Consider the following 257,537-nt stretch of genomic DNA (forward strand, 5'->3'; position numbering starts at 1 on the left):
CGAAGGAACTCGCGAGAACCGAATGATTGTGTTAGAAATCTAGAAATCCGCAGAGACGAGTTTTAGCAACTTAATAGACGTCGCGATCGCATGTTTCCCCCCAAAACGATCTGTTTGGACTTGTTTTTTCCCCTTTTTGTTCTGCTAATAAGATTCTAGAAAATTATATAAATTTATAAATACTTTCCTTCCTTTTCTACGTCGTCCGGCGGCTCCGGGGTCCGACTTTTAAAGATTTTTTTTTTTTAGTTTTGATTTTTTTTCCCTCAAATTTTTATTCAATTAAATAATTAGCAATTTCTGTTCTGAAAGCAGAAGTTTCCACATAAATTGGAAAAATGAGTGAAGCCGCCACCTAAAGCACCCGGCCGACAGACGGGAAAATGCAAATTCCATCCCATTAATCACCTAAAAATCATTAAACTCAGGGGGCATTTATTAGAAGAATAATGGGGTTTATTTACCCCGTTTAATTTATAAAGCCGTTTCCTGCTGTTTCTATACACATTATCGGGGCTTTTAGGGCTGTAGAACCCTGCGATCCCCTCATACCCAGCAAACATTCTGACCTCCTAGAAAAGAAGGGCATCAGGGGGGGGGAGGAGAGAGGGGCATCAGGGGAGGGAAGAGAGGGGCATCAGGGGAGGAGAGAGGGGTATCAGGGGAGGACAGAAGGGCAGATGAAGAGCAAAGATGGGAAGAGAAGAGGGGCATCAGGGGGGGAGAGAGAGAGAGAGAGAGGGGTGCATGAGAGGGGGAAAGATTGTGAGGAAAAATGGACATTAGGGTAGGAGAGAGGGGTAGAAAGGAGGAAAGGGGGACATCAGAGAGGAGACGGAGCAAAGGAGAGGAGAGTGGGGCACAGGAGAGGAATAAGAGGCATTGGGGGAAGGGGATCATCAGAGAAGGCGAGATGGCTGCAGGGATTTGGTAGAGGGACTGGATAAACTTAGCAGAGACACTTAGCAGGTATGCGTGTATTAGCGGCTATTAAAACACAGAGATGTGGGAAAGATTCTTCGAAGCCACAACAGGACGTTTTATACTGAAGAGCCTCTGAAATCAGTGACTTCTTGCTTCGCATTTCCGGATTAAAGCGACGCTCGGGATTCTCTCCGGATAAATGTCTGCGTTTTCACCTTTTTAATGAATTCCAGACGTGGCGCTGAGCTAATGATGTCAGATAGATGGTGATTTGCATTAAAGTGACAATGAATTGGCTGATTGTGGGTCCGTCGGAACGCGTCGGGTAAATAACAGAGCGCGTCCGGTCCGTGCACATCGCGGAGTTTTGGAGAAACGCTTTTCATTCCGTCGCGGAAGCAAACGATTCATTCGCCGTCTGTTCGCAGCGAGAGATTCTCTTTTCATGTCTTTTTTTATGTCTTTTTTTCGTTCTTGAATGATTTTCAAGTCAACCTTGAAGAGCGACAGACAGAATTCTCCGGGCACCGCGGGGCGAAGCAGCGACCGACACTCCAAAGGTCTTTACTGGATCATTCAGAAAAAGGGAATATAAACTCGGGGGGCCACGGGTCGGGGGTCGACAGTGTTAAAGGGCCCCTGTCCGGAATAAATATAAATACACACAGAGGACGATATATCTGTTATAACGAATATTTACATAATAATTAAATGTATTTTGGAGATAATTTGGGGCAAATTAAATGTTCTGTTCCAGAAGTAATGCCCCCCCCCAGGGGTTACTGGACCGGTTTGGTAGATGATCCCTTAATCGGCTATCTGAAGTATAATAGATTGCAAGCTCTCGAGACTACCTAGATCTCTGCCTGAAGAAAAGGCCTAGATTGTCCCAAAAGCTTGCAATCTATTCAATCAATAAAAGCGCCACCCATAAAAGTAGCCAAAGTTAAATTAAAACATTAGAGATCCGTTGAATTAATTGTTAAAAGCCCCGATTAAACCTCTAGTTCTTGAAACTATTATCCGGTCTGTGGCCCCCAGGGGGCCAGCGCTTCCACCGGTTCCCTTGCAGGCAGCGCATGCGCCGTTACTTTACCGACGCGGCAGAGTCTTGGTTCTGGCGGTGGAGCCGCTGTGAGGTCCCGGCTGTTATCTCGCCGCGCGTTTTAGTGAATGAAGCCGTTCTCTGTCAGTTGTGATAATATTTTCGCAGCACCGTGGCCCCCGCGTCTCCCCCGCGCCTCTTTTTCGGTTTCCTTGTTGTTTTCCTTATAATTGAATTTCTTTTCCATCCGCTGGAATGTCACCGAGTTACCGTGCGCCGCATAACAAGTGCCGACACCGTGCGAGTGAATGAACCGCGCCGGCGCTACCCCGACCCTCGCTCCCAATTCTCAGCTAAATTGGTTCTTTGTCTCGGCCGCCGCTGGATCGGGGATTTAATATAATTTTATCTGATACAAGATATCTGATGTATTCTGTGTTTCTCATACAGATCGTCTCCCCTCCCCCTTCCAAATAATACCTATTCCCTTATTTACAGAAGATTCCGTTATTTCTCCTAAAATCTGCCGCATGAATTTATTCCGCATGATGTGGAGATAACGGGGTTCAGGACATCTGCAGTTTAGAGTTTTTAGAATTCAGATTCCCCTAAATCCCCCAAAACCTTTTCAGAGAACGTGGAGAAATTTACTAAGAATGCAGCCGACCAAATACTAAACATCGTGTCCTTCGCGCTGCCCCTTTTTCATCCCTTGAAGATCCTGAGGTTACGTTATTCCTCCCCTGGAGATCCTGAGGTTACGTTATTCCTCCCCTGGAGATGCTCCCGTGACCCTTTAGTTACTGTAAATGTTTAGATAAAATGCTTGTTGAATGCACTGCCGCCATCTCCCTTACTGAAGACAAGTGAGAAGAAGCCTTTGGTGGCGCCTGAGATGCAGCTTCAATACCTTACATTAGTTACAGGTCTACAGTGTCCACCAAGCAATATATAGCGTGCCCATCACTCTCAGCTATATCCCATCACTCTTAGCCATATCTGATCACCCTCAGCTGTATCCCATCACTCTCAGCTATATCCCATCATCCTCAACCATATCCCATCATCCTCAACCATATCCCGTCACCCTCAGCTATATCTCATCACCCTCAGCCATATCCCGTCACCCTCAGCCATATCTGTATCACATGCTTCCTGTCTCCTCTGCCGTTATATCCACATCTCTGACCCAGAACAGGCGTAGGAGCTTCTAATATTATATTATTATTATTATTATTGTTGTTGTTATTATTTTGATATTATTATTGTTATTATTATATTATTATATTGTTGTTATTATTATTATATTATTATATTGTTGTTATTATTATTATATTATTATATTATTGTTATTATTATTATATTATTGTCATTATTATTGTTATTATTATATTGTTGTTATTATTATTATATTATTATACAGTATTATTATTATTATTAGATTATATTATTATATGGTATTACTATTATTATTGTTATTATTATACGGTATTATTATTGTTATAATTATCGATATACATTATTTTATATATAATATAATATAGAACTTACAGACATTAAATCCACCGTGAATTGGAGGCGGTGAACGCGATCCTTCTCATTCCTTATGATATATTCTCTATCTGCTGCCAAAAACCTGAACCGCAGCACGAGAGCTCAGAGCTGCAATCTCTCCTGGATGTTTTAGGACAGTCCTAACAAATGCCTTATAAATTACAAATGCAGCTACTGTTACCAGTTCTCTTTGACTGTATGTTACGTGGGGAGGAAAAAGTGGTTACTCATTATAATATCATAAACGTGACGTGAATCCCAACGAACCCGAAGAAATGTAACAAAAGCTTGAAACATTTGTGGCTGTTTTCAGGTGCAACAGGACGGACTTTATTGTGGTTACTGATGTCATAAAGAGACAAAGATATGAATAACATCCAAAGAAACATCCGAGAAAGCGAGGACTACAATTCCTGTGATACCAGATGGGAATTACAGTCCGTATCAGCCGATGGACATGATTATTAACAAAACATTGGAGAATGCCCCCCCCCCCCACATACCCGCATTTACATTTCGTTTCCGGGAATACCGTTAATTTGCATAAATTCATACATTTGTATCGTTCTGGGCGGATCTGATGTGAGCAAAAAAAAAAAAAAAGGTCTCAGTACCAAAAATTCTACATAAAAAGTTAAAACCGTTCTGCCTGATATCGGTAAAAGTTTTCTTTTTTAATACCGCCCCTCCCCCCACCCAAAAACCTCCAAAACTAAACATGTTTTATAATAATATTGCATTTCTGACCAAAGAATCCTGTATATAACGATTATAAACTGTACATTGTGTATATATAACTTTATACATTTTCAGCAAAACGAAGCTGAATATTCTTCTTTATTAACTGAATTACAAAAAAAATACATATTAACCCTTTGCACTCGGCATGCATTTAACTAAAGTCATTTGTAAACATTAAAAAAGTCACATCCTTTGGGGAGTTAAAAGGGGCAAAACATTCACTTTCTATACGATTTATGCCCCTGATATCGGGTAAAACGCGAGGAGAAAGAAGACTTTCCATAAACGGCGCATTACACGGGATCGCAGCGTGCGGCCCCCGGTACACAACAGGTTAAACATTTTCAGGTTTCAATACGCTTATCTCTGATTGGCTGCCTGCGCGTTATTAATTCCCCGCGACCCCCCGTACTTCATCAGGAGTGGAAATAAATATTTATTTACATCTGAGATTTTACAGACTGGATCCTTTTTTATGATATATTCTGATATTTTTTTAAAGGGTTAACGCCTTTTACGTCCCCAGCGCTGCCAGCTGTGAAGCTTTTATGATGTAAAAAACCACAAAAAAAGACAAAAAGTAAAGTCGGGCTCTGAGTCGGTAGCCGAGGTTTAATTTGTTGGAATTTTGAGTGAAAAATCTTATTATCGCTGGACGTTTGATTAATAATTAGAGGGGAAACAGATTGTTACGGAAGATCGAGGTGTTAAAGCTTATGGTAATTACCTTACGCTTCTAACCAGCGCTTTGGGTGGCAGGGGGTTAAAAGCCCCTCTACCAGTTGGATTAAAGTCCCTCGCTGATTTTTGGGGTACCTGGCGGCCCCCTCGGTTCCCGACGTGTTAAAGGCCCCCCCCTGTATTGGAGTGAACCGCGGCTCCATCAAACAACGTATAAAACGCTCCGCTACGTCCCCCCCCCCGACTCCTGGGATCTCCCGCCGCTCGTTCAGCCGCTTCCTGATTGGTGGATCTAGAAACATCTGTTTATTGGCGGATTTCGTATATTTCATTTCCTCGTCTTTTTCCCGTTACGATCTGAAATCAACATCATGAAAAAAAAAAAGCCCTAAAAGCCCCCGCTTTCTCCTCCATGCCCCCTGACTGAAGGTAAAACCCCTGAAACTGTATAGAGCCGTTCAGCTTATTATTACATAATCACATGCACCGTTTTCCCGTTAGAAACCACATTTCAGGGATTCCGATTTCTATATATTTACAGGCAAAAGAAAATTCCGACGTTTTTTTTCCAGTCCGTTGCGTCTTCCTGACGCGTTTCTCCCGTTTCTGATGCAGGTATTTGGTTTCGTGGCCAATCACGAGCCATTTGCCGGGTCTCACGTTGGGTCGGTGGGACGGACGGCACTCGGCGGTCTCTCCCTGAACGCCCGACGCTAACGAGGCCGCGGAAGAGCTCTGAACGGAAGCCGCCGACGCTAAAGAACAGAAACGCTGGGAGCCGTCGTGGTTTCCGGGTCGCCTCAAACGCAGGTCCCTTGTCTGGTCGGCGGATGCGGCTTCCGATTGCGGACACACAGGGTCTTATCTTTGCAGTCCAGGGATTTCTGCTGCGATATGTCTATCAGCGCGCTGGCGATGGCGAGACCTGCGGGAAGAAACGACAATTAGGAGCGGATCCCCTCAGGTCTCACAATAAAGGGTTAATCAGAACTCGGCTACTTCGTTGCACATTACAAGGTAGAAAGGGTTAATCTGAAGCTCCTACCGACCGTAACGGCGCCAAAACGAGCCAGAAAATACGCTGACGTAACGCAAAGTCACACGATTACATCATCAAAACCCAAAGTCACATGATTACATCATCATAACCCAAAGTCACACTATTACATCATCATAACCCAAAGTCACACGATTACATCATCATAACCCAAAGTCACACTATTACATCATCATCACCCAAAGTCACCCGATTACATCACCATAACCCAAAGTCACACGATTACATCATCAAAACCCAGTCACATGATTACATCATCATAACCCAAAGTCACACGATTACATCATCAAAACCCAAAGTCGCATGATTACATCACCATAACCCAAAGTCACACGATTACATCATCAAAATCCAAAGTCACACGATTACATCATCAAAATCCAAAGTCACATGACTAAATCAACGTTTAGAAGGCTGACTGCGGGGAAACTCGGGGTCACTGCGGGGAGCCCCACTCCCAGCCCACTCCCCCACTAATAAAAGCGTGTTTCTTAGGACGTCAGCGGGACCCCCAACCAACGTCAATGGGACCTTCTACTGGCATCACACGGGGGGGGGGCACCAGTATCCGGAGCCAGAAACCCCCCCCCCCCATACACGGCCATTACTAGAACTTCTCGAACTACAAATTGCCGTTTTCTACAGGTCTCGGACGTCTCCATTCATCTGTTATTACTTTGCGGTTTGATGTTAGATGCCCGGGGGCCGCGGGGGCCGCTAATAAGGAAGCAATAACCGCTACAATATCACCACGACGTGGACGGAGCTCAGCTACCGGGATCCAGCTGTGGCCCCGGGGGGCCACTCATGTTCCTTCAGTAAGACGCAAGGTCACCGGGAGAACCCGCTAAAAACATTCATTTAAAACCCCGAAACACCCCAATAAATGTAGCCGAGAAAGAAAGCTGCCAGAATTACACGAGGAAACACGTACCGGAAGGCGGAGAACGTTCAGTGAGAATACGGAGACGTTACGGGGACGTTTCCCCTAAACCCAGCGAAGCGAAGGAGAGTTTGGGACCCCCGTGACCTCTGAAAGCGTCAGATTCATTAAATCATCCCAAAGCTTTTAAAAACTTCGCCGTGTGAAGATTTCGATTCGCGGGAAATTCCTTCCATTGGCTCTGAAAACGGCCGCGTAATGAAATACAGAGTATTTATCTGCGTACAGATCCGTGATGAGCTCCCTCGATGCGCACGCCCGCTACATTAGGGGTTAAAACAAAAGGCGCATTCTTCGGCAAAAACCTCGAAACGCAATAAAGAGGGAATGAGATTTAATAACGCGGAGCCGGCGGAGACATCGAGAGCCCCCAACGCGGCTGTCACCGGCGGCTGATTGAAAAGTGACAAATAATGAGCCAAAAATCCATTTATTTTCTGTTATTGATATCCGGAGCGAGACCCGAGAGACGATATTTACTTCTCACAAACGCCGTCTGGAAGAGAGGCCGATAACGCGGGGAGGAATAACTGTGCAGAACACTCTGTATAACATCTTCACATATAGCGCCCCCCCGGCGGTCGTGGTAAGGAGCAGCTGTCGGCCCGGTAGGAGAGGCCGGAGGAGCATCGCAGCCAGATCTGCCCCAAAATACATGCCGGCTCCGCCACCCAGCAGAGTATATTAATATTCTCATTATTTATTAAAGATTCCTGCTAATTCCCGGATACGTTGCGTATGATGTAATTGGTGGGGTCATGATGTCACATCATCGCCACACCCAGATAACGTGGCGTTATTGTGAAGTCACGAAGGTTGACTGTTGGCGTTCTGCACTTTGATCATTACAGAGTTAATCATGTTATCTCCAGACTCCATTTGTGGTACATAAGTGGAACAGCCTCCCAGCAGAGGTGGTAGAGGGTAATACAGTGAGGGGATTAAACATGCATGGGATAGACATACGGCTCCTGAATCTAAGACGAGACCAACGACTGATTAAGGTTTGAGTCGTTACAGCAGGAGAAACGGGCGACTAGACGGGGGCCGCCGGGGGCCGATCTGCTGGCAGATACTTTGTGATGCGAACGTTCCAGGGGTTCCCAGCAGCTGAGATCCGCCGACCTGCCGACACAGACCTCCCTGAATTAACAAAAAAAAAGAAAACTTTTCTGAAACTCAATAAATATTTCTCTTGCTTTCCTCTCTTTTCTGTCTATCGAGCGGCCGCTCCAGAATTTCCCAATTTCGCCTCCGTAAAGAAGAGTCCCGCACTTCGGGGGTTAAATGAAAAATAATTTCTTGAAGGAAATTAAGCAGAAACGGGGTCGGATTTCCAACGCGCTTCGCATGAAACACAATCTTTGTGCAGAAGAAAATGTTCCACTAATTAAGGAGAAGCGATCGATTAATTGGTTTTGCGAGGCGGGGGCCGGGGGCCGGGATCGGGTGACGGGCGGCAGACGGGGAACTTTATCCGTTTATGAAGCAATTCCTGCTGCGATTTAAGTCAGAAATGAAAAATCGTCATTCCCAAAACACACGGATTTTCTTTCACTTCTCGTGAATTTCCCAAAAACAGAACAAAAGAGGAAAATCTCGCGCAGGTGGAAATATCGGGGGGGGGGGGGGGGGGTCCAGCGCTCGTTTTTCCCAAATTCAAAAATAAGTAAAAAAAACCTTTATTTCACTGAAAACGTATCAATTTGTAGGAGGTCCCGGGAGGTGAGACGAGGGGTCGGTCGGGGTGTGAAGGGGGGGCAGCGCGTGACCCCTGCGCCTGGGAACATCCGAAACTCTCTGCACCTGATACTTCCCAGACATTAACCCTTTAATAGCCCAGCACTGGCCTAGCAGGGTACTCGGGGGGAGTGTAACGAGAGCGCATGCGCAGAAACCGCTGTCTCTGGTCTCAATGGGAAGCCCTTCCTGCGTCCGACAGGCCAGTGGCGGAGCGCTGCAGCTTCTCCCAAAGAGGAATATTGAATTTATATAAAAATAGTTACATTTTACGGCATTCTTTGTTGCTGAGGCGGCCCCTTTCCCTCCGCAAATCTAATGAAATCTTCACCACACGTTTTTGTAACTGGTGCAGGACTCAGAGACGGGAGCAGAGACGGGTTACTCGCCCGCGTCCTCCGAGCGCAACAGGTGTCTGAAATCTATTAACGGCGGAACCGCAAACCTGGGAAAAAAGTAAAGGGCGGCGGGTGGAGGAGTCTCGTGATGAATTCACCCGCTTTCCAGGGTTTTAACTAAAGTGACAAATTTACAAAATTAACAAAAACCAACAAGGAAATTCAGGGATCTGACAGTAAATCGGACCCCGTCTAGTCGCCGTTTCTCCTGCTGTAAAGACTCAAACCTTAATCAGTCGTTGGTCTCGTCTTAGATTCAGGAGCTGTATGTCTATCCCATGCATGTTTAATACCCTCACTGTATTACCCTCTACCACTTCTGCCGGGAGGCTGTTCCACTTATCTACCACTATTTTCCATTTACCAAAGTATCGCACCTGTGCTGATGTCTTCAAACGATGGAAACCAGAAACTTCTTATTCTATTTGTTGAAACGCTCGATGCGTTGCGTCATATTTTATATATCAGCAAGTAGGTTCCAGATCACGGTGCGGACCCTCGTTATCAGAGTAACACAATTAATCTGGGGGGGGGGGGGGCAATTTATTAATTCAGACTTCAAGTCCAAAGGAATTTCCCTCACCCCAGGAAGACAAAGTACAGTTTCTACAAAACGTAACCCAATAAAAGACACAATCAGTCGGGAAAAATAATAATAAAAAAAAAAACATTTCAGGGGATTAAAAAAATACCAATTTTGTATGAATATAAAGCGGTGATTTTATGCTAAATGTTATGGAAATCAGAGTATTCTGGGAGCGCATCCGATGGTATTTGCATTTATAATTTTATGTGTTTTAAACAAAATGCAAGCAATAAACTCTCGGGAGCGCTGACAAATGTTGTAATATTTCGGAAAAGCCGTAAACCTTTTTTTGGGTTCGTTTCGTGGAAAAGGTCTTGTGACGCTTTCTGACATCTCTTTTAATGAATCCGAGCGATAATACAGAACGTTTCCTGATCGCGGCGCGGCTGGCGTGCTGGGCGTCTGAAGAAAAGACTCGAGAATTCCATTAAAAAAAAAACGAAACCCGGCAGCCCGCGTTTAAGCTGAAAAACGGCGTATTTTAATAAAGCAGGAAAACAACTTCATTAAGCGGCGAGGGTTAATCGGAGAATCTCTGAAACGTCTCGTTTTCTAGCTGTCGGAATTTTATGATTTCTGTTTGCGGTTTTTCTGAACCTTTTATAATAGATTTCCAATTCTAAAAATATCCGGTTTAAGTCCCTTTTTTTGTGTTGTTTGTGTTCTCCCATTTTTATTTATTTTTCGGTACTTTATCGTTATCTTAATAAGAAAACCAGACATAAAATCCGGGGATCTTTCTTTTCAATGATTTATTTATAGCGTGTTGGGTGGAATGAGGGGTGTTGATAATAAAGGAAACGTCATCAACATTTTCTTTTAATTTTATTAATTTCATTTTTATCAAATAGAAAAAATCACTGATTTTTAATTCATTTGGGGATTTTAATGATTCAATTTACAGTTTAACAGAAAGGAGGGACTTTCCGTCCTAAAGAAAATAATTTGTTTTTATTTCTTTATATTGTTTTTTATGCAAAGATGGAGAGAGCTACTGGGATCAGTCTAATAAATCTGCGTTCTGATACTGGGATCAGTCTATTAAATCTGCGTTCTTATACTGGGATCAGTCTATTAAATCTGCGTTCTGATACTGGGATCAGTCTATTAAATCTGCGTTCTTATACTGGGATCAGTCTAATAAATCTGCGTTCTGATACTGGGATCAGTCTATTAAATCTGCGTTCTTATACTGGGATCAGTCTAATAAATCTGCGTTCTGATACTGGGATCAGTCTATTAAATCTGCGTTCTGATACTGGGATCAGTCTAATAAATCTGCGTTCTGATACTGGGATCAGTCTATTAAATCTGCGTTCTGATACTGGGATCAGTCTTATAACTCTGCGTTCTTATACTGGGATCAGTCTAATAAATCTGCGTTCTGATACTGGGATCAGTCTATTAAATCTGCGTTCTGATACTGGGATCAGTCTATTAAATCTGCGTTCTGATACTGGGATCAGTCTAATAAATCTGCGTTCTGATACTGGGATCAGTCTATTAAATCTGTGTTCTTATACTGGGATCAGTCTATTAAATCTGCGTTCTGATACTGGGATCAGTCTTATAAATCTGCGTTCTTATACTGGGATCAGTCTATTAAATCTGCGTTCTGATACTGGGATCAGTCTATTAAATCTGCGTTCTGATACTGGGATCAGTCTAATAAATCTGTGTTCTTATACTGGGATCAGTCTATTAAATCTGTGTTCTTATACTGGGATCAGTCTATTAAATCTGCGTTCTGATACTGGGATCAGTCTATTAAATCTGCGTTCTGATACTGGGATCAGTCTAATAAATCTGCGTTCTGATACTGGGATCAGTCTATTAGAGCTGTGTTCTGTCTACTGGGAAGCCATCCACACTCATCCAGGTCATCCAGGTCCAGCTACCCACGCGGGTGTAACTGCGGCTCAATGAATGCCCCCCAAAACATTCTGGATTCAGAAACTGCCCCGCGGCCGAGATCATCTTCCAGACGCAGAATATACGAGCGTGTATTGAATTCTCAGGACTGGAGGGCGATTCTCGGGTGACTCGGAATATTGATGCAGAGATGACAATGGAACAGATCTATACTCGGTTACGAGCAGAATGTGTGGATCAAATACCCAGAGAGCCGGCATCGGCTGTAATGTGAGACTTCACTGTCTGATTAACCCCTTCACAGCACATATTAACGAGGCCGGAAAGGATATGTGAGGGCCGGGGCGGACAGGAAGAGAGCGGAGAGACTGGAAATAACAAATACAGTTTATTCATGCAAAATTAATTGTACTTTCCTTTCCAGAAACCCCCGGCAGAGCCCGCCCATAATACCGTGCCGCAGCTCGTTAACCAATCACAGGTACTGACTTTAACCTTTTCCTAACCAGCGACACAGCGGTTACTCCCCGTAAACCCCTCTTGTATAATAATTAGAAAAAAGGAAAAATACTTGGAGACTGCAGAAAGAGGGCTGGGTTTTACTAGAAATTGGTAGAACTGTATGCGGAGTGGGTGGAGCTGGGTATGGAGTGGGTGGAGCTGGGTGTGGAGTGGGTGTGGCTTCTACGGTCAAACCTGACCATTCCAAATCTTATCTAAGTTATTAAGAAACTTTTATTTATCCTTTAAAATTTGGAACAAAAAAATCAAACACAACCAACAAATTACAAGCCCCGGCGCAATTGGATCGTTACCCCTCTTGGTAGCCATGATGTCGAATCGCGCATGCGATAATGCCCTTTCCGTCCACACTTAAAAATGTCACAATAACAATGACATTAACAATCTCCTTCTCCTATGTGTTTTTAGGTTCTGTTGCCATAGTAACCCCAGAAAAGTGAGAATTGAACGACTCCCCGGTAAAGGTTAATAGAAGGATAATTGCCGCCGTCCTCTCAGCGAGCGCTCGGCCCGCGCCGTCCAGCAACATCTGTTATTTTGTTTGTCTGTATTGAAAATGCCAATTTTTATAGCTCTTAGGAGATGGAGCCATAAGTGGCAGAAAAATACCCTAAATTAGTGTTATGTTTTTCCGCGGCTTTTCTCGGGGAGTCAGCGGCGCTCGTACGCTTCGCCAAATAAATAAATATATACAGATTAAAGGTACAGGCTCCGATACACGGCCGGCCTCTGATTGGTCTGTTACCTCCCAGCAAACCAATCACAACTTCTCAGCGCTCTTCCACAGGGGATCACGGGCCGGTTGGGGGATCCGCTGACCTCCCCACCCACTCAGATTCTAGTTTGATTTATATAGATTATGCCTCACCCTCTTCCACCGAATTTCTACTCCACACCAGATAATTCCACCAACTGCCTCCAATATGATGCTTCAGGGTATAAGGCACCGGATCCAGAATGGGTGGAATGTCTAGAACGTTCTAAAAACACCACCTCCTGAGCATAATCCCAGCATTAAAGAGGCACACTGGCTAAAAAATGATATTTATTCAAGAATTAATTATATAAAATTATCTGGAGGGTCAGATAGAATGGAGGAAAGTTTTACTTTACTGAGAGGGTGGTAGATGAGTGGAACAGGCTCCCAGCAGAGGTGGTAGAGGGTAATACAGTGAGGGTATTAAACATGCATGGGATAGACATACGGCTCCTGAATCTAAGACGAGACCAATGACTGATTAAGGTTTGAGTCGTTACAGCGGGAGAAACGGGCGACTAGACGGGGGCCGCGGGTTCTGGGTTTTTATGTATTGTTTTTATTATTATTGGAAAATCCAGCGTTTAAGGCGCCGTGTGAAACCACAGTGTGTTTAGTAAATATCGTCGCCTCTTTGCACATTAAAGTGTCAGCCAGCGAACCTCCGATAAACGACTTTTCCTCATAAGATGCTCCATCTCCATAGCAACCACAAAAATACTAATTACTGCGCAGGGGTGTTTTACGGGCGAGGGTTAAGGGGCTGTAAGGTTAATTGTTGAAAAGTGACAGTTCTTTGTCACTCGCCGCCTCTTGGTGCCGCCTCGCGTTTCTTATCACTCCTGGTTATTGATTTTTGTTTATTTATTGTTTTTCATTTGTTTTCTTAAATTTTATTTTTCCCAGAAAAGCTATGAAGTCGTCGAATGTCAGCGAAGCCGGCGGCGATAACCATTATTAGAGCGCTAAATCATTTTAATGGCCGCCGCTCATCGGTTTGGTATTGTTCATCAAATTAAGCAATTTGATGGCGGAAAAAATACCATATTTGCCCATTTTTTTAATGCTTTTCACACAAAGATATCCGACGTCTGAACGAAAAGCATAAAATGACCCGAACGTCGAGCCGATGTACAGCTCAAGAGATGAAGTTATTTTTTGTAATCTTCTGCTCAATCCCAAAACTGTTTTTGGGGTGAATGGGCAGATTCTCAGGGTTTTTACCCCAGTCTCGGGGTCTTGGGTTGAAGGGGAAGATTCTGGGGTCACACAGTTTGGAGCGACTCCTCCATATTCTCCTCGGATTTCATGATATCTGAGCGTCTCGTGCTTTTCTCCCTGCTGTGGTCTCTGCTTGAATACAGGTGACTCCAAAGGTGTCCATAAGGGCCGTTATGGGAGGGATGTTGTTGGTTGGGGTCCCGGGGTCAGCTCACTTACACAGCCCCCGGTTATGCTCATCCCACATCTCACGCAGTGGTGGGCAGTAGTTGGGACAGCGTCCTGCTCCCCGGAGGGTTAGTTCACTTGCTGGGGGTGGCTGGTATTGCCGCCCCTCCCTGTTACGGAGAGACTGCCACCGTGTTCTTGGGGAAGCTCCGCGATGCATCCAGATTCATTTATACTGCAGTAAAAGGCATTTAATAAATGAGGGCCGCGCATGTTGTTTGTAATTCTCCTGGGGCCGGAAAACAAACAAAAACCGGTGAATATTGAAGAGGAAACAAATTACGACGTTTCTGCCGATGAGCTCGTTCTCCGGGCTCCGGCTTCATCGCAACATCGAGCATACATACCCCGCGGCCTGGGACCAATCGGTGCGATACAGCGGCTTATATCCTGCTAACTGCCCTATTACGTTCTTATTCCTGTCTTCATAGTACATTGTCCCCCATCCCCGTTACTCCCCGCTGTGCTGTAAACGGGAGCCGCCATCTTGCTGCCCTGTCATGGGGTATAAATCGCCCGTCGCCCTGAGGTATCTGTGATAATAGCGTTACGGAGGGACCTGCGCGGCCGGAAACAATCTCTAGCGCTAGAGGCTCCTGCGCCGTCTGCTAAAACAACGCGGGGATAGAACAGGAAGCGGCTTCCAACTTCCTGCTCGGGCTGACAGGAGAGAACAGGAAGCGGCTGACAACTTCCTGCTCGGGCCGACTAATGGAATCATTGGAAACGGAGGGGAATTTGCGTGAAATACCGCGGCTCTGGGTTTGATGTCAGAGCTGGAAATATAAATCTGAATAATATGTTTTATACATTGGTTATGGGCCCCAACATCTTTTCCCTAAGGGCCCCCCTGCAGCTCCTTGGTTGGAGCGTGGCGGGTTGCTGAGCGCTCCGCAGTCTGCGCACCCTTTTTATGGACGCAGTGCAGCTCGCGAATGCGGAGGAGACGGCTTTCTAAACGGCACTTAATCTGCATTCGGCGTCTTCTCTCCGCCGTTTAATGGACGACCCGCAGCCCCCCCCCCCCCGGCCGCGTAACAACGGCACTCGCTTCATCGCAAATTCTCCCGTTTTTCGGTCGCTCTGTGAGTTTATTGCCGACATCTGGAGGAGCCGACGGCGCCTTTTACAGGCTTTCAAAAGGCATAAAAAATAAAGAGCAGATTTGTCTTCCGAGTCTCGTTCTGAAGCAGGTAACTTTTATGTGATTTATAAAGAGGAGGAAAAATGTCTAACGGATGATTCTCTGAAGTGTCCCTCCGTACGAAACGTAATCCCGGGGGATCAGAGCACTGAAAGGAAGCGGCTCTTCACAGGCGTCACGTACGCGGCTTTACACTAAGGCACCGGGGGGAGTCTGGAGCTGTTGCTGAACGTGCCCTCCGGATCTTTCATGGACAACAGGGGACAATATACTCGTTACTCCTCTATACTGCAACGCAATGGAAGGTTTGGAGGGAAACATACACAAAGGATTTCGGGGGTCCTGCGCATTATATTTGGGGTAAACAAGCGGCCGTGTAGGAGTCTCTTACTGCTCCCTCACAGACCTCTTTGCCAGTCACCCCCCCCCCTGGTCAGATGCCCCTACAACCCCAGATGAGGGCTTTCCATGGGCAGAGTAATCCAAGTGATTATAACGTTCCCCGCGTAAATCCCGAGGAGCTCGGGGGGTCCGGCTTGGGATAACAGTCGATTATAGAGGGGGGAGGCCCCTTTACTGCCTATTATGGGCACGGACCACCTCCTTGATGTGACCCCACCCCTCTGACGAACTATAAACAGCAAGAGAGAGATCCCTCCGAGGATGCAGCGCTGGAAGGGCCCAGGCGCACATATAATAAAATAATATATAATATCATATCATATAATAACTGCTAACAACATATAATAATATACAATAACTGATAATAACATATAATATCATATAATAACGCCCCCCAATAACATTATCATTCATCATCATTACTATTTCTGCTTCGGAGCGGACGGCACCGGCTGGGAAATTACGATAAAATCCAATAATCAGACACTTTAACAGCAAAAATAACAGATTTCACCCCGAACCATTTCAATTTCGAATTTCCAGAGAATCAGGTAAATGGCGGCTCTGTGAACGATCATTATCTCCATTCTAGAGCAAAAGCCTCGGCTTATCTTTTTTTTTTTCTCCCAAAACGGGACCCGGCTGTTCCCGGCGGCTGACCTTTCACCCCGAGCCGATGACGCGGCAATGACGGCTCCGCCATTCTCAGCCGATGACGACCTCTCTGCATCTGGCGGCTCTGGCGGCGTCTTAGCGCGTCCAACGCATTCTACTCCGCCTCCCTTAATTGGTGCGATAAAAAGCACAATGGGGGGAGCTGTATAAAAACACGCGGCCCCCTAGGGCTCCAGACACATCTGCACTCCGTACCACGTCGAAGAACATCAGGACGGGCAATCAGTTGGGGGAATTAAAAATAAGAGGGGAGAAACGCCGTCCAAAGATTATAAAACATTAAAATTCTAGAGCTTTGAAAGCGTCCAAAAATACATCGCGGTTCTTAGCGCTTTTTATACGATTATTATTACGCCGGCTGTAATTAAGGCCCCTCGTTCTCCGCCGTCTTTTTGTTTTTGGCACGGCCGGCGCGCAGGTGCTCTTTCTTATTATTAGATCCATTTCTAGAAAGTTTTTATACTTCCTCCGTAACGCGGCGGTCTGGGAGCTTTAAAAAGGGAAATGCGAGAAGAGGTAACGTGTAACGTGATGGAATGTAACACGCGTGACGCGTCTGTCGTGATTTACAAAAACAAGTTAAAGAAATTCAGTGCTAAAAAGAATGTAAATATTTTTTAAATAAAATAAACGCAGAAAGGATAATAAAGTTTATCATTATTTTTTTATTACATACTAGACAAAAATATTCCCAGGAAATATTCCCTTAATTTTTATCCGGTTAATAATAATTATCATAATAAATATAATAATGATAATAATAATCAAATATATTATAATAAAATAATATTTTAAAAATGTATCCCCTCCCCCACCCTGGTTTGCTTTAATTATTTTGGTCAGCTTTAGTATTTACTAAAAAAAAATATAATTTCAGACGCTTTAGAAATTAAAAGATCTTAGAACAGAGACAGGGTCTCCGGGACGTTCAACGGGTCACAGCACTAAATTTAGGAATTATTTTCACCCCCCCCGGCAGAGGAGGTAAATGTAACTTTTTTCCCCTTTTTTTAACCATTTTTATGTTTAATAAGGCAAAGCTCTTCATGAACTTGGAAGACTGCTGTTAATTTGCAAACATTTTTGCAAATCTTAGCCTTTCTCATGAAAAATATTTATTGCTAATATTAACTTTGCAAGAAACCCAGCGAGGAGGCCGTTCTGCATCTCCTATAGAGGCCTGACCTTGGAATAACCTCACGGAAAAAGCAAAAAAAAATCAAATCAAATCTGCAATATTTCTAAACCTCCAAAAATATCTGCTTTTTTTTTTTCACTTAAAATGAAGATGCAGCCGGTCGCTAATAACACCGTCCTTCACGACACCTTGGAAACGCGATTTATTCTTTCTGATGAAACAAATGAATGAAATAAACTGTAAATAAGGAAACATTGTATCCGCCGAATAAAAAGCATCCGGAACCTTCTTTGGTTCTCTTATTATTCCCTGCGTTGGAGTTTCTCGCACATACAGCGAACGCGTTGTTAAAATTTATGTTTTATCGTATTATTTCGGGTTTTAGATCTCGGCCGGCAGAGACACAGAGGGGCTCCGGTGCGGATGGCGAACGCGGCTTTTTGTTTTTCAAAGAAAAATCCCCTCACTGTATTACCCTCTACCACTTCTGCTGGGCGGCTGCTCCACTCATCTACCCCCACTTGTAAATTTTCATTCTCATCTAATGTAACTTTTATTATTAATAAAATATAATAAAAATAAAAGCACTTTCCATGCAGCACAAAGACTGCTTAGGATGTCATTTTTTTTGAAGGGTAGGTTTAAAATTATACAAATTCTCCAAAACAAACAACAAACTTCATTTTTTTAATTTAACTTCATGTTTTTTTGGGGGAATGCGGCTTTTGCAGAAGACGTTATTCACGAAGTTACTCTGAAGGTTTCTGGGGAAAGTGCAAGCTTTTTAGTTGACACGGAATTCATCTTTCTATCTGAAGGCGGGACCATTCATACTTCTTAATTACTTTTCTTCGCTTTCTGTAACGATTCATTTATCGATCGTTCTTCTTCTTCTTCTTTCTTCTGAACAGTCAACGAGGCGAACGCCGATCAATTTATAGATGGAAGACGAATTCTGTGAAGCCTGGAATATAATTAACGTTATTTATGCTTCAGAAGGAAGCTGCGGAGCGGCTGCCGTTACTGCAGGGAAATCGGAAAACTAACTTAGTGACCAAACAGACCCGGCCCGCGGCGTTACCGGGAACCGCCTCATCCTGGATAAAACCGGTATGGAATCCTGCGTAAAGAAACATCTATTTTTATTCAGATTTATCTTTTCCATCTCTGACACGTACGTAACCCACAGCCGCTGCTTTTTATGCAAATTCCCCTCCGTTTCCCATGATCCCTCAGTGCAGACGGTATCGGAATCCCATTGGCCAGCCCGAGCAGGAAGATGTAAGCCACTTCCTGTTCTCTCCCTCCGTCAGCCCGAGCAGGAAGTTGGAAGCCGCTTCCTGTTCTCTCCCCGCGTTGTTTTAGCTGGTGGCGCAGGAGCCTCTAGCGCTAGAGATCGTTTCCAGCCGCGCAGGTCCCTCCGTAACGCTATTATCACAGATACCTCAGGGCGACGGGCGATTTATACCCCGTGACAGGGCAGCAAGATGGCGGCTCCTGATGGAAAAACTCAATCAGGGTACAATTGGTGAAAATGGAGGGCTTATCTAAGTGACCTCCCATCCTACTGATCACACAACAAATGACTCTGTTCGTTGAACGTCCGCAGCGACACAAGAGGGGAAAGAAAAAGAGTTAAAAGAGCTGTGGAATAAATAAATAAATAAAAGTAATAAAGCAGAAAAAGGGGAAGAACGTTAGAACTGGAGACGTGACGGAGATGGAAGACTTCCTGGTCTTTCTGGTGATGACGGAAAGAATGAAGTTGGAACAGCTGGAGGAAGCGGAGGGGAGAAGGCGAGAGGCCGAGGTGCGGAGAGACGCCATTAAAGAGAGAGGAAGAGCCTGTAATGGGTCGGGGCTAATGAGGTGACAGGGCAGCTGTGGGACCGCCGAAGAGACAAACCCCATCATCACACATACACACACGCAAAAGGAACACACAATGACAACACATACACACACGCAAAAGGAACACACAATGACAACACATACACACACGCAAAAGGAACACACAATGACAACACATACACACAGGCAAAAGGAACACACAATGACAATACAAACACACGCAAAAGGAACACACAATGACAACACATACACACAGGCAAAAGGAACACACAATGACAACACATACACACAGGCAAAAGGAACACACAATGACAATACATATACAAAGGCAAGAGGAACACACAATGACAACACATACACACAGGCAAAAGGAACACACAATGACAATACAAACACACGCAAAAGGAACACACAATGACAACACATACACAATGTAACAAAGAGTTCTCCAGGAATAGCCAGTGAGGAGACCCTGGGCTGCCGTCTCTTAGGAAGGCGGACATTTATCGCCACCTGACAGCTCAATCAGTCACTTTGTGGGGCTGCCTGCGCATGTGTGAGGAGATCCTGAAGGGTCAGGCTCGGAGAGGTCTGAGCTGTTTGTGAATAACCAGCAGCTCCCCGAGGGTCTTACAATGTATAGCGTCCTGATGATTGTGCGCCCGGGAGGCCATTTTTACAGCCAACAGGGACTCGCCTGGACAGAGATTAGAATAACGGCGTTTATCGCCCGCTTTGGCTCTAAATCTGCAGAGCTAACAATCGAACCAAAATAACGGCGGGAAGGACTCGCGCGATCTTCTCCTGTATGAAACGTCACTCAGTGTGACCGCATGAGGTGAAATAATTTATGTAACAGATCATTCATGAACAGCTCGTCGAATATCGCGCGTTATCCGCGACCGTTCCGAATACTCGCGGCGTTCGGCGGGTGGAAGGAGCGCGAGGTCGGCGAGGAGAAGAGGCTTTCTGGTCTCGGCGTTTCCTTATCGTCCTCGGGCAGCGGATTATTAACTGCGATATCCTCCTGCGTCTCGTACGGGAGGTCAGGTTAAAGCACGGGAAAGTTATGGAGCCCGGAGGGAGCCGTAAATTACAATGTAACGAGGACAGGCTTCCCATTTATTAATATCCCAGATCCGCAGGATCCGCGGCTAATAACAGACGCGTTATTCCAGGATATTTACTTTCTTACGACGACCCTCGTGCATCCGCAAACTTATATGTTTAACATAAAATCAAATCACTTATTTTAACCCCAGTTGGACTCGCTGTGGATTTAATTTTAATGTCGTACTCCCTCTGGCATTGAAAGGGTTAATCACAGAATGATATTTCTTAGCGTTCTCTTTTATAGCTTTTTGCAATGAAGCCAAAACATTAAGCTCTTCAGCTTTAGTTTAAGAGTTTTTTTTTAGTTTCCATAACTCAGTGTCCGCTTTCATGTCACATGACAATTAACCATTCCCACGAAAAATAAGGACTAGGGCACAATTCTATGTGATTAAAGAATGGGGTTTTTTTTGAAGATTTTCAACAATGCTAGGAGTTATGCTTTTCATGTTAAATTTACTTAGAAAAGAGTTTGAAGATATGACGGAAACACAAATTACGTGGAATGACAAAAATGAATTTTAGCTGAATTTGAGAAACATCGTCCCCCGGACGTGACGCCGCTGAGCGGACGATGGCCCTTTATTCAGAGAAGCTGCTGAAGGTATCCGGAGCCGTCGGACGCCTTCAGATTTACACGACGGCTCCGAAGGGAATCACGCTTGGTTTGCTTTGATTTTAAGAGTCTTGTTTGGAGAGAAAAGGGATTATTCTAAACGCAGGAGAGAACTGGATGTTTTTCAACAAGCGGATAACGAGCGGCGGTTTATAAACACGCAGGGAGATGCGAGTCTGTTTGCTGCACTATTCTTGATCTTTTTTTCTGCTGCTCCTCGGCATTAAAGAGACAGTCCTGAGAGAGTCCAGAGAGAGTCCTGAGGGAGTCCGGAGAGCCCAGAGAGAGTCCGGAGAGAGTCTGGCAACGTGAAGCTCTCTATCTGGTAAAAGGGGAGACATCTTAAGTGCCTCACTTCTCAATACCTCCAAAGTGACCCGGTTTCATTTGGCCAGTCCCTCTTTGTGTCCCCGAATCCCCATTTCTCCTCCCCTCATGTCCCCCTTTCCTCCTTGATGCCCCTCCGATGCCATCCCTCTCCTGGCTTCACTAATACATGACTTCAAATACAAGTAACTTATTATATATTATATATTATAATGGTCGGCAGAAAGATGCCGGGAGCAGATTAAACCCCAAACTGATCCTCCTTATGACCTCATCAATTTAAACCCCCGAAGGCGCATTTCTTTAAATAAATAAAAACAAATAAAATTATACATTTTCTAAGCTACAGAAAAAAGCTGAGGAAAAAAAATTGCCCAGCCACTTGATTTTGCTAATCAGACGCCTACCAGATATATTTTATCTTCTAATTAGTAAATCATAGGAATTAAGGAGCTTTGAAGGGGATATGCCAGATATTTCACGGGGAAACAATTCAGTTCCCTGTAATTAGGATAAATACCCTTTTTCACACCGTTACTGTGCGTCACCAAATCACAGCTCTGGAAATTAACATGTGAAGGAACATACAAAGAACGAGTCGCCGGCGCTGCGGCTGCCGACGGCCGTCTCGCTTCCAACGTCTGGAGTGTTTTCCTTTGAAGTAAATTAGTTTTTTCGATCGCAGAGACGGTCGAAGCTCGGACCCCCGGCGACTCTCGCCATTCAGCGGCTCCTTTCATAAAGTCACGTAAAGAAGACGTTAGGGCCACAGCGTGACGGACACTCTGACTGCGGGTAACACGCACAGAAGCCGAGCGGAGTTATCACTGTGCAGACCACTGCCGGCAGCGGATACAGTAACCTCCAAGACCCTCAGCCAGAATGTCAAGGACCTTGCCCCGTGACACAGGTTTAATAACAGGGGTTCGAGACACAAGTCGCCCGATCGCCGGTCCTGAGGCCGAGTGGCCAGGTGTCCCCATTTTCTGTCCCTGGATTTGCCCTTTTATTTTAATTAGATCTGAAAAGGAACATTTTGCTTAAGTCATATGAGGTTTTCGGACCTCGGAGGGCTCTTCTTCAGATGCAATGTGTCCATTAAAGTTCTCCGTCGGCCCGATGAAAAGTATCACTTATAACACTCATCTCCACTTGGACCGGTACTCCTGAATCTTGAGGGACACTCAGGCCGTGGATCCGGTGACAGCCCCGGCGCTGGGACTGGATTGGGGGCGCCGGGGCGACGCGTTTATTCCTCTCTTACGGATTCGTCTCTTTTTTTTAATTCCCCCGAATGCAGTGAATTCTCCTTTCCTGGAACTCGCTGGAAACGACGTGGATTTTGATTAATTACGTTACAAGTGAATTTTCTAAAGTTGCCAGTTTCTGCTTAATTTGACAAATTAAATCCAGTCCCCTGCCCGTCGCGTGGCTGCGAAAAGAAAGGATGTGGGGAGGAAAAAATTATTTATATTAATAACAGAAAATATATGAAAATGGACTGAATTCCCAAATCGCTGCGTTTTACAGCACTTCTCCTTCTTAACCTCCTGGCAGATGTAAATTATTCACGTTTCGGTTTATAATTGCCCTTTCCCCGTCTGCGCCGAGCCGGAGCACACCAGAGGCATGTACAGCGCTGAAGATTAAAATAGTCGGTGGTTACTGAAGTGTCAGCTGCGCGACACGCTTGTTAGGAGGTGACAAAAAAGTCAGTTTTCGCAGATTGCATCTCGGAACGGGAATTAGGAAACTCTAGAATTATCCGTGGCTCCCGCCAGGCGGGTCTTCTGTCTGCACCAGCTGTTTCCAAATGCTTTTTATGGTGCCGTTAGACTGTAAGCTCCTTTGGCTAGGAAACCTTTTGACTCTTTTAGGTTATATTTCACGTTTCAGACAATGTATCGGAACGTTGGAAGCAAGGTGTCGGAGGAGGCCGTTTATCTAGAATTCATGAAGTTAAGAGGGATGATTGTTGGGAAACGCGTCCTTCCAGCCGGCTTCAGAACCAATCCAAGAATCGCTAGAATGTCTTCGGAGAAGCAGCCGGCGGTCCAAGAACCCCCCCATTATATCAGGACGTGGCTGAAGTTGGTGGTGCTGCTGGGGGTTCCGGTCTGTTCCGTGGTTCCCTCATTAACTGACGCTGAACGAGATTAAGAGGTTTAAAGAGGTTTTTTGGGCTCCAAACGTTCACTGCATGAAGACATCATCGACTTTATACCAACTGCTACATATCGGGTTCCTTAGAACCGCGGTCTTTGGGATCCCCCTGTCCTCCTAGTTGGTGGACTTCCATCCACACGTTCTCCGGGAACACGCTTGGGGGATCTCCGCAGTACCCCGGTGTCCGTTCCCCACCAACCAGTCAGAAGCCACCAACGAAACGCGTCTAATAAAACAAACACCGGCAATTATGGTCGATTAAAACACATGATGGAATCTTTTTACCTCCGCGAAGTAATAGAGATACATATTGTAGCCTATTACAGCTCCCAGCGCCCCCCCCCGCTTGGGGTCGCACGGTCTGCGAGGGGCTTATTCCGGGGGTCTGGCTAATTTCAGAGCGTGTCGCGCGATGCAAAAAGATGGCAGATGCAAGGACGAGATTTAGCTGTACATAGTAATGTAATTAGTCCTCCCCATGGCCTTCTAACTCAATAAACCTTTAATGGTTCCGTAAATAAACAGATGGATGTCATCAGTAGCCAAGTTATGATGAATTGGATTAAATTGTGTTCTTTTTCGAGTTTGTCCTCAAAGAGTTAGAAATGTCTACAAACTAAAAGCCCCGTCCCGGAGGTCTCCGCATTCCCCGTCCCGTAGGTCTCCGCATTCCCCGTCCCGGAGGTCTCCGCATTCCCCGTCCCGGAGGTCTCCGCATTCCCCGTCCCGGAGGTCTCCGCATTCCCCGTCCCGGAGGTCTCCGTATTCCCCGTCCCGGAGGTCTCCGCATTCCCCGTCCCGGAGGTCTCCGCATTCCCCGTCCCGGAGGTCTCCGTATTCCCCGTCCCGGAGGTCTCCGCATTCCCCGTCCCGGAGGTCTCCGCATTCCCCGTCCCGGAGGTCTCCGTATTCCCCGTCCCGGAGGTCTCCGTATTCCCCGTCCTCGGTAACGGGTATAACCATTTCCGTTGGCTGCTTATCGGCAGGTATGCCCTGATGTCACTTACTTATATTAAACACGATGATGACATCAGCCAAACTTAGCCAGGCCGGCCGAAGCACAAGTCTCTTCTGACCCAAATATCTTCTGATCTCCACCACAGGGCCGGCTGCTCGCCCGCCGACGCTCCAAAGACCCATCGGGAAGTCCTGCTCTTATTGTTCAACGCAGGAATGCAGCCAATAAGGTGCTTGGTTTCTTAATGACATCATAATACGCGAGTAGCGGCTTCAGACGCGGTTTGGGTCTAGACCAACCATTTAGCAGACTGGGCTTCCCCGCTCTCGGAATGATTTACGGCTCCTGTTTGTAAACACTTTGAAGAATAAAACTTTTCAGGGTCCTTGAATGAACTGGCGAGCGATGCCTACGTGTCAATAACTCGTTCCTTGGACACAAACATCCGTGCTAACGATTCCTCGCGAAACCACAAAGAAGTGCCAGCCCCCTGGGCAAGAATCCGGCAGAAAGATCCTCGCCCCCCCCCCGCCGCGCGATACCGAGGAGTAAATCGACGAGACGCAGCCGGAGTCATGAAACGCATTATAGATGCCGCCGACAATAAGAAAACGATTACGCCCGACGTGTACCATATAATGCGTTTTTAGACCGACGCAGCGAGACGCCGCCTTATCAGAGAGACTTTCGTTTGAATCGCAGGCCGGCGTTTTAGAAAAAGATAAAAAAAGGTTTGTTTTTCCCAAATGAAATCTCAGGCGGGGCGCCGGCCGCCAGCTCTTCACCGGAGAAAGCAATAATTGGGAGGAGAATAATAATAATATCTTCTAACGAACGGAGCGTTTCACCTCGCCGATTCTTTATAGGCCTGTGGAGACGGCGGAAGTTCACGGCCGGGGCTCTAAACGCGGCCGGGAGACTCAGGAACCGGCATTATTAAAATTCAGTCTTTCACGACGGATGCAATATTTGGGTTTTTAAGCGATTTGAAAGAGAGGCCCCAAAGGAGAAATCCCTGCGTTTAAGTAGAAGAAATTCCGCTGCGAATATTCGGTTACTGAGTGATTACGGCGAGAAAGTCAACTTTGAGGAAATCTGCATTTTACTAAAATATGGCATAAAATGTAACCTTTGACCTTACCGGACTGTCCCGGCGGGGGAACTCCGCACAAGCCGCTCGGCAGACACAGGAACACGGTGAGCACGGCAGCCTTATTCCCCGAACACGGCTCTATAGCGATCGGTTTTGGGACACCCTAAAGGGAAACAAAACACATTAAAATACATAAAAAAAGCAATAATCACATTACAACTCACGGCTACAACGCGGCTAAATTCCCTACCTTTCCTTATTTCTTGTATCAGATTATTTTTATAAGTTTTAAGAATATTTCCCTGTTTTTTTTACCCCAATTGTAGTTTTTTGCCCCATAATATAATGTTTTCAGGCAGCTGCATATCAGCCGTTTGTATGATTATCTGTTATCTGACCCCCGATCTACTAACCCCCCCGACTCCTTATCATACTGCCTGTGGGGGGGCAAAAGAATGACTCAGTCTTAATCACCCAGCCAGACTCTCTGACTAATGAAAGTCTATGGAGGAACGGACTTCATTAGCATTGCCATAAAGCATCAACTCAGTGTGGTGTTATTACTGGGGGGTTATATTACTGTATACAGCGCTGGGGGGTTATATTACTGTATACAGCGCTGGGGGGTTATATTACTGTATACAGCGCTGGGGGTTATATTATTGTATACAGCGCTGGGGGGTTATATTACTGTATACAGCGCTGGGGGTTATATTACTGTATACAGTGCTGGGGGGTTATATTACTGTATACAGCGCTGGGGGGTTATATTACTGTATACAGCGCTGGGGGGTTATATTACTGTATACAGCGATGGGGGGGTTATATTACTGTATACAGCGATGGGGGTTATATTACTGTATACAGCGCTGGGGGGGTTATATTACTGTATACAGCGATGGGGGGGTTATATTACTGTATACAGCGATGGGGGGTTATATTACTGTATACAGCGATGGGGGTTATATTACTGTATACAGCGCTGGGGGGGTTATATTACTGTATACAGCGCTGGGGGGGTTATATTACTGTATACAGCACTGGGGGTTATATTACTGTATACAGCGCTGGGGGGGGTTATATTACTGTATACAGCGATGGGGGGTTATATTACTGTATACAGCGATGGGGGGGTTATATTACTGTATACAGCGATGGGGGGTTATATTACTGTATACAGCGATGGGGGTTATATTACTGTATACAGCGCTGGGGGGGTTATATTACTGTATACAGCGATGGGGGGTTATATTACTGTATACAGCGCTGGGGGTTATATTACTGTATACAGCGCTGGGGGTTATATTACTGTATACAGCGCTGGGGGGTTATATTACTGTATACAGCGCTGGGGGGGTTATATTACTGTATACAGCGATGGGGGGGTTATATTACTGTATACAGCGATGGGGGTTATATCACTGTATACAGCGATGGGGGGGTTATATTACTGTATACAGCGATGGGGGGGTTATATTACTGTATACAGCGATGGGGGGGTTATATTACTGTATACAGCGATGGGGGGGTTATATTACTGTATACAGCGATGGGGGGGTTATATTATTGATTGCGCTGCAGGTGAGATTCCAGCTGCAAGAAATTAAAGACTTTTTATCTTAAAAGATGAATCCGCATCAACATAAATAAGACTAATGAGTCCTTCAAGTATTTTTGGTGTCGGATTCCCAAAAGTAATGAGTCGTCCTTCAGCCGCCGATGGGAATCACCTAGTGAAGCCCCGCCAACTGCATAAATAATAGAATTCCGGTAACTTCTATCAATTATACGCCAAAAACAACAGGGCACATAAAAAGTGTGAATAAACCCCCCCCTAACACAACAGCGCCCCAAGTTGGGTGGAAATAAATCCTTTTTATTAAACCTCTGACTCCTTCTTGATTGTTTAATTCGTTTTTGTTATTTTTTAATATATATTTTTATAATAACCGAGCGACAAATACAGTTTTCACTCAAGCATCAGATTAAATAAAACCTTCACGTTTCTAACAGAACTTATTTATATTTTTATTTTGCCCAAATGTCATTATTTGTATATAATTCTTTTTTTTACGGGGGCCGGTTTATTGTCTGTAAATCGTTCTTTCTGTTCTGTTGTATCACCTGATGCTTGAATTCAGGTGACTCCATAAAGTGTATCTTTCAATAGGTTTCCAGGAGGGCCGCTTGGTTAGCACAGGTGACGATGGGGCATTAAAGGGTTAATGTTTAAGGAGCCTGAGAAAGTTCTCAGAATCCTGCAGTAAAGTGAAGCGGCGCGGATAAATTTCTCATCCCGGAATATATATAAATACGTAACATTCGCCAACAGCAGAAACACCCCCCCCCGGCCCTGATTAACTCGATGGCGCGTCACGTGCGTCCGACGCGTTTCCCTGGCGGCAGAGGCGGGGTTTTTATCATCTAATCGCTGAGTGTCCCGGCCGTCCAGCTGTCGGCTCCGCGCCGGCGACTCGCAGACAGAGAAACGCTGCCGGAGGAGATAACAAGCAAGTTAAACAGAGCCGCGCATGGAATCATTCAGCCGGGGCATCGGGGGTATCAACCACACGCGTGTCTAGAGTGCCAACCACTGGAGTATTTACTGTGTCCCGGGGGGATCGATGGGATCTATAACAGGGGTCTCTGGAGTATTAATCACCAATCACTGGGGTACAAAGGATATTGATAACAGGAGCATCTAGAGTATCAACCACAGATCTATAGTATCCTGGGGCACATAGAGTATTTAACACCGGAGTGTCCAGGGTATCCATCACGGGGGTATCTGCAGTATCCATCACGGGGGTATCTGCAGTATCCATCACGGGGGTATCTGCAGTATCCATCACGGGGGTATCTGCAGTATCCATCACGGGGGTATCTGCAGTATCCATCACGGGGGTATCTGCAGTATCCATCACGGGGGTATCTGCAGTATCCATCACGGGGGTATCTGCAGTATCCATCACGGGGGTATCTGCAGTATCCATCACGGGGGTAATTTCCAGAAACTAACCGGTCCTTATCATTAACGCAAAAGAATGAGCAAAAATCTCTCTAATTAGCTACATTTTTGTAAACCTGCACGTGGATAAAAGATCTGATGACTCCCCGACTTCTGAAAGGCGTCTATTCACTAAACCGCGAGTATTTGTGAGTTTGTAGCGGAAAATGAAATTGCGAACTCACTAAAGCCGACTCACGCTGAGTATACACTCACATGCAGAACAAGACCCCTATTACCCAACGGAGGGGCAGCAGGGTAATAAAATCAACTTGGAGGGGTGGCGTCCCCAAGAATACCTCCCCAAACCCTGTAAGAGGTGCGGATGCCAACCCCTCCTTTTGTCTCAATTACCCCTATAATTCCATTTAGATTGTAAGTTCAACAGCAGAGGCCCTGAGGAGGCCCCCATTACTAGATGGCAAGCTCCCGGGCCGAGTCCTCACCGCCTCTTATATCTGTAAATGTATCTTTATTATGTATTTTAAATTGTACAGCGCTGTGGAATATGTTAGTGCCTAATAAATAATAATAGCAATTATTGTTTTTTATCCCAATACACATTCAGTTTCTTAGTGAATAGACCCAAAATTGTTAATCAGCGATCGGAAAAGGAAGATTTCAGTGGGGTTATTAACAGACTGAGCGGGGGGGGGGGGGCTGTAGCTAAAAAAAGTCTTATTACTGAACATAAATGGATTTGTTTCCTATAGAAAGACATCATTTCGCTCCGAGAACCCGGCTTATCGGCTCGCGTGCAGCGGAAACACCGGCGGCTTCATAAAAAGAAGGTCGGACAAACAAACGAAAATCAGCTGAAACGTCCTTAAAAGCTTCGCTAACAACCAGCTTATTAAAAAAGCTTCACTCGCGATCCAAAACCGTAACAAAGGGGTCCTAATGTAACGAGGACATTGTTACAAAATCTACAAAAACGATAAAACAACGACGGGAGGAGGCGTGAAATCTGATGATCTCAGGTGAAAATGCGGATTCCGCTCCATGAAATGCTTGATTTTTCAGTCATTCTTGATTGGGGCCCGAAGCCGAAGTTACCCCACTCGCCCCGAACCTGCTTACCAGGCCAACCGAGAGGAGGGAGTCTGCCGGCTGTCTCTGGGTTTCTGGTTCTTCATCTTCTGTCGCTTAGCTTCACCTTCATCACAGGGGGTCCGGAGAGACCCCTCAGCTCCGTGTCCATAAACCCCGAGCGCCAGTCGGTGCCGCTTCAGTGCATTCTCCTGCTGTTTCTATACACATTATCGGGGCTTTTAGGGCTGTAGAACCCTGCGATCCCCTCATACCCAGCAAACATTCTGACCTCCTAGAAAAGAGGGGCATCAGGGGGGAGAGAGGGGGCATCAGGGGGGAGAGAGAGGGGCATCAGGGGGGAGAGAAGGATTTGGGGACCAGCCACACTAAACAGGGACACTTGGGAGAGATGTAGCTACCGAGTGGCTTAAAGTGGGTCCCTGTGGAATGGGCTGTAAATGGTGTCTGTGTCACTGAATGCCCCCCAACCCCTCTACTGCAATCTCCAAGATGTCTATTGGTTTGTATATCGCCACCATACTCCGCGGCGCTGTACGATCAGCAGGTGTCTGGTAATTCCGCATTCACCGGGGGGCTGCCGTGGAAATCATTCACGCACCGAAGGCGCCGATGTCCTTCGGTTCTCCGTTCTGCTGGCTCCTCGCCGGGTCGTCGGCTCTCTGCGTCTCTGATGCATCTCATTTTCCTGACGTCTCATCGCGTAGATCGAGCCCTTCGCTGCCGCACGCCAAGAGAGCAATTAGAAAATTGGATGAAGATATTAAGGATTGATGCTCGCCGGCCGTAATAATTACTTAGAGAGGGGTAAACCAGAGTGTGACAGGCGGCCGAAACGCAGATCAATCAATGCATCGAATGGTTAATCGCTCCCTACGCTTCAATGCAACAGGAAGCCTGGCCGGGGGCAAATCAGTTACCCCAAAAAGGGCTTTGTATAAAGGGCTAATCCTTCTTAACGGGGACGGCCGCATTCCCAGCTTTTAGCCGAATTCAATCCATTTACTGAAACCAGCCGGTCAGCCAGAGACTTCTTTAAAGCCGAGAGACCGGCAGCCTGTGGCAGAGCCAGCATCTTCCAATCAATAGATCTCTCTTGTCTCCTCCCCCAGGCTGCCTGAACCAATCAGCAACAATCAGCAACTTAACAATAGGGGAGCAATAACTTAATGGGGGAGAAAACACTTTGTGAGGACGGACTTTACAGAAACTATTTGGACGGCTGCGCTAGTTTTGTATTTACTGGCAGAAGTCCTAGAATCTGTTAACATGGGTCTCAAAAATCACTTAGATGACAGAATCCCTGTAAGAAAAAAAACATTTGCTCAGAAGGTTAAATATGTCATTTTCGCTAATCCAGATGGACCAACGAGTGGTGGATATGTGGAACAGCCTCCAAGCAGAGGTGGTAGAGGGTAATACAGTGAGGGTATTAAACATGCGTGGGATAGACATACGGCTCCTGAATCTAAGACGAGACCAACGACTGATTAAGGTTTGAGTCTTTACAGCGGGAGAAACGGCCGACTAGATGGGGGCCGGATGGGGCCGATGGGCTTTGGGTTTCTGTGACTATTGGTCTATTCACTAAAGCGGCTCGACTCCCTTAATATCCGTTTGGATAAACGGGGATGTAGAGTCTGGATCGGGCTCCGCGAGGAACATTAACATTCAAAGCTCATCCCTGGCAGCTGCAGACCCCCCCCCAGCGACCCCCCCCATCGCGTCTCCGTTAGAGAAAAGCCAAGCAGAAAGCCTTAGAAATAGAAAGGGAGAGATCGCAGCTGACAGTGAGAATTCCGGCTCAGACGAGCCCTAAATCACACCGACACATCCTGATGGATTGTGCTTCCAATGCCACGTTACACGTTACACGTTACACGGGCCGAGATGAAATCATCCTGAGCGCTTAACACGGATGACATGAAGTCTAAGGGAGCGGAATTTAATCTTCTACCGGCTTCTGCTCCGTTTCCCTCCCCGCGACCCGGCTCTGTATCCAAAAACCCAACATGTTTACGATTCACGGCTCGTCAGACGGCCGCCGCTTCGCGATCAGCCAAACAATCCGTACGGAAGACAAGAAGCGGCGATAGATACCCGGTGTATATTATCCGAGCACCGGCGGCACAGAACACCTTATTATGAGATGGGTGCCGGTACGGCATAGAAATGGTAAAAAATCTCATATACACACATATATATATATATATATATATATATACATACTATACATATAAATATATATCATTCTTGGCTACCCTCATGAGCTTTTTTTGTTTATTTTATCATTAATAATTATTTATTTCTTTAGCAAATATTTAATTATTATTATCAATTATTTAAGTATTATGAATATTATTAATGATTTAATAAAGAACGTAGTATTTGGGAACTCATATTGAAAAGCGTCGTCCATTTAAACGTCTGAAACAGGAATGATGAATAATGAGTAATAATAACCCGATACCCCGCGTTTTGGACCCCCCCCCCCGCGGGGCTGGATGGAGCCGATTCACAGACCAGACCTCTCTTAAGCCGATAAGAACATCGCCGCTGCCTCGCTTTATGTATCTTAAAAATGTCGCATTTTTAAGCTCAAATAATTCAATATTGTCCTAGAAATATGGTGGAAATCGCTGATTTCAGGGTCTTCTCGGGGATCGCTGACCGCCCCCCCTACTAGATAAAACATTCAGGCATTTATCTGACTCCCCCCAGGAGCTCACACTCTCTGCACTCAGCTCCGCACCTAAAGGGTTAAGCACACATAGAGTAATTGTATCCTTTGCCCCGGGGGGGGGGGGGGCCGCACTTGGCTTCAGCAAGTATTGGATAAGCGCAAGCTGCGGTGAAGGAAAGAGACCACCTGCTGCGGGACCCCAGCTCACCGAGAGACGGCTCAATTAAATATGAGATGACGGCACAGAACGCCCCCCACATTGTTATCGTCTCGAGGGGCAAATCAGATCTGGAGCAGAACCCCCCCCCCCGGCCCCCCTCCTGCCAGAGCAAATGCACCAAACGAGACAAAGAGACCGGATTCCTGCGCAGGGAAGGAGTCCCTGACCGAACCAGAGAGACCCTAAACCCGGGGGCCAAGCTTAATACCCTGACCACAGGGGGCGCCTGACCAGAAGAAAGCGCAAGCTACGCATGTCAACATAATTCAACAAAAAACAACATTCCATTTAAGCCACAGTTTGTCCGTTTTAGTGACAGGACTTGCAATTAGTTATCTGGCACACAATGGGTTAATAACCGCGGCGAAGCATCGGAACGCCGTATATCTGACGGTTTCTTGCCGGATGGGAAACAATTTCTTTCAATCCTAATCCTGAAAGCCACGGCGAATCTAAAGCGACTGGATGAGAACGGATCTGCCACCCGGCGGGGGAGAATTTACTACGCCAATAATTTGGGGGGAAAAGCGCACTTTTAAATTAAGAAAGGAAACAAATAAAGCGACTTTTATGGAGCATCGCTCATGATAAGTCACGGTTACGTGCATGCGCAAACACGTGTTAATCAAGAATAAGAAGCCATTAAGAAGGAATATTAATGACTGCTCTCTCGGCTCGAGAACAATAAAAAAAATCTGTCTCTTTCCATTTAGGTGAAAATCCATCAAGAAGAGGGTCGCCCACCCGTTAATAATCGCTCCGCACCGCCGGGTACGCTGGGAACGCGTTTTCGCCATGATTTCTGCCGCAAAGCCGCGGTAATGGCTGCTAATTCCCTTAATAAATATTATTTAGCCTTTTCCCTGCTAATTAGTTACTAAAAATGTGCATTTACCGCTTTTTATACACAAATTAAACTCCAAAATCCTGAATTTGGAGTATTTTTGTAGATTATTATCTCTGCTCCGGAAACAGACGGTTCTGAAACATGACAATATTGGGCTGGCAGGACCCCGGGGTGGAGAAGGGGTTAAGTCAATAAACGGGTTCGTGGAGTAAACCCTCAGCAGCGGTACTTTGCCTCGACTCGCAGAGGCTTCAAACGCTGATCCTTTACAGCCTTCTTAGCAAAAACGGTAAGCGGGCAACCACCGGAACGCGGTCTGCCGGAAAAGAGACGGCGTTTTGGGGCTTTCAGAGAAATGATCTTCAATTCCTAAAATCTCCGTTAAATGAAGATAAATGTTTATGGGGAAAAACACTCATTTTCAGATATTTAGAACTGCAGAATCGGCCAATAAAGTGCGTAAAGATGTCGTCGTATAACATGCGTTACGCTCGCCTTGCTGGGGGTGAATCCACTAAATGCCTGGAAAAAATGATCTATCAGATATTCTATCATTATTGTTATGTAATATATTGTTTTTATTGTTCGGATTGATATTTCTTTTTATGCAAATTCCCCACCGTTTCCCATCAGTGCAGACTGTATCGGAATCCTATTGGTCAGCCCGAGCAGGAAGTTGTCAGCCGCTTCCTGTTCTCTCCCCGCGTTGTTTTAGCGGACGGCGCGTGATCCTTGGCACTCAGGAATCAGAAAAGGGCACGACTCGCAAATACAAGGAATCCTACTGACTTTTTCTAGATTTTATTTCTAATGAAAAAGACATTTATTAACATTTATTCATTTTTGGCGAAGGGAGCGTTCTGACCCCGGACCGAGTAACGATCTCACGCTTGCCTTATGCCGGGGATGTGTGGCTGAGAACGTAACGCAATATATCACGATATATCACGGTTTAGGGTCTTTGGTTTGGAACGACGCGGGTATAAAACATGAAATCTGATTATCGGGTTCATAAATGCTGATTTTGCACCGAAATGTTTTACCGCTTTACAAATAAACGCATTTACTGAACAACTGCTAGCAATTTAATTCATTTGTTTTTATAGTTAATGATCAAATGAAACCTCAAATTATAAAAAACCCAACCCGCTTTTGGCGCAGATTAGTTATTTGGCACAAAGAATATGTAAAAGAATACAAAAAACATTAAGAAAACCCCCCCACATTTTTGCAATGTTTTTACTGATTTGTAGTTTTTTTGTGCAGTAATTTACTGTCATTTGCAGCGAGAGGGAGACATAAAAATCAATTCCTGTAAATAATCTTTTGGGTGAAATTTGATCAGTGGAGATGCAGATTTGAAATTCATAGCATTTAACTATCCCTTTTTTTTATACAAAAGCCTTTTTCTTAACCATTTAGGGGCCAGTGCGGTGTGCAGGTAATTAGAAAGCAATCTTTATACTCGCTCAACCTTCTGGCACTCGAACGGTTAAACCAGCAAGGTCACTCCTGCAGCCGGTAACAGATTTTAATATTTGGCTTCTAATCGCCGCGATAAACCATTTCCTACGGACCCAGAAAATTATTAACATTAAAACTCCTGTTCTGAGTTTCTCCGTCCAAATTAATTTGGGGAAGTACGTCGGGGTTAATAAATCAGCACCTTTTACATTCCGCGCAGCCATTCTCAGTCGTTAAATGCACTTACGGCTTTAGCGTTTTGGCTGGCGGGACGGGGTTAATGGCGGCGTGGCGACTCGCTCTGCTCTTGGCGTGGAGGCCGCCGCTCTCTCTGAATTACAAAAGAAAACTAAAACTATAAATTATCCTTCGGAAAAGTTGCATAAAACTGCAAATGGGAAAGGCAGGAAACGGCCCCGGCGGACGGCACCGGCCGACACCAAGCTTGGCCTCTCCTGGAAGACGCCTCGGAGTCGGGGGGGGGGGGGAATAAGACACAATAGAGAACGTTACACCGAATTACCTAAATAAACGAATCGGCTTCATGATAAAAGTAAACGACTTAAAAGAAAGATACTTTTTCGGGGGTTAAAATTCCACCTGGTGTTTTTTGCACAAAAATATATATTTTTCTGTAGTGAGAAGCGTGATATTTCTGCTCGTTTCCGCTGCTCCAGGATTATACAACACCTGCATTATTATTATTATCTTTTATTTATATGGCGCCAACAACTTCAGTGGCGCTTCTTACATTCCGTATATTCAAAGGGTCTGACAGACTAAGATGAACCGATACTTTAGGTAACAACGGCTCGCCTCGCAGGCTTACAATCTAGTGACTTCACGCAAGACAATACAGAATTAAAATGGAACGACGGACTAGAAATATATTTCAACCTGAGCTGCTGCAGTGCACCTTTGAGAGCCGAGTAGACCTGTCAATCACTGTCCAAACCATGTCAAAGCTTGCGCCGGCTTTCCGATGGGCAGAGACCACCTATGGTGTCTGAAGCCATTAAAATCACACCAGCCGAGGCAGAAATTGACCTCCGTCGAAGCCCCTTCCACTCAGTAACTTTTCAAAAGGTTGGGAGCGAGTAAAAGGCTTAATGGATGTCCCGCAGCATACGGCTCCATTGTCAGAGCTGTCACTCCCAGCAACGCCGCTCGAAAACCTTCGCTGGTTTTAGCTTCACAAGTTAAAAACGTGTATTTACGCTAACAGCCATTTCTTTTGGTGCTAAAAAGTGCTTCCCATTGTGAGCAGCCACCGTGTCCTCCGCAGAGCGCTGTCATCGCCGGGTAAATGCCCCATTCTCAGGGAATTGCTCCTTTCTTATAATTCAAGTACTTTTTCTTTAATTTTCCATTAGGCAGCCTGGGGCCTGCAAACTCCAGACAGGGCAACTTCAGCACCATATTATTATATGAATCCCCAACACGCATGTTTTATTTATAAAACATAGTAAAGAAATTATATTTAAACAATTAGCCATAAATAATGTGAAAAAACAATCACCGGAGAGTATATAATATATAATATGAGGAATATACAGGGATATAACGGGTTATAAGGACGGGATTAGTTATACGGCCGGAGAGTATATAATATATAATATGAGGAATATACAGGATATAACGGGTTATAAGGATGGGATTAGTTATACGGCCGGAGAGTATATAATATATAATATGAGGAATATACAGGATATAACGGGTTATAAGGACGGGATTAGTTATACGGTCCGGAGAGAGTATATAATATATAATATGAGGAATATACAGGGATATAACGGGTTATAAGGACGGGATTAGTTATACGGCCGGAGAGTATATAATATATAATATGAGGAATATACAGGGATATAACGGGTTATAAGGACGGGATTAGTTATACGGGGAGGAGAGTATATAATATATAATATGAGGAATATACAGGGATATAATGGGTTATAAGGACGGGATTAGTTATACGGCCGGAGAGTATATAATATATAATATGAGGAATATACAGGGATATAACGGGTTATAAGGACGGGATTAGTTATACGGGGGGAGAGTATATAATATATAATATGAGGAATATACAGGATATAACGGGTTATAAGGATGGGATTAGTTATACGGGGGAGAGTATATAATATATAATATGAGGAATATACAGGGATATAACGGGTTATAAGGACGGGATTAGTTATACGGCCGGAGAGTATATAATATATAATATGAGGAATATACAGGGATATAACGGGTTATAAGGACGGGATTAGTTATACGGGGGAGAGTATATAATATATAATATGAGGAATATACAGGATAAAACGGGTTATAAGGAGGGGATTAGTTATACGGCCGGAGAGTATATAATATATAATATAAGGGAATATACAGGGATATAACGGGTTATAAGGACGGGATTAGTTATACGGGCCGGAGAATATATAATATGAGGAATATACAGGGATATAACGGGTTATAAGGACGGGATTAGTTATATGGCTGGAGAGTGTATAATATATAATATGAGGAATATACAGGATATAACGGGTTATAAGGACGGGATTAGTTATACGGGCCGGAGAGTATATAATATATAATATGAGGAATATACAGGGATATAACGGGTTATAAGGACGGGATTAGTTATATGGCCGGAGAGTATATAATATATAATATGAGGAATATACAGGGATATAACGGGTTATAAAGACGGGATTAGTTATACGGCCGGAGAGTATATAATATATAATATAAGGGAATATACAGGGATATAACGGGTTATAAGGACGGGATTAGTTATACGGGCCGGAGAATATATAATATGAGGAATATACAGGGATATAACGGGTTATAAGGACGGGATTAGTTATATGGCTGGAGAGTGTATAATATATAATATGAGGAATATACAGGATATAACGGGTTATAAGGACGGGATTAGTTATACGGCCGGAGAGTATATAATATATAATATGAGGAATATACAGGGATATAACGGGTTATAAGGACGGGATTAGTTATACGGGGAGGAGAGTATATAATATATAATATGAGGAATATACAGGGATATAATGGGTTATAAGGACGGGATTAGTTATACGGCCGGAGAGTATATAATATATAATATGAGGAATATACAGGGATATAACGGGTTATAAGGACGGGATTAGTTATACGGCCGGAGAGTATATAATATATAATATGAGGAATATACAGGGATATAACGGGTTATAAGGACGGGATTAGTTATACGGGGAGGAGAGTATATAATATATAATATGAGGAATATACAGGGATATAATGGGTTATAAGGACGGGATTAGTTATACGGCCGGAGAGTATATAATATATAATATGAGGAATATACAGGGATATAACGGGTTATAAGGACGGGATTAGTTATACGGGGGGAGAGTATATAATATATAATATGAGGAATATACAGGATATAACGGGTTATAAGGACGGGATTAGTTATACGGGGAGGAGAGTGTATAATATATAATATGAGGAATATACAGGGATATAACGGGTTATAAGGACGGGATTAGTTATATGGCCGGAGAGTATATAATATATAATATGAGGAATATACAGGATATAACGGGTTATAAGGATGGGATTAGTTATACGGGGGAGAGTATATAATATATAATATGAGGAATATACAGGATATAACGGGTTATAAGGATGGGATTAGTTATATGGGCCGGAGAGTATATAATATATAATATGAGGAATATACAGGGATATAACGGGTTATAAGGACGGGATTAGTTATACGGCCGGAGAGTATATAATATATAATATGAGGAATATACAGGGATATAACGGGTTATAAGGACGGGATTAGTTATACGGGGGGAGAGTATATAATATATAATATGAGGAATATACAGGATATAACGGGTTATAAGGACGGGATTAGTTATACGGGGAGGAGAGTGTATAATATATAATATGAGGAATATACAGGGATATAACGGGTTATAAGGACGGGATTAGTTATATGGCCGGAGAGTATATAATATATAATATGAGGAATATACAGGATATAACGGGTTATAAGGATGGGATTAGTTATACGGGGGAGAGTATATAATATATAATATGAGGAATATACAGGATATAACGGGTTATAAGGATGGGATTAGTTATATGGGCCGGAGAGTATATAATATATAATATGAGGAATATACAGGGATATAACGGGTTATAAGGACGGGATTAGTTATACGGCCGGAGAGTATATAATATATAATATGAGGAATATACAGCGATATAATGGGTTATTTTGGTTATTAAAACGTGGCGATAAAACTGCAAAGTTTGAAGAACCCGGAAGCGAGGGAGAATCGATTGGGTTTTTTTCTTATGCGCGAAATTAGATACAGAACAATATTTTGCTTTAACAAAATGTATTATTTCTGCACAATTTTTCCGAGGTATTACGGAGCTAACAATCCTTTACTTTTGTGCCGCGCGTCTCGGGAAGCCTGTACCGTTGAACCCTTTTAGTGGTAATTGGTGTTGGTAACGGGTCTCTGCTATGTTATTATCCTGGGTTTCAGCCAACAAGCTATAATTTGAGCTGAGCGCTCCGCTTTAAAATGCGCCATGAGACGGAATGATTCGGGACTTGTATTTTTCTTGACAAAAGATTAATATTTGCTGGTAGTTAGACTGTCAAGTCTTTCTGATGCGTTGGATCGGATCTCGTGCGTATTGTTTGATTCAAAAGCAGCCGAGAACAAAAAATACAGAAGGAGGAAGAAAAAAACAATCTCAATTAAATGGCGCTCCGGGCCGCGCGTCTTAAAGAGAGAACGGCTCTTAACCCCTTCGCGACCTTTGCCGGTTCAGGACCGTCATAACAAGAAGGTCACTAAATGACCTTTGACGGTCCTGAACCGTCAAAAAATTAAATAAGCTTAGAAAGTGATCAAGGATCACTTTCTTCGCTTAAACGGCCTTGCTGCAATGCCTCGATGTCGAGGCATTCAGCAAGGCCGAGATCGGCATCGGGGGCCATGTCTGGCCCCTTCCCGGGGCGTCAACAGCCGCCATACATTGTATGGCGGCGGACGCCCGTTTTAAAAGCGTTTAGGAGGCGATCAACGATCGCCTCCTAAACTTAAATGGTGTCGCTGGAATGCCTCGATCAGGAGGCATCCAGCGACACCAAACACTTACCTCTGGGTGGGCTGTGACCGCCGGTGATCTTCGCCATCAAGCAAGATGGCGGCGGCCCGGGAAATAAAACAATAAAGACGAAAAAGTTCGCTAGAGGGTCTCCAGACCCTCTAGAGAACTGGCTCCACTTGCTGGTTGAATACAGGTACTGCATTCAACCATGCAAGTCAATGGAGCCCAGCTTTCTAATCACTATGTGATTAGTAAAATATTAAAAAAAAATAAATAAAAAATGGAAAAAATTTTTAAAAAAAAATGTGCTAACATTTAAAAATAATTATGCAGTGATGTCACTAGATGAACCATCCAGTACCAGCAAAATGTGTAAAAAAAAATATAAAACAAGTATTAAAAAAATAAAATAAAATTAAAAAATAAAGTTTATTATTTTGAGCAAGTGCTAAAATTTCTCAAAAATCTCAACAAAGAGTTAAAATAAAAGCACTTCAAATACCCAAGGGGTGTCTAATATATAAAAAAAAATGGCTGATGGGGTAAATTGGAGTGGCCTAGCTCAAAGATAGGGCATAGGTACAGACTGACCAAAATGGAGAAAAAAAGCGCACTTCCCAAATGTGGCATTTTAAATCTGAAACAACCCGACAAACCCATGCATGTGGGGTATCGCTGTACTCAGGAGATGTTCCTGAACACACATTGGGGGGGTGTTTGACAGTGGCATATACCAGAACCTGTATATCTATAACTAAAGTACAATTTGTGTGGAAAAAAAAATAAAAAAAATTACTATTACAAAGTTTGACAAAGTGTAGTTGTATAATTGGTGCATGGAAAGGGTTAAAATAACAGCATTTGGAATACCCTGGGGTGTCTAGTTTTCAAAAATATATGGTTTGAATGGGTTAAATTGAGTTAACCGGCTTCAAAGATGTTCCAAAGAGGAGATGGAGGCAGAATGACCAGATTTGTTAAAAAAGATTTGGAAATCATAAAACGCTGCTTGTACTTATTGCCCTATAACTTACAAAAAACAGCAAAAAAACATAAAAACATTGGGTATTTCTAAACTCAGGACAAGTAGTAGAATCTATTTAGCTAGTTTTTTTACTTGCTTTTTTAGGTGAGTAAAAGATTTTTCAAATAAAAGTCATAAAATGTGTTTTTTTTTTCAATTTTGCACCATGTTGTTTTTATTTTTTTTATAGTAAATAAGATGATACGATCAAAATAATGGTATCTGAAGAAAGCCCATCTTGTCCTGAAAAAAACAATATATAACTTATGTGGGTACACTAAATGGGTGAGGAGAAAATTACAGCTGAACACAAGCACCACAAAAGTGTCAAAACAGCCTCGGTCCCACAGGGTACAAAACGAAAAATGAGCCCGGTCCTTAAGGGGTTAATTAAGAGAGTCGAATGCTGAGGGGAAGGAGCGAAGGGTACGAAGGGAAGCGTGGATTCGGACGAGGGCGCACTCACCCACTCTCTGAGTAACACTCTCCAGTAGATCAGATCCATCCGTATCGCTTCTTCTCACGCGGCTCGCGCAGGTTCCAGCCAGCGGCATGTCCGGCAAAGGTTCTTTACACACAGAGTCTTATCTTATTAGTGGGGGAAATATAAATGCCCCTATGGACCTGGTCAATGTGCTGCATTCCCTTTTTTTGCTCCTTTGAGTTATTATCAGAGGCTTTTTATATGTTTTCCATATAAAACCCAACATGTGTTTAGAATAATGGGGGTTTAGGCCGCATTTACTCCCTGACCGGACATTTTCTGCACCCGTTGGAATGGATTCCTATACCAGACAATAGCCCTGGTCCAAGGTAAAGACTCACATGGCTACATTGTAACCGCACACTAACTGTACTGATACATATTTACGGTCCTGACACAAGACGACACATATCAGCGAGCAGACGACACTCTGCCAACTAATAAATCCAGGTCTAGATTAAGACTTTAGAGACTAAATTGTGTCGGCACATGAGAGGTTAACTAACCGCCATTCCCAGGAATCCTTCCAGCATCCCGGCGGGGAACGGAACCAAACCGCTAGCGGATTACTCCTGGGAGGATATTATGTCTTCAACGTTACAGACTAAACGTGACGGTTCTCATTGCTCCGCTATATATAATATAATATATAATATAATGTATAATAATATATATAATATAATGGATAATATAATATATAATATATAAAATATATAATATAATGTATAATATATAAAATATATAATATAATATACAATATAATGTATAATATAATATAAAATATAATATAAGGGTGAAACGCTGAGTTCTGCACATAAAAGGGTTCCTAACGCGTATTTTTGTTTGATTAAATCTCTATTACATTGGCTTATTTGTTCAGGATTTGGGAAAAGATCCGCTTTAACAAGTAGATCGATACTGTGTCAAAGGGTTAAATGTATATTTTATGGTAAAGAACAGACCCTGACCACGAGGTTTCCCCACTCAGTAATTCACTCGCATATACATACGACACCCACATGTTCTATTTGTTCTTACTTTATAAAACACCCCATATTCCATTCATCAGCCTATAGAACGCGTGGAAATGTATATAATTGTGGCCGCCGGCGGCAAGTGATCGGTTGATTAGGGGCTGACAGTCGCCCCCCGCACTCCCCTGCAGATATAATCACTTCAGAAGGCATGAAACCAGCATTGTAAGCGTACAGATTGCAAATATATGTATATATACACATGCGATACGTTCATTCACTCGCAGTAACGGGCACACGGGCAGAGGGGCTTCTGCTCTTTATACCGGGTCAGTAAAGTTTTATACAAAAAATACTGCAAACAAAGAGTTACTATTATCTTTTCAGAAGTAATTTGAAAGTTCATATAATTAAAAGATTTCAAAATAACAGCTTTGTCTGTGGCCCCCGAGGGCCAAGTTCACTAATCGCTCCGGAGCCCGGATTTAAATCCCAGACCCCTTTATGTACAGAAGTCACAGCCCCCCCATAACAGGGACCCCATGGGCATGAAAAGATCCCATTTCTGATTGGACTTTGGGGATATTGTTACAGGGTCACCGTACCCAAGGCCGGGTCCCCCTGTTTGAGGGCTGAGGAATCACCAGTCAGTCCCTCATACGGATCGCACTCAGCTATCCACGGATCATCCAGACCACCATTCGTAGTAAACCAAGAAGAACTCTCTTTATTACAAACACACAGAACTTTATACAATCTCAATGCAATGTGTACCGAACCCAACCCCCAATCCCATCAGCCACATCCCATCACAAATCCCATCAGTATACAGGGGATGTATCAGGTGAGGGGATTACAGAATACAATGGGTTCCCCCACCTGTGTTATCCCCCCTGTAGTGCGGGTGCCGTCTGGGCAGACAGGGCTGTGCTGGCTGATTAAGAGCCCCAGCCAGATTATAGGGTCGTCTCTTTGAAGGCTGGGGCTGAATCCACATCAGTCTCTGGGCCGGTTACACAATAAACACAATATAATATATTACCGGGTCACGGTATACAGAACCGGACACAAAAGTGCTCCGTGACCCGGCTAAACTTCATATGACACATGAGCCAGCTAGCCTGGCCCTGTCACAGATCTCCCCCTTGACCAACGGTCCGGCAGACCAGGCAGATCCTCACGGGTCTGCTGCAGGCTGTCCGAGTGGACAAAGTTCAAAGGTGCAGGCCTTAGTTCATGGCCCCCTTTGTCAGAATCATCCATTGAAGGTGGGCCAGGGCCCTGGTTGCCCAAAAGGATAGTCAGTAGTCCTCTTTGAATTGGAGGACGGTCCCAGCTCAGCCGGGGGCACATGGCTATCCCCCTCACCGGGGTAACAGGGGCACGTGGAGACTCTTGCTCCCTAGTCTTGGGAACTGAGTCTGGGGCAGCTGCCAGGCCAGGGTGGTTGCATGGAAGGAAAACCCTGCTGATCGGGCCGGGGGCACTCGGGGAACCAGGGAAACACGTAGAGGTAGTAAGCGAGGCCTCTACCGGGACACTGGAGTGACCTAGGGGACACTCTGGGACAGGAACAGGTGCCCTTACAGGGTTATTGGGCGAGCTAAGCAGCTCTGCGGGGTACTCAGGGGACCCAGGGGAATACTCCGGGGCAGGGACAGGTGCCAATACTGGACCACCGGGAGGGTTAAGCAGACCCTCGATCTTCCTCTCTGGGACAGGTGCCTCTGCCTGGGCACGGGGAGAGTCAGAGGAACACTCTGGGACAGTGACCTGGGCTTCTACCAGGACACTTGGGGAACCAGGGATCACTTCGGAGAACACAGGGATAGGAACCAGGGCCTGCGCCAGGCTACTGAGAGGACCCAGGGAACTCGGCAGCCCCTCTGGCGTCCTCGCTAGGTTAGGGAATGGTGCCTCTACCGGGTCACCGGGGACTTCAGTGGGAACCTCTGGGGCAGTGACCCGGGCTTCTCCCAGGACACTCGGGAAATCAGGGGGACAGTCTGGGGCACTGGCTTCTACAGGCATAGATACGGGTTTGGTGAGGGGGATTGTGCCACTTACTCGGGCGGTGGGGACAGTCATCTCTTCTGCCGGGGTAGAGCAGCCAGGGTTGTTGGTGAGGACTTGGGTCGGAGCTTTTGGCTTCCTCCTCCGCTTCTTCTTGCTGGCGAGGACCTCGGTTCTTCTCGCCAGGGCAGGGGCCGCAGAGTAGGTGAAGAGGACCTCGGTCCCACTCCCGCAAGTTGTAGTACCATGCTCCCAGTCTCCTTGGAACTCCTGGAGCTCCACTCTCCGCAGCAATTCTTTATAGTCCCTCTCGAGCTGCCATTCCTCTTGGACCAGGCAATCCATAACAGCCTCCAGCTCGGGGGGAATAGCATAAACCAGGACTTCTGCACGGTTGTCCCAGATTGTATCCCTGCGGTACTGGCAGGGGCTTCCGAAGGACGAGTCAAATTGGAAGGCATCATATATCAGTCCTGGGTCGACGGGGCAATACAGCATCAGAGGGTCGCTGTGGTCTTCACCTGCTAACTGCTGGGAGAATCCCTGGTAGCGGCTCTGGAGGTCGAGCTCTGCATATATGAGACCCCTCAATTCGTCTTCCCACTCCGGCAACGGGTTCTCCCCCAGGAGTGGAACTCGTATATCCCACATTGTCCAGTACTGTGCCCAGTATGATTCGAAGTGGGGATGGGAGAAATCATCCCTCCAGTCTGCGGGCGCAGACTCTAACTGCCATTGCTGGTGTTCCAGCTCACACACCTCGGCTGTAACCCGGTCTGTCTCACCCTCTGGTTCTCGGAAGGGTTGGATATCCTGGTATGATATTTTGGGGGTCTGTTCCCCTAGTCTGGGAGATACAGACCCACTCTGGCTCAGTTCCTGGTGACACATTTTAATCACCGCCGTCACTTGCTCCGATGTAGCCCCTCCTGGGTACAGGGATAGGTGCCATAGAATGTTCTTTTGTAGAGCACTCAGTCCGAGGCTCTCCTCTGGGGCATCCTGGTGCCGGTCCATCTCTCTGCAGTCCGCAATCAGAGTAGCCTTTCCTTTGCTACAAACCTCCAGGAGCTCTCTCGGTGTCTCTCGTCTGCAGTCCCAGTTGGTGGTTTGGATTTCACCCAAGTCGTGGGATTCTTCCCACCGCTGCCAACCAATGTTACAGGGTCACCGTACCCAAGGCTGGGTCCCCCTGTTTGAGGGCTGAGGAATCACCAGTCAGTCCCTCATACGGATCGCACTCAGCTATCCACGGATCATCCAGACCACCATTCGTAGCAAACCAAGAAGAACTCTCTTTATTACAAACACACAGAACTTTATACAATCTCAATGCAATGTGTACCGAACCCAACCCCCAATCCCATCAGCCACATCCCATCACAAATCCCATCAGTATACAGGGGATGTATCAGGTGAGGGGATTACAGAATACAATGGGTTCCCCCACCTGTGTTATCCCCCCTGTAGTGCGGGTGCCGTCTGGGCAGACAGGGCTGTGTTGGCTGATTAAGAGCCCCAGCCAGATTATAGGGTCGTCTCTTTGAAGGCTGGGGCTGAATCCACATCAGTCTCTGGGCCGGTTACACAATAAACACAATATAATATATTACCGGGTCACAGTATACAGAACCGGACACAAAAGTGCTCCGTGACCCGGCTAAACTTCATATGACACATGAGCCAGCTAGCCTGGCCCTGTCACAGATATTATGATAGCCATGATTTATTCCTCCCCTTGGTGGCCGCTGGTTTATTAACTAATCGCTGTCACCTTTCCTAAATATTTGGTGTTAGAGCTTAACGCCCAAAAAACCCACTTATAGGTAAAATAACCTATAATTACATGCTGGAGACTCACTTTATGTGTTTCACAGCCATCCTGTTCCTGGGATCTGTGTGATTATTCCTCCCCATTAAGTTATCTCACCCCTAATGTTAAGTTGCTAATTTGTTCAGACAGCTTTGTAAGGGGGGGGGGGGCAGGGAGTTGATTGGGCGATGCTGGTTCTGCCACAGACTGCCGAAGTTCTCAGCTTATAGCATTTCCTTCATTTAAACCGAAATATCTCCCAAAAAAACACAAACCGGCTCCGGGGAGATTTAACGAACAGAGCGACGTTATCGTAAAAGCCGTGACGGCGATAATTCCCCTTTAATCGCCTCAGAGAGTCCCCCCGGTAACACAGAGTCCCCCCGATAATACAGAGTCCCCCCGATCATACAGAGTCCCCCGATAATACAGAGTCCCCCCATGATACAGAGTCCCCCCGATAATACAGAGTCCCCCGATGATACAGAGTCCCCCCGATCATACAGAGTCCCCGCCCCGATAATACAGAGTCCCCCTGATCATACAGAGTCCCCCGATGATACAGAGTCCCCCTGATCATACAGAGTCCCCCGATGATACAGAGTCCCCCCGATCATACAGAGTCCCCCCGATGATACAGAGTCCCCCTGATCATACAGAGTCCCCGCCCCGATAATACAGAGTCCCCCCGATGATACAGAGTCCCCCGATGATACAGAGTCCCCCGATAATACAGTCCCCCCGATAATACAGAGTCCCCCGATAATACAGAGTCCCCCCGATAATACAGAGTCCCCCGATGATACAGAGTCCCCCCGATGATACAGAGTCCCCCCGATAATACAGAGTCCCCCAGATAATACAGAGTCCCCCGATGATACAGAGTCCCCCGATAATACAGTCCCCCCGATAATACAGAGTCCCCCGATAATACAGAGTCCCCCCGATGATACAGAGTCCCCCGATAATACAGAGTCCCCCCGATCATAGAGTCCCCCGATAATACAGAGCCCCCGATAATACAGAGCCCCCCGATGATACAGAGTCCCCCGATAATACAGAGCCCCCCGATAATACAGAGCCCCCCGATGATACAGAGTCCCCGGCTTCTCCTAGCGACGGTTTCCGGGTGAATTCCGCGATACTTTGTACATTTCTTCTTGGAACCCGTTTTTTGTTTTTTACAAAAATCCAATGAACTCTCCCGGCCGTAAAGCGGATTTCACGCGATCCTCGATCCTCTGTGCCGGGGGATGGAGCGCTTTCCACAGACGCCCTTCATCCACCACGTCCTGAAGTCCTGCGACGACTTGCTTAGTTATTCGCCCCCTGGATGGCGGGTCAGCACCGTGTTCAGCGGAGCGGCCTGTTATCGTCCGCGGTTCCCTCCGATGCTTCGCAAAACGAGTTGGCAACAGAACGAGGATATTAAAAAGAGGACGATAGAACGGCGATACACGGCAGCGATCACATGACCCGTCCGATGTGATCGATTTGCCTGCGCAACCTGCTCACCAGAACACGACGCGCTCCGCTGCCGAGTTACTTCCGGGGCGAACTCCGGGGTCTGCGCTGGGAAACTGGGGGGGGGGTCTTTTTTTTAACTCCTGGGCACTCCCCAATATTATCTTATAACAGGGGCAGAGAAGCTGCAGCAGGGGAGGGGGGTGAGTCGCCGGGGGAGTGGTTGTGACCCGAATCGTAGCCCCCCCGGGAGGAACACGATGCATTCTCACGCCCCGGTTACTAGAGGGTTAAACGTATGGAATCGCAAAGTATCTGAAAATTAATAAGAATCCCCCGGCAGAATTCACCGGCAGATGGTTTTATCTCCACGATTCTCGGGTTCGTTTCACTTATTTTTCACGGACGTCACTGGAAGCAAATATTACGTGTAAACACAACGCACACGCGTGACGCAGGCGCCATTATTATTCTTTGTTTACATAATGAGATACTCAATAGCTATTAGCAGGGTAAATATACCCATCTGCGGAGTGTACAGGGCGCCCGCCGATAACACAAAGACACCTAAAAGGCGAGATTTTCACTTAATTCGCGCCGATCGAGTTTTTATTCATCCACAAAAGAGCCCAAAACCAGCAGCCGCCAGACGCTCTTTCCTGATTATTCTCGGCGTGAGCGGATATTCAATGTATTTTTCGGGATAAAAGCATTTCGGCCAAAATGTGGCTCTTTACGTTTGGAGTGTAACTCCTATGATCCCCAGAGGCCTGCAGCTAGCTGAGGGTGCTGTGAGTTGTATCGGCGCGTCTGGAGTGCCGCTCGCATTCGGCGTAATGAATGCCAGCATATTATAAATGAATGCATTCGCTGAGAAATCAGCCCGGCGATAATTATCTGTTCTTCAAATGATACAAAAGTGTTTCAACTAAATGCAAACTTTGCAGGATTTCATTTCCGAGCGCGTTTTACCGCGGCCCCCGAGCGGCCGTCACCCCGGCGAACGCACTAAACGCTGCGAAGAAAGATAATTAAAAGCACAAAAGAGTGAGAAAGAGAAAAAAATCCGCGCTAATGACTTCACCTGGAATTTTTATATCGGCTCAGTTTGTATTTTTAAATAATTGCTAAAATATTCACTGAGAAATGCGAAACGGGACAAATAAAGTGAAATGAAATATATAAATCTAAATATATAAATACATAAATATATAAATACACAAATATATAAATATATAAATACACAAATATATAAATACACAAATATATAAATATATAAATACACAAATATATAAATACACAAATATATAAATATATAAATACACAAATATATAAATACACAAATATATAAATATATAAATACACAAATATATAAATACACAAATATATAAATATATAAATACACAAATATATAAATACACAAATATATAAATAAATAAATATATAAATTTATAGATCTGTGGGAGAAATAAAACGGCTGAAAGATTAAAAAGCTTACGGGTTCAAAATAAAGGTCTCCGCGGGGTGGGGAGGGGCAGCAAAAACTTCTCACACCCCAGTTTGGGTGGTGGATTAATGGAACAGCATCCCATCAGAAGCGGTAGAGGCTGATAGTCGGACGCAGATTCTTTTTTAAAATAAACGGCGTTATAAAAATCCCCCACAGCCAAGATATTGATCCGCCGGCAGGTTCTGGGTTTCAAGAATTTTTCCCTGTTATGTTATTTATTAAGTTTTGGGGTTTTTTTTGGCATATATCAAGGATAATGTCTGAACTGTTTTTTTTTTACTTGACTTGATCCCCTTTGGGCTCCCTCTATGTTTTTCTATGCTCACTTCTACTTTACAAACGTATCTCAGCCTTGTGTACTCCCCACGAGGGTTAATGATCGCTTGGCCCCCTCGTCCCGCGTCACTGAATGGCGCATGGAACCTGCGCCGCGCGGTCTGCAGGGGATGGGAATCCGCTCTGCAGCGCCAGGGAGTTTCTCACGTACTTTGTGGTGTTGCTTTCAGAATTTACGCAGACTCACAATCTGATGATTACGTTATGATGTCATATGTTGATAATGATGTCGTAATAGATTGCAAGGACAAAAGCCGCTTCTCCTGCTGCACCCGTATGTCTAAACATGTGTCATTCCTTTAACGTGTCTTATTGTCCCCTGCCCTCTATTGTAACAGCGCTATGGAATCTGCAGGCGCTATATATATATATATAGATGCAGCGTAAGCCGTCCCCGAGGACTAACCTGGATTTGTTTGCTGTTTCTTAATTGCGGACCAACGGCTACAGTTACACCTTGTATCGAAATAAAGACATTTTATTATAGAAAACCGGACTCTTTAACATCCAAGGGGTGGGGCTGTATGCAAATTTACCACTTCTTAGCCACACCCCAACGCGGAAAGGTTAAACCCTAATTTTATCAGACGGCGGACCGAGGCGGCTCCCAGCGAAGGCAAACGGTGACATTTTATCAAAGAAACTGCAACGTATCGGAGCCTCACAGGCGGCTAAATCTTAGTAACCAGATTTTTATGAATAATGGAATTACCAAGGCTAAGTGTCCGGAACACGGGAAAAAACGCAGAAAACGCAGGGGAAAAAAAAGCCAACAAAAAAAAGGCATTAGCGCGCCGACGAGTTATATTGTAAATCATTTGATAATTTATGGAAATAGTTGTTAATTTATGCAATTTTTCATCTCAAGTAGTTTTGATATATTTGAATGTTTTGCACTTATAAGCATGTTTTATTAATACAGCTGTTACGCCGTAATATCGGAGCGGCCGATCGCGCATGGAAATGATTCCGCATAGATTGTCAGCCTGAATTTTATCATTTAGATTTCTTTGCAAATATGACATATTCAATTAAATCATATCCGTCGCCTGAATAATTAGCGAAAGTGTCAGACGCCGTCAAATAAAGAAATAAATAAAAAAAAAGACTATTTGGGTGGGAATACATTGATTATAGAGAGCGACGTGAAAAACGACGGCGCTATAAATAAACAATAATAATAATAATAATGAATAATAAAAGTTTTATTCCTCCGTTACGTCTCACAGAGAGCGCCGAGGTCTTTCATCTGGACCCTCTATGGCTTGAGACGTCTTCACGTGACTCTGTGGACGTTGTGTATATACTGTATATATATATATATATATATATATGTATATGCCGGTATATAGATATATATATGTAGAGTCCAGGAGGCCCCGGATCTGATTGATGACAGGCTATGAGAACGAGCGTTGGCGTTCTGTCCGAGATCCCTTTGGTTCCTTCTCCATGGCGTCCATCGTTAGGTTATTCGACGTCATCAAGCGGCTAACGAGATCTCTGCGCTGGGGAGATCATTACGCGAGGCAGCCGAGAACGCGAGAGAATGAAATAAAACCCTTTCCAGGTTACGTTATTCTAATTAAGGGTCGCTAACTGGCCGAAGGACATCGGATGAGAAAGCAGAGGTTTGGAATCTTCTTCGTTGGGTTTTTAGTAATTCTGGGCTTCTAAACGCCTTCTTACAATAAACGTTTCCGGCAACTAAAAAAACGAATTCTTCTGTTTAGTTTCGACGGAAGTGAAAGTTGCTGTTTTCAGCTGAAAGTTTGGCGAATCGCACGGTAACTTTACGCTTGGATTTTAAGGCTCCTTTCATACAATCGGTTATTATTTTTCTAGATCTTGATTTGGGTTCCAGGAGTTCGTCTTCACATAAAAAAAAAAACTTTTGCCGCTTTCCTGCTGCTGGATCTTGGAAGGAACGAGACGAAGATCGTTAGGGGGTCCCATGGAAGAGAAAAGCAGCGCCTGGTACACACACAACAGGGGCCGAGACGCAGCTTCAGGGTTAATGGGCAGAGTACGGGGGTAACGGGGAGAAGAGTTTCCAATCAAGGGAGCAGACTCTGGGGGTCCGAACGACTTCTAATAATATAAATAACTCATAAACCCCCCAAGATATGTTACAGAAGGACTTGGGGTCTCGGGGTCCGTGACGTTTGCTGGGCGCTGTCTCTCTGATTTGCATTTTATAAGAAGACCCCCCAAGGGTCGGTGATCGACGTCTGAGATTTCCTCCTCCTTCCTTCCTCCTTTATTAAGTCAGAAACATTAAGACGATTCTGCAGCTGAATTCACCGACACGATAAAAAAAAGCGTTTTTACCAAGAAAACGAGAAGACGATCTGAGACGCGATATCCAGAAAAGAACGCCTGATGCTTGCCGTTATCACCAGGTCGGGTTTACTGGAGAAAGCGCTTTAAATATTATCTTCTCAGCATTAAAAATATCATTTTATTCGTTTATTAAAGAAAAGAGCACTTTGACTCACGTCCATCATTAGATCAGAGGGTGACGGCGCAGCTCGTGAGAAAAGATGACCGGCAGGACTCAGAAGCGGGACAGACGGCGGAGACGAGACTCCCGCGAGGACGTCTGGCGTGTAACGGGGTGCAGGCAGCCCCCCCCCCCAGTACGGCCATTACTCCTATATGATTGCCAGGATTAGGGCTCCGTCTGATTAATTAGGCAGCCGCGCAGGTGCATTACGGTCGGTAACCACGTTACCTCCTGACACCGGAGACAACGATTAATCATTGTTACTTATCGTGTAAAGCGTTTGTCAGCCATTAAGTAAACGGAGCACTTTATTTGCCTTCATGGTTTCAGCCACGTCCAGATTCTGCCGCATTAATATTTTACAGGAATCTCAGGAATTTCTCACCGAACCGGCTGAATATATCTGATTTTTAAAAAAATAAAGATGAAACTAGACTGAGAGCCGGTGGATGACATAAAACGCGTCTCTCACGCAATAATATACGCAGCGTGATATATATTTATAGTATAGACTGTTCTGGTCGGTTACATGTATAGATCAAATACTATACTACTATTTAGCCGATATCTATAAGTCTTTGGGAACCGTCGGAGGGGATTTCCCTGGGTATTCCTCATACAGATATCAGGGCAGCGGGACAGACGTGTCTATAAAGCACGGTGCGCGGCTGGGTGCCCAGGAAGTGCCATTTTACCCCCGTTTAATGTATAAAGCCGTTTCCTGCTGTTTCTATACACATTATCGGGGCTTTTAGGGCCGTAGAACCCTGCGATCCCCTCATACCCCGCAAACATTCTCACCTCCTAGAAAAGAGGGGCATCAGGGGGGAGAGAGGGGGCATCAGGGGGGGAGAGGGGGCATCAGGGGGGGAGAGGGGCACAGTTTTTTGGAAAGATTGGACTAAGTGAGCAGGGACACATGGCAGGTATAATGTCTGTGTTACCATCTAATCTTTATACAAATACAGATTTCTCTCTCTCGCACGCTCTCTCTCTCTTTCTCTCGCACGCTCTCTCTTTCTCTCACACACTCTCTCTCGCACAGTCTCTCTCTCTCTCTCTCGCACGCTCTCTCTCTCTTGCACGCTCTCTCTCTCTTTCTCTCGCAGTCTCTCTCTCTCGCACGCTCTCTCTCTCGCACGCTCTCTCTCTCTCGCACGCTCTCTCTCTCTCGCACGCTCTCTCTCTCTTTCTCTCGCACGCTCTCTCTCTCTTTCTCTCTCTCTCTCGCACGCTCTCTCTCTCTCTCGCACGCTCTCTCTCTCTCGCACAGTCTCTCTCTCGCACGCTCTGTCATGTCGTGCAGTCAGGTTCCAGCCACTCGGGGGGATAAAATATTCCTCTGAAAGACTCCGCTGATGATTAAGTCGGGGGGGGGGGGCATCCCGCGGAATCCTTATTCTGTTTCCGTAATCCTTAAAAAACCTGATTTCAGGCCGTGATTTTAATGATTTTTCGGGTTACTTGGGATAATTTCCTGAACGCAAAATTACAAGATGTGAAACTCCTATAATTAGTAAAAGTACTGAAATTATACAATTATTCTATTCAGAGGCAGCCAGCTGTGCCCTGCGACCGACAGCCGCTTCTCGGGGCAACAAGAAGGTCTGTCCTACAAACATATAAAATCATTTTCATTAATCCATACCTGCCAAATGTCCCTGTTTTGTTTACCAGTCACTTTTCACTCCCCTGATGCCCCTCTCCCCCCAGATACACCTTTTTCCTCCGCTGATGCCCCTCTCTCCTCCCCTGATGCCCCTCACTTCCCCCCCCAATGCCCCTCTTTTCTAGGAGGTCAGAATGTTTGCGGGGTATGAGGGGATCGCAGGGTTCTACGGCCCTAAAAGCCCCGATAATGTGTATAGAAACAGCAGGAAACAGCTTTATAAATTACACGGGGTAAATAAACCCCATTATTCTTCTAATAAATGCCCCGCTCAGTTACATGAATGCCCCAGCCATGCCTCTAACCACACCCTCTAAGTGGAATGTTTTTTGGCCCTCTTCGGCCCTGGGAGTCGGCAGCGAGTGGAGGGTGAAGAGGCTCGAAAGGCTCTATTAGAGGCTTTTGAAAGGTATTTGAAGTCCTGTGGATTGAAGTTTAGCCGCTGTTTTCGCTGCGCATGCACTTTATAAGTAGCTGTTTGTTTAACGCCTCCTCGTTTCCCACGGAACGCGAGGGTAATTTTCCGAAGTGATTAAGTTAATTTGGGAGAGGATTGGGACTTGCAGACTCTGCAGTACGCGGCAATCTGCACGCCGCTGACCCTGGGGTGAAACGCGTCGGGGTTATTTAGCCAATTAGTGGCGTTCGTTAGCGAGCGTCACGCAATTACCCGCAGGCGCTCGCCGATTAAATCCAGAGACTCGGTTATGGAAGAATCCGACGTCCTTCTCCAGGATACAGAATGTGGTTTTTACAAAAAGGCAGGATTCTCAACCCAAAAATAATGTCATATTTATAGTGAAAACGATTGTGACGCCTGGCATTTATTTGCTGCGCTGATATTTCTGTTGTCTCTTCCCAGTATGGGGGTGAACCCCAGTAGACGGCAGGAGCGTCCGGGGGGCACCCGGGGATCTCGGGGCAGATACGAGGAGTCCGGATCAGGTTGTGTTCTGAATCCGGAGGTCTGGAATCTGGAGCAGGAAGCTGACGATCTTTAGAGGAGCAAAGGGGCATATTTGGGTCCCAAGAGGGGTAGTTGAGTGTGGAGGGGCCAAACCCCCCCACCAGGGGACAAACCAACACAATTTGTCAGCATTTGGAGGAAGTGGGGAGAAGCTTCACTGGGACGTTCGATGTCTGTCTGGCTGCGGGACGACCGACGCGTCTGTAATCCCCCCCTTTTATTTATTCCAATCTTCCATGTGATGAAGACTTTAGAGATCATGAAGCGAACCTCGGAAAGACTCGGCGGGGACTCATCGGGGAAACGGCTTCCGGCCGGCGGAGGTCATTGATTGGACGCCGGCAGCCATCGAAGGTTCAGGTCCAGGACCTCGTAGCTCCAGGTACCGCGGGAGGTCTGGTGCACACGGCTGAGGACCCCCGCTGTACCCCAAGAAAATGCCCCCAATGTGTAGAAGTCAGACTAGTGCCTGCCCGCGGAGCAACGCAAACCTCCACATGCAAGAGGTCGGCTCCTATATTGGCGTGTGAGAGACACGGCGTATGCATCTGCCCCGCTCAGGGGCATTATTTGGTCAAAGGTGCACCGGGGAGCCAGCGGGGGGGCCCAAACCTTTCGTCTACATCCTCGGCAGATCATAACCGGATCCGTAACGAGCGAAGAGCGGCCTCCAGCGGCGGGGTCACCGGGCTCTGCGGCCGGGCCGGCGTATGACGAGACGGTGGAGACCGCGGTACGGTGTCGGCCCCGACGGATGGAGACGGTTTGGGAAAAGAGACGCACGAGGGTCCTGAGCTGATCGGCTGAGCTCAAAATGAGAACATTTTTCCTGATCCCCGCGGTGCCTTCGGCGGCCCTCAAAGTGCTTCAAAAATCCTGCATTTAATGTTTTTGTTTATCTGCAGGTTTTGCTTGAAAATATCCAGCCAAGAAAACCATTTCCGCAGCGGGGGCCGCTCCCGAATTATGTATTTACTAAAATTATTTAAAGTACCGAAATAAGTCGGTTTCCTGCTGAACGAAGCGAGCGACAGAACATTCTCCAAACAGAAGAAAAAAAATACGATTTTTATGGAAAAAAATCATAAAATGGTTTGGAAACTAGGAGCAATTTATTAAAATAATAATGATAGTAATAATAATTTAATTATTTAGGTAAATAATGTCTTAAAATTTTTATCCCACATAAAAATTATTATTATTACCAAAAAAAAACAACAAAAAAACAGGGATAATTAAAAAAAACTTGCAAGAATGAGACCTGTTTGACAGCTTTCTATTGAGTCTTAACCTAGAGAGTCAGAGGCTTAGCATTTTATTTAGTGAAAGGCTAGTGGATAAGTGGAACAGCCTCCCAGCAGAAGTGGTAGAGGGTAATACAGTGAGGGTATTAAACATGCATGGGGTAGACATACGGCTCCTGAATCTAAGACGAGACCAACTACTGATTACAGCAGGAGAATCGGGCGACCAGACGGGGGCCGGATGGATATTATCTGTGTTTCTATCGCTGTAATATAATCAGATTCACAGAATACATGAAAATAGGACTAAGCGGCATTTCATCATTTCATTAACTCTTTCAGTACCCAGGGGTTGAATGACATATAGCCCCTGAAGGGGTTAAGCTATCCGTGTGGATGGAAGGGATGCATCATTAGCGCTGTTTAATTGTCTGCCGCGATAATCCAACAAGCTGCCCCCCCCCCCGTGGAATGAGCTCCAAACAAGTGGAACTAAACTCTCCATTAAACGCGAGTCGTTCCTCATCTCCTGACGCGGCGGGGACAGAAATCATTTCTATTTATGTTTTGTGCTGAACGCGTTACGGCAGCTCGATCTGTACGAGACGCCACAGCACTCGGGAGTGCAGGTAAAATTATAACTACTCGGCTTCACTGAGCATTATGAAGGGCTGACCAGAGACAGCTGAGCCGGCCCTGTATAATGTATAGATAAATCAGTGACCGGCCCCCTGTATAATGTATAGATAAATCAGCGAGCCGGCCCCCTGTATAATGTATAGATAAATCAGTGACCGGCCCCCTGTATAATGTATAGATAAATCAGCGAGCCGGCCCCCTGTATAATGTATAGATAAATCAGCGAGCCGGCCCCCTGTATAATGTATAGATAAATCAGCGAGCCGGCCCCCTGTATAATGTATAGATAAATCAGCGAGCCGGCCCCCTGTATAATATATAGATAAATCAGTGACCGGCCCCTGTATAATGTATAGATAAATTAGTGGCCGGCCCCCTGTATAATGTATAGATAAATCAGCGTGCCGGCCCCCTGTATAATGTATAGATAAATCAGTGACCGGCCCCTGTATAATGTATAGATAAATCAGTGACCGGCCCCTGTATAATGTATAGATAAATCAGTGACCGGCCCCTGTATAATGTATAGATAAATCAGTGACCAGCCCCTGTATAATGTATAGATAAATCAGTGACCGGCCCCTGTATAATGTATAGATAAATCAGTGACCGGCCCCCTGTATAATGTATAGATAAATCAGCGTGCCGGCCCCCTGTATAATGTGTAGATAAATTAGTCACCGGCCCCCTGTATAATGTATAGATAAATCAGTGACCGGCCCCTGTATAATGTATAGATAAATCAGTGAGCCGGCCCTGTATAATGTATAGATAAATCAGTGACCGGCCCCCTGTATAATGTATAGATAAATCAGTGACCGGCCCCCTGTATAATGTATAGATAAATCAGTGACCGGCCCCCTGTATAATGTATAAAAAATACCGGAGTGACGGGGTTTATATTTCTATTAAAAAAAAGCCTTGTAGGAAAATAGAACAGAACATAAATGTGTAGATTATCTGGGTTTTTACCCCAGTCTCGGGTTGAAGGGGCAGATTCTGGGGTCACACAGTCTGGAGAGACTCCTTTATATTCTCCTCTGATTTAATGATATCTGAGCGTCCTGACTGGTGCTTTTCTCCCTGCTTGAACACAGGTGACTTCATTCAGAACATCTCTACCTTCCAACAAGTCACGGTTTCCATAACGACCGTTATCAGAACCATTTGGCTGCCGTCATTAAGGAGTCTTTGTGATGGGCTAGTTAATGGTTAATATTTGGGTGTCAGGGACGGTGACTTTAGGGGGTCCCCAGGCACGGGGTCCGGCGGGGTCTCGAACGTTTCTAAATCTGTTTATAATCTTAAACCTGCTTTGGAAAGCGGATGGTAGTAAATATGTTGCTTTGGTGCCGTCACTGGACGGTCGCTGCGTTACTGGGAGACCCTTTTTACACGTCTGTGAGAGCGGGGGGCTCGCACTCCATGCTCTCCGCCCCGCAGCCCCAGCGCTCGCCCAACGACGATCATTTACTGGAATGAAAGAATATGCATGAGGCGAGACGCGGTAATCGCGAGTCACTACGGATTGCGTTTAGAGAATAAATCAAATCGCTGCCGTCTAATAAGCCTCTCCGGCCCCTCGGGGGCCGCGCCGTCAGCTTCAAGCGCAGCGCGATAACTTTGCTGCCATCGGATTCCGGATCCAAATGCGACAAACGATGTGATGCGGCCGCAGCGCTGCATACGTCCGGGCAGAAGCCGCCGCAACTTTACTAATATCTCAGAAATAAAGAGGGAAGCCTCATCTGAGGGAGACTTTGCACCCGCGCTCTATCCCAGTGAGAAAAAAGCCCTGAATTCCTCTCCGTGCCCCCGACTGGGGTCATAAAAGACCACTGACTATATTTATAAGGAAGGAGTCTGGGCGGGAAATCAGGATGAGAATGAATGTAATTTTTTGTATTTAGTTTGTTGTCTGCCTGCTGAATCCAGCGATCCCAGTAAAACCAGTGCCCAGGCCAGCAGCCCAGTACAGAGATTCGCGTTCAGAAACGGCTCGTCAAGCAGCCGCGGAGGTAAAGAGCCTTTCTCCTTCTCTCTTTCAATCATCGTCAGCGAAGATAATATCCGGCCCAGAGATACGGCGGCCGGGCCGACAGCTGCGGTCACATCAGGAGCCACCGCGGTAATGAACAAAAGTAATTTCATCCTCGGGGAGAGCGGAGACATAAAAGACTTTCCACCTGAATGTTTTCACAAAATATCATCAAACGAAGGGAGGAAAAACACATTTCCCAAAAAATTCAAGCTCAGAGCGAAAAAGTAGAAGAACCAACTTAAAATGAACTTCAAACGTAGAAAAAATTCTAACCAATACGCGGCGAAGAGCGTTTATCGTAGTCACGGCGATATGTGCAAGCCTCTCCGCACCCTCACGGGGCATATTTTATAATCTTCTGTTTGCTGGGGGAAGGAATTGTTATTGACGCCACCCACTTCCTGTTTAGACAGTACTCAGGATGCACTCATCGGGGCTCTATTCACTAAGAGGAGATTTGTGTTCAGATGAATGATCTCATCTGCAATTAAGACAAAAAAAACTAAATTGTCTAATCCAAATCCCAAAACGGTGTCAATCACCAATTATTTGCCCCCCCCAGCAGCGCATCGGGGGTGGGGGTTGCTGGTGTTCCCAACAAACAAGTCTACAGATTGTTTAAATGAAATCAAGCCGGATGACGGCAGCAGCTCCAGAAAACAAAGCCTTTTGATTATTATGCTGTAATTTATTTTATTACAAAGCAAACTTTCTAGAAACTCTTCTGAAGCTTTTCCATAAAGCAAGGAAACCCGAATAAGGAATAACTTAAAACATCCCCGGTCCTGGGCAGTCCGTTATAAATTGGGTAAAATACGTCAACACGGAACATCCAATCAGCGCGCGGCGTCCCCACCCCCCAGACCCGCCACGCAAGACCCCAGAAGACCCCAAAGGATGAATGCGAGGGGCCGATCTTTCCTTCCTCGGGGGAGTGAAGCGCGAGTGAGCGATTGGCCGTTACGCGGGGTGCATGCGCGCTCGTCACTCCCTGAGTGCGCACGTAGGGCGGCAGAGTTCCGTCTCTCATTAAATCCGCCGGCTCCGGTTATCCGTCTCATCCTCCCGGGGCCAGAAAGTATCAGGAGACGCCGAACGCGCATCCATCACAGCGCTCCTCGCTTGTCATCCGGCCGAGTCCGGCGATCGCAGGTCGTATGTAACGCGCAGCCGAGTGCCGGCCCGGTGATTCCGGTGATAAATGCCGATAATTAGGGTTGTGTTCTTTGCAAAGTGAATCAGAGGACAGAAGTCGCGTTAAACCCCGAGACGCCGGTGCTTTGGGAATAATAGGGGGTTTGGGGAAAGCTGCCGGTCCCGGTCAGCAGGGGGGGGGGGGGGTCTGCGTCTCGTATCCTGCGTCGTGACCGGTTCCCTGACCCGTAAAATCTGTTTAAGCAGGACATTCTCCTACATGATGCAGATAACGAGCTGACTCAATTAACCCCTTCACCTCCTTCGTATTCTGAGCAGCCAAGAAATTCCAAATCCCTGGGTGTCTAAACAGCGCCCCCCACAGGCAAACTCAGACCTGAGATCCAGCCCTGCGCCCCTTCCCGTGACACCTAAACCCCCTTTCTTCATCAAAGGGCTGGCGTGAGGGCCTGGAAGAGTCTGTCGGCCGCTTAAAGGCAACATGGATCCTATCCAATCAACAAGAGCCTTTCACGGCGTCCTGTTTTTACGGCGCGGTAAAGTGAGACGATGTGAGATGGAAGCTCATGGGGCTCGGTGCCTGCCGTGCCAAATATCTTCACAGTCTGACCCCAATGCGACGATAAGCGGGATCTTCCCGGTCCGGATACCCGGAGTCGTCCTTCTTCAGGAAAGCAGAGGCTTAGTGAGGGGGTAACGCTTGGCCCAGGAACATTAGAATTGTATCGGAAGGGGAAAGGGGTGAAAGAACAGATTGGCCCCAAGACCCCGGGAAGCAGCGCATCCCCCCCGAGACCCCGGAAAGCAGCGCATCCCCCCCGAGACCCCGGAAAGCAGCGCATCCCCCCCGAGACCCCGAGTGACACCAGGAGACTGCCGGACACAGCCGCGCTCCCGCGTGCCGCTCGGTCTTTGTTGAGTCATTTAATTTAAAAATGGTAAGCGTGTAAAGTTTAATAAATGGATTCCCGGTAAATAAGGATCCCGCATCTCGCTGGCGTTCCGTTATAAACGTTCCAGGCGGAGATAAAGTCGCCGGGAGACGGACGTTGATGGATGACGGACGGATATTTTCGCTCGTTACTCGTTTATTGGCTCCGGCTGGCCTCGCGGTTAACAAAGAAATGTAAATGTTTTTAATATCGAGGTTTTATGACGCGGACTGACAGCTGGACCATAAAGATTCACGGAACGTACTGCGGGAGAAGCCGAGGACCGGCAGATTTAATGCGGGGAAGTTATAATTCAGCGACAAACAAAAACTTGGCTAAAACCGGTCTATTGTACAGCGCCACAGCATGCGATGGCAACAGAAAAGAAACAATTTTCCGAAACTGAACAACATTTTATATCGGTCATTACTTGACCCAAACCCCGTTTTAACCTCTCCCTCCAGTCCTTTTCGTTCCTTTCTCTCCCCAAAAAGAATTTTCACCTTGTTCCTCCTGGTGTGTTTTTGGCTGGCTGATTGTGATGGGAGTTGATGGGATGTGGAGCGTTACCTGCTGGCATCCAGACATGTTTTATCTCGTTACAGAGACTCTGATTGATGTAACCGGTTAAGGTTCGTTACTTTGTATTCCTGCTTCATTATTTTGGGGAAGCCATTAGTTCTGCTTCTCTCCCTCCCTCTGATCGGATAACCTCGGGGGGGATGGGGGGCTCTTATAAACAGGACCCCCGAGGGCTTCGCTTGTTTATGATTTTTGTTTCTTGGACAAACACACACTGGGAGGCGGATGGAACGAAAGCAATAAAAACCTGCCCTGTTTACTGAGCGGCATGCGCGGGGTCAGGGAGGAGCTGACGGGGGTCACATAATTCATGGCAGATCCCTGGATCTCAGAGTGTCAGAATTCCGCAGGTCATGGCGGCAGAATTTTCAGGTTCGATTTATTAACCATTTAACCATAAATAACTTAATCCCCCTATCCTGATGGGCAGCGTTCCCCCCCCCCCCCCTTCAGGCTCTGTTACCCCCAGCAGCCAGCAAGCCGAGGGGGCCGGGAAACTCAGGGGCTTATTCACTAACACTTGGTGAGCCGGCCCCCTGTATAATGTATAGATAAATCAGTGAGGCACCCTGTATAATGTATAGATAAATCAGTGAGCCGGCCCCCTGTATAATGTACAGATAAATCAGTGAGACACCCTGTATAATGTATAGATAAATCAGTGACCGGCCCCTGTATAATGTATAGATAAATCAGTGAGGCACCCTGTATAATGTATAGTTAAATCAGTGAGATGCTGGACAAATACACCGGAGATTCACCAGTTGGGATGCGGGGGGGGGTGGGGTGGAAACTCTCGTCCTGAAAGCTGGCAATTTATGGTCTTCTTTGTAGCCTGGAAGCGGCTTCTTTGTAGATGAGGGCCGGGGAAGGCGTTTCATGCGCCGTTGAACCCGCATAATAATTACTTATTGCGATTTTCACTCCGTTCAGCTGCTTCTCCCATCACATTACGAGGCGATAGTCGATAGCGCAGTCATTTGCCACAAATGGGAACGTCTCGCAGCCGCGACGCTCTGCAAACCGCCCAGCGCTCCCCGAACAACAAACATCGCTAATTAAGACAGATCGGGCTGTTAGGGAGACGGTAACCACCCTGACGGGGGGGGGTAAATAAGTGCGGTACAGCGGCCTTTTTAACCCATCTACAATGCGTTATAAAGCGCTGTTGGCCAATCTGGCACCCATAGGGATAAAGAAGCTGAACAGCAGCAATGCATAAAAAGTTACTAATGGGTAGGAAGCAAATGTATAGATCAAAAGAATACAGAGACCTTACTGTTTCTGGCTCCTTTGTGAATCTATATGCAAATAAATGAATGTAACGGAGAATAATGTATAATTAGTAGTAATATTATTATTTCATTTATTAGTATTGGTAGTATTATTTATTATTATTATATTTATTATTATTAGTAATATTATTTAATGTATTAGTATTGGTAGTATTATTTATTATTATATTATTAGTAGTAATATTATTTAATTTATTATTATTGGTAGTATTATTTATTATTATTATATTTAGCATTATTAGTAGTAATATTATTTAATGTATTATTATTGGTAGTATTATTTATTATTATTATATTTGGCATTATTGGTAATATTATTATTATTACTATCATGTTTATTATTATTATTAGTAATATTATTATTATTATTACCATTATGTTTATTTAGCCCCAAAAATTTCATTCAGAGCTGACAAAGATGAACCCGTACATTCGGTAAAGAGGAACCGCCTCCCAGGCTTATAATTTGCATATGTAAATGATGCGATCACAAAGAATGTGGAGCCAAAATATATTTAAATTAGAGCCTGGGAGGGGGGGCAAATGCAGCGGCACGGACTAATAAAATGTAGAACACTCAAGGAACATGGCAGGAGCTCAGAAAGGAAACGGTCCGGGTGTAACTGCTGCCTCTTATGCTAAACCCCCCCTAATGGCTGTGATCGGAAAAGCAAAAAAGAGCAGAAAACAGCTTCAGCCAAAAAGCTTTCAATTTGAGCCCAAGAAGCAGCTACCCTCCTGCGCCATTCACCCTCCTGCCCCCTTTACCAGCCCCCCAACTTCACGGCAGATCATTTTATCCATAAAACAATTAATTAAACCTCTTAAAACAGCAAAATATAAAGAAATAAAAGGGGATCTGTGTCCTGTTAACACTTTCATTCCCGGCAATAATGTTTTCTCCTGCGGGTAAGCGGCTGGCATGGGGAGCGATCGGCTCAACAGAGGCTTTTAACCCGTTCAGTGCCAGAAGCAACACTAATTAATGGAAACAGAAACCAAAAAGATATGAGACCCCAGCGCTAAAACAACAGCTGTGAGATACATGACGACAAGACGGAGACCCCCCTTAGACTCACCTCCAGGGGCCCGCGGTGGAGTCCTGCCGGCTCCGCACCAACCTCCAGGGCCACATCTACCGAGGCAAACGGACGGCTCGCCATCTGCTGGCGCTCCCGCATCAGCTGCTGCATGGGGGCGACAAGAGAAGAATGTTAATAATAATAATAATAATAATACAAATCTAATAATAATATAATAATACAAAAAATCTAATAATAATAATATAATACAAATAATATTATAATAATACAAATAATCTAATAGTAACACAAATAAAAATAATAAATACAATGACTAATAATAAATAAAAATAATAAAAAATAATGATAAAATGAATAATAATACAAATAATGATAATAAACGCAATGACTAATAATAAAAAATAATAATAAAATGAATAATAATGATATAATGATTATTAATATTACTAATAACCTATTCTGTTTACAAAACAGGGATTTGTGCCCCATCACGGGGTATTCGTGTAACTGAGAGGGGCATTTATTAGAAGAATAATGGGGTTTATTTCCCCCGTTTAATGTATAAAGCCGTTCCCTGCTGTTTCTATACACATTATCGGGGCTTTTAGGGCCGTAGAACCCTGCGATCCCCTCATACCCCGCAAACATTCTGACCTCCTAGAAAAGAGGGGCATCAGGGGGGGAGAGAGGGGCATCAGGGGAGGTGTATTCGGAGGAGAGAGAAATCACAGGAGAAAAGAGGATCAAGGCAGAGAAGAGGGGCACGAAGGAGGAAAGAGGGACACAGGGATTTACGAGAAGGACTGGCCAAACTAAACTGGGACACTTGGTAAGTATGTTATTATTTTTTAGGCCATAACATGAAAGTTGTCAGTAATCGCAGCATCCGGCGAAGCGACTCGATTCCACACGGCAGCTGCGGAGTCTCGGATCGCCGTCTCTCTAATTCATGGAGTTCCTCAGACCCCGGGGTCCCCCCCCAATCTGTGACGGGAAGTTTCTGAGAATCGATATTAGGCTGGAGATTGAATATTGGGCTGCGCTGGAGCTGCGTCTCGCTTTATGAGTCCTAAACGAGTCCTAATCCTGTTATCTCTTTCACTTAATGCACCGGCTGAGGCCTCGCGAGGCGTTTAAAAGCCGCGTCACAATAATCATTTTCGGCTTTCCTCGAGAGGCACTTAAGTCTCCCTAAAAGCCGAGTGACCTCAGAGCTCCGCGCTCGGAACGTCCAGAGTAATGACATCATTCTGCCCCCCGCGTCCCGCTAAATGCAGCTCCCTTCACAGACTTTACAGCGGATTAAAGGGTCCTTCGGCCGGGACGGACGGGAAAGTTCTGCGCTTTTTATAAGAAACGGATAAAATAATTAAAACTCCGGCGGAAATCAGCTGGGGGTCTGCGGGGAGCCGGAGACGAAACCGATTTCTTTCTCGTGTAGCCTTTTAACAAAATTGAGCCAAAAAAAACAACAAGTTACAAGACGGCCTCAACAAACACCCAACACTAAAGGACGTGAGAAATTAAGAACTGAGCCGGCCCCCTGTATAATGTATAGATAAAGGAGTGACCGGCCCCTGTATAATGTATAGATAAATCAGTGACCGGCCCCTGTATAATGTATAGATAAATCAGTGACCGGTCCCCTGTATAATGTATAGATAAATCAGTGACCGGCCCCCTGTATAATGTATAGATAAATCAGCGAGCTGCCCCTGTATAATGTATAGATAAATCAGTAACCGGCCCCTGTATAATGTATAGATAAATCAATGACCGGCCCCCTGTATAATGTATAGATAAATCAGTGACCGGCCCCTGTATAATGTATAGATAAATCAGTGACCGGCCCCTGTATAATGTATAGATAAATCAGTGACCGGTCCCCTGTATAATGTATAGATAAATCAGTGACCGGCCTCTGTATAATGTATAGATAAATCAGTGAGCCGGCCCCCTGTATAATGTATAGATAAATCAGTGACCGGCCCCTGTATAATGTATAGATAAATCAGTGACCGGCCCCCTGTATAATGTATAGATAAATCAGTGACCGGCCTCTGTATAATGTATAGATAAATCAGTGACCAGCCCCCTGTATAATGTATAGATAAATCAGTGACCGGCCCCCTGTATAATGTATAGATAAATCAGTGACCAGCCTCTGTATAATGTATAGATAAATCAGTGACCGGCCCCCTGTATAATGTATAGTTATATCAGTGACCGGCCCCTGTATAATGTATAGATAAATCAGTGACCGGCCTCTGTATAATGTATAGATAAATCAGTGACCGGCCTCTGTATAATGTATAGATAAATCAGTGACCGGCCCCCTGTATAATGTATAGTTATATCAGTGACCGGCCCCTGTATAATGTATAGATAAATCAGCGTGCCGGCCCCCTGTATAATGTATAGATAAATCAGTGACCGGCCCCCTGTATAATGTATACATAAATCAGTGACCGGCCCCTGTATAATGTATAGATAAATCAGTGACCGGCCTCTGTATAATGTATAGATAAATCAGTGAGCCGGCCCCCTGTATAATGTATAGATAAATCAGTGACCGGCCCCTGTATAATGTATAGATAAATCAGTGACCGGCCCCTGTATAATGTATAGATAAATCAGTGACCGGCCCCCTGTATAATGTATAGATAAATCAGTGACCGGCCCCCTGTATAATGTATAGATAAATCAGTGACCGGCCCCCTGTATAATGTATAGATAAATCAGTGACCGGCCCCCTGTATAATGTATAGATAAATCAGTGACCGGCCCCCTGTATAATGTATAGATAAATCAGTGACCGGCCCCCTGTATAATGTATAGATAAATCAGTGACCGGCCCCCTGTATAATGTATAGATAAATCAGTGACCGGCCCCCTGTATAATGTATAGATAAATCAGTGACCGGCCCCCTGTATAATGTATAGATAAATCAGTGACCGGCCCCCTGTATAATGTATAGATAAATCAGTGACCGGCCCCCTGTATAATGTATAGATAAATCAGTGAGCAGCCTCTGGAGGACGCTGTTACAGCACCATCAGTATGGTTTCCTCGCTCTTACGAAGCTCTGTAAGTAAATAATTCAGTGTTTGTGGCAGCCTCGCAGATCATGAAATATGGAGATGACTCCAATGACTGCAGCGGGAGAGAAACGCGGGAGCCTTGAACACAGGTGTAACCGGAGCCCCGACGGATTAAACCGAAGGCCGGCCAGGCCGAGGACTACCTGAGAGGAAAGCGACCGGGGAACTAAACAATCTGACCTTCATACACCTGGAATATTAACCCTTTCAACAGCCCATCCTGCAGCGACTCACTAATGGCGGCAGCCAAATGTTTGGGGTCACTCAGCTGATTTCATGGAAAACGAGGACATTTCTGGCTGTAACATAATTACTAAAAGGGTTTTCTATCCATCAATTATCCTTTTAAACTTAAACTTGGATCAGCGAACGGAACGGGCCATTGGAGCACAGGAGTGATGGGAGTGATAAAGGGCCGTTGGAACACAGGAGTGAGGTGAGTGATAAAGGGCCATTGGAACACAGGAGTGATGGGAGTGATAAAGGGCCGCTGGAACACAGGAGTGATGGGAGTGATAAAGGGCCATTGGGACACAGGAGTGATGGGAGTGATAAAGGGCCATTGGAACACAGGAGTGATGGGAGTGATAAAGGGCCATTGGAACACAGGAGTGATGGGAGTGATAAAGGGCCATTGGAACACAGGAGTGATGGGAGTGATAAAGGGCCATTGGAACACAGGAGTGATGGGAGTGATAAAGGGCCGTTGGAACACAGGAGTGATGGGAGTGATAAAGGGCCATTGGAACACAGGAGTGATGGGAGTGATAAAGGGCCCTTGGAACACAGGAGTGAGGTGAGTGATAAAGGGCCATTGGAACACAGGAGTGATGGGAGTGATAAAGGGCCGCTGGAACACAGGAGTGATGGGAGTGATAAAGGGCTGCTGGAACACAGGAGTGATGGGAGTGATAAAGGGCCATTGGAACACAGGAGTGATGGGAGTGATAAAGGGCCATTGGAACACAGGAGTGATGGGAGTGATAAAGGGCCATTGGAACACAGGAGTGATGGGAGTGATAAAGGGCCTCTGTGCGCCTATGAAGAGATTCCATTAAAAATCAGCCGTTTCCAGGTACAACAGTCATTTACAGCATTAACCCCGTCTGCGCTGGATTTCTGATCCATTTCATGTTATTTTTATGGGGAAAATGTGCTTTTCTTTCAAAAACAGGGAGATTTCTAAGTGACCCCAAACCGTTGCATAAACCGTACATTCAATTTATTTCTTTGTACTGCAGAATTTTTAGTAACCTTTAAATCTTTAATTTTTGGAGTCCAGACCGTTCTCCGCTTCTCGTTTTTTATTCACGATTCTCACCAACTCCGCAGAAATGATATTTTATTTATCAAATATTTTATAATAAACCGATATATATAATTCTTTACAAAGCTCAGCGAAATCGCGGCCGGATCGGAGCCCGGAATGTGCTGAATACGCCCCCCCCCCCCCATCGTATCTTCTCACCTAAAACGTCGTTAATTAGCACTTTGATCCAAAATAATGTGAAAAAAGTTTGTTTCGAGACTTCTTGCCGCATTTAAAGCACTAAAGTGCGAATCGTGTAGCAAGTCATATACCGGGGTGGGGGCGAGGGGCGGGTGTTTGGCTGTCACAACCATGGCTCTCACTGGCAATGAGAGGGTTAAAACTGTGATTTAAGAAGACAAGAGACTGTTAATATACAGCACTCTCTTGTTTTTCCTCCCCATGGATGGGGAAATCAAGTTCTCTCGTTGCAGTAACGCTCTGTTCGTCTCTCTCCAAAAACAGTTACCCCAAAGACGTGGGCGATGCCTTTAAGTGACCAACATTCACAAAGGCCTCGGAGGTCCCATTTTCAGATGTAATCAAAGAAGAAGAGACCTGTGAGGTATTAAAAGCTTGCGTGACCCTCACTAAACGGTGTCACAGAGATGACATCACATCACATGACATCACATCAGTATCCGCTTCGTATTATTTGGCGCACAAATAAAGTTATTTCCAAGAAGCCGTTTCTGTCTCGTGCGGCGTTTTCACAGCGGGTAATAATAACGCCGAGTATCACCGGCGCGCAGCGTCCGCCCTCCCGACGCCTCAGCGAGGTTTATCTGCCCAGGTGGAGACCTCCGAGGTGCCGCTCCTCCTGCCCTTCACTAAATGCAGCACGAGAGACGCCGTCTTTACCAAACGCAGACACAAATAATTTGTCTCCTTTCCCCCCACTCCGATTTCCTCCGGGACCGAATAATCACGTGACACAGAGGGCACCGATTGGCTAAACGGTTCCACTATTTTAGGCCAATAACACGGCAGATCTGCCTCGGCCGGTTCCCGTAACAGAAACGCAAACAATATTTACATCAATTAATTACCTATCCCATCCCTCACTGTATTACCTTCTACCACTTCTGCTGGGAGGCTGTTCCACTTATCCACCACCCTCTCCGTAAAGTAGAATGTCCTGACATTTAATACAATTATATACTTTTATTATAATAAATACGCGGCTAAGAATTAATCGCAGGAAGCCGCGGCTGATGTTACCGCCTCGCGTTTGATGTTTTACGTTGTTTTCCGTGTATTTCTGTATTAGGTTTTCTGCATTTTTCAGAAATAATGTTTTAGCGCCTGATGGGGTGAAAAAAGAAAAAACCAGCGTTCCACGAGCTAACTAGTGATTTAAAAAAAATGGCAAAAACACAGGAAACGCGGATTTCTGAAGAAGGATTAATCGCGGTAAATCTGAGACGAGCGATTAGGAGACTTCTGTAATTTCTGTAATTATGTCATTAATAATAACGACGCGTTTCGCGGGGGGGGGCGGGGGGTTAGGGGGAAATATTATATTATAACGTTAAGCCGTTTGCTTGCAGAGCCCTAATCCCCGCAGATCCGCGTAGGAAGGGATTGATTGCAGCGGGGTACGGATTTTATTGGGGCGCAGCGGGCGGGGGGGGGTCTGTGCCGTTTGGGGGGCGGATTAGGAGGTATTTATATCGGCTGAAAAAAACACAGATCTCACTCCTAAAAACTTCTAAAAAAAACAAGATTATGGAAAAAAAAATGAGTTCAAATAATGGAGGATTTATTGAGAGGGAAAGTATCGGTTATAATCGGGGGGGGGCATGCCGGTTATGGGGAAATCAGGCAAAATCCAATTAAATTGCCCTATAGACACGGAAATACAAATACTCTGTTTTACAAAAAGTGGTGGTGGGTGCTTTGATCCGTCTTCCTGCAGAGAAGGGAAATGGTTCTGCAGCAGGTGTAACGATCCATAAAAGGGGCCCAAAAATAGATAAAATATAAGTAAATGGAGCGAAAAATGAACCGGAAAGGACAGGAGCGGCCAGACGTTTCATCAGTCAGAGAGTCCGGCTGGGTGATTAAGACCAAGTCATTCTATTGTTCCCCACAGGCAGTATGATAAGGAGTCGGGGGGTTTAGTAGATCGGGGATCAGATAACAGAGGGAGAATCATACAAACGGCTGATATGCAGCTGCCTGAAAACTTTATATTATGGGGGCAAAAACTACAACTGGGGCAAAAAGAAAACAGCGCCGCATTTTTTAAAAAGTTTTTTAATCCGATACGGGGGGGGTGGGGGGGGTGTTTGGAGATTCACTTTAAAGAAAACAGCAAGTCCAGCGCCCCGTCACGCTGCTTCCCTCTCAACGAGTGGAGCCGAGGCAGGCAGCGGACGTCTACACAACGTACAGAGGAGCCCATAGGCCGGACCGCTAGGACCGTGATAATAACAGACATTATAGAGGGAAATAAGCCGTCAGCTGGGAGGCCTCCGCCGCTCTCCGCGGCATCTGCTTGGGCTTCGTTATTCCGGAGCGCTTTGTACTCGTTTTGCTTTAGTGTCGGATCCGATGTTCCTGGCGGCTCGGCGGTCTCACGCTGGGACCCTTCTGTCAAATTTCCCTTTCAAACGCATAGTCTGGCCGCGCACGCACAGAGCCGCTCACATCACGCTAAAAGACATTCCTTTCGTCAACAATCAACGCAGAGCGCAAACACCCATCTGTCTCGAGTAATTAAGGAAGTCTGGTTATAAAACGCTAATTAGAGGAGAATTTCAAACGACCTCCAGAAGCTCCTCGTCGTGAGACTCGATCCAAAAGTTTGTAATCATTTCTCTAAGGAAGCGCGGATACATAAAAAGAGCGGGTCCAGCCGGCGCTGTCTCATTAGACGGATAAATGCCCCCCCCCCGGGGCAAATGCTTTGATCCATGAGGAGGAAAAACTGACTGCGTGTATCGATCGCATCTACCCCCCCCCGAGAAGGTGGTAGATAAGTGGAGCCGCCTCCCAGCAGAGGTGGTAGAGGGTAATACAGTGAGGGGATTAAACATGCATGGGATAGACATACGGCTCCTGAATCTAAGACGAGACCAACGACTGATTAAGGTTTGAGTCGTTACAGCAGGAGAAGCGGGCGACTAGACAGGGGCCGGATGGGGCCGCCGGGGTAATAAAAGCTCTAAGTTCTGATAACTGCCGAGTGTTTCTGAACATTACACAGAAATCGATGCGAGAATTAATCAGTAACTCTGCGCAGGATTATTCCGCGGGGCGCTCGCTGTTCTTGGCGTCTCGTTACCCTTTGATTTCTGCGGGAAGTCAGAGGCATCGCAGGGCATTCAAAGGGTTAAAGTCAATACCCCAAGTACATGAGAGCGTCGAGCTGGCAGCTCATTCGATAAGCGGGTATCGATCGGGCGGCGGGAGCATCAGAGACGGCAGCTGTTTCTGGGAATTAGCGGAGATTAACGCTTAAAACGGCTGCGCTGAGCGCCCGGCTTCCATCGACGCGTTTCACTTAAAACCCTTTAAATCGTAACATTTACAGAGACTGGAGATTAATAAACGGCTGGTAACATTATATCGCTCTCACAAGAACAAGCAATTCATGACCCCCCGCTACCCACACGACCGTTCAAAAGTTTGGGGTCACTTAGAAATTTCATTTTTGAAAGAAAAAGCCCTTTTCCCCATTAAAATAACATGAAATGGATGAGAAATCCAGCGCAGACGGGGTTAATGTTGTAAATGACTATTGTAGCTGGAAACGGCTGATTTTTAATAGAATCTCTTCATAGGCGTACAGAGGCCCTTTATCACTCCCATCACTCCTGTGTTCCAATGGCCCTTTATCACTCCCATCACTCCTGTGCTCCAATGGCCCTTTATCACTCCCATCACTCCTGTGTTCCAATGGCCCTTTATCACTCCCATCACTCCTGTGTTCCAATGGCCCTTTATCACTCCCATCACTCCTGTGTTCCAATGGCCCTTTATCACTCCCATCACTCCTGTGTTCCAATGGCCCTTTATCACTCCCATCACTCCTGTGTTCCAATGGCCCTTTATCACTCCCATCATTCCTGTGTTCCAATGGCCCTTTATCACTCCCATCACTCCTGTGTTCCAATGGCACGTTGTGTTCGCTGATCCAAGTTTAAGGATAATTGATGTTTAGAAACCCTTTTTTTTGTAATTATGTTACAGACAGAAATCTCGTTGTTTTCCATGAAATCAGCCGAGTGACCTGAAGGGGAAACTCTGATCTTCCCAGCTTTTATCGTAACGAAATTTATGAAAACTCACTATATCGGGTGCTTTTTGTTTGTTAGATAGGAGGCTAATTTTATCTCAGGGAAGCTGAGCAAGGAGGCAGCCTGTGGCAAAGCCAGCATTATCCGATCCCCCCCAAGTATCAGAGGAGCAGTTTGGGGGTCAGTGAGCCTCATTCTTTTATGTTTTTAAAAACACCAATCCGTGATTATTATATATTCGGCACCAAAGCCAGACTACCCCTCAGGCACCGCGTTTGACCCCCTTGTGGCCCAGGGGCCGCAGGATCGCCTGTATCTGCCCTTTTTTTTGCTGTACATATTAAAATGCATCTTCGTAGGGACTAATTTGTCTGCACCGGGCACAAAACCTGGTTGGTGATTATCGTAGGGTGCGTGGAGGGTAAACGTGATATCGGGACGGGTTACAAAGTAATAAAAGTCATTAATTAATATGGATTTTTCCTCCCCAGAGAAATTAATAACTGAAAAGGAAAGTTATTTTCCCGTAACATTAACCCTCGTTTTATGTCATTTATTTATAGCGCATGTATTGTATTTCTTGATATTTTTAGTATATATCTTATATGCCGTTAATGATTAACCCTTTTATAGTTGTAACTGTTTGCGAAATATTGTTATTCAAGTATTTGATGGGGATTTTAAATATTACGGAATTTGCTACTTTGTTTCTTGAGACGGATACAAAGTTATCATTTCGAATATTTCTGCAGCTTTTAGGATTTGATTTCTCTGGATTTCGCTGTTCTGCGTTATTATCCTTTTTCTTGAATACATTTTCCTTTTTTATCTGGAATTCCCTTATTATTGTATTCGGCTATAGCTTTAAATCGATCTGTTAATCATTTAGAGGTGCCGTCCGATCCCCCGATATCCCTGATCAACTGGGTCGCATGCACCTGTTTTACTGCACTCTAACTCAGCACTGCTGAGAGGTTTATCAATACATTTTGGGGAATGTGCACCAAAAGATCAGCGACGTGTAAAGCCTTACTCCAAGAATATTATAATGCAAACCAAATTACTCTCAATTAAATAAAAATCTCAATCTATGCATTTTTTTAGAAATGTGCAAAAACAACCAAAAAAACCTCAAAATGCATTCAACGCGCAGCCTGGATGAGCTTTTTTTTTCACGAGATCTTTTTGTTAAAAATGTTTGCTTTTGACGTTCTCTCAGTGATTGCCTGCGGGGATTTTATATTTTCACATCTAGTTTTAGGAATTTTCGGCCAAACTTTAGTTCCTTGTTCTGAGGGTTCACTTATTCAGATTTTTTTATTGAAATATTTTTTTCTGTGGTTGTACGGAAGGCGATTTCCCGCCTCTGCCAGCAGCGTGAGTCTCGTGAAACTTATTATTATTCACTAAACGACACAAACATTGTTTTTCCAGCCGCCGGGGATTGACGGATGTAATGATTTCAGCACTTTGAAATCTAGAATAAAAATCTGCGGATATTTCCACAGGATCAGGGCCACTTCTGGGATCAGGGCCACTTCTGGCATCAGGCTTAGAAGACGACGTATTATACAGACGGCCTGTGGCCCCGACTGCCGCCAGCTCCCTAACGCCCACCGCAGTGTAACAACGCCAAGCGGAAGGCCCACGGCAGTCAGCGCTGCGCATACTTCGGTTCCGCTCTCGGTTACTGACGCCCCACGCCCTCGAGCTGGGGTAACAAGCTGGGGTAACGCTGGGAAGCGCACTGTTGTCCTTCAACTGCAACCCTTGCCAGGTTGCCCTTAGCAGGGAATTGGGCGACCCTGACTCTAGGAGGTGAGAATGTTTGCTGGGTATGAGGGGATCGCAGGGTTCTACGGCCCTAAAAGCCCCGATAATGTGTATAGAAACAGCAGGAAACGGCTTTATAAATTAAACGGGGTAATTAAACCCCATTATTGTTCTAATAAATGCCCCCTGCAGTCACATAAATACCCCGCGATGGGGCACAAAGTCACAACCACGGGTGACAGGTAAGGAAGTCATGTCCATATGGCGGATACCCCGCTTGGCGACGGGGGTAGGGACGTTACTTTGTTTCTGACTCATAATGTCTGATACATAAAACGCCTGGGTAAAGACACACCCCCAGCCACGCCTCTAACCACACCCCCTAAGAGCCTCTGTGGCCCTTCCAAATACATTGAACTGAACATGTATTTATTCCATCGCTACATTTACTCCAAACAGAAGAAAAACAAAGGATCCAAAATCGAATTTAACGGAATAAAAAGATTAAAATTCATCAAGGAGTTTAATCCGACAATTAACTGCGAGGGCCGCAAACGAATTCATCGCCGGCCCCCTGCTGTACGAGTACGAAGCATAAAATTGGATATTTTTCACGCTCAGGAAGCTGCCATATAATCCAGAAAATATGAAAACGTTTCTTTGTGAATGAATTTATATTCTCTGAGCCGGTGCTGGGTGAGCTGCCAATAAAAGTAACGCAATTTGTTATAAAGCAGAGAGAAAACGAATCCTACAAAGTAAAATGAAGTAAAAAGAGATGAAAAAAATAAGTATTTAGTGCAGAATCTGCATGGAATTTCCCAGGGGGGGGGGCTGGGGGCAAATCCCAACACGGGACGCCTGTGAGGGGTAAATCCGCTCTGTTGGGCTCCATCCACAGAAGCCTGGCTTCATTTCACGCCTCTTTTGGATCAGTTCTGCTAAATCCAATCAATAAAGCCGGAGATATCAGTTGAGATAACGGACTTCAACTGAAACAAGCTGACAGCAACTCGGGAACCATCGCCCGTGCGCGAGTTATCTGTGCCGCTCGAAGCTGTCCGTCACTAGAGTTCTAACTAAAGACTTCCGGATGATTCCGCGTCCTCCCGAGGAGTGAAGCTGATAATCCAGTCTGAGTCCATCAGCGATCTACGCGGTCAGAACCAACGGCCGGGTACGTCACCCACTTCCACCGACCAATCAAGAGTTCAACTCTCGGGGTCGACTTCTTCTAAAGAGTGGATTTGATTTAGTGGAGTCGAAGCCCTTTTGCAATTGAGAGGTGGCATCGAGTTGAGTCAAGAATAAAAATAGTAAAGGCAAACTGCTACATTGTGTCTAAAAATGTATATATATAATAGCCCTATTATTGTGGGAAATTAGGGAGAAAGGGGGACAGAGAAGAGGGAGGAGAAGAAAAAGAGATTGAGTAAGAAGAAGAAAGAGAAGAGGGAAAGAGAATGAGATCAGAAAGAAGAGAAATGGGGAGAAGAAAGAAGGAGAGAGAGAGAAGATAGAGGTAGAGAAGGAAGAAACAGCAGATAAGAGATGAAGAAAAATGGAAAAAGGAATGAGAGATGATAGGGGAAGGGGGAAGAGAAGAAAGAGGGTGGCCAAGAGAGAAGAGGGAAGAGTCCACATCCGCTTGTATAATGTAGACAATTGTAAAATTGAAGCCATTCTGCGAGAATCGCGCTTCTATCGCCTGCTCGCTTTAGTTGAATTTTTTTTATGACCGCAGGCAAAGTGGAAATTCTGTAATTCTCTGACTTTCAGTCATTTTTCCCGAGGCTTTACGAGCAACAAAGTCACCGACACCTTTATTAGTAACGTTGGCCGGTTCCAAACGCGCTCCATTATAAAGCAATTCGGAATCACCGGCCCCCTCACCAGCGATAACATTTGCATAATAACTGCCGGAGAAGAATGAAGTTGGCGTCGGAGGTTTGTCGCTCGGGGAAGATTCTTGTTAGGAGGCTGGAGGAAGCGGACGCTCAGGCACTAAACCGGTGTAGAGGTCGTACCGGGCGAGTAGAAGCCTCGGGTGGCTTTTAATCAATGCAAGGGCTTGTAAGAAGCTCTGTCTGGGTCACTCCAAAATTCTTGGTTCTCTTCAGGGGTTCTCTTCTTTGGACAACCCCCCCCCCACTTCCCTTTTTGGCCAGGAACGGGTCATTTAACCCGTCGTAGGATGGTCCAGGCAGATGTCTGATCCATTGTGGCTCCTCTGGAGGGCTCACATTATAACGGAGGCGCTGCAGCTCAGCCTCTTCTCAGGGGGTCTCCCCAAGCGCTCCATGATGCCCACTGCCGGCAACATCGAGTCAGCGGCACAGCTTGGAGCAACTCCCACTACTCTCAGGAACAAGAAGGTTGGGAGGTATACACTAAAACGTGATTCCAAAAACAACGTTATGGACGTCACTAGATATTTAACCATTTGTATCCCTGGGGTTAATTAGAGAAATTAGGTTAGAATGAGCAGATGAGTAAATCCAGGCCGGGGAGGGAACCCAACGGCGTAACAAATGTAACAAGTTCCGGATTATTATCTCCTGATAAAGGTTGGAAATGTATTTTAAAACGACGGGAGAGAAAGAATGCAACGAACACAAAAATCCCCCGGATTACAATCTGGAGACGGCGCTGACATCAGCGACTCCGAGACGGAACAGAAGCGCGATTCTTCTGGCCTCGCTAATCCTGCTACAATCTGCATTCATGGAAAACGCGTCCGCCGGCCCTCTGAACGGACGCTCAGTAATACCCCGGCCCCGGGGCAGAATCATTATCTCTCGCCTGTAGATCTGCTTTCTCGCAAAAAAAAATTAGAATTTCTGCAGAATGGAGTCACCAGAGCTCGACACGGACGTCCTTCAGCCGGTCTGGGAAGCAACTCCCACTACTCTCAGCCAGCTGCGTCGATAACACACAGCCGGAGGGCAGGAGGCTATTATTAAATACAATAGCACTTTAGATAGAAAAGATCTGATTAGTTTAAAAATGTAAGTAACCAGATTTTAATAAGTTTATTTTACACTAAGGGATTGGGAATAAACAGCGGGATAAAGCAGCAGAAGACAGGGTTTAATTATTATTAATATCATTTGCACTGCGCCAGGAATTCAGACCAGATTCAGAAAAACAGGAAATCGACAGGAGAATAAACAGAACAAAAATTCCGACTCCTTATCATACTGCCTGTGGGAATGGCTCGGTCTTAATCACCAAGTTAGACTCTCTGACTAATGAAAGTCTATGGAGGAATGGACTTCATTAGCATCGCCATAAAACATCAGCTCAGTGTGGTGTTTAAGCCCCACATGACTGGGGGGGTTATATTACTGTATACAGTGATGGGGGGGTTATATTACTGTATACAGCGCTGGGGGTTATATTACTGTATACAGTGCCGGGGGGTTATATTACTGTATACAGCGCCGGGGGGTTATATTACTGTATACAGCGTTGGGGTTATATTACTGTATACAGCGCTGGGGGTTATATTACTGTATACAGCGCTGGGGGTTATACTACTGTTGTCACGGAGCTGGCTTGTCCGACCGACTACCTCCGCTGTCTTGTGCTCCCTTAGCCTGGGACAACACACTTTCCCCTTTTCCCCAGCGCTGGGGGTTATTACTGTATACAGCGCTGGGGGTTATATTACTGTATACAGCGGTGGGGGTTATATTACTGTATACAGCGCTGGGGGTTATATTACTGTATACAGCACTGGGGGTTATATTACTGTATACAGTGATGGGGGGGTTATATTACTGTATACAGCGCTGGGGGTTATATTACGCCTGGGACAACACACTTTCCCCGGTTCCCCGGTCACTCGCCGAGACTCAGTGTAGGGTAAAACCAAACGAAGACTGATTTATTTTAGACACACAGAGCTGGATATATCCAGCAAAACACACATTATATATATATATATCACACACATTAACATAAAACAAGATATTGGGACACAAACCGCCCCCTTAATCTGCCTCTCAGAGACAACAGGGGCAGTAACGGGATTAACAATACAATAGGGGGGAGACTGATTTATACAACATTAAACATCAAAGAATGGCGGCCTCTCCCTGGTGGCAGATCCTGGCTGTCTGCTGGAGATAATCCCCTCAGCCAGTGATGAGATGATACTGCTGGGGGTAGCCACAGAAGTCTCTACAAACCCAGGGCCCATAGTCAATAGGGAGGAGGCTGGCAGTCAGGCTTCTCCAGTGGCCCCAGTGATGGAGGCTTCCGTCACAACTGTATACAGCGCTGGGGGGTTATATTACTGTATACAGCGCTGGGGGGTTATATTACTGTATACAGCGGTGGGGGTTATATTACTGTATACAGCGCTGGGGGTTATATTACTGTATACAGCACTGGGGGTTATATTACTGTATACAGCGCTGGGGGTTATATTACTGTATACAGCGCTGGGGTTATATTACTGTATACAGCGCTGGGGGTTATATTACTGTATACAGTGCTGGGGTTATATTACTGTATACAGCGCTGGGGGTTATATTACTGTATACAGCGCTGGGGTTATATTACAGTATACAGCGCTGGGGGTTATATTACTGTATACAGCGCTGGGGGTTATATTACTGTATACAGCGCTGGGGGTTATATTACTGTATACAGCGCTGGGGTTATATTACTGTATACAGCGCTGGGGGGTTATATTACTGTATACAGTGCTGGGGTTATATTACTGTATACAGCGCTGGGGGTTATATTACTGTATACAGCGCTGGGGGTTATATTACTGTATACAGCGGTGGGGGTTATATTACTGTATACAGCGCTGGGGGTTATATTACTGTATACAGCGCTGGGGGTTATATTACTGTATACAGCGGTGGGGGTTATATTACTGTATACAGCGCTGGGGTTTGTGGGTTTTTTTCCATAGGTCTTTCTCTTTTAAGAAATTCATAATAATTCTGAAAACGCAGCGTTTGTATTTCTTCTGCTTTTTGGCCGGTATATAAAATAATGTAAAGCTATCACCGGGGGGATAAATAGTTAATGTGGTTGGGAAATGTTTGCCGTGGATGGGTTTCGCGCGGCTCACATCTATCTAATATCCCGTAATGCGCAGACACCTCGGCGGACGTCTCTTTTCCTGCGTGTCAGCAGCGTGTAAATAAAGAATGGTAAAACATGTAATTCTCTGCCTTGTGGACGGGGAGGAATTATTCTGATTAGCTTTGCATAATACCAGCTTTACCTGGGAGTTATTTTCATAATCCTTTACATCAATACAGACGCATTAATTCGAGCGGCTGTCTCTTTGCCTCCGGCGCTCTCGGACTGTCTGCTCTCATTACGATTTGAAAGGCTGCGCGGAAACTCAGCTCGTGTTCCTTCTGCATAATCCTGCGCGGTGTGTAACGGTGCTGTACGAAATTCAATAGAATTCATTCTGGAAACATTTCTGGGTCAACCGAAGAACCTTCGTGAATTTAAAACAATCCGGGAGATCGCGAGTCGTAACGTTTCTGTGTCTGCGAACATCAATCATCTGGAAGCTTCTGGAGCCCCAATACGTTTTTATCACACGTTACAAATGGCGGCCGGACTCCCCCGAGTTCTAAGAGCTACACTATAGGTCCAAAAGCACGTGGCCCCCTCTCCTAATGATTGGGTTTAGGAGTTTCGGCGGCCCCCGTTGCTGATCAGCCCATAGGCAGCCGTCTCCGTGCTGTAGCTGCTATTATTGGGAAGCGGAAGTATCTAAAAGCAGCAGCCGCTCAGCCACGAAGCGGTAGACCGCGGACACTCGCGGAGCGGGGCTGCCGAGCGCTGAAGGGCGTAGCGCGTAAAAATCGCCCGGCTTCTAAAGCAGCGCCCGCTACAGAGATCCAAACTGCCTCTTGGTGCAACAAGCGTCGGGAGCTTCATGAAATGGGTTTCCACGGACAAGCAACTGCATGCCAGCCGAAGATCGCTGTGCACAATGCCAAGCGTGTGCTGGAGTGGCGTAAAGCCACCTGCACTGGGCTCTGGAGCAGAAGAAACAAGCGGATGCCTGGAGAGCGCTACCTACCGGAATGCAAACCGCCTGCTGCTAATTTTGCTGGGGGAGGGATAATAGTCTGGGGCTGTTTTCAGGGTCCGGGACCCTTAGTTCCAGTGAAGGTAAATGGAAGACATTTTAGATGATGCGGGGCTTCCAGTTCGGGGGAAAACCCTTTTCTATCCCAGCGTGATGGCGCCCGGCGCACAAAGCGAGCTCCGTAAAGACATGGTGGGATGAGTTTAGGGCAGAAGAACTTGACCGGCCCCACGGTGCCCCGACCTCAACCCCATGAAACACCTTTGGGATGAACTGGAGATTGTGAGCCGGGCGTCTCGTCCAACATCAGCACCGGACCTCACAGACGCTCTACTGGATGAACGGGCAAAAATCCCACAGAAACGCCCTAAAACTTTACGGAAATCCTTCCCAGAAGAGCAGAAACTGTTATAGCTGCAAAGTTGGGGCAAGTGGGGCAATTCCACAGTAATGCCTGCGGGTTTGGAATGGGATGTCTAACAAGCTCTTACAGGTGTGATGGTGAGCTGTCCACATACTTTTTGGTCCTTGAGTGGCTCTTTCATTCTCCCGGGCCCAGATTTCTAGGGTGTTCTAGGCTTTATCTAGTTTCTGTTCACCTGCCCCTGTTTCATAGCTGCTACAACATACGTTGTGTGATCAGAAAAGTCCCGGCGACTCCTAGAGCCTTGATGCTCAGTTCCATAGGAAGGGTGATGGTCAAAGCTCACAGCCTCTTCCTTAATACATGGCTGGATGGAAGGTCCTACCCTTTATGTCTACAGTCGTGGAATGTAAGATGTTCCGTAATGTATTCTTCTATGGATGCATAACCTAGAACCTCTAGCACCTGCTTTTATGTAAAGTAGTTGAAGGACACATCAGATTCCAAGCGTTGACCTCATCCTGGACAATCAGAGCTCCTCTCTCCTCGCCTGCACTTCCATCAAGGGCTCCTCGCATTAAATGCCTCAGATGGGTCACCTTGAGTTTAATGATGTTTTAATAAAAGACTCATTGTATCTGGCAATTTAACAAATGGATGATCTTACGGGGTGTTTTTTTTGTCCATATGTGAGATTTATGTGCGGGAGAATTAGCAGAGCTGGTGTGCAGGGGAGGAAAAAAAGAAAGAAATTAAAATGTAAATGGTTCCATTTCTGCGTCCTTAGAAGAGGCCGCCTCGGAATCGGGATAAATTTCGCGTAAAGCATTATCCTCTACAAATCAGCATCCCGGTAATTCATTACTGACTGGGCTGCCGTGCCAACAATGACCCCACATGCTATGGTCGGGGGATATTAGCGATGAATGATTTATTCCGACGCCGTGAAACGTTGTTGCGAATAATATTTTCGATATGATAATCACATGGCCGGCCGGGAAGACCTTCCACGCAAATAGAGACGGAAAATAAAATCCATTTTGTGCTAGCAGATGGCCAGGTGGTGAGATGACAGCTTGTTAACTTCCAGGCGAGGGCATAAACGTTTTCTCCTTGAATTACCTGATTGACTTGTTTCTGAGTGCATTTTATGATCCGCTGGATTTAATCTTTTTGTATCGGTTCAGCTGCTGAGAGACCTTCCTGGGTCAGCAGCCTCCTGGAGAGAAGTGAAGTTTAGGAAAATGACGGACTGCGGAAGTAAAACGGTATAACATGGAGTTACGGGGCTGGCTGCGGAGATTAAAGGGGCGCTTCGGCCATCGTGGACTTTAATATACAAGATGAGGGGTCCCTTAAAATTTCTATAATGTCCTCTTGCTAATGCATGGTGTGTCGAAGGTCCATGGAGGAGACGGGGAGCTGCAGCTTCTCCCTGAGTGTTTTTTCTTTCTTTATTTTGTAACAATTTAAAGAATGCATCTGTTATTAAACCCCCCATAAAGTACCTTCATATACATTATTTTTTTAGACATTCTTCTGTCCCTTTGAGCATCGATCAAGCTGCAGCCAATGTGACGGGAAGGGGGAAGAAGGAATGTCCGCTAAACACGGGACAAGCGTGTCATTTGGGAAGGTCACGCAGGTGGAAGCTCATCCCGCCAGCCGAGGCTCTCCCGGTGGATCCGAAGAGAGTGTTTAGGATTCCATCAAAACCGACAGCTTTTCACAAACCGAATGAATTTATAAAAACTGCCTATAACTCGTGCTTTTTGTTCGTAAATCGAAGTCATTGTTTTGGAGATATTTAGTTCAGGGATGTTGAGATCGGTGGCAGTCTGTGGCAGAGACAGCATTATTTGATACATTCCCTGTCTGGGATTTCTCTCCCTCCTCCTCTCTTACAAAAGGCTGCCTGAACCAATCAGCAACAATCAGCAACTTAATAGGAAAGAGATAACTTATCGGGGAGGAATAATCCTGCATATCCAAAGAAGAGGATGGCCGCTCCCAGGGGATATACAGTATATATATATATATATATATAGATATAGATATATATATATAGCCATTCCATAGATGTATTCAGAGCATAGTGTATATATGTAACAGGTAATATAGACGGATCAGCCTGAGGGGCTCCGGGTTTAACACGCGACTCTAAGCGCTTCTAAGCTTAAACGGCATTAATAGCTTAACATGCAAATAACAAACAGGGATGATCCCAGATATTAAGCAGGTTTTAGCATTTATATGTTTAAATTGCTAGAGGCAGCAGATTATATTTAAAAAAACCCGCCTTATATATTTATACAGAATGTAGAATTCATCGGAATTCTAGAAATAATATTAATAATGTTAATGAAAAAGAAAAACCAAAAACACACAAGTTCATTCTATGTGGATACAAATGAATGTAGCTGGGAAATGATCCCACCTTAACACCGTGCCTGATAAATGCCAGGGTTTGCCCCCAAGTCTCTGGGTTTTTGTCCCAGTATTAGGGTCTCGGGGTGAAGGGGCAGATTCTCAGGGTATTTACCCCAGTCCCGGGGGGGGGGGGGCAGATTCTCAGGGTTTTTACCCCAGTCTCGGTGTGAAGGGGCAGATTCTCAGGGCTTTACCCCAGTCTCGGTGTGAAGGGGTAGATTCTCAGGGTTTTACCCCAGTCTCGGGGTGAATGGGGCAGATTCTGGGGTCACACAGTCTGCAGCCAACTCTTTCATATTCTCCTCTGATTTAGTGATATCTGAGCACCCCGATTGGAATCCCTGCTTGAACACAGGTGGAATTGTTTCGCATTCTGCATCATTATATGGGGATATTGTGCGTTATGATGCCCGATTGGTATTTTTCTGGAGGAAGTTGCTCTTCCACGACCTCTCATTATGAAAGATAACGACTACGAGAGGCGTGTGAATGTATTACACGCTGACCATATGGCCGTGAGTCACGGAGTTGGCCATTATCATTCACACGCCAGCGCTGGTCGCTATAGCCACAAAAATGTGCGCAATTTACAGTCAACAATACCGTTTTTGTATTTTTTTGTTTTTTAACAACTTTGGATTTTATAGCAAACGTAAAAAAACTCCGCTTCTCACATCACTGGAGAAATTCCGAGGTCTTCGTCTGCGGGATGGGGGAACGCGTTTAGGAGGCTTAGGTTTTCTGGTAATAATGTATCCATGTTAGGGAGTTCTGCATAATAACGAGCCCCCCCTGTACGTCGATGAATGAATCTCGTATGTTTCTGGCGACGCGCGGCAGGCAGTCTTTGGATAATTCTCTCCGCGTGTGAAGAAGCGATGATAATGTTTGAACTTTTACAGATTTTAGTTATTTTGCTCCAATATTACAGATTGTAATTTATGGAGGGAGATCCGTCCAGCGACTCCATTCTCTGCCAGGAAGAGTTCATTCCGCGTTATTTTTTCATTCCAGATGTGAGGCAGCTGCGCCGGACAGGAGCCACATCTACGAAACCGCGTCCAAAGTGCAAATTATAGAGGCTGAGGAGCCCCAGAGACAGAAAACGCTTGGAACAACTGAGCCGACGTGACGAGGTGTCAATGACATCTGGGTCTTGGTTGGTTAGGACCGTCGGAAAGAAATTGTGGTCTCCAGATATCAGGAACACGTTAGAGGATTGTACTGACCCGGTAGCTACCGGAACCAAGCATGACAAGCCAAGCGAGAAGACAATGATGGCGTTCCACCATGCCTGGCCAACAGCGGGCTTCCCATCCTAACCAAGCCATCTCCCGGTTCCGTCAGCCCCCACCGACCCTCCTGATCCATCTGGGAAACCTGACTGCACCCAATAAACAACCCAATCAAAGGCTTTTAATGACGAGCTTCCTAACGAGGACTCGTCCGCGTGCTTCATGGGGAGGCTGGAGGACTGGCGGCCATTAGAAGCTGCACCGGGCGGATGGTCGTTACTAACAGCAGAACGGATTACAGCAAATCCAGAAAACAAAACGAGCATAAATATAAAATGTATCTCTAGCTGTGAATTCCAGACACGCGAAATGTAAAAGAAAAGAAAAATATTAAACTTGACTTTTTAGTCTTCAGATTTGTGGCGATTCGGTGAAATATGCCGGAAATGATAGGAAATAAACAGCAGCAGACAGCGGCGGGTAATAGTCGGAAACTTAATGGACTTGAAAGACTCTTTTCAAGCGCGTTTGCCGGACTCCTCCATTACGAGACGCTCCTCCGAACGTCTTTATCTCCGACACCAAGCTGTGTGCCGAAAGCCTCTGCTAAACCCCGAGGGCCGGCTCTTCTTCCACGCAACGGCCAAAAAAAACAAGCCGTAAATATATATTTTAAGGTGTTAACCCTTGGTATGGCTGGTCGAGCAAACGTCGGACCACCACTACACTGCTTTACCGGGACACGCGACACGCATGACATTCCCACTCGGTAACAGCCACTTGCGATGCTATTTACCGCTGCCGTCTGCTTTAAATGCAGCCGCCTGTCTTTATTTTAATAACAGCCACGTTATTAAGTTGATTCTGATTAGCGGCGGTTTTTAAATATACATAAAACATCAGGAAGGAGCAAGTCAATTGTGTTTGTGGGAGTTTCATTTGAGTTAATTACACGTTGAAATTGATTGGTAGAAGAGTCTGGGGTAATTTTCTCGGGTTATAATTTAGCTTTCTTGGCTGTCAAAGCAAAACACATAAAAAAAACAAAAAAAAACCCCAAACCAAATCTCAGCGTTTTACTGACTCACGTATTAATTAAACAGAAGCGATTAGAATAACGGTCTCTTCAAATATTCATCGCCTTCCCGATAGAATATTTCACTTCGCGGGACCCTAAAATATCCGCGGCTTTCCTTCCACTTTGCATTTCAAAGCATTGTCTTCTCACGCGCGGCTTTTATTTCCCCGCCAATCCTATCGATACTTTGAGATAAAAGGGAAGGCAAAGGTTTTATGTAAATTATTAATTACGCGGAGAGAGGGGAAATGAGACGCGCGTCGGACCGCCGCCTCGCGCCTTCGCTTTTCTTACACGAGCAGATGATGATATCGCGCTAGTTTGGGTTTTTTGAAGAGTAACTGTGTTAGCAGAACGTGAATTTATCGGTTTTCTTTACCGATCGGAGGAACGCGTTGGGTTCTCTGCAGCCGCGAGGGGGTATAATGCGGTTACGGAGTTTAAACCTCAGGTTGGCGAGAGTTGGCGCTAACGAAGATGGAAGAAAAAAACTGCTGATAATTAAACCTCTGAGTTATTAAAAATATTCTTTTAATAAAAGCAAAAAGGCGTCAGCAGGCGATGGCGACTCCTTGACGGTAAATTGCAGCTAAAGGCTGACGATCCCGTTAATTAGATCCACGTGAATAGGGAGAATTCTAGAAAATAGAAAGTACCGGCTCTTACGCCAAATACATTTTCAGGAATATTTTCTTTCCCCTGTAACGTCTCCCAGGCGGGAGCTTCGCGGAACGGATTCTCCGATAATTCTTCAAACCGCCAAGGCGGGAAGAGAAAAGCTATTGTGCGATTAATAAGAAATACGGGGGGGGGGGGGTCTGTCCCTTTTACAGAAAAAATGCCAATTCTTACAGTTTTTTTTAAATAGAAGTCAGATGGGATGAAAGCGGCCCTTGTGTCATAACACGAAAACCATGACCGACGTTTCAATTAAGTTGAACAGAGGAGGGTCTTTTAGGAAGTTTTTGTTTGACAAAATCATGGAAATATTTCAAGGGGAAAAAATAAAGATATTGTATCAATCACCAAAAAAAAACTAAAAACGGCATCCGAGGTATCTCTCCCCTGCAAGCTGCTGAGTGCTTCAGGCAGCCTTTCTAGCGAGAGGAGAGGACAGAGATCTCCAGGACATCGATCAGATAATGCTGCTTCTGCCACCGGCTGCCACCCATCTCAGCTTTTATGCGATAAAGAAAAATTCCCTTTCAACCAAATATTTCCAGAAATACTGCAAAAACCTAAAGTTTTAAAAAATAAACAGAAAATTAATAGTTTTAACACAAGAATAATGGTGATTAGGACTTTGTTACTCACAGCCCCCCTTTAAATATATTTTAGTCTCCTATTTCTAAAATTACTTAAGAAGAAGAGACCTCTGTGACGTCTTAAAAGTGTCCGGCAGAAGCTGTCTGCCTAAAAGTATGACAACCTACACTTTATATAAGTGCCATTATCAGCCACTTTACACCTAAAAGGGCCCCTCTGGTGTCTTTTCTATCTTTATTCTATTTTTTATATGTTCTTAATTTTATTTTTTTCTATCTTTTTTTATCTTTTTTATTTTTTTATCTCTTTTTCTGTTTTTTTATTATTTATCTTCTTTATTTTTCTATTTCTCTGTTTTTTATTATCTTTTCTATTTTTTCTATCTCTGTTTTTTTATTTATCTTTTTTATTTTTCTATCTTTTTCTGTTTTTTATTATTTATCTTTTTTATTTTTCTATCTTTTTCTGTTTTTTATTATTTATTCTTTTTATTTTTCTATCTCTTTCTGTTTTTTATTATTTATCTTTTTTTTTATCTTTTATCTTCTGATAAACGCGTTCCTTTATCATTTAATTTTTTCATTTACGTAAAATAATGAACATAAATTTAACAGAATCTGCAGACAACCGCTGCAGGTAAAGACATTAATACAGAGCAATTTGCCCCGTTTCGGAGTCTCACGCCTCTAATGATTATCCTTAATGGGGCTGTTTAACAACACGAGGCGCGTAGGTTTACTTTTACCCGCGTCGGGGTCTGTACATAATCGCTTATCCCCTAAATAAACTACAGTAATCTGTACAAGAGAGAAAATCAATGACCCAAAAGTGATTAAATGTGTACATTTGGCTTCTTTTAATGCGGCTACTTATTCTTTACTGCGAGTATCCGACTCGTTAAATTACAATTAACAGACGAGAGGCCGTTAACGTTTTATTAAAGACGGAGATGAGAAAAGTAAAGATATCATCATTACAGAGAAAACTCCTTCCCGGCGCTCTACCGAACGCTCAGAGCAGCAGGCAGGCGGGGGGCAAATAGTTCATTAATAAAACTGAAAAGGGCAATTTGCATAGAAACCCAGACCCTGTCAGCATGTCGGCCCATTTCGGCCCCCGTCTAGTCGCCCGTTTCTCCTGCTGTAAAGACTCAAACCTTACTCAGTCGTTGGTCTCGTCTTAGATTCAGGAGCCGTATGTCTATCCCATGCATGTTTAATACCCTCACTGTATTACCCTCTACCCCTTCTGCTGGGAGGTTGTTCCACTTATCCACCACCCTCCTTACATTTTGTTCCCTGGGACTCCATAAAACCAGGACCTGTCTCTGGCTAATGTGCTTTAAATTGTCTTAGCGGAGTGGGCGCACGGCTTGGGAGCCACAGGTATGGCACGGACGATGAATAAAAGCCCCTGTGTCTGAGGGAGAGGAGGGATGGACGCCTAGTGGGTCAATTCGGGGCATCAGGGGTAAATTTCATCTCAGTTGTTTGCACTCACGAGCGTTTGTTAAGCTGATTTTTCATCATCCTTTAGAAGGAGATATTAATTAGCGGCTCATTAATCGCCTCCCGGGATTCTCGGCACATTCTGCAATTTCTCAGCCTTAAGTATCGAGGTTACAATAAAAAAGAACAATAATTGGGGCAAATTATTATCAAACCTCGATGGGTTCCATCGGCCAAAAATAAAACCTAAATATAGAACAGAAGGAAATGCCTTAAATCCCTGACTACAGGGAACTGAAATGGTTAAACCCTTTGCTTTCAGGGTTAAAAAAATGTATGCACCTAAACATCCGGGTGGGTGATCCCTTAGCACCAAAAAGGGTGACTTGTGGCACTCGACACGGATCCGCGTTTCATTTATTAGAAGAATAATGGGGTTTATTTACCCCGTTTAATTTATAAAGCCGTTTCCTGCTGTTTCTATACACATTATCGGGGCTTTTAGGGCCGTAGAACCCTGCGATACCCTCATACCCAGCAAACATTCTCACCTCCTAGAAAAGAGGGGCAACAGGGGGGGGAGGAAGGGGGGCATCAGGGGGGAGAGAGGGGCATCGGGGGAGGAGAGAGAGGCATCGGGGGAGGAGAGAGAGGCATTGGAGGAGAGGACCACGGGTTTGGGAATTGGCTATTTAAGGGTTAAGCCTTTCGAGAATCTCGGTTTATTTAAAAGCCCTTAAATGAGAACGAGGAGCATTTCTGAAAATGAATGTTTTTGACATATTGCTGCCTATTTTTGTGTGAATCATGCAAATCCCGTAAAACGTGTCACTAGCCGTGTATTTGTCAGACGTGTAGCTGAGTCGATGTAAAGGAGAAGAGACAGGCGTGTGATGCGCCAAACACGCAGCCCGTGTAACACGTCTCGGGCCTGAAAACACGAAGCGAAACCAACGGATTCATTTAACATTTATTCAAATAAAATACGTTCGGATCGGCCAGGCTTTGCCCCAAGTTGCAGGGTTTTTACCCCAGCCTCGGGGTGAAGGGGCAGATTCTCAGGGTTTTTACCCCAGTCTCGAGGTGAAGGGGCAGATTCTCAGGGTTTTTACCCCAGTCTCGAGGTGAAGGGGCAGATTCTCAGGGTTTTTACCCCAGTCTCGGGGTGAATGGAGCTGCAGAGGACTAAGTGGCTGCTCACGGTTGGGGGACGCACAGGGGGTGGTTTTGCCCCCTAGGGACACTCGCTGTTATCAGTGCCATTTCTTACCATTAGCGAGTCACTGTGATAGGAACAGGGCAACAGGCTATTAAAGGGTTAATATTTGGGGGCTCTCGGTCATCATGCAGGAGCTTTCAGGGAATGTTCTATTTACACGTCCGTACTCCTTCCCGACACACGTCTAGCACATGCAGCAAAGCCACGCACACGTGTTACAAACGCACAGCAGAGCGGCGCTCATGCGCAGACAGCTCCGTCCATCACCCAGCGGGAAGATAAACACTCCGAGCCAGCATTACACGGGCTACTGGATAACTTTATACGGGGCGCCAATAAACTCACAAGGAGTCCAACCCCTATTACTCCGATCAAACACACGGCAGTGAATGGGACGCGCTGGGTTAAATGCAGGTGCACATCGACCCCCAACAAATACGAGTTCACTTTCTGTCCCGGCGGCAGCGATTCGGGTCTTATACTGACAGCCTGCACTCAGCTTGATGGGAGTTGCACTGAGGTGTCACATCATGTAACCAATGGTCCCCGCGGGTGACACGGGTTTAGGTGATAGAGGCCGGCCTATGGGAAGCTGCTGATTGGACCGCTTCATTGGTTGCTATGGTGATATCACCACTCTGCAAAACTTTCCCATTCTAGGATGATTTCTTATACATAATAGTAATATTTTTATCATTTTGCCCACGTTCAGTATTTGGTCTGTTTTTCAGCCCCATCCTCGCCTCCCGCCGGCGCTGAGCGAATTCCCTGGCAGCGCCGCGATGGCCGCCATCGGGGAGACGCGCGGACCGGAGAGCGTCACGGCCGCTCATCAAACGCAGAGGTCCCAGAACTCATTGTCCTCCCTGTCATTTCTCCCGACATCTCCTGCAATCTGTCAGAGAGAATTAATGAAGCCGCAGCCATTTATTTTTATCCCAACTTTGAAACATCGCAGGCAGATAATCCGATTACTGTGAAGCCATGACAGCCGCAATTACCCCGTCCCGCAATTACCCCGTCCCGCCATTATCCTGCCCGCCGTTCACTTGCTTGGATACAATTAAGTAGCGAGATAATAAATGCAGGAGCAGACGGCTCGGTAATCAGGTGAGGAGATGGAAACTTTGTATTTCAAGTCAAAGATTGGGAATCGGGTCAGATCGTCGTCTTAGATTCAGGAGCCGTATGTCTATCCCATGCATGTTTAATACCCTCACTGTATTACCCTCTACCACTTCTGCTGGGAGGCTGTTCCACTTATCTACCACCCTCTCAGTAAAGTAAAAAATTCCTTAGATTACATCTAGACAGTGATTTGGGGAGAGGACCACGGAGTCGGGGTAATCAGCAGGTGAAGCCCTGGATTCTGCTGAATTTGTTATCCTCCCTGCCACGTTCGCTGGGCTGACAGCACTCCTCCAGCTGCAGCTTCCCACTTTCACCTATACCTCCTAGTGTAACGGGTCCTCGGCAGGCAACGAGCGACGGAGCCCCCGCGACGCTCCGGAAGCGCTCCACGTCCTGAAACACAAATCCCAAAAATCCCGATCTCTGATGAATCCTCTGGGTTTTGGGGTTTTCAGCTGCGAGAGCGTCAGAATTCCGGCTGAACGAATCGGATTGAAGCAGAATTTGGAAGCCTCTTCTTATGATCTGGCGGCTCTTGGGACTCGGAGGATGTGATCCGGGGGCTCACGGTAAATACTTTTTATCTATCTGCAGGTAAAGGGACTCCTAGGCCATGATTTGCACTCTAATGCCGACGTGTTTGGAGATATGCAGTAAAATATGTAAATATCACGCTGGCCCTTTAAATAAAACCGCCATGTATAATCCCAAAATACGAGGTGCGTAAAATGCACTCGATATTAAAACATTCAGGAAGTAATATCTTATAGGAAAGGATCAGCTAAACGAAGCGTCCTGATTAATGGGAATTCGTTATTTTCTCTGTAAAAGGATCTGGATACAGTGACCAGCTGACTGGAATCATTTTACAGGCAAATTAGAAAACCAACGTGAGCTGCGTCTGTTCTGAGAACCTCAAACACAGCGGCTCCGGCAGACGCGATAAAAGACCCAGACAGACGAGGCTGTTCACACAGAGCGATGCCCCTGCCACCTCCTCCGGGAGTCGGTGCGCGGCATTCGGCTTGTTAGGATACGAGGGAACGTCCCAGAGCAGCTGTACACCTGTTAGAACATCTGTTGCTTGCCGGAGTCGAGGGATCTATCCTCCGATCTCCACTCGATATAAAAGCGGCATCACAAGCTGGCGGCTTCTCAGCGGAGGCGCGCGGAGCGGCATGATCCAGGTGCACGGAACATAAATAACGAATGAAAAAACTAGCGAAGGAATGAAATGTCTTTTAGAACACGAAGCTAATTATGTGAAACGCAGCAAACCATGGAGATCCTTCCACGTAGATTTTTTTACGGTACTTCTTATTGAACAGTTTCTCCCGTTCGGCCCTCGGCGCTCGTAACCACATCCAGCCGACACTTACAAAAAGTATCAAAGACCCAAAAACATTCCATCCCCGGCCTTCGCGCGCTGCCAGGGCTACAAGTATAAAGGTCATTTCCCACGAGCATTTTGGGGAGATACACTACGGTTTGGGGTCTGTAACATAATTCTGAAAGGGTTTCTAACCATTAATTATCCTTTTAAACTTAAACTTGGATCAGAGAACACAACGTGCCATTGGAACACAGGAGTGATGGGAGTGTTAAAGGGCCGTTGGAACACAGGAGTGATGGGAGTGATAAAGGGCCATTGGAACACAGGAGTGATGGGAGTGATAAAGGGCCATTGGAACACAGGAGTGATGGGAGTGATAAAGGGCCATTGGAACACAGGAGTGATGGGAGTGATAAAGGGCCATTGGAACCCAGGAGTGATGGGAGTGATAAAGGGCCGTTGGAACACAGGAGTGATGGGAGTGATAAAGGGCCATTGGAACCCAGGAGTGATGGGAGTGATAAAGGGCCGTTGGAACACAGGAGTGATGGGAGTGATAAAGGGCCATTGGAACCCAGGAGTGATGGGAGTGATAAAGGGCCTCTGTACACCTATGAAGAGATTCCATTAAAAATCAGCCGTTTCCAGCTACCATAGTCATTTACAGCATTAACCCCGTCTGCGCTGGATTTCTGATTCATTTCATGTTATTTAATGGGGAAAATCTGCTTTTCTTTCCAAAACAAGGAGATTTTCTAAGTGACCCCAAATAAAAGGAAAAAGGAATAAAAGTGGAAGAGATTGAAGAAATTCGAGCTCCGGCCACGACGTTGGAATTCGTATTAGACGAGCGCAGAACAAGAACAGTATAAGGGACCGTAAGAGACGTTTACGGATCTGATGGAGTTCAGAGCGGAGGGGAATTGGACATCTCCACCTGCCCCTGCCCCTCCCCCTGCCCCTCCATTTACGATTAGCGTCACTTTGAGGTTTTCGTGATGAATCTCCGGATTAGGCCGTGACGTTGGATGTTTCCAGAAACACGATATACTGATTTATAAATACATCAACAGATCGTCTAAAGACGAGACTTTATTAACGAACCTCTCTCCGGCGCGACGCCCAGCAAGTCTGCTTAATCTTCCAGACAACGGCAGCGACCAGCAGGAGAGATAAGAAGCAGCTGTTTGGGGGAAAAACAAGGAGATTTAATAAATGTGATCAGAACTAAAGAAGAAACAAAATATCAGCCAAAAAATCCTAACTTTGCACTTAATGTTTCCGCGAGGCCAACGCTTCGTCCGTTTTACATTCCGAATAAACCAAGGCTTTCCCCTGACAGGGACTGCGCGGCGCGTTTCATACAATCCCTGATTCCCAAAACTATGCAGGGTAATTATCGCCCCGCCGCCCTGAGGTATCTGTGATAATAGCGTTACGGAGGGACCTGCGCGGCTGGAAACAATCTCTAGCGCTAGAGGCTCCTGCGCCACCAGCTAAAACACTGCGGGAGAGAACAGGAAGCGGCTTCCAACTTCCTGCTCGGGCTGATGGAGGAGAGAACAGGAAGCGGCTTCCAACTTCCTGCTCGGGCTGATGGAGGAGAGAACAGGAAGCGGCTTCCAACTTCCTGCTCGGGCTGACCAATGGGATTCCAGTTTGTGGCGTCTGATCCGACCCTCATCGCGTTCATTCTGCTTTTTACTATTCTGCAGCGTTTCTGACCCAAAAACCCGGATTTAATAAAATACCACGTTAAAAACAGTCATTTTTGTGCCGCTGCAGCTGGGCGGACGGAATCAGATACCTGACGTGAAATAAAGTGGGGGATTTAAAGGAATCAAACGTCCTTCGCTGGTAATGCGGGCGGCAGCTCATGTTCTATTTACTAAAAGGGGAGTTTGCAGGATATTGTCCAGCGTAACCGGCCCTGTTTCATGTATGATGTAATGGGCCAGGAGACTGGCGATAGCTCACTGATTTAACCGGGGCGTCTCACTGGGGTTGCGATCTCTCTCTTTAGTGAATAAACCCCTCTGGCTGCCGCGTTCCAGACGTTGGTAACACTTTTCCCGCCTGTAACGCTGCCGGTGAGAGCCTTCGGGACGAGGATTCCCCAGACGGCGCGTTTCCAGGCGCCGTCCGTTCTCCAGGCCGCAGAAATCATCTCACTCCGCGCCACGAGATTTCCAGGTCCCTTCAGACGGACGCCCCAGCGATTTAGAAGCCGAAATTTTATATTTTTTATAATTTGTTATGATTTTGGTGCAAATGAGGAGCAGCGAAAACTCTACGAAATCTCATCTCTTTCCAAGACGTTCGCTCGTTTTAAACCAGGGAACACGAAACACAAACGGTTAACGGACGATGAGACATCGGAGCCCCGGAATATTCCGCCGTTTTCTCTCCTGGGGGAGGCTTTCGGATCTCACAGCCTCCTCAGAGCTCGCGCTTTTCCTTCATGGCCGTTCTCCTAGAGGGCCGAGACCCCCGCAAAAGACAATCCCTGCCGCGTTCAGTTAAGCGTCGCGGACGTCGCCGTCTCGCCAAACACAAAGAAACGAGGGGCGGAAAAGCACATTTTCTCCTCAAGCAAGAAAATTGTGCAGCGTTGGAAATAAGCGCGTTTTTGCTGATCGGGGCAGTTTATCCGCGGGCTCCGGGAATTGAGTTCAGCCCGAGGTGTTTGTTGTAACCTCGATGCAAAGTGTGACTAACGGAGGGGCAGCGCCGAGCGCAGGCGGCTGATAACGAATTATTCCAGCCGGACCCCTTTACACAAAGAGCGGAGACCCCCGGGAGTTATCTGCGATCCCATAAACTCTTGTTACCCGCGCGATGCGTCCGCGACCTGCGTTACTGTGCCGGATGTGAGGAGAGAAAGGTATTTCACGGCCCAACAACGATCTAAGAGGCTGACATGGAACGGACGGAAGATTTATTTTACTGAGAGGGGGGTTTGGCTGTTTTGGGCGCTGAGCGACTAAACGAGTGAAAATCTGCATCGGAACCATCCGGACACCAGAGCTGAATTCCGATTGATTTAAATAGAATACGGACGGGGCGAGTGATCCGCGGCCCCCGGGGAACTTCTGCTTCTCTTTTAGGTTAATTTGCCCGGACTGAGGTGGTTGGGCGGCTGCCCCCCGGTTACCCGGACCCTGATGCCACGCATTTACCTGAAGAACGTGACGAAGAACTGCACCAGGTCCATGATCGTGTTGTGCTGCGAGAAGGCGATCTGGAAGAGAGAAAAAAACGACAATGAAAAAAGAGGAAATGTCCAAAAAATCCAATTTATATACAAAATACCATAATCGGATTATACGGGAGGGAGAGGGGTATTACAGGGGGGCTATTCACTAAGAGACAGCGGTATTACAGGGGGGCTATTCACTAAGAGACAGCGGTATTACAGGGGGGCTATTCACTAAGAGACAGCGGTATTACAGGGGGGGCTATTCACTAAGAGACAGCGGTATTACAGGGGGGCTATTCACTAAGAGACAGCGGTATTACAGGGGGGGCTATTCACTAAGAGACAGCGGTATTACAGGGGGGGCTATTCACTAAGAGACAGCGGTATTACAGGGGGGCTATTCACTAAGAGACAGCGGTATTACAGGGGGGGCTATTCACTAAGAGACAGCAGTATTACAGGGGGGCTATTCACTAAGAGACAGCGGTATTACAGGGGGGGCTATTCACTAAGAGACAGCGGTATTACAGGGGGGGCTTTTCACTAAGAGACAGCGGTATTACAGGGGGGGCTATTCACTAAGAGACAGCGGTATTACAGGGGGGCTATTCACTAAGAGACAGCGGTATTACAGGGGGGCTATTCACTAAGAGACAGCGGTATTACAGGGGGGGCTACTCACTAAGAGACAGCGGTATTCCGGGGGGCTATTCACTAAGAGACAGCTGTATTATGGGGGGGGCTATTCACTAAGAGACTGCTGTATTATGGGGGGCTATTCACTAAGAGACTGCTGTATTATGGGGGGGGCTATGCACCAAGAGACAGCTCACTAATGACTGATAAAGGTTTGGCAGGAGAAACGTCCGGCCCTCGCTGAGGCTTTGGTGGAATTTTTTGTGGTTTCTGGTTTTTCCGGATGATTCCGTGTCGGGATAAATCGCTTTTATAACAACCTACAGATAAGCGCAAAGCGACCCGAGAATGCGGAAAAGTCTCCCTGCCGTGAATCCGCCACGGTCTATGTCGCCTCTCCCAGCCGGACGTCAGACCGCGGCGTACCTGAAACCAAAGCTTTTCCGCAGATAACGACACATTTTGCTATTTTTTTTTATTTATCCGGATGTTTGACGCCAGACACAGTTGGTGGATCTCCGAGAGGTGATGAGAGTTGTAGTAGTGGCACTTCTTCTCTGTGGTCTGATGTTCTGATTGGCTGCTTGTGGCAGGCTAACACACCAATAAAAATACAAGGACGCACTTTCTGCGCATGTGCATGGAGGGGGGGTGCATATGGGGGGTCCGCAGACCGTCACGCGCTTGTATCATAGCAGCTATCATATGCCTTAAAGTGGAAATGATGGCAATGCAGTTGCCGGGGCGACGGCGGCCGGCTGGAAGTTAATGTTTTTCTCAGAATTTTTTTGCTGATGTGAATATTTATCTCAAATCAATAACTCCGAGAGCCGTCCGCAGGGCATTACGCCAATTACTGTCACTCGCCGTGTCAGAGCGTCTCTCTGCGCCACGTCGGGCTCGAGTTAAGGTCACAATTTTTTTTTCTACCACCTCTGCTGGGAGGCTGTTCCCTTATCCACCACCCTCTCAGTAAAGTAAAATGTAATTGCATTACATCTAAATTTAGCCGTGTAAATCAACACGTAAAGTGCAAGCACCGTATTTGCAGCGAGTGAAAGGAAATCATCAGCTCGTTAGATAAATGCATCCGGCGGTTAATCTGTAGCCTGAAAAAACAAAGCAGAGGGAGTATTTCTTAGTTATTTGTGGCCCCTGACAGGCTAAAAGCCCCCTGGGGTAGATATTGATTGTTCTAAGAGTGGCAGAGCACAATTTAACCAACACATCAAAAACTAGAGGCTCTGAGACTCAGGTGTAATGTAAGGAGGTGATACTTTACTGAGAGGGTGGTAGATAAGCGAAACAGCCTCCCAGCAGAGGTGGTAGAGGGTAATACAGTGAGGGGATTAAACATGCATGGGATAGACATACGGCTCCTGAATCTAAGACGAGACCAACGACTGTTTAAGGTTTGAGTCGTTACAGCAGTTGAAACGGGCGACTAGACGGGGGCCGCCGGGGGCCGATCTGCCGGCAGGTTCTGGGTTTCTGTTACGTTTTGGGATTTCTTTAAAAAATGCTGAATTTAATGAAAAGAATAAACGAGTGAAGCCGGTTTAATGCTAATGGATTGAAACCTCTAGCGACCTTCCATGCATGCGACAGGGGATACCCTGCGGCTCGCAGACCGTCGCGGAGAATCGTCCTGCAGCGAAACCTTTTACCCAAGTAATGGAATGTTTGGACGTTCGTCGCACGCTTACTAAACGGCACAAAAACACCAATTACACGTAATTCACCAAAAAGCCGGTTCAGGCGTCCGGAACATATATCCACCGTGCTATACAGTCTCTGGCCACATGCCCCTCTCTCCTCCCCTGATGCCCCTCTCTCCCCCCTGATGCCCCTCTCCCCCCCCCGATGCCCCTCTTTTCTAGGAGGTGAGAATGTTTGCTGGGTATGAGGGAATCGCAGGGTTCTACGGCCCTAAAAGCCCCGATAATGTGTATAGAAACAGCAGGAAACCGCTTTATAAATTAAACGGGGTAAATAAACCCCATTATTCTTCTAAATGCCCCCCTCAGTTATGCGAATAAATAGATAAAGGGCAGCTCTGTTTGTGCCCACTGGGGTCCGGTGTCTTGGGTAAAAGACAGACAGGTTAGGAGACAATTCTCATCTATATAAATCCTTTCTGAGCTCCTTCTATGAGCTACCCATCGGCACACACCATCTCTAGTTGTCAGGCGTAATTCTTTCTTTCTGCTCCGCGATTTGTAGCCAGAAGCCAACGTCGGCGCAAACTCACGCTAAGAAAAAAACGGCACTTTCTGTGAAAAAGATAAAGTCGAGATGTTTGTTTGTCAGCCGGGAAGAATCTCACGTTATCCGGAATATACACACTCACACACGCACACTCACACTCACACACTCACACACGCACACTCACACACGCACACTCACACACATACTGACACACACACATACACACGCACATACTGACACTCACACACGCACTCACACACGCACATACACACTCACACACGCACATACACACACACGCACACATACACACTCACACACGCATACTGACACACACACACGCACACTCACACACGCACATAATGACACACACATACACACTCGCACACGCACATACACACACACACATACACACTCACACACACGCACATACTGACACACACATACACACTCACACGCACATACTGACACACACACATACTCACGCACATACACACTCACACAAGCATACTGACACACACACATACTCACACACATTCACACTCACACTGACACACTCACATACTCACACATACTGACACACACACATACTCACTCACACACGCACATACACACTCACACACGCACATACTCACACAAGCATACTGACACACACATACTCACACACATTCACACTCACACACTGACACACACACACATACTCACTAATATGAAGGAGTCGGCTCCAGACTCTGTGACCCTGAGAATCTACCCCATTCACCTAGAGATGCTGAAAATCTGCCCCTAATGGAAACCCCCCCTATATGTTTAGGGTCACCTGGCTAGTGTTTGGGGCGAGGGGCTCAGTGCAGGTAAACGCTCGGCGTAGTGCTGGGAATGAATCACCAATCGCTGTCCACGCGAGGGAATGAAGCCGAGAAAAAACATAAAGAAGGAGCAACAAGCGATCAATCTGCAGATAACCGGGGGCAGCCGCGGCCGCAATAAATACCCCGGGAAGCTGGTAAGTCTCCAAAGCAATCACCCCGTCCATTACACCCCCCCCTGTCCTTTACAACCCCCCCCCCCCGTCCTTTACAAACTCCCCCCCCGTACAATCAGACCGTCCGTGGAAATGGGATCAAAACCCATAAACCCTGAAAATGACCGTTATTTCTTGACGCGTAACTAGCGGAAAACGTGTCATTTACTGACTTTCATTTCAGCTTTTAGGACAGATGGCGGTAATCTGCCGGCGTTACATGGAACCGCCGGCCGGCAGGCGACTGACTGCCTCTATATACTCAATAAACCCAAGCAGCGGCGTTTATAGACTAAAACCAGCTATATATATTTATTAGGGACCCCCCCCCGTATGTGAATCCTATAGGAGCAGCCGCCTGAACTTCATGTTCTATCGTTATGCCAGATAATTCCTCCCCATTAGATTATCTCTCCCTTGTAGCTGAATTGCTGATTGTTTCTGATCTAAATTCATAATAAATATTATACTAAAAGCTGCGACGCCGTCGGTTCCCCTCGATGAGTAAACGTTTTCGGGTCGTAAGAGAAGTCGAGGTCTCGCCGTATTCGCAGGCAGAGGGATCTCGCTCCCTTCCGCGGCCGTCTCAGGCGCGTGAGTAATCACGGTGAGGCTCTGCGCTCCGCCGAGGGCCGGACGGGGAACCGGTGTCTGAATTTCAGCCTCCTGAGACCCGGTGAAAGTTCTAGAAACCCGAGGAGGGGGAACGCGTTTACAGAGGCGAGAAACCCGGTTACCGGGATGTAGAACATTTCTAGAAATCACGCAGGACGGGAGTGCGAAACGCAGCGGGTCGTACATCTGCTATACGCTTTCTCGGAGTTATGAATTTCCGGTCCGCGCAGGTGGTAACCCGAATCCGAGGACGCGGCTCATCATCCCCAGCCAATATCCGGCTTAAAGGGACGCGACCCGGACCTTTTCTTGTTTAAAATTAAATGTCCGCTGAAAGGCAGCTCCATAAATCACCGAGCAGGCACCTAAAAAACTATTATAACAACAACAACAATAATAATATTAATAGCCCTATATGTAGTAAATATATAATATAATCATTAAATATACCATTCAAAAGTTTGGGGTCACTTAGAAATGTCCTTGTTTTTGAAAGAAAAGCAGATTTTGTCCATTAAAATCACATGAAATGGATGAGAAACGCAGCGCACCTTGGGAGGTCTCCACCTGCCTCTCAAAACAAGGGGCAGGAGTCGCTGCAATAATATCGGCCCCAACAAGTCAACAGCTTTTTTTTTTTTTAAAATAATCCAAATAACATAAATGTTTTTGAATAAATTAGCGTCGCTGTGAAGTGGCAGACGGATCATTTTGCCCCCAGGAGCCGCTGATTGACTTCAGGTTAAATGGCGTCGGCGGCTTTGTCCGCTTCGGATCCGGTTTTAGGTGAATTACCGAGCCGGAAAAAAACTAAAAGCTTCTCTCCAACTTCGTGAAATGGGCTTTAAATTAATGTCACTTTAAACGTTACCAACAATTTCCTTCCATTCGGGAAAAAACACAAAACACTTTGTATCATTCAAACAACGCGGCGACGTTCAAATACGTGAAGTTTTAAACTGCTTCAGAACCCCATTTCCTTACTAATTAAATGCCTGCCTCCCTCGGGGTGTTAATTTATATAAAAACTGGAACAATTGCGTATTTTATTGTTAATCGTAGCAGCGCGAGCCCCGATACACTCTACTCCGCACGTCCAGCAGGATGGCGCTTAATAAAACGTTTGTGGGGGGGGGTAGTAAATGTTCTAATTTATCATGATATTGGACAAAACCCAGAAAATTCTGGAGGTTTCTCTCCACCTCTGAATGACGGAGGTGAAGATGGTCGGCTGCGGCACCTGGATACTGTTTCAAAAACGTGGGAATATATTTATATAAAATTAATAATAATAATAATAATATTTTATATAGCGCCATCATATTCCGTAGCGCTGTACAATGGGTAGACAGGACATAACAAGTAATATATAACATAATAATGTGACTTATACAAGGAGAGCCCGGCTCTAACGAGTTTATATATCTGGGTCCATGCATGACCGGGTAATTTGTGAAGATATAACCCCGAAATTACTGAGATCTTTTTTTTTATCTTTTTATTGTTTCTACATTTTATTTAATAAATCCAATCGTATTGTTTTACCGCTTTGCGCTTTATTTTGTCTTCAGTTCTGTTATAGAAGTGAATTGGCAGGGATTTGTGCAGAGAAATGCGGCCATTTATATATTTATACAGCATATATATATAGATTTAGATTTATTTATCTGAAAACTTCATGTGTATTTCTTATTATTGTTTGGAAAAAAAATATAAAACGTGGAAGGATGGGGTTTGTAGAAAATCGGTTCCATTCTTTAAAAAAGAATTTATTTACCAGAATAACAAAAAATGATCTGCCGCGCCCCGGAGACCCAGACCCAGCCGAGCCTTTTTGCTGCGATCTGACATTTCTGTGTGAATTTTGGTACAAAACTTGCCGTTTGGGCAAAAAACAATATACTAAGTTCCTAAATAAATTTAGGAAAATACCCACTGGGTTATTCACAAGCAGGGCAAACATTAAATATAATTCCAAACCCGGGGAAGGGATTCGGGATTAACGGACAATCCTGAGAACTAAAATTAATCACAACTAATTTCATAGCTGACAAAAGTCCCGTATTCACATGGACAGTCCCAACGCTAATTGTGGGCAAAACTGGATACGATTTCACTTGCGCGAGTGGATAAATCAATTTACACAAACGCAAAGAGCCTCCTGTGACTTCCGTTATCTGCGCTTCTGGGGGGGCTACGGTGTTAGATTTCTGGGAAAGGGGGGGCCTGGACTGCGCCTATGGGCAAACGAGGCAAAAACAAAGCCCTGAGGTTGAAAAAAATAAATCTTTGCTTTCAAACCAAATATTTCGACCAAAAAAAAAAAAAAAAAAAAACACAAAATCCTGCAGGGATTTAAATAAATGATATTTTTATCCTCTTTAAGTTTAAATTCTCTTTATTTTGCACCCGGTAATTTTATCAGCTAGCGAGATGTTTTCATTCCATTCCATTAATCGTTTCTAACGATGCAAACGGGGGTTACAAGCCCCATAAAACGCTCTTTAAAAAAAAATGGTGTTTTTAAAATAACCTTTTCCTTTGCATTCAGTGATTACTTCTGCTGGGAGGCTGTTCCACTTATCTACCACCCCCTCAGTAACGTAAAACTTCCTTCCATTCCATCTCTGAGCCTCTAGTGTTAGATTCCGGTCTCTTGTTGCCTCTTTTCTCCTCCTTTGAAATATCAGATGGATGGAAGGGAAAAATTCTCTATAGATTTATGTAAAACTTGCTATTTTTTATACTATTTTAGGCGTAAATTTGATGAAATTGACCTCCGATGATCCATTGCCTTCCGTTTTAATTTTTATACTTGTAGCAAACGTGGCTTTTGGAGCCAAACTACCCCAAGAAATAAGATCTGGGAGAAAGATCTCTGCAGGCGGAGTGAATCTGATTGTATTCGGCGGCGCCGCGTCCCGTAAAGGTGATTTAATTCCCGAAATGACGTTAAAACCCCCAGCGGAGTCGTTTTCTGAGTTTCGTTTCTCACCCGAGAATAAAAGAATCTTAAAATTGCGAAAGACTGCAAAAAATCTGCCATAAATTGTAATTTGAATAATAATAACATTTAGAAAAGAACTGAAAACCGTTTTCCCGGCAAAGGATCTGCTATTAAAAGAAAAAAGTTTCCATATTTTTCTGGAAGGAAGAGGATATTAAGCAGAATTTTTTTATTTCTGGTAGAAAAATACAAAGAGGAAGTCATTTTTTTTATTTGAGGTACAGAGATGACGTTCCGTGAGTTATAAATCTCTTTATGCTAAAACTCCTCTGAGAATGGGGTAAAAACCCGGAGAATCTGCCCGTCTGCCCCGAGACTCTGAAACGGGAACAACAAAGGCATGGATTCTGTACAGTGAGGGCAGTAAATGTACGGAATGCACTGCGAGAAAGAGAGAGGGGGGCTTCTATCACATTCACCGGATGCCCTCAAAAGGGGTAAAAGCAGAACATACAGGGGTATAAAAAATGTACAGAATGATTGTTACTTTATTACTAGGTTACTCTGTTACTCTGTTACAAAACACACAAAGTATTCGCCGTCTCCGCATGTTTTGTCGCTTACACGAAGCATCCATCCCTCTCTCGCATGTTAAGCGAATAAAGCCTTAGCAGTCATTTTATTCTCCCCCTTAAGGTTCAATCAGATAAAAACTTTAGATTATTTTTCTAGTTTCTATGGCAACAACCTATCGGTGTCCACTTTAGTGTCACGTGACAATTATGCGTTCCCAATAAAAATTGCGAATGAGGCAACATCTGACCTTTTCCCGATTTCCTTCTTTGTTCATCTTTCTGGTGCGCGGAAATAAAACTGGTGCAGGACTCAGCTAATAATATTTCCATCTGCAGGCCCTTTATATTCATTTGCATTCCGGGTCGCGGGGAAAATATTGAATACGTTTTTCTACATACATTTCAGAGTCACCCTGACCCAAACCGCCCCAAAATAATGAAATCATAAATCCAAATATAGCAAATATACCACTTTTGTTTTAGGGGGTGCAGTTAGAGGCGTGGCTGGGGTATTCATGTAACTGAGCGGGGCATTTATTAGAAGAATAATGGGGTTTATTTACCCCATTTAATGTATAAAGCCGTTCCCTGCTGTTTCTATACACATTATCGGGGCTTTTAGGGCCGTAGAACCCTGCGATCCCCTCATACCCAGCAAACATTCTGACCTCCTAGAAAAGAGGGGGCATCGGGGGAGGGGAGAAGGGCATCAGGGGAGGGGAGAGGGGAAGAAGCAGAGTAGAGAGGGGCATCAGGGCAAGAAAGAGGTGCATAGGAGGGGAAGAGGGCATCAGGAAAGCAGAGGGCCCAAAGAGTTCCTGGCCAAACTAAGCAGGGACACTTGGCAGGTATGATACTGTATTTATGTCCCGGGGGATGTCTGTTCCACGATCTCCGTGTTGCAGGGTTTGCTCCGCAGGCATCTCGGTTTCAGCCATTTGTCCTCCTAAGAGGGGATGATTTAGCCCCGGACGCCGGCTGCGATCACATTATCGGGACACGGAGGCGAATCGCTCCCCGTAATGACCCAGAACTTCACTAATCGTATAAAGAGCTGCTGCGCTGGGCGGAGGATCAGCGGCCACCAGCGGAGGGGAAGCAGCATCTCCAGCGCATGAAAACTCATTTTATCGGCTTGATGAATCCAGAAGGGGGGTATTTAAACTGATTAGACGCCAAGACCGGGGCAATAATGTCATCATTAACATTAAATCGTGCGCGGTATGGGGGGGTCATAGTAATACGAAGAGAGACCTCCGGGGAGTTTACAGAAGGAAAGAAAGTCATTTAAAATATTTTATTAATGTAAAAAATGTTTGTTTTTAAAAACTGAGATTATTTTCTTCTGCTTTAAAACTGATTATCATAAAATCTTCCACATTATAAGAGCGTTATTTCAACCCAAAGGTGCCGGGAGCGTCATAAACAGAGGGGATATATCCTGGGGGAGAGAAGAGAGAGAGAGAGAGACGGGGGAGAGAGAGAGATGGGCGAGAGAAGAGAGACGGGGGAGAGAAGAGAGAGAGAGAGACGGGGAGAGAAGAGAGAGAGACGGGAAGAGAAGAGAGAGAGAGATGGGGGAGAGAAGAGAGAGAGAGAGAGAGACGAGGAGAGAAGAGAGAGAGACAACGGAGAGAAGACAGAGAGAGGGGGAGAGAAGAGAGAGAGACGGGGGAGAAAATTGCGAATGAGGCAACATCTGACCTTTTCCCGATTTCCTTCTTTGTTCATCTTTCTGGTGCGCGGAAATAAAACTGGTGCAGGACTCAGCTAATAATATTTCCATCTGCAGGCCCTTTATATTCATTTGCATTCCGGGTCGCGGGGAAAATATTGAATACGTTTTTCTACATACATTTCAGAGTCACCCTGACCCAAACCGCCCCAAAATAATGAAATCATAAATCCAAATATAGCAAATATACCACTTTTGTTTTAGGGGGCGTGGTTAGAGGCGTGGCTGGGGTATTCATGTAACTGAGCGGGGCATTTATTAGAAGAATAATGGGGTTTATTTCCCCCGTTTAATTTATAAAGCCGTTTCCTGCTGTTTCTATACACATTATCGGGGCTTTTAGGGCCGTAGAACCCTGCGATCCCCTCATACCCAGCAAACATTCTCACCTCCTAGAAAAGAGGGGCATCGGGGGGAGGAGAGAGGGGGCATCAGGGGGGGAGAGAGGGGCATCAGGGGAGGAGAGAGGGGAAGAAGCGGAGTAGAGAGGGGCATCAGGGCAAGAAAGAGGTACATAGGAGGGGAAGAGAGAGAGATGGGGGAGAGAAGAGAGACAGAGGGGGAGAGAAGAGAGAAAGAGAGAGACGAGGAGAGAAGAGAGAGAGACAAGGGAGAGAAGACAGACAGAGGGGGAGAGAGAGAGAGATGGGGAGAGAAGAGAGACAGAGGGGGAGATTGCCCCCCCAAAACACCTTTATTTCATTTAGTATTTGTTAAAATGTAATTGCAAAAAAGCCAAAAAACAAACAATTTGGTAAAGATGAAACTATAAATATATCCGTTTGTAACGAGAGCGGCTCATATGAGTCTGAGACAGACCTTTCATGACCGGCGGGTTACAGCCAATCAGGGCTCCCGGATTAATGGCCCCCGCGGCACATCTGCTGCCGTCAGCAATACGCAGTTAGGTAACCAATCGAGACTTTGATTTAGAGGCGAAGCTTTTAGCGAAATGAACAATCAAGTGGCCAATTGAGCTGGAATCCCCGGGGGCCACGGCGATAAAAAAAACACTGAGATTAAAAGTAATGCAAAAAAATAATAATAAAATAATAATAAGGAAATATTCAGCCAAAAAAACGCAAATCATCGCAGGTAATGAATCATTCTAACTATCCTCAGCCGCGACAGACAATAAAAAAACGGCATTGACCGTAAATGTAATTTGTGAAAATCATAAATTTGGGGCGGGAGCGGCCGGTCTCGTCTGCGTTTTTTATTCCTCTGGCATCGATCCTTTAAAGCAAATCGATCATTAATAAGAAGGCGCCATTCGTCACGCGGGGGGGGCAGGGGGGGCACTCTGGTTATCGCAGAGTTTTTTCTTTTATTATCCTTTTTATTTTAAAATTCTCGTTTGTTTTTTTATCCTGCTTTCCAAAAAAATATTGATCGTAGACCCAAAAATCTGGAATAAACTTTTTGTTTCCTATTCAAAATTATCAAAACTTATTTGAATGCAGATTTTTTTTCCCATTTTTTCCAAAATCATGTCTTTTTCAGATCTGTGAATTAAATACACATATATATGGACGAGTGGAACAGCCTCCCAGCAGAGGTGGTAGAGGGTAATACGGCGAGGGTATTAAACATGCATGGGATAGACATCCGGCTCCTGAATCTAAGACGAGACCCAACGACTGATTAAGGTTTGAGTCGTTACAGCAGGAGAAACGGGCGACTAGACGGGGGCCGCCGGGGGCCGATCTGCCGGGGAATTAAAGGTAGCGCCGCGGTTGGCTGGTTGGCGATTTAAGTGATTCTGATTTGCGATGTCTCGGCGATGAGGCCTTTGTCATTTCCAGGAACACATTTGGTTTAATGCATGAGCGGTGGCCGTTACCGATCGGCGACATTCTAGAGTATTTATCACGGTCTTAAACGTTGTTATGAGGGAGCCGCCACCCAGCGGAGATGGACGAGATCCAAAATTTCAATTTCTCATAAAATTCCATGAAAAAAAGGCTATAAAATGGTCTAAAAATAATGCAAATTATCGAGAGGCTTTCCAATAATGACAGAAAATGACGAAGGATTAGAGGTTCACGGAATTCCGCGTTATCAGCGAATATTCTGAGTCACCGAGGAGCAGCCGCCGCTCAGCGGATTGCTTTTATTACTCAGATTTTATCTCATTTTTCGTTATTGGGTTAGATTTTGTATATTTTGTATATTTTGTGGCCGTATTTGGCAGTAAATCTAACGATCGGGGGAGGGGGTATCAGGGATACGACGGAGCCCTTTAAGAAATAAGCGGGACTCGTCTGAAGCTGTAAAGGTGATTGTTCCCCTTTAAGCGTAAATATACGTCGCCATGGAGACGCCGCCTCATCGCTAAACACAAAGCTTGATTTTGTTTAATATCGACCCAAATCCTCGTTTTTCCGCCCGGTTTTACCCTTTCTTTTCACGTCTCTTTTAATGGAAGTTTTTCCCGGGAGAAACGAACCAACTTTCTCAGCTCTGCCGGGAGAGTTATTTCCGATGACACGGGACACGGGACACGGGACACGCGTGTAAAGAGTGCTCTCCTCCAATCTCCATTTTTGTTGCGGCCGTAAATAATCTCAGTCCTAAAATCTGCGAGGCCAATGAGAACGCTGCGAGATTTATGAACTAACCGGCGGTAATCTCCAGAGAGAATTGCATTCTGGGTAATCGGGGAGGGAAGCAAAAACCTCACGGGCTGCTCTGATTGGATAGCCACAAAAAGAAATAAGATGCACTAAGATCCTCCAAACACTTTAGCGCCTGCTGATCCTTTATGTGCTCCATCGAGGTGAGAGTTGGTTGGTTACTGATACTGACTCACTTTATGGTAACTTTATTGTAATTTTTTTACATAACAAATGATTTTAATGGTTTTTTACTCCAAATTTAGACTTTTGCCCCAGAAATTGAGCTGACATCAGAATGTTAGACCCCGCCCATTCAATAGCGTTTCTCATCCCGCCCAACAATGTCTGCCAATCAAATCTTTCCAATTAATGAAATAAAACCGCACCTGAATTTTAATTGGCCACGTGAAATTGCTGACGTAGACGTAGAACGTAATGTTGGGGTTGCTCCGGAAGTTGAATTTCTCGCATGAGAAGCTGTCCCGATAATCCTTGATATACGTCCGGGAGACCAGCGTGACCTCCTCCCCTGATATGGTCCCGGCTGAAACAGAAATATGATTATTCCAAACCATGTCACAAATACCAAAAATACATAAAATACTCAACAAAATGTCAAATCAGAAGAATAATGGGGTTTTTTCACCCCGTTTAATTTATAAAGCCGTTCCCTGCTGTTTCTATACACATTATCAGGGCTTTTAGGGCCGTAGAACCCTGCGATCCCCTCATACCCAGCAAACATTCTCACCTCCTAGAAAAGAGGGGCAACAGGGGGGAGAGGGGCATCAGGGGGGGAGAGAGGGACTACTCACATCCATCTCTAGATTGTAAGCTCCTGTGTGCAGGGCCCTCCTTACCTGTTGTTTCTGTCATCTTGTTATGTCTGATGGCGCTATATAAATATATAATAATAATAATAATAATAATAATAGTTGTTGTTGCAAAGTGTCGGATGCAGATTTCGCGGGGGGGGGGGGCACGAGATGATTTGCCAGAGGTGGTTCGCCGTTTAATCCGATCCCCGGTGTCACCGCGTTCTGCCCCCGAAAGCAATCAGCCCGGGGTCAGACCAGACGCCCCCATCACACAGCAGCAACTGAGCTTCATCTGCCGAACGGGGCGGAATCAGAACAAAAAACAAATAAACACGAGATTACAGCGAGCGATGTATAGAAAATAACGGCGATCAAACGCAGCGCGTGCAGAAAAACTGGATATTAAAATCTGCTGAGATTCGCCTGAATTTAATCAAAATTCTTTATATTAACCGGAGATTTAAATGGGAAAAGAAAAAAATTCTATTACTGCTGGTGACGCTGCATCGGGTATTACATTATACATTATACAGGGGGCCGGTCACTGATTTAACTATACATTATACAGGGGGCCGGTCACTGATTTATCTATACATTATACAGGGGGCCGGTCACTGATTTATCTATACATTATACAGGGGTCGGTCACTGATTTATCTATACATTATACAGGGGCCGGTCACTGATTTATCTATACATTATACAGGGGCCGGTCACTGATTTATCTATACATTATACAGGGGTCGGTCACTGATTTATCTATACATTATACAGGGGCCGGTCACTGATTTATCTATACATTATACAGGGGCCGGTCACTGATTTATCTATACATTATACAGGGGCCGGTCACTGATTTATCTATACATTATACAGGGGCCGGTCACTGATTTATCTATACATTATAGAGAGGCCGGTCACTGATTTATCTATACATTATACAGGGGCCGGTCACTGATTTATCTATACATTATACAGGGTCCAGTCACTGATTTATCTATACATTATACAGGGGCCGGTCACTGATTTATCTATACATTATACAGGGGCCGGTCACTGATTTATCTATACATTATACAGGGGCCGGTCACTGATTTATCTATACATTATACAGGGGCCGGTCACTGATTTATCTATACATTATACAGGGTCCAGTCACTGATTTATCTATACATTATACAGGGGCCGGTCACTGATTTATCTATACATTATACAGGGGCCGGTCACTGATTTATCTATACATTATACAGGGGCCGGTCACTGATTTATCTATACATTATACAGGGGTCGGTCACTGATTTATCTATACATTATACAGGGGGGCGGTCACTGATTTATCTATACATCATACAGGGGCTGGCTCACTGATTTATCTATACATTATACAGGGGCCGGTCACTGATTTATCTATACATTATACAGGGGTCGGTCACTGATTTATCTATACATTATACAGGGGCCGGTCACTGATTTATCTATACATTATACAGGGGGCCGGTCACTGATTTATCTATACATCATACAGGGGCCGGTCACTGATTTATCTATACATTATACAGGGGCCGGTCACTGATTTATCTATACATTATACAGGGGCCGGTCACTGATTTATCTATACATTATACAGGGGCCGGTCACTGATTTATCTATACATTATACAGGGGGCCGGTCACTGACTTATCTATACATTATACAGGGGCCGGTCACTGATTTATCTATACATTATACAGGGGCCGGCTCGCTGACTTATCTATACATTATACAGGGGCCGGTCACTGATTTATCTATACATTATACAGGGGGGCGGCTCAGACCTTCCTAAAGCTGCCCAGAGTCCGTCCCTCGTAATGTGCAGTGAAGGGAGAGGTGATGCCGCATATAACCTCAAGTCACCGTTTAGTGAATACATCCCTAGGACACGGTGTTCGGTGATGATGTCAGACTGACGCCGCCCTCAGTTTCTTTCGGTATTCGGTGTTTAATAAATAATTTTTTAGAAGTAGAATTCATTTCTTTTGCTTTATATCCCAGTTTAAGTTGCAATAATTCAGCCGATGTCTTTTGTACGAGGAGATCCCCGCAGATGCTCGGCTCCATGAAATTTCTGGTGCGTTCTGTGAGGTTCTCAGAAAACTTATGAATAAATATATTAAGAGATAAATTTCACAGTAAATGCGTCCTGTTTAGTACCCTCTTCATTGCCGAGTCCTGCGATAATTTACGTTCCGCGTCGATAAAAATTCATGGGTTACTAAACTGCAGAAAGTGAATTTACTTTCACCATAAACGGATACAATACAGAAAAATACCCCGAAACGCTTACGGCCCCCGCTTACCGGTCTGTCTGCCCCGTGTAATCCCTGTATTAACAAGTGGGGCAGGATCTGGCATTGTCATATCTAGACATACCTGCCAAGTGTCCCGGTTTAGTTTAGCCCGTCCCTCTCTCCTATCCATGTGCCCCTCTTTCATCCGCCTGATGCCCTTCTTTGCTCCCCGTGCCTCTCTTTTCTCATATTTCCCCCCCTCTCTTGCCATGTGCCCATCTCTTCTCCCCCTGATGCCCCTCTCCCCCCCTGATGCCCCCTCTCTCCCCCCCTGATGCCCCTCTTTTCTAAGAGGTGAGAATGTTTGCTGGGTATGAGGGTATCGCAGGGTTCTACGGCCCTAAAAGCCCCGATAATGTGTATAGAAACAGCAGGGAGCGGCTTTATAAATTATACGGGCAAATAATTGTTTTTCTTTGCTTTAATTGTTTCTTGATCACATTTTAAGCAGTTCCCGCCCGCCCCTGCCCCCCCCCCCCGCTCTCTGCCGTGGCCCAATATTCTGGTTGCCTTTTTTTTGTGTAAATTCAGCCGGGTCTCAAATGACAAATAAAAAGTTTCTCTTTCAGAGATAAAATAATTCAAATTCATTAATTTATGGAAATATATTTCCGAAGCCGCCAGCTGCCTCCTCTCCGCCGATCCCCCCCCCCCCCCGGACGGTCCCACCGGCGGCATCTCGACGGCGCCTTTAAAAGTAACGGAAGAAAGAAACTTTCCGTAAAGGACTCTTCAGATAACGCGTCCCTTTCGGCAGACGGGGTAACGGGGGGATGACGGGGGTAACGGGGGCTTTTTATCAGCCGCTGCAGAGGAATCCTTTTGTTTCCTATCGGTATTTAAGCTCATAATTAAATGTGAAAATGTAACGAAGAAACAAAGAAATTGTAATCTTTGTCTCCTCGGTCGTTAGGAAAGCGATTTATCTTAATTAGAATCACGGCGTCTCCAAACGCTCTGCCCTTTTCTGCATTTAAATACAAAAAATTAAAGTTTGCCGTCAAAGTCATTTTAATGAAATAAAAAGAAAATCAACAGGTTAATGAATTTTATTCAAACGGCAAAATATTATCAAACGTTTAAATGATATCAGTAATAGAAGCGCTAACGCAGACCCCCGGAGGGAAATCATACTTTACACAAGGTGAGGGGCCAGACATTGTCCCTTAATCCTGAATGTTTTTTGTATTTTTTTACATAGCAGTGCTTTAACTGGTGCAGGACTCGGGATATAATAAGCGACAGTAGTTGCAAATTGGGCAGAAAATTGAAAATATCACACGTGGCCCCCCGACTAGAACTTCCAAAACCGACGGGGTCTTCTACATTAACCTGAATTTTTAAAACTTTTTTTTAGTTGCAAATATACAAATGGACCTTTTTTAATCGTATTTCTATAAATTTTTATTCAAAAGCGCAAATCCAATTAAAATAAGTTTATATCAGTTTAGTTTTTAGTATTATTATATATATTATTTTATATAGTATAAGTAAAAGTATATAATAGTAGTATTTAATAGTATAAACAGTATATAATAACAATAATAATATTAATAATAATACTGGTAATAATAATAATATTAATAATAATAATATAGCTATTTATATACTGTATATATATAGTATATTTTGACACGTGATCATATCCATTCACATGTGATAAACACAATCATCTATTTCAGGATGGCGGTACCTGCTGGGTTTTAAACCCCCAATGAGCCTGTAGATGGCGCCAGTTCTCACGGTGCAAACGGGGCTCTTACCTGTAGATCCAATCGACCAGGTGATGTTGAGGTTGAAGTTATTTGATGCATTAATAGAAATATCCAGATTCTTGTTGGACTGGAAGGGAACACAAAGAAATTATTTGAAAGAACGGGGACAATAATCGTCAGAACTCTAATAATTTATATGAAGCGAGGACCCAAAGCGCAGAGATGTTTGGGAAAACGTCGTTTTGGGGGCGTGGCTTCTGGTACCAAATTGCAAGGGTTAAGATTCTTTGGAATTTTTAGATAAATATCTGCAGAATATGATAGGAAACGATGTAATATGGGGGCGCGCTGTGACCCTCACTTCCAAAGACTTACGACGCAGGTACTGATTGTAAGCTCCTGGGAGCGGGGCCCTATTCTCCGGGGGAAATCTTGCTTCCTCGAGTCACTTTCTTCTTTATCTAGGCAGGGGAGCTGAATTTGGCCACACCCACACCCTGCCCATGTTCTGCCTACTCCCCGCCCACTCCCATTCCACTGAAGGCTCTCTGAGGCTAACCCCACCCCCACTTCCCACTAGCCCTGCCCTTCATGAAGCTCCTCCCCAGTAGCCGGAGTGCTCCAGGTAGCCCAGGGCTCCCGTCGCACATCTCAGCCGTGGCTCACCTGCTCCGGGTTGGCGATGAAGTTGATGGCGGTGTGGTGCCGGTCATCTTCTTGGATGAGGCTGAAGGTGAATTGGTAATCGATCAGGAGGCTGTCTGTAAAGCAAGAGCAGGTCATGAGATAACGGCCCCCGCTGAGCGCCAGGCTGGGGTATTCACTATATGGCAGAGAACCCCGAGGCCTGGGGTAACACCGGGGGTTGGAGCCGCGTCATCCAGGGGTGTGAAGTGAACCTGAGTGTCAGATTACCGGCCCCAGACCCCGCTGAGTTCAGTATCTGCCCTACTCACAATATGACGCATTATACGGGTTCTGCAATCAGGGGAACAGAAGTCAATGCACGAAACGCAGAGTATTCCTCGCCGTAACGTTAAGTAATGAGTTCTCGCTCTGTTATCTGATCCCCGATCTACTAGACAAACCCCCCGACTCCTCATCATACTGCCCGTGGGAAATACTAGAATGGCTCAGTCTTAATCATCCAGCTGGACTCTTTGACTCATGAAAGTCTATGGAGGAACGGACTTCATTAGCATCGCCATAAAGCATCAGCTCAGTGCGGTGTTTGAGCCGGGAAATATCACATGACTGCAGCTTTATCACAAAATCTCTAAAATATCGATTAACCCATTCAGTGTATTTAAGGGTCATCGCCTGGCATTAACGAGTCGCCAGCGGCCGCCCAACAAACAGCAAACTGTCGGGGGGGGGGGCTCCGAAAGAAATTTACAAGCAGCTCATCACATGAGGATACTAAGTATCATTAATCCCTCAAACACCTTTTTTAACACATTTTTGAAGGAGCTCTTAAAACCGTTCATTAATCCTAAACGGCACCAAAAAAGAGGTGAGAGACGAGTGAAGAATTGGGCTTTTTCTTGAATGCTCTTTAGGTCTATTATCTGTCTCTTTAGGTATATTATCTGTCTCTTTAGGTATATTATCTGTCTCTTTAGGTATATTATCTGTCTCTTTAGGTATATTATCCGTCTCTTTAGGTATATTATCCGTCTCTTTAGGTATATTATCCGTCTCTTTAGGTATATTATCCGTCTCTTTAGGTATATTATCCATCTCTTTAGGAGAATTATCTGTCTCTTTCGGTGTATTATCTGTCTCTTTAGGTATATTATCCGTCTCTTTAGGTGTATTATCCGTCTCTTTAGGAGTATTATCTGTCTCTTTAGGTATATTATCTGTCTCTTTAGGTCTATTATCCGTCTCTTTAGGTATATTATCTGTCTCTTTAGGTATATTATCTGTCTCTTTAGGTATATTATCTGTCTCTTTAGGTATATTATCCGTCTCTTTAGGTCTATTATCCGTCTCTTTAGGTCTATTATCCGTCTCTATCGCTGTCTTTTATGCTCTGGAGACGCTCGGACTGTCTCTCAGCACGCGGTGAGACTGTTTCCTACGCCGGCGGTGATTCTGTCCGCGGCGGCCCCGCTGAGATAAGCGCTGCCTTCCGCTCGCTGACTGACGCTCTGTTTAAGAGCAGCCCCTATAATCCCAGAGTCGCCTGCGATTTCCAATCACTGAATTGGGCTGAAATTATCCAATTTAATTATTTGCTTTCCTGCCGAGTTCCCTTTATCCGCCGCCCCGGCGACTTTCTCCCGCGTCTCGCTTTCTTATCTCCAATAAAATGAATAAAGTCCTGAAATAATCCGCAGGATTTCCGCCGTCTGCGATCTTCTGTATTCTATTTCTGCTCCGAGACTCAGGATTAGCAGAAAAATTCCTGTTTTTACTATTACATCATTTCACAGCCGCTCATAAAATGATTACTTTTCTGATTTGTTACGGACCGGTGGGATCCTGGAGGAACCTGATGACATCACTGATGACATCACAATAAGAAATTCTATTCCCAGCCCGGACGCTTTTTACATTTAACTATTGCCGATAAACTTGATATTGCGGAATACGCAGCAATTTATGTATTTTTTCTTCTGCGAGGATGGAAGGAAGAGCGAATCGCTGTCCCTTTAAATAAATTAAATAAATGAAAAGACACACAAACCAGGGTTTTTCACTTAAGATTTCCCCTTTGCCTCCATGAAATGCCACCGTCCTCAAACACCAAGTCGTTTGTCTCCTCGTATCCAGTAATTTATTATCTGCCCAAGAAGGATTAGGGGCCAGCGAGACCCCCGCGTTGCGCAGGGATTGGCACAAATTGGATCTCCGTTTGCTCTGATAAGTGACCGGGGGGGGGGGGGGGCAGGCATTGTGTCCTGTGGGGTCTCTATGGCTCATTTAAAATAAAGAACTAAATTAATCCAACGGGAAAAATCCGCACTGGAGGAGAACGTGAGAAGAAAAGCATCACTCCCAGTACAACGAGCCGTCACAGATTCCACTAATTACTTAAATAAATTGGTTTGGAGATACTCGGTTCGAAAGTAAGGGGTTCATTTATTTCAGAGAAGCTGAGGTGGGTGGCAGCCTGTGGCAGAGCCAGCATTATCTGATCAATGTCCTGTCCTGGCGTTCTTTCTCGTCTCCCCCCCCCCAACCGCTTTTACAAGGGCTGCCTGAACCAATCAGCAACCTCGAGAGTATATCTCTACTTCCAGAGAGATAACCAATGCCTTTAATATTATTAGTATTATATTTGAAAATATCCCAAATATATCCCAAATTCCAGCCATCAGAGCCCCCCACATCAGTATAATTTAACACGGCGGTGATGTGACTCGAGTTATGACTGCCGTAAAGTGCTCCTGCGTACAGATGGATTGAACAAGGGCTGGTGTACTAAATACAGAAATCCCCAAAATATTAAAACTCCAAATAACTCTAAAATATTCCCAGCTGCGTCTGATCCGTCACTTTTTATCCTTAAAATCCAGCCGTTTGGCTTTTCTTTCTGCTATTCCTGACAATGACTGAATATTTTGGAATTCTTCCTCCAGAAATGTTCTCTGAGATCTCCGTCTCTCGCTCTCCGCGCCTCGTTACTCCGTAAGACGTTAATGAATACGGAGAGGCTGCCACCTGGCTTCACTGGGAGTTATTTCAGCCACAAAGAGCGCGGATATAGAAATACATCCTTAAAACACAGACGTAGGAAACATGAAGGGTTTCTATTTCTTTAAGTACATTAAATTCCTATCTACTGGAACATATTTCCTAATACAGGAGCTGAAATGATAGATAAGTGGAACAGCCTCCCAGCAGAGGTGGTAGAGGGTAATACAGTGAGGGGATTAAACATGCATGGGATAGACATACGGCTCCTGAATCTAAGACGAGACCAACGACTGATTATGGTTTGAGTCGTTACAGTGGGAGAAACGGGCGACTAGACGGGGGCCGCCGGGGGCCGATCTGCCGGCAGGTTTCTTTAAATCATGTCTGTACCTTAATAAGCCCGGAGGCCACGGCTGGGGTAAGAAGCTGACGAGCTTTATTTTTGCTCTGCTTGGTAATTAAATTCTGCCGCCATTACCCAGAATCACGGGGAGGTGAAATAAAGGCTTTAAATCATTTCTATTGATTTTCGGGTTAAGGGTCCAATTCCTCGCATCCACAGAGATTCCTAATGAAGATACGAACGCCCCGCTGGATTTTATTTCCAATAAATTGAGAGTAATAAAGTTTAACAGGCTTTAGCTTTCTGAGTCCAGTCTGTCGGGTTAAACACCTTCCGGCAGATCGGCCCCCGTCGGCCCCCGTCTAGTCGCCTGCTTCTGCTGCTGCAAAAACTCAAACCTTAATCAGTCTCATCCATTCAGGAGCCGTATGCCTACCCCATGCATGTTTAATACCCTCACTGTATTACCCTCTACCACTTCTGCTGGGAGGCTGTTCCACTTATCTATCACCCGCTCAATAAACTAAAACTTCCTTCCATTCTATCTCAGCCTCTGACCCTCTGGTGTTAGATTCTGGCCTCTTGTTTTAACATAAAGCCACCAGAGCTAACACGTTTTATTATTATTATTATTAGAAAAAATATAAACAATGAATAGAATATAAATTAATAATAATAACAACAATAATAATAATAGTATAGAATAATTATTTGTATTATTTTATTATTGTTATTATTTTATTGTTATTTTTATTATTATCATGTGACCATGTCATCTAATTATTACAGATATTCACGATGTGGTGGATAACGTTCTGCGCTGTACAGGGTTTGAGAGAATGAATCAAACAGATATTTCATGTGAAAGATGACGGCCGGCAGACACATTTAGCGATCGCGCTCTCCGTGTGATAAATCCCGAGACGTTACCCGTCCCGCTCTCTGGCGGCTTGGGGTTAATCGGGGGTCCCAATGTCACCATTCGCTGCGCGTGAATCCGCTGAAACTACCGCGGGGGGCAACAAACGGGCCGGGGAGCTTCTTACGCGCCGGACATAGAGAATCCCCCGGGGACAGAAGCCCTTCTCTGGCGTGATAAATCCTCCACCCGTCGCTGCAGGTCGGCCTCCGCGGCTCTGGAGACCACATTCAATTTAAGGGACTGATCTCGGAACGTGAAGCACCCCCGATACTGCCCCGGGAACGTGAAGCACCCCCGATACTGCCCCGGGAACGTGAAGCACCCCCGATACTGCCCCGGGAACGTGAAGCACCCCCGATACTGCCCCGGGAACGTGAAGCACCCCCGATACTGCCCCGGGAACGTGAAGCACCCCCGATACTGCCCCGGGAACGTGAAGCACCCCCGATACTGCCCCGGGAACGTGAAGCACCCCCGATACTGCCCCGGGAACGTGAAGCACCCCCAAAACTGTCTCAGCTCCCGAGCGCTGCGGCCGTAACTTTATAACGCGCAGAGTGAGGGAGATACTCACAGTAACAGGTGCCGCGGAGCGGGTTCCCCAAATAACGGTTCTCAGAATCGCATCTAAAGAGGAAAAAAATCAGAATTTCAGTCAAAAGATTTACGCTGACCCGGAGATTCTGAATATTCTGGGCGGATGCGGACGGCAGGTGCCTCGCTTTTCACCCCTGCAGCTTCCCCGTTTGCCTATAAGGCCGGTTTATACGTAGCTTGGCGTAGAGGAAAGGGTTAATGTGACAATAGTGAAACGCGCACTCCGATACAAAATAAAACCAAAAAAGGCACAAAGTACCCCAAAACCCTGTATAATAGCAGGCAGACCGTTACTCGGTTGGCTGCCGCCCGGTATTTACAGCGATTAACGCGTACATTTTCTTTATTTGTTTGTGGCGGAGACTCCGTATTCTCAGATATTTGCCAGCGGGGGCCGAACCCGACGCGCTCCACGCGCACGCGCCGGCCTCATTAACACCGAGACGATTTACTGACTCATTTTAAAAACCACAAGACTTGCAATCAGCAGCGGAAGGGAAAATATATATATATTTCCCCGAAATTATATCCCTTCCCCCACCCAACCGGCAACTTAACGACAGGGATAAGAGAGATAACTTCATGGGGAGGAATAATCGGGCAGATCCTGAGAACAGGGAGTTAAGACGGCTGCTTCCATAGTATATACTGTATATAATCATTACGTGCCCTGATTTCATGTATAAAACTGGAATTTACTAAATTTGGTGAAAATAACAGATCCACTTTAATGCGAAACCAAACAGCAGGGCCGGGTATAAATATAACAAACGGGTTGAGATTAGTAATTTGTGGCATTAGTAAATGATTAGAAATCATAAGAAATGATTATCCGTTGGATCAGTAGCCATAGAAAAAAATTACCATTATAATAATAATAATATAAATAATGATTACTATATTAATTATGATTATATAAATTATTATTATATTAATATTATTATATAAAGTATTATTACTATATTAACAAATATTATTATTCTGAAAATGATTTTGTTGCTTTTCCCTTTGTAAATACGAAGAGATTATTATAGAGATATTGGCAGCGGGAGGCAGAGCCGCGGCGCCCCCCGTATACTGCGAGGGGTCTCGGGGTTTATCCTCTGGAGAGTTAATAAACTCTCAGCTTTATTTCCTGCCTTTATTGGCAGCGACGAGGATGACCGGGAAAACAAAGCAAACAGCGGGCGGCGGGGAAGGGTTAACTCTTTAATGCCACAACCAGTGCTAATGCCACTCACAACACGCTCAGCCCAACGCAGGGGGGCTCAGAACCCCCAAATTCCAAGAACCGTTCTAAAGAGCAAACGATCTCCGCGTCCCAAATACAGAATATTAACAGCGACAGACAGATGATTTATACAACGAAACATCTCAGAGATACAAACTTACAAAACAACGGACTGAAAGAGGAGTCACTGTCTACCCCAGCGCTGTATAAAGTAATAACCCCCCCTGCGCTGTATACAGTAATATAACCCCCAGCGCTGTATACAGTAATATAACCCCCCAGCACTGTATACAGTAATATAACCCCAGCGCTGTATACAGTAATATAACCCCCCAGCGCTGTATACAGTAATATAACCCCCCAGCACTGTATACAGTAATATAACCCCCCCAGTGCTGTATACAGTAATATAACCCCCCAGCGCTGTATACAGTAATATAACCCCCAGAGCTGTATACAGTAATATAACCCCCCAGCGCTGTATACAGTAATATAACCCCCAGAGCTGTATACAGTAATATAACCCCCCAGCGCTGTATACAGTAATATAACCCCCAGCACTGTATTCAGTAATATAACCCCCAGCGCTGTATACAGTAATAACCCCCAGCGCTGTATACAGTAATAACCCCCAGCGCTGTATACAGTAATATAACCCCAGCGCTGTATACAGTAATATACTCCCAGCGCTGTATACAGTAATATAACCTCCCCAGCACTGTATACAGTAATATAACCCCCAGCGCTGTATACAGTAATATAACCCCCAGCGCTGTATACAGTAATATAACCCCCAGCGCTGTATACAGTAATATAACCCCCAGCGCTGTATACAGTAATATAACCCCCCGCGCTGTATACAGTAATATAACCCCCCCAGTGCTGTATACAGTAATATAACCCCCAGCGCTGTATACAGTAATATAACCCCCAGCGCTGTATACAGTAATATAACCCCCAGCGCTGTATACAGTAATGTCAGTTGGTAATAAAAACATTTGCCCCAAACCGCTCCAAATCTGCAGATCTGGAGCCGCCGTTGCTGTCAGTCATGTGATATTTTGGGTGACTTTCCCGGCTCAAACACCACACTGAGCTGATGCTTTATGGCGATGCTAATGAAGTCTGTTCTCCCATAGACTTTTATTAGTCAGGGGGTCCAGCTGGGCGATTAAGACTGAGGCATTCTATTGTTCCCCACAGGCAGTATGATAAGGAGTCGGGGGTTTAGTAGATCGGGGATCAGATAACAGAGCGTAATATTACACGCGGGGTAATAAGAGTCACAATCCCACCGCTCTCTCTGCTTATAACACAAAGCACAGCGTGGGGAGTCTGACCCTCGGCAACCGCATCAGACGCAGGATCCCGCATCGTAAATCGCTTGCGATAACGTTATAGACGCGCTGCGAGTGACGTCACCCGGCGATGCCAACCGGGCCCTCGGTGACGGCGCGGTCAGCTCTTGGCTTTGCAGTCACGCTCCGGGGCATCGATCTCCGAGTCACGCCGGTCTGGGAACGTTTATAATATCAGGGGAGGTATTTCAGTCCCAGAATTTAATTTGCATATCGAGTGGCGCGGCAGCAGGACCCGGCGAGGAATCCCCCCCGCAAACCGTCACTTCTACCGACTCCGGCACGGGATATTAGAGGGTTAATATTTGGGGAGACCCGGGGGGGGGGGACCCCTTATGACGTCGCAGGTTATGCATGTTTCCGGATGATAAGCGCGTTATTTAATTACGAACGTCTGAGTGTAAAGTTAAGGACTTGGCGCTCGATCGCTGACACTTTAATGAACGCGGGGCAGCTTCTTGTCGCTTCTTTGCCATTTTCTGGCGATTATCTATATTTTTATCTATTTACAAATCACGGCTCAACCAGAACAAGGTTAATGGAAGAACTTATTATATTAAATCATTGTTCTAATGGGGTCAGAACTGACTGAGAATCAAGGAGCACCCCCCCCATTCATGAAATTAAACAAATTATTATTATTATTAATATTAATAATAATGATATTTTAACAGACAGAAATCAATCGACAAACACAAAAACCTAGAATCTGCTGGCCCATTCAATTTTTAATCAGTTGTTTGTCTCGTCTTAGATTCAGGAGCCGTCTCTCTTCTCTCCCCGTCTCTCTCTTCTCCCCCCTCTTCTCTCCCCGTCTCTCTCTTCTCTCCCCGTCTCTCTCTTCTCCCCCCCCTTCTCTCCCCGTCTCTCTTCTCTCCCCGTCTCTCTCTTCTCTCCCCGTCTCTCTCTTCTCCTCCCCTCTTCTCTCCCCGTCTCTCTTCTCTCCCCCTCTTCTCTCCCCGTCTCTCTCTTCTCCCCCCCTCTTCTCTCCCCGTCTCTCTTCTCTCCCCGTCTCTATCTTCTCCTCCCCTCTTCTCTCCCCGTCTCTCTTCTCTCCCCGTCTCTCTCTTCTCTCCCCGTCTCTCTCTTCTCCTCCCCTCTTCTCTCCCCGTCTCTCTTCTCTCCCAGTCTCTCTCTTCTCCTCCCCTCTTCTCTCCCCGTCTCTCTTCTCTCCCAGTCTCTCTCTTCTCCCCCCCTCTTCTCTCCCCGTCTCTCTTCTCTCCCCGTCTCTATCTTCTCCTCCCCTCTTCTCTCCCCGTCTCTCTTCTCTCCCCGTCTCTCTCTTCTCTCCCCATCTCTCTCTTCTCCCCCCCTCTTCTCTCCCCGTCTCTCTCTTCTCTCCCCGTCTCTCTCTTCTCCCCCCCCTTCTCTCCCCGTCTCTCTCTTCTCTCCCCGTCTCTCTCTTCTCCCCCCCCTTCTCTCCCCGTCTCTCTCTTCTCTCGCCGCACTTATTAAAATAATATTTGACGTTCAGAAAACAACCAAAGCAGCCCGAACTTTACTACGATCGGTAAATGGGATTATTTGGGTAATATTAAGGTCCTTCTCTCCATGATAATAACTTCCTCTTTTTAGCGGCGGCGGATTCCCCGATAATATCCATGTCAGCGGATATTCGCGGACGGCGGGGTCAGTCCGGGGAGGAATCGCTGTCCATTAGGCAATATTTTAATAACCTCTGCTAAAGCAAATCCATGTTAGCCGGGTAATCATTAACCGGCAGCGGCGGACGGCGTCCGTTTCTAATCCTCTCTCCGGCGACGGCTCGAGCGCCAACTATCAGATTTTATAAAAACTAATTATTCTCTGTATTTGTAATAATGACGGCTCAACAAATGGCTCCGAAAGGTCAACAGCGGTTAGAGAGGAATAATTACAGCCGCATCCAGTGTCATTTCTCATATACGTTATTTTGGTCATCGTTTCTATTAACCCTTTGTGCCGAACCAGAAACATTTCTTTCATTTGTTAGACAAAACCGGGAATCCATCGATACATGAATTGTATATTTTTTTTATTTATTATTATTATTATTATCTTTTATTTATAAAGCGCTTAATACAATCCGTATATTCAAGGGGTCCGACAAGACGAGAATCGACAGACTGAGACAAACCGATACACTAGGTGGAGAGACTCGGCTCACAAGCTTACGATCTAGAGGGAAATATATAAAGTACTGTGTAAAAGTATGAAAAAAGTGCTGTAAAGTAAGAATTATTTAAAAATTAGAAACGTTAATGGATTATTTTTATCATTTAACCAAATGCAGAAAAAAATCCAAATGGGATTGGGATTAGGGAAATCGGCAGGTTGGGGGATTAACGGCGGTTCCTGCGGATTGCGGCTCCTCGGCTGCTCCTCTCTCTCTATGTCCCGGACAGACTCGATGATGTTGAGATCAGGGCTCTGCGGGGGCCGCAACCATCACTTCCAGGACTCCCCGTTCTTCTGTACACTGAAGATGGTTCTTAATGGCTTTGGCTGTATGTTTGGGGTCGTCGTATATAAATATATATATAGACTACAAGTCTCATCATCCTTAACGTGCCTGCCCGTCTGAGTGTATCCTGTATGTAATAGTTATAACGAGCCTGTGCAGAGCTGCTTATCTAATTAACATTGTATCAAACCAGTCATGTTTATTGAGTGCCAGTCCGGGGGGGGGGGCTGTTCCGGCGGGGGGTTAGTTTGTCGGGCCGTTCTGGGGGGGCTCCACCGACAAACCGCACACCTTTCAGCTTCCACCGGATATCCAGCTGACGGCAACTCGGATGGAAGAATTTCCCGCCGAGCTGCGGTTCTTTCAGTTATTGGGGACGGGATTTGCGCTCTCATTATCCCAATTCAACAAGTAAGACGCTTTTAGCTATAAATGTCCGTTTTACGTCGTGGGGACCTGGATGCTCCCATTTTAACTTAACTCTTAAATTACATTTTAGTCAGGTCATGGAAATTTTAACAAAAAAACCCCAAAAACAAACCCTTGAGCAGCGCCCGCCGCGACCCGCGCTCGTATGATGCGACCTTTGGAAAAGCCGTCTCTATGATGCACTCAGAGCCGATCATCATAGAAAGGCAAGAATTGCTAATTGTGATTTTTTCCCCCCGGATTATTGGCCACGGGGAGGATTTTTTTCAGTTCAGCTAATGTGAGGCTGAATCATTTTGGCGTTTATTATTTTCTTTCACCCACGCATTTCACGCAGTGGTCGTCTCCAGCTACAAAACTTGTTAAAAGTATCTTATTTTCTTACACATTTTACAATGTTTGACACGGGTGGGGGATGGGCCCCCCATGTAACTATATGAAAAGGAACTGAGCCAAGGAATGCCCTGAAAGCGTTAATTCTTTGTGTTTTTTCCCGTTTAATATGTAGAAATCACTAACCCAGCTAACGAGGCCCACGCGCTTCACAGCCCCGCCAGCGGAAACTCGTTTGTGGCAAACACATTGTCTCACAGCCGGCCCACCGGGCCGGGTCATTTCCACATCCAATTAGAATGAAAAAAAGGAAACTCAATAGAAGATAAATTATCAGTCTTTTTTATCCGGGGATTTTTATAACAATAGAGAAAGAAATTCCGGGCGCAGCAAGAGAGCGAAACCCGTTTGTATGATTCTCGCTCTGTTATCTGATCCCCGATCTACTAAACCCCCCGACTCCTTATCATACTGCCTGTGGGGGGGGGGTAGAATGGCTCAGTCTTAATCGCCCAGTCGGACTCTGACTAATGAAAGTCTATGGAGGAACGGACTTCATTAGTATCGCCATAAAGCATCATCTTTAGCCGGGAAAGTCACCCATAATATCACATGACTGACAGCAACGACGGCTCCAGGTCTGCAGATAAAGGGAGTTTATTGGGACAAAATTAGATAAAACCAGGTTTTTGTCACCGACCAATATTTACGTTTACAGTGCTGGGGGTTATATTACTGTATACAGCGCTGGGGTTATATTACTGTATACAGTGCTGGGGTTATATTACTGTATACAGTGCTGGGGGTTATAGTACTGTATACAGCGCTGGGGTTATATTACTGTATACAGCACTGGGGGTTATATTACTGTATACAGCGCTGGGGGTTATATTACTGTATACAGTGCTGGGGGTTATATTACTGTATACAGCGCTGGGGGCTATATTACTGTATACAGCGCTGGGGTTATATTACTGTATACAGTGCTGGGGGGATATATTACTGTATACAGCGCTGGAGGGGTTATATTACTGTATACAGCGCTGGGGGTTATATTACTGTATACAGCGCTGGGGGTTATATTACTGTATACAGCGCTGGGGGTTATATTACTGTATACAGCGCTGGGGGTTATATTACTGTATACAGCGCTGGGGGTTATATTACTGTATACAGCGCTGGGGGTTATATTACTGTATACAGTGCTGGGGGTTATATTACTGTATACAGCGCTGGGGGCTATATTACTGTATACAGCGCTGGGGGTATATTACTGTATACAGCGCTGGGGGTTATTACTGTATACAGCGCTGGGGGTTATATTACTGTATACAGCGCTGGGGGTTATTACTGTATACAGCGCTGGGGGTTATATTACTGTATACAGCGCTGGGGGTTATTACTGTATACAGCTCTTGGGGTTTTTTTTCGTCCCCTTTTCTCCTGAAATCTTCATTTTCTGGCACAGATTTTTTTTTGCGACGCCCAAACTTTTCCCTACTAAAGCGAGATAATTTCACAGAAAAACCCAACTTTCAGAGTAATGAACAGAAAGCTTCCGGGGACCACAAAGAGTTTATCTGCCCCATTTGCCCCGCGGTTTGGTGGGCGAGATACTATCACTCCCGTTACTCACAGCTGGCACTGGTCTCCTTTGATGCCCTTGGTGGTGCAGTGGCATTTCCCGGTTTGCATCTCGCAGATACTGGCGTGACCGTTACAGACGCAGGCTGCACGAGAGAGAGAGAGAGAGGAGGTTATACAACGTAACGAGAGCTCAAACAACACGAGACCGCGTCATAACATCAACAAAACTATACAGCGGGTGCCCCGTGCAGTGAGTGCCGCCCCACGTGCAGTGAGTGCCACCCCCGTGCACTGAGTGCCGCCCCACGTGCAGTGAGTGCCGCCCCACGTGCAGTGAGTGCCACCCCCCCGTGCCCGTGGTGGGGTACGGGCACCCTGTGTCTGTAGATAACATGTGCCTCACATATAAAGATATACCCCGGGGGTAACTAGTGTTTAATAAACGTGGAGGTGATACTCATTGGGGGGGATTCTTTGCCCCCTCCACCCCGGTATCACCCTACTACTGGGTTTAAATCTGACATTAACTAATTAAATGCCCCCCTTTAAACACCCAGAAACCCAATGGAAACGCTTTATACATCCCACGCGACACATAAAGCCGCTCTTCATCCAGTCCAAGTTACTTCACGGAACTCTCGCCCCATCCTCCGTACTCCAAATAAAGCACCTGGTGAAACATGCTGGAAATGCCCCCGCGCACAATCGCTAACAGCCCCCGCGGGACACGAATGACCACCGTTCTATAATATGTCTCATTTATTCTTAGAGTCTACATTTGTATCCGGATTACTTTGGGGCAAAACAAGGTTTCCGGACCAAGGCTGCGGGGCGGCAGATCCCTGCTTAGTGTACTTTGTGTCCCTGGAAACTATTTCAAGCTTAAAAAGTAAAATACTTGAAGTTCGCAAAATCACTTATTCTACGGAAAAAAAGGGTTTTAAGTGAACGCTGGGCGTTAAAAGCCGTTTGCTTATTAATTTTGGTAACGTAAATCATCATTACAGCATGATGAAGGAGCGAGTGGAAATGTATAATGATTCCGTCTCCACGGAGCGCTAAGCTTGTGCGTTTGAATTATTAATGGCTTAAAACAGCGGCTGTGCTTTGTTACGGAGCGGCGCGGGATGGCTGCGGGGCAGCTGGAAAAATTGCATTTAGATTAATAGTCAGAATGTAGTTTTAGGCGGAAAAGCATTTAATTTAAAGACTTTCTGCATTCACTTCATAAACGCAGGAGTCGGAAGTCACCTGAGTCACTCAGAGCCTACACTGCAAGCAAAGGGTTAACACAAGAATCCCTGCAACCAATCAGATATAGCTTACATTCCTGCTTTATGGCCTAAAATGTCACTACATGTTTGGGTCTGAAATGTATTATTATTATTAATTTATGAATATTTATTATTATTATTATTTATTATTAATTTATGATTATTTATTATTAATTATTATTATTTATTATTAATTTATGATTATTTATTATTATTATTATTTATTATTAATTTATGATTATTTATTACTATGATTATGTATTATTGTTTATTAATATTATTTATTTATTATTATTGTTTATTTATTATTAATTTATTCCTATTATTTATTATTAGGATTATTTATTATTGTTTTATTATTATTATTATTATTATTACTGTTTTTATTATTATTATTAGCATAAGTGAGCCTGGTCAATAAGGAACATTTCCTCCAGTACCAGATTATTTCTGAGTTCCCCTCTGAGCCGTAAAGTTGGTGGTTTGTAGTAAATGTATCATTTGGTATAATGTCTCTAATAAGGGTCGTTATGGAAACCATGACTTGCCAGGAGGTAGAGATATTCTGAATTAAGTCAAGCAGGGATTGCAGCTTTGATGAAGCAGGGAGAAAAGCACCAATCGGGACGCTCAGATATCAGAGGAGAATATTTAGTCGACTCCATTATACTTTGTTGTACCGTTCGGGCCCCGACTCTTTGCCGCCTGCCCTGACCTTAAGATTGTTTTCTGAACACGTCTTTTCTACGGTATCTAAACTCGGTTCCCAGACCGGCCGCCTCGCCCCGCCGCATCCCGTTACCGCGTCCGGTTATTGACGTCTCCGCCGCCAAAACTCCACAAACCCATTTCTAATAATGGCTGCTGTGCAGTTACTGTCCGTCAACCGGCAGGAGAGACGTCGTACCCCGGATCTCGGAGAAGATGAAGCCGCGTCTCCCGGTAACCGGTACATTATTAAACCGGCTGTGAGCGTCGCAGGAACTCATCGGCTTTAATGTTACGTCTCTGCCGACGACTTCACTACATCTGCTTCAGCTCCGGGGATGGCGGCCGCTGATTAAGCAGCTCGGACAGCCATCCGCTTTAGACGTGTAGAGATATGTGCAGACGCTGCCAAGACACGCTCTCTCCCCCTCTCTCTCTCTATCCCGCTCTCTCTCTCCCCCTCTCTCTCTCTATCCCTCTCTCTCCCCCTCTCTCTCTCTCTATCCCGCTCTCTCTCTCTCTCTCTATCCCGCTCTCTCTCCCCCCCCCCCTCTCTCTCTATCCCTCTCTCTCCCGCTCTCTCTCTCTGCATCGCATTCACGTCGTTATATCCCGCGCTTAATGCCATCGGACACTCATCACCGTATCGCGGAGAAGACAGAATTAGTCGAGGTTTCTGTTTTCATAAATGATTTCGGGATAAGAAAAAGTAAATGAAACAAATAAAACGCCAAGAATGCACCGAATCCTCAGGAGATACAAAGTAACAGCCTCCAGGTACCAGTGAGCCCACAGAGCTAACATTCTAGAGGCTCTCTCCTATCCTAACCTCGTATCGGATTAAAAAGAAGTTTTCATGAATATTCTGCTGTTTTCTTTTTTATCCCAGTTGTAGTTTTTTCCCCATAATATAAAGTTTTCAGGCAGCTGCATATCAGCCGTTTGTATGATTCTCGCTCTGTTATCTGATCCCCGATCTACTAAACACCCCGACTCCTTATCATACTGCCTGTGGGGGGCAATAGAATGGCTCAGTCTTAATCACCCAGCCAACGCTGGACCTGTGCGATGGTCTGACCGTCTATCCGAGGCTGGCACAGGACAGAATCTCGCGAACACAAATCACAAAGTGATTTTTATTTAAATGGAATAGAAGCCGCAGAGCGTATCGGTGCTACAAGATTTATGGCAGAATTATCACCCTGATAAATAGCATAAAAGAATCCGCCCGCCGCATTCTGATTCCAGCGACGCTCGTTCAGCATAGCGATGAAGATGCTGACATCACAAAACCTCGGCGGATTTCACGAAACGCCCCCTGGTTAATAACATGGAATATAAAACACATTTCAGCCTTTTTCACCCCAAAGCGGACTGTGTTATAAATGTCTTTCCGCATAAACTGGAAGAAAAGGCATTTTTTTCCCCAATGAAATTGTTGCAGATTTTTCGGCCGGAGACAATTCATTTTTGGGAAGCGTCACTTTTATTTATCCCTTTTCTTGGAAGATTCGGAACAGTTGGTTATTCTGGAACGGTTTCTGGACATCGCATCAGAAATTGCTTTTTTTTTTTTGGTAAATGTTTAGAACATTCCATTTTCTTAAGACAAAGCAGATCTGTCAGTCAGTCAGTCTCAGAATTCACTGCATTTTTAATGGGTTGCGCAGGTTCAGACCCAAATTAAATTGCTTGCCCTGTTCCTGTCCGGTCCCAAGGACAATAAATTCAGGGGTGAAGGGTTCCAATGCGGGGGACGCGGGTCGGTGTAGCGCAGCGGAAGATTAATTTGCCCGGAGTATTCGTTAAAGCAGCGATCTGCGGGGCTCCGGGGAAATGGCTTTTGTTCAGGAAATAAAGCGATGCGGAGCAATCAGTTTGCCGGGCGAAAAATCCGCGACGTGAGAAAAGGAAAGCGGGGAGGACGGGTTTCAGATGATTGCAAATGGCTGAAGGCAAGTCCGTGATGGACGTTTCACTCGTTACAGATCAGCGTCAGCCCCTCCAACCACCGGACAGACGCACCGCTGGAGTCGTGATGCCATAAAACCCGCAACGGTAATAAAAATAGGGAAAAGAGCGGGCGAAAAAATATTCTAGCCCAAAAAAAAGTGTCTAAATCAAAAAATCAATCTCTAAAAGTGTAAAAAAAAAAACCAGTGACAAAAGCACGAAAAAACTATCTCTAAAATGCAAAAAAAAATTGTGAAAAAAGCAGGAAAAACTATCTCTAAAATGCAAAAAAAAATTGTGAAAAAAGCAGGAAAAACAATCTCTAAAAGAGGAAAAAATTAAAAAAAATTATAGAAGTGAAAACAGCAAGTGAAAAAACAAATAAATCAGAAAATCAATCGATAAAAGAGGAAAAAAATTCCCAAATCAGAGAAAAAAGCACGAAAAAAAACCCTCTAAAATAAAAAAAATAAATAAAAAATAGAGAGAGTGAAAAAACTCAATCTCTAAAATAGCAAAAAAAAAAATATAGAAAACAGCAAGGGAAAAAGTTGTCTAAAATATGGAAAAACAGGTATTTTTTTAAATACTTTCATTCTTAATCTTCTAAAAAGTGGAATGCAGCAAAGACTAAATCTGGCCGGTTTGTTGCGAGTGTTTAAAAAGTATAATTCCCATGAGTGCAGAGCGATGCCCTGATCTGGAGGAAATGAAAGTGTTAACAAAGGTGCCAAAAATGGATGAAACAAAGTATTTACTATTTAAGGGGAAAACTCTTTGAAAGTGTATGCAATATGCGTTCCAATAAACGAACGTTTCTTGTGGTCTCCACGCCTTGTAAATGCTCGGCGCTGATCTATAATATTGATTTTTTGAGGCCCCCTTTTAAATATGTCTGACTGTTAAAACTAAAAGCCCCTTAATATGAGAGCGACGGCTGAGAGGGGTAATTACCGCGCGGCTCCAGAAAAACCTTTTAATGTGATTGGAAAGGTTTGCACTCGTTCATTTTACTGTTTATTTATTTATTATATATATTTTAAACTTTAAAGTTAAAATAAATATTTTAATATTGGGGGGGGTAATATTAGGGGGTAATTCAAAGCAGTAACCCCCAGCAGGTGAACTCAAGCGCCCCAATTTATTACATGTGCAGATAAATCACTCAGATTTTAAATTATAAATATTGCCAGGGGGCTCTAGGTTTTTAAGGGCCCCTGATGCATGTGTAAGCTCTGGGGGCCACAAGTTAATAATAATCCCTATTGAAAGATCCTCTCTGACCAATAAAACATTATTATTATAATTATTATTATTATTATTATATTTTATTTATATTAGCACCAACAATCTCCACAGCCCTTCTTACAGTCCCTACATTCGACGACCCGGAAAGAGGGCCCTGCTCACTAAACATGCGTTTTACAGCACAGCGGACAATGATGGCGCTACATAAACCAATAAATATGAAATAAATAATTATGGCTTAAAGAAGGACGGCTGCTTTAAGCGTCTGTGGGGCTCGCGCTGCCCACGGGCCCCCCGCCAGAAGCCAATCCAGCAAACACGAGGTTAAGTTTAAAGCTCCAATCGTAACTCTAATGGGTCAATAATTCTATTAGGGTTTCAGGCCTCTAAGGCATTGTAGAAAGCGTCACGTGGGTGTTAATGCCCCAACGCCGTGGAGATGGTATCGCGGGGTGTGAAGGCAGCACTTAGCAGGGCGTTCGCTGTCATTAACATCCCCAGAGCTGTGCCGTGCATCATTCTGCGCTGACAGGCGAACGCGCGCCTGCGCGACCTCGTCCCGATACTCAGACTATACTAATAACGCCACCTATCGGGAATATTCATAACATTTCACTTCTACAAACTGTGTGAAAATCTTGGATTTACTATAAAAATCAGGAGGAATATCAGGAAAATCAGGACCGGCTCGTTATAAACAAAATCCCCGACCGCGGTGTAACAGCCGCTCAGAAGCAAAACCACCAAATGAGATTAATAGCGAGCGGGACTGTATGGAAAAGAATATATTAATGTATATTATCTATATCAAGACATTTCGTGCACATCCCCCCCGTTTCCCATGATCCCTCAGTGCAGGCGGCATTGGGATCCCATTGGTCGGCCCGAGCAGGAAGTTGGAAGCCGCTTCCTGTTCTTTCCCCCCGTCAGCCCAAGCAGGAAGTTGGAAGCCGCTTCCTGTTCTCTCCCGCAGTGTTTTAGCTGGTGGCGCGGGGGGCTCTAGCGCTAGAGATTGTTTCCAGCCGCGCAGGTCCCTCCGTAACGCTATTATCACAGATACCTCAGGTCGACGGTCGATTTAACCCCGCGACGGGGCAGCAAGATGGCGGCTCCCGCAATAGACTTAACAGTCGCTATTATATCAATACTTATGTTGGAAGTGGCGTTTAATGAACTGTAGTATAACAAAACTCTGGGGGTTAGTGGGGGCCACGGGCTAAATGAAGCATTGATTATCTAAAGGCAGCTTGTTCTTCTTGCACTGAAAGGGTTAAGTGAGGTCTATACCGCAACTACAAAAAAAAAAGGCACAAAAAGCAAATCCAGGCAGGAAAAAAAAGCTTAAAATGAAGTCATGAAGAGAAGCGTCAGACGTGCGCGGGGCGTGCGAGCCGCCTGCAGCCAGTGAAGTCCATTACGGCCGCTCGATGACACCGACCGCCTCGGGGGATCTCGCTAAACGCATTACGGGTGTAATAAGCGCCTGAGCCCGATGACCACTATCAGACTATCTCTATCGGAGCCGTAGATAATATTTACATAAAGAGAGAATGCCGGGGAAGAAAAAGGAAACAAATTAGAAAAAATAAACATTTCTCGGTTTGAGTATAACGGGGAAACGACACGAAAAGGAGATAAAATCCCAGGCCGGCCGCCGGAGTCACCGTAACGCTCGCCGGAGGAGTAACCGATCCACGTAAAAGCTCCGCAACCCGACCGCCGCCAACAGGGCACCCATCAACAAACAGAGAGGTTTCATTTCATTTAAAGGTGCTGTCCCACTTGCACAAAATACTAATAATATTATTCCTATTAATGATATTATTATTAATGATTAATAGTAACGCTGAATGTTTACTTAAAACAACACGGAAACTTTGTAAGGAGTTTTATTTGTTTTTGCGGCAGGTTTTATCCGATTGTTGGTGGGAAGGTTTTCGGCATTTAACGGCCCCTGAAATAATCTTTCCGATACAAAAGCGTGAGATTCAGCGTAGGTGGGACAGCAGCTTTAAGATTTCATGGAGGACAAACTGAGTGCAATTAATAAAAAAAATCTGCATTTCATTAATCACATTTTTTAGCACACAGGACACCTCGAAAGGACAGAATACGGCTGCGCCAAATACAGACCCCCAGTGCTGCCGCTTGGCTCGTAAAGGTTTTTTTGCCTCTGGGCGATATTTCTATACAGGACATAGATTAAGACTGAGCAGCATTTAACTCTTCTGTGTCCTGGCACTCAGCAGGTTAAGGATGGTTAATGTGTCTTTAATGAGAGGGTGGTAGATAAGTAGAACAGCCTCCCAGCAGAAGTGGTAGAGGGTAATACAGTGAGGGTATTAAACATGCGCGGGATAGACATACGGCTGCTGAATCTAAGACGAGACCAACGACTGATTAAGGGGGCCGACGGGGGCCGATCTGCCGGCAGGTTCTGGGTTTAAGGTCTCGGACGCAGCGAAACCTGTATTTGTAACGATGTCTCTGGCAGAGTCCCCGCGATCTCTCGCTGGGTCTCGCGCTGTACGGTCTGTCAGGCGACGCTGTGAATTATGAATGTCAGACATCATCTGCCCAACGCAGTCAATAAACCCTCCGCCTCGCGACCAGGAGCTGCCACCATTTGTTTGGGAGAATGACACTCTGGATGCGGAGCCGCGGTTTGGTTATTAAAAAAGACAGAGGACGTCTCACGTTGAGGAGAAATGAAGATTCGCGGTGAAGGCGGCCGCGCCGCGCGCCCTATCTGTCACCCTGTCTGGTTCGGTAACACGACACGGACGACGCAGCCAACAATTTATTGCCCCCTCTCTGCAATAACACAAACTCACTAACCTTAAATGTAATCATCTCACCCCAAAATACCATCACGGAGCTGTGAGACCCGAAAACCTAACAATTAACCTCGGATCCCCGATGCCAGAGCCACGTAACACCCGCTCCCTGGCGATGAAAGGGTTAAATCATCCGATCTGTGATAAGTTATACGGAGTAAATAAAGAAACGGCTTCTTTGTCACAAATATATCCCCGAGGGATCGGGGAGAGCGCGGCGGCCGCGGTTTAATGCGGATAAATGCAAAGTAATGCACTTGGGGGTCCCTGTGCTGTCAGCGACAACAGAAGAGAGGGGCTTGGGGGTAATTACTTCTGGGGATATACATGTAAACAGGCAATGCAATAAAGGGGCGGAAAAAGCAAGTGCTGGGTGTACAGTGAGGGGCATTAGTAGCAAAGGAGGGAGGGGGTTCTGCCCCTTTACAGCAAGGGAGGCTTTTAATGTAAGCCAAAGGCTGGGGAGCTCTCTATTCCCTGCCTGAAAGGGTTAATGCTGTGAATGTTCTTCCTCCCCTGCAAGGTATATAAGAAAGCTCTAAAGGCATTGGGCGGTCTGGCTGCGGGAGAGAAAGGAGGCTACGAGGATCCTGGGCAGAAGAGCTAACAATCTCCATTATTATTTAAGCAAACATCTTTTTTTGCGGAATGATATATTTGTGATATACACATACATTTCTTGTGTAATTTACAGGGATTTTTGCTACGTTTGCATTAATTATAATTTTTTGGCAACATTTCAGGTTCTGGAAAAACAAACGGACAAATCTCAGTTAATTTTTATCTAAAAACATTACTGATCAAATACTCAAAAAAACTCATGTTTCTAGTATGTAAATATTTTTATTATTATTGCAATCACTGTTATTATAACTATTATTATTGTTGTTATCGCTGTTATTATTATTATTGTTGTTATTATTATTATTATTATTATTGTTGTTGTTAATAATAATAACAATAATAATAACAACAACAATAATAATAATAATAACAATAATAATATTATTATTGTTGTTATCGCTGTTATTATTATTGTTGTTATTATTATTATTGTTGTTATTATTATTATTGTTGTTATTATTGTTGTTATTATTATTATTGTTATTGTTGTTATTATTATTGTTGTTGTTATTATTATTGTTGTTATTATTATTATTGTTGTTATTATTGTTATTATTATTGTTGTTGTTATTATTATTGTTATTATTATTGTTGTTATTACTGTTGTTATTATTATTATTGTTGTTATTATTATTATTGTTGTTATTATTGTTGTTATTATTATTATTGTTATTGTTGTTATTATTATTGTTGTTGTTATTATTATTGTTGTTATTATTATTATTGTTGTTATTATTGTTGTTATTATTGTTGTTTCGGTATTTTTCTCTTTATAAAAGTTTTCCCGGAAGGTGATTTGCTGGATATAGAGCAGATAATTAACCATCCGTTCAGTCGGCCTCTGATTCCGAAACAATGTATTTACCTGATTTAAATTTTATTCCGTAAATATAATGGGGCAATTAAAATGTACAAAAAGCTGCCCCTGTGATGGGGGGTCACATATGCTTTACCTACACAGAATTTGCCCTCCTGCCTTTACGGGGGGGGGGGGGGGCGAGGGATTGTTGATTATATTAGAATATTTGCATTAAAAAAGGGATTTTTTTACACGTTTGATTCTTGCCCCTCTCCAGCAGCTCAGGCACCGGCTGATGCTTCAAAGCTGAAAGCGACTCCGCGAGGGGAGTCCGTGGCAACCGGCAGCGAGACGGAACCTCACGCCACCATCACACGAGGAACACGCGGCTGCGACACGTCAAGGGGGACCGGCTGCGGCACAAGCTTTATGCAACATTTAAAAAATCTGTATTTCATATAAATTATTTATATTATTATCAATTATATTAAAACATAAAATTAACGACCAACATAGAAAAAGATATAAAGTTACGGAGGATTTCAGGGGCTCAGGGGTCTCTTCTTGAGATGGAAAGGGATATTTTCACCTAAAGAAGAGACCTCTGAGGTCCTGAAATCCTGCGTAACTTTACATCTTTTTCTAAGTTGGTCTGATAAAAAGTATCAACTTCGACTAAAGACTTTGTTACAAAGTAAGCGGCCGACACAATGTCTCGTCCTGAAGTTCTCTCTCCTCTTTTTACGGTTTCCCCCCAACCTTACTGCCCCTCTTCCTGCAGCCCCCTTTTCCGCCTTTCTGTTATGGTTATGGATGTGTTGCAGTTACACGCGGAGCTATTACTGTTTAACAGACTTCATAACCGCAGACTTTCCAAACCGAGTTCATCTGAACAGAGAACGGAGCGATATTTTACTCCAGCGGCTCGTTAGAATGCGGCGGGAGATGAAAATCGAAGATAAGCAGGACTGAAATCGATGCGATTCCCGGTGCCGGCTGATCAAACAACCAGCGATATTCTCCGCATTGAATTTAGATACCGAAATCTTCAGATCCTCGCCGATGAGAAGCCATCCGTGCCATTAACCCATCGGTGCCAAAGAACCCAAGCGCCCTGCCAGCTTAACAAATAAACAGAGAGACGGCGCCAAAGATGGACGATATCTCTACAATGAACAAAGGAGATAAACGAGAGAGAAGAAACACACACGGAACCCAAAGACGGCGGCCATGGGCAACGAAATGAAAGAAGCAAAGTTCTCAAAGAAGGTAGACCTTGGAACCCAATGAAAAAAAGTGAAGGACCCAAAGAAAGACGCGAGGAACTCAAAGAAAATAGAACATGGGGTAACCCCAAGAAGGTCAACATGGGAACCAAATGACAAAAGTGGAGGACCCAAAGAATATAGACATGGGGAACCCAACGAAAGACGTGGGGAACCCAAAGAATATAGACATGGGGAACCCAACGAAAGACGTGGGGAACCCAAAGAATATAGACATGGGGAACTAAATGAAAGAAGCAAGGAACTCAAAGAAGGCAGACCTTGGACCCCAATCTAAGATATGGGGAACCCAAACAAAGCAGGCATGGGGAACCCAATGAAAGGCGTGGGGACTCAAAGAAGGTAGACCTTGGACCCCAATGAAAGTGGCGGGGAACCCAGCGAAGGCAAACATAGGAAACACCTTAAAGCCCGATGGAAAAATGACCAGAAGGAGGACAATCAGAACGCAGCTGTCAGTTTGCTCCATCATGCACTTGGTGGCTCTCGGTGCCTCCAGCTGGACATAAATTATTGGGACAAATTATGGTTGGGCAGAATCAGGAGATGGCTGGAAAGAGGGGCATGTGGGGGGTTAAAGCCCCCCTGGGCGGATCTCATTTAAAGATTTGGTGGGTGTTTTATGCCTATTTTACCGGTACAGTCCACACAGAACATGTTCTCTGCCGGATGGGTATTCACAAGCCCCCTCGCATATCTGGACACCAGTGGGGGTGCTGAGCCCTAGCAGCATTTTGCCAGACGGTCCCTACATACTCCCAGCAAGCACTGGGAGAACGCTAATTAAATCAGCGACGGCATGTAGTAATTGCCAGTTTGCTTATTTAAATCTTTGAATTAGCTGAGCTGCACATGAAAGCCACAATTTACATCCCTCGCGCCGCGGAGGGGGCTTTTTTACGCCCTGTGGTTGCGATTGACATCAAACAGCGGATGGAAGCAGCGGCTGGAATGGAACATCTGCATATTCTACCGGGAACAATGTTTCTCTGTTTATCAACCATTATTTATTGATGTAAACAGCGCTTAAAGAAACACTTCACGAGAAAGGTCTCAGCGGGTCTATTCACAGGGGGCAAGAGTAGCTACAGAGAGAGACGGCGACACTGCGGGCGGGGGGGGCATCCGTCCACTTCATTCATTACCTCCACGCTAACACTGCCATACAGCTCTGTGTAACAACCCCCCCAACAACTTCTAGATTGTCAGCTCCATTGAGCAGGGCCTTCCTAACCCTTTGTTTCTATCCAAATTGTCCAAACTACTTGTCATGTCCTGTTTAACCACTGTACAGCGCTGCAGAATATGATGGCGATACACGTACTACTGTCCAAAAGTTTGGGGTCAAATTTCTGTCTGTAACATAATTGCAAAAGGGTTTCTAACCATCAATTGGCCTTTTAAACTTAAACTTGGATCAGCAAACACAACGTGCCATTGGAGCACAGGAGTGATAACGGGCCATTGGAACACAGGAGTGATGGGAGTGATAAAGGGCCACTGGGACACAGGAGTGATGGGAGTGATAAAGGGCCATTGGAACACAGGAGTGATGGGAGTGATAAAGGGCCACTGGGACACAGGAGTGATGGGAGTGATAAAGGGCCATTGGAACACAGGAGTGATGGGAGGGAAATCTCAGCACCTCTCCTGGATTACTGGCCGGATCCCTCACTCTGCTCCTAACCATAATGCCGTTAGAGTAATTATTCTTTTACATTAAAAGTCTTGGCAATAAACAGGGTAATTATGAAATTAGAACAAACGCTATTGGATATTTTTAGATTAGGTTAATATTGGGGGGGGGAGGCGTCCTATCTGGTGGGCATAAAAATTATACAAAACATTAAAAACGCTTTCTTTATATAAAAATAAGGTGCCCTCGACTCGCAGTTAAGTTGCTGGGCACCGTTCTGGGCAGCAATGTTACAAAGCGGGTAATCGGTGCTCGGAGGCCACGCGATGCCGGGAGTCTCTTAAACAGTTTGAGAAAACGTTTTCTTTATTTTTTTTCTAGATATCTCAGAGTTTTAGTAAAGCCGGCTGCCGGATATTACAGAGAAGCGCTGGAGCCTGCATAATCCCGGGGGTCCGCAGGCAGATGGGGGTCTGTCTGGTTACGCGGTGTGAACACGCCAGGTCCCCGAGGAACACGTGAGAGCGCCTGCTGCTGATATTCCCGGCTCCACAGCGCAGCTTATCGGAGACTTCGAGGGCTTTGTGGAGGCCGGCAAACGAACTCATTTAAAGTTTACAAACCTGAAAGTTTGAGTCCCACAAGGAAGCGGATGAGAGATCGTTGGAGACGCTCTGCAGACACGAAAACCTCAGCGCGATCTGCTTTCTATACGATGAGATTTCTGAGGACCGTTTCTATGTCTATTTTTAAAGAAGCTTCCGGAACAATTCGAAACACAACAAGCGCTCATGGCGAGAGGCTGTTACTTATTTACCAAAGTATCGTATACAATATTTATGTCAAATACATAGGATCCTGTTCTCATACGGTCGTTTCCCCCCCCTATTCACCTCACTGAGAAGGTAGTAGATAAATGGAACAGCCTCCCAGCAGAGGTGGTAGAGGGTAATACAGTCAGGGCATTAAACATGCATGGGATAGACATCCGGCTCCTGAATCTAAGACGAGACCAACGACTGATTAGGGTTTGAGTCGTTACAGCAGGAGAAACGGGCGACTAGACGGGGGCCGAATGGAAAACCGATGAGGACTTCACGAGACTTTCCTGCAGCTGATTAGAAATATAAAGGGGAAGAGGTGGGATTTATTTTTATTGCCCCCCGGTGTCCCCTGTCTGACGGGGTGGGGGCGTCGTGTGATGCCACTGATTTGTCTTCAGTAGAACAAGAAGATGACATGATGAGAAAAGACGCGCACGCTCGACGGCGGAACTGCAAATGGGTGACACACAGACTGCGGAGGGCAGCCCCCAAGAGACGCATTACGGGGTCCCTTTATGGCGTATAAAGATTAAGTGTCTCTTTTATACACGTTTTTATTGCTAACGCTGTAGCTCAATTCTAATAAAATTCCGCCCTTCTTTGCGGTTTCGTGGCCCCTTCCGTCTCTCGCTCTACTTTAGCGCCCCCTGGTGATCGCTTCGCGGTATTCTGGGTGTCCTTTCGGCATTTTACAGACTTCCCCGGATCGCTGGATATTCTCTGTTTCACAAGATAAAACCTGTTACACAAAATAGCTCATTTCTTTCTGATACCTCAACGATCCGGCCCTGGGGCAGATATCCCTGCCGGGGAGATAACGCAGACGTCCTTGTCCTGCACTCCTGGCGTCCGACCCGGCTGAGTTAATCATCACTCCGGACTCCCCATCTCTGTCTCTTTCCACGGCTGACGGGCTGAGATGCGACGCGGCAGTTTTTAAAATCGCAGTCTCAAGGTCACCGTGGATTGGCCGCTTAACTTGCGATTCCTCCCCGCGGCCAGAAGAGCGCATGCAGACAAACGCGTCCGCCGCTCGCCATTTATATAAACTCGCTGGTCACGCCGCCGGACTACAGGAGGAACGAAACGAGAGGCAGAATAAACGGCTTAATAGATCCTTCAAGACAAGAGCAATAAAGCGGAAGCGCTCGGCCATACGGCGCATCCTGAGTGACAACCACACAAAGTACAGCTGAAAGGGGCATTAAGCCCCTAATATACCCCAAGCAGCCACAAACAAGCCACACATCCAGGCGGCCCACATGTAGAGGGACTATGAGGTCCTAGTGAATAGGGGTTATAAAGCAGTCTTATCACTGTACCAACCAACATCCCTGCTGCTGATACAACCATTCCGCTTCTTTCACATAGATACCTATTGTGAATGGACAGGGGGGCAACAGGTGGTGCCCATCCTTTAATACTGATAACGCTCCTAAGTGGATGGAGGAGAGAAGGGGGTCGAGGAGTCAATGATAACCAAATTCATACGTAAAGTCTGTTCCGGTTCCCATTCGATGGATTCTGCCGGCGGGGATGCGGCTGAACGGATTGTGTGACTCGAACATGCGCAAAAATAACTCCGGGGGTAAAAAGGGCTTCGCTGAGCGAGACCCGGAGGCCAGCAGGGACATTCAGGGCAGAGGTAAGAAAGTTCTATGTCAGCAATTAATATTCATTTAATGCGGAAAAAGAAATATTCCCCCAATTATTTTTTGTTATCGTTCAGCAGACTTAAAGCTCGAAGTAAATCTCCAGCGTTAAGTAAACGGCGACCGGGGAGCGACCCCCAAATCATCGAAACAAATCGCTGTCCGCAAAACTCAACGCTGATCCGTCACCTCGAGGCTCCCGAGGCCGTTACTTATTGATAAGGGTGAGAAATCCCAAATAACTCCATCCTACACCGTGATATACGAACGGTCAGTGAGTCCGCGGGGTCTCGGTAACGAGCGGCTTTAAGGGTCTCTCGCCTGCGTGGAGAAGGCTTCTTCCACCGACGCGGCCAACGAGCTGAGGACGCCTTCCATTAACGAGAACCGATACTCCATGCAGGAGGTCATCGCGATATAAACGCCAATAGCGCCACGATCACCCAGACTATTTGTCACATTTATATATTTGGCTAACGATTCAGCTAGGAGGAACCGGAGGATTCTGAGCAAAAAAGGGTTCCTGCCACTGAGGTCACTGAGGGGTAGCGGTGTAGGTTTAAAGGGTACAGCCGAGGGGGCAAAAAAGGCTCCGCACCCCAAGACCTTTGGTGGACCAGCAGGTGGAGGTTCTCATCCTCAATATACCCTCTCTAGTGTTCAAGCAGAAGCGATGGAAGCCATGACGTCAAACCCAAGGAAGCAGCACAGACCTCCTCATCCATCCCAAAAAACAGACCTTGGCGGAGGTTCCTGGATAGACGCTCAACCTCCAGTCCGCCCTCCCACCTGTCCACCTTGTTCTGCTAACGGCATTAAGCAGAGAGTCTCCTGATCTTCAGAAAAACTCTCCTGACCTTTAAATCTTCTCCCGACGCCATTAGAACCGGTGATAAAAAGAAGCGTTTCTGATGAGCAAATAAACTCAGAGCTGAAACGTAACCGTTTGAAATTCAGCAGCCGTCAGCCGTAAGAACCGATCCAAGACATTAAATACGCGATCCAAGACGCTACAATCACAATGAATCTTTCTTTTTTTTTTTTTTTTTAATCTTTAATAAAAATGAAGCTTATTTATAGTCAAAAATTGCCTGTTTGTCGTTTTTTCCAATTACGGATGGGGAAATAAGAGGTAAAACGGATACATTTCCCAGCCCAGGAATTGATTTCCCCCATTACGGCACTCAGCGTGATTTAGTAAAGGTGACACGGACGCGGTATTTGGTTAGTTGGCTAATGTATCCCAACAGAATAAAAACCCAGTGCATAGATCATGCTGTCGGAGAAGGTGCTGCTCGCGGGGGAAGAGCATTTTATCAACTTCAGGAAATAACGGAACTATTAAGAATTATTTAAAGCGCCATAAAGCAGCAGAAAACGTGCGACTGTCAGCAGGGGGCGAGTATTAATCTCTCAGCTCCCGGGTCTGGCGTATGACGGCCGCGCCGCGGAGCAGATCATCCGGGATTCACACCGCTGGCTCTTTATGGGGGCAAAAGCCCGGAAGGAAGGGGCTGCGACCGTCCGTATAGATAGAATTTTATGTGTATATTATAATCCAGGGATTTTTGCCCGTTGTTGTTGCATTTCTGCAAATTAACTCTTTTAATGCCAATAACTGATTTGGAGATAAAGTCACATTTACTGACGGAACGCAAAGATGTTTTTCGATGTTCCTTTAACTTAATATCACGCTGTAAAAATGTATCAATCGTGTCGTTATTATTTCTGTTTTCCAGCAGTGAGATTCACCGTTTGCATATCAGCTGCCGTTTATGCAAATTCCCCCCGTTTCCCATGATCCCTCAGCACAGACGGTATCGGAATCCCATTGGTCAGCCCGAGCAGGAAGTTGGAAGCCGCTTCCTGTTCTCTCCCCCCGCGTCGTTTTAGCAGACGGCGCATGAGCCTCTAGCGCTAGAGATTGTTTCCGGCCGCGCAGTTTACTAAAAAGTTACTTTTATTAACGGGGCGTTACATACCTTCGCATTCTCCCCCATTGGTCGGGTTGCCGTGGTAACCAGCCATACAGTTCTCGCAATGTTCTCCGGTGGTGAGGTTCTTGCATTGCTCGCATACGTTGCCGTTAACGCACGTGCTATGACCGTTACACTGGCACGCTGTATCGAGGAAAAATAAGACAAAATTAAGATAAAAATGTAAAAATAATAAATGCAAAATAACGCATTTTAACAGAAAATAACATCTTTCTGGGGTATTGTTTCTAAAACAAGTGATGGATTTTGTTACACCGATAGGAATGCACCGTCTACCACCAAAGAACAAACACACAGATCCACACGAAAGCCTCGCCATGAATTCACCACGGAAAACCCAACTGAACCCAGCAGCGCTAAAAAAAACCTGGAAACCTGCGATTCTGAGGCCCCCAAAACCGAGTTATTAGCAAACTAGAACTCTAAAATACCCAAAACCTGCAGCGATAGCGTGAGAGAAAGCGGTGGGCGGATCCAAAAACTTCCAATATGGCTGCCTCCATCCCCACACTCAATATCAGCAACAACAAAAATAAAAAATAAAATTAAACCCGGCACTTAAATCCCTGAAGTCCCCGACGCCATCGGTGCGAGCGAAACAGTGATTCGTCCCTTTAAATGAAAACACACTTGAGGGCAGAGGTCACTAACTGCCCCAATCCATTTCAAAATGAGATTCGGAGGAAGAGCTGGGGTAATATCTGGGACTAAGTCACGTTTTATTTTGTGATTAAACCGAGGAAAACACAAGAAAAGAGCGAATGATTCTTCCGACGTTTCAAGCTGATAAACAGACGCTGTATTTGTGTTCCTCGGAAGATAAATACATTAAGCTTCTGTACTCCAGAGCTAAACAATTCCTTATTCCTCCCCAAAACGACAAAATAGAAATATCTAGAATAATGCGGAAAAAAACAAAAATAAGAAAAAAAACCCCACAAACACCTCGCCGCTGTCTGTCTGGCGCAAACGCGATAACCCAACCTCTGTGATGCCTCTTCATATAAGTTCCTTGTAATAAGTAGGGAATATCACGCGGCCCGCGGGGACGGGGAGGCTCATCGGATGAGCCGCGATTAATAACATTTCTCGCCAACAGCTGGGCTTTGAAAGGTCAGCGGCAGAAGATAAAACGAAGGCTCATCCTGGCGCGATCCGCGTCTCAGTGGAGGCCGTAGGGCAGGTGATTGGGGTAGAAGGAAGGGGCAGTTATTGTGGAAATCAGGCAACCCTTAAAGGGACACCACAGCCTCCCACGGAGCCCCTAGGTTCTTCACGCGGCCAGAGATAATAGCTGGGGGGGTTAAAGGGGCAAATGGGGGGATTCTGCATTTTCAAAAAGGGACACCACAAACATTTAAAGAGACCTCCCAGCTTTTATATACATTATAAGCTGATGCTTGGGTGTCCAACGAGGGCAGCCCTGCTCCCGTATAGAATTCCAACGGATGGAAAGCGGTTCATCGCGACGTCGTTTATAAAGAAACTTTATACAAATATAACTCTTTTCTTTTAATCTGCAGAAAGCGGCTCTCACCTGGGCAGTGGATGAAAGACCACTCGTAATTCTTTTCCCGAGGGCACAGGCCGGTGTCCAGAACCATCTCGCTGCTTTGCTTCCCCAAGATTTTCATAGGACCCCTGGACGACCCTTCCATGCAATGCCCCCTCCCTGTGTTACTGGGGTCGTTACACCATCCGCAGCCGGGGTGCTCCAGGCAGAGCGCGCATGTCCGGAATCCCGAGCAATTCTGGGCTAAAGGAAGAAACGAGAAGAAAGGAGCTGAGAACAGATTCTGTGCGTTATTTTAATTATTATTTATTGTTATATATAGCGCCATCATACTCCGCGGCGCTGTACAACGTGTTATTTTTATTTATTGTTTTATATAGCGCCATCATACTCCGCGGCGCTGTACAACGTGTTATTTTCATTATTATTTATTGTTATATATAGCGCCATCATACTCCGCGGCGCTGTACAACGTGTTATTTTCATTATTATTTATTGTTATATATAGCGCCATCATACTCCGCGGCGCTGTACAACGTGTTATTTTTATTATTATTTATTGTTTTATATATCGCCATCATACTCCGTGGCGCTGTACAACGTGTTATTTTTATTATTTATTGTTTTATATAGCGCCATCATACAACGTGTTATTTTTATTATTATTTATTGTTTTATATAGCGCCATCATACTCCGCGGCGCTGTACAACGTTTTTCTGAATTCCGTCCGTAATTGAGCTGCAGCGTCCGCGATTTCTGTCACTTGAAGCTCCGAGGAAGGTCAGGCCAACCTTCGAGTTCCGCGAGGTGTGAAAACCGTCGGCTGTCCTGCCGGCAGAGCGCGGCGACGTCTCGAAACATTAGGCTCCCTCCACGCTCGGTAACATTGTTATTATTACTGAATTAGTCGGGAACTTCGGTGACCGCCGGGGATATAAAAGGAAAGGCGGGGGGGCAAGGTCTGTCCGACCCGACGCCTTTAATTTTACGGGGCTCGTAATCACCGCCGGCAACCGCCGTAAATCTTAATGCCGCGTGGAATTACCGCAAAGAAAGAGACTTCTTGAGCGAGGAATCGCGGATTAATCTTTAATGATCCTGAACTCCGGAGACTTTTATTTCATTATTTTGGGGTCTCTTCTGAAAATGTGATTTCTTTGAGCGCCGTCTCCGAAGGCCGTAACCGCGCGGCGCCAAACCCCGTTCCGTTTAACAAATAAAGGATATTTTATTTCTGGTTTGAATAACCCGGCAGCCAATGACAGCTGATCCTTTGCTTCTAAATCTGCAAATCTCTCGCCGCGGGAATTTATTTAGATTTATTAGTAGATTTATTTTCACCGGCCGACGCCATCGTTAACCCGCGCAGGTCTGAAAGACGTCGCCCCCGGAGAGGCCATGTTCCGCGTCGGTGGGTTTATCAACAAGGGGTCAAGAGGCGGAAAATGATTTAACAGAGCGCCGCGGCGGCCTGAATGTAAAGTATAATGAAAAGGAGATTTAGCGGCACCTGAGCGCCGGCTCGCGATCCCAACGTGTGACCGTTCCGTGGTCAGGTGACCGAAGATAATCCGGAACGCGCCGGCTCATTTTAACTCGATATGTTTCCTGCCACCTGATGCCACCTCCGCTCTCGCCAGCCGGCAATTTGTTTGGAGGAGATGAAACCTCCACTTACCATCTGCTGGAGAGCATAAAACCCGAGCGCTAAACAAAAGAGACGCCGAGCGAATGTCTCCCAGCATTTCAATTAATTCCCCGTCCACCGGCAGAGCGGCCGAAAGGCCTCTCATATATTTTTATACTAAACGCTGTGTTTTGATGAAACCCTAAAGCCCCCGGGCCGCGCGATACATTCTGCTCGTGCCCCCGGGGCAGATGGCGGTACTCACGGGAGCAGGTGTTGGTTTGCCACTCGAGGCACTGTCCGTACGGGAAGGAGATGATGTACGCGTTGGAGTCCACGCAGCGCTTGGTGTTGCTGCACCACATGCACTCCATGCCGTTGCTGGTGCAGTTGGAACACGACGTTCGCAGGGAACACGGCATTTTACACGGACGGGCGTTCTGGTTCGGACTGACTGCAAACACGGGACAGAAAAACATACGAGTGCGGGTTACACGTCACATGAACAGAATGTACCCCAAACACACATCTACCCCCGAGAAATACCCTCCACATAAACCACCACAATGCGCTTACCCCATCTACAAAAGTGGGGCATCAGGGGAGGAAAAAAGGCATCAAGGGAGGATAGGGGGGCATCAGGGATTTGCGACCAAAGAGGGACTGGACAGACTAAATAAGAACACTTGATAGAAGTTAAACGGACATAATAAAATGTTACAATAAAAACATAAATAATAATAATAATAATAAACAACATTAATAGTAATAATAATAATAAATATAATAATAATATTTTTACGGACAGGCGTTTTATAAGCAAGAATTCCGCAAGCAACGAGCAGCAAGATGAGGACCTCAACGTCCAGTTTATTAAGAGCTGCTTCCCAGAGCAGAGTCCCAGTAACACCATTACACCCCCCCCCCCCCCCCGCGGGATAATCCAGTTACAGACACGCGTTACGGGAATAATGGCGTCCGGATTGAGAGTCCATGACAGGGCGACGCTCGTCCATTCTCTGATTAGCTGATCCGGTCTGCTTAATGTGAGTGAGATAGAGATCTCGGGCCCCGTTTAATATTCCGTACCACGTTCCGCCTATACATCTCTGTCCACAAATCATACACACGCCAAATAACACGGCCAAACGTGAACAAACACGCACATCAGTAACCTCAAGGAAAAAAATCATGGTTTTTCATATTCCGCTGAGATGTATTTTAAGGAAATTGTACTTTACTGAGAGGGTGGTAGATAAGGGGAACAGCCTCCCAGCAGAGGTGGTAGATGGTAATACAGTGAGGGGATTAAACATGCATGGGATAGACATACGGCTCCTGAATCTAAAACGAGACCAACGACTGATTAAGGTTTGAGTCTTTACAGCAGGAGAAACTGGCGACTAGACGGGGGCCGGATGGGGGCCGATCTGCCGGCAGGGTCTAATACTGCATCCCATTCCACACGCAGAGGCAGACTTTAGATATATTTGTTACATTCCTGTAACTCTTGTTTTCGGGGGACGTCGGGCTGGCCCTTTAAACCCTTTAGATTAATGTTTGATTATTTCCCGGAGGGGGGCAGACGCGTCCATGAAAACCTTTCCAATCCGCCGGCCGACAAACAGACAGCGCAGGTTTTCAACAAAAAATAAAGAAAGCCGCAGAAAGATGTCTGAGATAAAGAACCTGCGCGGATAATGGACTCGCAGCGGATTTAATTACGCCCGGAGGGACGGAGCGTAACAAAAGGTGTCTGACCCCGGGGGAGGCGACGCGCTCCGCAGACACAAAGAGGCAATTTACTGCAACACTGGGGGGAGAACGCCAGCGGAACACGTTTCGGGTCCCACAACGCCGGCTGTTAGCGGCGGCCGCTCGTTACCGAGAGCAGCAACCGCGGGGCTCACAAAATGTTCTGTCCTCTCTGACTCCCCCGTGACCGATATAACGACGCCGATAACGGGGCGAGACGATTCACACCCCGCACCCTGCAAAATATACCGGAGAAACCTTAAAGCCTCGCAACAAAGCGGACGATAACGACGCGGAACGTCGGCACCGGACCGACCGCCTGCTTATCGCTATTCAATACGCAACGAAAGCCCCTCTTTCCCCGTCACCAGCAGGACCCCCGGTCTGTGTCGTTCAGGTCGATGGATTAGACTGGGTGATGCCCATGCGCTCTTCTTACATACATGCCAAGTACCCGATGCACCGACGGGACTCGATGTGATTAGGAAAGGATCAGAGAGGGAAAAACTAACGCTGCTTCGCTGATTAATGAAAAAGATGGTACTTAGTGACAGCGTCCCCTCTACGAGATAAAAGAGATGAAGGACGGGAGGGAATTTATTTCAAAAGAGGAGAAAAGTTACAACAAGAGACCCGAATCTAACGCTAGAGAGTCAGAGACTGAGATGGAACAGAAGGAACTTTACTGAGAGAGTAGTAGATAAGTGGAACATCCTCCCAGCAGAAGTGGTAGAGGGTAATACAGTGAGGGTATTAAACATGCATGGGATAGACATACGGCTCCTGAATCAAAGACGAGACCAACGACTGTTTCAATAAAAGCCGTGATAGGTTAATATGGGCAGCGGGGCAGATAACTAAATGGCGTTACATTCGTACAAACAGGCGGCCGGTATAACGGAAGACGCGGGATCTCCACTCACCGACCGGCTTCTCGCACACCAGGCCGTCCGTCAGGGCCGTGCAGGGGTTGGCTTTCAGTCCGGCCACCTCGGCTCGCTCTAAGTTGGCGCAGAATCCCGAGTCGCTGGGCTCTCCTGGAAGCCACTGCAGGGTGGTGTTGGTAAACGGGCACATGTCCTCCCAACCCCAGTACGAGATGTTGATTTTACGCAAACCCACCCAGGGCGACAGCTTCTAAAACGGGGCAAAAAAACAAGGATTAGATAAATTACCTGATTTCTAAATAAATACAAAGAAAAGGGTTAGCAGCATTTAACAAACAACAGAGAGAATCTAACAATCCTGTAACAAAAACCTATAAATATAAATAAATTATGTTACGGCTTATTTTGGCCACAGAGCGTAAGCTCTTCTGCCAAGGCTGAATGCAAATCAGACGCCATCTGGCTAATCTCTTTACGGTTTGTCGCATTAACTGCGCATCAGGAGAGGTGAGTCGCATTCTGGGGAAAGTTATCAGCCCCGGCTACAATATCATAAAGGAGCCATTCCAGAAAAACCTACAATAATACAATTATATATTTTATCCCCAAACGCACAGCCGGGATACTGTAATGCAAATGCCCCTCTGTTTCCCACAATCCCTCAGTGCAGACGGCCTCGGAACCCTCCCGTCTGCCCGAGCAGGAAGTTGGAAGCCGCTTCCTGTTCTCTCCCGTCAGCCCGAGCAGGAAGTTGGAAGCCGATTCCTGTTCTCTCCCCGCGTTGTTTTAGCGGACGGCGCAGGAATCTCTAATTGTTTCCAGCCGCGCAGGTCCCTCCGTAACGCTATTATCACAGATACCTCAGGGCGACGGGGCCTTTTGGCTAAGATCAAGTGTAGTTCTCCTTGTGGTGGTGGGGGGGTGACACTGGTCCTCTGGCCTTAGGGTTCGGGAAAGCAATGGAGCCTGAGGTGGAGTTGCCCCGGCAGAAATGCTGGAGTCACCGTGTGTGGTATTGCACGCCACTGCACACGGTGAGCGCACGTTCCCACTGGCGGCCTACCAGCACTACCTTTTCCTCAGGTACCTTTTGGTCTTGGGGTTAAGATTTTATTTTTGAATCCGGCAGGCCAGTAATGGTCTGTCCTTAAATTATTTTTCTTTAATTTATATAATTCACGTCGTTTTTACACGAGTGCCCATTAATTCCCCGTTTTTGAATTCACGGCTTGGCCCCCACGATTCTTTGGCACACGTTTTTTTGTACCCACGTTTTTGGACACTGTTTTTCTTTTTAGAGGCAGTGAAGCCTGGACTTTGCTGGAGGAGGATTGGGAGCCTTCTGGCCCCTTCCTCTCTTCAAGAAGACCAGCAAGGAGTCTCACTCTTCGGGGTGACTCGAGATCCGACCCTCCCCTGGGGGGGGTTGGAATTTGTCCGAGTTCTCCGTGAGGGGACTCGGTATCGTAGTCTGGCTTCTGCTGCCTTGTGCACAGTTGTGGCACCCAGGAGCATGCGCCTCGGGATCCAAAACAAAACCAAAAAAAACCCCAAAACGTCAGTGCGACGGGGCAGCAAGATGGCGGCTCCCAAATACAGCGTAACAGGAGGGTAACAGAGGGGGCTTTATTTTGATAAATAAAAGAAAAAAACTAAAACAAATGTCCCCATATCTATATAGTGTATATTCTGTATGTATATCTATAATATAGTGTATATTCTGTATGTATATCTATATAGTGTATATTCTGTATGTATATCTATATAGTGTATATTCTGTATATCTATATAGTGTATATTCTGTATGTATATCTATATAGTGTATATTCTGTATGTATATCTATAATATAGTGTATATTCTGTATGTATATCTATATAGTGTATATTCTGTATGTATATCTATAATATAGTGTATATTCTGTATGTATATCTATATAGTGTATATTCTGTATGTATATCTATAAAGTGTATATTTATAGATCTCTTTTTAGTTTTTCTGCACTGCGCTGACTTTCCCAGCTGTCCCGGTTGTCAGCCGTCTCGGGCGGCCCCTCTGTCCTCGCCCGCCTGTCCGTCTAATAAGCTGCATTTAGGTGTTAGCGCCAGCCGCCGGGCCACATCTGTATGAAGAGACCAGCAGACGAGTTCATGCGCGGCCCCGGTGCTCACTCGTGAGACGTGCGAGGTGCACTCACAGATAGGTGCCGGGGGACATGGGGGCCGGTGGTTTATCCTCTGCCTGCGCCTGCATCATGATGTTATACTCCGGACGCGGTTATATAGAATTCCGTCGGCCCGGCCGGGGTCTGTATACGACATTTTTCCTCCCCGGGATGTCTCCGAGGCTCCGTCTGTCCGTTTGTTGCCGTTATAAAGGGTTTATTGCGGCCGCTGCCACCTCGTCGTGAATCTGCTCCTCCGCATTCACAGCTCCTCGGGCCAGGGGGGCGTCCAGAATGATAACAGCCGAGAAAGGTGAATTATTTATGCCAACAGATTGAGCAAGATATTGGAGACGGCGTCTCTCCGAAACAAAAGGCCGGCGGGTTTAACTCCTTCAGTGCTGGCCCCACATCCTCAAAAACACACAAACTGCTAATCGGAGCCGTCCGTCTCATCCAGTCCGTGCCGTAAAGACTCAAACCTTAATCAGTCGTTGGTCTCGTCTTAGATTCAGGAGCCGTATGTCTATCCCATGCATGTTTAATCCCCTCACTGTATTACCCTCTACCACCTCTGCTGGGAGGCTGTTCCACTTATCTAACCACTATTAGCAATGAATATTATAAGAGTTACTTCTCAGATACATCGTTGCTTCTTTGTTTCTTCCAATCAGTATCAGGAACCGGTAGCAGAAAGTGTCTAGAGCGTTAGAGAAGAGAAGTATCTCTCGCTAAGAGAACTTGATTAGAGAGGATGGTTAATGTAGACGGAGAGACGGGGAAGTGGCAGGAAGAAGAGATATCTCCGTGACTTACAGAGACTCGATGGGACCGGACAGCCAGGCGGGAGGGAAGAGGAATGACTTTCTACCTGGAGGCTTCTCGCAGACAGCGCCGTATAAATCACTGCTCCGTTTCATTAGCTCGCTCTGGCAGCTCACTAAACGGGGCTTTTTAACTTGGTAGCCATTTATTTAAAGCTGCTGTTCCTCCTGGATGTTCGTTCCCAACTTTCCTAAACCCTTAAGTTATTATATACGGCTTCTTCTGTGTTAAATAACCGGATTCCTGTTTTAAAACAATGTCCTGCTTTACTTGAGGCTTTTAGTTCGTTCCCTCTGCTCTGCGCTGGCTGCCCGTCGGTCTCCGACATTACAGAAGAATCGTCTGCTTGAAGGTCCGTTAGTTTAAAGGGGGCTGGGAGTTGTTGTAGACGATGAGATCGCTGTGATGTAATAAATAAAGGAGCTTTTGAACAATGACAAGAGTCTATTGCTAAGCAGCTCTAGTATCTTAATAGACATTTAAATGCAGTTTTGAAGTCACAGGGGGTTCTAGGGGGGGGGGAATAAAATGGGCCGCTCGGTGGAACAGCACCTTTAAAGCGTCAGAAACCCTCTGTGAAATCTGCAAAGCTTGTATTATCTCCTCTGTAGAGTGCAGGGCGCCATATTCTGGAGTCCTTCTATAACACGACGGGAGCGACGGGCTCAGAATCCAGTGTGGAGTCCGACGGGGAAAATGTTTAAAGCGCAAATTGATCCCCAAAGCAAACGGTTTCTGTTCATCTGATAAACCAGGTTCAGGGGGGAGTCGCACGGTTTGTTTCTCAATAAATCGTCCTCAAAGTCAGACTTAACGTGGTTTTTGCAGCCACGGCTACCTCGCATGTAGGACTGGACTGGGGATGACAAGGCGGCCCTGGCAATTTAAAGCCGGCAGCGCCTGATGATATAAATGAGGCCTAGCAGAGCGTGTGGCCGGCGTATCCAGCCAGTGGAGCGACAGATCATGTAAGTATAGACGCCAGGGGCCAATGCGAGCCTCCTTGCACCTACCAAGGAGGTCTATTCAGTAGTAAGTCAAGTCATCAGTGTAGTAAAGGGTTAATGACTGATGTTGCCTGTCCTCTGACACTAACGCTTGCAAAACACGTAGATTCACTAATCTAATCACTTTCTTTTTTGTGATTTGCAGGCGAGGGCATGCGTGTTGAATTGAAAGTGATTCTCATCCCTTCCCTTGGTTAATGGGGGGGTCCTGGGGACCTCCTTTTCATTTTAACCCCTTAATGACAAAGCCCGTACATGCACAGGCTCAAAATGCATTGTTTTCAATGGGTTGCCCATTGTCCTTAAGCGGTTAATACCTTAAATTTTTAATTGTTATTTACTATGATAGATAAACGAGCAGACAGACACCGACAAACATTTTCCTAGCAACGTGATTACCCCCAAACATTTCAACAATGCTTACATAATACATCTAGCAGCGCGTGAGACCCCCCGTTACTTTGTGTCCGGTTTGAGACACAGAAGAATACGAGAAGATAATTTGTAGCAAATAAAAAAGTAAAGATTTGTCAGACGATGCGATACGGAGGCCGGCACAAGGCGGACCGAACTCAGATATATTTGATTCCGGGTTTTACCTGGACCGTGTATTTCTGCATCTCATCCAGAACAAAATCCACCTCCTTGGGGGTTGTCAGGGAGGCCAGGCTGCCGCTGAGGTTGTGGCAGTAAACCCTGGCGTTGTCGTAGCTGTCCCGGCTCGAGTTGATGCGCAGACAGGCGTCCCCCACGTGCGTCCAGCCCTCCCCGCACAGGTGAGCTGCAACGAGGAACAGAAGGGGATAGCGGCACGCGGATTATAACGGGGATCTAGCAGCAAAAAGCAGTAAAAAAAACAAGACAGCGCTGCGCTTATTTGGGCAGAAAACTGAACTAATAGCCATTTATTTAGGGAGAAGAAGACTTTTCCCCCTTAAGTTAAATCTCGCATAATAATACGGATGTCTCGGCATCCCCGATCCTGCGCAGCTCGGAGACCTGACAGTCTGCACATCAGCGATGCAAAAAAAGGCAAGAAGTCTGAATTCTAAACGTCACAAATTCCCTTCATTGACGAAGAAGCTCCTATTCTTTTCATTTATCGGTTGATATAGCGCCATCATATTCTGCAGCGCTGTACAACGGGATCACACAAAGACATTCATGGTCCATTCAGTTTAGCCTTAAAAGAGAATAAATTCTTCATAAACCAGAGATTCCAACCAATTCTCCTCCTGTGATCTCTACTTTCTGGATAAATTGGTACCAAAAACGACTTGGGACGTATTTTTCGTTTCGTTTTTGGTCGATTGGACAACAAAATTCAAATGACATTTCTGAGCTTTCTCCTTTTTTTCGCTAGTTTTGTTGGGGCCTCTTCCTCATTTTTGGATGTTCTTATGAGTTAATGAAATTAACACATTTTGTTAAAGTTAAGGTTTTATACGAATCCAAATGCACAAGTCTAGTAACCAGTGATCCGGTGTGTGCCGGTAAAATAACCCAGACATGGCGGGGTGACTTATAAAAAAAAAAGTGATCCCAATGCCAGATTAGAAAAGTGATCTTATCATAATAGCAACAAATGGAAGGAAGTTTTACTTTACTGAGAGGGTGGTAGATAAGTGGAGCAGCCTCCCAGCAGAGGTGGTAGAGGGTTATACAGTGAGGATATTAAACATGCATGGGATAGACATACGGCTCCTGAATCTAAGACGAGACCAACGACTGATTAAGGTTTGAGTCTTTACAGCAGGAGAAACGGGCGACTACAGGGGGGCCACCGGGGGCCGATCTGGCGGCAAGTTCTACACCCTTATGCTGATTGGACCATTCCATTAATTGCTATGGCAATAAGATGACATTTCCCACATTTGCATTATAATGGTCAGGTGGTCGCTGGCGGCTCCGATGGGCCCCCGTCCGGCCCGCCGTTCGCTCACCTGGCAGCGCTTGGCACTCCTGCTGCCTCTGGTCCCACTGACAGTTCAGATTTAGGGAGCAGCTCTTACAGCTCGTCAGTTTGTTGCAGATCTGCTCGTTGCGGATGTAGCATTTTGTGTAGTTTTTCACCGACTGAAACACAAAAGGAAGGAAAACAATCACAAAAACCCGGAAAAGTTCAAATGAAAGCGGATCGGTCGCTTTAACCCAACGCTGCGCGTCACAGCGCTATTCCGGATAATAAATCCTTCTATTCCGATGCCCGTGTAACAATGTTACGGATTAAAACAGTTACTCCTCACAATCACGTAGCTCCTCCCCTTTGGTGATAGGTGATAGGTGATTGGCTCTGTGTGTTAAAGAGGATAGACACGTAAAATACCCCCTAAATTGTAATGATAACCTCATAAATACATTATTTTTAGTTAATAAATGAACTTAGTGATTCAAGCTCCTCGCAGTGACCGGCGGAGGTCCGACCCATGGCAGCGCCCCCTGCCGCCCCCCCCCCCACAGACGGCATCATCATGATGTCATATGACCGCGGCATCCCCATGCGCCGTCTCTTAAAGGTCTTATGGAGCTCCTGTGTGATTTAAACCTTCGCCGAGGATCATCCGCTTCGTTCTATAATCCTCTTCTAGTTAATGAATCAAAATGTCAGACGCGGCCGTGCGTTCAGAGACCGTCCAAATGTCACAAAACTCAACGGACGAGAATTCTAACCCGGAAACCCAGAAACCTCCGTACATTATTAAAGAGAACCAAAAACCCTCTAATACGGACAAAGAATTTAACCCTTTCTAGTCACAAACATGGATGTTAACACATAGAATAGTTTTTTTGCGGCAGATCGGCATACGTTGGCTCCGTCTACTCGCGAGACCTCAGAGGTCTCCTTTTCCAAAGAACATACACCTGATAGTAAAATGTTTTAATTGATGTGCAACTGGGTTCCATTATTATTATTATTATTATTATTATTATATTGATATTATTAATGTATTTATGGAGGGCAGCAGGATGGAGGGTCCAATGGGTCAAAATTCTTCTGTTTCTAGAGTTTAAAAGAAGGTGGTATTTTTTGGTGCATTTTTGTAAAGGGTATAATACCATTAATTTAACCCTTTACAAAAACATCTGAGAGTCTGTTAGGGCTTAAAAATGATATTTTCCTCTCCTTTCAGGTTTTTTTTCAGGGGCAACTAGCATTTCAAATGGAGACAACATAACAAGCGGGTCCAAAGGGAACATTATTAGCGTTAATCGGGACGTATTGATGACGGTAACCGCTAGTGACCCGGAACCAGCCTGATTTGTGAAATAACCCCCCCCAAAAAAGAAGCGATCTGATTGGCTCACCACGCTGCAGTTGCTGTTCAGCGACACGCACTTCTTATCGTCGCACCACTGGCAGCCGTTGGTATTTGCCGTGCAGCTGGCGCAGTCCGTGTTCTTGTAGCATCTGTCGTCCGACGCGGCTGCGACGCGGGGTAAGAGGGGAGCGTTTAGACGGCGCAGACAGAAAGCTGACTCTCTACACCTGACTATATACACCGAGCTGACTCGCTACCCCATGTATAAAATGGATGGCTTCTATCTGGAGGAAGGACGAGGCTGGCCAGAAGTATGCTGTGGATACAGACCCACTTATTGTATTAACATTATTTTTTTAGGAATTTCAGCCTTTTTAGTTATTTTTAATACAATTAATTTCCCAGAAAGCGTATGTTTTACGGGGTCCCTTTAAAGGCGCATCCAGTGGGTGCTATAGGTACAGATATAATCCCCAGTCTGTCGGACATTAGGGGTCTCCTCATGTATAAAATACATTTTTTCTAACTATTTCCAGGGTTCTAGCGCCGGCCCCGAGAGTTACCCCCTCACCTGATTTGGCGGGGCAGTGGGCTTGGAAGGACTTGCCATTGGCGCGAGCCGTCTCCCACGACACGCAGTGGTCCTTGTCCCACGCGCAGCTGATTCCGCGCACGGCGTTCGTGCAGAGATCCTCGCCGCGGAAAGCCTCGCAGCTCGGGGGCTTATACACCAAAATGTCATTAAGGAGGACGCTGGAAAAGCCCCCAAATATATACATGGACCTGCAGATACAGCAAAGAAATGAAAGCGGGGACCGGGTACAATGTAGCAAGAAAACGCTGGGGAGACACATCGAATAGTAACACGGAACAGGGGCACCAATAACCAGCGTCAATCCAATAGTTTATTATTATACTTTATTACTTTATTATATTATTACTATTATTATTATTCTATATTACTTTTTTATTATTATTATTATTATTATTATTATACTTTTTTACTTTATTATATTATTACTATTTGTTATTATTATTATTATTATACTTTCTTACTTTATTATATTATTACTATTATTATTATTCTATATTACTTTATTATTATTATTATACTTTCTTACTTTATTATATTATTACTATTATTATTAATATTGTTTATTACTTTAGTATTATTATTATTACTATTATACTGTATTAATTTATTATATTATTACTATTATTATTATTAATATTTTGTATTACTTTAGTATTATTATTATTATTATTAAACTTTCTTACTTTATTATATTATTACTATTATTATTATTACTCTTATTATTTATTATTATTCTTTATTACTTTATTATATTATTATTTTTATACTTTATTATTATTATACTTTATTATTTTATTATTATTAACTATTATATTTATTAATTGTTCTGATTATTTAGCCATAAGGCAGGGGCCGAGGGGTCGTAAGAATGTGTCTTAAACGTAAATGGCATTTTTTGCGCTGATTCTGCGAATGACCTTTACATTTTATGTTATATTATCAGCCGCATGAATATCCCTTATCTGACCCGATCACCGCGTTTAAACGTCAGTCCCGTAGGTATAAGTCTCGTTATACAGCGCTACAGTACCTGTCGGCGACATATAAATAAAAGGCAGTACTAAGATGGTAATTCAAGCTTTTTTACACAAAATCTCTTATTTTTGAGGGGGGGGGGAGGCGGCCATGCCGGTTTGACTTTAATGAAATTAACTTCATTAAGTGAATGGGGGTGTATGGAAAAATAACTACAGGAGACATTTAACCCTTTCAGAGAACAATAGCAATCTTTTTGGTAATTTTTAGTAAAAAAAAAATTTAAAATATTATCAGAGAGGAAGCTCGTTACCCGTTGCTGACGACGGCCGAGTGCCCGAAGCGGTTGACGTCACGGTGGAGATTGGGCTTCTGCAGAACCTTCCATTCATCGCACGCTGCAAGAAAAGGAGACTGTTTAGCATCAACCCAGCAAGAGAGTTACACCTGTGGTCAAGTAGGCATTTTTTTCTAATGTGAGCTAAACCAAGCAGGGGTTATTTTGTATGCAGTGAATATGATCCATGCCTAGGGGTCTCCAGTAATGCATGATGTGTCTCTAGTGCGTCCGGGACACAGCGCTCGGCATATCCCTGCGGTCACATCTCTTGCTTTGTGCAGGGAGGAGAGGAGCCAAGAACTGAAACGGCCAGCAGACATATTTGTGTGCGGCGAGTATGTATTTGCGTGCGTCCATGTGCTTAGGGGCCCCAGAGAGCCTATATCTCCTATTGATTATATGGCCCCTATCTAATTGCCCATGAGACGGTATTATGTTATATATCATACTAATACAGTAATTAGATCGTTAACTAATAAACAGAAACGTATTATAAACGGCAAAATGTAAATGCGCAAGACACAGCGGGTGATACATAAACAGGCCGTTCAAAAGTTTGGGGTCACTCAGCTGTTTTCATGGAAGACAAGGAAATTTCTGGCTGTAATGGGAGATAAAGGGCCTCTGTACCCCTATGAAGAGATTCCATTAAAAATCAGCCGTTTTCCAGCTACAATAGTCATTTACAGCATTAACCCCGTCTGCGCTGGAGTTATTTTAATGGGGAAAGTGTGCTTTTCTTTCAAAAACAAGGACATTTCTAAGTGACCCCAAACTTTTGGACGGTTGTGTAAATAATATTTAAATTTAGATTTGTCTCTTGGGGACTTTTTTCTCAGTGCGGAAGGGCAAAAAAATACAATTTTTCATTTTTAAATGTCTAAGTGACCAATAGAGAAATATCCCAATTTTTTTAAATGTTAATAATCCTTTAATTTCCCCAAAAGCGTCGGGGTGCTTTCCAGATCCACCCCATTCCTTGCATGTTATGAAAGGTATTCCATGCTTTTATTTTTAGGATATCCTGAAATAACCCGACGGAAAAAGAAAGGTAAAATAAATCAGACCCCGAGATACTCTAATCCACAGAACGGGGTCGCGATTTGAGTAGAAAATTATCTATAAAGGTAAAACTATTATTAAAATCAAGTTTTGAGATAAGAGAATCCGCCCCGCAGACGGAGATGTAATAATGTAATAATTCTTCGGCCGCTCGTGTTATTTGTCAAACTGGCAGCTCTTTTCAACCGAACGCGGAATAGAAAAATATATCAATATTCGGAACGGACGTTTATCTCTTCCCCTCAATAACTTCCAGCCTGCGAGAGGAATAAATCCCCCCAGATGGAATCAATCCCACCGGGCGAGAAAGATGTCTTCTGCTCGTGGCGCAGTATTCTAGACGTGGCACCGCTCCCCAGCAGATGCTGCCACGTACCCTCATATTATGTCCTGGGTGCCTAAGGGTTAAACCCCTAATAATAAATCCAGTGCGAAACGATGGCCCCTTTCCACCCGGAGATCGGTATTTGCAGGCCGGGCTGTGGCCCATAGAGACCTGACTTTTGGGGGCCCCAATGGTAAGTCCAAAAATGGGTGTAAACACAGGAGTTTTGCATTTTATGCACCAAATCCTAGAACTTTGCACCAGAAAATAAGATCCTCGCTTCCCGGCGGCAGTAAATTAACTCTGAAAGGCTGCGGCGGGCCGGGGGCCGTTATATTTACAGCGTCCGCCCTGGAGCGCGACGTATTGGTTTATTTAAAACCAGCAAAAAATACATTTTCCCATAAAAGCGAAATAACGTTCTTTGAAGAAATGGCTCGCGTAAAGTGTCGTTCCGGGGAGCGAGATCCGAGCGTTACCTGAGCGGGGGGAGGTAATGGGCCGCCTGTCTCGGATACTTAGCAGCGAGGGCCGCAAGGTGAACTTGGCCTTCAGAAGATTAAAGAAGAAATCAGCAAACGAAGCTCCTGTCCGCGGGGGAATCTCATCTCTTCTATTGGTCTATTGGACCCCAGGACATGCGCAGACCGGCAGGGGGGACACAAGGATGCCTTATTGCTCCCTCCCCAAACCGGTTTATAGCACCCCCTCCATTACCACTTGATCCACTGGAGCCCCCCCAAAGTCTAGAGCCTGAACATCACCGGCATCCCGGCAAAGGTGGTCAGACCTCGACTTCTCGGCGAGGCGTCTTGGAGCTTGTTGGCTGGGAGGCCGATGTCGTAACGTCCTCTGGGAATCATCGACCTTCTGTTGGTGGAATCGGAATGATCTTCAACGATCTTGGGATGGATCTGGGTTCGCGTGGATCCTGGGATGGATCTGGGTTCGCGTGGATCCTGGGATGGATCTGGGTTTGCGTCGATCTTGGGATGGATCTGGGTTCGCGTGGATCCTGGGATGGATCTGGGTTCGCGTGGATCCTGGGATGGATCTGGGTTTGCGTCGATCTTGGGATGGATCTGGGTTCGCGTGGATCCTGGGATGGATCTGGGTTTGCGTCGATCTTGGGATGGATCTGGGTTCGCGTGGATCCTGGGATGGATCTGGGTTCGCGTCGATCCTGGGATGGATCTGGGTTTGCGTCGATCTTGGGATGGATCTGGGTTCGCGTGGATCTGGGATGGATCTGGGTTCGCGTGGATCTGGGATGGATCTGGGTTCGCGTGGATCCTGAGACAGGACTATGATCTCCTCTGAACTCGGCTCTTCTTGATCCACCAAATGTCATTAAACATCAGCAGACGTCCTCCCGGAACTCGCTTTGCTCCACAGAGAATACTCGGCCGGCGGAAATATTTCACTCGCCACAAATGCAGGATCCGTAATCAGTGTAAAACGTGATATAAAATGTTTTTATGCCGCGGTGTCCGGAGGGGGGCCGAACGCTTTTAACGATCTGCGGATTTATTTCGCTGGACGGCGAGTCTGGACGAGCGCGCGTTTACCGCAGAATGAACCGGGGCGAGGAGACGCGACGACGCGTTTCTAACAGAACAAAAAGAAATCTGCGAAAAAAGAGAAAAACATCGGAAAAGCGTTTTCAGAAACCTCGTCAGTGAGCGTCCGGGCCGTGAATACAAAGCGGGCGACGGCTCCGGACGGCAGCGACACGAGACGGAGGTAATGAAGCCTGGGATGGGATACTTTGTAACACAGAAAGAAGTCGTTTGTCCCCGCCGCGTCTCGCAGATCAGCGTCTCACCCCGGCAGTCACTTCTACATGTTTGGGGCATCAGGTCCGCGCCACCAATTAACCCATCGATGCAAACCGACAGGGACTCGGCTTATTCCGCGTCCGTCAGCGCTGAAATATCACACAAGAAAGAAACATACAGACTGAAATGGGAAATGTATTACCACCTCTGCTGAGAGGCTGCTCTGTTAACGCTAGCTCAAATTCATATTGCACACAAGGGCAAAGCAAGGATATGGTGTAAAGCTCTGTTTCCATAGCAGCACCAAATAGATACCTAGAGGTTTGGTGCGTTTAATCAGTGAGAGCTCAGACCGGGAGGCAGATTCTTTCTTGTGTTCGGTTTTCGGTGTCATTTATTTCCCGGGGTATAAATAATTCCTCGTTCATCCGGAACGTTCCCACACAGTATTTCTTGGGTTTTTTGACCTTGCTCTCCCGTCTCCGCGTTTCTCTGGCAGCGGCGGCCGTCCACCTGCGATCGGCATCTGCTGCTCCTTCGTTATCCGAGTCCCGCTGCTCTGCCACCCTCTGCCATGCGCAAGAAGGTCACTTTCAGCATTAATCACAGAATATCAGAGCCAAACAGAATCGGCCTCTCCCCGGCATGAACAACGAAATCGTCTTCGGCACGCGGGGCCGGCGGGTGAGCGAAAGCAGCCAACAGAGGATCAAGGAATCGGGGGGGGGGGGGTCAAAAGGACAGAAATTACTGCAAACCTCCCTCGTATCCATTCCCAGAAGGGGTCTGATAACGGTCATTATGGAAAATGTGACTGGTCAAGAGGTAAGATATTCTAAATGAACTCACCTGTGTTCAAGCAGGGATTCCAGCTGTGATAAAGTAGGGAGAAAAGCACCAATTGGGACGCTCAGATATCATTAAATCAGACAAGAACATGAAGGAGTTGCTCCAGACTGTGAGACCCCAGAATCTGCCCCTTCACCCCGAGACCGAGAATTGGTTAAAAACCCTGAGAAGAAGCCGGAGACGGGGGTAAAAACCCTGAGAACTTATTGTGGTACGGCTCAATGCTGAAGGCTAGGAGCCATTATCCAAACCTTTAAGCTTCCATCTCCTCCACGCGTGGAGACGGATAATTAACCCATAATATCGCACCTTCATCGGTTACAATAACCCGACCAACATTAAGGCAGGATGGAAATTATAGTATTTTATCCAAAGCCTGTTCACTAAAACACCCCTTTTTGCTCATTTTTAGGCCATTCAGCATTGTTCCGATCTATACGCCAAAATGTGTATTTTTTGCCCCAAAAAAAGGGCCAGCGTAAAAAAAATAAATGGAAATATCAAAATTGGCCGTTACTTTTCAATGTATTCCGTCCATTAAAGTGCATTAAATATGGTTTTTTTTTTGCATTCTTACATTTTTGGAACAAACAAATTACTGCAGATTCTAAGTGTTTTGAGTAAATTCTATAGTAGATTTTTTTTTCATTTTTCCCGAATGAGAAGAAAATAAGTTTTGTTTTTTTTCCCGATTTTAATGGATTGTATGGACGGCAGCCGTATTGTTCCTGCGCGATCCAACTTAATCAGGGTACCCGGCTTTACTCTCATCATCCTAACCACAGCCCTTCAAAGCTCCGCTCGCTAAACACAGTTATTAGGAGCCGAGAGTGCGCTTTGTGTAAAAGAAAAAGAAATCGTACAAAGGGCTACGGAAAATATTATTATACTTCTATGTGCAGGAGAGAGAGAGAGAGGGGGGGGGGAGAGGGAGAGAGACAGAGAAAGGGAGGGAGAGAGACAGAGAAAGGGAGAGAGAGAGAGAGAGAGAGAGAGAGAGAGACAGAGAGGGAGAGAGAGGCAAAGCGAGAGAGAAAAAGGGGGCGAGAGAGGGAGAGAGACAGAGAAAGGGAGGGAGAGAGAGAGAGAGAGAGAAAGAAGGAGAGAGAGAGAGACAGAGAGAGAGAGGGAGAGAGAGAAGGATAGAGGGAGAGAGAGAGAGAGAAGGATAGAGGGAGAGAGAGAGGGAGGGAGAGAGAGAGGGAGGGAGAGACAGAGAGAGAGGGGGGAGAGGGAGACAGAAAGGGGGGGAAAGAGGGGGAGAGAGAGAGGGAGAGAGAGACAGAGAAAGAGGGAGGAAGAGAGAGAGAAAGAGAGAGAGAAAAAGATGGAGAGAGAGGGAGAGAGGATGCCCTACAGACAGAGAGGAAAGTGATGAGTATAAACAGATTGCAAGCTTTTTGGTTCAGTTGGGTTTCGAACTTCCAATTCGCAAGCTATTATTCCTCAACGCATTCATTGTGTTTTAAAGGGACCCCTACGAGGTGCTGCAGTGTGAATGACTCTGTCTACAGATACAGAAGCCCCCCGCTCACCGATGTCGTAGGCCAGGAAGTCGGCGGAGAAGCACTTGGCGCCGTTGCTCAGGGAAGTGTCGTTGTGCGTGTTCCCCCCAAACACCAGCAGGGTGCCGCTGATCAGGACGGCAGAATGGAGGTACCGCGCCAGCCCGCTCACCCTCAGGATGGTCCTGGAAACCAGAAGAGAAAATCCCATTGAAAAACCCCGAAAAGCATATATATATATATATAAATATATATATATATACAGACAGAAGGGTTCCACGCGCACGCACGCTCACACTTACAGAACATATTAAACGTAAACTGTATATAAAGGTCACATAATTTATAGACTCGACTGAGATACATGAAAAAGAAAATCAATATTTTAGCGAGCGGCCCATTCTTCACGTTGGAGGCCAGAGAGCCCGGGGCCGGGTTGGCCTTTTCTGGGGATAATTTATTTGCTTTCTTCCAAAGATGTTATTTCTATATAGCTGCTCTGTTAACCCTTTGCGACACTGAGGAGCGAGCCATTCAACTCTAAACTGTTGCTCCCCCTGCGGCATTCCGTTGGTTAAACATAAACATTATTATTATGATTTATTGTTTACATAGCGCCATCATATTCCGTAGCGCTGTACAATGGGTAGATGAAACATAACAAGTAGTATATAACGTAACAATTTGACTTACAGAGACAGCAGCTGAGGAGGGCCCTGCGCACAGGAGCTGACAATCACATCCCCTTGTGACCTCACAGCGCAGTAAATGCTTTATTGTTACTTTGTTTCTGTCCTCGCTGAGAGTTACTCTGAAACGCGTTCGTCCGCACCGGGGGGGGGGTGGGTGTTATCCGGCCATTAAACGCAGTTTGTGTGAAATGACTGAAGGTTTTAAATTCTAAATATTTGGGAAGCTGCAGAGAATTCATTGAGATTCTAAGATTTTGGCGAAAGTTTCGCGTTCTTCGTTGCTGTGAATGTTCTTCGTCACCAACTGCGACCAACAAACGCAAAGAAACGAACGTTTCTGGATATATTCACTCCGCCACCAGCGAGCGGCATGTGAGCCGTGGAGCGTGCAATCTAATCAGACTCGCGCTCAGTAACATTTCCGGCAGGTTACCCCCCGGCGGACCCCGGGGCAGAAATTAAACCAAGACGAGAACACGAGAGGACGCTCAGTCTCTGAAACGCTTGGAGGTGAGGAGAAAGACGAGACAAAAAGGTCACCGGATGGAGTGGACACAGAAAACGAATACGGCCCTCGATCCATGGGGGGCCGCGGGGAATTTAATGAGCTCTGGATACCCTTTCACGGAATAAAGCCAAGAAACCTTTGATTTGTAGACCAGGTCCGGTGGCTACTGATCTACAACTCCCATTACGCTCAGCCTGACAGGTTTACAGAACTAACCAAGCAAAAAAAGTCAGTTTCTGCAGCGGTATGAGGTTAGGACGATACTTTTTATTAACTTAAGTTATTAAGTCATTTACATAAAAGATAATAATAATAATAATAATAATAAAAAAGCTGTAATATTAAACACCAGGTTTCACTGGACCTCAGAAACGTGTAAAGTTATTAAACTAGGTTAGATGTTAGAATAAAAGGTCATAGCCTAAAACTAGACTAGAAGTTTTTCTTTACTGTCATGGTAGTATAAGTGGAACAGCCTCCCAGCAGAGGTGGTAGAGGGTAATACAGTGAGGGTATTAAACATGCATGGGGTAGACATCCGGCTCCTGAATCTAAGACGAGACCAACGACTGATTAAGGTTTAAATCTTTACAGCAGGAAAACGGGGGGACTAGAGGGGGGCCGGATGGGGCCAATCCGCCGGCGGGTTAAATGCTTCCTGTTTGTATTCTTATAGGCTTGATGGACTCTTCTGACTCACAGGGAAAACGACCAAAGAATACAAGATCTAATAATATTGGCTCAGAATTGGGTCGCCGAGGTTAAAATAATTCTCTGTGGGGCCCGTAGGCCGAGCGACACTGGAGGTCCCGCTGGCATCCCTATCATCCATATCACCCCAGTACCTTCACCCAAATCAATCATCCGTAACCCCAGCCGTACCGACCCTAATTCAGTGGGGGTGATATCAGGACCCCCCCATCACGGAGCCCCGGTACTCACCACGTCCTGCTGTTCACTTCGTACCGGTACAGATCGTCCACCAGCCCGTATTTGTTCCCAGGTAAAGCCTTGTGGCCCCCGTGCACGTACACGGCTTTCGTAAACGGATCGTATGCGCTGGTGTGACCGTAACCGCCCTGCACGATGGCTCCTCTGGTCTCGGGAACCAGCCAGGTATTGGATCCTGAGAACAAAACCCAAATAGAGTGAAACATTATCGTTAATCAAAAAAATGTGAACCTGGAAGTGAAAGGGTTAAAAATACCATCCGCTGTAGGAAAGACGAGAGCGGTGGTGCCCTGTATAATGCATATTTATATCAGTGAGCCGGCCCCCTAGATAATGTATAGTTAAATCAGCAAGCCAGCCCCCTGTATAATGTATAGATAAATCAGTGACTGGCCCCTGTATAATGTATAGATAAATCAGCGAGCCGGTCCCTGTATAATGTATAGATAAATCAGTGACCGGCCTCTGTATAATGTATAGATAAATCAGTGACCAGCCTCTGTATAATGTATAGATAAATCAGTGACCGGCCCCCTGTATAATGTATAGATAAATCAGTGACCGGCCCCTGTGTAATGTATAGATAAATCAGTGACCGGCCCCTGTATAATGTATAGATAAATCAGTGACCGGCCCCTGTATAATGTATAGATAAATCAGTGACCGGCCCCCTGTATAATGTTTAGATAAATCAGCGAGCCGCCCCTGTATAATGTATAGATAAATCAGTGACCGGCCCCCTGTATAATGTATAGATAAATCAGTGACCGGCCCCTGTATAATGTATAGATAAATCAGTGAGCCGGCCCCCTGTATAATGTATAGATAAATCAGTGACCGGCCCCCTGTATAATGTATAGATAAATCAGTGACCGGCCCCCTGTATAATGTATAGATAAATCAGTGACCGACCCCCTGTATAATGTATAGATAAATCAGTGACCGGCCCCTGTATAATGTATAGATAAATCAGTGACTGTCCCCTGTATAATGTATAGATAAATCAGTGACCGGCCCCCTGTATAATGTATAGATAAATCAGTGACCGGCCCCCGGATAATGTATAGATAAATCAGTGACCGGCAGACCCCTGTATAATGTATAGATAAATCAGTGAGATCCCCGTATAATGTATAAATAAATCAGTGAGCCGGCCCCTGTATAATGTATAGATAAATCAGTGACCGGCCCCCTGTATAATGTATACATAAATCAGTTACCGGCTGTGACAGGGCCAGGCTAGCTGGCTCGTGTGTCATATGAAGTTTAGCCGGGTCACGGAGCACTTTTGTGTCCGGTTCTGTATACCGTGACCCGGTAATATATTATATTGTGTTTATTGTGTAACCGGCCCAGAGACTGATGTGGCTTCAGCTCCAGCCTTCAAAGAGACGATCCTATAATCTGGCTGGGGCTCTTAATCAGCCAACACAGCCCTGTCTGCCCAGCCGGCACCCGCACTACAGGGGGGATAACACAGGTGGGGGAACCCATTGTATTCTGTAATCCCCTCACCTGATACATCCCCTGTATACTGATGGGATTTGTGATGGGATGGGAGTGATGGGATTGGGGGTTGGGTTCGGTACACATTGCATTGAGATTGTATAAAGTTCTGTGTGTTTGTAATAAAGAGAGTTCTTCTTGGTTTGCTACGAATGGTGGTCTGGATGATCCGGGGATAGCTGAGTGCGATCCGTATGAGGGACTGACCGGTGATTCCTCAGCCCTCAAACAGGGGTACCCAGCCTTGGGTACGGTGACCCTGTAACACCGGCCCCCTGTATAATGTATAGATAAATCAGTGACCGGCCCCTGTATAATGTATAGATAAATCAGTGACCGGCAGACCCCTGTATAATGTATAGATAAATCAGTGAGATCCCCGTATAATGTATAGTATATAATCATTATCATCACTAAGGGACAGCATTCCCCGTAAACATGGAGAGTCAGTGGGAGTTTTGGCGAGTTGTCCTGGCGTTTAATCTGCCAACCGGCCCTGGAGGCAGAATTATTAAAATTTCCAAGATTTTAATCATTTTCGTTACTTCGGCAACAAACCCAATTCATGTCGGAGTACAAGCTGTCGCCGGCAGACAGATAAATAACGGATTGAGCTGCAAACCGCACAGGGCGCCTCTCACCAGCATCCGCGGCATCCGTCCTCAAAATTTCAACCAGAAAGTCAGCAGCCAAATTAACGACCTCCAAAGAATCCCCAACTCAGCCTCCTTTTCACTGCAGCCGGGGCCAGCTGAGTGAAGGTGAAAATAATAGATGGTCTTTCTTGGCCGATGAACCAGAGCCGTCCAAGTGTTGAGGAGTTTAATGATCTGTACTGGAGTCTGTGCTGATTTATGTAAAGCCGGTGGATCGCCTTACAATAAACGTGAACCCCGAGAAAGAGGCTGCGCGAGAAAGAGGCTGCGCGAGAAAGAGGCTACACGAGAAAGAGGTTACGCGAGAAATTAGTTACGCGAGAAAGAGGCTACACGAGAAAGAGGCTACACGAGAAAGAGGCTACACGAGAAAGAGGCTACACGAGAAAGAGGCTACACGAGAAAGAGGCTACACGAGAAAGAGGCTACACGAGAAAGAGGCTACACGAGAAAGAGGTTACGCGAGAAAGAGGCTACACGAGAAAGAGGCTACACGAGAAAGAGGCTACACGAGAAAGAGGCTACACGAGAAAGAGGCTACACGAGAAAGAGGTTACGCGAGAAAGAGGTTACGCGTGAAAGAGGCTACACGAGAAATTAGTTACGCGAGAAAGAGGTTACACGAGAAAGACACCGGTGTGCCTTAGTGCCCAAAAATAAATAAATGGGGGAAAAGGTGCAGCCAGAATCCCCGGAAGAGGATAATGCCCTCCCGCAATATTGTTACAGGCTTATGACTTTGGAAGCATGCGTAGGGCATTCCCCCCAGTTTGGGGGAGTTTGGGGGTAGGAGGAACGGACGGGGCTTTGGTCTTATCTATCTATACAGCTGGCAATGAAAGTGCGTGAGAAATGGCGGACTTAATATTCTGGAGAGTTCGGTGTGGAACCCCATACTCTGCGTAAGCGATTCGGGGTCTATCCAGTCCCGATGCTCATGATCCAGAAGGCCTCCCAACTTACTGAGCCCTCTGAGCCCCAACAGCTGGATTATATCGCGGGAGTCCATAGAATACACACACGGACACATAATAACGCAGGTCAGGTGCTACAAATCCAAACGCGGTGACGGCAGAAAACGTTACAATGCTGGAGAGAAACGAATCCTCGAGAAATTCTCTGAAGATTGTTTTCTGAACAAAGTATTTTTACTCCTCGGCTCCTCGGCTCCATCCCACAGAAGAGGTCAGAGCTGCTCAATTGCAAAAGACCAAAGAGCAGACGGGGTTAAAGGTTCCGACTCACGCGGATAAATAAGGGGCTCTCAGCCGGAGAGGTCCGAGCCGCATGCGAATAACAAACACGTTCAGCCGATCGCTTGCATTAGAGCTTCCGCGGCAGAAGGAACACAAGATCTGAAACCCGAACACTCTCAGCCACCACACAAGATGCCGTCTGCATTCAAGCAGCAAACCGCAAACCCCTATGAGCCCTTCAACTCGGATTCAAACCGAAAACAAGAACAAACAAGGGAAATAGGGAAAATGTAATATTCGGAAAAACATTGTTTTTGTTATTTTGCGTGCGTTTAAAAATATTCACTAATCGCTCCTGCGTGTGAAGAGAAAAGCGGCGGCTCGGAAACGCAACCTTTTATCTGGAGACGCAGAGAGAAAGAAATCGGTAAAAGTCAGAAGATAAATATATATATTTGGTTTTCTCTCTCTACGGAAAGGTTTAGAAAAAAAAGTAAAAATAAAAAAAATATGAAAGAATAAAAAAAGTTTTATGATCCAAGTGAGTAAAACCATCTCTATCGTCTCCCTCGGGAGATTTATGGGAACGCCGGCAGCCATAACTAAACGCAGCGAAGAAAGGGCAGAGACGCCATCTCCGTGGGACCCGATTAGGTCGCGCTCCGGAACGCCACGCTCATCACCTCCGCGCCGCCTTTTCCTCCAATTAGTGCTCAACAGCGCGAAATAAACATTAAATCCACCAAAAAAAACGCTGCCGCCTCGGACGGCACTAAAAGGGAAACAACCGTAATAAAAGGTGATGTTACTTAGTAACTAGGATCACTTCCCAAATTGTTTCAAACACTTTTAAGAAGAGCTTCTTCGTTCTATTTACTCATTTATTTACTTCTCTAAAATAAATTCTATTAAAGCTTTTCCTTAAGAATGTTCTGTAGATGAGGGTAACGAGTATTTTTATCAGGGTTATCATATTTCCTGTCTGCCCGTTAAAGGGGGTGAAATGCCCTCTCTGGGGTTATAAGTGGGGCAATTAGGACTGAAGTTTGGATGCTTTTGTTTGGGCCAATGGCTACAAGTGAGGCTGGGGGTGACTAATAGGTTTCTATTAAAATTCCAAATAAATCAATCCTGTCATCTGTATCTGCGCCAAAACATCTCACTTTATTGATTTACTTATTGAAACCATTTATACGGAAGGCAATCAGCTGGCAGGGTGACTCGTAGACCACAATGTATTACTAAGGCGATATACGTGATTATTATAAATAATAATAATATATTACATACTACATATACTATATTAAATATGATTATATTATATGTTATATGTTATATTTATTATTATATATATGATATTATTATATTATATGATATTCATTATATTAAATATGATATTTATTAATCTATTATATTATATATAGTATTATATTATATATTATACTTATTATATTATATATTATTATATTATATATTGTTATATATTATATGTATTATATTATATATATTATTATTAGATTATATCTTATATACATATATATTTATTATATTATTTTTATTATTATATCATATATTTTATATGATATTTTTTATAATATTATATATGTGTATATATATATAGATAGATAGATAGATAGATATATTAGAAGTGTCAATGACAAAGCTCTAAAACCTGCAGAGAACAATATTGAAAAAGTTCTAACATACCGTCTCACGCATTCATGCAGCTCGGAACATTATTAACGCAGAAGCGCATCCCAAAACAGGATGAAAACATTTTTTAAACCGAGCGTGTTCAGAAATCCCATATTTGAGGTTTGTAGAATACAAGAAAAAATGAGCCATCCATTGCCCAATCGATAAGGAATTGAACGCAAGCATCTAATTATGCGGAAACTAATTATATTTGCGTGATTAGCATCACGATAATGACGCGAAGGTTTTTCACAGTAATTAAGTGACGCATCCCCGGGGGCGCTAGGCGCTCGTTAACTGGGTATAAATATGGTGGAGCTGGTGGGGTTTGCAGAACACAATTATTTAAAAAAGTTTTAAAGTGAAATTTAGAGAATCCTCATGAATCTGGAAATAACTCAGATTATATCAACGCACGAGAAAGAAGTCCTGCTTTACCCCGGCAATCGGGTCATTTCTCAGAATAAAAGATTGGTGACATTTAATAACGAGCCAATTTATTGTACGGTCAGTAAAATCACATCAGTGGGAACTTCTGAGTTAGTTTTAGATATTACACCGGGTAAACATCACTGATTTCCATTAATCAAAGCGAGACGTCTTCAGACACAGAACTTGCGGCATTATCCTTATTTAAAACAAAAGTCTCCTCTTGGGTCTCAGGAAAGTTGCCCGAAGTCTCACCCCCTCTCTCCATAGAGGAGGTAAAAGGGGTAAAGCCAGACAGGCGGTGGGAAGAGGGTCCAACTCAAGTCAATGGATAATGCAGTGCATCCTCCAACCACTTGGGGCCGCTAGTGTATCAGAGTATCTATACATGTTCCTGGCCAACCAAAAGTGATTTTAGAATCCAACGGGTGCAGATTTTATATTTTTTGGGATGTGGATTTTATTTTTAAACAGGGACTTTTTAATTTTAATTTTTTCCTGGGATGAAGATGAGGACTGGAAGGCATTGCTTGACAAAACGGAATGGCCACTAACAGGTAATTGATTTTTACTGCCCACCTACTGACTAAAGGGGGCTTGGATGGAGGTCATGGGCACTTGCCTGGGATTAGGGGTAGTGGATAAGGATTTTTCTTTAAATATTTGTTTTAAAGTTATATTACTGTATACAGCGCTGGGGGGTTATATTACTGTATACAGCGCTGGGGGGTTATTGTTACCGGGTGTGACAGGGCCAGGCTAGCTGGCTCATGTGTCATATGAAGTTTAGCCGGGTCACGGAGCACTTTTGTGTCCGGTTCTGTATACTGTGACCCGGTAATATATTATATTGTGTTTATTGTGTAACCGGCCCAGAGACTGATGTGGATTCAGCCCCAGCCTTCAAGGAGACGATCCTATAATCTGGCTGGGGCTCTTAATCAGCCAACACAGCCCTGTCTGCCCAGACGGCCCCCGCACTACAGGGGGGATAACACAGGTGGGGGAACCCATTGTATTCTGTAATCCCCTCACCTGATACATCTCCTGTATACTGATGGGATTTGTGATGGGATGTGGCTGATGGGATTGGGGGTTGGGTTCGGTACACATTGCATTGAGATTGTATATAAATTCTGTGTGTTTGTAATAAAGAGAGTTCTTCTTGGTTTACTACGAATGGTGGTCTGGATGATCCGTGGATAGCTGAGTGCGATCCGTATGAGGGACTGACTGGTGATTCCTCAGCCCTCAAACAGGGGGACCCAGCCTTGGGTACGGTGACCCTGTAACATTGGTTGGCAGCGGTGGGAAGAATCCCACGACTTGGGTGAAATCCAAACCACCAACTGGGATTGCAGACGAGAGACACCAAGAGAGCTCCTGGAGGTTTGTAGCAAAGGAAAGGCTACTCTGATTGCGGACTGCAGAGAGATGGACCGGCACCAGGATGCCCCAGAGGAGAGCCTCGGACTGAGTGCTCTACAAAAGAACATTCTATGGCACCTATCCCTGTACCCAGGAGGGGCTACATCGGAGCAAGTGACGGCGGTGATTAAAATGTGTCACCGGGAACTGAGCCAGAGTGGGTCTGTATCTCCCAGACTAGGGGAACAGACCACCAAAATATCATACCAGGATATCCAACCCTTCCGAGAACCCGAGGATGAGAGAGACCGGGTTACAGCCGAGGTGTGTGAGCTGGAACACCAGCAATGGCAGTTAGAGTCTGCGCCTGCAGACTGGAGGGATGATTTCTCCCATCCCCACTTTGAAACGTACTGGGCACAGTACTGGACAATGTGGGATCTACGAGTTCCACTCCTGGGGGAGAACCCGTTGCCGGAGTGGGAAGACGAATTGAGGGATCTCATATATGCAGAGCTCGACCTCCAGAGCCGCTACCAGGGATTCTCCCAGCAGTTAGCAGGTGAAGACCACAGCGACCCTCTGATGCTGTATAGCCCCGTCGACCCAGGACTGATATATGATGCCTTCCAATTTGACTCGTCCTTCGGAAGCCCCTGCCAGTACCGCAGGGATACAATCTGGGACAACCGTGCAGAAGTCCTGGTTTATGCTATTCCCCCCGAGCTGGAGGCTGTTATGGATTGCCTGGTCCAAGAGGAATGGCAGCTCGAGAGGGACTATAAAGAATTGCTGCGGAGAGTGGAGCTCCAGGAGTTACAAGGAGACTGGGAGCATGGTACTACAACTTGCGGGAGTGGGACCGAGGTCCTCTTCACCTACTCCGCGGCCCCTGCCCTGGCGAGAAGAACCGAGGTCCTCGCCAGCAAGAAGAAGCGGAGGAGGAAGCCAAAAGCTCCGACCCAAGTCCTCACCAACAACCCTGGCTGCTCTACCCCGGCAGAAGAGATGACTGTCCCCACCGCCCGAGTAAGTGGCACAATTCCCCTCACCAAACCCCTAGCTATGCCCGTAGAAGCCAGTGCCCCAGACTGTCCCCCTGATTTCCCGAGTGTCCTGGAAGAAACCCGGGTCACTGCCCCAGAGGTTCCCTATGAAGTCCCCGGTGACCCGGTAGAGGCACCGTTCCCCGACCTAGCGAGGACGCCAGAGGGGCTGCCGAGTTCCCTGGGTCCTTTCAGTAGCCTGGCGCAGGCCCTGGTTCCTATCCCTGGTTCCCCAAGTGTCCTCCTAGAAGCCCAGGTCACTGTCCCAGAGTGTTCCTCTGACTCTCCCCGTGCCCAGGCAGAGGCACCTGTCCCAGAGAGGAAGATCGAGGGTCTGCTTAACCCTCCCGGTGGTCCAGTATTGGCACCTGTCCCTGCCCCGGAGTATTCCCCTGGGTCCCCTGAGTACCCCGCAGAGCTGCTTAGCTCGCCCAATAACCCTGTAAGGGCACCTGTTCCTGTCCCAGAGTGTCCCCTAGGTCACTCCAGTGTCCCGGTAGAGGCCTCGCTTACTACCTCTACGTGTTTCCCTGGAGTGCCCCCGGCCCGATCAGCAGGGTTTTCCTTCCATGCAACCACCCTGGCCTGGCAGCTGCCCCAGACTCAGTTCCCAAGACTAGGGAGCAAGAGTCCCCACGTGCCCCTGTTACCCCGGTGAGGGGGATAGCCATGTGCCCCCGGCTGAGCTGGGACCGTCCTCCAATTCACAGAGGACTACTGACTATCCTTTTGGGCGACCAGGGCCCTGGCCCACCTTCAATGGATGCTTCTGACAAAGGGGGCCATGAACTAAGGCCTGCACCTTTGAACTTTGTCCACTCGGACAGCCTGCAGCAGACCCGTGTGGATCTGCCTGGTCTGCCGGACCGTTGGTCAAGGGGGAGATCTGTGACAGGGCCAGGCTAGCTGGCTCATGTGTCATATGAAGTTTAGCTGGGTCACGGAGCACTTTTGTGTCCGGTTCCGTATACTGTGACCCGGTAATATATTATATTGTGTTTATTGTGTAACCGGCCCAGAGACTGATGTGGATTCAGCCCCAGCCTTCAAAGAGACAATCCTATAATCTGGCTGGGGCTCTTAATCAGCCAACACAGCCCTGTCTGCCCAGACGGCACCCGCACTACAGGGGGGATAACACAGGTGGGGGAACCCATTGTATTCTGTAATCCCCTCACCTGATACATCCCCTGTATACTGATGGGATTTGTGATGGGATGTGAGTGATGGGATTGGGGGTTGGGTTCGGTACACATTGCATTGAGATTGTATATAAATTCTGTGTGTTTGTAATAAAGAGAGTTCTTCTTGGTTTACTACGAATGGTGGTCTGGATGATCCGTGGATAGCTGAGTGCGATCCGTATGAGGGACTGACTGGTGATTCCTCAGCCCTCAAACAGGGGGTCCCAGCCTTGGGTACGGTGACCCTGTAACAATATATATATATATATATTGTGTGTGTGATATATATATATATATATAATGTGTGTGTGTGATATATATATATATATTGTGTGTGTGATATATATATATATATAATGTGTGTGTGTGATATATATATATATAATGTGTGTGTGTGATATATATATATATAATGTGTGTGTGTGATATATATATATATATAATGTGTGTGTGTGATATATATATATATATAATGTGTGTGTGTGATATATATATATATAATGTGTGTGTGTGATATATATATATATAATGTGTGTGTGTGATATATATATATATAATGTGTGTGTGTGATATATATATATATAATGTGTGTGTGTGATATATATATATATATTGTGTGTGTGTGATATATATATATATATAATGTGTGTTTTGCTGGATATATCCAGCTCTGTGTGTGAGAAATAAATCAGTCTTCGTTTGGTTTTACCCGACACTGAGTGTCGGCGACTCCGGGGTCCCCCTGACTGCCCCTTCACTCATTTAGTTAATATAATATATATCAGGATTTAGGAATAACAGCCAGACGCTTCCCAACCCCTATGGCCTGCGGACTGGGGGAGTTTAACCAATTCCTCGCTGGGCTGTACTGGGAACACTATGAGCGCAGGGGGGTTACACATTATTATTATGAACTGATTTACTCATCGCCGGCATGGTACACAGCGCTGTACGCGGACAGTTACTCACTCATGTAGTACTCCTGGACGTTGCTGATGTATCCGTACACAGACGAGTATCCAAACACGATGATCATCACGGCTTCTCTGTTATCGAGTTCCACCACGTGGGCCGTGTGGCCCTCCAGGGCGTACTGCTGCGCATGGTTGAGGACGGTGGGGGTCCTGGTGCTCCAGGACTGGCTGGGTATGTTAAAGACCCAAAGCTCGTCCGTGATGTTCCCCGCGGGGGTTTCGATCTTCCCGCCGTACATGTAGATGTCGTCCTGGGAGGGGTAACAGAAGGGTTAATCGGGGTAACAGATACTTTGTAACGTCACAATTTAAAGGGGGTCTGAAAAACCCATCGGCAGCATTCCAAGCGAACGCATCGAGCGAGAGGAATTCTGATCAAACAACTTCCGTAATTTAGGCAAAAGACCAAAATCAGAGAAAATCGAGGGAAAAATACAGATTTCCTTTTATATAAAAAGAGACATTTTCTTTAACGCTACATCTGTCCTTAAAATTCGATTTCTGCCACGAATTCCATTCCTCGGTCTACAGAACAGCTTTGGGGGCCGAGAGAAAACATATAAAAAACACAAAAGTGATAAAAAAACATAAAAAAAACCCATTATCCTTCTTCGGTGCTGAGAATCCTGAAGGGTAATTACAGGCAGATGGTTTTTACCGGATTATCAGATTTCCGGCCCCGATAATCTGATATTAAACATTATGTCGCAGCGCGGAGGATCCGGCCGCCGGCGCAAAGACCTCCCCGAGCGCTTTAAGTGCAGTAATGAGAGAATCGAGAAAAGACTAAAAACTCGTCCGGCCCACCCGCTGCGTGTTTTGCCCGGACCTGTTTTAGAGGGGCTTTGGGTGGGCATTCAGGAGCCATATGTCTATCCTATGCTTCACTGTATTACCTTCTACCTCTTCTGCTGGGAGGCTGCTCTACTTACCTACCACCACCTCACTGCTAGGTTTATCTTAAAACTTAAATCGTCCCTGTAATGAACATTTTAGCAGTTTTAAAAATAGACATTTCTGCGTGTATCACTCGGGTCTTTATCATGAAATATTTCCCAGCAGATCCCTGAAATTCTATTCTTAATTATTTGCCGCCGGGGGAAACGCGGCACCAAATAACCCGGACCGGGGGGGGGGGGTACATTGTAGCAAAACAATAAAAGGTTCCTCGTTCGGGGGGTAAATACCCGCTGGGGTCACTAACATTATTATTGTATAAACGGGTTTGCTTGGCAGTCAGCGTGGAGACCCTCTGCAGCGTCGTCCGCCGGGGGCCGCCGGTTCCAAGCCTCGTTACGTTGACCCTCCTGTGACTCCGGCGTATCTGCATCTTCCGCCCGGCTGCTCTGTTCGGCTGATTTCCTTTTCTCTCTGCTTTGGCGCATCCCGCGTGTCACAGATTGGATAATGATCCCTGGGGGGGCCGCATCTGGCCACCAGCTGGACAGCGACGGTCTGACCGCCAGCCCTCCGTACCGGCTGCAGGCGACTGGCGTCCGGAGCCGGTACCGAGCGGCCACCGCACAACTCCTTCCGCTTAAAGAGCTTAAAGCCCAACGGAGCAGAATCCGGAATAAATCATTAAAATAACCCATATTATGCAAATTATTTGGCGGCTTTAAAAATATAAATTTCTACATCATTCCCTAAAATAACACCCCCCCCCCCCCGCAGGCACCGGATCGCATTCCTAATGATCTGCCAGCGTTATAGCGTCTCATCCAGGCACGGCCACGGACAATGAATATTTAAGCACCCCTGGAATTCTAATGCGAGCCGGTGCTGGAGCTCTGTGCATGCGCACCACTGTTTACCTTACAAAGAGGGTGGTGGATAAGTGGAACAGCCTCCCAGCAGAGGTGGTAGAGGGTAACACAGTGAGGGTATTAAACATGCATGGGATAGACATCCGGCTCCTGAATCTAAGACGAGACCAACGACTGATTAAGGTTTGAGTCGTTACAGCCGGAGAAACGGGCCGAATGGGGCCGATCTACCAGCCCAGGCCTGATGGGAAGCTGATTAATGCTGCAGCCACTTTTTACCAGTTCCCGTATGTTTAAAGATCTCCAGCGGCTTCTGATTCCGCCCCGGAGCTCATAGATTTGTAAGCAAACAGTTTATAACCGCAGCCAAAAAAAGGCAAACACTCTGCGGCTCGGATTGTTTCTCCGGTGATTAATGCGCCTCCGATTTTATCTGAAAATTCCCCAAAGACGATACGACGGCAGCAAATGTATCAGCGATAACAGAACAGTGTCCACGCGCTGCAAGATACTCGCTACTTATCACGCGCGCCTCGCAGATAATCTGAAACCCCCTCGCTCAGATCTCACGGCGGCGACCGGCAGCTCACCGTCCCTCTCGCCGACACACGATCCCTAAACACAAAGAGTCCGGTTTGGATTTAATTTTGGGGGATTTTTTATTATTTCGGGGCCATTGAATAATGTGTGAGTGATTGAGACACAGGAGCGGAGTGCTGTGCCTGCAACAATAAAAACGGGCAAACGAGGGCATTAAGGCCCCCCCCCCGCATCCATCCTGCAATATGAACAGTGACCCCAATGAGCTTCCCCTGTGGAAATTGCTGAGCGGGCCCTGCACAATGTATTGTTAAAGGGGCAGCCAGAGGTCAGTGTACATTCTTATGGTGTTCCCGGGGTGGGGATTTTGCCCCTTACCCACCCCAGTTATTTGGCTTCAAGAAGATGTGTGCGGCTCATTGGCTCAGCGAAGGTTCCAGTAAGGGGGGTAATTTAATATGCATTCTTTGTTCAGGAGGCCGTCTGGGGCGCCGGAGAGTCCCTGTAATAGGGGAATGTTTCAAGTCATCTTATTGATTTGTCCTCTAAATACAGACATTCTGTGTATTTGCCCCGCACGGGGCAGATGGAAAGCGACCAAGTATCGTTTTCTGCAAGCGGTGAATTAACATGAAAGCAGCCGTACAAGACCCCAGCGGCCGCCACCAACAGGCTTGTTTTAATGTATTTTCTGCTGCTGTGAGATCGGAATATTTTATTTTCATTCTTTTCGAATTTCATTTATATTTCAAATGAAAATAAAATAAAAATTTTGCAGGAGAGATGAGGCTGCCATCTACAGGCGGAAACGGGGTATTACAGGGAGGCAATAAACGCTAACGTGTGACTGCAAACAATAAAAAACACATATATATATATACAGCAAATAATATATATATATACAGCAAATAATATATATATATATACACAACAAATAATCTATATATATACACAGCAAATAATATATATATATACAGCAAATAATATATATATATATACACAACAAATAATCTATATATATATATATATATATATATACAGCAAATAATCTATATATATATATATACAGCAAATAATCTATATATATATATATATATATATATATATATATATATATATATATACACAAACGCAAAATTATTTATGTATTTATAGAGCAGATTATCCCTCCAGTGATTGGTGGGCGCGATACGATAACTCCTTATATAAGATTGTTTACATTGTAACAATAAATGCGGTCTGGTTACTAAGAAATTCTCTGGGATCCATCAATAATGCAGCTGACCCCGGGGGCCAGAGGGGAGAGCCGGGCATCTCTCTGCTTAACAGCCACAACCTCAGATAGAGATGGGGGGACGGCGGCCCCCGGCACTAACCTGGAACAAGGTAAGAGAATGGCCGTATCTTGGCAGAGGGCCACGTAACACGGGCACCACGTTCCATATACTGCTCTCTACATTGTAGCTGAAAGAAAGGAAAGATATATTATAGACAAAGATCATTACGTACCAATTATTACATTATACAGGGGCCAGTCACTGATTTATCTATACATTATACAGGGGCCAGTCACTGATTTATCTATACATTATACAGGGGCCAGTCACTGATTTATCTATACATTATACAGGGGCCAGTCACTGATTTATCTATACATTATACAGGGGCCAGTCACTGATTTATCTATACATTATACAGGGGCCGGTCACAGATTTATCTATACATTATACAGGGGCCGGTCACTGATTTATCTATACATTATACAGGGGGCCGGTCACTAATATATCTATACATTATACAGGGGGCCAGCTCACTGATTTATCTATACATTATACAGGGGCCGGTCACTGATTTATCTATACATTATACAGGGGGCCGGTCACTGATTTATCTATACATTATACAGGGGGCCGGTCACTGATTTATCTATACATTATACAGGGGCCAGTCACCGATTTATCTATACATTATACAGGGGCCGGTCACTGATTTATCTATACATTATACAGAGGCCGGTCACCGATTTATCTATACATTATACAGGGGCCGGTCACTGATTTATCTATACATTATACAGGGGGCCGGTCACTGATTTATCTATACATTATACAGGGGCCGGTCACTGATTTATCTATACATTATACAGGGGCCGGCTCACTAATTTATCTATACATTATACAGGGGCCGGCTCACTAATTTATCTATACATTATACAGGGGCCGGTCACTGATTTATCTATACATTATACAGGGGCCGGTCACTGATTTATCTATACATTATACAGGGGGGCGGTCACTAATATATCTATACATTATACAGGGGGCCAGCTCACTGATTTATCTATACATTATACAGGGGCCGGTCACTGATTTATGTATACATTATACAGGAGGCCGGCTCGCTGATTTATCTATACATTATACAGGGGGCCGGTCACTGATTTATCTATACATTATACAGGGGCCGGTCACTGATTTATGTATACATTATACAGGGGGCCGGCTCGCTGATTTATTTATACATTATACAGGGGGCCCGTCACTGATTTATCTATACGTTATACAGGGGGCCCGTCACTGATTTATCTATACATTATACAGGGGCCGGTCACTGATTTAACATACATTATACAGGGCCCGGCTCACTTATTTATCTATACATTATACAGGGCAGGCTTGCTGAACTATACATTAGTACGATTAGGAATTTGGTGTGGGGGAAATGATATAGACCCCCGAATACCCTCTATCGCTTCTGACAGTAAATCGTCACTTACTTTAAAACCATCTGATACGAGCTGTAATTAAAGGCATATCCGCCGATCACCCACATGAATTTTCCGTGCATGACAGCTTTGTGAGAGGCTCGTCCTACCGAGGGGCTGAACGGCTTCACGTTGGGCAGAATCCAGTAGGAGTCCGTGGAGGGGACGCTGACGGAGCAGTCTGGACCTGTCACGGGACGGCAGAGACATGCGTCAGATCCCTGACCTTCTCATATCACTCGGTCGGAACACAATCGGTGAATAAATCATTTGCTGCCGGCACACGGACTGATTAATAATGTGCCAGCCATGCTCTTCCTGGAAATGTGGAGGGCACGGCGAGTCCTGTGATGCTGGCAGAGCGTCCTCTGTCTAAAATGACCGACAAAGACCAGACAAGGCGAGGCTGGCGGTGTAACCCGCATAATAATAATATCGGAATTTATATCTAATGCGGAGACGTCACAGATACTTACTGACAACTGCATATAACACACAATACTTATTCCCGGGAAATGCTGCTCATCAGGGGGCTGATCGAAACTCATGGGGGGCAATTGCAGGACATGTGTGCAATATCCATGAGCCGTCAACCCCTGATGCCCCCTCTCTCCTCCCTTGATGCCCCTCTTTTCTAGGAGGTCAGAATGTTTGCTGGGTATGAGGGGATCGCAGGGTTCTACGGCCCTAAAAGCTCTAATAAGATTGTAAGCTTGCGAGCCGACCCGTTTTGTCTTAGACTGCTTGTATATATGTAAATTCTTTGTACTGTATAAAAAAAGAAAATAATAATAATGATAATAATAATAATAATGTATAGTAAATGTATTTTATACAATAATCCTGTAATAATTCAGCACATCGGAGCCCTCCGGACACCGGCATTAATCCGGAATCTGAATTAAAATAAAACATTCCAATTAATAAATAAAATAAGAATCCCGTCTGTAACAGCGACACCATGTGGTGAAACGTGGAAGCACACAGAGAACGAAAGCGGATTCTGCGTACGAAACAGGAAGATAATAATAAAAACATATTTATAATAATTTAATAATACTAAAATAATCATCTCACAAGTTATTACATGGAATCCTGGAGAAATGCGCTCAGTAACGCCCCGGAGCGGTTCTAGTAGCGGTGGAGATCTGCGATTCAGGAATAGATAGTATTTATCCACCTACCCCTTTTTCTGCTCAACTTGAAGCCATTTACCCCGCACCAGACTTTTCCCCCTCAAGCCATTTCCTTTTCAAGCTCCGTGCTTTTAATTGTCTAGACCCCCAAACCCTCTCTTCCCAAACATAATCCAGACTTTTAATCATAGAAACCTAGAATTTCACTGTATTACCCTCTGCCACTTCTGCTGATTGACTGTTCCACTTATCTACCACCCTCTCAATAAAGTGAAACTTTATTACAATACGTGCAGGACAAGGAGCTATACACTCAAGTGGCCAAAGCAAGTGTGGTCCATCAAGAAGAAGGAGCAGCAAGAATGCGTTCAAAGCTCCGTAGATATGAAAAGTGGTTCTGGGCCAAGTAATTACCATGGAAACCAATAAAATATTCCCCTTACTACATATTTTTAAATCTGGCTATTTGCAAATATGATCCATTGAGTTCAACTTATAACATCACTGCCAATGCTAAGATATTATTTTGCTTAAAATGGGCAAAAGGAGTCCTGGGCAGTCGGGTTTCTCTGTTGATCAAATAAAAGTCAGTTTAGTTTAGATATAAAAATTAATCCAACTTCATGGAAGATGCATTACTAAAAATATCCACAAGAGGTCGCCACCATTCCACACGCAGAGGATATAACAACCGGAAATCAACTATTTTTATCCCTTGTATCAAAAATGTAACAAATAATTTTTCACTGTTTTCTTTTTTACCCCAGTTGTATTTTTTGCCCCATAATATAAATGTTTTCAGGCAGCTGCATATCAGCCGTTTGTATGATTCTCGCTCTGTTATCTGACCCCCGATCTACTAAACCCCCCGACTCCTTATCATACTGCCTGCGGGGAACAATAGAAAGGCTCAGTCTTAATCACACAGATAGCCTCTCTGATAAATAAAAGTCTATGGAGGAACGGACTTCATTAGCATCGCCATAAAGCATCAGCTCAGTGTGGTGTTTGAGCCGGCAAAGTCACCCAAAATATCACATGACTGACAGCACCGGCGGCTCCAGATCTACAGATTAAGGGGGTCAAATTGGGCCAAAATTAGATAAAACCAGATTTTTTCCAACTGGCGTTACTGTATACAGCGCTGGGGTAATATTACTGTATACAGCGCTGGGGGCTATATTACTGTATACAGCGCTGGGGGTTATATTACTGTATACAGCCATGGGGGTTATATTACTGTATACAGCGCTGGGGGTTATATTACTGTATACAGCGCTGGGGGCTATATTACTGAATACAGCGCTGGGGGTTATATTACTGTATACAGCGCTGGGGGTTATATTACTGTATACAGCGCTGGGGGGTTATATTACTGTATACAGCGCTGGGGGTTATATTACTGTATACAGCACTGGGGGTTATATTACTGTATACAGCGCCGGGGGTTATATTACTGTATACAGCGCTGGGGGTTATATTACTGTATACAGCACTGGGGGCTATATTACTGTATACAGCGCTGGGGTTATATTACTGTATACAGCGCTGGGGGTTATATTACTGTATACAGCGCTGTGGGTTATATTACTGTATACAGCGCCGGGGGTTATATTACTGTATACAGCGCTGGGGGTTATATTACTGTATACAGCGCCGGGGGTTATATTACTGTATACAGCGCTGGGGGTTATATTACTGTATACAGCGCTGGGGGTTATATTACTGTATACAGCGCCGGGGGTTATATTACTGTATACAGCGCCGGGGGTTATGCTTCCCCTCACCTTGCCAGCTGTCGTTGCAGACACACAGCTTCTCCCCGGTCAGGTCGCAGTACCCGTGGTCAGGGCTGCCGCAGTTGTTCTTGCAGTACGGGATATCGCACGCCTCCCCCTTCCAGTACTTGTCGCACTCGCAGTACACCCGGCTCGGGACAGAGGCGCTCGTGGTGCATTTCCCGTGCGCCGAGCAATTGTTTGGGCAGGAGTTTATCCTGTGAACGACGGAAAAACATTTGGCTGGATTAACATCAATGAGACCATTTTACCCCCAGAGAAGCTGAGAGGTGGCAGCCTGTGGCAGAGCCAGCATCATCAGATCAATCTCCTGCCCTGAGGTTCTCTCCCCTCCCCCACACCCTTCCTAAGGCTGCCTGAACCAATCAGCAACTTAACAGAGGAGAGATAACTTAATGGGGAGGAATAAAGCTGCTTCCACAGTTACATGAGTTAACTCAGGGACTGCAAACATAGGATTCGGGGAAAGTGACAGATCCGATGTGGGGATAAATATTTCGGTAACGGGGCTTTTGTACGTACGAGTAAAATATGTTGAAGCCGGTTAAGTTGTAAGCAGCGTCGCTAAAAAAGTGAAGCAAAGCGTATCCTGACGTGGTGACGACTTCGGGAACCGTCTCGTTTCCGGGAGCTTCCGGGACAATCAGACCGCTGGAGAGACGAGAGGAGCGTCTGTTAGGATGAGACAGACGCGGCCGGTGGGGCTGACATCCGGCTCATCGCGGGGGAACAAACTTATAAAAACCCAAACTTCCGTAAAACTTCCGTGAAATATTTAGGAAACCTCCCAATAAACAGATAATCGAGAGAAATATTTAAACATCCGTCACTCATTTCTATGAATCATTTCATTCTAAACAATAACCGACGGAAAAGATTCCGCCGTCAGGGGAGTCCGGCAACAACGTAACTCTGAAAAAAAGATATTATTTCATTATTTTTAACGAGCGTCAAAACAGACGAGGAAAATGTAAATTTATACAACGGAATCGGCCGAAACGGGAAAAAATCTCTGTCCACATGTAGGTCCCAGACAGGAGACCGGTTATATTATTATTATTATCGTAATTATTAATAATAATACATGTTTATTTAAATAATAACAATAATAACAGTAATAATAATAATAATAATAATCAGAATAATTGAAAGTTCGAGGTGAAATATATTTCAATAATATTTTTAGCACCTCGAGCCTCCAATTTAAGATCCTAATTACTAAGTACCGAGTCCCGCACCAGTTATTAAAAGCACCCCACAAACAGACCTGCGGCATTTAATTAAAAAGCCGTCATTATTGGGATTACTGATTAAGAAAAGGTTTTATCGGGAGAAGGATTTCTCGGTTGAGAACGAGAAGCAGGATCATTATAAATAATGAGCTTGGGATGAAGGGACGTCGTTTAGTTCTTCAGGGAAACGTGACATTTTGTGACCTATTTCACGGAAACACGTGAGCGAATCGATACGGAGCCTGCCGTGGTCTGTTGCATGTGCTCTACTAACCAACTTCCACTAACTACGTGAACGTTTAATAACAAATTATGTGCCAGGCATTTTATAGTTAAAATTAAATTTAAACAAAATAAAAAATAAATAGAATTATATTAAATGAAAATTAAATTTAAACAATGGTTTAGTCCGGTGCAGGCAATGATGTCATCATTAATTGTTTCCAAATTATTGTCACATATTAAGTCATACTATTTGTCTCTCATAAAACAAACGGCAGAGAAATAATATATATGTAAATATATAGAATCCACGTCGACCAGGACTCCCCTAAATCACTTAATTCATTTTATTTTATTCCTCTGCATATAAATAACCAAATAAAATAATATTAATGTAAATAATCAGAACCCACAAACCCCCACGGGGGGGGCACTTAGAAAAAGTCATTTTTATAACTCAAAGGGAAGGGATACAAAGTAAAGAATTTTAACAATAATTAAACTGGTATAAAACACAGTTTATTTGGCAGCTCTGATGGTCGGCAGGGGTAGGTACGTACTCCTCACCTGAGCACGGCGATTAGTGGTGAATAGATGGAGTCCCCGTCATACACGTACATATGGTCCCAGCTACATTCCGTGGCAAAATGATTGAATCGCAACCTGAGGACAGCGTGTGGGCTGGAAAAAAACGGGAAACGTGAGCAATAAAGGAATAAATATATATAATATAATATACAGTGTATACGGTATATACACGCACTGGGAGAATAGCTATAAATATATAAATATAATATACGGTATATACGGTATATACACGCACTGGGAGAATAGCTATAAATATATAAATATAATATACGGTATATAGGGTATATACACGCACTGGGAGAATAGCTATAAATATATAAATATAATATACGGTATATACGGTATATACACGCACTGGGAGAATAGCTATAAATATATAAATATAATATACGGTATATACGGTATATACACGCACTGGGAGAATAGCTATAAATATATAAATATAATATACGGTATATACGGTATATACACGCACTGGGAGAATAGCTATAAATATATAAATATAATATACGGTATATACGGTATATACACGCACTGGGAGAATAGCTATAAATATATAAATATAATATACGGTATATACGGTATATACACGCACTGGGAGAATAGCTATAAATATATAAATATAATATACAGTGTATACGGTATATACACGCACTGGGAGAATAGCTATAAATATATAAATATAATATACGGTATATACGGTATATACACGCACTGGGAGAATAGCTATAAATATATACGGTATATACGGTATATACACGCACTGGGAGAATAGCTATAAATATATACGGTATATACGGTATATACACGCACTGGGAGAATAGCTATAAATATATACGGTATATACGGTATATACACGCACTGGGAGAATAGCTATAAATATATAAATATAATATACGGTATATACGGTACATACACGCACTGGGAGAATAGCTATAAATATATAAATATAATATACGGTATATACGGTATATACACGCACTGGAGTGCGTGTAGAATTATTCTATCGTGTTACGTGTCGTGTTACATGTCATGTGTTACGTGTCACGGAGAGAGGATTCACACGGATACTTACTAGCCTTCGATTAGCCAGGTACACTTGGTTTTGTATTTGTAATTAATGGGTCCGTCTGTCAGATATCCGGAGGGTTCTGTTAGCCTGTAAAATAAAGAGAAAAGTTCAGCTCTTTAGACGTAAAGCGAAATGAACGTTCCTTTAATCTCCCGACGCGTCCATAAATATTATTTATATCTCCTTATACCCCACTTTATGGCTTTGCTCCCGCTAAGGATTCGACAGGGGTCAATGAGACAGAGTTAGGGTTCGTGGGTTAGGTAAGGGGGGTTATGGTAGGGTTGGGGTTAGAGTTTGTGGGGGGTTGGGTTAGTGTTGGGTTGGGTTGGGGTTGGGGTTAGACTTTGTGGGGGGGTTGGGTTAGTGTTGGGTTGGGGTTGGGGTTAGAGTTTGTGGGGGGGTTGGGTTAGTGTTTGGTTGGGGTTAGAGTTTGTGGGGGGGTTGGGTTAGTGTTGGGTTGGGTTAGTGTTGGGTTGGGGTTAGAGTTTGTGGGGGGGTTGGGTTAGTGTTTGGTTGGGGTTAGAGTTTGTGGGGGGGTTGGGTTAGTGTTGGGTTGGGGTTAGAGTTTGTGGGGGGTTGGGTTAGTGTTGGGTTGGGTTAGTGTTGGGTTGGGGTTGGGGTTAGAGTTTGTGGGGGGGTTGGGTTAGTGTTTGGTTGGGGTTAGAGTTTGTGGGGGGTTGGGTTAGTGTTGGGTTGGGGTTAGAGTTTGTGGGGGGTTGGGTTAGTGTTGGGTTGGGGTTAGAGTTTGGGGGGGGTTGGGTTAGTGTTGGGTTGGGGTTAGGGTTTGGGGGGGGTTAAGTTAGTATAACAAATGTAAATACTGCCTGAATCGGGTTCCAGGTACGGCTTAAGAAGTTCTAGAACCCAATTTCCTTTTCACAAGAAACCGCTGCGCCCCCACACTGGCCAACCCACATTAAAGCGGGCCCTTAAAAAAACCTCCAAGACATATTGGACCAAGTATATACCTAATAAATGACTAAATAATAGGTAGATTATATTCCACGGAGCTGGGGGGGGTTATAATTGAGCGTGAATTCGGAAGATGCGGCCGTCCCTTTACACCCTCTGTCTACGGCCAATCAATCGTCGTTAATCAGACCTTCAGAAACGCCGCGATCAGCAAAACTAAAAATAATATCCGCTTTACATTCAGCGAAAATGAGAAAAACTACCGAGACGAAGCCAACTGCTGAATGTCCCAAAAATATTTTCGGAAGGTAATTGAAGATAATTTGGAAATTGTGCCCGTACCAGAAAATGATCAGAATTAAAGAAAAAGCTTTCCAGATTCCCGCCGCTCGCAGCGATTAAAGGGGACACTCATTAAGAGTGAGAAAGCGAGGAGAACGCGGCGCTCCGTATATCCCTCCTTATCCAAGATATTGGATTCAAAAATTGACAAATCAAATATTAAAATATCTAGATAAAAAGTCAAATATTTGAATTAAGAGGATTTGCTTCAGCATTTAAAAAACCCAAATACAATCAATTGATGGGAAAACGAACTTGGTGCCCCCCAGACTCCCCCGTCCTGTTTTATAGACGTTACCCTTTCTCCTCCCTAAAGGTCACCAAATTCTGAAAATAAAACATACTGATTTTGAAATCCAAATTTAGAATTTTGATGAAGCGGCCAGAACTTTGCAGATTACGAGCTGATTCGCCTGCGCTGCCGGCAGACAGGAACTCGGGCGCCGACCGCCACTCACCGCCTCATTCGCTTCTACCCGACATCAATAGTTACCTTGGCTGTGAAAACGTAGCTTCCAGCAGCTAATCAATGATAAGAATCATTGGACCATGGAGGAGGAAGCAGCTTCAGCTCTGCAGCTGCAGTTTCTCCATAAGATAAGTAACTTTTTTGGGGGGGGTTGTACTTCGTAATTACTTTCATATGCATTGTTTGTTAAGGGGGCTCCCAGGGAAAAAATCCTGGGAATAAAACAGAAATGAGATAAAACCAGAGAGATCCACGCGATGTCGTCCGCACCGCGGAGCAGGCGAGACTCAGGGGCTTCCAAACGCTCTGTACCTATCGGCACCCCCCCATGCTCCAGAAACCCCGAAACCTGGAGGAATTATCACCTCCGTCCGGGATTTGCAGGATTTGGGGACAACAACGACCAACAGGGAGCTGCCTTTCATGCAAATTGCGGTCCATCTCCCATGATGCCACAGTGCAGGCTGAATCGGAATCCTCCCGTCAGCCCGAGCAGGAAGTTGGAAGCCGCTTCCTGTCCTCTCCCTGCGCTGACGGCGCATGAGCCTCTAGCGCTAGAGATTGTTTCCAGCCACGCAGGTCCCTCCGTAACGCTATTATCACAGAGACCTCAGGGTGACGGGGAGATTTATACCCTGTGACGGGGCAGCAAGATGGCGGCTCTCATATACAGCACGAGGGGGTAACAGAGGGGTGGTATATATTAATAAATAAGGGACTACAAAAAAAAAATATTGGTATGTAAAGAATATTCTGGAAAGAGACATTTACCCATTAGGTGTATCACATTCGGCGTCGGGCGCATACGGGACCCCCTGATTTTTACTGTGCTGAGGAATAAGGCATAGAGTTTTTATATAAGACAAAAAGTCTTTTTTTCTAAATTCACTCTTTATTTTTTCACTATTTCCGGGGAATTCTTGAGTTGCTGATTTGCTCTTCATTCTACGGGTTTAATTTATTTAAATTAAACAATCAGTTAATGACGTTGAATCCTGGAACATACAGAGAGGTAACGAGCGGCGAGCTGGTGATACATCTAATTGGTGTTAATTAAGAGGAATTTAGCCTTTCTGATTTTGCGCCTTCTCTTTCTAACGAATCATTAAAACACAAACATATTGTATGATTTTATCCAAGAGGCAGGATTCTTGGCATTGTTTCTATGGCACTGAAAAGGTTAAAAGGCACAATAAGCAGAATACGCACAGATTTGCGTACCATTGTACAGCGCTACGGAATCTGTTGGCGCTATATAAAACAATAAATAATAATAATAGATTTGGGGTAATCTTAAAAATTACACTTTACAGAGACAATTTGCACTTCTATCCACTAGGGGGCAGCAGGGATGAAACGCAGATTATTGGAAAAATTCTGATTAAGAAAATGGTGATTTTTTTTATTTAAAAATAGTTTTGGGTCACGTTACATGAACACAATCATGCCATAGCTTCCAGGCATCCCCGTTTAGTTTTTCCAGCCCCTCTATGGGCATCAAACCATAAATATCCCTCTTTCCTCCCCTGTAATTCTACCTGTCTAGGTCCCTACCAACCATTCTCTAGCGGGGTCCTTTAGACACATAGGGGATCAACGCAGCCCCCCTGAACACGGTCTACGTGGGGCGGTATATATTCAGGACCCCAAATCACTCAATAAATCCTAGAACTGTTTCAAGCTCAATACCCTCCATCCTCATCACTCCCACAAATCAAAGCTCGACTGCTCTGCTTTGGCTGTCAGCGTTTTTCTCTGTCTAACTCGCTGTGACGGTCCCTGCGACTCCGGGAGAAATGGCCCGAGGCTGCGAGCCTTATTGCCAGGGATAGAGCACATGCGCAGCCACGCGCCCCGTCCCCTGGGCCTAGTAGATCACGCAAGGGAAAGAGAAGAAGAAGAAGCTCATTCTGTCCGGCCTTATCTAGCAAAACCCCATCCCAGCTCTGCGGCTCCATACACCATCATGTATATGGTAATATAACCCCCCCAGCGCTGTATACAGTAATATAACCCCCCCAGCGCTGTATACAGTAATATAACCCCCAGCACTGTATACGGTAATATAACCCCCCCAGCGCTGTATACAGTGATATAACCCCCAGCGCTGTATACAGTAATATAACCCCCCAGTGCTGTATACAGTAATATAACTCCCAGCGCTGTATACAGTAATATAACCCCCAGCGCTGTATACAGTAATATAACTCCCAGCGCTGTATACAGTAATATAACCCCCAGCGCTGTATACAGTAATACCCCCCCAGCGCTGTATACAGTAATATACCCCCCAGCGCTGTATACAGTAATATAACCCCCCAGCGCTGTATACAGTAATATAACTCCCAGCGCTGTATACAGTAATATAACCCCCAGTGCTGTATACAGTAATATAACCCCAGCGCTGTATACAGTAATATAACCCCCCAGCGCTGTATACAGTAATAACCCCCAGTAATAACCTGGAGACACCGTTGCTGTAAGTCATGTGATATTTTGGGTGACTTTCCTGGCTCAAACACAGCACTGAGCTGATGCTTTATGGCGATGCTAATGAAGTCCGTTCCTCCATAGACTTTCATTAGTCCGACTGGGCGATTAAGACTGAGCCATTCTATTGTTCCCCACAGGCAGTATGATAAGGAGTCGGGGTGTTTAGTAGATCAGGGCTCAGATAACAGAGTGAGAATCATACAAACGGCTGCATGAAAACATTATAGTAAGTGAAATTCTAATAGTTTTGAAACAGAAAACAACATGATTTTTATGATTCCAGCAACAAAATCCCCCGGAGTTCCCCGATAACGGGGTGAGAGGGATCATTAAACGCGCCAGCGGCAGGAGTTGGTTTATCTCAATCCTCCAACAAAGAGAGGGTTAAAAAATAAGCCCCGGTTGCTATGATACACGCAGGAAAAATAATCACAAAATATCAGGTCTATTAAAAGCAGCCCCCGGCGGCGGAGCGTTTAACGCAGTCAAAGCTGGTGAAAAATGTGACAAAAACAGAGATATTGCATTTCATTTTTGATCGGATTCTGTAATCATCCAAAAACAACAGCAATCTCCCATCAACAGATCGGCCCCCGGCGGCCCCCGTTTCTCCTGCTGTAGCGACTCAAACCTTAATCAGTCGTTGGTCTCATCTTAGATTCAGGAGCCGTATGTCTATCCCATGCATGTTTAATCCCCTCACTGTATTACCCTCTACCACTTCTGCTGGGAGGCTGCTCCAGTTATCTACCACCCTCTCAGTAAAGTAAAACTTTCCATTCCATCTCAGCCTTGGACCCTCTAGATTCTGGCACTGGAAGGGTTAAAATGGTTTACATTCCAATCATTTAAGAGCCTATTTAAAGTACGAAGACCACCAGCCACATCTTTCATAGTTCCGGATGGTGATATTTGGGATCATTGTACATACAACGTTGGTCCAAAGTGGTAATAGTGATGCAGTCACCATGGCAACCGACAGAATGGTTCCAGTTTTGTAACTCCAAATGTATCATTTCATGTAAAAGCTCTCTGGCGTTAACTGGGCTGCGATAAACGGTAAGCGGCATCAAAGATTTTCATAGAATTTTTTTTCTTTTAAGGAAATTGCAAAAATTTGTTAACTCCAAAACCGCTGAAAAAAAAAGAGGAAAATGTATATAAAAAAAAGATGCCCAGAAACAGAGCGTATCTCCTCGTTAATCAAACAGTTCGGGTATTTCCGATCCCCAAACTCTGTGCGTGCGACAAGAAAATAATAAAATAATAACGCTCGGCTCGGATGGCGGCGCATGCACTCAGCGAATTTACATACGTTTCCCCGAGTCTGCCCCAGATCCGCGGATTCAATTATTCTGCAGAGACGCCGAGAGCGGAAAAAATAAAAGGAAATAAAAGGACGGGAGTTCATGGAACAAATAACCCATTCCTACAAGGGGAGAAAAGGAAAATAAAGGGTTAAATAAACGTTACCTACAAACATATCCCCAAAATCGACGAGACCCCCGACCTGAAGTCTGTGCCGGTCACCATACTTTGATATTATGGTGGGAAACCCCCCCCCCCGGAGATCTGTGACCCCGATACGCGTTTATAACACAGAAAACGTGGCAAGAAACGAGATTTCTGGTATCTGCTGCAGGGATTCAAATATTTAAAGCATTCGGCGGAATCATCAGAAAAGCCCCCCCCGAAAGGTCAGCCCCCCCCCAAAGGTCAGCCCCCATTACACAACATCTTGTTCCGCTCACCCCCCCCCCCACCCGAAAACACAGGGGAGTTCGGCAAAAATAAAGCAATAAATCCGTAAATAAAGGAAACTTTGTTACTCTGAGATCTTCTGAGCCGGAAGCGAAACTTGTTGCTGTGAGGTCTCCGGGGGGGGGGCGATGGATCCCGCCAGGCCGAGTACCGGTGATAACGCCTGGCCGGGGGAGAGGAGGCTGCCGGCTGTCAGCCGCCCCACACGGCCATCATGGGCAGATGTTATAACTGCCCTCCCTCTAACTGCCCCAATTTTACCCGCGTAGTCATTTCCACGCCGAGGAGCGACGCCGTCGGCTGATAAACCCCTCGTTCGTTGTGACGGTAATCCCGGTTCAGCGAGGGGGGGTGTTACAGGGTCACCGTACCCAAGGCTGGGTCCCCCTGTTTGAGGGCTGAGGAATCACCAGTCAGTCCCTCATACGGATAGCACTCAGCTATCCACGGATCATCCAGACCACCATTCGTAGTAAACCAAGAAGAACTCTCTTTATTACAAACACACAGAACTTTATACAATCTCAATGCAATGTGTACCGAACCCAACCCCCAATCCCATCACTCACATCCCATCACAAATCCCATCAGTATACAGGGGATGTATCAGGTGAGGGGATTACAGAATACAATGGGTTCCCCCACCTGTGTTATCCCCCCTGTAGTGCGGGGGCCGTCTGGGCAGACAGGGCTGTGCTGGCTGATTAAGAGCCCCAGCCAGATTATAGGATCGTCTCTTTGAAGGCTGGGGCTGAAGCCACATCAGTCTCTGGGCCGAATACACAATAAAACGTCTTATAATATATTACCGGGTCACGGTATACGGAACCGGACACAAAAGTGCTCCGTGACCCGGCTAAACTTCATATGACACATGAGCCGGCTAGCCTGGCCCTGTCACAGGGGGTATCTGCGGCGTCACTGCGGTGCTGGAGTTATGGCGGATTTATGTCAGAAAGGAGGTGGAAATTAGTTTGTGCGTCGGACGCGCCGACATCTCGCATCTACAAGGATTTGGGTCTCTGTCCAGACTTAGCGCTTCACAGTCCACCTGCCGGCCCCGGGGCCGTATCTTACTGCCGAGTAGCCAGACGCGTTGCCCAGGAGCGAAGGAATTTGGGCAAACGTATAAAGAGGGGATTTTCTGATCATTCACAGCCGCGGATCGAAGTGGAACCGGCAGCAAAAAGAACATATTCCTTATAAAATGCCCCTCCTGAACGCTAATATAATTACATTTAAATGTACGATATCGAAAATAGCCAATCAGGAAGAGGATACGTGTGAGGATTTCGTCGCTGTGACCGGTAACACGTTAGCTTTATCTTCAGTTATCACATAACAGCACTAACCCGGTCACAAAAGAGTCCTAAGCAGAAATATAGAACCTGCCGGAAGATCGGCCCCCGGCGGCCCCCGTCTAGTCGCCGTTTCTCCCGCTGTAAAGACTCAAACCTTAATCAGTCGCTGGTCTCGTCTTAGATTCAGGAGCCGTATGTCTATCCCATGCATGTTTAATCCCCTCACTGTATTACCCTCTACCACCTCTGCTTGGAGGCTGTTCTACTTATCTACCACCCTCTCAGTGAATTAAAACTATAAAAAAGGGGATTAAAAAAAATTTCCTTTGAGATTTAAACTATTGACTTAATGCCAAACACGACCCGGCTGCATAGGAATCCCTGCCCCGTGTATTCGGACGGCTGTTACTGCATGTTCTGAAGCTGATGAGTCAGATTCTCGTGCCGGTCACGAGCGACACTCAGCTGTTATGTTTTATATTAAACCTTCTTCACCCCGACGATTATATGAACTTTAATATAAAAAGGTTCCCCATAACAACAGCTTTCAGGAATATTGGTGAGCAGGTCACAACGGTCTGCGGATCATGATACTTAACATGAAATGTAGCGAGAATATATATATATACTGTATCTATATACCGGCATCTAACGACAAATACTTTATATCTTTATCGGAATCTGTCACATTGTAGCAAACTGCTGCGAAAATACAGAGAATAACAAACAGAAAAGCGAGGGCTCCCCATCATCATTGGGGCAGATTTAAGGTGCAGTGCCACTTACACGTTTTTAAATTTGGGCTCATTTATAAATTCTGCAGGGAACGCTAAATTGTCACGTGACGCAAACGCAGCCACTGATAGGCTGCTGCCAGAAAAGTTTGAATGACAAAAAAAACCCACCATCTAACGACATTGTCAACTGATACATTTCCTTCCCTTTTAAGTGAATAACGTTAAAGCGCGCAGTTTCTAGGGGTGCGCTATAGTTTTTTGTATATATCTGCACCCCATTCCAGCTCACTCCTCTCTCTCCTTGGCTAAAAGCCCCGAAATCACAGAACATATATATATATATATATAAACCCTAACGATATACTGCATATATATATACCGTATTTGCTCGATTATAAGACGGGGTTTTTTTCAGAGCAAATGCTCTGAAAAATCCCCCTCGTCTTATAATCGGGGTCGTCTTAAAATCAGACCTCAAATAGGTCTGACTATGAGACTAAGATCCAGATTCCCTGCAGCTGTGGGGGACCTGGATCCTCCTGGCATATAGGGGGTATAAGGCATTTCTGGGGGAGATGTGCATAACTGGGGGGCAGGCTGGAAAATAGAAGGAAATAAAAAAAATATTTTTCTCAATCATAGCTTTTATTTAAAAAAAATAGTTTAGATGTGTGACAGGGCCAGGCTAGCTGGCTCATATTAAGAAAAAAACAAAAAACAAAACACAACATAATATATTACCGGGTCACAGTATACAGAACCGGACACAAAAGTGCTCCGTGACCCGGCTAAACTTCATATGACACATGAGCCAGCTAGCCTGGCCCTGTCACAAGATGAATTAACATTTACTGGTAAAAAATGTTCCTATAGGGTCGTTTTATATTCCGGCTTTTTCTTTTTTTCCTAAATTAATATTCAGTTTTGGGGGATCGTCTTATAATCAGGGTCGTTTTATAATCGAGCAAATACGGTATATATATATATATATAATAATCTCTAACAATATACTGCATATATATAATAATAATCTCTAACAATATACTGCATATATATATAATAATTTCTAACAATATGCTGCATATATATATATATATAATAATCTCTAACAATATACTGCATATATATATATAATAATCTCTAACAATATACTGCATATATATATACGTATATAATAATCTCTAACAATATGCTGCATATATATATATAATAATCTCTAACAATATACTGCATATATATACGTATATAATATTCTCTAACAATATGCTGCATAAATATATAATAATCTCTAACAATATACTGCATATATATATATAATAATCTCTAACAATATACTGCATATATATATAATAATCTCTAACAATATACTGCATATATATATAATAATTTCTAACAATATACTGCATATATATATATAATAATCTCTAACAATATACTGCATATATATATATAATAATCTCTAACAATATACTGCATATATATATATAATAATCTCTAACAATATACTGCATATATATATATAATAATCTCTAACAATATGCTGCATATATATATATAATAATCTCTAACAATATACTGCATATATATACGTATATAATAATCTCTAACAATATGCTGCATAAGTATATAATAATCTCTAACAATATACTGCATATATATATATATACGTATATAATAAGAAGCTCCTGCTGGCATCACCGGCACCGACAGCCGCTCCGAGCGCCGAGCGAGAAGACGGAATATTTCAGGGCAATAATTAAAACAAAATGTTTCAGATAATTTCTCTTTACACGTTTGGCAAAAGGGTAATTTGTCAGCTCAACACATATTTATCCGTCCTAATAAACGGGGCAATCACATTTCCAGCAGGAGTCTGCGTCTGTGTAACCTTTTAACTGCTGGGCCAGATGCTCAGAGCGTCCGAAGGGAAGGGTATCATTAACATTCATTCCACTTGTACGGATTATTTCTGCCCTTTGCGGGTCTCTACGCCCCGAGCCAAAGGCATTATTATTACTCTGCGGGGAGAATCATTCAAACAACACATTCTACAGGGTTTTTTTTGGGGGGGGGGTGTTAATGTATCAATTTATTCGTAACAAAACAAGGGGCTGACAAGTCCCTGCGTATCGAGAGATGTCGCCGCTATCAACGTCAACTGTTTGGAATGTGTTCTGCAGCAGCCGTGTTTGGTAAATTATAGGTGACAAACCGCATTTTTCGCAACGGGCAACAATTTATTTAAAAAGCCTTCGATGCACTTAAAGGCTCCTTGGACGCGAGCCACGCGGCGCAGCTGCTGCGACATTGTGTTAAAAAGCCACCTGGCGCTTCCAGCGGGTACCGAAAATACACAGCGGCAACCGGCAAAAAGAAATCAAAAAATAGGTTTTTACTCTGAGAAGATATGCCGGGCGGTAAAGACGTTATCCACCGGACACATAATATATTTATAAAATAAATGATAGAAATACAATATTCATCCTCCAAAAAAACCAAGGCCGGTTTCTGCCGTTTTCGGTTACTAAATAATAGATTTTTTCCGCTTAAAATCACACAGAGAATTACGACGCTATTTGAATTTCGGGGCGTCAAACGGAATAAGTCATTCTTAACATATAAGCCCCAATGAACTGCTTTCAAAAGAAAAGGAAGCCATCGCTGGCCCCGTTATCGCTGCCGTACCGGCTGCCACCCGCAATATCTGCAAATAGGGTCATAACGGCACAACAAGAATGGTGGGGGGGTTAATGTGGCAAGTGGGGTCCACGTGAGTGTCTGAACCCCAAAACACAAGCAAATGTGCCCCATTTAAAGGGACCCTCCGGTAAACATGCGCTTTAGTGCATATGATAGCTGTGTCGCCCCTTTAAATTTATGTGGTGACCTCCCTGCATATGCTATTGAGGTGTTCTAAAGTACCCCCCCCCTTATGCATTTGCCCTTTTAACTGCCCCCAAGTTTTTTTCCACGCAGGGAGAATGCAGATTAAAGTCCTCACCGAGGGTCACTCACAGAGCACTCTGTTCTGTAGTGGGGGTCTCAGGGGCATTAGAGGGTCCGTTAATGGACGGTGCGGCTCCAGCTTTCAGACACATAGTAACAGAAATGCACGTGGATCTCTCCGGGGGCCTCGTCCGCTTCATCATATTCCGGGGGTAGAGACGCTCGTCTCGTTACATTGTATCAGCAGGGCTTCCCGGATATCACTTCTTATTACAATATTTTCCCTTTTTTGGGGTGTAGGGGCTGACTAAGACCCCCGGGGGGGGGGATACGCAGCACTTTGTGAGATTTAAGATATAACTTTCATCCGTCTTTATGAAACCCCTGCCGGGAAGTGTTAGGACGGCGGGTAATAATGATTTATATTATTAGGGGTAATAATGATTACGGCGGGTAAGAATGATTTATATTATTAGGGGTAATAATGATTACGGCGGGTAAGAATGATTTATATTATTAGGGGTAATAATGATTACGGTTGGTAAGAATTATATATATTATTAGGGGTAATAATGATTATATTATTAGGGGTAATAATGATTACGGCGGGTAATAATGATTTATATTATTAGGGGTAATAATGATTACAGCGGGTAAGAATGATTTATATTATTAGGGGTAATAATGATTACGGCGGGTAAGAATGATTTATATTATTAGGGGTAAGAATGATTACGGCGGGTAAGAATGATTTATATTATTAGGGGTAAGAATGATTACGGCGGGTAAGAATGATTTATATTATTAGGGGTTGTGACGGATCGTCCTGTGCCCCAGACTGGACACATCCGCCCGTCAGCTCCTTCCCTCTCCCAGTAAGCGGACGCGCTGCGGCTGTCCGAAGAAAGCAGTCACAGACCAGCACTTCCCTCAATCATGAGACAGAACTTCATGCTTTGAGGTTAAAAACAGAACTCTCTTTATTACAAACACACAGAACTTATATACAATCTACATTCACTGTGCACCGAACCCAACCCCCAATCCTATCAGCCACATCCCATGACAAATCCCATCACTCACATCCCCTCACAAATCCCATCACAAATCCCATCAGTATACAGGGGATGTATCAGGTGAGGGGATTACAGAATACAATGGGTTCCCCCACCTGTGTTATCCCCCCTGTAGTGCGGGGGCCGTCTGGGCAGACAGGGCTGTGTTGGCTGATTAAGAGCCCCAGCCAGATTATAGGATCGTCTCTTTGAAGGCTGGAGCTGCAGCCACATTCAAACGGTACAAATAAATATAATAATAATAATAACAGTGAAGATCAGACATAGGTTCTTCACAGGGGTAATAATGATTACGGCGGGTAAGAATGATTTATATTATTAGGGGTAAGAATGATTACGGCGGGTAAGAATGATTTATATTATTAGGGGTAAGAATGATTACGGCGGGTAAGAATGATTTATTCGGATTCATTCATCTGGAGGCTTTAAATATTTTAGAAAACTAACTGTATTTAATAACTCTTCTGCAGGTTTATTTCCCAGAATATATTTCTATCGTTGTGAGTTTGAGCAGAGCCCTCGTCGCCGGTTGTTTCTGTTATATACTACTTATGATGTACTGTTACCCATTGTACAGCGTTGCGGAATATGTTGGTGCTATATCACGCAATAATAATAATAATAACAAATTATCCTAGCTAGGATCCAAACCAGGGCCAGACTGGTAATCATGAGATGACCCCGGCCCTTTAATGAGATGACCCCGGCCCTTTAATGAGATGACCCCGGCCCTTTAATGAGATGACCCCGGCCCTTTAAGGCCAGCGGCCACCTGATGACATAAGTGTGAATTTTATTCATGAGCGTTTATTTAAGTAAAGATTTTACCGCACACAACAATGGTCACTTTTTAAAGACAATATAATTAAATATATAGAAATATATCTTTTCTGACAGCGGAATTCTATTAAACTTTCCACAATTCAGCTACATTTTTTTACAAATCTTTTTTTTTTTTGCACCCTTTTCTTACTATTGCGAAGTTTTTGCGAAGTTCACACATATTTTTAATGCCAAACAAACAGCTACTGCGATGAATAATTTACACTGAAAATCCAATAGACTTAAAATGTTACTCATTAACACTCTGTGGTTCTGGATACTTGCAGGCGCAAAATAAAAAATATATATATCCGATGACAACGAATAGCGGCTTCTGCTACGGAGGGCGACCAGGGTGCTCCGGGGATCAGGCCCCGTAAGGGTTATCGGGTAATCGGGGTTACAACCAAATACTGGCCCAAGTGCCACAAAGACCCCCCAAGTACCGGGTAATAAAGAAAAATGAATAACAAGCGCATGCGCGGGGGGAGCTCCGGTGTCACAGGAATAGCCTCTGTTTCTCAAGCAATTTTATTTTAAGTTCTAGGAATTAATTTTCCAAAATCCTGGCCGAATTCCACCAAAACGTTTTCTCTGAGGTCACCCAGCGGGACATTCGGAGCTATGACGAGGTCATAAAAACAAACCTGATACAGACCACATCTTCCATAGAATTTTTTTACCCCCAGCACTGTATACAGTAATATAACCCCCCAGCGCTGTATACAGTAATATAACCCCCCCAGCGCTGTATACAGTAATATAACCCCCAGCGCTGTATACAGTAATATAACCCCCCAGCGCTGTATACAGTAATATAACCCCCAGCGCTGTATACAGTAATATAACCCCCAGTGCTGTATACAGTAATATAACCCCCAGCGCTGTATACAGTAATATAACCCCCAGTGCTGTATACAGTAATATACCCCCAGCGCTGTATACAGTAATATAACCCCCAGCGCTGTATACAGTAATATACCCCCCAGCGCTGTATACAGTAATATAACCCCCAGCGCTGTATACAGTAATATAACCCCCAGCGCTGTATACAGTAATATACCCCCCAGCGCTGTATACAGTAATATAACCCCCAGCGCTGTATACAGTAATATATATCATATATCATTTATCTGAGTACAGAGCGAAGTTGGATAGACGGTTTGTTTCCAGCGCTGGACGGGCTCCAGGGGACACGTCTTCAGAGCGGAACCGAGTCCAAGAGAGGGGGAGAGCGGTCTGCCAGGGGCACCAGAAAGAGAGAGAGAAACAGAAAGAGAAAGAGAGGACGAAAGAAGAAAAACATGAACGCTGATTGAGTAAAGATGGCTCGGCTATCAGAAACACGCCGGGAACATGGATCGCTAAATTTTTTATATGGTGATTATATCACAACCCAAATATCTTTAATTGAGCGAATAGAATAGAAACGAAAGCCATCCTGCCTGTAGATGACACACCATTATTTTCTTCATGCGCCTGCTTTGGCACAGGTGTTAACTTAGTCTTCACTTATTCACGCCTTAGCAGGGATTTCACAACACACAAGCCTCTCAGGACAGTCTGTGTTTCTCCAGACAATGTATCGGCAGGCGGGTTACGGTGGAACCGGAGCAAAAAAATCTCCTATTCTGGGAAAAGCGGCATAATTGAAATTATAGGAAAACAGCCTTTAACTACTTAATGACTACATCGGGGGCTGAGAAATATGAAAATAAATAAATAGCTGTCTGATACGGGGCAAAATAACTCTGATACGGGGCAGTATACCTGTGATACGGGGCAGTATACCTGTCTGATACGGGGCAGTATACCTGTCTGATACGGGGCAGTATACCTGTCTGATACGGGGCAGTATACCTGTCTGATACCGGGCAGTATACCTGTCTGATACGGGGCAGTATACCTGTCTGATACGGGGCAGTATACCTGTCTGATACGGGGCAGTATACCTGTCTGATACGGGGCAGTATTCCTGTCTGATACGGGGCAGTATACCTGTCTGATACGGGGCAGTATACCTGTCTGATACGGGGCAGTATACCTGTGACACGGGGCAGTATACCTGTCTGATACGGGGCAGTATACCTGTGACACGGGGCAGTATACCTGTCTGATACGGGGCAGTATACCTGTGACATGGGGCAGTATACCTGTCTGATACAGGGCAGTATACCTGTCTGATACGGGGCAGTATACCTGTCTGATACGGGGCAGTATACCTGTCTGATACGGGGCAGTATACCTGTCTGATACGGGGCAGTATACCTGTCTGATACGGGGCAGTATACCTGTGACATGGGGCAGTATACCTGTCTGATACAGGGCAGTATACCTGTCTGATACGGGGCAGTATACCTGTCTGATACGGGGCAGTATACCTGTCTGATACCGGGCAGTATACCTGTCTGATACGGGGCAGTATACCTGTCTGATACGGGGCAGTATACCTGTCTGATACGGGGCAGTATACCTGTGACACGGGGCAGTATACCTGTCTGATACAGGGCAGTATACCTGTCTGATACGGGGCAGTATACCTGTCTGATACGGGGCAGTATACCTGTCTGATACGGGGCAGTATACCTGTCTGATACGGGGCAGTATACCTGTGACACGGGGCAGTATACCTGTCTGATACGGGGCAGTATACCTGTGACATGGGGCAGTATACCTGATACAGGGCAGTATACCTGTCTGATACGGGGCAGTATACCTGTCTGATACGGGGCAGTATACCTGTCTGATACGGGGCAGTATACCTGTGACACGGGGCAGTATACCTGTCTGATACGGGGCAGTATACCTGTGACATGGGGCAGTATACCTGTCTGATACAGGGCAGTATACCTGTCTGATACGGGGCAGTATACCTGTCTGATACGGGGCAGTATACCTGTCTGATACGGGGCAGTATACCTGTCTGATACGGGGCAGTATACCTGTCTGATACGGGGCAGTATACCTGTGATACGGGGCAGTATTCCTGTCTGATACGGGGCAGTATACCTGTGACATGGGGCAGTATACCTGTCTGATACGGGGAAGTTCTTTTTGATGTATACGGTAAATCCGTGGCCCCTTTCATCAACTGCCCCTCTATGTCCAATGCTGTTAAAGGGGAAGTGCCACTGTATTCATTTTGTTTGTTAATACGATTATTTCTTTTGATTATATCTCCCAACCAAGTGTCCCCTCCAGGCACTGATCAACCATAGGAGCTGACCCTCTAATTTTATATTATGGCCTGCTGCTGCTACATTTCTCCTCCTTTGGAATAAACGTCCCTCTTGTCCCTTGTAAAATCCTTTTATGTATTTAAACGTCTCTCTCCCATCCCCTCTCTTCTTCTCCCTCGTCTCTCTCTCCCATCCCCTCTCTTTCGTCTCTCTCTCCCATCTCCTCTCTCTCGTCTCTCTCTCCCATCTCCTCTCTTCTCTCCCTCGTCTCTCTCTCCCATCCCCTCTCTTCTCTCCCTCGTCTCTCTCATCCCCTCTCTTCTCTCTCCCATCCCCTCTCTTCTCTCTCCCTCGTCTCTCTCTCCCATCCCCTCTCCTCTCTCTCTCGTCTCTCTCTCTCCCATCCCCTCTCTTCTCTCCCTCGTATCTCTCTCTCCCATCTCCTCTCTCTCCCATCCCCTCTCTTCTCTCCCTCGTCTCTCTCATCCCCTCTCTTCTCTCCCTCGTCTCTCTCATCCCCTCTCTTCTCTCCCTCGTCTCTCTCATCCCCTCTCTTCTCTCTCCCATCCCCTCTCTTCTCTCTCCCTCGTCTCTCTCTCCCATCCCCTCTCTTCTCTCCCTCGTCTCTCTCTCTCCCATCCCCTCTCTTCTCTCCCTCGTCTCTCTCTCTCCCATCCCCTCTCTTCTCTCCCTCGTCTCTCTCTCTCCCATCCCCTCTCTTCTCTCCCTCGTATCTCTCTCTCCCATCTCCTCTCTCTCGTCTCTCTCTCCCATCCCCTCTCTTCTCTCCCTCGTTTCTCTCTCTCTCTCTCTCCCATCCCCTCTCTTCTCTCCCTCGTCTCTCTCTCTCTGTCTCCCATCCCCTCTCTTCTCTCCACTGTTTCTCTCTCCCATCCCCTCTCTCTCTCTCTCTTCTCCCCCCAAGCCGGACACATTGAGACCCTCCATCTTTCCCGATCTTTTTTTTCCTGCGAGCCGTTCAGCGTTATATATCGGACGTACGCAGCCGATAATAAAGTATTTTCGCACCCGTAGCAGCCGATATCTAATATTCCGGCTGATACCTCGGCTTGGGTCTTAACTATGTCTAAAGCACTGATGGGGTTAATCCCCACGCGTGTGCTCTCTACTCCAACATGGTTACTATGGAACCAGCCAATTAAATTGACATCTTCTCACCAACTTGATCAATCATATCTGATGTTTCTTAGGTTACGGCGACTATAGAGACAAGAAGCCGAGCTAATTATTCCACACACACAAAAAACTCAAATTTCCCCCATTTCGTTACAGCTCAGACCCGACGGACCGGCTGAAAATAAGCTCTGCTGGTTATAAAGAGATTTCCGAATGGTGCACGAGACCCCCAGCTCTGCTGCCTGTCTCTTTATTAAATAGGAAGAGAGAGAATCCATATTATCAGCGCTGGGGATGTTACGGATCGAGCGAGCGCCATTATCCGGCGTTAAACAGGAGATGGGGACATGTCTACTTCATCAGGGTGCCAACTGATGTGTTTATAAACTTTAACGGGAGCTCTCGGGAATACTAATATCACTAACATCAGATCAAAAGATTGGTTTTAAAAATATCGCTCCTTTTAATTTTTTTACCCCGTAATATAAAGTTTTCAGGCAGCTGCATATCAGCCGTTTGTATGATTCTCGCTCTGTTATCTGATCCCCGATCTACTAACCCCCTGACTCCCTATCATACTGCCTGTGGGGAACAATAGAATGGCTCAGTATTAATCATCCGGCCGGACTCTCTGACTAATGAAAGTCTATGGAGGAACGGACTTCATTAGCATCGCCATAAAGCATCAGCTCAGTGTGGTGTTTGAGCCGGGAAAGTCACCCCAAATATCACATGACTGACAGCAACGGCGGCTCCAGGTCTGCAGATTAAGGGGGTTATTGGGATTTATGCTTAAGGAGGAAAGTATTTTTTAATGGAACTTCCCCATTAATTTCACAACATAATTCACTGTATTAATCAACGGATTAGGAAATCATTCTCGTGTCTCGATGGGCTCACGCAGCGCGTCCTTGAGACTTAAAATAAGGAGTCTTAACACCCTATTTTTATATGGTGGCTCATTGGGTCGGCGGCTCGGAGGCTAGGAGTCCTGTATCCGGTTCCCGCGGTGAGTTAAAGGGACAGCACAAGCCGCATTAAAAAGAGAAGTCCTGATCTGAGTACATTTAAAAAAAAATCAAAATCTGAAATATATTAAATTATTCCTCCTCATCGTCGGTAAAGCAGGGCCGCGAATGATACGCGTGTTTATAGAACCCTAATATATCATAACATATATCAGTAACATTTTATATCACTTATAAATGTCTGTTCTTGATCCATACGTGCCCTCCGCATACTATAGATACATATGGATTATATACAGAGATTTTATATAAATAACAGACAATAGGCAGTGAAGACAAAGACAGATTTATGTCTCTCTCATTATAAACATGAATTAGTCTGCCGGAGAGACAGAAGCGTAAAGGAATTGATGATCCAACATATTTAAACGAGCCGCAGAGAGCCCTGTCGACAGAATTCCGGCTATCTGTCTCTCCGGCTCCTGGCCCCCTGCCCAGATATTCCAATACTGTAATAATATTATTCAAAACGCGTCAGCCCAAGAGCCGGCGCGTTTACTGAGCGCTAAGAAGGATCTCTGATCCGTACGATGGGGGGGCCACAAACGCAGAGAAACTGCCCCGACGTACAGCAGAAATAATATGTACCTGGGTCCCAGCACCTCAAGGGTTAAAGTTATGGCAGAGTTAATGATAAAAAGATGGAGAAAAGGAAACATGCGGCCTTTTAACAAATAAAGGAAACACTTAAAGGGACATAAAACATAACGGAATCCACTGGGATTTATATTGTCTGTCCCGCCACAGCTGCGGCATCGGAATCCCATTGGCCGGCCCGAGCAGGAAGTTGGAAGCCGATTCCTGTTCCCTCCCTCTGTCAGCCCGAGCAGGAAGTTGGAAGCCGCTTCCTGTTCTCTCCCCGCGTTGTTTTAGCGGACGGCGCATGAGCCTCTGGCGCTAGAGATGGTTTCCGGCCGCGCCGTGTTATTAAAATCCCCTGTTTTATAAATAAAATCAGAATAATAAATGATCAGTTTAATAAAGACACGGAGTCCTGAGGAACGGCTGCTTTTAAAATGATTGCTCCGTACACTGAATCCGGCAGATTTGTAGCGAATGTTTATGTAAATACACCGGGATTCACCCCAAAAAAACCAAAGCAACACGCAAAACGGGGAAACGGGGTTAATCACAGCGTAAACGCACCCAAGCGAATGTATACATTTACTGGACGCTTATGAAGCGATGTTCAGCGGCCTGCTTTGTGACGTTTTCTTCCAGTTTTCTTCATTTGACCTCCGTATCCGTGGAAACGCGTTCTTACAATATATATTACTTTTATTCTGCTTGCATTCCGACTCTGTCTAGAAATAAGATGTCCTATACAGCGTTCTAGATTGTCAGCTCCTGTGAGCGAGGCCTTCCTCACCTCTGGTTTCTGGCCAGCTTGTTATGTGACGCACAGCACATGTCCTGTTTACACGTTGTACAGAGCTGCGGAATATGATGCTGATATACCGGTATATAAATCAATAAATATTATTAATAATAGTACGCAGGCAGTGGCTAATAAGGGGTTAATACATTGGGGATCGCCTGGATTCTGGGTTCTCCAAACAGAGGGATTTCTCCCCAAAACCAAATCCAAAGGGTATTTGGGGGTTCGCCTGCAGCAGATCTGCGCCCATCAGCCCCTCCGAAGGATACAACTGTATCAAAGTACAGCACGGCTTCCGCTCTCGCCAATTAGGAGCCTGGACCCCCGAGACGCGCATGTTTAGACGCCGTGCTGCACGTCGCATCCCCAGATCCTCCTTAGCTTCTCACAAACAGGACGGGAAGAAGCAGCCGCGTCACCCGAGGGAACCCGCGACGTATCGGGAGACGCTCTGTGTTTTCAAACACGTTTAGTCAATTCTCCCCAATTAGCTGCTCGGGGACTCGGCGCCTTTACCTACAGAGCAGCGGAACAGCCCCTCGATTTAACTCCCGGCGACATTAAAACAGGAGGACGAAATATCCCCGAAAACACCAGGATTAAAATACCAACGAGAAAAGGTCCTTCAGCTTCTTTACATTGAGTTAGAAACAAAAATATAACAGAAGGCAGGATCTCAGCTAAATTGATAGATGTGGTAGGTAAAAGTACCAGCCTCCCAGCAGAAGTGGTAGAGGGTAATACAGTGAGGGGATTAAACATGCATGGGATAGACATACGGCTCCTGAATCTAAGACGAGACCAACGACTGATTAAGGTTTGAGTCATTTTGCCCCAATAAACCCCCCTTTATCTGCAGACCTGGAGCCGCCGTCGCTGTCAGTCATGTGATATTTTGAGTGACTTTCCCGGCTCAAACACCGCACTGAGCTGATGCTTTATGGCGATGCTAATGAAGTCCGTTCCTCCATAGACTTTCATTAGTCAGGATTTATATATGAGTGTCTGGCTTGGTGATTGAGACTGAGGCATTCTATTGTTTCCAACAGGCAGTATGATAAAATAAGCCGGCTCACCTGGGGCTCCTGAGCAGGACAGGGCTAGGAATGGGATTTTTTTTTTCTTTATTTTGTAAAAATGTTAAAATGTAAAGTGGAGCATTGGAAAAAAAAATCCTAAAATCTGGAGATTGCGTTCTGAATATCTAAAAGTTTGGTGTCAAAGATTTTAATATAGTTATTTTTATTGTGTATTTATTATTATTTTATTATTATTATAATTATTTTTATTTGAATAAACAATACATTTAAATTACAAAAACTAAATGAAACGGTCATTTCATTGATAATCCAATAATTGAAACCATTTTTTCCCCAAAGCTTTCTCGACCGGTAGAACTGGGGGTTTTTTTATTTCTAAAATACCCTCCGCTTTATCATAAGAAATGTAACTCTGCGCTTTTGGGGAGTCACAGCCCCAAACAGCTAAAAGATCTGAATGATCGCAGATGATTGGACCGTTGGAACGCGGGATCCCGACAGACGGACGAAGGGACAGATGGACTCCTGCAAGCAGCAGCCACTTACTGCGAATCCATCATCTCTCGGCCTCAGAACCTCAGCTATAAGAAACCTTTTGCCTCCAGCCAATCACCTCTTTCCTTCTAGATGCTTCCTATCTATACATCTGTTTCTATGGCAACTGGACGGTGACAACGCTTAAACCTCTCCAAATGACATCAGCTCTTCTAACGATGTGAGCGTAAAGCATTTTATTATCAGGACGCGGGGCGCTCGGCCTCTGCAGGTACAACAGGGACCCCCAACTCCCATCCCCTGAAGCCACCATTGGATCAACCAGGGGCCGCTATGTATAACGGGGGCCACCTGTGCGTCCGGTAAAAGATAACATATTAGTGCGGCTTGGAGGAAAGGGGATAAGATGGAAACAATTAAATGAGCGGTTATAGTGTAAGCTGGAGAGGCAGAAGCATGGATATTACTTCACTGAGAGGGTGGTGGATACGTGGAACAGACTACCAGCCGTAGTGGTGGTATTTAATAATAAATGATGCCCTTTTAATCCCAGAATTAATTCCCACGATCTTTGCTTATGAAACGTGAATTATACATCGGAGCAGCGTATCCGTGCGCATTGGGTCACCTGGCGTGTCCGGGGTTCGGATGGTATCGGGCTGCACATATATAATGCGTTGCGACATTGTTGCATTCATTATAATATAACAATTCATTTATAATAATTCGCCGCCATTTGTGTTTTTGTAACTTTCTAATAACTTTCCAGGTGTCCGTGGCGGCGTAGAATCCCCCGGGGATCTGTCTTTATTTTATGAGCTGTCGGCGCAGTAAAAAACTCCCAAACACGGCGGCCGTTAAAACGCACGAAGTGAGGAGTCTCGTAAATCTGTATTTATAACAATTTCCTGTTCCCAACTGCGGGGTGAGAGAAACCCCGGCGCCAGGTCGCCATGACGACCGGAAATCCCTTCCCAGCGCCTGGGGTTTTGGGGAGCGCGGTCACCGGCACCTGTCCTGAGCCGCGGGGCAAGAAAGTGTGTGTTACACTACAGTGTGTGTGCGTGCGTGTTTGTGTTAGCATGTTACTGGGTGTGCGTGCGTTCATGTGTGCGTGTTTGTGTTAGCATGTTACTGTGTGTGCGTGCGTTCATGTGTGCGTGTTTGTGTTAGCATGTTACTGTGTGTGTGCGGTAATGTGTGCGTGTTTGTGTTAGCATGTTACTGTGTGTGTGCGGTAATGTGTGCGTGTTTGTGTTAGCATGTTACTGTGTGTGTTATACTACTGTGTGTGTGCGTTGCGTGTTTGTTAGTATGTTACTACGTTACTGTGAGTATCTCACTGAGTGTGTGTTAGTACCGCACTGCGTGTTAGTGTGTGTTTGTGTGTAATAAGTACCAAATTCTCCCACAAAACTGATAAAAACCCCAAATCTTTTGAGTGTATTTTTAAGCAAACGGGGGGGGGGGGGGTGCGATCGCAGCGCAGAACGGGGTCTCCAGACGAAGGCGATACTTTTTTGGGGCTCATATAGAAAAACACACAAAGTCACACAAAGTCACGCGCGCTTTGGAGACCCCAGACGAGGGAGTCCCCCCCGGGGGGGGGGGGGGGGCGGCGTCCAAACCGACCCAGCCGTGTACCCGATGATCAAAGCATCGAACATCGCACACGGATCAGCTCAGCGTGTCACGTATGTTCTGATATCCATGTGGAACTATATACAGGGGGAATAAAAGGGAAATTAACCCTCACATCTCCGAGACGATCCACATCCCTCTCGCCACCCAGTCCCAAAACACAACAGGAGACCTCTTCATCAGCTGCCACATGGGAAGAAAAATACCCACAGAGGGGCACTTTTGGGGTATTTTGGGTTTATTTACCCCTGTGTAATTATTGGGCTTTTAGGGCTGTAGAACCCTGTGATACCCTCATACCCAGCAAACATTCTGGGGCATCAGGGGGGGAGAGAGGGGCATCAGGGGGGAAGAGGGGCATTGGGTCAGAGATAATGGCATCGGGGTGGAGAGAGGGACCGATGGATTTGGGAGAGGGACTTGCCAAACGTTTTTGGGAGAGGAGAGAACTCCGTGTCTTTGATTTGCTGCCTTAATTAGGCTGGATTATTGTGTGTCACATAAAGCAGGGACAGTTGGCAGGTATGATGTGCTCCTCTTCCTCCCGCGATTCCCTGCATGGGGTAACGGGATGACTTCCAAGAGCAGCTCGATCCATACAGAGTATCCGGGATAACAGAGAACGTGTAGCCGGTGATTAATTACTCGCTTAATTCTATAATTAGTTAAAGAGGAGACTAACCTCGGCTCAATCCGAGTGACAGAAACAACGCACAAAACAGGAAAATACGGCCCGTCCGGACGCTACCGGCCACAAATCAATAACAGCTAAATATAAATGTATTCAATTGCCCCAAAAACTCACTACACGGGCATAGCAGCAAAAACAATGATTTCCATGGTTGAGCCGCACCATAATACCGTTATATTCATTTATTGGACCTTGTAATATTCTGAAGATGTAATAAATAATCAGCCGCTACAAAGTAACCAAACAACAAACGGGTAACCATGCCCCAAATGAGTCAAAATCTGTATATATCAGAATATTCAGCAAAAAATAAAAAAATTGCAAAAGATGCAGCGGAATGCAGAGGGGAGACCCCCGGGGGCAGCATGGGCCACGTCATGAATGATTATTTTGCCGCAATAACTAATAAACCATTTAATTGTTACATTTTCTTCCATTCATCCCGTTGCTTGTTTTATTATTTTAATTCGTATTTTTTTCAGCGATTTCCCTAAAAAAAAGTATGAGACGGTCAGCCTTTTCACCAAGTACTAAAGCACTAATTCTGCGACCCGTCATACCAGATCCTTAAAGGGCAACAGGTTATCAGATTAAAAATAATAGAATGGCTCGGTCTAAACCGCCCAGTTGGACTCTCTGACTAATGAAAGTCTATGGAGGAACGGACTTCATTAGCATCACCATAAAGCATCAGCTCAGTGCGGTGTTTGAGCCGGGAAAGTCACCCATAATATCACATGACTGACAGCGACAGCGGCTCCGGGTCTGCAGATAAAGGGAGTTTATTACTGTATACAGCGCTGGGGGTTATATTACTGTATACAGCGCTGGGGGTTATATTACTGTATACAGCGCTGGGGGGTTATATTACTGTATACAGCGCTGGGGGTTATATTACTGTATACAGCACTGGGGGTTATATTACTGTATACAGCGCTGGGGGTTATATTACTGTATACAGCGCTGGGGGTTATATTACTGTATACAGCGCTGGGGGTTATATTACTGTATACAGCGCTGGGGGTTATATTACTGTATACAGCGCTGGGGGTTATATTACTGTATACAGCGCTGGGGGTTATATTACTGTATACAGCGATGGGGGGTTATATTACTGTATACAGCGCTGGGGGGTTATATTACTGTATACAGCGCTGGGGTTATATTACTGTATACAGCGCTGGGGGGTTATATTACTGTATACAGCGCTGGGGGTTATATTACTGTATACAGCGCTGGGGGGTTATATTACTGTATACAGCGCTGGGGGTCATATTACTGTATACAGCGCTGGGGGTTATATTACTGTATACAGCGCTGGGGGTTATATTACTGTATACAGCGCTGGGGGTTATATTACTGTATACAGTGCTGGGGGTTATATTACTGTATACAGCGCTGGGGGTTATATTACTGTATACAGCGCGCCGGTGGGTGTAACAGCTGGGATCGCCCCCATTATATAGGGGGCAGGTATCGGGGCTGTTATATGACGAGGTTATGTTACATTTTGTTGCCTCTGCTGCGTGTAAAATACACGCCGCATGGCCGAGGACAAAACCTCAAAATGATTGAAGTACAACTCCCAGAACTCACAGCCAGACACCAGCACAGAGGATGCTTTAAATACCTGAAATCTCATTACCCTCAGCCAGCCCTCAGCTAACGGACCACTATAGCCCGTATCAGCCCTGACATCTCAAGCCAGTCCTTCCTTACAACTCCCATCACTCTGGGACAGAACCTATTGCATTATAAATAATATTTCCCTCTGCGGAAATAATATATTTCCGCCTCACGTGGAAAAGCGGATTGAGCCGAGAACATCCCCCGCCGGCTGATGACATCATCCGGGTCAGAAATAGACAAATATTGAAATGTTTTACCCCAGATTAATGCAATCAATAAACGAGGCTGCATTAAACGCACGACAGCCGGAAAATCACCCGGACTCCGCTCACACAAAAGGAATAAATTCAACCGCAGAATTAATAATGCGCACGGACCATGAACACAGTTACTCCTTTACTGCACCTGGAACCTCCGCCCAGAAGAGCAACATCCAGAATCAACACCTTATACAGGGAAAAAGACACAACCATAACCCGGAGCGAGAAAAGTTACAACAAGAGACCCGAATCTAACACCAGAGGGTCCGAGCCTGAGATGGGATGGAAGGAAGATTTACTTCACTGAGAGGGTGGTAGATAAGTGGAACAGCCTCCCAGCAGAGGTGTTTGAGGATAATACAGTGAGGGGATTAAACACGCATGGGATAGACATCCGGCTCCTGAATCTAAGACGAGACCAACGACTGATTAAGGTTTGCGTCGTTACAGCAGGAGAAACGGCCGACTAGACGGGGGCCGCCGGGGGCCGATCTGCCGGCAGGTTCTGGGTTTCTATGGAATGGGATGCAGTGATGGTCAGTAAGAGACGCTCCGCTGGGAGACGGATGAACACACAGACTCCACGTCCGGATGGACGGACATACCGCGAGATACAGACATGGATGTAGAGACGTTCTATCTGGACGGACGGACGGATGGCGGTACTCGGGGAATATTCTGAGAGCCGCGCCGGGTTTTGGGGAACGCGGTTCAGTTATTGTATCTATTAGGGGAACATCTAGAACGACACAAAGTGCCGCGTCCAGCACGGAGTCGCTGCAGACTGGTTTTCACGCCCGTCTCACGGTCCGGGGATACCGGTTGCGGTGGCCGGACTGGTGGAGACAGCCGCGGGTCGCGGAACCTCCACCGGAGCTGCAGGGGCCACGTCAGCCACGTCTACAGCGATACCGTCCCGCAAGACGGAGCCACGAAAAGGCTGACCACAACCCGCCCCCTAGAACCCTCAGCCGGCGGGCATTTCACAGAACAGCAACCGGCTTTCAGGGTACCGGAGGAGATCCGGAACGCGACCACGCGATGATATTATATAGACACACAATTATACCTAGAACAAAAAAATATACGACCGGTCACCGCGCGTTCCGTATGGATACATAGAACATTTAGAACATCCCACGAGCCGTACACGCCAACAAATCACTCGCAAACCAGGGGGTCCCGGAAGACAATGGCTGGACACACATCATGCCGAGCGCCACGGACAGACGGACGGAAACACCAGAACAACAGAATGCGTGACGGATGGAGAGGGAAGCAGAGATTTTGCGCTCTAGAGCGTGGCCGGGGAGAACACGCAGGTGCCGGGGCTGCGATGCTGTAACACGTGTTGGGCACCCACTCGGGGGGGCAGGTATCGCAATGTGTGTGATGGACGCACAGACAGACGGGGTACATACAGGCGGTTCTATGGACTCACATTCCAGAGCGCGGAACATTGTGAGGATTCCACAGCATTCCAGAAAAATACAGAAATCGAGTTCTAGAACGCGAGGATCCGGAACCATCCAATCAGATGTTCCAAACCGGAGACACAGAGTCGTGGACCCGACGTTCCAGAACACAATGAAAACACGATAATCCAGAATAACGAGACCCGGGATGACAGAGCGCGGAACCTATGTGGCCCCCGCCGAGAAGACGGCACTTACTTGAATCTGCCTTGGCAGTGGTGGCACTGATCTCCCACCCAGCCGGGGTCGCACACGCAGGTGGCGTTGACACAGCGGCCGGAGAAGCAGGGGCTTTTCTCGCATCCTTTGCCCTGGGAGCCGGGGGTGAGGAGCAGCAAGTAGAGGAGTCCGGAGCGGAGCAGGGTCAGCCCGGGGTACATGGCGGCCGCCGGCAACCCCCCTCCCTGGCACAGCATGGTCACCGGGCCACGTCCTGGAGCAGCCGGTGCCGGGGTTTGGGGCAGAACCTTCCTCCAGCTGGGGTATGGAGCAGGTACCACGAGCATCTACCTCGGGGGCAGGTGACCCTATAAGTGCCCTCTATAGGCCCCGTCTATATGGCCCTGTACATGAACCCCCAGCCCTGGCATCCTGCGGGCATCTCGCATTTACCCCGGGGCTGCTGGGGGGGGTCTACACGGGGTGTGGGGGGGGGCTGAGGCCGAGTGCAGGAGGCCAGAAACCTCCGAGTCCGGCTGCCAGGGACCGCGATGGGGTGACTGTCGGCCCTGGGTCCCGTGCTGCCCCCTGTGTGTCCCGTGCTGCCCCCGCTTCATACACTGTATCCTCCGCCGCAGTCACTCGGATCCGGCTCCCCCTCCCGGCAGAGACGGCACAAAGCGGACAGCTGAGCATGCGCAGAGCCCGGGGGCTGGGGCACGGAGTAAAGGGGGCTGTCACTGTATATAAGGGGCTGACACTCGGTGTAGGGGGCTGGCGCTAGGCTTAGGGGGCTGGGGCAGTGTAAAGGGGGCTGTCATTGTCTATAGGAGGGCTGGGGCGGTGCATGGGGGGGGGGCTTTCGTTCTGTATAGGGACTGGGGCAGTATATAGGGGGTTGTCATTGTCTATAGGAGGGCTGGGGCAGTATATAGGGGGTTGTTATGTGGTAAACACGGTGCTGGGTACGGTACATGGGGCTGTCACGGTTTATAGGAGGGCTGTGCAATGTATAGGGGCTGTCATTGTGTATCGGGGGCCTGCGGTGGTATATGGGGGGCTGTCATTCTGTGTAGGAGGGCTGGGGCAGTGTATAGGGTGCTGGGGCAGTATATTTGGGGCTGGGGTAGTATATAGGGGGCTGGGGCAGTATATAGGGGGTGCCATTGTGTATAACAGGGCTGGGGCAGTGTATAGGGGGTGCCATTGTGTATAACAGGGCTGGGGCAGTGTATAGGGGCTGCCTGTATATACTGTATACAAACAGTGTATAGAAATACCACACACACACACACACACACACCGGTCTCTCTACAAACGGGCGGAAATATGGGGGGAGACCGGCCCCTCTCTCCCCTGATGCCCCCTCTCTCCCTCCCCCGATGCCCCTCTTTTCTAGGAGGTCAGAATGTTTGCTGGGTATGAGGGGATCGAAGGGTTCTACGGCCCTAAAAGCCCCGATAATGTGTATAGAAGCAGCAGGAAACGACTTTATACATTAAACGGGGTAAATAAACCCCATTATTCTTCTAAATGCCCCACTCAGTTACGCTATAGCCCCAACCACGCCTCTAACCACACCCCCTACAAGAAAAGTGCCCAAATATGGTGGTTTGTACCCTTGAGGGGTATAAGGAGTTTCACGTGACTGGTAGCCGTAATTTAATAGCCCCAAAGATCCAGTAACTGTGAGTCTTGTGTCATCCTGCGGAGGTTAGAGGTGGGGGCAGCTGGGGCAGTAACTTGGGTCAGCCAAGATACATCACTACCCCCCACCCACGGCTCCTATTCGTAAAATACCCCGGGGGCATCTTTTTAGGATATAGGCTCTGAGGACGCAAACATTTACCCCAAAGGAGCCTCTGAGTCATTGATATCAGAGCTCTAAAACTGCCCCTGCACTCTCCTCTGTCACCCCCAGGGGGTCACTCATCCCAGTAACAGCCTCCTCTCCCCGCTGTCCATGGTGCTGACCATACCTGTCCTCCGGTGCTGTTACCGGGGCCGCTGGTTCCATTACTACCCCAACCCTTCCCAGCACCCAGTCTGCTCATTACCCCCCAAACCACCCTGAGGGGGCACTTTGCTGGGGGCGGGGTTATTTGTGTGACTGAGTGGGGTGTTTAGAAGACTGGATATTATTTAACATTTATTTTAGAAACCATTTTCTTCAAATTTTTTAACTTTATTTTTATTTTGTTGAGCAAACGAGCGTCGCAATAAACTTTATTACAAACACAATCTATACGTTAACAGCAAACGCCGAAAATGAAAAAAGAGAGAAGAAAACACAAGAAAAAGATTCCCGGCCTCCTTAATACAACAAACTGCATCGGCAGATCAATGAAAGGTTTACGGGGGCAAAAGGGGCAAAAAATGAAAAATAAACACAATAAGCCAAGATGGCTAAGAGATGGAAGAGACAGCTGACAACAACCCTGACGCTCTAACATCTATACATTATACACTCGCTGATTTAACTATACATTATACAGGGGGCCGGCTCGCTTATTTATCTATACATTGTACAGGGGGTCGGCTCGCTGATTTATCTATACATTGTACAGGGGGTCGGCTCGCTGATTTATCTATACATTATACAGGGGGTCGGCTCGCTAATTTATCTATACATTATACAGGGGGACGGTCACTGATTTCTATACATTATACAGGGGGCCGGCTCACTGATTTATCTATACATTATACATGGGCCGGCTCGCTGATTTATCTATACATTATACAGGGGGCCGACTCATTGATTTATTTATACATTATACAGGGGCCGGCTCGGTGATTTATCTATACATTATACAGGGGGCCGGCTCATTGATTTATTTATACATTATACAGGGGCCGGCTAGCTGATTTATCTATACATTATACAGGGGCCGGCTCGCTGATTTATCTATACATTATAAATGGGCCGGCTCACTGATTTATCTATACATTATACAGGGGCCGGCTCGCTGATTTATCTATACATTATACAGGGGGCCGGTCACTGATTTATCTATACATTATACAGGGGGCCGGTCACTGATTTATCTATACATTATACATGGGCCGGCTCACTGATTTATCTATACAGGGGCCGGTCACTGATTTATCTATACATTATACAGGGGGCCGGTCACTGATTTATCTATACATTATACAGGGCCCGGTCACTGATTTATCTATACATTATACAGGGGCTGGCTCACTGATTTATCTATACATTATACAGGGGCCGGCTCACTGATTTATCTAAACATTATACATGGGCCGGCTCGCTGATTTATCTATACATTATACAGGGGGCCGACTCATTGATTTATCTATACATTATACAGGGGGCCGACTCATTGATTTATTTATACATTATACAGGGGCCGGCTCGGTGATTTATCTATACATTATACAGGGGGCCGGCTCATTGATTTATTTATACATTATACAGGGGCCGGCTCGCTGATTTATCTATACATTATACAGGGGCCGGCTCGCTGATTTATCTATACATTATAAATGGGCCGGCTCACTGATTTATCTATACATTATACAGGGGCCGGCTCGCTGATTTATCTATACATTATACAGGGGCCGGCTCGCTGATTTATCTATACATCATACAGTTTGGTGAATATTTGGTGAATGTTCGTATTACGCAGCCGGCGCGGTTTCTGTTTCCACGGATTAGGCTGATGATCAGATTTGGGTCGAAGGGATTTGACTGAAATGGTTTTATTTTACAGGAAGCCGTTAAACCCCAGCGAGCGCACGCGGCGGCCGTGAGAACCCCCGTGGATTTTGTGGCACATTAAAGGATCGAAGGATGCCTGAAACCCTTTCAGAAGGCAGCAAGGGGTTAAGAAATTGATTACAGGTTTCTATTGCATCCGTAACAGTTAAATGTAGCAGTTAATGTTAACGGCGCCTTTTTGGGGATATTCAGCTAATTTCCGCATCGTTGAAAATGCCCCAATACCCCAGCCGATAAACACATTGACTATTTCACTGCCACTGCCGGGGGGGATGTGTCGGTATATATATATATATATATAAAGCCAGAGAAAGGACCGGAGGTGGTCTGAAACGTTGGCTGTGCTGATTTAAATAAATTGGTGTTAAAAGCACTTTACTACAAAGACCTGTGAGTGGCCATTTTTCTTTGGTTACATATATCTGGCCTGTGTATACTAACAGTGTGCAGCCGCTCCCTTTGGTCTGTGTGTGTGTGTGTGTGTGTGTGTGTGTATATATATATATATTCCTTACAGGTAGAGAAGATCGTATTCAAATCAATAACTCTCTACTTCGTTGGTTCATTTGCATATGGTACCATTTGATGATGTCACAGAGGAGGAGCCAGCCCATGTAAAACGCTTTTAAATCGAACCATAAAGTTGCTGCCAAAGATTGATTTAACGGGTTTGTGATAATCTGATGATTTCAGGACCTCGTTATTATTGATCATGGTGAGGATCAGACGGTCATAGTGAGAGAGTCAGCGCCGCGCGGGAAGCTCCCGGACGCAGCCGGTTCCAAACAAAACATGGCTCATGGCTGGTGTTTAAAGTTAAACGTGGAATTTTTTCCATTTTATATCAATTTTATATCAAATTCAAGACCAAAAATGTAAAAAAAAAAAACCAAACAAAAAAAAAGCTTTATAATAAAAAAAAGCGGATAAACACAGAGCTGACGCGGCACCCGTGTGACGCAGACAGAGCCCAGAAACATCTCCAACCCAACTGATCATTCCTCATCCTTAAATATTTCAGGAAAGTAAAAATATATACACACACCACTCCCATTACTCTTGGGTTTCAGTGGCACGTTCTGTTCGCTGATCCAAGTTTTAAAGGATAATTAATGGCTAGAAACCCTTTTACTAATTATGTTACAGACAGAAAGGTCCTCGTTTTCCATGAAATCAGCTGAGTGACCCCAGACTTTTGAACGTGGTGTATCTTCACACCGGACGGGGAATGCGCGGCGATGGAGTCTATTTGTGTCGCTGCCGTTTTGTCACGCTTGAGGAACGACTGACTTCGCGCTTTAGCGTTTGCATAACAGGGCGAGCAGATCCTCTCTTCCAACGCGGATGAAACGCGACCCTCGGCGTTTGCTGCACTGAATTCCGATCGCATGGGAAGGTTTATATAGCAGGAGACAGCGTTTCCCCCCCGCCGGCTGCGATGCCGAGCGCGACGCTCACCGACAGGCGATAAACGCGTCTCCCGGGTCAAAGCGAAATCCGTCATAATGTCTGCTGTATCGCAGGTGACCACACGCCACGACCCTCAGACGCCGCGTCCTTATTCAGTCTTTAATCTTTTGGCCCCCGGCTGCGCGGGAAGGAGTTGCCCGGAATCTTGTAGCGCCTGCGCGATGGAAGAGATGTTCCACTTTTCCTCCTTCAGCGCATGTTCGTCCAGCGTGAACGGCCCCTGCTTGGTGCGGATCAGCTCCTTGACGCTGGCGCAGCTCGACAAAGCTGTGAAAATGGAAAATCTGAATTAAAAACAGGAATGAGAAGAGCCGGGAAGTTTTCCATGTAATACACGTCACGGAAAGACTTTCGCTGACCACGGACGGCGCAGGAGCCTCTAGCGCTAGAGAATGTTTCCAGCCGCGCAGGTCCCTCCGTAACGCTATTATCACAGATATCTCGGGGGCATTTAAACCATGTAGGGCATTCTGGGCACACTTTTAACTTACACATTATCCCGACACGAGCCGACGTACACTTCCTAGGCTTAGTATGTGTTGAATAACTAATTATATATTTTTTTACCTTCACCGATATCTCTGACCAGACTCCTGACGTAAAAACCACCTCCGCATTCAACATCTGTGGGGGACATTTAACACAAACGCCGGCTTCAGTCATCAAAACAGCGAAGAACGTTAGAAACCAACAATAATAAAATCAGGCTTACAGGATTTGCACAATGTATGGATCAAATGGCATCGAAAACATTCCTACAATTCTCTAGGGCAGCCTCCCAGCAGAAGTGGTAGAGGGTAATACAGTGAGGGGATTAAACAGACATACGGCTCCTGAATCTAAGACGAGACGACGAGACCAACGACTGATTAAGGTTTGAGTCTTTACAGCAGGAGAAACGGGCGACTAGACAGGGACCGGATGGGGGCCGCCGGGGGTTCTGGATTTCTCAGTTTGATCACACAGTGAAGTTACATAAAACGGATAAATAGGTTCTTTACACTGTTACGGCCCTCGTGGACAGAGGCCTGGAGGCGGTGAATCTCTTACCAAGTGTGAAAAAGGGAGGCTGGAAATCGGTGACCGTCAGCCGGTGGACAGTCACTGGTCTGGCCGGCTTCGCTTCCACCTCGGCACCTTCTCGCACCAGACAGGAAAGTCTCTTCCCATCCTTCTTCAGGGCAGAGAAGCTGGAAGAGCAAGATGTATACATTATGCAGGGGCCGGGTCACTGATTTATCTATACATTATGCAGGGGCCGGGTCACTGATTTATCTATACATTATACAGGGGCCGGCTCACTGATTTATCTATACATTATACAGGGGCCGGTCACTGATTTATCTATACATTATACAGGGGCCGGTCACTGATTTATCTATACATTATACAGGGGCCGGTCACTGATTTATCTATACATTATACAGGGGCCAGTCACTGATTTATCTATACATTATACAGGGGGCCGATCACTGATTTAACTATACATTATACAGGGGGCCGGGTCACTGATTTATCTATACATTATACAGGGGCCGGTCACTGATTTATCTATACATTATACAGGGGCCGGTCACTGATTTATCTATACATTATACAGGGGCCGGTCACTGATTTATCTATACATTATACAGGGGTCGGTCACTGATTTATCTATACATTATACAGGGGCCGGTCACTGATTTATCTATACATTATACAGGGCCGGTCACCGATTTATCTATACATTATACAGGGGCCGGTCACTGATTTATCTATACATTATACAGGGCCAGTCACCGATTTATCTATACATTATACAGGGGCCGGTCACTGATTTATCTATACATTATACAGGGCCGGTCACCGATTTATCTATACATTATACAGGGGCCGGTCACTGATTTATCTATACATTATACAGGGCTGGCTTTTCAAAGACTTCGCACTGAACCTGGAGCAGCGGGGATATTCCGCCGGGATCATTCGTGGAGCCGGGTTTAAAGTTACTTCTTGGAAGAAAATAAAAGTCTCGCTGAACACCAAGGTCTGCGCTGCAGGAGGCGGCCCCCGATATTTATTGGCCTTTACAATATAATCTAAATAATTTATATTATTATAGGGGCATCGACTGGTTAATGAAGACTTAGGACAGACACGACGACGGCACGGAGACCGGGATGACAGGTAAGCCGTCACTTACAGCGGAGGGATTTGTAGGATCTCCCCGGTGAAAGACGGAAGCACTTTCGCCAAATCCTCTTTCGTTACGTGATCTGCGCAGAAAGACAGACGGGTCACAGAAACGTTACTTATCATCGCTATCAAAAAATAGTCAGAACTGCTTAAACCCGGATTACAAAGGGAAATAAAGGGTTAATTGTAATCATGTTTCCCTTCAAACATCTGCCATGTAGGAATTAGGGTGATGGACCAAGCATTTACATGATGTGCTGTATTTGGGAGCCGCCATCTTGCTCCCCCGTCGCGGGGTTAAATCACCCCGTCGCCCTGAGGTATCTGTGATAATAGCGTTACGGAGGGATCTGCGCGGCTGGAAACAATCTCTAGCGCTAGAGGCTCATGCGCTGTCCGCTAAAACAACGCGGGGAGAGAACAGGAAGCGGCTTCCAACTTCCTGCTCGGGCTGACGGGAGATAACAGGAAGCGGCTTACAACTTCCTGCTCGGGCTGACGGGAGAGAACAGGAAGCGGCTTACAACTTCCTGCTCGGGCTGACGGGAGAGAACAGGAAGCCGCTTACAACTTCCTGCTCGGGCTGACCAATGAGATTCCGATGGAAAAGTGTTTGGATAAAATGCCCCGGCTATAGCTTTGGCGCTTTTTTAAAGCTAAACCGCAAGAAGCTCACACGGGAGACAAATCTATGCCGCTAAAACCTGGAGTGCTCAGCCAGAACTTCCTGTTTGTTTCCATGGTAACTGCTTCCGTTTTAAACAGGTATCCCACTCTCTGGCTCCCCCTGCTGGCTTGGCCCCCGGCATAACGCCCGGTTCTTTCTGTATAAAAGCCCTGGAGGGGTAACAGGCGATTTCAGGGAGTGTGGAAATGATTTGATGTTATTCAGCGCCTTTCCTTCTCTCTGTATAATAAATGTAAACGGCCTAACGGCTTCTGCTGCTTCCTATCTGAGCCGCTCTCTTCTCTCTCACGTCTGTGCGCCAAACAGTACAAAGAACCAACAAATTAAACAAAATAAAACGCATATAATTTCAGGGCGAGTGGGACGCACCGTAGGGTTTCTCTGCTGTCACGGCTCCAGACGCATCCAAAGTGTCCGTGGCTTTTCCCAGCTCAGCGACCGTTGTGTATTTCTGCGAAGGAAGGAGGACACGGCCTCAGACATCGGGGGAGGGGGTCTGATAATTGCCCCCCTTAGGTTGAAATTATTCACAACGACAGCCCCCACATTTTACTTACCTTGGACCCGGTGAGCATCGAGCTCAGCATTTTCGTGCCGTCACCGATACCCACCACTAAAAACAAAACAGACAGTAAATGTTCTGCACGTATATTATATATATATTTATAAATTTGCTGGGAGCTCAAACCTCTAAACGCCCTCCCTGAAAAGAACTTGAAGCCCTCCTCTACATGGACATTAATTGCAGAAGATGGAGGAGGCACACAGACGCTCCCTGTCCCATACTCACAGAGTGAGTCTCAGCTCTAGAAGAGCAGATCCGGGCAGGGAGACGACGAGAGACGGCACAGAAAAGAGTCACCGAGACGCCCTAACCGGGGCCAAGAGACCAGTAATGGACAGAACATCTCGAGTGGACTCGTGCCGAAGAAAATGGCCACGGCTCATCTCCGGAAATGAGAAGACTGCAGGCAAATATGAACCGGCTTCTCAAGAAGAATGTGGAGCTGTCCCGGCGCCGGAAGAGACGACTCAGAGAGTCTTTAGGATGGATGTGGCGGTCGCACCTAAGGGTATGATGATAGTGAGGGTCTTCTCCAATATAACCAGGGGACGGAGATGTGTAAAATAAAGACAACAAAAAATAGTGCAGTGTGTCTTATGGAACCAACGTGAGTAATTATAAGAAGAAGGAGAAGAGGAAGAAGAAGAAGAATATAAGATACATATAAGATAAATCTAGCTGTGTTGTAGCGGCGTGGGCAGTGTAACCCCTGCCTGTGGGCGCTCTTGCAGGTGAGGCTTCTTCTGATTGAATGCTTGGGACACAGGTTTCATAGTCAATAATGTCAGAGATATAATAAGCTAATAAAAGTTGCTCAGTTCTCATCAGCATGGGTGGTATTTTCAAGATAAGTGACATAATTATTATTATTATTATTTGTTTTATATTCCGTAGCGCTTACAGCTTACAGTCTACATTTGTTGTATTGCATGCCATGAAATGTTTTATTTGTGCTCTTTATTTAGTTGATTTAAATCTTTCTACTTTATTAGTGGTTTTGTCGGTGGTTTTGCACGCAATGTAACTTTATCTTTTTGTTAGGAAACGTTTGTATCGGAGCATCTTGTTGTCTAGTATAATTTTTGGTGAGGAAAGTTGTGAGGTTTGGGGCTCCTCTACAGACAGCCTTTGGTTTACTTGGCATAATCTTTTTTATTGTTTCATAAGATATCCCGATGTTTTTGTATTAGTCTTTTTAACGGCTTTGCTTTTGTTTTTGTAGTTGGTATTTTTTTGTAGGGTTTATTTCTTCTTTATGAGATCTTCTCTATTTCAATGTTCAATCGGCTTTATTGTAGGATCTTTATTATTCTCAGTATATTTTTTCCAGTCATTTTAAGACAGTTTGCTTGTTGGTTATAGACAGTGGTATCTGTACGATTCCTCCTCGGTCTGGTTAATCGGGTTTTCGGTATACTATCGTTTTTTTAAAATGTGTTTGAGTTTTCAATGTTTTCTTTAATGTAAATTTTACGGAACACATAGGCGCTTTATATGAAACCGCTAACTTACCCAGCACGCCGGATGCCGAGCTGTCCAGGGTCCCCCCGTGCCCTATTTTAAGGGTCTGCTTTCTTTTCTTCACATATTCCTTGAGGCCGGCTTCTGGAAAACACAAAAAGTTGCAAAAGATGACTTTGGGGATCAGCACAGAATGGGTTAACCCCCAGCGAGATAAATGGCGGCTCTGCGCATGTTTCCTGAGTTAACTCTTCACACAGAGAGCGGGAAATGCAGTCCAAAGGCTGCTTTTGCAGGTTCACACACAAAGATACCATGGGTGGGGGGGGTAAGTGTGTATGTCAGGATGATGGGATTTGTAGTCCAGAGGCACTGATCGCATACACATATTGTCAAGCAGGGGGCCCCTGGGATGTAGTCATGTGAAGGAGGGCAGTATGCAGGGTGGTTAGCAGTCTCTGGCACACATTCCCCAGCAGAGGGCAGGTTGCAGAGAGCCGTCTCTGAGCACACACAGATACCCCAGCAGGGGGCAAGTTTAAGGCTCTGACCTTTCAGCAGTTGCCCCTTCAGTTGGTTCAGGACCTGCGCCGAGGTGGGTCCTTTCGGTTTGTAAATAGGGAACAGACCGCTCAGGGAGAGCAGCCTGACAGCGTCCCCAGCCATGCTTGCTGTGGTTAGTTGGGCACAGTTACTGGGTGACGTCACCAGCCCGCGACCGCACGCACAGGACTCTGGGAGTTGTAGTTCCCGCCCCCTGACCCTTATTACTCATAGCACAGAACGCACAAGGGGCATGAAATGTCAGGGGCCGGGGAGCTACTTCCTGAAATAAACCATAAATACAATTATTCCTCCCCAGAAATAAAATAAAGCTCCCGGGGCACATCCTGCCACAACCACTGCCTATAACCATACAAACGATTATAGTGCATACATGCCAATTGTCCCAATTTAGTTTGGGCAGTCCTTGTCCCAAATCCATGTGCCCTTCTCTCCTCCCCGATGCCCTTCCCTCCTCCCCTGATGCCCCTCTTTTCTAGGAGGTCAGAATGTTTGCTGGGTATGAGGGGATCGCAGGGTTCTGAAAAGGTTTTACTGTAAACATTTTACTTTCCTGAGTTTTTACTGCAGATACGGAGAGCTCGGATTACGTTAAAACGGTCAAAATATAAAATAATCATCTGATTATAATCCGCAGAATCTCGCGGCCCAGAAACGGCCCCACTGCGTCCACGAAAAGTGATAAAAGTAGAAAACGTCAGCCGGATTTCGCTGAACCCTTTCCTCTAATCTACAGATAAACGAGCAAAAGCGAAAGTGTCTCCAGAGGGTAAAACGCGTCGGGTTCAAACGCCGGGGACCCTCTCGGGCTATCAGCCCTTCCGCTGTGCCTTGCTCAATGGGTCGCTTACAAGGGGGACCACTGATCTCCCCCGACTGGCCCATTAATACTATAGAGGCTGCGAAGGCAGCACAGCCCCCATTCTACGCATTACACGGCTGTGATGTCATAACCCGGCACTCCGTGGTGTGGAGGGTCACCTAAGGTCACCGCTGATCGTCTGCCTGGAAAGTCACGGTGTCCTCCGTGTGAGAGCGGCCGGGCCGATCCTCGCCATGTACAGAGCATGAGCTGGAGGTTTAGATTAACAACCCCCTGCGTCTTACCCCGGTTTCCAAGGCATTAGAGAGATGCTGCCCCTGACGCTTCACGCTCTCTGCCCTTCCCTCTTGGTTTATTTTATGTTATATTTTGGGATTATTCAAAAGTATCCAAAAAAAATTAAAAAAAAAAAACTGGATATAAGAAAAACGGGGCAGATTTCCACCAGATGTATTTATTCGGGATTTTTTTTTTTGCCAGCGTGTGTGTGTTGAGCCGGACCACAACCTGCCTCTTGATTCATTCAGTTCTTTGTTCTCCAAGCAAAAGAGAACCGGATTACGGCAGCCATAGAACATCCAACCACTTGGTGATCTACAATATATACTTTCTTCATACTTATATACAATTAGACTTTCGACACAGCCGGGTTTACTGGCCCCCAAAGGGCAGACAACCCCCAGCATGCGCAATTACCCTACAGCTTAAAATGTAAAGGGTGCAACTAATAACTAAATACCCCAAATATACGGATGGCATCTATAGCAAAGACATTCAAACGTGTGTGCGCATGTTTATACAAATTCATACAAGTACACATCTGTATACAAGCCTTTCGTAAAAGGCCCATGAAGCGAGGCTTTAAGCAGCCAGTAAATAAAGTGAGTAACATAGAACCTTTCGGCAGATCGGCCCTGTGGAACAGCCTCCCAGCAGAGGTGGTAGAGGGTAATACAGTGACGGGATTAAACATGCATGGGATAGACATACGGCTCCTGAATCTAAGACGAGACCAACGACTGATGAAGGTTCGAGTTTTTACAGCAGGAGAGACGGGCGACTAGACGGGGGCCGGATGGGGCCGATCTGCCGGCAGGTTCCATGTTTTGGGGAGAAAGAATAATAATAATCTTCCGTGTAACGTGTAGAGCTGCATGCACGGGCAGACGTCAGAGCTTCAGCCCCGGCTCTGTAACATGTATATTTCAGTTCATTTAACAGAACAAATTACTCCGAAAACAAGGGGGGAAAAAAACCAATTCTCTGCGATAAAAGGTTTGTTATTCATCAGAATATATTACGTTTCATTTCGTTGGCTGATTCTTGAAAGTGTAACATTTCGGAGGATTCCACGGACGTAGCAGCATCTCACAAAGCAAGAGAGAAGAAGAAAACAGAATTTTGGCAGCAAAAAGAAAGGGATGTGCAAGAAAGGAACCCCCCCCTCCACAGAGACATTGTGGACGTGGGGGGCATTCGTTCGGGTTTGGGGGAGTCACCCCAAGGGTTAATATTTGGTCACTTTGGGGGCTTCAGCTACCGCGAGGACGAAAGGATCAGAAGAGACAAAGTCTTAACGCATGCGTGACGCGGACAGCAGCGGAAACCGCCGGAATCTTTCTGTTTTTAGGCAAATCTTGTCCAAATTGTGACGATTGCACGGGTTTGTAGGTGATAATAATTGTCTATTGGAGACGCTCGCCCACGACGTATCAAACCAGCGACAAAAAGAAATGTGTGGACAAGAAACACCATAAAAAAAACGCAAAACGCACTTAAAAAACGAAGGATAAAAAACGGTATAAAGTCATCGACCCTTTTCTTGTAATTTGAACATTTTTGATGTCCTCTCAGATCCGCAGCATAACGGAAACATCTTCTCGTAAACCAAGGCGGCCTTCCCAGCGATGGAGCGATCCGTATACCTCTGTGATAAAAATATATATTAAGGAAAGGAGATTTTAAAAAATAAAACTGAAACCCAGTCTGTTAAATAAATGAAAAAACACGAAGCCGTTTCAAATTTAACGGAGGAGGGATTTCCGGGTCGTAAAAGTCTGGGAAAAACAATACTTCGAGAAATGAATAAAATTGACGCTGAGGTCTTACAGGCAAGTTTTTTTTTTTTTTTTTCCTGAAAACCCTAAAACCGGTGCTTTTGGTTCCAGACAGCACCGCAGGTAAAGCGAGCGCGGGATCTCCGCAGACAGATGCAGAAAGCGTTTTCCCTTCTTGTCCGAGGTTCAGACTCCACAAAACGTTTGCAGAATACGTGAAATTTGGTCTCGCAGGTGTGCAGATTCCAAGCCGGGGGCATCAGGGGGTCCGGCAGGTGTGATATTTGACGAACGCGATGGCGGCCAATTCCTTGCAAAATTCTTCAAGCACGATCACTCCTTCCAACAGGGTCATATGATCAACACTGGGGGGGGGAAACAAAGTAGCAGAAATGATACAAAGAACATGAACTTCTGTGTATATTCAGGGCCCTAAATTGGCACCACGGAGCAGAAAAAGGATCCCAGATCTCCCCCTTGCAACAGAAATGCCTAATGGCATTATAATTAAGTAACATTGTTTATTGCTCGTGGGTAGGTGATGTCACGGTGGTGACATCACAGGGGAGTGTTAAAGTGGGGCAGCTGGCTGGACACTTAATATACTCATTCCCTATGGATTTTTGCCTATGCTGCCCCTACACATCCAACAATGACCCAAACCCGAGCAATGACCCAAAACTCCAGCATATGACCCAATGACCCAAACCCAGACAATGACCCAAACCCAGACAATGACCCAAACCCAGACAATGACCCAAACCCAGACAATGACCCAAACCCAGACAATGACCCAAACCCAGACAATGACCCAAACCCAGACAATGACCCAAACCCCAGCGAACAGCCTTACATTGGTCCATCAGGCTCCAGCCCCAATAACCTTTTCCGTACAAGCAGGAGTTTGGGTGTAAAGTCAGGGATCCGCTGGATTCTCACCATAAGATCACCTACCACCTGTGAGAAAACAGAATGAAGAAAAGCACAGAATATAACCAGAAATTCTACAAACAGACCGACAATTCGAGGGACATAGAAATATTGAACCTCCCGGCGGATCGGCCCCCGGCGGCCCCCGTCTAGTCTGCCCTTTATCCCTGCAGTAAAGACTCAAACCTTGATCTCTTCTTAGATTCAGGAGCCGTCTGACCATCTCTATATATTTATTTATTTTAATATAATTAAGTGATAAAGTTTGCAGTGAAGTGAAGTTTATCCTTATTCTCCAAAGATTACGGATTTCTTATTTAGATTTCCCAAAAGTCCCTCTATTACAACTCTTCTTGTATAATTTTTCCGATAGATTAAAATTGTAATTCACCAGAAACTTGTATTAATTAATAACGTTTTCAGCCGGTCTGCGGAGTGCATTCATTCGCCAGACGACTTACCCGGACTATGACGGAGAACAGCGATCGGCACCCCGGGGCCAGATTGACGTAGGGATCCAGCAGGAACTCGTGCAAATGCGGATGGGGAAACAGCGAGAGCTTGGAAAGCACCGACGTGACTTGCAAATTCACATCATACGGCTGAAAGAAGAAACAGGTCGTCGTCCACGTCGGCCCTTTCAAGCGTTTGACTTGATAGAAAACTCTTTCATATTGTTTGTTTGGACGTCTGTCTAGTGAATTGTTACCTGATCCAGAATCCTGCCCATTCTGTCAAACAGAACTTTTAAGAAATGTCCCTCGAAGAAAGGAGCTTCTAGGTTGCACTTCTCGATGGCTTTGGCCGTGCCGGGCCAGTCCCACTGCAGGCAGACGGCGCAGAAATCTCTGAACTGCGGGGGGGGGCAGTAATAAAGAGGAGAATGTAAAATGTTTCTGATATATTTCACACCATCAGAGCTTTTTGGGTCTATTCTGACGTCCAGAGAGACATCGCTTGATATATAACCAAATGCAGAAGAGATCAAAATTGATCTGGAGAGAGGATCAAAAGGGCGAGCAGCAGAGTTTTGGAGAGCGCCGCGCTGCGGGGTATTCTATACCATGGAGGAGTGAAATGTTTTGGACGGCTGACGCGCTTCCATGCCTGGCTACTGGGCAGGAGAATACAAAAAATAGGCAATTTCCAACAATGCATTCATTTGTGACAGGCCGAGAAGGCCAGCCGGGCGTTTCGGGCACCCGGCTTCACGCGCGGAGCAGGGATCTGACACAAGGAACCCGTCAGGCTGGAAAGTTCTGCCTAGCAGCGTACGGAATAAGAGTTTGCGGCGCGTTCTGATCGCAGCGGCGGATGTTTTCGGTATTTAATATGTTTTTAGCTTTGCGTGTTTCACACACCTGTCTGTGCGCGTCCCTGAGGTAGGTGTCATAGCCGGTGCCCTCCACTTGGTATGAAGATTTGGCTTCATCGGGTACAAGGCAGAGAAAACTAAAGAAGAAATGTATACTTTAAACACGCAGAAACTTAAACATATAAAAAACGCAGCGGAGAACGGGAATCACGAGCAAACCGACGCGCGTCACTCCACGGGACGCCAGGCACCAATATGTTGGACTGCAATTTGCTTCCGTTTCATTTAATAATCTATTTTTGTTTATTTCTTAACAATAATTATTATTGTCAGCAAAATATTCCATATGTCCTGTAGCACGCACCTGTTCACTATCTTGTGCACCTCTGTCTTCCCGTCGTTGCGCTGATGATCGGGACTAACCGGCGGCGAGGCGCTCAGCCATTCTTTAGAAAGAGTGTTTTCGGGAGACATGTCGGTGAAGATGGGATCTTCTTCCAAGTCGCTAAAAATAAAGGAGAAGAAAAATAACCTTTACTAATGTGTAACGCAGTCAGGGCCCTCCGTATGCCTGCGTCTATGTACCCCAATCTATTAAGGAGTAAGTAACACGCTGCACTGCGCTGCGGCACCTGTTGGCCACATAATGAAAAGCAATAATGCAGAATACAACGCATTTCCACAGCAGGGATTTCATTATTTTTTTTACTGCTACTTTATAAAATAATACCGGCCTTTCAGCAACCTGGGGGGGGGGAATTTTCCGTCGCACTCTTCCTGCCTAAAGCAGCCCCCTTTATTTACTACATGATCAAAAATAATGGTTAAGAACAAGCTAAATCCACAATTAAAGTTGGGAAAAATGTATAAGAATGTAAGTTTTATTCTTTCCCTAATACAGTACGAGAAGAGTTACGGACGGGGCGGGGGTACCGTAGAAGTCCAGCGCCGTGCGTCAAACTAGACTACTATTCTAATGATGTTTTAAAGAAAATGAAGCATTGTGAGGGTTGTAGTCCAACAAGTCACAGCCAGGTGACCCCCAAGTCATTCACACAAAGCATTCGTTACATACACCGCTCCCGCTATCTGTCCGTTCTCCACAATGTCTTTGTCTTCTGGACACGGGGGCTTGTACTCCGTGTAGTTGCGCTCCTCCAGGTTTCTCAGACACAGGTTATAAAGTATGTGCTCGTTGGGTTTTTGTAAGAGATGTTCAAACAGGCGGAGGGTCATAATACTGATCTGCGAGGGAAGGAAGAGTCGGACTTTAAAGCATCAAACAGAAAAATCACATTCTGATCCAAAAAACAAAGTCTGCTAAGAGTTAAACGCGTTAAAAGCGGCCGTCACCTCGTCGGAGATGTGATTGCAGTGCTCGATGAGCCGATAGCGTAAGGGGCAGCGCTGGATTTCCCGCAGCGTCTCCGGCTCTCTCTGCTCCCCAAGCAAGAAACAGACTATTTCCTGTAACAGGGCTTCAGACGTGACGTGGCGCACGATCCGGTGGAGCAGAGCCGTCGCCGTCAGGATCCCGATCTCAGACCTGATCAGTGGAGAAAGACCCATTACATACAGATACGTTTGGCCGGAACATGCGCGCTTCGCTCCTTCTGTGAACGAACGAAAAGGAAAAACCAAAATAATAATCATTGTGAACTTACGTCTGCAGGAGCTGCGGTTCCATGACGCCGACGAGAAATCGCTCCCGCACGCATTTCGCCATCGCGGACGCAGCCATCTGGTGAGGACGGACACGGTTAGCGCATGTGCGTTTAAATACCGGATGATTGTGACATATAAAGGGTTAGGGTTATAATAATAGGATCTGGATATCTCATTATGGAGTCCGCAGTAGGAGAGCATTCAGATTTGGCAAATTAGAAGGAAATATATTTAATCAAAGTTAATGCGTAACCTTAATTATTGCTGCACTTAAAACCTCTGTTGTGGGAAGACAAAAAAACCGGAATTGTATGACTCTGAATCACTGGAACAGCATCGATCATTTCTTCTCTCACATTCGACTAACTGCGTTATTGTCTAAAGTTACGATGTATCCACGTTAGAAACCGTCCCTTACAGAACACAATTCATTCAACTTAGTAAAAGTCTAACTGTCTGACTGTAAACAATACAAGTAAAAGCTAATAAAACAATAAACCAAAGAAAAGGTAGCGGGATTTTTAATGGAATCTCTTCATAGGCATACAGAGGCCCTTTATCACTCCCATCACTCCTGGGTTCCAATGGCCCTTTATCCCTCCCATCACTCCTGGGTTCCAATGGCCCTTTACCACTCCCATCACTCCTGGGTTCCAATGGCCCTTTATCCCTCCCATCACTCCTGTGTTCCAATGGCCCTTTATCACTCCCATCACTCCTGGGTTCCAATGGCCCTTTATCCCTCCCATCACTCCTGTGTTCCAATGGCCCTTTATCACTCCCATCACTCCTGTGTTCCAATGGCCCTTTATCACTCCCATCACTCCTGGATTCCAATGGCCCTTTATCACTCCCATCACTCCTGGGTTCCAATAGGACGTTGTCTTCGCTAATCCAAGTTTAATTGATGGTTAGAAAACCCTTTTATGTTACGGACAGAAATGTCCTTGTTTTTCTATGACAACAGCTCAGTGACCCCAAACTTGTGAACAGTATATAATAAAGACGGGGCACCCACCCTGTGCGCTTCTTTAATAAGCTGGTCACAATAATCAAACCAAGACAGGAAAGATATGAGAGCGCGTTTCCCAGGGAAGGCCGAGGCGTCGTCTTTAACGTTGTATGAATCCAAGCTGGATAAAAACAGGACACAATAATAATAAATTAGTGAAGCCGTTTATCTGCCCCGGACTTTCCCCGACAGCTTTACACCGGGAGTCGGATACAGAATGTAAAGTAAGGTAAAGAAAGGTTTGAGCATCACGTAACGCGGGATATTTGCTGCTGTTATTATATATATTATATATTATACGTAATGCAGGATATTTGCTGCTGTTATTATATATATTATATATTATACGTAACGCGGGATATTTGCTGCTGTTATTACATATATTATATATTATACGTAACGCGGGATATTTGCTGCTGTTATTATATATATTATACGTAATGCGGGATATTTGCTGCTGTTATTATATATATTATATATTACACGTAACGCGGGATATTTGCTGCTGTTATTATATATATTATATATTATACGTAATGCAGGATATTTGCTGCTGTTATTATATATATTATATATTATACGTAACGCGGGATATTTGCTGCTGTTATTACATATATTATATATTATACGTAACGCGGGATATTTGCTGCTGTTATTACATATATTATATATTATACGTAACGCGGGATATTTGCTGCTGTTATTATATATATTATACGTAATGCGGGATATTTGCTGCTGTTATTATATATATTATATATTACACGTAACGCGGGATATTTGCCGCTGTTATTATATATATTACACGTAACGCAGGATATTTGCCGCTGTTATTATATATATTATACGTAACGCGGGATATTTGCTGCTGTTATTATATATATTATACGTAACGCGGATATTTGCTGCTGTTATTATATATATTATACGTAACGCGGGATATTTGCTGCTGTTATTATACATATTATATATTATACGTAACGCGGGATATTTGCTGCTGTTATTATATATATTATATATTACACATAACGCGGGATATTTGCTGCTGTTATTATATATATTATATATTATACGTAACGCGGGATATTTGCTGCTGTTATTATATATTATACGTAATGCGGGATATTTGCTGCTGTTATTATATATTCTATATTATACGTAACGTGGGATATTTGCTGCTGTTATTATATATTACACGTAATGCGGGATATTTGCTGCTGTTATTATATATATTATATATTACACGTAACGCGGGATATTTGCTGCTGTTATTATATATATTACACGTAACGCGGGATATTTGCTGCTGTTATTATATATATTACACGTAACGCGGGATATTTGCTGCTGTTATTATATATATTATACGTAACGCGGGATATTTGCTGCTGTTATTATATATATTATATATTACACGTAACGCGGGATATTTGCTGCTGTTATTATATATATTATATATTACACGTAACGCGGGATATTTGCTGCTGTTATTATATACATTATTAAAAATTGTCTTTGTAAAATATATACACCGTCCCCCGTTGTGACAGCGCTACGGAACCTGCTGTTGCTATAAATAAAAGTAATGTAATGTAATCATTTTCTTAGCGATATAAAGTGGGGGGGGGTACATAAAACAGACTGATGTCATTCATTCTGATGACATCACAGCAGCCGCGAAAAGCTGTCACTCAGAACGCGGATAAGCTTTTTGTATTTAAAACTTGCGATAAATGCGTGGTTTAGCGGGAGACGCACAAAGGAGAAAAACTCTGAACATAGCAGAGGCGAGAGAGCAACGACACCAAAAGGCTTACAGACGCATCAGCGCATGCATGGGGTAACGTAATCACAGCAGAGACAGAGAGGGGCATTTAAAAACTGAAGCCGACCATTATACAGGGAAAGGCACATAGGCAGAGGCCTCTGGAAGCGCTAACAGGTCAGTTTATTAGGACGGCTGGCGAATTGTTCTACGTGGCTGATAGTTACCCCCAGTTAATCCCCTCCACCGTCTCGATATCCAGCGGGTCGATGGACTGCGGCAGCGCCTGGTACAGCGAGGTCAGCCGGTCCGTCAGCAGCTCGCACATACAGGTGCCCTGCGTCAGGCATTTGGCAGCGGCAGGTTCCGGCAAACTCACGAGAAGCATGAGACCCTCGCAGGCCTTGACGGCGACCCTCCCGTCCTGCGAAAACAGCAAGCGAGCGCATTCTAAACATTATTCCAGCATCACCCCTCCGACAGCTGCCAGCACGTCTCCTTATGGAAGCATAATAAATATATTTAATATAATATGATATGGGCCTTGAGCAAAACCCCTAGCGCTGTAATCAGTAATAACACCACACTGAGCTGATGCTTTACGACAATGCTAATGAAGTCCGTTCCTCCATAAATTTATCAGTCAGAGAGTCTGTCTAGATGATTAAGACTGAGCCATTCTATTGCCCCCCACAGGCAGTATGATAAGGAGTCGGGGGGTTTAGTAGATCGGGGCTCAGATAACAGAGCGAGAATCATACAAACGGCTGATATGCAGCTGCCTGAAAACTTTATATTATGGGGCAAAAACTACATTTGGCTTAAAATAGAGCAATATTTTATAATACATATTTTTGATCCGATATTAAAATGAAAAACAATGCGTAGGAGATCCCCTTTAAAAACTGTATTAAAAAAAACCTTTTCTACAATACACAGTTTTCCCCGAAGCTTCTATCAGACTTTGGCAGTGATCGGAGCTCACCGGACTCTTGGTGAGGTTCAGTAACGAATTCACCAGGTTATAATCCTGATAGACGTGATTGGCAGACGGTTCGGGCAGCGCAGACGCTTTTAGGTCGTCGGATGATTCGGGGGGAGCATTAGCACCGGCGTCCCCTCCTGTACCAGTCCCTGCAGTGACCGGCTGCCCAGTATCGCTGGTCAGGACCTGTCCGCTGCCACGTGGCCCCGGCGCGCTGTATGAGGATGCTGCAGGTTGCGTAGATTTTGACTTGTTCTGCGACAAAGAATAAAAACGGGTTGAGGCATAACACAGAATCGTACAGCCTGTTAGTAGATCGGCCCCATTTATTCGGCGTGCTTTTCTCGAGAGGAAACCACGAAGGACAAAGCGGCTGCCGCGATGCGACGTTTAAAGGGAACGTCCGACATCCGCCGGCTCCTCTCTGCCGGCAATTTTTTTTGGGGGGGGGGCAGCACTAACCTCCAGGAAGAAGTTGACCAAATACGGGTCCTGTTTGAGTTTGGAGCAGACGATGCACAGGAACTGGATTTCCTCGTTTTCGGTCGGGTTGGCCAGGACTTCGCCGCAAAGACGGATGAGTTTCTACGACGTTAAAAAAAAGCTCATTCTCTACATAAAACACAATCTCCAGAACAATCCGCGAGGATCTCATCATTCCAGACTGCTCATAATAACAAAAAATCTCTTTAAATACATAAAACACAGAAAAAAACCAAGAAAGAGCGAAACTGACAGAGGAATAGCCGATGGGGTGATATTAAACGCCCAAACCCAATGTCCTAGAATGTAAGCTCCTTTGGCTTGCAGAAACGAAAGGTATGTTATGTCCTGTTTACCCCCTGTACAGCGCTCCGGAATATGCTGGTGCTATAGAAACCAAGAAATTATAATAAAAAGCGTGCTTTACATCAGAAAAGAAACCAAAGGGGAGGTTTGTAGGGAGGAAAATTCTATTAATTGCCGACAGAACATAAATGACAGCAGCAATGCGAGTGCCCCCCTCCCCCATCATCTATCTTTTCTCTGTGAATACCGTTAAAGCTGTTTCATTTAAGATTATTAGATTTCTGTCATTAAAAGTTAATTATTAATTCCTGGAGGGTAATTTTCTCTCCTGTACCCGCATTCCCAAACGACAACCCACAAAGTTTCAAAAATATTATATGTATCACTGATTATTATAATTATCAAAAACCTCAGAATCCGGCCCCCGCATTACTACTATATACGGCCTCTTTGTACTTTCTTTCTGCGATTTCTTCTTCTTTCCCCCTTAAGAGACCTTAAGAATTTGCCCCATTACACTGAAAATCACCCCAGAGTCTGTCGCGATGAGATTGAAGTATTTCGACGCGTATCACGTTATCTATACACAGAATAATTATGTGAAAAGAAATCTCAGGATCCGTACATTTTATTTATAAGAGAGCTTTATTGGCCACATAGTACATAAGGCTCAACCTTTCTGCCCAACCTTCCTACTCCTGACCCAAAAGAAGGCAAAAAAAACCCCTGATTAAGCTGCTTTCAGTTCTGCCATCAGGGGAGAAAATTCCTTCTTGACTCCAAACGGCAATCGGATTTCTCCTTGGATCCAGAAGCTCTTTGATGCAGAGGTTGGTGGTTTTAATCGATTGAAGCTGTTTAGGTGTTAAGCGCTGCATATTTAGGATGGGTATCATGACTGAAAGGGTCTTCCAATAAACCAGGGGACGGAGTTGTGTAAAATGAAGAAAAAATGAATAATAGCGCAGGGTGTCTTATGGAGCCCAGGTGAATAATTATAAGAAGAAGAATATAAGATAAATAAAGCTCTGCTGTAACAGCGAGGGCGGTGTGACCCCCGCCGGTGAGCGTTCTCGTGGATGAGGCTCCTTCTGATCGTATACCCAGGTCCCAGGTCCCGGAATTCTACTTAAGTGTATTTTATTAAATAATTATATAAAGGTCGCTAAATCCTCAGCAGCATGGATGGTATTTTCCGCACCAAGAAAATAGCTACAGAGAGAAAAAAAGAGGATAAAAGAGAAAATAGCTACAGAGAGAAAAAAGAGGATAAAAGAGAAAATAGCTACAGAGAGAAAAAAGAGGATAAAAGAGAAAATAGCTACAGAGAGAAAAAAGAGGATAAAAGAGAAAATAGCTACAGAGAGAAAAAAGAGGATAAAAGTCAAGATAAGAATGAAGAACAACTTCAAGATACCAAAATCAACACTAAATTAACTTAACCGCATTTTTAGAGAGAAGAAAAACAGCCAGAGTTTAAATAAAAAAGAATAGACCTAAATAGACATTAACTATCCATCCATCCCAGTGATATCTTTCCTACCCCAAATACACAAAAACAACAAATGACCACCAGACCGGCCAATCGTGTCTGGAAACCCAATCACATCTCAGTTACGGCAGATCCTTATCCACCGTCATTCCCCGGCTTCCATTTTTAGATTTAGAAATTTACATTGAAGAAAACATTTACAACAAGTTTTAAAAAACGATAGTATACCGAAAAACCGATTAACCAGACCGAGGAGGAATCGTACAGATACCACTGTCTATAACCAACAAGCAAACTGTCTTAAAATGACTGGAAAAAATATACTGAGAATAATAAAGATCCTACAATAAAGCCGATTGAACATTGAAATAGAGAAGATCTCATAAAGAAGAAACAAACCCTACAAAAAAATACCAACTACAAAAACAAAAGCAAAGCCGTTAAAAAGACTAATACAAAAACATCGGGATATCTTATGAAACAATAAAAAAGATTATGCCAAGTAAACCAAAGGCTGTCTGTAGAGGAGCCCCAAACCTCACAACTTTCCTCACCAAAAATTATACTAGACAACGAGATGCTCCGATACAAACGTTTCCTAACAAAAAGATAAAGTTACATTGCGTGCAAAACCACCGACAAAACCACTAATAAAGTAGAAAGATTTAAATCAACTAAATAAAGAGCATAAATAAAACATTTCATCGCATGCAATACAACAAATGTAGACTGTAAGCTGTAAGCGCTACGGAATATAAAACAAATAATAATAATAATAATTATGTCACTTATCTTGAAAATACCACCCATGCTGATGAGAACTGAGCAACTTTTATTAGCTTATTATATCTCTGACATTATTGACTATGAAACCTGTGTCCCAAGCATTCAATCAGAAGAAGCCTCACCTGCAAGAGCTCCCACAGGCAGGGGTTACACTGCCCACGCCGCTACAACACAGCTAGATTTATCTTATATGTATCTTATATTCTTCTTCTTCTTCCTCTTCTCCTTCTTCTTATAATTACTCACGTTGGTTCCATAAGACACACTGCACTATTTTTTGTTGTCTTTATTTTACACATCTCCGTCCCCTGGTTATATTGGAGAAGACCCTCACTATCATCATACCCTTAGGTGCGACCGCCACATCCATCCTAAAGACTCTCTGAGTCGTCTCTTCCGGCGCCGGGACAGCTCCACATTCTTCTTGAGAAGCCGGTTCATATTTGCCTGCAGTCTTCTCATTTCCGGAGATGAGCCGTGGCCATTTTCTTCGGCACGAGTCCACTCGAGATGTTCTGTCCATTACTGGTCTCTTGGCCCCGGTTAGGGCGTCTCGGTGACTCTTTTCTGTGCCGTCTCTCGTCGTCTCCCTGCCCGGATCTGCTCTTCTAGAGCTGAGACTCACTCTGTGAGTATGGGACAGGGAGGGTCTGTGTGCCTCCTCCATCTTCTGCAATTGATGTCCATGTAGAGGAGGGCTTCAAGTTCTTTTTCAGGGAGGGCGTTTAGAGGTTTGAGCTCCCAGCAAATTTATAAAAAAATAATTTATAATGGTGCCGAGGCATCCAAAAATAGTACTGAGGAGCTCCATATCTGTGATGTTGTCTTCGCCTGCTCCGCTGAACAATGAGTGGTTTAAGAGTTGTTGCTTCCCTGCCCTTATCTGCTCTTCTAGAGCTGAGACTCACTCTGTGAGTATGGGACAGGGAGCGTCTGTGTGCCTCCTCCATCTTCTGCAATTGATGTCCATGTAGAGGAGGGCTTCAAGTTCTTTTCAGGGAGGGCGTTTAGAGGTTTGAGCTCCCAGCAAATATATAGAAAAATAATTTATAATGGTGCCGAGGCATCCAAAAATAGTACTGAGGAGCTCCATATCTGTGATGTTGTCTTCGCCTGCTCCGCTGAACAATGAGTGGTTTAAGAGTAGTTGCTTGTATTTATAGCCTTGGCTACTGATGACATCACAAACAAAAGTGGGCGGGGCAACTTTATGACATCACAAACTAAACTGGGCGGGGCCGCTTTATGACATCACAAACTAAACTAGACGGGGCTGGTTTCCCAGTGATCAGGCAGGACAACCTTATGACAAAACTGGGCGGGGCAGCTTTATGACATCACAAGCTAAACTGGACGGGGCTGGTTTCCCAGTGTTTAGGCAGGACAACCTTATGATAAAACTGGGCGGGGCAACTTTATGACATCACAAACTAAACTGGGCGGGGCCGCTTTATGACATCACAAACTAAACTGGACGGGGCTGGTTTCCCAGTGATTAGGCAGGACAACCTTATGACAAAACTGGGCGGGGCAACATTATGACACCACAAACTAAACTGGGCGGGGCAGCTTTATGACATCACGAGCAAAAGTGGGCAGAGATGCTTCCTGATTGAGTGGGCGGAGAATAATCACATCCACTGAATGCACTCACAGCTTTTGACCTTCTCATTGGGAAAAATTCAAACTTTTAACATAAATGACAGCAGCAATGCGAGTGCCCCCCTCCCCCATCATCTATCTTTTCTCTGTGAATACCGTTAAAGCTGTTTCATTTAAGATTATTAGATTTCTGTCATTAAAAGTTAATTATTAATTCCTGGAGGGTAATTTTCTCTCCTGTACCCGCATTCCCAAACGACAACCCACAAAGTTTCAAAAATATTATATGTATCACTGATTATTATAATTATCAAAAACCTCAGAATCCGGCCCCCGCATTAATACTATATACGGCCTCTTTGTACTTTCTTTATGCGATTTCCTCGTCTCTCTCCTCGTTTTTCATTCTATTTATTTACTATTAAATGCATCGTTTATTTGTTTATTATTATTTTTATTGGTCTATAAAGCGCCATCATATTCCGCAGCGATGTACAATGAGTAATCAGAACATAACAAGTAGCGCATCACAGAGACGAAAAGGTGAGCCGGTCCCTCGCACAAAGGAGCTTACAATCTAGAAGAACAATCTTTAACAAACAATCCAACAACACACCCTAACGACCCGCGTAGCAGACAGTTTAAGACAGGGTTAAGTTACCTGCACCGGTCGGTGGACGTTTATATGAGGGAGGAGAGGCTGCCGGATTCTGCCGAGAAGCTTTGTGTAGAAAACCAAGACCTGCTGCTTCATGCCGGGGGGACACTGCGGAGAATTAAAACCCAAAATAACCAGATTTACCCCCAAGTCAGGTTAGTATCTCGTCACGTTCAGCCAGCGGAGCGCAACACTGTGACTCTTCCCTACAGGGGGCTCCGGGGGCCAATCCGGGGCCAGACATCCCAACGCAAGCAAGCCCTGGAGCTGCATGAAAACCCATTTAAAAATTGGTGAAGTTCCAAAAAAAAAAAAAAAAACCTTTCATAAGATGTAGCGTCACGGAAGCTCAAGACCTCAGAGCCCTGATGTTAAAGCTGCTGTTCCACTGACTCTCGCTTTGTACAGTAATTAGGAACATCATTCGCTAGTCGTCTCAAACCTGCCCCCCTTCTCCTTACACCACCCCTGCCTGTGCGCCTTTCCCTGTATGGGGGGGCGCGTGATATGACCGCACTCACGTCGGCTTTGCCCAGGGTGTACAGGGTCTCCAGGACTTTGTGGTGCAGTAAGTACTCCATGCAGGGCCCCGTCTCGCCCGACTCCCGCTCGCTCTCCTCCTGCACCAGGATGTCCAGCATCTGCTCCAGGTGAGACGGGATGTTGGTGTCGGTCACCGGGGCCTTGTCATCTGCATGAAGAAGAAGACGAGCGTCACGAGGGAGCCCGAAAAGGCCAATTTAAAAAAAAACAACAAAATCTCATGTTTTCCAAGAAACAGAATTCCAGCTCAAACAGAGAAATATTCCCGATCCCTTACCGGTCGTTTCGATGTAATAATGAGTGATCGCCTTCCAGTGATAAACAAAATCTTCCTGTAACGGCAGAGAAGGAGCGAGCTGCGAAAAAACACAAGTATACATTATACAGGGGCCGGGGCACTAATATATCTATACATTATACAGGGGCCGGGTCACTAATATATCTATACATTATACAGGGGCCGGGTCACTAATATATCTATACATTATACAGGGGCCGGGGCACTAATATATCTATACATTATACAGGGGCCGGGTCACTAATATATCTATACATTATACAGGGGCCGGGGCACTAATATATCTATACATTATACAGGGGCCGGGTCACTAATATATCTATACATTATACAGGGGCCGGGTCACTAATATATCTATACATTATACAGGGGCCGGGGCACTAATATATCTATACATTATACAGGGGCCGGGTCACTAATATATCTATACATTATACAGGGGCCGGGGCACTAATATATCTATACATTATACAGGGGCCGGGGCACTAATATATCGATACATTATACAGGGGCCGGGTCACTAATATATCTATACATTATACAGGGGCCGGGGCACTAATATATCTATACATTATACAGGGGCCGGGTCACTAATATATCTATACATTATACAGGGGCCGGGTCACTAATATATCTATACATTATACAGGGGCCGGGGCACTAATATATCTATACATTATACAGGGGCCGGGTCACTAATATATCTATACATTATACAGGGGCCGGGGCACTAATATATCTATACATTATACAGGGGCCGGGGCACTAATATATCGATACATTATACAGGGGCCGGGGCACTAATATATCTATACATTATACAGGGGCCAGGGCACTAATATATCTATACATTATACAGGGGCCGGGTCACTAATATATCTATACATTATACAGGGGCCGGGTCACTAATATATCTATACATTATACAGGGGCCGGGGCACTAATATATCTATACATCATACAGGGGCCGGGTCACTAATATAACTATACATTATACAGGGGCCGGGTCACTAATATAACTATACATTATACAGGGGGCCGGGTCACTAATATAACTATACATTATACAGGGGCCGGGTCACTAATATATCTATACATTATACAGGGGCCAGGTCACTAATATATCTATACATTTTACAGGGGGCCGGGTCACTAATATATCTATACATTATACAGGGGGCCGGGTCACTGATTTATCTATACATTATACAGGGGGCCAGGTCACTAATATATCTATACATTATACAGGGGGCCGGGTCACTTATATATCTATACATTATACAGGGGGCCGGGTCACTGATTTATCTATACATTATACAGGGGCCGGTCACTAATATAAATATACATTATACAGGGGCCGGGTCACTAATATATCTATACATCATACAGGGGGCCGGTCACAAATATATCTATACATTATTCAGGGGCCGGGTCACTAATATAACTATACATTATACAGGGGCCGGGTCACTAATATATCTATACATTATACAGGGGGCCGGGTCACTAATATATCTATACATTATACAGGGGCCGGTCACTGATTTATCTATACATTATACAGGGGGCCGGTCACTGATTTATCTATACATTATACAGGGGCCGGTCACTGATTTATCTATACATCATACAGGGGGCTGGTCACTGATTTATCTATACATTATACAGGGGCCGGTCACTGATTTATCTATACATTATACAGGGGGCCGGTCACTGATTTATCTATACATTATACAGGGGGCCGGTTACTGATTTATCTATACATTATACAGGGGGCCGGTCACTGATTTATCTATACATTATACAGGGGCCGGTCACTGATTTATCTATACATTATACAGGGGCTGGTCACTGATTTATCTATACATTATACAGGGGGCCAGTCACTGATTTATCTATACATTATACAGGGGCCGGCTCAGCCTCTCATAACGTTTAGTGGATTAATGCAACTCCTTGTTTAGTATAAAATTAAGTCCATAACAGACATTTTTTAGACGGAGAATCGAATGAATGAACGTAGAAGTGGGTGAAGCGGCCGGGTGGAAGGTGACGCTGCGCACACTCGCTCCAGGGAGGGAAACGAGCGAGCGGGACGAGGACACGTCGGTCTCAGAGTAACAAAACCAAGCCGGGAGATCGCTGACACCGCGGCACGATCGGGGACGGGGGCGTCATTCTCCTGGCATTAATTGGCTGCTTCGAGCACCCAATCAGTGTCAGTGACAGCGAAGCGTCCCCATCTGACCGGCAGCGGATGACAGGAGTTGTAGTCTGACAGCAGACTGAATGTTACAGGATCTGTGTACAAAAGGTTCTCTCTGTATATATATATCTATCGTAGCAGAACTATGATATTGGCATTGTGTGTGTGGCATTGTTGGTTGATGAGTGGAACAGCCTCCCAGCAGAAGTGGTAGAGGGTAATACAGTGAGGGGATTAAACATGCATGGGATAGAGATACGGCTCCTGAATCTAAGACGAGACCGACGACCGATTAAGGTGAAGCAGTTGGGGCTCCTACCGCTGGCTGCCATGGCGACTGCCCCACTCTGTGCGTGTCTGGGGCATTAAACAGATGTAACGTTAACCCCTCGGCGGGCCCGGGTTATTCTAATAACCCCGCAGCAGGTCTGGGGTAGAAGCAGCTGCTCGGTTGCTGCCACATCAGCAGTAATGCCGGGTGCTGCCCTCCTGCCCCGGCTCCCTGGCAGCAATAAACCCCTCCAACAGCGGCCTACTGTCGCCTGACAGGCCTCGGGCTGCAGTAAACGATACCGCAGGCCCAGTCCCCGGTCTAGAGTAATAATTCTCCCCCAGCCGGCAGGCCCAGTCACCGGGCTGTAGTGGTGGCAGTACCCTGGCCAGTAGGCCCCGTCCCCGGTCTGTACTCACCGCTTCCACTGCCTGCTGCAGGATGGAGCTGAGTTTGGAGAACATCTTGTCCCGCTGCAGCTGGAGCCGCTCCCGGGAGCCCTTGGACAAGGCGGAGAACGGCGACCGCCGGCGATCCAGCTTGGGCGGGGAGCAGATCACGGTACGCACTACACACAACAACACAGACGTTACAAGCACACAATGTACACAACACACACCGGAGCGCACAGAACACCGGCCGACCGGGGAACAACAACACACAGCGCCCCCTACTGCCCGACACAGCCACAGCACTGCCACCTACTGCCCGACACAGCCACAGCACTGCCATCTACTGACACAACACTGCCACCTACTGCCCGACACAGGCACAGCACTGCCACCTACTGCCCGACACAGCCACAGCACTGCCATCTACTGACACAACACTGCCACCTACTGCCCGACACAGGCACAGCACTGCCACCTACTGCCCGACACAGCCACAGCACTGCCATCTACTGACACAACACTGCCACCTACTGCCCGACACAGGCACAGCACTGCCACCTACTGCCCGACACAGCCACAGCACTGCCATCTACTGACACAACACTGCCACCTACTGCCTGACACAGGCACAGCACTGCCACCTACTGCCCGACACAGCCACAGCACTGCCACCTACTGCCCGACACAGGAACAACACTGACACAACACTGCCACCTACTGCCCGACACAGCCACAGCACTGCCACCTACTGCCACAACACTGCCACCTTCTGCCCGACACAGCCACAGCACTGCCATCTACTGACACAACACTGCCACCTACTGCCTGACACAGGCACAGCACTGCCACCTACTGCCCGACACAGCCACAGCACTGCCATCTACTGACACAGCACTGCCACCTACTGCCCGACACAGGCACAGCACTGCCACCTACTGCCCGACACAGGAACAACACTGACACAACACTGCCACCTACTGCCCGACACAGCCACAGCACTGCCACCTACTGCCACAACACTGCCACCTACTGCCCGACACAGGAACAACACTGACACAACACTGCCACCTACTGCCACACACACCACCTACTGCCACACACACCACCAACTGCCCCAGCCCTGCCCAACACTGCCCCCTACTGACATGTCATTATTTAAAGATACACTCAATGGGGTCACCTACATTCAAGCAGGGATATCACCCATAACATACCGGGAACAAAAGCACCGACTGAGAGTCTTTTATATGACCCCAGCGGGGAGAACAGGAAGTCGGCTCCAGACTGTGTGAGCCGTAAATCTGCGTGGCATTGCGCAGGCCGACCAATAGACACAAAGACACTGATGGCATGTCCTGGTTTTGTCCTCCTCGTCACCCGATAAGCGAGACGTTTAAATGCCAGCTAATTACTGAACGTTTCTGGCGTGGCCGGGAATTATTACCTAAACCGCGCTATGAGGAATCTCAACATCTGCCGGCCACATATGGGTTTGTTATTGCCGGTAACGGGACAATGAGGGGACGTGCAGACCCTGCCAGTTCCCGCGCCACATGCGGCTTTTTCTCATAATTGGGCTTTATTTTGCGGCTTTTGGTGCCAAGTCCTCGCTTTTCTGCACATAGTCCCTATTGTTCAGCAATTAAAACTACAAAAACAACGTTTCCCAGATTACGGGGCAGTCCTGTGGGGGTTCAGCTCAAGGGGGGCAAATCGAACCCCGAGATCTAATAATACAAATAATTGGCAAGCAAAGGCAAAGATGTTCAAGGCAAAGCGATCCGGTCCCGTCTGATACATATTTCCCAAAAATGAACTGCATGATGGAGCATGGAAAGGATCCTAACAGCATCCCAGGAAACTCATTCCTTTTATCTTTGCACTACCCGTCAGAGTGCTGGGGGTGCTGGGAGTGCAGACGGTGCTGGGGGTGCTGGGAGTGCAGAGGGTGCTGGGAGTGCAGAGGGTTCTGGGGGTGCTGGGAGTGCAGAGGGTGCTGGGAGTGCAGAGGGTTCTGGGGGTGCTGGGAGTGCAGAGGGTGCTGGGGGTGCTGGGAGTGCAGAGAGTGTGATACCTTAAAGAGGATGAATTCCCTGTCTTAACTTGCCCAATAAGGGGTGTTTAAATCTGTTTTGAGTTCCAGAATGATGAGTAATATTTTAGAAACATCTAATCCAGCGAGATTTTAATAGCCAAACCATAATAATAATAATAATAAAATAGAAGATACAAAACTACTAATAATATGACTAAAAATAATATAATAGGAATAGAGAATAAGAATAGAAATACTACTACTACTAATAAAATAATACTAATAGGATAATAATAAGAATAGAAATAATACTACGACTAATAATACTAATAAAAGAAGATACAATACTACCAATAATACTACTACTAATAATAAAATAATACTAATAAGAGAATAAGAATAGAAATAATACTACGACTAATAATACTAATAATTGTAATAGTAATAGAAGATACAATACTACCAATACCACTATAAAAATAATATAAAAAAATAATACTAATGATAAAAATAAGAATAGAAATAATACTACGACTGATAATAATAATAATAATAATAGTAGTAATAGAAGATACAATACTACCAATAATACTACCACTAAAAATAATACTAATGATAAAAATAATAATAGAAATACTACTAATGATAATAATAATGCTAATAATAGAAATACTACTACTAATATCTTATTATCTGATCAAAAGAAGTCAGTAATCTGGAGAATAATCTGAATATTGTGAATCTCTATAAAATCCTGGAATTTCACCACTGGTCCAGATTCACCTTCCTCATTCACAGCTGACTGATATGATGTCACACTGTGATGTCATACGTTTCAGAGCACAGCTGGGTCATGACGTCGCGTATAATTGTGAGATTTGTGATTCTGCCCCAGCTGCCTGTCGCCCATTCCAGTTTTAAACCATTTCATTGTACTGGTGGCAGGCCGCGGCGGGGGCTTTCCGTGTTTCTCGCTGGTCAGGCCGAAGGGATCCGACCTGCTGATTTCACGGATCCGCCGCCCTGATGAAGTGTAATATGAAACACGCTGATGATTTCTTACCTCCGCGTCAGCGGTTATTGAAACCCAGGAATATTTCCATCTCTTTGTTCTGTAGCAGAGATTGTATTTCCCGGAGTCACCAACGTCCCCCAAATGTTGAGTGTTTTGCGTTATTTGGTCCCCTCCTTACCTCTCGCGTCAGCACAGACGTGGGCAATTATGGAATATTCTACACCTTCCAAATCTTTGCACCCCTCTCTCCTCCCCTGATGCCCCTCTCTCCCCCCCTGATGCCCCTCTCTCCTCCTCTGATGCCCCTCTCTCTCCCCCTGATGCCCCTCTCTCTCCCCCTGATGCCCCCTCTCCTCCCCTGATGCCCCTCTCTCCTCCACTGATGCCCCTCTCTCCTCCCCTGATGCCTCTCTCCTCCCTGATGCCCCTCTCTCCCCCCCTGATGCCCCTCTCTCCTCCCCTGATGCCCCTCTCCCCCCCGATGCCCCCTCTTTTCTAGAAGGTCAGAATGTTTGCTGGGTATGAGGGGATCGCAGGGTTCTACAGCCCTAAAAGCCCCGATAATGTGTATAGAAACAGCAGGGAACGGCTTTATAAATTAAACGGGGTAAATAAACCCCATTATTCTTCTTTTAAATGCCCCACTGTTTGAAGATATGCTATCCCCAGAACCCCATTTTTTGCGTCCCCAGGTATGTAAATTGGGGGGACCCCAATCAGAGGGTAAATGATGCCTATTGCCTGTGGCACCCTAGTGGATATATATGACACTGCAGGTAAAGGTCACATAAAGGACTCGGCGCAGAAGAAGCCCCTTTCACATTTCTGTTCATTCCTGTTTTGAACCAGAATGTTATTATTGTTATGTTAATATAATATTATTATTATTACCTTTTATTTATTAAGCGCCAACATATTATGCCGCGCTGTACAATTTAAGTGGGGCAATTAACACACATAACAAATATACATTAATACATACATACACGTTGGGCGTTGAGAACCCGTCCCGTGAGCTTACAATCTAGCCTTATAGTACTTTCACACAAAGCTCCTGGCTTTGAGGACCCTGCTGGTGAGCTTACAATCTATTTAATATACATAATAAAAACCTTGAAAAAGACTTAAATCGTAATTTTATATGTCCAGCCGCCTGATTCTCATTAATTCTTTATTGCAGATATTTTTTTTTAATGTGTAAATAAAATCCATTTCAGATTTATAAAACTGTATTTTTTGAAAATATTTAAAAAATAAACAGAATTAAATGATAATTATTTAACCATCTGGGTGCCACAGAGAGGCTGCAACGCACAACTCAATGGATTAAAATTCACCAGTTTTCAAAATCCAATTCCTAAGAGGTGAAATGCGTGATTTCGGTGCCTCCTGAGACCCCCCCCCCATGCCCCCCCCCCCCAGCCTCCCAGGTCTCCAGTCTGCCGGAGGCTCGTGTGTCACAGTCTGGGCTGGAGTGCAGGAGGAGGCGCACGCCGCACACCCACCATGCGATGCTGAGTGTGAGTAGGGGGTATCCAGCAGCCAGCCAGGGGCAGCAGAACATGCAGTGACTCCGAGTCCATGCACCAGCCCCCCCCACATCTGATCCGAGCTCAGCCTCCATCCCTCCTCCAGGAGACATGTCTGCGAAAGGTAGGTGTGCAGCCCCCGACTGCCCAATTTGCCACCCCACAGGGCATCCCCCTCTCTGTGTGATGGTGCAGTGCTATCTGCAGAAGGTTCAGACCCCCCCTGCGCATGCCGCAGCTGGATGAAGGTGCCCCTGCAGCACGGAGCCGCCGACGGGGGGCTGCATGCTCCATCGCAGGGACGCGTTCATTCATAACGCTGCCTCCGCTGCTGGATGCTGCAGTCTTAGAATGAGGAGAAAGCCTGGGTCATGCAGCCGGCACTGGAAGGGTTAAGCCGGCTGGCTCCTGCAGGGGCCCCGCCGTCCGGACCTCATTCCGGTTTGGCTGAATCTGGAGCTGTTTTTTTATTTATAGAATTAGGTGTTTTTGGTTACTGCTGCATTTACTATATTATTTATCGCTCTGAATATTGCTGCGTTTTCCATGTGGCCGGCTGCATCGCTCGCTCTGATTGTAGGGCAGTTTATTTATACATACATGTTACGTGTATATTTATACATACATGTTACCGTGTATATTTATACATATATGTTACAGTATCTATTTATACATACATGTTACCGTGTATATTTATACATACATGTTACAGTATATATTTATACATATATGTTACAGTATATATTTATACATATATGTTACAGTATATATTTATACATATATGTTACAGTATATATGTATATATATATATGTGTATATATGTTACAGTATATATGTATATATATATATGTGTGTATATATGTTACAGTGTGTATATATATATATATATATATATATGTGTATATATGTTACAGTATATATATATATATATATATTACAATGTATATGCGACCCCCTCCCCCATTTTAATATCAGACTGTCTGATTATCCGCTGGCGGCTGCTGGGAATTAGCGTTTCGGGCGGTGATCAGAGGAATACGCTGCCGGTTACAGTAGTTCAGTACAGCGCTACCGTCTGTGTTATCCTAAAATGCCCTTGAGTGTGTTTTGACTTGCCGTGGGCCACTGAGCTTACACTCAGCCCCAGACTGCAGCTAGCGCCAGTGGTTCTGTGATTCGCTCCAGCGGGTTCTCCCTCTAAGCCGAGCGGTTCTGCCACAGCAGGAAACGGCCACCGGCCCGTCCGGTGGAGACATTTGCTCTGTATGTACAGCCAGGGGCCGTTAGACTGTCCCACGTGTCATGTTTTGGTGTCGAGGTGTGGGGTGTCGAGATATGATGTCATATCCAGACTCCCAGAAGTAAGGACAGCGTTGCGGGGGGTGGCAGGCGGGTAAATACTTCACTGTCATCCACCCGGCGCCCTGTCTGAACGTACGCAGTCCGGTGGAAATGGCGCCCAGTTTTCGGGGGGATTTATTTACACGCGGAGCGGAGAGATCCTACTGGATTCCCACAAAGGGCCCCGAGGATTCTATTTGCAGAGAGATTTGGTAGAAATGAGTTTCCGGATCCTGAATGTGACATCATACCCGGGACCTTCCGGGGCTCCGGCTTCCTGCCTCCCTCTGATGATGTAAGTGGGCGGGCTGGGTGATGTTGTGGGTGTGTCCAGTGAGGTTATTGGTGGGGATGCACATTTTATTATTATTTTTATATATAACGCCATCATATTCCACATATTTTACTTACTAGTTATATACATAAATTATATACGAAAACCACCATTCCAAATGACCACAGAGGGGGCGCTTTTGTTTTGGGGGTGTGGTTAGAGGCATGATTGGGGCGGGGCTATTTAAGCATACCCCGTTTAATTTATAAAGCCGTTTCCTGCTGTTTCTATACACATTATCGGGGCTTTTAGGGCCGTAGAACCCTGCGATCCCCTCATACCCAGCAAACATTCTGACCCCCTAGAAAAGAGGGGCATCAGGGGAGGAGAGAGGGGCAACAGGGAGGAGAGAGGGGCATTATCAGGTGTTTGGGGACATAGAGGGACTGTTCCTAATAGGCAGCAGGAATGCTATTCCCACCAGGGTGGGTTCAGGTTTTTGGGGTAACGGACATTCGTTCTCCTTCGCACCAGATTTGGAGAATATACTTTTTTCCACAAAAGCAAAATCTGCAAATAAACAGAGAGAAAGTAAGTGAAGTCCGTGTACATGTTACACTAACGTGTTAGAGATCATGCCATGGTCTCAGTATTACATACAACATGCCTACACCACAGTGGGGATTGAGTGGGGTTCGCGGGATTAAGTGGGTGGGTCATTCACATTAATAAATCCGGCATTTGAAAAAAAATACGTGACATCTTGTGTTTACTGAATTACCAGCAGATGTATAGAGCAAAAGAAAAATGGCGCTGCCCCCTATTCATGGCAGCCCTGTATGCCCTAATGGAAAATAGTGAATTTGCATATGGTGTCACATTGTGACATCACAGGTGAGGGACAGACTTACATGGTTTCTTTTGAAGTATGAGGCGATCTGAATCCATATGCACTGTATTTTATTTTCCGGTCTCAGGATAAACCCCATTTAGGAGACAAGGCCCTAAGGAGAACTGCAGGATTTGGCTGAATTCACCTAAAAGCCCAGGTGCACGGATACCAGGGGCAAATCGAACATGGAGGGTTTCCATGTTCACAGCTAGGCTGAGGGTAATGGGAGTTAATTTTTTACAGGATGCCAGTCTTGCTGTATAATGGCGCCCACATAGGCTGGCTGGTTGCTGAGATTCAGATAAGCGCCTTCCAGGGAACAATAGCGCAAACAGTGGCAGGAAACTGGAGCCGCCGGGCCACCGTCTAGATTAACGCCAACACTTTGTGTTTTAGGACAATATAGGAAAAGCAACAAGTTAATGCCCCAAACCCAATGCTTCCGTTTAACCCTTTCAGACTCACGGGGTTATTAAAGCACAGGGGGTCTCATTTAATTAGGAGGGGTAACCCTGAGCAAGTAGGACCCCCGGTATCAGTAACCCTGAGCATTACACCGACATGCCGGCCCGACAGCCTTATAACTCCTCCGGCAGCTCCCAGCCCGACGGCTTCATCTGGGGCTGGAAAACAATTCTGCAGAGCAAACCCTCTAATAATACGGAGCGGTCTGCAGGACAACAATGATCGAAAGACTGAGGGGGCTCGACATGTCCGACTTGGGGGATGGGGAGAGACATTTAAATATATAAAGGGATAAAGGACAGGAGGGAAGTTTATCTGACACTAGAGGTTCAGAGGCTGAGATGGAAAGGAAGGAAGTTTTACTTTACTGAGAGGATGGTGGATAAGTGGAACAGCTTCCCAGCAGAAGTGGTAGAAGTTACTCCAGTTCGATGAAAAGTGCATTTTTTTGATAGAAACACTTAAAGGGTTAAAATGGTATTGGAAGGCTTGGTCACTTCTTACCCCCATACAGTGTTACTGTATGCTTTTTTAATAATCCATCAAGCGACCGAAGGGTTAAGATGCTGTGTCGTCGTTACCACCTCCTCCATTGTCTGCCTCTCTATGATTAATAACTGTTTTATTTCTGCCCTGTAGCATAATGCAATAGCTTAGAATTAGTGTTTATTTTTTTTAGTAAATCTCTCCCGGTTTATCTGTTTCTGGGATCTGCAATCATTTAGCTTTTGTTTGTATTGGAGGCATTTCCACCCCCACTAGGGTGTATGTAACACACCTCTGGCCTTGAACGGGTTAATCAGGTTGTCTGTAGTACATTTCATGTTGTGATAGCTTACTGCTCTCCCCGGTATTTACCAAGAAAGTGGTAGATAAGTGGAGCAGCCTCCCTGCAGAAGTGGTAGAGGGTAATACAGTGAGGGTATTAAACATGCGCGGGATAGACATACGGCTCCTGAATCTAAGACGAGACCAACGACTGATTAAGGTTTGAGTCGTTACAGCCGGAGAAACGGGCGACCAGACAGGGGCCGGATGGGGCCGATCTGCTGGGAGGTTCTGGGTTTCTATGAAGCCCCCATGCCGCCTGCCTGTTACTGGAGGTTGGGCCCCGATGTGCGCGTTTTGGCACGTTAGATCCTCCAAGGAGTTGGCACGTTTCCTTAATCCTCGCACGCCCTAACAACGCTCCCAAAACTGCCACTTTCCACGGAAAATTCCTTACGGGATGGGATGCTTCCTGATTCTGGGCTTAACCCTTCGACTGCCAGAGACTGTGCAGTTCTTTGGCTCCCCCGACACATCCAGGATAACCATCGTCATAAATACAAGAAAAATGGGAATTTGTGGAAAATATTGAGCATGGAGAAATATGGATTTGGCCCCAAATACTTTAGAAACAAATCAGCAACAAAGTAACAAACTAAACAAACAAACTAAATGTATCCAGAAATCTCCTCGTGAATACACAGCGGGTTAACATCGGGATCTGGGTCCTTTTACTTTTCATTTATAATAATTAGTGGCCCAGTTGAGTATTACACCCGTTGTACAGCACTACGGAATTTGATGGCGCTATATAAAACAATAAATAATAATAATAATAATAACTAGTCCGCAGCTAGCGATGCATTTTAACCAACTGATGCATAAACTTTCAAGGTCTCAGTGGTCTCCTATGTGAAAGTTCATGCTGGTCCACTAGAGGTATCACAGATGTATTTGTGTGATTGTTCCTGCGTCCAATACAGAAATGTCTATTCGGGTGCTATAATGCCAATCACTCTCAGCCGACAGGAAGCTAGTGCATGATTCCTATTTGGCTGTTTATTAAATATACCCCAGCCCAGTTCTATTACCTACTTCTCAGGGGTTACCTCACTCTGAGTCTCCAAATCTGCCCAAGAAATACTTCTCTATATAAAATTCTGCCTAGTTTGTCATTTTTGATCATGTGACACAAAAGCAGGCGCTGACAGGTTGTTGCCATAGCAGCTGAAAAGTTACATTTATATGTGTTTACCTGCAGTGGACCCTGATATCTGCACTTTTTTGGGATGTTAGGGACACTTTTATGATTATTTTTTTATTTTCCTGGGCGTGCGAACCAGTTTATTGGAAATTGTATCATTTGCGTAACTTTTTTATATTTATCCAAAATAAACAAAATATTATGTTTTAAATGTTAAAATTCATAAAAAAAACAAACAAAAACATCATGAAATTTGGAAAATCCCCAATAAAGCAACATATTGAGGACAACAGATTACCCCCCCCAGGTTCTTAGTGTCAATTTTTGGGATGAGAATAGTCAGTCTTGTGGTGTGGCTCAATCACATACATGCAGCGGGCTCTGGGAGTGGCCCCCGCGGCATGCCGGGGCGTGATGGGGGACGGGGTGTTTTTTTTCTTGTGCTGATTCTAATTTTGCAGAATCGACCTTCAAAGGGAGGAAAGGCCTTTTAATCAAAGGAACGGGACAGAATCCAACGCGTTTAAATCAGTCGCTGCGACATCTAAGAACCAACCGCCAAACAACCTCCAGAAACAATAGATATGGGGGGCTGCAGTCCGAACCTAAAGCAAGATGTAACAAAATAGGTATAAATGCAAAAAAACACAAATAAATAAAATAAAAATAAATAAAAATCTGCTTAAATACGCAAAATAATTAGAAGCAGAAAACATCTTAAATATAAATATTGGGGGATCCGTTATGTGATCCGTCGCTGGGGTTATTTACAGCAATTCTGGTGCAAAGTTCTCAAAGTGGCCTTATCACCACAGCAACGGCACCATTCCTCCAAAGTGCCCGTGGTTAGTTTGGCCAGTCCTTCTTTGGGTCTTAAATCCCTGTGCTCCCTATTCCCCCCCCCCGATTCCCCCTTTTTTCTAGGGTATGTAATAAACAGGTCCAAACATTATTAACAATCCACTTGGTTGCTATGGTGACCACACGTCTTTTAACGGTGGGCTTATCGAAGAACCCCGCAGCAGAAGGCGTTATTTCCAGAAATGTCTGTATTTGTAGCATTTTCTTTGTATTGATAACTTTGTTGCAGTTTACAAACTTTTTTTAAAATCATAGTTAATAGAATCGAGAGCGCAAACCGAGCGCAGAGACCAAAAGAGACAGCCCCCCCTCGGCGACATTTGATTGATGGACTCGTCTCTTGATTTGCTGAGAGTTTAAGGCGCAGGATGTATGGATCAAAACTCATTAAAGCGTCCGCTGCAGGGACGGACGGGCGACCCAGAGGAGTCAGGAGGAGAGTCACCATTATGGTCCTAAAAAGAGGGGAACTCTACTATTGGGGTCCCCGACTCCCCTCCTTGTTAGGTTTCCCATCACACGGGGCATCAGCTCATGCCTCCCTGTCGGCCATGCCTGGGGGTGATGGGTGTAGCTGTCAGAGTAACATTTGGGGGGGGGTTTGGAGGGGTCCTGAAGCGCGGGGGTCTCTCTCCATTATGATTGAACTCTGCTGTAGGCGTCACTCATCCGGCGCGTTCTCTCCCAGCTCAGTGTCCCGAAATCTAATTCTTGCCATAATCTCTAAAAACAACGCCGAGGGGGCTGGAAACGCTGCCGGGAGGGCCGGGAGGGCCGGGGGGGGCGGGGGGCCGGGGCAGTCACCCGTGCTGTCAGTTTTGAGACTGTTGTATCCATGCTGTTAAATTTGGCTTCATTTACAAGATCGTCTCACTCGCGTTCTATACAAAAAAAAAGCCAATTACTACTAACTTTATATCAAATTTTACTAAAGTTTTTTTCAAAAATTCCAAAGTTAAAGATATTCTCATAACCGGTATATTAGCAGTTGGTACAAACCCCCCTCAAAAAAATGTTTTGATTTCATGCTGCTTCTGCACTTTTTGGGCTCCTGACGTTTGAAGTGATTTGGTCACTTCCCCAAATTCTACATTTTATGATTCTATACCCTAAATTGTCATGTGATATTTTGGGTGACTTTCCCTGCTCAAACCCCACACTGAGCTGATGCTAATGAAGTCCGTTCCTCCATAGACTTTCATTAGTCAGAGAGTCTGACTGGGTGATTAAGACTAAGCCATTCTTTTGCCCTCCCACAGGCAGTATGATAAGGAGTTGCGGTGTTTAGTAGATCGGGGATCAGATAATAGAGCGAGAATCATACAAACGGCTGATATGCAGCTGCCTGAAAACTTTATATTATGGGGCAAAAACTACAACTGGGGTAAAAAAGAAAACGCATTATTTTTGTAGTCTTATTTTTAATCCGATACGAGGAATAATAAAATTGCGCGACTTTAGATGTGAAAATAGTAATTACCAACATTATAGTAAAAAACAGGCGTTGGTTGTGTTTTCCCGCGCTGATGCAGACGTAAAGTCACTAAGATTTCAAGCCTTTTGGTAAAAAGGGAGAAGAATTTCTGCATCAAAGTCTCCGGTTATTCTCGTTCTCTGATCTGTCAGCAGTTTTGATTTGTTCCAAATATTTTAATTGACATTTTTAAAGCATTTTCAATACTGCATTAGCAAAAAATAATAATTTATTATATATATATTTATTTTTCACTGTGGATGCCCCATCTAGCGCTAAATCTGATCATCTTGTGGGCTTCGGGACCCCCGGCACCTGAATCAAACCCAGTAAGAAAGAAGCGATTCCGCGGCTCAGATGTCAGACGCGGCTTTAATTGGCAAACGCAGAGAGTGACTCAGTCTTAACCCACATCCAGCGATGTGCCCGAGGGGCTTAACCCATTACGTCTGACTCACCTAACAGCAGCGACATTTCAATTATTCTGCTTCACACAGAAATAGAACATTTCCGGCGGCCCCCGTCTAGTCGCCCGTTTCTCCTGCTGTAAAGACTCAAACCTTAATCAGTCGTTGGTCTCGTCTTAGATTCAGGAGCCGTATGTCTATCCCATGCATGTTTAATACCCTCGCTGTATTACCCTCTACCACCTCTGCTGGGAGGCTGTTCCACTTATCTACCACTCTCTTAAAAAAGTAAAGCCTCTTAATATTATCCGTAAGCCCCTGATGCTCTAGGGATCCACAGTATACATGTCCGCTATTTCCCAGCAATTATGGTCATCCTGTTTTTCTTTTTTTTTTGCTGATTTAATCTACCCCGGGATGGTCTGCAGTGCAGAGCGTTTCTTCACCACCAGGCGGCAGCCCAGAGCCAGCCCTGGTGTCTGATACAGACCCTGCGCGTTTGTGGCAACTGCCGTCTTATTCCGCCATCCAAGCCCACAGTGACCCAGGGAGTCCCGTGTCCGACGTCACATAAGCTTTGGGGTCCTCAGAGGTCTCGTTTTCAGAAAGAGGTCCTGAAACCTAATGCAGCTTTGCACCTTAATAGATTGTAAGCTCCTAGGAGCAAGGCTAAGCTTTATGTTCTGTTTAAATTGTTATGTGATTCACTACTTATTATATGCTTTCTACCCCGTTGTACAGCGCTGCAGAATATGATGGCGCTATATAAATAATAATAATAATAATAAAAAAATAATAATAAATAATATTTTTCTATGTTTTTCTTTTGGGCTAATATGGCTAAATACCGCGTTCCGGGAGCGAGTATGGAGAGGGGCTTCGTCCTGCGCATGTTCTGGTGGATAAATGTGTGGCTCATATATTTGCAGAAGCCACGTTTGTTACAATGTATTTCTGTTTTGAGACAAACGCTGTAAATAATTCCTGCCATAAGCGTTAATGTGATTTTTGTTACTATATATAAATATGATCGGTGTCTCTCGGCGGGGGAGGGGGTGTGGAAAGCGTGTAGTATGCTAATTAGGAGCCGCGAGGATGTGCGCCATATGTTCCACCACACGGTCCGTGCATCGGAGGCGTGTAGCTGGCAGCACCTGTTTGTAGCAGCGTGTAGCGTGTGCTGACCTTGGAGAGCGGAAAGCGTTTAGCGAGATCTGACAGCGAAGGTCCTGTTACTGAGAATTTACCCCCCCCCTCCATAAATACCCCCAGATAACCCATTTATTGAGTTTTGCCTCATTAGTCAAAGTACCGGAACTTTTACTAACAAACCCTACCAGAGAAACAAATAACCAGATTCTCGCCGGGAGCGCTAGATCCCTCTGACGCGTCACTTAGTCGGCGACCGGTCACAGCTCATTCACACTGACCACCAGCGCCCGTCTGCGGCCCGTCGGATACAGAATACAGGGCGTATCTCCGCAGATATGTCAGTAATTGGGCAAATAAAAAAATATTGGAGAACCCAGAATAAATAAAAAATTATCATCACGCTTAATATTTCACACCTTCTGAATAAAAAAAAACAAAAAATGTATTAATAGAGGGAAACAAAGTTGCCAAAAGATAGCAGATTCACTACTGAGAGGGTGGTAATCAAGTGGAACAGCCTCCCAGCAGAGGTGGTAGAGGTGCTGATTACCAAGTTCTTGCCCTAACCCCACCATGTGGCCCCTCCGGGGCTGGTCTACATCATTGTAGACAGGAACATGTTAACCCTTCAGTGACTGGTGCTGGATGAGCTGCGGAGAGGTGTACTTTGGGAGGGTATTTGAAGGCAGTGGCCGGGGGGGGGGGTAAACGTTTGCCGTCGGCCCGGCGTCTCTGATTCTAGAATCTGCAGATCAATAAAGTTTGCGGTTTATAATAAGATCTCCCGGAAGCTCGCAGGGTGCAGACGCGCGTCTCGCAAGCTTTTAATTGCCTTATAACTCTCTCTCTGTCACAAGGTGTCAGCGTCTGCGATGCCGCGTGCGGCGTCTGACAGCCAGTGCTGCCACCGAGTACCCTCAGCCGCCACGATGGGTAGATTCTTATAGAAAAGAGAAAATGGCAGAGAAAGAAAAGGACATTTCTGGCTTTTCTGTAAAATACCAGCGGCTCCAGGTGCCCAAAGTGTTCACTAACAAAACGGAGTCTGCGGGTGACCTGAATATTATTCCTCCCCGACTCCACTGTGTGTTACGGAGG

General features: G+C 45.4%; 3 protein-coding genes across 3 annotated transcripts; all 3 read right to left on the reverse strand.

Annotated features, from left to right (window-relative positions):
* Positions 1-5,745: 5,745 nt before the first annotated feature.
* On the reverse strand, positions 5,746-212,989 carry LOC149272840 (attractin-like protein 1). Its single transcript, XM_089506674.1, has 29 exons — positions 212,808-212,989; positions 185,798-185,881; positions 184,702-184,815; positions 183,203-183,331; positions 182,669-182,877; positions 179,758-179,932; positions 178,358-178,445; positions 174,671-174,926; positions 164,613-164,796; positions 162,501-162,655; positions 156,925-157,009; positions 155,613-155,824; positions 155,088-155,206; positions 153,725-153,857; positions 152,381-152,562; positions 147,824-148,037; positions 145,411-145,599; positions 143,542-143,760; positions 141,990-142,127; positions 125,216-125,309; positions 117,763-117,815; positions 112,945-113,039; positions 112,327-112,405; positions 107,805-107,962; positions 95,047-95,108; positions 92,972-93,050; positions 63,896-64,003; positions 25,801-25,915; positions 5,746-5,870 (listed from the first exon to the last, which is right to left on the reverse strand). The coding sequence occupies exons 1-29, from the start codon at positions 212,987-212,989 to the stop codon at positions 5,746-5,748; spliced, it is 4,035 nt and encodes a 1,344-aa protein (XP_089362800.1).
* Positions 212,990-218,068: 5,079 nt separating this feature from the next.
* On the reverse strand, positions 218,069-223,535 carry LOC149272841 (pseudouridylate synthase TRUB1-like). Its single transcript, XM_089506675.1, has 8 exons — positions 223,421-223,535; positions 222,921-223,013; positions 221,401-221,456; positions 221,213-221,294; positions 220,163-220,235; positions 219,031-219,170; positions 218,548-218,604; positions 218,069-218,247 (listed from the first exon to the last, which is right to left on the reverse strand). The coding sequence occupies exons 1-8, from the start codon at positions 223,533-223,535 to the stop codon at positions 218,069-218,071; spliced, it is 795 nt and encodes a 264-aa protein (XP_089362801.1).
* A 3,037-nt stretch (positions 223,536-226,572) lies between these two features.
* Positions 226,573-243,133, reverse strand: LOC149272842 (FHF complex subunit HOOK interacting protein 2A). Its single transcript, XM_089506676.1, has 17 exons — positions 243,050-243,133; positions 240,133-240,211; positions 239,834-240,003; positions 239,316-239,420; positions 234,448-234,570; positions 233,986-234,240; positions 233,228-233,424; positions 231,242-231,356; positions 230,223-230,299; positions 229,912-230,104; positions 229,634-229,803; positions 228,923-229,063; positions 228,605-228,695; positions 227,953-228,096; positions 227,705-227,845; positions 227,167-227,270; positions 226,573-226,678 (listed from the first exon to the last, which is right to left on the reverse strand). The coding sequence occupies exons 1-17, from the start codon at positions 243,092-243,094 to the stop codon at positions 226,573-226,575; spliced, it is 2,256 nt and encodes a 751-aa protein (XP_089362802.1). The 5' UTR covers positions 243,095-243,133.
* Positions 243,134-257,537: the final 14,404 nt, after the last annotated feature.

Source organism: Sceloporus occidentalis, unplaced genomic scaffold (assembly GCF_023333645.1).
Source record: "Sceloporus occidentalis isolate IW3139 unplaced genomic scaffold, rSceOcc1.0.p SCAF_411, whole genome shotgun sequence".
Classification (NCBI taxonomy): Eukaryota; Metazoa; Chordata; class Lepidosauria; order Squamata; family Phrynosomatidae; genus Sceloporus; species Sceloporus occidentalis.

What these genes read in the sequence shown, in the direction of transcription:
- LOC149272842 (XM_089506676.1), bottom strand. Translation starts at nt 243,094, where the DNA reads ATGTTCTCCAAACTCAGCTCCATCCTGCAGCAGGCAGTGGAAGCG. An exon ending in ACACCCTGGGCAAAGCCGAC is followed by an intron (nt 239,421 to 239,833) that starts GTGAGTGCGGTC and finishes AATTCTCCGCAG; the next exon opens with TGTCCCCCCGGCATGAAGCA. An exon ending in TGAACCTCACCAAGAGTCCG is followed by an intron (nt 233,425 to 233,985) that starts GTGAGCTCCGAT and finishes CTGTTTTCGCAG; the next exon opens with GACGGGAGGGTCGCCGTCAA.
- LOC149272841 (XM_089506675.1), bottom strand. Translation starts at nt 223,535, where the DNA reads ATGGCTGGGGACGCTGTCAGGCTGCTCTCCCTGAGCGGTCTGTTCCCT. An exon ending in GACAGCAGAGAAACCCTACG is followed by an intron (nt 220,236 to 221,212) that starts GTGCGTCCCACT and finishes CTTTCTGCGCAG; the next exon opens with ATCACGTAACGAAAGAGGAT. An exon ending in GGTCAGAGATATCGGTGAAG is followed by an intron (nt 218,248 to 218,547) that starts GTAAAAAAATAT and finishes CCATTTTCACAG; the next exon opens with CTTTGTCGAGCTGCGCCAGC.
- LOC149272840 (XM_089506674.1), bottom strand. Translation starts at nt 212,989, where the DNA reads ATGTACCCCGGGCTGACCCTGCTCCGCTCCGGACTCCTCTACTTGCTG. An exon ending in GGTGTGCGAGAAGCCGGTCG is followed by an intron (nt 145,600 to 147,823) that starts GTGAGTGGAGAT and finishes CCGTGTTTGCAG; the next exon opens with TCAGTCCGAACCAGAACGCC. An exon ending in TTCTTCGTCACGTTCTTCAG is followed by an intron (nt 93,051 to 95,046) that starts GTAAATGCGTGG and finishes TCCCCCAAACAG; the next exon opens with CTGCTTCTTATCTCTCCTGC.